The sequence below is a fragment of the Phoca vitulina genome, unplaced genomic scaffold (genome assembly GCF_004348235.1).
Source record: "Phoca vitulina isolate PV1807 unplaced genomic scaffold, GSC_HSeal_1.0 scaffold1, whole genome shotgun sequence".
NCBI classification, from domain to species: Eukaryota; Metazoa; Chordata; class Mammalia; order Carnivora; family Phocidae; genus Phoca; species Phoca vitulina.
Window position 1 is genome coordinate 108,335,453 of NW_022589704.1, and position 288,358 is coordinate 108,623,810.

General features: G+C 41.1%; 7 protein-coding genes, 2 non-coding genes and 1 pseudogene across 17 annotated transcripts in view; 6 read left to right on the plus strand and 4 right to left on the minus strand.

Annotated features, from left to right (window-relative positions):
* The first annotated feature begins 9,617 nt into the window (after positions 1–9,617).
* Positions 9,618–13,715, plus strand: SFT2D3 (SFT2 domain containing 3). Its single transcript, XM_032412712.1, has one exon. The coding sequence runs from the start codon at positions 11,210–11,212 to the stop codon at positions 11,849–11,851; it is 642 nt and encodes a 213-aa protein (XP_032268603.1). The 5' UTR covers positions 9,618–11,209; the 3' UTR covers positions 11,852–13,715.
* An 89-nt stretch (positions 13,716–13,804) lies between these two features.
* WDR33 (WD repeat domain 33) lies at positions 13,805–124,321 on the minus strand. Of its 3 annotated transcripts, XM_032412703.1 has the most exons (22): positions 123,544–124,321; positions 77,959–78,185; positions 76,483–76,551; positions 75,785–75,889; positions 73,608–73,703; positions 73,269–73,420; positions 71,471–71,568; positions 36,488–36,614; positions 35,179–35,333; positions 35,007–35,085; positions 34,454–34,564; positions 33,994–34,088; positions 33,708–33,794; positions 33,135–33,274; positions 32,384–32,536; positions 30,381–31,469; positions 27,602–27,710; positions 24,083–24,521; positions 19,428–19,591; positions 19,221–19,313; positions 17,862–18,077; positions 13,805–15,613 (listed from the first exon to the last, which is right to left on the minus strand). In XM_032412703.1, the coding sequence occupies exons 2-22, from the start codon at positions 78,160–78,162 to the stop codon at positions 15,384–15,386; spliced, it is 4,011 nt and encodes a 1,336-aa protein (XP_032268594.1). In that variant the 5' UTR covers positions 78,163–78,185; positions 123,544–124,321; the 3' UTR covers positions 13,805–15,383. The 3 variants fall into 3 exon arrangements, with proteins under 3 accessions (XP_032268594.1, XP_032268597.1, XP_032268600.1); XM_032412706.1 differs by lacking the exon at positions 27,602–27,710 and having other exon boundaries at positions 123,544–123,704; XM_032412709.1 differs by lacking the exons at positions 13,805–15,613; positions 17,862–18,077; positions 19,221–19,313; positions 19,428–19,591 and having other exon boundaries at positions 24,463–26,310; positions 123,544–123,704.
* LOC116637359 (high mobility group protein B1-like) lies at positions 88,052–89,154 on the plus strand. The gene has a single exon (XM_032412717.1). The coding sequence runs from the start codon at positions 88,525–88,527 to the stop codon at positions 89,152–89,154; it is 630 nt and encodes a 209-aa protein (XP_032268608.1). The 5' UTR covers positions 88,052–88,524.
* Positions 104,657–104,763, plus strand: LOC116637944. Its single transcript, XR_004300566.1, has one exon. It is a non-coding gene; the product is annotated as a U6 spliceosomal RNA (small nuclear RNA).
* Positions 124,322–128,022: 3,701 nt separating the features above from the next.
* LOC116633459 (nucleotide triphosphate diphosphatase NUDT15-like) lies at positions 128,023–128,529 on the plus strand. The gene has a single exon (XM_032406111.1). It carries the CDS (start codon positions 128,023–128,025, stop codon positions 128,527–128,529), a length of 507 nt encoding a protein of 168 aa, XP_032262002.1.
* Positions 128,530–150,296: 21,767 nt separating this feature from the next.
* On the minus strand, positions 150,297–160,111 carry POLR2D (RNA polymerase II subunit D). Its single transcript, XM_032412725.1, has 4 exons — positions 159,979–160,111; positions 155,708–155,888; positions 151,665–151,760; positions 150,297–150,717 (listed from the first exon to the last, which is right to left on the minus strand). The coding sequence occupies exons 1-4, from the start codon at positions 160,049–160,051 to the stop codon at positions 150,639–150,641; spliced, it is 429 nt and encodes a 142-aa protein (XP_032268616.1). The 5' UTR covers positions 160,052–160,111; the 3' UTR covers positions 150,297–150,638.
* Positions 160,112–165,783: 5,672 nt separating this feature from the next.
* On the minus strand, positions 165,784–188,738 carry AMMECR1L (AMMECR1 like). Of its 3 annotated transcripts, none has more exons than XM_032412748.1 (9): positions 188,226–188,738; positions 186,575–186,684; positions 177,728–178,172; positions 174,119–174,229; positions 173,693–173,807; positions 172,948–173,038; positions 171,100–171,196; positions 170,092–170,167; positions 169,310–169,391 (listed from the first exon to the last, which is right to left on the minus strand). In XM_032412748.1, exons 3-8 carry the CDS (start codon positions 178,132–178,134, stop codon positions 170,140–170,142), a joined length of 849 nt encoding a protein of 282 aa, XP_032268639.1. In that variant the 5' UTR covers positions 178,135–178,172; positions 186,575–186,684; positions 188,226–188,738; the 3' UTR covers positions 169,310–169,391; positions 170,092–170,139. The 3 variants fall into 3 exon arrangements, with proteins under 3 accessions (XP_032268626.1, XP_032268639.1, XP_032268633.1); XM_032412742.1 differs by having other exon boundaries at positions 170,092–170,145; positions 188,226–188,737; XM_032412735.1 differs by lacking the exon at positions 170,092–170,167 and having other exon boundaries at positions 165,784–169,391; positions 188,226–188,736.
* A 39,628-nt stretch (positions 188,739–228,366) lies between these two features.
* LOC116633566 lies at positions 228,367–232,332 on the plus strand (annotated as a pseudogene).
* A 6,264-nt stretch (positions 232,333–238,596) lies between these two features.
* The window catches only part of SAP130 (Sin3A associated protein 130), an 84,976-nt gene continuing 35,214 nt past the window's right edge, over positions 238,597–288,358 (minus strand). For 3 of the 5 annotated variants that reach the window (XM_032412771.1, XM_032412781.1, XM_032412753.1), the window contains 9 exons: positions 284,443–284,745; positions 283,609–283,786; positions 276,154–276,258; positions 261,266–261,624; positions 258,504–258,752; positions 258,195–258,320; positions 243,034–243,137; positions 241,802–241,915; positions 238,597–241,316 (listed from right to left, as the gene is read on the minus strand). In XM_032412771.1, the coding sequence (XP_032268662.1) occupies positions 241,158–241,316; positions 241,802–241,915; positions 243,034–243,137; positions 258,195–258,320; positions 258,504–258,752; positions 261,266–261,624; positions 276,154–276,258; positions 283,609–283,786; positions 284,443–284,745 (1,697 nt within the window). In that variant the 3' untranslated portion in view covers positions 238,597–241,157. Of the gene's footprint in view, positions 241,317–241,801; positions 241,916–242,460; positions 242,540–243,033; positions 243,138–258,194; positions 258,321–258,503; positions 258,753–261,265; positions 261,625–276,153; positions 276,259–283,608; positions 283,787–284,442; positions 284,746–288,358 lie in introns of those variants that run through there. The other 2 variants (XM_032412762.1, XM_032412786.1) reach the window with 2 other exon arrangements.
* Positions 269,351–269,500, plus strand: LOC116638168. Its single transcript, XR_004300646.1, has one exon. It is a non-coding gene; the product is annotated as a small nucleolar RNA SNORA62/SNORA6 family (small nucleolar RNA).

Consider the following 288,358-nt stretch of genomic DNA (forward strand, 5'->3'; position numbering starts at 1 on the left):
TTATAAGAGCACTAACCCCATTCATGACTTACCCACCTCCCAAAGCCCTATGTCCTAATATCATCATTTTTGGAGATTAGGATTTCAATGTAGGAATGTTGGGGGGACACATTCAGACCATAGCATAGGGAGTCCTCATGGTCAGAACTAATTTTATAACATTATTGAGATGTTCTTAACGTGAAGTGTGTTCATTGTTGCTATCGCCGGATGAATCAGTAAGTAAGCACTTGAAGGTTTTCTTGGTTTCAATTGCCAATATAGTAAATATCAATAGTTAGAACCACAAAGAAAGCTTTTGGGGTCTTCAATAAGCTTGAAGAGTGCAGAAAGGGGATGGAGAACCACACCACTTCTTTGGGACAAAACTACTGTTTTCCTTGAGAAACAGAAATGTACGCTCAGTTGTGTTTCTCCAAAACTCTTTCTCTTACGTGTAATGAAAACCACATACTAGTGATCATTTTAACCAAAGTAGCTAACTTCCGGTTCACAGAGATAGTAGACGGGGGGGATCGCTGTGCTGTCTGTCATGCACCAGCACTTTGCCACAGACGGACTAGAAGAACTCACGAACAGCCTCACACCTCCTTTACGCACTTCTCAAAGTGGCCGAAATGAGCATGTTTGTTACAGGCCCAAAGACATGGCCCTCTGGAGCAAATACAAATAAGAAGCAGAAGAATGTAAAATTTAAATTATGCCGAGTAGCCAATGATTCAGCATTCTCTGACTTGGAGATGATCCAGGTATCTATCTAGTGAATGGCCATTAATTAACCCAGTGTAGTATAACTCCAAGGATTTAAATTATACAAACATCTTGGCAATTATCTTCAAGTGGACATACCAGGAAACACAATTACTGTTGGAATAAAGTTTGTCATAATGATAATCTCGCCTGGTTAAATACAAACATATATGTTTCATAATCTTAAACAGGTAGTATAAATAATGTTAGCTTATTTGATCACCAAATATGCATAAGCTTAGAAATATACCCAAGTAGATAAAAAATATAATCTTGTATAACACTTAATGCACAGAGAAGACACAGATGTTTTTTATTAAACCAAAAATACTAAATTAGTTTAAAAATATTAAACTCACCTCATTTGCCTAAATAGTGTGAACTTGTTCTTTAAATATTTCTGAGTTAATTTCTATAAATTTTTTTCTCACTTTTTGCTCTTTGAAAGTATTAAAAATTCAGTTTCCTTAACTTCTAGGAATCCTTAACAATATCCCATTTATATAAGGTGCTTATTTATCTCTAAGCCAATCAGAACAAAGCTCCTTTAATTTAGGTGATTTTATAATCTAATTTGGCAATACCATCATGAGGTAGAAAAATATCACACACTCACACAATGAGAAATAAAGGCCTCTCTGAATCACAGAGACATACATCAACATGCAGACAGACACAGACAGATTGCTTATAGCTCCATTTCTAAAATTTCAGCCCTGGTCAACAGTAAACAGGTTAACAGAATTCACTGCTCCATGTCAAGAACTGTTCTCTTCCCAGTGGGTTTGAATCCTTAACTGATTTCAGCTCAAAGTAGACAAACAGAAAACAGTAACAAACAAGATTCACTATCATCTTTTACACAACAAAGACAAGATCTCTGTAACCTAAATGGTCAGACCATGAAACCAAAAGAAGCCAGCTCCAGAAATCAAGTGAGCACTCAAAAAGAATCAAAACAGAATCCTTACCATGCTATTGATTGACAAGAGTCCAAGGTGCAGGACCAGAAGTCTGACATAGCATTGGTCTCAGATCACCAGCCAGAAAGAGAACAGTGCAGCACATGGGTGAGGTAAGCAGGGATCCCACCACAAGCTTTGCTCCTATACAAGTCATGGCATCAAAACTATCAAAGATAAAATGCACCAACAATTAAGGAAATGGTTTTACTCAGAATATTGCCCTAGGAAGAATGTTCATTAATGAGGAATATCTCAAAAAGGAAGGAGTCTGGTGTTTTATAGAGGCAGGTAGACAAAGGGTCATGAGGGATGAGCAGTGGAGGTGAGTCCTGTCTGAGAGTATGTGAGGACAGGGTGGTCTTTTACCAGACATGAAGTGTGGGAGGGGGAGGGGATTCTCAATTGTCACTGCTTTCCAGGAGCATGGGGCACAGATAAAGTTCAATGTGGCACGCATCTAGGTCAGCTTCATATCTTCCGCTCTTGTCATATTTTCATTGCTAATTTATAGTGTTACCCAGTTCTATGGAGTCAATCCCTCTCTTTCATGAGTCCGAAAACTCTGTGACATGTCAGTTTCATTTTTTTCAGCCTCTTTAGATGTAGATGGTGCAACTGTGGACTGAAAAAGCAAGTCTTCTAATCTATTTTTAAGCCAAATATCCATCTTAAAATATTAAAAAATAGGGGCGCCTGGTTGGTCAGTTGGTTGAGCATCTGCCTTCGGCTCAGGTCAGGATCCCAGGGTCCTGGGATCGAGTCCCGCATCGGGCTCTCTGCTCAGCGGGGAGCCTGCTTCTCCCTCTGCCTCTGCCACTTTCCCTGCTTGTGCTCTCTCTGTTAAATAAATTAAATAAAATCTTAAAAAAAGATTTTATTTATTTGAGACACAGAGAGAGAACATGAGCTGGGGTAGCAGCAGAGGGAGAGGGAGAAGCAGGCTCCCTGCTGAGCAGGGAGCCCCATGCGGGACTCGATCCCAGGACCCCGGGATCCTGACCTGAGCCGAAGGCAGATGCTCAACCAACTGAGCCAACCAGGCGTCCCTAAATAAATAAAATCTTTAAAAACAAATATAAATATATACATATACATATATATGTATATATGTATAATACAAATAAATTTTATTTACCTTAGAATAAAATGTTAAATGCTAAAATAGTAACAGCTTTAGATTAAAAAAAAAAAAAGTAAATGTAGACCTAGCTGCAGTGATCAGACAAGAAAAATAAAGGCATCCAAATTGGCAAGGAGGAAGTAAAACTATCACTATTTGTAGATGACATGATACTACATATAGAAAACTCTAAAGACTCCACCAAGAAACTATTAGAACTGATAAATGAATTCAATAAGGTTGCAGGATACAAAATTAATATATCAAAATCTATTGCATTTCTATACACTCATAATGAAGTAGCAGAAAGAGAAATTAAGAAAACAATCAATTTACAATGGCACCCAAAAGAATAAAATACCTAAAAATAACAATATAAAATATCTGGGAATAAATTTAGCCAAGATTGTGAAAGACTTCTCCTCTGAAAACTTTTTTTTTTTTTTTTAAAGATTTTATTTATTTATTTGAGAGAGAGAGAACGAGAGACAGAGAGCATGAGAGGGAGGAGGGTCAGAGGGAGAAGCAGACTCCCCGCCGAGCAGGGAGCCTGATGTGGGACTCGATCCCGGGACTCCAGGACCATGACCTGAGCCGAAGGCAGTCGCTTAACCAACTGAGCCACCCAGGCGCCCTCCTCTGAAAACTTTTAAGACATCAGTGAAAGAAATTAAAGATGACCAAACAAATGGAAAGACATTCCATGTTCATGGGTTGGAAGAACAAATATTGTTAAAATGTCCATATTACCCAAAGCAATCCATAGATCCAATGCAATCCCTACCAAAATACCAATAGCATTTTTAACACAACTAGAACAAATAATCCTAAAATTTGTATGGAAACCCCAAAAGACCCCAAATAGTGAAAGCAATCTTGAGAAAGATAAAGCTGGAGGCATCACAATCCCAGATTTCAAGAGATATTACAGAGCTACAGTAACCAAAACAGTCTGGTACTGGCACAAAAACACAACATAGATCAATGGAACAGAATAGAGTCCAGAAATAATCCCACGCTTATATGGTCAATTAATCTATAACAAAGGAGGCAAGAATATACAATGGGGTAATATCAGTCTTTTCAATAAATGGTGTTGGGAAAACTGGACAGCTACATGCAAAAAAATGAAACTGGACCACTTTTTACACCATACACAAAAATAAACTCAAAATGAATTAAAGACCGAAATGTGATCTGAAAGAAAAAAAAAAAAAGACTGAAATGTGAGACCATAAAACTCCTAAAAGAAAACAGAGGCAGTAATCTCTTGGACATCAGCCTTAGCAACATATTTATGAATATGTGTCCTCAAGCAAGGGAAACAAAAGAAAAAATAACTATAAACAAAATAAAAAGCTTTTGCACAGTGAAGGAAACCATCAGCAAAATGAAAAGGAAAACTACTGAATGGGAGAAGATATTTTCAAATTGTATATCCTATAAGAGGTTAATATCCAAAATATATAAAGAACTTATATGACTCAACACCAAAAAAAACACACAATCTGAATAAAAAATAAGCAGAGGGGGCACCTGGGTGGTGCAGTCGGTTAAGCATCTGACTCTTGGTTTCGGTTCAGGTCTGATCTCAGGGTCATGAGATCTAGCCCCTCATGGGGTTCCCCACTCAGCCCGGAGTCTGCTAGACTCCTTCTCCCTCTGCCCCTCTCCACTGTGCTCTCTCTCAAATAAATAAATAAATCTTTAAAAAAAAATGGGCAGAGGACCTGAATAGACATTTTTCCAAAGAAGACATATAGATGGCCAACAGACACATGAAAAGATGCTCAGTATCACTAAGCAGCAGGGAAACCCAAACCAAAACTACAATGAGATACTACCTCACACCTGTCAGAATGGCGAATATAAAAAAAGAAAAGAAAAAAACCAAGAAATAACAAATGTTGGCAAGGATGTGGAAAAAAGGGAACTTTTGTGCAGTGTTGTTGGGAATGTAAACTGGTTGCACTGCTGTGGAAAACAGTATGGAGGTTCTTCAAAAAATTAAAAATAGAAATACTGTGTGATCCAGTAATGCCACTAACAGGTATTTACCAAAAGAAAACAAAAACACTAATTTGAAAACCTATATGCACTCTTATGTTTACTTCAGGATCATTTACAATTGCCATAATATGGAAGCAACCCAAGTGCTTCCAACAAATGAATGGATAAAGATGTGGTGTATATATATACAATGGAATATTACTCAGCCATTAAAAAAGAATGAAATCTTGCCTTTTGCAACACATGGATGGACCCAGAGGATATTATGCTAAGTGAAATAAATCAGAGAAAGATAAATACCATATGATTTCACTTATATGTGGAATCTAGAAAAGAAAACCAACCAACAAACCAACACACAAACAGACTCTTAAAATACAGAGAACAAACTGATGGTTACCAGAGGGGCAGTGGATGAGGAGATAGGTGAAAGACATAAAGGGGATTAAAAGGCATAAACTTTCAGTTATAAAATAAGTCATGGAGATGAAAAGTACAACATAGGGAATATACTCAATAGTATTGCAATAGCGTTGTATGGTGACAGATGGTACCATGTTGAGCACTGAGTAACGGATAGAATTGTCGAATCAGTATGTTGTACACCTGAAACTAATAGAACATTGTATGTGAATTATACTTCAATAATAATTTTTAAAAAGAGGAAAGGCCCAATGAACATACGGACGTAATAAGCAATAAAACGAATATGTATAAAGAAGTGTGTGGGAGGGGCGTTTTTAGGTGGCTCAGTGGGTTAAGCATCCAACTGTTGATTTCGGCTCAGGTCATGATCTCAGGGTCCTGGGATCAAGTCCCTCGTCGGGCCCCATGCTAAGCGGGAAGTCTGCTTCTCCCTCTCCCCCTGCCCCTCCCCCAGCTCATGTACTCTGTCTTCTGTTCTCTCTCTAAAATAAATCAATCAATCTTGGGATGCCTGGGTGGCTCAGTCAGTTAAGTGTCTGCCTTCGGCTCAGGTCCTGGGATCGAGTCCCGCATCGGGCTCCTTGGTCAACGGAGAGCCTGCTTCTCCCTCTGCTGCTCCCCCTGCTTGTGCTCTCTCTCTCTGATAAAGAAAATCTATAAATAAATAAATAAATAAATCTTTAGGAAAAAAAGAAGTATGGGATACCATTTTTAGTGGAAAGGTCCCACCACTAACACCACACTCCCTAATGTCTATTTCCTGTTTCATTTTTCTTCATAGTGAAACCAACTTCTAACATACTATATGTATTATCTAACATATTATAAATTTTCTATTTTCTGTTTGTTTATTTTTTTTAAAGATCTTATTTATTTGACAGAGAGAGAGACAGCAAGAGAGGGAACACAAGCAGGGGGGAGTGGGAGAGGGAGAAGCAGGCCTCCCGCAGAGCAGGGAGCCTGATGCGGGGCTCGATCCCAGGACCTTGGGATCATGACCTGAGCCGAAGGCAGACGCTTAACGACTGAGCCACCCAGGTGCCCCTTTCTATTTGTTTATTAACAGCTTCTCTCTACTAGAATGTAAGTTCCTTGAAGGCAAAGACTGTTTATATGATGATTATTAATTCTCAGAACTTAGAATAAAGACTGCACTCTAATAGTAGGCTCTCAGTAAGTATTTTTTGAATGAGTATCAGATTGTCAAAACTTAAAAGAATGATAATACCTAGTATTGGTGACATTTTAGAGAAATGGACATTTTCATAAACTATTTTGTAGATAAACTGATGAATTTTCTGCTGAACATATTTGCTGTATATAAAAAATGTAAAATGTATAAGTTTTTGAAAAAAATTTTAATAACATTGCAAAATAAAAAGACAATGTATACTTTCATTTTTTAAAAAGATTTTATTTATTTATTTCTCAGAGAGAGAGAGGCAGGCAGACAGAGATGCAGGCTCCCTGCTGAGCAAGGAGCCCAACATGGGACTCAATTCCAAGGACCCCGGGATCATGACCTGAGCCAAAGGCAGACACTTAACCGACTGAGCCACCCAGGTGCCCCTGACAATGTGTACTTTTAAAAAGAGCAAGTTCAACACACAAGATCTGCTATGTTCACTGTTTGGCCCATAGAAAGGCCTCCCCAGCTGAGCTTGTGTAGTTCCCCTCAGCCCCCCTCTGGGAGTAGGCAGTGCCTGCCTCACTGCCCCCAGGTCCCCAAACAAGGGCGCCAGTGCCCAAGGGCCGCCGCCCCTCACCCCCAGCCCCCGGCAGGCAACAGCACAGACACCCTTAGGTTAAGCAGGCCAAACACCACAAGGCTTTGCTGAACCGTGAGAAATCCCGTGATGGGTCCTTCAGTTACGCACTGACCGAGGGAGCTCCTGTGTGAGATGGCCTGTTTCCTTGGCTTCCCCCAGGAAGCTTAAGGAGACACACCAAAGGGAGGGTCCCTATTAAAGCAGCCCCTGTGCTGGGGGCAGGCCACAGGGTCTGCAGAGCTAAGCGCGCAGTGCCCTCAGATGGGATGCTCAGCTAGAGCCCCCTTGTGGGGGAGCAAGCTGTCCCAGCCAGCCATTCTGCCTTTCACCAATACCCACCAACGCCGGTAGCAATGCCAGGTCATGATGATGACCAAAATGCCCCCCGCGTTTCCAGCATGCTCCAAGCTGCCCTATCCAATACAGCAGCCGTCGGCCACATGTAGCTACTATAAATATAGTATGATCATATTCATATAACTAGATATGAATTAAAACAAATTACAAAATATTATATTTTATGTATTATCACAAAAATATGTGTAAGTCATAACACAATATTATAAATAATGAATTAATTAAGATTAAAAATTCAGTTCATCAGTCTCATCAGCTGTCTTCCAGGCACTCGGAGCTACATGGGGTTTAGTGGCTCTGGAATTAGCACAGGTCCGGAGCATTTCCACAATTACAGCAAAAGGGTCTATGGGACAACACACTCCTAGAGGCTCTGCTTGACACGAGGCTCAATCCCACGACCCTGAGATCATGACCTGAGCCGAAATCAAGAGTTGGTCGTGGGGCGCCTGGGTGGCTCAGTCGGTTAAGCATCTGCTTTCAGCTCAGGTCATGATCTCGGGGTCCTGGGATCGAGTCCCGCATCGGGCTCCCTGCTCAGCGGGGAGTCTGTTTCTCCCTCTCCCCCTGCTCTTCTCTGTCTCTGTCAAATAAAATCTTAAAAAAAAAAAAAAAAAAGTTGATCGCTCAACTGACTGAGCCACCCAAGCACCCCTAAAAATTAAATTAAACTCCAAGTACATCATATAAGTGGAATCCTACATTATTTGCCATTTTGTGACTGGCCTATTTCACCTAGCACAATGTCAAAGTTCATCCATGTTATAGTATGTTAGAATTTCTTTCCTTTTTAACACTGAATATTATTTCATTGTCTGTATACACTACATTTTGCTTCCCCATTCATCTGTAGATGGACAGTTGGGTTGCTCTCACCTCTCAGCTGTTGTTAATAATACTGCTATAGGGGCACATGGCTGGCTCAGTCAGAAGAGCGTGCAACTGGGTGCCTGGGTGGCTCAGTTGGTTAAGCGACTGCCTTCGGCTCAGGTCATGATCCTGGAGTCCCTGGATCGAGTCCCGCATCGGGCTCCCTGCTCAGCAGGGAGTCTGCTTCTCTCTCTGACCCTCCCCCCTCTCATGTACTCGCTCTCTCTCATTCTCTCTCTCTCAAATAAATGAATAAAATCTTTAAAAAAAAAAAAAAAAGAAGAGCGTGCAACTTTTGATCTCAGGGTTGTGAGTTTGAGCCCCATGTTGGGTGGAGAGGTTAAATAAAAACTTTTAAAAAAATAATGCTGCTATAAACATGGGTTTACAAGTATCTCAAGACACTGCTTTCAGTTCTTTTGGGTATATACCCAGAAGTGGAATTATTGGATCATATGGTAATTTTATTTTTGATTTTTTAAGGAACCACCATATTGTTTTCCAGAGCAGCTGTACCATCTTATCTTCCTACCAATGGTGCAGGTTACAATTGCTCCACTTCCCGTTCAACACTTGTTATTGTCTGTGTTTTGTTTGACAGTAGCCATCCTAATGGTTTTGCCTGTGGTAAGTGATCAGGATGATCACTATTATTACAAGTGTGAAAGAATTTCAATCTAAAATGGAACCAGAGGATATGAAATGGATGTGCCCTCAAGAAAACTAAAGAACTGAAAAGCTGATTTCCTGTAAATCCTCAATTTACAGAAGATGGAAACTTATCTCCTGACCAATGAACATCCACCAAGAATCTCTCCCTGGGGTGCCTGGGTGGCTCAGTTGGTGAAGCGTCTGACTCTTGGTTTCAGCTCAGGTCATGATCTCAGGGTTGTGGGATCAAGCCACATGTCAGGCTCCGAGCTCAGCGTGGAGTCTGCTTGGGATTCTCTCTCCCTCTGCCCCTTCCCCCACTCATGCACACATGCTCTAAAATAAATTTTTAAAATCTTAAAAAAAAAAAAAAAATCTCTCCCTATCCAGAGGCTAATGAACTTACCATCTGGACTCTAGCTGAATTCCCCCATCTTTGCACTCCTTGTCATAAATACAGCTCCCCACCCCCCAAATCCTCAATGGGAGTCACCTGTAGCTTGCTACAGTTTGCACTTCCCAAACTGTAGTTCCCCTGCTATTCCCAAATAAATTCAATTTCTGGTAATTCAAGCTTGGCTCAGTTTACCTCTTCAGGGTGCCGCAAGTGAGATAACAATTGAAATGTATGTTGAAAAAGAACACTGTATGTCAGGATCCAACCAAGAATAAAGTATTAAACGGAATTTAATGGGGAAAAGTGGTTACACAGGTTAACAGGAATGCTGAGAAACCAGAGAGAGACAACAGCAGAAAGCCATGAACACCTACCTCTTCCTAGGGTAGAGGACAAAGGAAGGTCACCTGCCCACTGGCTCACATCAGGTCATGCCGTCATGGGGAAGCCAGTACCAAGGTAATGAGGAGAGCCAAAAGGAAATACCCTGGCTTCTCTGTGGCAGTGCCCCCAAAGCCAGGTGACAGATGATTACTGGAAACAGCCTGCAGAGATAGGCACTGCCTCCCATCCCCAGGACAAAAGAAGGAACGGTCTTCTGGGGCAAGGAAGCCAAAGACCTGTACAACAGTAGACTGCTGTACAATTTACCTGTATTGCACTTTACATTACAAAAGGACTCCCGTGCCATCACATTTAAGTTCACAAGAGGCATTTAGAAAGTCTAGCAAAAAAGGTGTTTCAATCGATGGCTTCAGGCAGGATCTACAAAGCCTTTCAAGCACCTTTACTACACTGGAATTGACAGCTTCGTGCATTCGCAGCAGGTCCTTTCAGGTCCTAGGAAAAGGGACATGAAAGAGACCCTGTGCTTGAGTTGCTGACAGATACATAAATTTTCACAACTGGGAAAGGTGAGAACATCAGAAGTAGCTGGAAGTGTGGCTCCATTTAAATGTCCAGGAGTAGGAACTAGCCAGGCCCAAACAAGTGAGCACAGAAGCCCCGGAGGAGACCTGTCAGGGTGTGACCTACGTGAAGAACCCCAAAGAGGCTCTGAGTAAGAGCAGGATCCCTGGGAGCCACCTCAGGATATATCAGGAATTGACTGGGAGTGCCGGCAAGGTTATCAGTGATCTGCCCATGAGTCATTGGACCCAGAGATGTCAGGAGCACAAAAAGGTGAACCAAAAATATAAGACAGGGGCACCAACAAGTCTTGGACATGCGGCTTGAAGGAGTCAAGAATATTGACAGGCCTTTGCTGAAACGAGGAACAGAAAACAAACAAGCTGGTGGGGGGGGGGGACCGTAACTCCTTTATCAACTCCGGTAGCCTTTCCAAAGAAACCACGTAAGTCCCGCCAATCTGAACTTTTTAAAAAATTAAGTTTATTGAGAGAAACTGTAGATTAGCATACAGTTTTAAGAAATAATAGGGAGATTCCCCCAATGGCGACATCTTGGAAAACTACAGTACAGTATCACAACCAGGACACCAATACCCATAAACTCAAAATACAGAACTGTTCCATCACCACGACAAGGGTCCCTCCTGTAACCTTTTATAGCCACACCCACCCCGTCCGCCAACTAACTTTTAATGCCGACATAACTAAACCAGGCCGTAACAGCGCCCTTCAGGAATAAGGCCGAGCGCCAGGAGGGTCAATGTAAACCCAGGGGACAGGCAAACCCCCATGCCCACCTGCTGCTAGCCGAGCCACCACAAGTCTGCAGAGGAGCGGCCCCGCCCCTTCCGCACGGGCCGCAGGCCCCGCCCCTCCCTCCACAGCCGACCAGCAGCCGCCGAGGGCCGAGCCGCTTCCGCCAGCGACTGAGGAAAACCGGAAGTGGGCAGCAGCCCTCCCCTCCCGCGGCCGATCCGGCCAGCATGGCGGACCTCCACCGCCAGCTGCAGGAGTACCTGGCGCAGGGTAAAGCCAGCGGGCTGGCGGCCGCGGAGCCGCTGCTCGCTGCGGAAAAGACGGAAGAGCCCGCGGCGGGGGCGTGGCTGGGCCGCGTGGGCCTGCGCTGGACGTGGGCGCGGAGCCCTGCGGAGCCAACGGTGGGGACAGGCCCAGCGTGCTTGCCTAGTGTGACGCGCGCGCAGCGGCTGGCGGCAAGCGGCGTGTGCCTGCTGCTGGCCGCGCTCTGCTTCGGCCTGGCCGCGCTCTACGCCCCCGTACTGCTGCTGCGCGCCCGGAAGTTCGCACTGCTCTGGTCGCTGGGCTCGGCGCTGGCGCTAGCGGGCGGGACGCTCCTGCGGGGCGGCGCGGCGTGCGGGCGCCTGCTGCGCGGCGAGGAGACGCCGTCGCGGCCCGCGCTGCTCTACGTGGTCGCGCTGGGCGCCACGCTGTACGCGGCCCTCGGGCTGCGCAGTACGTTGCTCACGGCGCTGGGTGCCTGCGTGCAGGTGGCCGCGCTGCTGACCGTGCTGTTCGGGCTTCTGCCCTGGGGTGCAGGCACGGCGCTGCGCGTAGCGCTCGGACGCCTGGGCCCGGGCGCCGGCCTCGCTAAGGTGCTGCCAGTGTGAGAAGCCCAGGGCACGCGCCGTCAGACCAGGACGCGCTGTCCAGACATGACGCGGAGCCCGGCCCCGGGACCTGCCGGCCCCCGGAATGCGCCGTCGGGGGACCACCGGGAGCCAGCCCCGGGCGCATCGCGGACCGAGCCGAGGACTGCACCCGCCGGTTTCCCGATCGCGCTGGGTAAAGGCTGCTCTGTATTGTGCCAGCGAACCCGTCAACGTCTTTGAGCGGCCGTTCTAAAACTGAGACTCGAGCCGGTTCGGAAGCTCTTCGGTTTCAGCGTTTTTCCGCCTTACTCGGTAGCATGTGCTGTGAAACGAGATGTTGTTGACTTGGTGATATGCTGTGAAAAACTTAATGGTAAATTGGTTTTGCGTTAACCGTGGTTTTAGATTGAGCGCAGTAAAAAAAAAAGAATGGCTCCTCAGTTTTAATTAGCTGCTCTTGTGACTTTCCTCAGACTTGTTTTACCTTTTGTCGGTTAAAAAAATCCAGTGGTAGATTGAAGTAACGTAGCTACAATACGCTTTTGTTTTCTTTGGCTTTTAGAAATTTTTTCTTCATTCAATGAGTGGATTCTTAAGGGTATCAAATTAAACACTAAATTTAGCCACCGGGTTTTATATAAGTACTTTAGTTAAGACGGCTTACCTCGGTTTTTCCTTTTTTTAGTGAAATTGTAAATATGGTGCCTTACAAAATTAAAGGAAGATTGGTTCTGTATTAGACCAGGAAAGCAATGGACCAAAAAGGGAAATGTCTGCCCCAAGAAGCAGGACATTTCAGTGCTGTGAGAGGTTCCTGGGCAGAACTGGCTGGGCTGGGGACTCCTGCTGGACGAGAGAATTCTACATCCAAAGTTCTATATTTGACGGAAACCATGGATTCCTACAAGGCCATTACCTGCTTTTTAAACTATAATTTACATTTTGTAGGCTGATTCTAATGCAGTGTAAGATTCCTTTCATATCTGTCAAGTTTCCTTTTAGGTTCAGCATTTACTCTTGTCTCTGACCTAATTGTATATGCTAATGTATTGCCAGAAAGTTTGGACTGGATATTCTGATGAGTCCAAAAAACTACATATTTTGTCAGTAGCTATATTAACTAGAAAGTAGATGTATTTAGAATTTTCAAATTCTGTCAGTGGTTCTTAGTTCACATCGGAATTACCTGAAGAGCAAAACCTCAGATCAATTCAATCAGAATCTCTGGAGCGGTGGAGGGCGGACCCAGACGTATTATTTAGAGCTTTCCGGATGATTCCATGTTCAGCTAGGTTGAGAACCACTTTTCTGTGCACCTAATTGCACAATTTGAAAATAATTATTTTCTGGGGCTGGATTCCACTGTTGCCTAAACAGGTGTGTCAGGCAGCAATAGAGCATTGCCTCTTTGTTCAACCTCACTTAATTTATATTCCTAGATCCTGCTCAGTGTCCTAAGCCCTGCCCCAACTTCATGAGGCCCCCCACCCCAGTATTCTCTAAGAATTACTGCCTTGTTCCCTTATCAGTAAACAGGGTTACCTACCTCAAGAGGAACAACCAAGAAGGTGTTTGTAGTAAAAGCAAATGTACTGTTTTTAGGGAGTGACTTATTTTTGTAACTGGAAAAACTTGGGCCATTGACTGCTCCTTCTGTTCTCAATTTCTCTAGAATTTGCACAACTGAGTATTTTAGTGTTTAGTACATTTTTATGTTGATGCTGTTATATTTTTTAAATCGTTTTCCCAACATTTTCTCAAAAATTCAAACACTAAAAATCTAGCCATTTGTAAAATTCAAAGCACAATACCTTGTATGTATTTTGGTAGTGATGTTTTAAAATATTTTAAGTATTTAATAAATTACAGTGTAGAGAGTTCAGGTTTTTTCTAAAGGAATTCTTTCTCAAAATATGATCTGGTTATCTGCTTGCTGAGATACTGTGTTTTTAAAGCTGAGGCCTAAAATGTTAAGATGATAAATTTCTTACCACATCTATCTTAGAAAAAGTCTAATCTTGGTATGGGTTCGGTCCCTGGATCCCATTTTACCTTAATCAGAATTTGATTACAACTTCTTTTTAAGCTGTGCCAATGGAGGGCAAATAAAGAAAGAATATTCTGCAAACTTGAAGCATTCTTGAGCCTCCTAATCATGCGTTTATACTGACATGCTGATAAATTAATTTCAAAACAAAGTGAAAATGATTCACTTGTAGTCTGTAGGTTTTACTACCCTAAAAAGCCACGTGTGTGGTTGACATTTTCTCACTCTGCAGAAATAACTTTGCTTTTACAATGTTTTACATTGAGAACTAATTAAGAGGTTTTTATATGCTATCCAACTATGCCAGCATCCCTTGTCTTAAGCAACTGCGAGACTTCGAACACCACTACATTTGCCAGGTGAACCTGTCTCCAGTGCCAAAGATGTTAGGGTGGCCACAGAAGTATCCTTTGAATAATAAAAGTTTTCTTACAAAAACAAAATAAGGGTCAGTAGAGAAAATACACGGTTATCAAACTGAACTTCTGGCTTCTAAAGTGGGCCAAATGTTACATTTATTTAAAACTAAAGGAATTTGTTGGAACTTCCTGGCTTTAAACTAGAACTATCCATGGCCTTAAACACTGGTATAGAAGGTTTTGCAGAATTGTTTTAGGAGATATTTGGTCCATTCCTTCTCAACTTAAATTGTGACATGATTTAATCGGAAGGGTGCTGCATATAGTTAATTTCTGGTTTATGTCCGGTTCCTCTCATCAGAAACAAGGGAATTCAAGTCTAAGGCATGATTACCAGGAGATGCACCCAAGGGAGAACCCCTACTTGGACAGCCAGAAGATGTTTTTCTTCAGAGTATAATTTTCCACCTGCCACAGCAGGTGGTAACTAAGGCTTTGAATCTACTTTCAAACTGTGTTATAGTTTCAAAGTGTCTCACTCTATTACAAAAATAAGTGTGACAGAATGGGTAGATGAGAATTTAAGACAGAAAGTTCATGGATGAAATTAACTTCAGTGGCTCAGAGGTACCCATCAAGTGTGCTCACAAATAGAAGCAATAATTGTACCCCCTCAGCTGACTGGATGCAATGGAAACAGGGTTTCCTTAAGGCAAGCATTTCACAACTAGTTTTCTGTTAATTCTTGCGTAAATCACATTCTGTATTCATACAAAAACAACTTAATGTTTTTTCTCTGACAAACTGTACATATAGAAACAAATTTCCAATTGGACATGAACTTAAATTTGTGGAGGTGCTCCATGTCTTGTGACAATTAAAAAAAAAAAAAAAGATTCCAGCTTTTATCTTCACAAAACAATGGGAGTTAGGGCAGTGAGGGTGGACAGGACAGAACAAGGCCAGCTACTCTGGGTAACCAGCAGCAGTCTCTTCATCTTGAAGACCTCATTAGGGGCTCCTAGGGTTCAGCTGCCCCAGAAAAAGTTCAGGGCTACATGGTGCAGGTTTCCTTTTGTTTGTCTTGGTAAGTCCAAAAGAAGTTCTTAAATACTGTCCAGAGAGGCCTCAGGGGAATCAGCTTCTACCGACCCCTTCCACCACCCCTTGAAGCTCCTCGCCTTGGCGGGCCAGAGTTCATGTTACTCCCTCTCCCCCAGTTACTGCCACTCCGGCCCCCTCTGGAAGGAGTACCGCTGCCTGGAGGGCCTCCAAAAGGTTCGTCTCTGTGGTAGCCATCATGGTGATCTCCATCCAAGGAGCTGGAGCGCCCAGATTTTGGCACTCTCTGGGAAGGTCCTGGGCCCCCTCGGCCTGAAATGAATCAAAATAATTCCACGTTACTTTTTTTTGTATCAGAGACTATTAATCAGTAACTCCCGGCACAAACTCAATGACGACAGTGGAACCCTCTGGGTCTTAAAAACAGAGTTCTGAGGACATCAGCAGTGTCATTCAGAGCATTAGAAGCTGTGCCTCTACCCTCTAGTCAACCACTATCTCATTCCCACCCAGGCTGTGGTCCTGCCCCTCAGCAACAACCAGACGTGTTCCCCAGGGTGTGTGATGGAAATGATGGGAAACCCAGAAGTGAACTTGGAGCACCTCTGGGAGTCACAGACCACACTGGGCCATGTCTCTAACTCTAGCAAGTGCATCTTCACCCTCCTATGCCATTGGTGGGGGGGGAGGGGGAGTGGGGGCATGGGGGGTTGTTATTCTTTTGTGGGGGGGAAGACTTGAAAAGCACAGACTTTGGAAGCAACTAAGAAATACAAACTGTGGATGTTAATTACAATGGGTTTTACTATCCTTATCCCACAACTATGTGGCACTTTTGTTTTCCTTTCAAATAGTGAAACAAAGTATTTCTTTTAAAACAAAAGCATTAAAAACAACCAACCAACCACCTAGCTTTTAGAATTTTTTCTCCCAGGGACAGTTTTTTTTTTGTTCCAGACTTGGACACACAAACCTTTTAAGTACATTAGAATTCTGACTTAAATTTTTCTTCTCATGGGCTGACAGGATTTGGCCATATCTCCCATAATGCAGTATCAGAAAACTGTTGCTGACTTTATTTTGTCTTAACTTTTTTTTTTTTTTTTGAGAGAGAGAGAATGAGAGAGAGTGAGTACATGAGAGGGGGGAGGGTCAGAGGGAGAAGCAGACTCCCTGCCAAGCAGGGAGCCCGATGCGGGACTCGATCCAGGGACTCCAGGATCATGACCTGAGCCCCGAAGGCAGCCGCTTAACCAACTGAGCCACCCAGGCACCCCTATTTTGTCTTAACTTTTTGAGTGGAATTTGAATCTAGGTAAAACAAGGCAGTTAACGGAAAGCTAGCCAAAGGAAAAATATTGGCTGCTTTTCCTACAAAGCACAGGCTAGGCCCCTCTGAAGGTACCTGGGCAGAGAAGATGTCAGCTAGGAAGCCATTTCTACACCAGCCATGTGGCTGTGGCTAGGTACCTACACAGGTGTCCTGAGTGCCCATACTGACAAGTGACAAAATGTGTGCTTAGGTAGGGAGATCTACTGGTGACATGAGGTAGTTTCTGAGGGTTTTGCTTTGAGAAGAACCAAACCACCATTAAAAACAAAAAGCATGGGGCGCCTGGGTGGCTCAGTCAAGCGTCTGCCTTCGGCTCAGGTCATGATCCCAGGGTCCTGGGATCGAGCCCCGCATCGGGCTCCCTGCTCCGCGGGAAGCCTGCTTCTCCTTCTCCCACTCCCCCTGCTTGTGTTCCCTCTCTCGCTGTGTCTCTGTCAAATAAATAAAATCTAAAAAAAACACAAAAAGCAAAACTTTGTAATGAGACTATAAACATGAGGCAGGTTAATTAGGCCTGCTTCCTAGCAGCCTCCAAACTAACTACCACAGAGGCCGTGGCCCAGCCTAACCTGAGACCACATGGTGGCTCCTGCGCCTGGCTTAAAGTTAGTGCTACCTCTAAAATAACGATCCAAAGTTTCAAGTCATAGAAATAGTCTACTGCCCCCCTCTGAAAACAACCCCTTCCAGACCATATTCCTCAAAGTGCTTGTGACTCTAGGCATTAGCAGTTCCTTCCGTACCCAGGCTAAAACAAAACATGGAACCCGGGAAGACAATTCTTCCTGTCACTAAGGACACCCTTGAGGGCAAAGAGCAGCCAGTGGTGGAGAACATGTTTGCCAATGAGAGTAGGAGTCTCTCTCCTGCTCTGGGGCACCTTGACAAAGAGCTGGAGGGGAACACTTGAATGAACTGGGGAAGGGAATTCTTGGAAGCACCTGGAGGAGATTTATGCAGAGGCTGAGCTTGCAATCACCCGAGTAAGGGGTCTGACTGGCTATGGTGTGAGTCCAAACAAGCTGCATTTGTACCATACTTGGGAACACGTGCCTTTGCACAGCCTAAGCCCTAGAGGGTAGAATGGAGAAAGGACCCTGGGTTTCCCGTCAGGAACAGATGGAACAGGAAAAGAGGGAGGGGCTGTCCTGGTAATGAGGCCTCCCGTGGTCCCCGCAGCTTTCTTGGCAGCTTTCTCCTGGAACAGTATCACTGGCCTCCACTTACCTTTGCCTCCTCGATCCTCAGAAGGACCCCCTGGGGCTTCCATTTCTCTGTGCTCCGAGGTCCCTGGCCCATCATGCCAGGGACGCTTTCGGGGTGGCAGGGATGCCATGTCCATGCCCTGGAGGGAAGAGGAACGTTCTCTGCTAGCTGGGGAATGACCATCGTGAGGGGGATGATCAGGGCGAGGAGCATCACGGAAATGTTCATGACCTGGCCCTGAAATAGGAAACACAGGTTTTGCAAGGCTAAGAATCTGCAATCTCATATTCAAGTACAGTGTGACTATTTCTTTTTTTTTTTTTTTGTTAAAGATTTTATTTATTTATTTGACAGAGAGACACAGCGAGAGGGGGAACACAAGCAGGGGAAGTGGGAGAGGGAGAAAGCAGGCTTCCCGCGGAGCAGGGAGCCCGATGCGGGGCTCGATCCCAGGACCCTGGGATCATGACCTGAGCCGAAGGCAGACACTTAACGACTGAGCCACCCAGGTGACCCCAAATACAGTGTGACTAAAAGCAGATGGAAATTATACTGTTAAGAATAAGTAGCAACTTGGGGTGGCTGGGTGGCTCAGTCACTTGAGTGTCTGACTCTTGGTTTTGGCTCAGGTCATGACCTCAGCATTGTGAGATTGAGCCCAGCATAGGGCTCTGCACTCAACTTGGAGTCTGCTTGCGATTTTCCCTCTCCCTCTGCCCCTCCTGCTCATACTTTCTCTCTCTCTCTAAAATAAATAAAAGCTTAAAAAATAATAATATTATTAAGTAAAAGTAAGTAGCAACTTGAGAACCAATATTCATTCATGCAAGAAACATGTGAATACCCACCGTAGGCCAGGTTAAGTCACATCGTGAGTACATGAAAAAGGTCAAGATTAGAAATCAACATACCTCTTAAAATAAGAGACAGGTAAGGTCCAGAAAAGTAGTTCTCAGATTTTTTAGTCTCAGGATGTCTTTACACTCTTAAAAATTACTGAGATTTAATTTAATTTGAGACTTATATCTAATAATATTTGCCATATTAGCAATTAAAACTGAGAAAACTTTAATTCATTTAACTATATTTTCCAAAAACAAAACAATTTAGTGAAAAGAGCAGTACTGTTTTCTATTCTAGGCAAATCCCTCTGACGTCTGTCTCAGTAGAAGAAAGTTGGACTCTCCCAGCTGTTTCTGCATTCAGTCTACTGCGATAAACTGCTGCTGACTGAAGGATTTGCAGACAGTTCAGCATCCCACAGAGATGTGAGTTAGAAAACAGAGGACCTGGTGGACACCCACCCCCAGGGGTCCTTGGACCACACTCTGAGCCGCTGGGCTTAAGTCACCAGAAGCCACAGCAGTTGTTCTTCCTTACCTGGCTCTCTATTTCCATCCCAGGAGTCTGGTTTCCGTCCTCCTTCAAAGCGAGGGAATTCATCAGGAGTGGGGAGTAAACCCTTCCTTCCTCCTACACAACAGAACAACATAACACCACACTCACAGACTGTTTCAGGTGTGTCCCCAATAACCTAACTCTCCACCCCGTCCCTTGCCAGACTCAGTGTCCTCAGCACACACTCACCTCGTGGGGTACCCCGACCTCGACCTCTGAGATCTCTTCCTCGGGCTGCTTCATCAGAAGGATCAAAATTCTCCTCAGGACCAAAGTCTTCAGGACCAGGAAAATTGTCCCTTCCTCTGGGGGGGGCACGGCCCTCATGTCTTGGGGGTGCTCCTCTTCTAAAGCTGTCAGGGAAAAAACAGCAAAATATCCACCTAATGGAATACAGCTCTGAGTTCATGTTTCAAAGCAGCATAATGGTATATGAAAACACGACATTAATGTTAAATGGGAGAAAAACAAAATAAAATTATGTATTTTTTTAAGTACACATTTTATAACCCCAATATTACAGGCAAAAACAGGCAAGAAGGTAAATGTAGGGTCGTGCTCATTTCCTCCTAAAGCTTTTAGGAATAACAATAGCAGTGAATAAGTTTTAAGTGCTGATAATCATGCCAAGTGCTTTACACATATTATTTCATTTTATCCTCGCCACCACATCATTCTCCATTCTACCCATGAGTACACTGAGGCATAGAGAGGTAATGTCATTTATTTAAGGACACAGTAAGTGTTGGGATTTGAACTCAGCCAGTCTTGACTCCAGCCCAGGCTCTTTGCCACTGCCTCCCAAATATTTTTCACTATCATTTACATTTTTATAATGAACATTTATTATTTATATAATCAGAAAAAGTGGGGTACAGATTCATGCCTGCCAACTGTACCAGAATCCTTTGAGAACACCTGCTCTCCCATCTGCCCCAGCCCACAGCCTCTACACAGGGCTGGCCATGAACTTCACCCACGCCTCCACAGCTGACGGCTATACAGGCGGGCACTTGATTTATGGGCAGTCCCCCCACTGGCTAGCTGGCAGCCTGGGGCCCTGGCTGATGGACAGGTTCACTGTCCCTCAGGATCTAGACTGGAGGCCGAGTTGGCCAGGAGTACTGCCAAAGCCCAGCCATTATGAGGAGGGAGCACCTGAGCTGGAGGAGGCCTGTGGGGAAGCAAAAAGGGGGCCTCCAAGTAGGAAAGGTGCATGAGCACAAGGAGAAAGGCCTCAGGGCTGGAGAAAGGATCAGAAGGAGCAAGGGCATGGGGCCAATCTGCATGAGTGGCCAGGCCTTCCGCTTTTTCTTGAGTCTCCATTCAGGTATCTTTGACTCCAACGTTTCACTTTGCAAAATTTCAAACTTATAGCAAAGTTGAAAGAACAGAATAACAAACATCTGTGTGTCCTTCACCTGGTTTTTTTTGTTTGTTTAATCAGTTCTTAAGATACTGCCACATGTGCTTTATCTTCTCTCTCCATCTATTTAACAAATCCACTTTTCTAAACCATTTCAAAATCAGCTGCCAACAACATGAACCTCATCCATAATACCTCAGTATGTTTCTTCTAAGAACAAGGATTTTCTCCTACATTCCTACATAATACTACTATTATCACTCGAGTAACATATGATATTATATAATATAATCCAATTCAAATTTCTCCAATTGTCCTCAAAATGTCCTTTACAGTTGTTTTTAAATACAGATTTCAATCCTGATCATATACTGTTATTTTTTTTTTTTAAAGGTTTATTTATTTATTTGAGAGAGCGAGAATGAGAGAGAGAGAGTACATGACGGGGGGAGGGTTAGAGGGAGAAGCAGGCTCCTCGCTGAGCAGGGAGCCCGATGTGGGACTCGATCCAGGGACTCCAGGATCATGACCTGAGCCGAAGGCAGTCGCTTAACCAACTGAGCCACCCAGGCGCCCCTCATATACTGTTATTAATGGCCATGTCTCTTTGTCTAGTTTATCTAGAACCCTTCTATAGTTTATCTTTCATGTTAGACATTTTTGAAGGATCCATGCAGGTATTTTATAGTATGTACCCCAATTTGAATTTATCTGATTATTTCCTTATGATTAGACTCAGGTTAAACCTTTTTGGCAAAACTGCTTATACCTTCTCACAGATGCCAGTTTGTCTCCCTGTTCATGATGTAAAAGTGATGTGGGGACCAAATTTCACTGTTGCAAAGGTACACTTTTGTTTCCTTTGCAATTAAGTAGTCTGTGGGTGATGTTCCCACACAGTGAGAATATCCCATGTTTTAGCACCCACTGATGATCCTGGGCTGAATCAATTAGGACACTGCTTATAAAGGAAGTGACTTTCTAAGTCTATCCCTCCTCCTACACTGATTACTTGGTATTTTACTGTAAAAAGCATTTTCCCTTTCCCAATGCACCACTCCAGCTAACTTCTTAAAACTTTCTTGGTCCTGAGGTACCTTGATGACCCCTGCTCCTGCACGCAAAGAACACGTGCCCAGGACACTGGCTGAAAGAACCCCCTAAGATAAAGGTGGAACTGGCTGAAAGGAGAGGAGTGGAGCAGGAAGAGTACAGCAGAGGGCGCTGTGTCCCTGGGACAGAGTCGGGGAGAACCCCCCCACACCAAACACCAACAGGACTCGTTTGTCAAGGCATCCATTACATGACCGTCCTAGTCACGAAAGTAAAGAGAATCTAATGTGCCCTCATTAGAAACTGACTCCTATTAAGGACTAAATGTCTGTGTCCCCCACTAAACTCGTATGTTGAAGCCCTAATACCCAATGGGATGGTATCTGGATATGGGCCTTTGAGGGGTAATTAAGGTTAGAGGAGGTCATGGCGCGCCTGGGTGGCTCAGTCAGTTAAGCGTCTGCCTTTAGCTCAGGTCATGATCTCAGGGGCCCAGGATCAAGCCCCGCCATCAGGCTCCCTGCTCAGTGGGGAGTCTGCTTCTCCTTCTCCCTCTGGCCCTCTGCCCCACCACCCCACCCCATGTGTGTGCATGTGCATGCTCCTCTCTCTCAAATAAGTAAAGAAAATCTTAGGGGAAAAAACTTAGAGGAGATCATGAGAGTGGGGGCCTTGTGATGGGATCAGTACCCTGATAGGAAGAGACTCTCTCTCTCCACCAGTCCAGGACACAGGGTGAAGGTGGCTGGCTGCCTACAAGCCAGGAAGAGAAGTCTCACCAAAAACCCACCTGCTGGACCATGATCCACAACTTCGAGTCTCCAGAACTTCGAGAAAATAGATTCATGTTGTTTGAGCTTCCCAGCCCATGGTATCTTGTTATGGCAGCCCAAGCTGACTAGTACATCTCCTGATGAACTGACCCCCCTCCCCATTTAACACTCATTTATTCACCAGTTACTGAGCACCTACACCGTGTCACCACTACTGCTCTGGGTCCTGGGGACACAGAGGTAAAGTAACAAAGCCCCTGCCCTGGGGAAGCCATCATGTTCCTGGCAGATATACGTAATAAAGAAATAAACACATCACTTAATGTCAAGCAGTGCTAAGTGCTATGAAGAAACAGGAAGCAGGGTAAAGGAACTGGGATAACAGGAGGAGGGATCTAACCGGACTGAGCCACAAATGTCTGGGAGACTGTTCCAGGCAGAGGAAACAGCAAGCACTACAGGGCAGGAGCACGTTGGGCATATCTGAAGAGCAATGGAAAGCTGTCAACAGCACAAGAGTCTGGGCTATGGCTCTGTCACTGACAGATGCAATACAATAAAACTGAGGCACAGTAAAATCTGAAACTGCACAAGATGCAAAGGTTCAAGAAATCGATGAAAGTTACATTGATGCCAACGCCACTGGAAATGAGGCTCTTGCAGACTAATATAAAGCCATTTCAAAGAGTGAATCCTTGGATACCACTAAGAGAGGCCCTTGAGAAAACTAGGAACCCTTAAATCTTTTTTAAAAACCCCCTTCTGAAAGCTGCTTTCCTGAACCCCTTGATTTCACCGCCCCTGGCCATGTTATCAGCCCTTCTTTTCTAACACATCCCGTGAGGATGGGGGAATGTCAACCCTGAACTCAGTCCCCCACTAGCGACAGTCAAGAGAAATGGGATAGGCAGAGCTGCGACCGTGACAGCAGGAGTGCCCCATGGCATGGGCACTGCAGTCGGCCAGCCTGGCCTGAAGCCGCTCCCACACCTCCACCTGGCAGAGAGTCAAATGCTCTGATCCTCAGCACGGCCCCTCATCTGCAAACTGCTGACAAGAACACCGGTCTTGCTATTCACCAGCACAAAGAAATACTCAAGCATCACCACCACAGACGATTCTCAGTCTCCTCTGAGATTCACTAATGCTTGTTTTTTCCCTCCTTATTTCTTCTATGCCTTTTTTACCCCCAGCAAGCTGAGAGTTCAAGCCTGACCTTGACCTAATTGAACAGCAAGATTAATTTTCAGTTTGACTTGACTGTGTTAAGATCTTTAGGCAATTACAGAAAAACTATCTCACAAAAACTTATTCTCAATCTCAATCTAGATATGTACATCATTCTAACCAAGAGAATCTGGCGACTTCTAATCAAGTTCCAGAAACTTCATACTATACTGATCCTCACATCTCTTTTAAAAGGACCAAAGAATAAGCAAAAATAAAAAGATCTCTAAATTATAAAGATAAAAAAGAAGCATAAAAGGTTAAAAAAGCATAATTACTTGCTTAAAGTCTAAATGCAAAACCTAGAGAGGGTAGAACTAGTAATCAATATAGTGCCCTCTGCCCAAGCAAAAGAAGAAAGAGACTTTTGCAGAACAGGTCAAGAGCTCCAGGGAAGAACTAGACCCACAAAGCATCTGTCCCACCTTTCTTCTCTGCGCCCTCGAAAACGTGGGTCCTCAGGATCCCGGGGGAATCGTTCATCTCCAGGTCTGCGGCCTTCCCAAGCCCCTGGAGGGCCCCGGGCTGCTCCCCGGCCATCCCCCTCGCTGAATTCCCTGTGATCAGGCGGAAACGGAGGCCCGGGGCCCCCACGCCTCCACTTCTCTTCTTGTGGTAAAGGTCCTCCTCGCCCCTCAAATTCACGTAATCGGTGGCCAAAGCGCTTGTCCGGGTGGAAGTCATCTGGTCTGCTGAAGTCATCAGGGAAGTCGGGGTGAGGGCCGCGCCTATCAGGGGGACCCCTGCAGTCCTGGCCGCCCCGGAAAGGCCCCCTCTCGGGCCCGTGCTCAGGGCCGCTGCTCTGCTCATGCCGCCTCTCTGACATGGGGCCCATGTGATGGTTGGGAGGGCCACGTGAGTCACCTAAAGGAAACAAAGCTGATTTTTACCTTGTCTTCCAGGAATCCTACCAGCACAGGTCTGATTTTCAGCATCTTAAAGTCTCAGAATGCATTCTTGTATTTAGAATGTTTTCCCTCCATAGTTCTCAGCATACTTAGGAGACAAATCCCTAAGGCACTATCTAACGGAAGAACACAGGTTTTGGGGTGCAGATTTCAACTTTATCACTCACTAGCTAAGCACCTCCACCTCGGGTAAATTACTACTCTCAAATGAGATTAGCAACTACTTGCTGCTGTGAGGATTAACTCAGAAAGCATGCGACAGTCTCATGGGCATAAGAATGAGCATGCCTTCCCTGCTCCCATTCTTCCAGGGACTTCCCTAGGCCTGCCTGCTCCACACCCAGGGAGGACAGAGAGAATTCATGCTGCAGGCCAGGAAGCCAGGCACAGGGAATCCAGCTGGGCACCTGAGAGGGCCGCGGAGCCCTCAGAGGGTGCAGCAGCTACCCTGCCGTCATCCCTGCTGGTGCCTCTTTAGCCCCTAGTTCATTCAACCTGCTTCCTTAACTCACACTTCCCTTCTCTTCTTACTTTTTTTTTAAGACAGGGAATACTTTATTCAAACCCATCAGAGAAATAGACAGCTTGGGTCCGTAACAAAGCACATTTTGATTCTTAACAAAATCCTCTGTAAGGCGCGTGGAACCACGAGCCTCGCTAATAACTGCCTGGTGACCCATCAGCCCTTGCTCATACTTCAGTTTCGGGGTCATATGGGCATATTTTCCGCCCCTTTGCATGAATGAATGATATAGATCCCTCATCTATAATAACTATCACCATTCTTTGCACACAGCGTTGGGAAACCCACTAAAGATTGTTTTAAAAACATTTTAATGTGTGTAATATATTCAAAGTCCTGAATAAAAATAGAATTAAAGTTGTGATGGTTAACTTAGCTTACTTCTGAACCTTGAAGGGATTTGTTCTCCTGGCTACTGTGCAGCCATTGTTAATGTGCAGCTATTTTCTGTCAACATACAATCCAAATCAAGCATTTTTTAAAAGTAGGTAGCAAAGGGACCCTCTTGCTCTAAAACAACTACATTTTTAAGATGAAATTCCCCCACCGCCCCACTCATACCTTTCCCTCCTTCTCCCTGGCAATAAAGACGACCTGCCTTCCCTCGCGTCACAGCCAGCCAGGATTCCTCCCCTCCCGATGCCCTTCCTCTTCCTTTTTTGTTCCTTTCTTTTGGCCATTTCAATCCCACCTCACCATTCGACATGTATAAAAAACTTGGAAATGTCAGTATAAAAAAACACCATTAGAAGGGTTCTCTCTTCTCTTAAGCTCTTCCTGTGCCTTCTGCCTCCTGGTCTTTCCTTCATTAAACCAGTCCTCTCCCAGCTGAGGAAAGCACCTTCTAACTTGCATCTCTGTTCAGTCAGTTTGCAAATATCCCAGGTCCCTTTCCTTGTGGTAAAGAGGCCCCCTCACTTCTCAGTGGGTTCCTGCATCTAACGGCTTCTTCTCTGACTTTATGTTGCTTGAACTTGGTGTGATCTCAGACACAGCAGACTTTGACCTGAGGAAGCTGAACACATTCCATTTGGACTTACCTATGAATAATAATCCTCCCATTACCTCTATCTGTTTAAAAGTACCCTGGCTCCTCCAAGGAAAGAAACCCACCACTACAAATTAGAAGGGATGTGGCCACCGGTGATGGGGCGGCGGCGTTGGTTAATCCAGTAGGGGATGGCAGGGCCACTTTCTCGGCTCTCCCTTCTCCCTTTGGTCCCTGGGAGGAGAAAGAGAGGAGGAAGAGAGAGAGAGAGAGAGGTAAAGAGAAAAGGGGAAGAGCAAGGAGGAGAGGGAAATAGGTGGAGACAGACACAAGGTAGGGGAGAGGAAGAGAGGCAGGCTCTCAGTTTGTTGACAGCTGTACCCTGTGGGTAACAGACTCTTCTTTTCTTAGGGTCCCCAAATTCCAAAGATGGGTTCTTGCTTTCTCTTTTTCCCTGCTGGCCACCACTTCCATGCAATGAGACTATAATAACGATTCTCCTACTTCCTTTACTGTTCCCTTTCCTAGGATGTCCTGCTTCTCCCAAAGTCCTAGGGCTGCAAAATGCTAATGAGGACTTTTCTTAATCTGATAAAATGAGGGCAAGAAATGTAACATGCGCCACAGAGTGCTGTGGGCTCAGCTAATTAAAAATTAAAAGGAGTGAAGTTCTTTGAAGTGCAACCTCCACAATACTCCTGGTTCTCTGGCCTGTGTCCTCCCTGTGAGACAGTGCACTGATTTGAACACCTCTGTCTCCGACCTTCCCTCCATCCACACCACTCAGTCCTGCCCTCACCCTCTCCAGCGAGCGGCCTACCGCCCCCTCACTCCTGCTCCGGCCCTGCCCTGCCCTTGTGACAGCAGAACACCTCAGCACAAGGGGCTGCCTCAGCACTTTCAACTCCTGGCATTAACTCAACTTCCAAACAGCCTCACACCTAAATACTGGCAGGTCTTATCTCTGTGCTTTCCATAGTATCAAGAACCCGATACATCAGTACATGGCTTTCTTCTTATCAAATCGTGCAAAACAATATAACCAGCTAAAGAATTCAATACATGGCACAATTTGGGGGGGGAAGGGGGGAATATTAAAAACACTATTAAAATCTCTAAATTCTTTATCTCATCAAACACTGTAAGTGGAAGCAGTTCGGCTTTCCAGGAAGCGAACGACATGCACTTGCATTCAGTGCACACAGGAACCACTCCCATTCCCAAGACGTGGACAAGGCCGGCCCAGGCCCAGCTCCAGGCCCTGCTACTAGGGGTTGTCCCAGCACTTCCACTGTCAGCTTCTGGTAAGTGAGGAGCTTATTTCCTCAGGACAGCATTTTTAGCTAACTAAAGCGAGTCTATGAAAACATTAGGACAAAGCCTTTACCTGAAATGACTGCTCCTATTTTTCCTATAGGGTTCAAATGACCATTCTATCAATTACTTACCAATAAACTATTTTTTTTGTAAGATTTACCCAGAGGTGGTAGAATACAATCTCTTATTCAACCGAGCAGATATTTACCTTTGTTAGGGCCAGGTCCTTGTCCAGGGTTAAGAGGGGGGATGCGACCTTGTGCTCCCTGCTGCCCTAGGCCTGGTATCAGGGGTGGGGGGCCTGCGTTCTGTCCTTCCTGAAAAGATGTTTTTAAAGCGGGGGTGTGAAATCATAGGATTGTGCTTCATAAATAGCAATTTTATCAAAATGTGACAAGATAAAAACACTAGGTTGCCCCAAAGCCTCCAGCAGTAAATATACAGCTAGTGACATTATAGCAAAATTGTCCTTAAATTGGGGGAAGGAGATACTTCTCTTACCATAATAAAAGGAAACACTTATATTTTAAACCTGCTGATAGGTTTTATTTAAAGCTAGATCTTTACCTGTGATGCCAAGAACCTCAATGGAAAGTCAGAAATCGTAACATAACACTCTGCACAAAGGAGGAACTTCCGGCAAAAGTAAAGATCTGGAAATCTGCCAGGACAGGTAAACTCTGCTCTCACACTCGGGACTCTTTTCCAGCTACAAAAAATAACCACTCCTCTCAAGCGGCTAGGGCTGGGTTTGAAGAGGTGGAAGAATACGAAAGGGGTTCGTGATGAGATATTCACATTGGCTTTCTCCTATCAACTGCCTCTTCTCTACCTCAGCATTTCCCCATCCTCAGCACCCTATGGCTCATTCCCAGCTGAGTCGCCTGGGATCCTGTTGGATTCCTTGGGTCCCTGAAGATACAAACCTGCTGCTCTGAGCTTGTCTCCATGCTCTGGAACCCCAGAGCTCACCCCAGCTTGTCCCTAAGATTATGTCTTTTTACCTAGCCATGTCTAAATTCTGAGTCTCCACACTGTCCAGTGACCTTGGATTAGGTCTCTTAACAAACAAACACATTTCTTTATTAAAAAAAAAAAAAATGCATTTGGTGAACTGGACCTACTCTGCTATGAAAATAGCAGAATTTCAAAACCATCCATAGCAAAATTGCTTGCACATTCCAAACTAGCTACATGAAAGAGCAACCTTGATAGGCCATCCAGCATTGTAGCTACAAATGACTATCATTAACTCAATACCTATAATTTCTGTCCTCCTTTGTTTCCTGTCTCCTTCACCCAAGGACTGCTCTTATCAACACCTTTCATGCTATTACTTTAACACCAGAAAGCAATTCCACTAAATTAAACCAACTGAAACAACTGATTTAAATAATGAGCCTCATCGAAGTGAAGAAAGTCAGATTTCAGCACATAAAAAATAGGGGCAAAAATTTTCATCAGGCAACTCTTGAGATCTGAAACGTCCTATAATGCATCAAACCTTCATACTCATTCTATAGGTCAACTAAATCTTTAGAGCCATTATGCTTTTCATGTATAAAATCTTTTACTACTTAATAAAAACTCTTGCTGAACTGTCCCAGAAACTCAGGCCTATCCTCTTGAATCTGACACGTTTTTAATTTCAGTCATAATGCGGTAGCTAAAGTTCATCACTGTTTTTGTCCTCCCAAATGAAAGCTGTTAATTCATTACCATAAGGTTAGGGAACTGATACTATAAACACATACAAATGCTCTGTGTGTTAATAAAACATACAATACTGCAAATTTTACAGCAGTTCAGGACAATAAACCTAGATTTATTCCACTCATCCTAAATTCTAAAAAGTGCCCAACAGATTCTGGAAATAAACTCAACTACTCTTCACTGCTGTGACACTTGTAAGTCCTGGAAGACCTATGGAAAAGTAATGCTTAACCTACTTATTCAGCTGGTTATTTTAATTCGTTAACCTAATGGTCATCTTCACATGACAGATTCTCAGAGGTGTTTGAAAAAGCAAAACAGACTGTGTTTTTCACATGCAGCACCTGCAGCACATCCTCTCTAAGTGGACCGAGTGCCTCTCAGTAAAGACCCGAGGAGTCAACATTAGCTCACTCGCTCACTCACTTCTGGTCCACAACTAACTTCAGGGACACAAACGCAGTAGTTCATACCTAAATAATGCTTCCAGACTATGAAACTGAGAAAAACATAAAAACCACAGAGCCAAACAGTGCTAAATCCATTCATGCTCATGCAGTCCTTCCGTAATTCCCCCACAAAACCTGAACCCTCCTCACACCACTTCTCAAGCACAAGCCCAGCAAATGGGTAATAAAACTTTGCTGACAAAAACAGAATCCTCAAAAATGGGCCAAGACAATGTCTACAGAATTACTCCCTCCAGTAAATAAATTTACATGTGAGTGGAAAACAACTTGAACAACATTTTGTCCAAAGGGTCACCATTTGAGAATGCATAATTCTGGACTCAGAGATCTCTAAAAGCATTCACTGAAATGAAAATAGTGAGATCAGAGTCTCCCATACACTTGTGAGTTAAATACTTCATACTATCTTAAAGAGTAGAGCTGGCAGGCAGATCAGCCCACGAAACACCGGGCTACAAACTAAAGAGCCCAGAAAAGGGGGACCTGATAGGCTCAGGGCCACCCCTGCTTCCTCCTCAGGGCCACAGCTCTTTTAGAGCCCAGGGACAATTATGAACGGTATTCAACTGAGAGTTGATCTTTTCTGGAATGACTTCTATTAAAAAGACTCATATTACAATATATTTAATGGTCTTGTTTACTCTCATTTCCTTCTTCAGCCATGATGCTACTCTCAAGCCACCATCACTACTTGAGAGACACTGATACAAGCTGTGACTGCTTCCACAGCATTTGGAAGTGCCGCCTCCGTGCAGAGCGTATTTTCCCAATGTGCAATGCCTATAAGTTAGAAATAAATAATACCTGATTGAAGGGGGCCCGGGGCCCATCACCTAGCAGAGCTGTTTTCTGCTGCTGGAATGGTATTGGCCCTTGAGATGGATGTGGCCCTCTTGCCGGGTTCTGCTGTCCCTGAGGTCCAGGGGGCCCTTGCATGCCACCCTGGGGTGGCGGCCCCAAAGAGCCCTGGGGCGGCCCCTGCTGACCTTGTGAGCCTGGAGGCCCTCGCAATTCCTGGGGGGGGCCCAGCATGGACCCTTGGGCTGGAGGCCCCTGCATGCCTCGCATCTCCTGAGGGCCTCGCATCTCCTGAGGGCCATGTCCCAGCAGTCCACTTGGAGGGTGAGGTCCTCTCATCTCTTGAGGCGGATGGCCCATCATCATCCCTTGGGGAGCAGGACCCTGATTTTCTCGGGGGCCTGGAGGACCCTGCATTCCTCTTGGATTCAATCCCATCAGAGGTCCCTGAGACACAGGACCTTGGATCCCTTGAGACCCTGGCCCACCTTGTATCCCATGAGGATGAGGAGGTCCTTGCATTCCTCTGGGACCAGGTGGTCCCTGCATACCTTGAGTACCAGGAGGCCCCTGAGGGCCCAAGTGACCCTGGGGACCAGGTGGGCCTTGAGGGCCTATGTGACCTTGTGGGCCAGGTGGACCCTGAGGACCCATATGACCTTGAGGACCAGAATTACCCTGTGGTCCAGGTGGTCCTTGAGGTCCCAAAGGGCCATGAGGTCCAGGATGCCTCTGCATTCCTTGGGGCCCATGCATGTCCTGAGGCCTCGGCAACCCCTGGGGCGGGCCCTGGGGCCCTTGTGGTCCCATGAATCCTTGTGGCCCCCCACCTCCCTGATGCAGTGGAGGACCTTGTGGTCCCATTTGTCCCTGGGGTCCAGGGGGTCTAAACTGTCCCTGTGGACCCGGAGGCCCCATTTGAGCCATGTTCATTGGCATCTGCTGAGATGGATGGGGCTGCTGAAAACCTTGAGGAATCTGAGACATTGGACCTTGTCCTGGAAAGGGCTGGGGTCCGAGGAGAGGGGTGCCAGATGAAGGAGGAGGCTGAATTTGCTCAGCCTGTTTCTGTGCAAGTCTTTCAATTTTAAGTTGCTGGAAAGAAAGGAAAAAAAGCATACTGATAAATACACCAGAGCCCTTGAAGATGACAATACTGCTATCACTTATTTCATTGGGGGAGCCTCAAGACAAACATAAGGCATTGACCTCTCAACACTCCACAGTAACTAGAATCTGTATAACATTCAGATATTCTGAGAGCACACAAGCTTCCAGACTCACTCTAGACTCCTTCTTTTTAAATACTGAGAAACAGCAGTCAGGATTATTTACATCCATCCTTATTATATTAAATAATTTACTAATGCTTTATCATTTTTGGTTAACTGTCAAAGGTGCAAAAAAATAAGAGCAAACCACCTGCTCTAGAACTGACAGAAAAATTATTTTATCTGTGGATAAATAAATGATCCAAGTTAAAACTATGTTGGCTTTATCTTTCCTATTAAAAAATGTATATGTAGGGGCGCCTGGGTGGCTCAGTTGGTTAAGTATCCACTTCTTGATTTTGGCTCAGATCATGACCTCAGGGTTGTGGGATCAAGCCCCGCCATCGGGCTCTGCGCTTGCGGGGAGTCTGCTCCAGATTCTCGCTTTCCCTCGCCTTCTGCCCCTCCCCCTGCTCTCTCTCTCTCTCTCTCTCTCTCTCTTTCTCTAAAATAAATAAATAAATCTTTTTAAAAAATGTATATTTAACTTAGGTCTGCTCACTGCTTGACTCATCTTGTTTTAAAAGTCTTAGAAACAGAATTCTTTCACACCTGAAACTATTATGACACTGTATGTCAATTATACTTCAATTAAAAAATTAGAAAAACAGAAAGAAATGGTGGCATTCATCAGACCCATCTGAGAAGCCCTTCCCTTCTCCATAAGAGCGTATCAATAAAAAATGTTATCACTATTTTCTTAGATCATCTTGAACCCCCCTAAAAAGTGTCACACACCTCCAGAAGCTGTGGGTTAGTATACTGTAATGTGGCCATTTCTTGTTCAATTTCTGCTTGAGTTTTCTTCTTCTCTTCCAATTTAATATCCTCTTTTCTGTCGTTCAGTACCTCATTTGGGGCAGGGATTGGAACTTTATTTTGCATCCAAGCCTTGGGAAAGAAGAGAATATTAAATATACCCTAAGTGTGTATATTACAATGAGAAAATGAGAAAAACATTCTGTAGTCACTGGCTCCTTCCAACCGGCCGAATACAAGCCAGCCAGCCTGGTATACTGCCTTTATTCTAATGCTCCTTCTTGTGATGAGAATGGAGTCAGGCAAGCACAATACCGGGCAGAAACTACTAACCTGATAAACACTGTAAGATCTTACATGTTATTGAAAATGAAAAGCCTACCCGCCTCTTCTAGAGGGCACATGCACTTTGTGTTGAAGGGACAAATAAAGCAGAAGACAGACAAACAAAGTAGAGGAGAGTCAACGTACTCTCTCTGCTCCATGCTTCTTTCTTCTCCTTCCTCTGATAGCGTTGACAGTAAGAAGTAGGTGAGAATAAAAGAAGAGCTACAAGAGTCATGACAACTCAGCACTAACTGCAGAGCAGCAGATGGGGTCTTGGTCGAAGAACACTCCAAAGAAGTCTGTAGTACAGAAACACTTTCCACAGATGAGACAGTGCAAGACAGACTCACCAAGCAGGACCTCCCAGTGCGTGGACAAGGTGGGGCTGCTGCTAGTTACTCACCTGCTGGAACTGAGCAGGAATAGGTTTTGCATAAGGAACTTTCTTCTGAGGAACTTTTTTCTGATCCTTTTGCATCACCTCCTCCATTCCCCAGTCCAAACCTGGAATTGTCATTTCAATTTCATTTGATTCATCTTTCCCTGTAACCACAAAAAGAAGCAGTTAGCCAAGGAAATGAGCGCAAATGGCCATGTCATCAATAAACACATTTTTAAAAGAAGAGATTTTAAATAATATGCAGTTTACATCACTTTTATCAACATGTCTCAAATCATTTTGGCATTTTCAAAATAATTTAGTATCATGAAGGTAAGAAACAGGTCTACAAAAATTTTATAAAGAGGGGTGCCTGGGTGGCTCAGTCGTTAAGCGTCCGCCTTCAGCGCAGGTCATGATCCCAGGGTCCTGGGATCGAGCCCCACATCGGGCTCCCGGCTCAGCGGGAAGTCTGCTTCTCCCTCTCCCACTCCCCCTGCTTGTGTTCCCTCTCTCGCTGTCTGTCAGATAAATAAATAAAATCTTTAAAAAAAAAAATTTTATAAAGATAAAACATACAGGTACAATGTCTCTTACCCATCTGCTCTTGTTCCATAGCTAATTTTAGTTGTTCTGGTATTCCCATTCCTGGAATTACTGCCAGGCTGTTAGGTTCAAGGTCATCTATAAATACGAATACATTTATTGTCAACAGAGATTTTATAAACATAGTGGCCCAAAAAAATGAACACTTTATAAAAATGAAACTTATCAATCAGTAAACTATAAAACTAAATTTAGTTGTATATAATCTTTTCCATAACTAACACTTTAATAAGAGAATATCAGATTTCACAGAAGGATAAATGTGTAAGAGTCTCACCATATTCTACTCCATCTTCAGACATTCCAGGCAATAGGTTGAGATTATATCGATCTCGCATTTTATCACCCGGTCGGTTTCGGGTCCAGAATTTGCTGTCAAAATAAAAGTGATGGAAGGGGTAAGGGGAGGAGGATGGTTTCAGTGTGTTTCTGGACACTTAAAGAGTACCAAGCCCCCTGGTAAACATAACAAAGTTTTACAATGCCTTTCTTCTAAAAATTTAAAATGTCAAAATATTTTTTAATAAGAAGGCAAAGCAAAATTCGAATAACAAAGTCATACTCAATATTCTATCTCCTTCTTATTATTACATACTTATTTATAAACAGCTACAAAAATGTTCCTAAGAAGTTGGACTACAAATACATTAATCTATCAACAAAAATAAATATAAATCTTTATTTTCTGCTGCTCCATGAACACAGTAATTCCTTGTCATTTTTGATATAAAGCTTACCTAGTATGGTCATTTGAACCTGAGCAGAGAATATGTCCAAGAGGATGCCACGCCAGACTCCAGATCATTCCTTCATGGGCCATCTCCATCCCACCCACTTCCTTCTCTACCCTGTAACAGCACCACAGAAAGAAGTCTTTTCACAAAAGTTACCAAAAAAAAAAAAAAAGACATTTTTTTTTACTGTAACACAAAGCTACCAAAGCCTGTTACTTTAAATCTGGTCAGTTCCACATGTTTCAGGGGTATTCATTTGTCATCAGCAACGTATTATTTTATTTGAGGAGTACTTCAGAGGGGAAAATGCTTCGAGAATTAATTCACCAATAAGAAACAAGGAAATCTGCTTTACTCTCCTTTAATGACTTCCACATCCAAAAATAGAGGTGCTAAGTTTTCTATTCCAAGCTGGGTTTATAGAATTGAAAACTGCAGGAAGTCTCTGATATAGGACATATGAACACTCAGGAAAAACACAAGACATCATGTTTTACACTTTTGAGTGCTCTCTTCATAAAATATACAACTTCTTTACATAATAAGCATTACATACCCAACATGCCAGAATAACAAAGAGCCATCGGACCCTCCACTGGCAAAAAGTCCTTCATGAACAGGATGCCAGGCCACAGCTGTAAAACAAAAACGTGGGCAAAGGCAAATTATTAGGATTTCAACACACTACAGCTAATAGTGAGAATGAGAAGCATGCCACAACCACTGACCTGTGGCTTCTTTCTTATGACCTCGGAAGACCTGAAGCTCTTCTTTCAGGTTTCGGATATCGAAAAGTTTACAGAGGTGATCACGTGATGCAGTGAGTAGCCAATTGCCGTTGAGATTTAATTTCACTTCCATTACTGTGTTTTTATGGGCATGACTAGAAACAAAGTACCAAGAAAATAATCTGTCAGAATTCAAAACAAGGATAAATCGATACAATGGCCATTTTTGTTAAAAAGCACATGGGTCAAGACGCAAGAGGTATGGCCTCTTGGCAAGAGGTTTAGACATTACTTCAAGTGTACTTTTAACTGTGGTCTTGTGATGTTACATGTTTTATTACTTCTTAATGTCCATTATTTAAGTACAGTTTTCATTAACCAATTAAAATAGCAGCAGAGCTTCAACTGTATAAAAAAAACCTTATCTGTGAAGCAGGGGAAGCACTTGAACACATAAATTAATATTCAATAAAGCTCATTAAATTTTTAAAATTCAATGAAGCTCCTCTCATTAAGACAAAGCATTAAAAAAGGGCATAGGATAGTTTGAGGGTTAATTTGAACTAAAACCACTACAAGTCAAGGCCTGCAAAATACACATCTCCAAGAAGCATCAGTCACAAGGTGCTCTATTTGGTTGTGGCCACTGGAGTTAGGCAATAAGGCAGCCTTGCTCCAGCCAGCTCACTCTGGATTTAGCTCACTTTCCAGTCAGAAAGACCAGGATACAGGGGTGTGGTCAAAAAACATGCTAGTAACATGTTAACTATGAATGTTGACAGATAATAATAAAAAATAGTAATATAAAATATGATATAAAATATAATATATATAAAATACAATCATAAAAATAATTTTAAAAGGACAAAACCTTATTATGAGGTTGCATCATAAGCAAGCACCTCAAACAAAAAATGAGAACGGATTCAAAACTGGGGAGAAAACTTCTCTACAAATATATGTGGTGAGATGGAGAGGGCTGGGCTGTGTCTAGTAAGTGGCTGCCACGTCAGCTCCATACAGTGCCAAAATGTTATCATGAGCAGAGACTGCAACCTAGGATAGTAAGAACCACCTTCTCCTCATCTTCCTCCCTGCCCCCCCCTTAGGGATACCCAAATTAAATGTAGATACATACAGCAGAACAAAAATCATATTTAATTAATAAGAAGACCCTAGGTACAAGTTCATCTGTTGTCTACCCTAGTTTTTGGCGAATACACAGGAGGAGAGAAGGCTCAAAGTTAAAGAATACAGGCAGCCTTGTTCCCTTTTGTTTAGGGACCAAGGTGGGGTTCCTATCACTTACAGTGTTGCAAGACTCTGCCCAGTCTTGGGATCCCAGAACTTGATTGGCTGTTGACTATCTTTACTTCCTGAAACAACTAACCCTTTTGTTGGATGCCAGTCTACACATTTCACATCTGCACCATGCCCTGTTGGAACAAGTTAAAATAATACCTAATCAGTCATATATTTAAAGCAGCACTCCATTCTAATTTAAACGAAAGCAGACAAACTTATTAACTGTTTTGATCCTAATACTCAGTCATCTTAACCCTTTTGAAAGACTCTTTTGTCTTTGTGTGGGGAAGACTTCTGAATAGAGCAATCTCTTTTGAGGCCGAGATGCACAGGAACAGTTTCTCTTCTCCTGCAGCTAAGCTCATCTTCTTGCCTACTTCTGGTAGGCCAAAGATTTTTGGAAGCTGTGTCACTCAAGCCCCATATTTAAAGCTTTTCATGCTTTTCCTGGATGATCACAATTCTTGTCATTCACTCTAGTTTTCCCACTTTGCAGTAGTCCTTATAGATCAAAAGTCCTAAATTCAGGTTCACATGCCAGCGTTTTCTAGATGTGGCAGTAGGAAAAATATTCTGATGGAATTCCATTTACTGAAATGCAAAATGAGAAAAACAATCCCTGTTTTATTCACACACATGCCAGATGAGATGATGTTAAGAGCAGAGTACTCTGTTGAGTGCTTACTACATGTTAGGGCGTGACAGAACAATTAAAAGCATCACCTCTTTAAATCCTCACAAAATCCTGAGGAAGGTATTACCATTATAACCATTTTACAAGTGAAGAAAAGAAACAGAAGGACTGGAGGGGTTAAATAAGACATCCTAGTTTCCAAAGCCTGTCAACAAGGACAGGAGCTGGAATCTGAACCTGGTCTACAGGATTCCAGAAATAGTTCTCTCAATCACTGTGCTAGAGCATGAGGTCACTTCATAAATGGAACACATTAACTGATACTAAAAATCACAAAAGTGAAAATCAGAACTTATATAACTGAAAGAAATTAGTAAAATTTTTGAAAAATCGGGGTGCCTGGGTGGCTCAGTCATTAAGCGTCTGCCTTTGGCTCAGGTCGTGATCCTAGGGTCCTGGGATCGAGCCCCGCATCGGGCTCCCTGCTCAGCGGGAAGCCTGCTTCTCCCTCTCCCACTCCCCCTGCTTGTGTTCCCTCTCTTGCTGGGTCTCTCTCTGCCAAATAAATAAAATCTTTAAAAACAAAAAAAAGATTTTTGAAAAATCAGTGCTGTCCAGAAAAAGCCTCAGGAACATTTTATACAGCAAATGCACTACAAAGCAGGTAAGAGTAAGGTGAAGAGTATCTGAAACAGGTCCCTCTCCAACCAGGACTAAATCCAGCTTCTATGAAGTCTGAGGTGGGAAGGAGGAAGGATATGGAAGAATAGCAAGAGAGGGAAGAAGGGAAGAAGGAAAAGATGATTCTAGGGGCAATGGAAAGTGAATCTGCACCAATTCAGAAGAGGAGTGATTTGCGTCTCAAATAGGCATGGACTTATCTAAAGACAAGACCCTATGCTGGCAAATATGTAGGGAGATACCAACTGCCTGGACAACAGTTTGGCAATGTGTACCAAAGCATGAAAAACATGCATATCCTACAACCTGAGAAGCTCATGCCTCAGAATTTACCCTAAGGAAATAATCGATGTCCAAAAAGATTTGCCTACAAGAATGTTTACTGAGAGCTTATTTTTAAATGCCCTTGAATAGGAAATATATTACAAAATATATTTCAGTATGGCATATGTGCTCAATAGAATATGATGCACCTGTTATAAATGAAACTATAGTAATTTAATGATGTAATTAAAATGTTCATGATACTATCGAAAAAAAGAAAAACACCAGTGTGTGCAACATTCCTGATGCCACCATTGTAAAAGACAGATTAGTACCATGAGTGTGTGTGTACACCTATCTAGAGAAAAATGCAAGAAGTCTAGACACCAAACTGTTAAACAGAAAGAATATTAAGCTGAGTAGCGGTATTAAGGTGATTCTTATTTCCCTGTGTTTTGTTTTTATGTTTTCTTTTGGGTTTTTTTTTGTTTGTTTTTATATTTTCTACAATGAACATATATAATTTTGTAACTGGGATCTAAAGGTGGGAAAGGGGAAAAGAGGTTTTGTTGTTACTTTGATTTTATTAAGAAAAAGAACTGAAGATGGAAAAATTGACTAGAAAAACAATTCAGTCTTCCAGTCCCTTGTTTGGTTTAAGAACTTTTTATTTTCAGGGTTGTTGTTTGGTTGGTTTTTTTATTATTATTATTTATTTAAGTAATCTCAACACCCAGTGTGGGGCTTGAACTCACAACCCCAAGATCAAGAGTCATATCCTCTCCTGACATAGCCAACCAGGCACCCAAAGAACTTTTAATGTCATTAACAATTTGATCCTAAATATGGGCAGGGAGTTAAAAAAGCTTTATGGGTCACTATCACCCAAAATTAAATATTATGTATAGATACATGTGTATTTTAACCAAATTTGGAAAATACATGAGAAAACACTTTTAAAATGTGATGCACTGTGCAAAAAAAAGTTCATACTCTTAGCAGCCACCTCTACCCTCACCTTTTCTGAGACACTTTTGTTATAAAAGTATGTTTAAACAAGTGTACGCAAAAAAAATAAGAAACCCATCAACCCATAAAAAAAGGAACAACAAAATATATTTTAGCTGCTTTGAATTTGTTCTCTGACATTTTCTAAAATGTATTTGAGGGGCGCCTGGGTGGCACAGTTGGTTAAATGTCTGACTCTTGGTTTCAGCTCAGGTCGTGATCTCAGGGTCATGAGACTGAACCCTGTGTCAGGCTCCAAGCTCAGGGCGGAGGACTACTTAAGTTTCTCTCTCCCTCTTCCCCTGCCCCCCCCACTCTCGTTCTAATAAATGAACCTTTAAAAAATTTTTGAATAAAATAAAATGTATTTAAGTAGAACCCAAGCAAGTGAGGAATCCCATCTATCCTTTTCGGCTAAATGAATTTACCCAAATCCATACATATCACTAAATATAAATCCAACTGATTGGTACTGATTCTTGGGTATTATTTTATTGGTTACTGTCCTTAATAAAAATGCTAGTACTACTAGCAAGTACACATTCTTCTTATATGTATGGTACTATTCTAAGCAAAGTATGTATACTGACTAATACTTTACATATGAAAATTACAAGGTACAGATAGGTTAAACAACTTGCCCATGATCACATAGCTGATAAGTGGCAGAGCGGACATCTTGAATGCAGGGAGCTGGCCCCCAATCCATAGCTCTTAATGCCTATTCTATTCTGCCTCCTTAGATGTGGAAAGGTTAGTCTAAGAGTTACAGGAGGAAAAGAAAAGAAAATATGTCTCTTCCTATTTGCTTCTATATGCACAAAGACTCACTGAAAGACAGCAGACAGGGAACAGATGGGAGGGCAGCTATTCAAGTCTTTACATTATTTTATTTCTGAACCATATGCATGTGTCATCTACTTTTGTAAAATTAAATACAAATAAAAGACTTATCTAAGAAAGTATGTACAAAAAAATATGTGCACCATGCTAACATTTATGGCTTAAAAAGAGACACACATACACAAAGCGCATATATACACTTGCTCAAAAATGCATAAAACGTGTCTGAAAGAAAACACGAGAATCATCACATTAATTGCCCCCAAGAGAGGGAACTGGGTAAGGAGACTTCATTGTATATTGTTTGGTAATTTTTAAATACTGAAACACATGAATGATGTATTGGGGGGAAAAATTCAACTAAAAAATTTTAATTTACTAAACAGCAGTGGACTGATTACCTCTGGAAAGTGGATATGAAATCATTACAAGTAGCACGTATCATTTTTATATTTTTTCTAATGAAAAGGAGGAAAAATAAATAGCTTAATCTGGCATAGAAGCACACTGATTTGCAACTGCTCTCTTCTTTAGTAAAAGATGTTACTGAATTCCCAATGAAGTGACAAAAACTATTTCAAATGATAAAACTGTATCCTCTCATGTCAATGTTAACACATTTAGATCCAGAACAATGAGACTAATAAAAATTTATCCTAAGAAAATAACATAAAGGATTTTTTTAACATTTATATTTAAAAGATGGCATTTGAAACTTTGTTCAAAATAGTGAAAAAGTGTAAACAAATTTTAGAAGTGGGATAATTAAATGAACTGTGTCATGGCCAAAAGAAAAAGAACATACAACTATTAAAATGAGGATTCTAGGAACAAAAGAAAATGCTCATGAAATAAAGTGAATTTTAAAACAGCAAACAAGGGGTGCCCAGCTGGCTCAGTCAGTGGGACATGCGAATCTTGATCCCGGGGTTCTGAGTTGAAGCCCCACGCTGGGTGTAGAGATTACTCAAAAATAAAATCTTAGGGGCGCCTGGGTGACTCAGTCAGTTAAATGTTCGACTCTTGATTTTGGCTCAGGTCATGATCTCAGGGTCCTGGGATCCAGCCCTGCATGGGGCCCAGGGCTCAACAATCAGTGGGGTGTCTGCTTCAGGATTCTCTTTCCCTCTGCCCTCCCCTCCCTCTGCTCGTGTACTCTCTCCCTTTCTCTAAAATAAATAAATCTTTAAAAATAAATTAATTAAAAAAATAAAACCTTAAAAATAAATAAATAATAAAATAGCAAACAAAATAATACATGCATAAACTGTGCATATGCCATGGGGGTGATTATAAAATGTATAGGTACAAAATGTAGATGTGAAAAGTAGCAAATGAAAAGTATACTGAAATAGCAGAAACAAAGGTGAAGTTTTCACATTTTCTCTAATGTGATATCGTAGTTATAACCACAAATAACACAGGTTAGATTTGTGTGTGTGTGTAAACTTTCTGATGTTTTTAAAATGAGAAAAAAAAACCCACCACTGAATGCAAGTTACTTTGCTAGGTAATATTTCCTCTGTCAAAGTAGCAAAAATTAAATCTGGTGACACAGTGATAGTAAGAGAGAAACAGGCATTGTCAGCCATAACTGGTTGGAAAGTAAATTGGTACAATTTTGGAGGAAGGCCATTTGGCTCTATCAAAATGTTATAGCCCTTAATTCTGCTAGGAATTTACCCTATGTCTGTAGCTGTAAAATCGCACCAAAATTTTACAAAGATATTTGTTGCACCTTGTTTGAATTCCAAGAATGGAAACACCTAAAAATCAATGAGGGGTTATTTAAGAAAATTAAGGTAAATCCATATAACTGAATACAGTACAGCTGTTAAAACTTGAGGCAGGAAGAGGGAACTTTTTGGGGGTGATGGAAATGTTCTATATATTGATTACGGTGGTGGTTACAAAAATGAAGCAGAGAAAAGAACTTTTTGAAGGGACGGAAATACATACCTTCATTATAGTATACGTATTTGTCAAAATTCATAGAACTGTGTATCTAAAAAAAGGGTGAATGTTACCATATGTAACTTATACCTCAATAAGCCTTTTAAAAAATACAAGCAGAAAAGCAAGGTGTAATTTAGTCCAATTTGTAAAAAAGAAAAATTAAGCTGGTAATGGTTTTTTAGGGAGAAGAAATGCTATGGGAATAAGAAGGCATTTACTCTTGGACTGCTTGAAGTTTTTAACATGTTCTTTTATTACTTTATTTAATGGCAACTACCTTTGGTTTCCGTCTGTTCAAAGCTCAAGAATGACGGATACTAATTAGTGCCTTTGTTTGGCAATGCAGAACCAGTGCTTGTGGTCCCAGAAAGATGTGCTTCAAAGCCTCAGTGGGGATGCACTTTTTCAGACAGCTCTCAGACTCAGTATGACTAAACTAAGTTTCAAGAACATTATGGGTTTTGTGAGCTGAGTGCCAGATATAAAAACTTAATTTTATATAAATTATCCTCTCACAGGGCACCTGGGTGGCTCAGTTGGTTAAGCAACTGCCTTCGGCTCAGGTCATGATCCTGGAGTCCCGGGATTGAGTCCCACATCGGGCTCCCTGCTCAGCGGGGAGTCTGCTTCTCCCTCTGATCCTCCCCCTCTCATGCTCTCTGACTCCCATTCTCTCTCTCAGATAAATAAATAAAATCTTTTAAAAAAAAAAAATTATCCTCTCACAGAAAAATGAGTCCCAAACACACAGCTTATCAATTTAACCATTAACCCAAAAGAATGTCTCTATACTAATTTTTATCATTTCAAAGGTCCAGAATTTCAGGATAGAACCATTCAAAATTCTCTGTGATCCCCAAATATGGAAATTTCAAGAATGTAGTTAGTGTTTGGAATACTGAAGCAATTAGCACAGACTTACTGGAAAATTCATTCAAGTGAATTTATGGCCCAGTGACCTAGATATTTTAGTACTAAGAACATCTTGCTAATGACTCAAGATTTTAGGACTAAAAACTTCTTGTCAATGGAAGACCCAGCATTTTGTAAAGTGGCCCTTAATTAAAACATTTCAGAAGCAAGCCTGTAAGACAATATAAGATAAAATTCTCAACATCAAACCCGCTCCAGATACTACAAAGCCAGATACTACAGGATAAGGTGTAGCCTTGCAGGGAACTGACAGGAGTCTACAGGGAGACTGTGGTAAACCCATAAACTCTTAGTAGGATAACAGCTTTAAAAATCCAGCGATCCAGGTGCATGGTTACCAAGACTCCAGGATCCCTGGGAAAGGTCATAGTACCTATCCATACTTGATTGCAATTAGAAAGGGAGGATATGCTGTAAGAAAGATTTAAATATTGAAAGTTGGAGGTGCAACTGCCAAATTCTAAAATTAAGAGATTCCAGGTACAAATCATTAAAGATCAAGACTGTCATAATAAATCTGTGTGGAATTCCCTTTAAATATTTACAAATACTTAAGAATTTAACCTGCACTGTCCAATACAGTAACTTATCAGCTACATGTGACTACTTAAATTTGTCTTATTCCAAGTTAAAATTTAGGTTCCTCAGTCACACTAGCAACATTTCAAGTGCTCAATGGCCACATGTGACTATTGGCTAGCATACTGGATAACACAGATCTAGAATAGTTCCATCATCACAAAAAGTCCTATTGGACAACAATGATTTAAACTATAATTAGCCATTTTAAAGAAAGTTTCTACTTACATTCCCATGATTGTATTATTTTTATTCATTCTCTGTTACTTAATGAACAACAACAAAAAGTATCTTCAATTGTTACTAGAGCTGGGTAAGACCTGCAAATTGTTACATAAGAGAAAACTGAGGCCTAAAAGGGCTAAGCCAGTGACCAGAAGTGGCTCGAATTTTCTTCCCATTGCTTTCTTCCCTCCACCTCACTAAATATAATATCCAAATGAAGTTGCAAAATACAGTTAACCCTTGAATAGGGGTTTGAACTGTGCAGGGCCACTTATATGCAAATATTTTTCAATATACAGTACAGTACTATAAATGTATTTTCTATTCTTTATGATTTTCTTGGTAACATTTTTTTTCTGTAGCTTACTTTATTGTAAGAATACAGCATATAATATACTACATACAAAATATGTGTTTATCAACTGTTTATGTCATCGGTAAGGCTTTCCAGTCAACAGTAGGTTATCAGTAGTTTTTATTTTAGGGAGTTAAAACTTATACAAGGATTTTAGACTGCAGTGGAGGGATCAGCACCCCTAACCCCCTGTTGTGCAAGGGTCAACTGTAGTTCCTTTTGTTTCACTTATCAATCAAATGTAACTGAGAAGGTTGTAGTAGACAAACTTCTGTACACCTTACCAAGTCTCAGAACTACGTGAGAAAAGAATTTAGGGGTAAACTTTAAAAATAAATACATAAATAAGAGTTACTTCTTTTACCTTTCTGAGAAGTAGTCAGATTGATTCTGAAGAGCAGGGTCTTGTTAAGAATAAAGGAATGTTGGGGGCAGGGGGGAAGAAGAAGAAAGGAATGTGGCGACTATGCCCTAACTCCACCTAAAGAAATTACAAATTAATCTCACCATACTCCGTTACTTTTAGAGATTAAGTTTTGGAGGGAGTGAATTTTGCATATTTCTTAGCTAGCTAACACTCTCTTCGATCCTAGCTAAATGAATAGTTACAGAATTAGCATCTTTTGGGAGACCGGTGGCACTGGTTTGTGGACTGTGTCTGACACACCAGAGTGGTTCAACTTACTACTTCAAAATAATTAACTGCAAAAAACCCCATTAACTGTACATTAGAATTTATACCAAATGGGAGGAAAACGATTTTACTTATTCCACTTGATCATTCTTTCACACGCTCATTTATGTGCTCTTTCGCGGGCTCATTAATTCAAAATAAGTATGCATAACAGCAACATTTATTGGGCTCCTATTTTGGATGCTTGATCTCTAAAATATGTGATCACCAAACAAAATGAGGACTGAACACTGCAGAAATAGTTGTAGAATCATACAGTCCAGGTACAATAACTTTCAAGAAAGTTAATACTTAGAATAAAAATGTCTTCAGAATAAAGACTGAATTAAGCTAACAAAACAACTAGTGCAGGTTCTTTAGAGACTTTTCTCTACAAATGAAAACAGGAAAATCTCTTTTAAAAAATGTTACACAGGGGTGCCTGGGTGGCTCAGTGGGTTAAGCATGCCTTCGGCTCAGGTCATGATCTCAGGGTCCTGGGATCGAGCCCCACATCGGGCTCCCTGCTCAGCAGGGAGTCTGTTTCTCCCTCTCCCTCTTCCCCTCCACCAACTTGTGCTCTCTCTCTCTCTCTAAATAAATAAAATCTTTTAAAAAAATAAATAATGTTACACAACTACGCCTAAAATAGCAAGGTGCAGAACGCAAAACGATTTCTCCTAATGAAAAACTGCTTGATAACGTGTGTGTGTGTGTGTGTGTGTGTGTGTTTTAAGGGAGATCCTAGAAATAAAATGCAGAGACTCCTTAATAAACCCTAAAATTCTAATAACAGGGCAGATGGTTTAGTCTTTAGATATTTGAACAGTTCCAGATGTATTTTTGTAGAAAGTGGAGGCTTCCTGTTTATCATTTCCTATCTCAGAACCGTAAGGTATAGTGCAGTGACAAGCTACAAGCCAGTAAGAGAATGAGGTCTGTTTTGGGACTCTTCCTTTATAGGAAGAGATTCCCTGGCTTCTGCAATATTATATGTAAACTGTGTGCCTCTGTGTATTTTTCAAGAGCCTCATCTCTCCTCCACATTCTCACCAGATCCTAGGAGACCTGTCATCCCACACAGGTAAATGTCCTGCCTTAAGACAATGTATATGACCCCAGGGCTCGGTGAACACTCTGAAAACCAATATATAGTTTTATTTGAAGGTCAAAAATAGTGTCCATTTTCCCATTTTATTTTTCCTGGATCAGACCGGTATAAGAACAAATCTTAAGAAAAATTTCTTTTATACATAACTTACAAAAAGCACCAAGGTTTTCTAATACAGGAAGAAAAAAGCAAACAAAGAATTCAAGTACCATCTTGTACATTAACAGTTGAAGAACTGTTATTCAAGAAAATGTGTCAAACATTAACAACACACTCAGTCTACTTCCAGCCACAGGAACATAAAATGTAACAGATCAGTTTAAGGCAAAGGGTATTTGTTGCCATGGTCCACAGCCAGACATTTCAGTATTCAATAGATTAGCGGACTCAAGAATTTAAAAAATGAAACAGCGTAAGTAACTTGTATCCTGGCCAATGAATATGCAATTTATTAACGTTTTACCTCCCTTTTTTGCAAAATGATTTTAAACTTGATCCAACAGTCATTATCAACTGAAAGTGATACTATTAGTATTTCTGTCATCCAAATCTAGAAAGTAACATTAGTAAAAATCTATAAAATTAAATGGAAAGTCAATCATGGAAACAGTATACCTCTAGGCAGTGTTTTTCAAGAAGCATGTTCCAAGCCACAACGGAGCACAGAATCTTGGATGAAGGGGTTCTGTGGTCAAAAGAGTTAGGCAATGCTGAATTTTAAAAATTAGGTTATTTTTTTCCATGTCTGAGAGCCTTCAGTGCTTTCAATATAGATTACAAATCTGCAGGTGAGAATGTGAGCATCAGTCTTTTTTCCTCAAAGCACTTCCAAGTCCCTCAGAAGATGAATCTGGGAAATTTTGAAATGCTAGCTTATTTTGTCATCTGGCAATGAAGAACCTAAATCCTGGAGAGTGGACACCTCTAGGGAAAAAGAGGAAGGGCACTGAGGAGGGGCACATAAAGGGACTTTTAACCATATCTGTAATGTGTCCTTCTAAAAAATTCAGAAATAAGCATGGCAAAAATGTAAGGATTTGACACAGCTGAATGGTAACACAAAAGTGTTAATCAGGTTATAAAAAGTTGTGAAATGTATGGTGTCAGAAGAGTATCTAATATACAAACATAAAAACTCAAATGAAACAAGGAGGTAGATATATAATAAATTTGCCAATCTCCTACTTAAGTCACACATGTAATTTGCATATGCAAGTAAATGGTTTCTATTTATCTGTACTATGTATTTACATGGAAGACTGACAAAGGTTGACCTAAAACTTGTCAAGTAGGTTAAAAACTGAAATTAAGGGGCGCCGGGGTCACTTAAGCATCTAACTCTTGGTTTTGGCTCAGGTCGTGATCTCAGGGTCCTGCGATCAAGCGCCGCTTGGGGCTCTGTGCCCAGGGTGGAGTCTGCTTGGGATTCTCTCTCCCCTCTCCCTCTGCCCCTCCCCTCCCCCTGCTCTCTCTCTAAATAAATCTTTTTTAAAAACTGAAATTAAGCATACATCTCATAAGATTAAGGCCATGTAACTACTTCTGGCATCAAAGTGAAAATTTTTTATGAATATATGACATATAAATAATTTCTGAGTCCAATAAAAACATATACAGGCATAAGTTTTACTGAAACTTACGTGTCAGACTGCTATTAAACTTATACAATAATGTGGAGAAAGGATGTAACAGAGAAAAGCACAATTTCCATTTGAGTCGATTTTAAAGATTGTATTTAGAAAAATCTTGAGAACTATGAAAGGGAGAAAAACAATCAGGAGACGATTGATATAACAGGAAAATCTACATTTGTTTCCCAAATCACTGCCTGAAATTGTATGAGTGTTGATCCTCTATATTCTTCTGTTATAATAACCAGAAAGAAGTAGCTCTGCAGCATGTTTCCTGCCCAACAGCAAATTCCCCTTTATTGGCCCTTTTTGTTTGTTTTTAATTAAAAGGATCCCCAAAAAAACCTAGTTTGGAGAATATTCATCAAAGAAGCTTAAAGGGAAGGAATGCAACAACCGAACAGTCTTTCAATCTCATTGTTATTGTACTGTCCCAAATATTAACAACCAGTATCACAAAGCACATCAGCCATTAGGCTGAGGTGGGAGATACCTGGTTTCCCACACACAAGGCAGAAACCAGCTACAAAGTCCTTTATACAAAACTGTGCACTGGTGTGTGTGTGTGTGTGTGTGTGTGTTGTGTGTGTGTATGTAATCAGTCAGTCAAGGTTCTCTAGCAAACATTTCTGCATACGTTCATAATTCAATAGTAATACACAGATGGTATAATAGTCTTAAAGAGTCAAGAAAAGAAGCATATAGTCATCACTTGAAAAATTAGAAACTGTAAAAAAAAAAAAAAAAAAAAAAACTTTAAAAGAATGATGGGAAGGTCTGGCAATACCAAGACTACCAAAAGGAGCAGTACCTATGCTACATTAACAACAGAGTCATTAGTGCCAGCAGATTCCCTGGCCAAGAATGAAAAGAAGCCATGACTGAAAGCCCTAATAAAGAAGAAAAAGCAGTATCAAAAAGGAAAACAAGAAATTTTAAATGGTACTTTAGGGCACTTCTAGGGAAAGCCTTCCTTCCAAAAAATATATTAAAACAGTAAACTGATTCATCAACCTCAGCTGGCCAGATTAAGGACACTGTGTTTTAAGTTGGAGGTTTAGGGGCACCTGGGTGGCTCAGTCGTTAAGTGTGTGCCTTCGGTTCAGGTCATGATCCCAGGGTACTGGGATCAAGCCCCGCATCGGGCTCCCTGCTCCGCAGGAAGCCTGCTTCTCCCTCTCCCACTCCCCCTGCTTGTGTTCCCTCTCTCGCTGTGTCTCTCTCCGTCAAATAAAAAAAAATCTTTTAAAAAATAATAATAATAAAGTTGAAGGTTTAGATACATAAAAGCAACACAGAATCCTGGCCAAACTAGAAGTAATTAATTAACCCCTGTGGTAATCATAGCCATGCACAACTGTACTTTGAATCTGAGTTTTGCCAGAATGTACTTGGGTATATTTGCACATTTTTGGGAAATGTGGCTCCCTATATAATCCTATTCATCTACTACTAAGGAAGGTAACAGTGGTTAAGTTAAAGAAAGTTATCTGTATCAGAACAAGAAGGTTACATGAACCCCCTAAATAACTGCTAGAGGCAGGGTCTATCACATGATTCCCAGAAGACTGTAATTTCAAGCTATTACTAAGAACTTTTTCTATAAATAAGTAATCTGAGATGGCATTATACTCCATTTGGATCTTGACAATTATTTCCTTTTCTGTTCCAAAGCAGAAATAAGGTAACTGGGAGCTGGTTATATTAGCTTCCATCATAGTAAAAACAATAAATAAATACCCATTAGTCCACAATGATATAAATAATTGAATAAAAATAAGTAAGAGGGAGGAAAAGAGCGGAGTCTCTCGTGCATGAAAATTCTAAATAAGTTATGTAGTTACTCCACACTCGAGGATGTGGAGCATAATTCCCCACCCCTTAAGTGTGGGCTGTGCTTCATGACTTCCTTCCAAAGAGTACAGTATGGGGAGTGCCTGGGTGGCTAAGTCGTTAAGCGTCTGCCTTCGGCTCGGGTCATGATCCCAGGGTGCTGGGATTGGGCCCCACATCGGGCTCCCTGCTCGGTGGGAGGCCTGCTTCTTCCTCTCCCACTCCCCCTGCTTGTGTTCCCTCTCTTGCTGTCTGTCAAATAAATAAATAAAATCTTAAAAAAAAAAAAAAAAAAAAAGTACAGTATGGAAAGGGGGGTAAAGAGTAAGTAGTCTTACACCGGAGAACTCCGACACTGCCTCAACCTCGTGATCAAGGTCAACATCAGATCATGTTGATAGTATACATCCTTGCTGTGATGTGATGAAAATGGCACTTTATCTCTGTGATCTTCTTCCCCAAATCCCATAAAACCAAAACCAATCATGAGAAACGCATCAGATAAATCCCAATTGGGTGACGTTCTACAAACTACCATAAAATTTCTCATCAAAACACTGGCTCCAAGAAGACTGGAACAAGATCTTGACAGTGTTAAAGTGGGGGGAAACTGAATCTACAATTCACTACCCAGCCAATGATACATTATAAACATAAGCATGAAATGAAGACACACAATTTTTTAAAAATTTTTCCCAAAGATCTAAGGAAAAAAAAAAAAAAAACTACCATTCTAGAAATGTGGAAACCAAGTAATACTTACTAGGAAATGTGAAAATCCAGGCCACTTTAAGTTAAACTTGACATATTATAAAGAATACCAGCATTTCCTTGTGGAGGTGATTAAAATCTGCCATCTTCTTGTACTTTATTGAATGAATGAATGATGAAAAGCCAAGAGAGCAAAAAATGCATCTATGCACATTGTATTAAAAACCAAAGCTGTATTCTTAGGGAAAAGAAATCAATGTTTAATTCTGCCCTCCTCTCGAGCAGCATCAAGACTGAATCACAAATATTCTCATTTCCACATACAATCTACTATACTTCCCTCTTGTAGGAAGAAAAAACCAAGAGATTAAGTTAGCTTTGTCCAATAGGAGCACAGGTACAGTGTCAAAAGAGTATTACTGGAAATCAAAGAAAGGATATGTTCAATATACTTTTTAATTCATACTGGTATGTTGTTTAGTGCTCATATGCTATACAACGGCTGACAGTAAAAAACTGGGAGTAAACCTGACCTATTTAAACGTCAGATGTCACTCACCAGTTATGGGCTTATGTAATTTATTTAACCCTTGCTACATCTTAACATTTTCAAGTGTAAAATGAAGATTACTCAATTAACAGGTTGTTTCAGAAATTAAATGAGATATGTAAATAACTCAGCATCATGAGTGGCACCCATTTTGAACAGACAATAAATAAAAGCTCTTATTTTGATCCAATCTCTGCCTTGAAAAATTTCGCCATGGGAACAGATATTTCCATAGTTATCCAGCAAGAGCTGTTCCTACTATGACCAGAGGATAGGAAAGCAGGAATTGGCTCGATTTAAAAATACTCCCACAAAGTAATACTTCTTAGGACTTTGCTAAATTTCAGTTTTCAAATGACCTCTGAGAAAAGAACACTGAGCTCTAATTACCAACATCCAACCCAAGTATTAGACTTGACCTAATGCCATTTCTCTCTCAGAACTGGAAAATCTAAAATGGGGGTCACCATTGCCTTTACTACTTTGTCTATGGTTTAAGTAACTAAGAAAGATGAGTAATATTTTTGAGGTAACTATTGATTCCACTAGACTAAAATGCAGTCTCCAACACAGAGAATTACTTTTATATTTATGGAATAAATGTTTGATGATTCTCTCTATATTTTTTCTATTTTTAAAGAATATTAACTCCTTTCTAAGGAGAAAGAAACCTACAGGAAAAATACTAGGTTTAACTCAAGTGTCTTTCAGTGACTTTAATTAATCACTTACCTCTAAATCACCCATTGCCATGGATTTTCTTAAGCTTCAAATACATGATTAAAAACTTAAATACATACCATTTCTTAAGAAATGGAGAAATGATGTAAGTAGGAAGAATACCAGGAGGGAAGTAACAGAAACTGTTTCAAGGTCATTAATGTGAGAAAGAAATTATGTCTTGGAATAAATCATGATTTTAGTACTAAATGAAATGATGTATGCAAGCCCCTTCCTAAATTACTTCCAAAGGTTTACAGTGGATGCACTTATTTCCCAAGACTGATACTGCCCACTAATTTTATTAAAATTTCAAAAAATATTCAACCCAAATGTAAGCATTCTCCAAAAATAAATGGGCTTATTACTGATGAATAAACCAGAGTGGAAAAAAATAAAACCCAAAACACACAGGAGGCTGTTAGGGGCCTTAAAAAGACAGGAACACCTGGTTGGCTCAGTCAGAAAAGCATGTGACTCTTGATCTCAGGATCGTGGGTTCAAATCCCACAAGGGATAAACTTGGGTGGTGGGGAGCTCTAAGCTCCATGACAGCTCAGTGACAAAGGCTGTGATGTTGTAATGAGGGTAATTACAGAACCCTCCATAAAGCAACTTGTCCAGGCCCCTGCTGACTTCTCATTTATATAGAACAGCTACCCTCAGCTAAAGCCAGACAAGCGCTTTCTAAACAAAGCAAAAGTAAGGAAGAAACCCAAGAATAGGTTTTAAGACCGGAGAAGAAAGCACAAAGCTTGTGGGCAATACTACACTATAACCTGAAGGAAGGACAGAAGGGAAGAGGAAGAGGAAGAGGAAGAAAAGAGAAGAGAAGAAAAGAGAAGAGAAGAGAAAAGACAGGAGAGAGGAGGATGAGGAAGGGAGAGAGAGAAAGGCATCCCATCAGAGAGTGAAGTAAACCAAGCATTCCACCTCACAATACAATCCATTTAACTGTGGCTTGTGGCAGTTGCCACTTACTCCTCACCCAGCTCACTAAACACACACACACACACACACACATACACACACACACACACACAGAGTCCATGGTGAGGGCTACTATCCAGGGGAGGAGGCTTTTGGGTAAGTGAGCTTACTCAACTGTAAAAGAAATGAAAGACAGCTACTTATGCTAACCAATACAAATCTTCATGCAAATTTAACCAACCAGGGATCACTCGACATTTGAGAAAAGTCAAACAGGAAGAGAAAGACCAGGAAAAAGATTAAGGGAAAACAAATCAGACAAGACCAAACCAAACCAAACACACAAATACCTTGATTAATTACTACACTGAAAGTTTGAAGGGGTATATTCATCTGAAACAAACAACAAAACAGGTCACTATGAAAAATGTAAATACCAGAGAACCACTAGGAGATCTTGGAAATTAAACACTAAATAAATAAAATTTCATTAGAACGGCTAGATAACAGACTAGGCATGACTGAAGATAGCATTCTGGAAAACAGAAATCTTCCAAATCTTAAGAGGAAAGGAAAGAAACAGAAAATATGAAAGAAACCGTAATACAAGGCAGATAGCTCCAAGAGTCCCAACATTAATACATTAAGAGTTCCCTAAGACAGAGACAATAGAAAATGATAATCAAAGAAAGAAGAAAAACGCTTTGAATGAAATAAAGATTTGGAATTACGGATTAAAGCAAGCTGGATAAGATGGATGTTTAAAATACTTACACCTCAGTGTGGGTACAGTAAAAACAGAAGTTCACAGAGAGGAGAGAGAAAGATCATTTCAAAAACATTCAGAGAGGAAAGCCGGATTATATACAAAATAATGAGAATCAGAATAGCACCTGATATTAATAGATAATGGAGGCCTTCACAATTTTGAGGTAAAAGGATTTAGAACCAAGAATTCACAACCCAAACAAACTAAGAGTCAAGTATGATGGCAAATTAAAGACCTCTCCAGACGTAAGAATTTTGAAATTTACTTCCAAGCACTGTTTCTGAAAAACAAATTTTTTTTATGTCCAGTATGACTGCCGTCACTGGCACAGAAAACAGTGCGAAGCAGAGCAGGAAGTCAGAGAACCCGCTAAAGAATGTCTTCAAAAATTAAAAAAAAAAAAAAATCCATGTACTATAATTGCAAAATTAAATGCTTTTTTAAAGCCATGATAAAAGCTTTCAGTGACATTACAATAAAAGAGGAAGTAATTAGACACTGCAAGGAAAACTAAAGCAAACTAAAATTCTTGACAACGTCTAACAGTAAAGGGAGAGGAGAAAGAAGTAGAAAGACACTGAGGGCCATGGACTTCCTCATTACCATAATGGTGAGTCAAGGGAGGCTGCCTCAAGTTGGTGGCCCAAAAAACTAACGAACTAAGAACATTAAAAGCTATAGGAAATGATCAAAACAACCACAATTCGTAATAAGAAAACCCAGGAGGCAGAAGGCACAGTTGGTGGTATAAGTACACAAAACTCATCTTTCATGACAGGAAGTAAAGAAACACCATGTCAGACAAATATACCAAGAAATATATTATTTTAAATTCTGATGGTAACCACAGGAATAAAAACAAATTAGTTTAAAAACTTTATCTCTGGGGAGTGGTAAAGGATTGGGAGATTTTCACATTCCAAATTCTGTCCGGCTAGGATGTTGGAGAAAAGAATTTACCATGTGAGCAGATTATTAAAAATTAAGTAACTTTAAAAATAATTAAATAAATAATAATTAAAAATTACTAAAATTAAGATTATATTCTTAAATGGTGGAAAAATCCTATGTTATCTTTAGTTTTTGGCTAGACCACAACATCCTTAAGCTTTATCATTAATGACTCCAGGACCGTGAGGACAACTAAAAAGTATCTCCCAAAAGCTTGCAGGTTCATACTCTTTGATCCATCAGGTTCATAGCTGTCTATCCTAAAGGCAAATTTATATGAGTGGCAGCAAATATAAAGGTATAGGAAGCTTAGTATGCAACTCCTAGTAAAAACCTTGGAAATCCTAAACGTCTGTCAATGAGAATGATTAAATAAGTTATGGTAGATACATGCTATGGAATGTTATAGTTACCAAAATAAGACTGGGGTAGTAATGATACGAAAGATGACCATGATATATTGTGAGAAAAGCAAACAGCAAAGAATATATGTATGTGGTATAATCCCATTTCAAGTAGTTTTTTTTTTTTTAATATCTTCTTGTGTATGTGTAAGAATTGTGGAAACATACACACCAACTATTAACAGAATAGTGATGAACATGTCTGGATGTGAGATTGGAAAAGGGTAGAGAATCACTGACTTTTTACTTCTATTTGTGTGACTTTTTATGAATGTTTATTAATTACCTTTGTAAAGGCAGAAAATTCTCAAGAAGATAACTTCCACATTAATCCCACCCAGTTCTTTCCTTACCTTTCCACCCCTCCATTCCCCCAACACTGTTGCACCACAGATCTCAGCCTTCCATATGGAACATGGTGGGAATGTGTGAATCCAGACCTTACAGTACTCTCCAAATCTTACTTCCATGTGATACACAGAATATACTTGTTGCCATACATGACTGATGAAAAAAAAATGCATCTTAATGTTGCATTTAGTCTTCAGCTTGGTTGGTTACAGAATGGCATTGCTAATAAAGCCAAGGTTGCAAGTGATAACCCCACATAGGTCAATTAACTGTTACGCGGTCAGTCTGCTTTTGTTTTTTTATCATCTGTCATCTTCCTGGGGACAGGACGAGATGTGGAAAGAACAAAGTAAATCCATTTTAACTAGTGGGAACACACTGATAGTGGGCTTCAGTCTCATGGTTGTATTCTGAAGAACACATGTGCGCATATGTATGACCACAGTTTACACAGTTCTTTGCCAGTCAACCGCACATAGTCACTGAATTGTGTCATCAATGTTTCCCACAGAGAGAACGCTGGTTAGCCAAGTATCTGCAGCCAACACTGCCTGTCTGTGCTCGGCGGTAGTAGTGTGATGTTGGGGTGTATGGGACCATGAAGTTCACAGTTTCTGTTCTTTAATTCCCATCTTCAGCCATCACACCAAATAAAAACTCAGTCATGTGGCAGAGTAAAGGCTTTGCAACCTTAACTGTGCTTGAAGAATGATTTTTCTTTCACTACTCGTTTTTAGAGAAGGCAACAATAAAAGGAGAAAAAGACTGAAGAATAGAATAAATGAGGACTTAACATGCGACCACAGTGCTAGTTATACAAATATCTCTAACAATGGAATACTGGATTCTGATCGAAATTTAAAATGTCTATTAAAAATGTCCAAATAAACAACTCACACCACAAAAATGTATCTTTTTTTGGCCTTTATATTTTTTCAGGATACTGTAAACCTAGTAAAAAGCAGCAATGAAAAGAATATTCTGCTATAAATCTACAGAACAACTCAGTATATCTTATGCTCATTAAGTATCAATTGACCTAACTAGACCTAACTAGAACTCAAAAAACAGCTAGTGGTTCTCAGGAAGACTCAAATTGTTATCTTGATTTAAAAAGCAAACGAGCAAGCAACGAACAAAGGAAAAGAACAGAATTTGGGGAACAGTGCAAGAGGAATGGTGGGAGTGAAGTGTTGCCTTAAGGGAATACGGGGGTTCTGAGATGACAGTGGAAGTAAAGTATGAGGACTTGTACAAATAAAGCTTTAAAAAATAAGTCATAGTTCCATTTCAATGTTATTTATTTAAATGTGCTTACAATACAATTAATTTTATCAGTGACACTTCTAATCCTAAGCACCCTTACTGAAAATAGAATGACCGTGTAGAATATCCCATACCAACTCTTGATCTAGTCATCTCCTCTTAAACCCTTTATAATGCCTTTCCTAATCAGTTCCAAACTCCTTTTAAGTCAAATTCGCTTCAATATGTCACTTTCTTTACGCCAGCTTTCTTTGCACATATGCAACTTAAGCAACACACATTTACTTCATGCCTGCCACGTGAGCAGTGGCGTCTTCTGTGTACTTCTGGGACCCTCACAACAACCCTGTGAGGTAGGTATCATTAGCCCCACTTGACAGAGGGAGAAACACAAACTCAGAGACTGACTTGCCCAGTGGCAGAGCTGGGACTCAAAGCCAGAACTGCTGACTCTCAGATGAGTTATGACTGCCCCAAGTAAAAACTGTGACTGTACCTAGAATTTTGGAGCAGCTGGAGAAGAGCTTCGGTAAAAGTTTCTTCTTCCTTGTCACTTACCACTGTAAACATCAATTACACTATGTTCTCCTATCATTAAATTTTGAAGGTAACAATACACAAAATAAAATTTACCCCTCCCATTTTATAGGGAAAAAATGGCATACTGCAAATAGACTGGCAGTCATCATTAATTATGAAAAGACATAGTAAGCTGGTACTAATCTACATCAATCCTCCTGGTAAATGGATACTTATAAAGAAGATATAAATGCAAATCTACTGGTTATTATAAATTTTATCAGAGTGAATTCTGTGGGGATCATGAAGGCGGGAGGCTACACAGATTTACTTTCAAAATACAAAACCTTATCTAGGAAACTTTAACCAAGAGAATGTACCACAAACCTACATGCCTAAATTATATGAAGACATGTCCTGGCATCTACATATAATTTAGACACTGATAAAAATGGTTATGTGGTAAGTTCCCTACTTATCTTGAAATCTGTGGGAACTCTGGAATCCCTTTTCCTATGCAAAAATATGTACTATACTTGGTAAATAAGACCTAAATGATAGTCCAATATAGTGTGTTTAAAACCTAAAATGTACACATTTCCCTGTGTGGAATGGTCTATAGGAGAAAAACCTTATTTTGAAAGGTTACCGCTTTTAATTGTGTCCGAATCAACCACACTCTAATGCTACTATTGCTCTACCAAAAGCACCACGATGTAAAAAGTTTTGCAATCTAAATCCTTTCTTAAAGGTTTTTCAGTATCTCATAAACATTCAAAGCTATCATATAGCTATGAAGATTTCAAAGACCAAATATGATTATGTTCTTTATTTATTTCAATAGGAAAATACCACAGACCAACGCAGATCTAGTAGTATCACATGGAGAAGACTGGTTTGCCTATAATGTATTTTGTCTAATGGAACTAAACATTTTGCATTCTCTCATCTCTGACTCTAACCAAATGTGCTCTAGAATTCTAATAAGTACTCATAGTTAAGTCTTAACTACAAATACAGCTTTTCTAGTTCTAAAACTTACTCAGTTTTTACCAAATGATAAAGATTCAATATTAAGGAGAATACCCTCAACTTATTATTCAAAATGAAGATACAAAAGAAGCCTATCTTGCAGTTTACTAGGATAGAAATTTTGTTCTGAAGACCTCCACATTTGGAGGCATCTCTGGACTTGTCTGAGCAGATGCTCCATAAATATCTGATTTTAAAAAGCTACCACTTTTAAAGTTACAAAAACTGTAAAACTACCTTATTAATCATAGGGATAGTCTTCTGTGTACCATTAATAATGCAGTGCTTATTCTAGAATATATATGAAATGAAAAAAGTGATGCTTTTAAAACAAAAATCAGCAATCAGTAGTACTGTTCATGAAGACAGGAATGGCTATTTGACCCCTTCCACCATACCCAGGCCCTGGCACCTAGTAAACAGCAACTGTTTGAATAAATGAATTAATATAAATTTCCCCTTAATGTTCTTTGATGAACATGACAAAAATGGACAGTAAAGCTGTGAAAACATGGTCCACTGTTTGCCTTAAGTCAATCTGACAATTCATAAGGAATTGTTACAATTATTATAATATTCAATTGTAAAGTATTTGATAGAGTTCTTAAGTCTTAAAACCTTTAAAATCCCTTTGGTATTTACTGCTTTGTATTAACATAGACAATATAAAAAATGAATAGTTGACTCTCCCCAGATGGAAAGAAACAACTCCTGAAGCACTACAAACCAATCCCTGGACACTAAATTTAGTGGGATAAACCCTAAGATCCCCCAGAGAGACTAATGCAGAAACTCATACATCTTATTTCTTTTATTAAAAAGAATATGTTCATATTTTACCCACTAACCAATTCTAGCCAGCTGAAACTGGTATGCAGGATATGCTTCCCAATTGCTGTTTTGTAAAAACGTAACTATTGGTATCACTGCAGCTTGTTCCAGTGACATGCCCAATGTCATTGCTATTGAATCCTGACCTAACACCAGCCCCCACCTCCCCACCCCCCGCCCAACTGGTTCCCAGTTTGGATTTAAATGCTTTTAAGAAAGTAAAAAAAAAAAAAAAAAAAAGGAGCAGTCCCTGACCGCTACGAACTAACCTGATACTCACAGTTAAGTCTCAATGTTATTACAGACTGATCTGACATTTACAGTTAAACCATTTTGTTCTTCTGATCCCACTAGACAACTCTGTCTGAGACTAGGATGAAGTCAAACAAAAACAAGGTCACTATACAACGCACAAAATACCAAACATCTCTCTTATGTTAAATGAGTGACAGCCCTCACTTCCTTGAACCCTCCCCGACATTTCCAAAGCCCAAATCCTATAATATAATCTTTGTAACACCCTCTTATTGAGACACCCCACAGTTCTCCATGGTCTGTATTCTTCGCTGCAGAGAGTGATAAGTCCAATTGGTTCAATTACAAGTGTGTTCCTGGTGGTCTCTGAATGAAAGGTACTGACATTTGTAAATACTAATGGTGGAATGAAAATAGACTACACGCTCTAGGGTTACAAAATGACTCTAAAATATGGCTTACTAATACACATCTCACAATTCAGAGAGGGCAGCTTTGAATAACTTTGGTACAAGACTTCTTCCATTTTGCTTTTAATGTCAAGACCATGCTAAAATGTGTTGAGAAGTTCAGATAAAATAAAAAGCATTAATGACAATCACATTGAAAATTGTTAAGGCATACAGGAAAAGCCCATCTAAGCAATGTTAATTAGGAGAATGAGCAGGAGTTCACCAAGAGTCATTTCAATGGGAAGCATGCTCAAGTATATGGGCTATACCCAGATGCAGAAGTATTTTAAAACAAGGACTCCAGGAAAATACCCAATAAAGACAAAGCTATAAGGAAAAGGTGGAAGAGGGTAACTTTTTCTTTAAATAGTGTTCACCATAATTATTGAAAAATCTGGATAACAGGCTAGCTGTGAGAAGAAAGCAAGATTTTAGTATATATTCTTTCACTGAAGACTTTTTTAAGATGCAAAATCTCCCACTTTGCAGCTGACGTTATTTTTAAGTATGAATCACATCAGAGGTATAAAAACCAAGAATGCCAACTTAGAACAAACAAGTTTTTACAACACAAAATAAATCTACTATAGACACCAGTATGAGCATTTTGTAAAAAAAAAAACCCAAAACCAGTATTTTAAAGCTAAGCTATTCATAACTCTATGTTTAACAAAGGAGTTAAAAATTAGAAGTCTTGAAGAACTTGAGGGGAATAATAATTTTTTTAAAACCCATCCCTAAAGATGAGACAGAAAACACCTTTTTAACTGTCAACTGTATAATCAGCTTTTCAAAAACCTATGAAAATAAAGCACCTATTACCTACCTTTCCGATAAAACTGAAAGATTTTCATGGCTGGGGGTGGGGACATGGGGTATATATGCCACTTCCCCAAGTACCTATTGTGTCCTTCCTGGATCTGGAAGATGTAAGTTTGGAGCGTCACATAAAAGTCACTGTCTTCAAAGGTACTTAATTTCTTAGAACCTGCACTGTGTGGGAGTTCTGCTTGAGAGAGAAAATATTTTCATCACCACTGCCCTCTATCTGTGTAGCACTTAAAGTGTTACATATATTACAACCTGATCTGTTAGATAGGGATTACCACTTAATTTTTATGGATCATGAAAACCTTGTTACTCAACAAGTAGAAGGAGCAATGATTTAAACTCATCTTGGCATGCCATCATGCAGTTCAAAACTATGACTTCAATATAATAATGAGAACCAGTTTTTAAAAAAATTATGTAAAAGCCTATTCAAAGATAATACGTATTATACCAAGTAATACCTGTGTAACTTACAGTAGGAAAAGGAAGTTTGTGGTCTCCTTGAATCCATGTGGTTAAAGAGGTATTTGATCTTTCAGAGAACAATGGATTAAATATTCTAAGTTACATTTTATAGTAGGTATATTCCTTTCACCTGTATTTGTATTTGGGTATTAGAAGTAATCCAATTAAGAAGGATGACCTTTCTATTAACTCCAACCTCCTCTGTAAATCTCTTCTACAATTATTTTTTAGAAGAGGAGCTTTATGGCCCAGTAAATTTTAGCACATTTAATTCAAATGTGATTCTACAACAATAATAAAAAACACCAAAATGTTGACTACTCTCTCTTTACAGTGTAAACCTAACAGTGCCAAGTTTTATCCTTTATGACGATCACAGTCCATGGTGTGCCTCCTCCAGGACTGAAACTTTCCTCTTTCAAATACCTTCCATCTCATAAGCCTTAATATCTAATATCTAGTTCCTAAATCAGAACTGTGTCATCATCTTACTTCCTCACTATGGGAGGACAGCAGTTGCTTTTTCATCCCTTAAACAAAGGTCCAGGGGTGGAGCACCTGGATGGTTCAGTAGGCTGAGAGTCTGCCTTCACCTCAGGTCATGATCCCGGGGTCCTGGGATCGAGCCCCAAGTCAGGCTCCCTGCTCAGTAGGGAGTCTCTGCTTCTCCCTCTCCCTGCCACCCCCAGGTCATGCTCTCGCTCTCATAAACAAAAGTTTAAAAAAAAAAAAAAATCCAGGGGCACCTGGGGGGGCGCTCAGTCGGTTAAGCATCTGACTTGATTTCAGTTTCAGGTCATGATCTCAGGGTCATGAGATGGAGGGGCTCTGCACTGGGTGTGGAGCCTGCTTAAGATTCTTTCTCTCCTTCTGCCTCTCCCCCACCCCCCAACTCACAAGCCCGATATCTTTTATTTAAAAAAAAAAAAAAAAAGTCCATAGGGCGCCTGAGTCACTCAGTTGGTTAGGCAACTGACGACTCTTGGTGGTTTTGGCTCAGGTCAGGATCTCAGGATCCTGGGATCAAGCCCCACACTGGGCTCCACGTTCCATACAAAGTCTGCTTGTCCCTCTCCTTCCCCCTCTGTTCCTGCCCCCCATCGCGTGCTCGCGATCTCGAATAAATAAATAAAATCTTCAAAAGAAGTCCACAATATTAAAAAAAAAAAAAACACTAAATTTAAAACAGTTCATTCAAAGACTGAAAGTACTTTATAAAACTGATTTAATAATTTCTCTGCTAGGGGTGCCTGAGTGGCTCAGATGGTTAAGCATCTGCCTTTGGCTCAGGTCATGATCCCAGGGTCCTGGGATCGAGCCCCGCATCGGGCTCCCTGCTCTGCGGGAAGCCTGCTTCGCCCTCTCCCACTCCCCTTGCTTGTGTTCCCTCTCTTGCTGTCTCTCTCTCTGTCAAATAAAAAAAATCTTTAAAAAATAAAAAATAAATAAAATTAAAAATAATTTAAAAAAGCCAATTCTAAGTGTTGAATTTTTTTACACCTGAAAACATAAAAAATCATGACCACTTGTTCAAACAAGTGGTCATATTTATGGACTACCTGAAAATAGAAACCTGTACAACTGCACTAACTAATGATAATGGCTGAAAAACATTTAGAGGAGAAAAGTAAAATACCCTTCTGAAGTAATCACTTTTATCCTTAAATGGGCAGAGAGATGGAAGCAGGCTCTGAAATTAGCTTTGGAAATGAGGTAATAGCTGAAATTAATTGAATACTGTTTATGGCAGTAAATGCTTCTCATGAATTAACCTATTTAATTCTCACAACTACTCAGAAAGGTCAGTACTATTACTAATCCCCATTATACAGATGAAAACACAGACACAGTAATGTGACTTGCCCCAATATCCCATGGCTGCTAAAGGCTAAATTGTGACTTAACATCCAGGTTCCAGAGCCTGTGATTGTAATAATACACAACACTATCTCTTTATATACTAACTTTTGTTGTATTGCTTTCAATAGCAGGAAACCTGTAAATGAAGTTAATCTGAAAAAATAATAAAACATTGTTTTCAAAAGAACAGAGAGGCAGGGCACCTGGCTTGCTTAGTTGATAGAGCATGTGACTCTTGATCTTGGGGTCATGAGGTACAGCCCCAAATTGGGAGGAGAGTTTCCTTAAATAAATAAATAAATTTTTTAAATTATAAAAACCTAATGTAATTAAAAAAAAACACAGAGGCAGGTCGAGGAAATTAAGACAGCTGTACGTAAGGGAAAGGGAGATGAAAGAAACCACAAAAAGACAAAAAAGAAAATTTGAAAAACAGTAGAGAAAAGGGAAATTAATGAAAATATCTTTGAATGTCTACATTACCTAATAAAAAGCTTGGGTGGGGAAAAGGTACAAAGGAATCTTTAGAGTGCTGTAAACATTCTATATCTTCACTAATAATGACCACTATGCATAAAGCTTTTTTAAAAAGGCACCAGTGCACACTCTGAGAGAAAACTCTTTACAAAATGCTCGTTATAGGGTATTATTGCCTCCACTGAAAATCAGTGATTTGGAGTAAGTCATGCTAAAATAACTTTTTTTTTTTGTAAAGAATTACTGGAGGGGTGGTCAAGGAAATTATAGCCAAACCACAGGCAAACTTTTGAACTAGTCTTAAGATCATGGCAGAGGATCGTGGCTTTTTAACTACATGATGGAGAGACCATTTCCAACCTAAGTTTCCATTGGATGTTTGTTACCAGTGAGGCAAGTCTGCAGAGGGCTGCAAGGTTCTTTGCTTGGCCTCTGCCCTATTTAACATTTTTTTATTAATGTAGATGGCCTGCTTTGCAAATTTACAGGTGATCCAAAACCGGGAGTTCTCTAGAGGTTAGGATTCAAGAAGATATTGTGATGTTAAATTTAATGAGTAGAAATTTAATACGTAAAATTTTAAATAGAGATAAATGTAAAGTCCAGTATTTAGGTTTTCAACCTCAATTCTATAGTCTACTAGAATGGTTTATGAGTTTATATAAAAACAAATGTAGGTTTTTGATGATTAGTGTGAATTCGTGTGGTGTCGTGCCCTCTGCCATTTAGTAAGAATGGATATTCTGAATGGTGAATCTTAATTCTTGACGAGAGATGCTCAGAATGGGGAAGGATCCAGAAGTCATGAGAAAGAGTAAAGGGAAATGTAGTATTCAACTTGGATAAGAGAGACTTAAGAGAAATTCTGTCATTTTCAAATATTTAAAGGATTATGTATGACAGTAGGGTTCGATTTATTGTATACAGATCTAGAATATAGGGTGTGGGGAAGATATTAAGACATCATATTTGGATTTAATTATGGAAATTTTTTCCTACAGAAAGAAAAGAGAAAGAGCTGTTAATGAGCTCTTAAGCTTTCCTTGGCTCAAATTGGGAGGTTTAGCTTGCCAGCTGTCAGAAAGATTACAGAAGGCATTCCCTTTTCAGATGGATGGTTCTGAGCAGGAGAAACTCTACCTGCCCCTATTCAAAGGCACCACAGGCCCCCTGTGGTGGCTGTACATTCCTGATGTTCCCTAGGGACCAATACAATATTTAAAAATATCAGCAAGTTAAAGCATATACAATTCAATGGGCTAATAATCCAAGTAACGTGATATTCTAAAACCATGCTAATAAGGGTAATGTTCTCTCAAAGAGAATGATATTAAAATACCTTCAAAGGGAAAAAAACAGAAAGAGCCTTCAGCAGATTGGCTTTGAGAAACTGATTAGTGCATTTTGGAGAAATTAAGACTAGTTTATGAAACAATCCATAAAAAAGGACAAATGAAAAAAGGGATAAATCACCTAAAAATTACTTTTTTTTTTTTAAGATTTTATTTGACAGAGAGAGACAGCACGCTCACGCACGTAAGCTCGCACAAGCAGGGGGAGTGGCAGACAGAGGGAGAGGGAGAAGCAGACTCCCCGCCAAGCAGGGAGCCCGATGTGGGGCTCGATCCCAGGACCCCGGGATCATGACCTGAGCCAAAGGCAGATGCTTAACCGACCAAGCCACCCCGGTGCCCCCATTTCTTTTTTTAATTAGAAATTCTTATTCTGGTCTCTATAACTGAAGAGCTCAGCACTGTAGGTCCTTCTTACAAATTCCTGAGATAGGACTTAAATCAAACTTTTTTTTTTTTTAAAGATTTTATTTATTTGACAGAGAGAGCGCACAAGTAGGGGGAGAAGCAGGCAGATGGAGAGTGAGAAGCAGGTTCCCCACCAAGTGGGGAGCCTGACATGGGGCTCGATCCCAGGACCCCGAGACCATGACCTGAGCCAAAGGCAGACATCCAACTGACTGAGCCACCCAGACACCCCTTAAATAAAACTTTAAGATGGTTTTCTAGTATATCAGTAAAGTAAAGGGAAAAACTGACTTAAAAAAAAAAAGTTATTTGTTTTGGTACTTAACTGCCCTCATTGACAAGTAACTATTTTTGATGATACCATACTTTAATCATATAAGGATCTACCTACTAAAAATGAAAAAGCCAAAAGCATATTACATATTTATCTAATTTTATCACTCTTTCCAAAGCTCTGAATTTTAACTTTAAAAACTACCAAAGAGGGGTGCCCGGGTGGTTCAGTCAGTTAAGCAACTGCCTTCGGCTCAGGTCGTGATCCCAGGGTCCTGGGATCGAGCCCCACACTGGGCTCCCTACTCAGCCGGGAGCCTGCTTCTCCCCCTTCCCCTGCAGCTCCCCCTGATTGAGCAAAGAAAAAAAAAAAAAAAAAAAAAAAAAAAAAAAAAAAAGAAAAGAAAGAAAGAAAGAAAAAGAAAGAAAGAAAGAAAGAAGGAAAAGAGAAGAAAAGAAAAAGACAAGACAAACTACTAAAGACCTAGTTAGCTGGAAGTTCTAAAATATAACCAGGTAACTAATTCATCAGCAAATGGAAATTTCGGCCTCACTCAAAATAAACTGAAGCAGATAATTATAATTAATGCAAAGACGCAGACTCTTTCTGAAAATCAACTGCCTGAATTATTAATCACAGTGATTTCATCACTGTCAAAAAACCAGAATCTTTATATACAAGAGGGTCTGGGAATTGCTCTTGACTCAAAAAACACTATGACAGCAACAGTGTGCAGATGTGACATCCCAAGAAAGCCACAAATCTATTTTCAACAAGTTTTTGCCATATTATGTGCAACATTTAGAAAGAACAAAGCCCAATATAAAAATCTAAAACAATTCCTGCAAAAATGTGAATGTACCATATAAAATGAATACTTCAGAACCCTACTACACTAATTTCTTCAAATAATGTGCTTCAGAGTCTTATTAAGACTTATTAAGTCTTTTTTCTTCTCATAATATACTCAGATGATTCTTTACGTGGGAGAACCTACCATAATCCAGTCTCTTCAGGAAAGCAGAGGGAAAAGAGCCTAAAAATAAACTCTTCCTCAAAATAAGGTAACACAGACAGAAAATCAGCATCCATGTGTAAAATGGGTTTACATAGCTGTTTGCATGATTAAGTAAAAAGCGCCTGAAGAGCTTTTAATATTAATATATGCTATGTTGGTGGAAGAAGTTACTCTAATATAGGCTATTTTAAAGGAAGCTGGGTGTTTCTGTTTTTTTCTTGGGGAGGACAGGATCTTGTGGGATGTTTTGTAAACATTGCATAAGTAAAGTAGGTCCGTTAATCATAAACTATGTGGCTTGCCAATTCTACTTCAATAAGTAAAATTATTTCCAGTAAAAAGCATCAAAGATTTTTGGCACACTCAGACTTCATAAACATGTCTTCACACAGTTAAAAACACACTGCTAAACCAAAAGATCTTTGCAGAGGGGTTGATCTCATTTATTAAAGACCACAGTCAATGCAATAAGGAAGGGATACAGAGAGGCTTAGCAAAAGTACTAATAATATTAAGTTGTGCGTACTCAGCAGTTCATTTCCTCTCCATGAGTGCTGTATCTGAAAACAGATATTACCTCCTGAATAAGTCTCAGTATAACCCTTATGTCCATGTTCTATTTACATAAACTAGTATCTTATAACTCATTTAGTTTGAACCATTCATTGTAGTTTAATTTTTGTGTTGTTAAATATATCCTACATTAAAATCCCATAATCTAGGGGCGCCTGGGTGGCTCAGTCATTAAGCGTCTGCCTTCGGCCTAGGTCATGATTGAGGCCCAGGTCCTGGGATTGAGCCCCGCATCGGGCTCCCTGCTCAGCTGGAAGCCTGCTTCTCCCTCTCCCACTCCCCCTGCTTGTGTTCCCTCTCTCACTGTGTCTTTCTCTGTCAAATAAATAAATAAAATCTTTAAAAAAATAAAATAAAATCCCATAATCTACATGGACAGTGTTGGGTTTTTTTAAGATTTATCTATTTATTTATCAGAAAGAAAGAGAGAGAGCACAAGCAGGCAGAGTGGCAGACAGAGGGAGAAGCAGGCTCCCCAGTGAACAAGGACCCTGATGCAGGACTCGATCCCAGGACCCTGGGATCATGACCTGAGCCAAAATCAAGAGTCACACGCTTAACCAACTGAGCCACCCAGGTGTCCCACCTACATGGACAGTTTTAAAGACAAATGGTAAAATGAACTTGAGTACCTCAATTAGTTCCCTCTACCTACACCCTTCTCCTCTCCCCGAAAAACTCTGTAATTCTGTCATCACAGCTCAGGAAGACATCATTACATCCATGTTGATATTACTTTTAAAACAGAAAAGAGGCAGTTTAACATAGTGGTTGAGTGTGAACTCTGGCCCTAAAAACCTGGGTTCAAATCCTACCCCCACCTCTTACAAGCTACCTGACCTTAAGAAGGTTTACTTAACTTTATCGTACCTTGGTTACCCATTTGTAAAACGTGGAACAAACAGTATTTAGCTCATAGGGTTACCAGGAAGATTAAATGAAGTTATCACAACAGGGCCGCCTGGGTGGCTCAGCCGGTTAAGCATCCGACTCTTGATTTTGGCTCAGGTCATGATCTCAGGGTTGTGAGATCAAGTCCCATGCTGGGCTCCATGCTGGGCTCCATGCTGAGCATGGAGCTTGCTTAAGATTCTCTCTTTCCTTCTCCCTCTGCCCCTCCCTTCACCCTCCCACCTTAGCTTACACTCTCTCTTAAAAAGGGGGGGCGGGGGGAGAAGGCGCCTCGTTAAGCGTCTGCCTTCGGCTCAGGTCATGATCCCTCTCCCACTCCCCCTGCTTGTGTTCCTTCTCTCGTCTTGTCTCTGTCAAATAAATAAATAAAATCTTAAAAAAAAAAAAAATAAAGTTCTTAGAACATGCCCGATATATAGTAAGTGTAATGTATCAGCTATTATTAAAACCAAGAAGGTAAACAAAATGAAAGCATGCTGAAACTTTGTAAACTGGGTTCTTTTGAAGAGTATTATGCTTCTCACTGAAGTTTACTTCAGTTTTCTTATTGATTCTGCGTTTTCAACCTTTCTTGTGTACATTTTAGCTAGTCTTAAGTGATCTGCTTCTAACTCTATACAGATAAAACTACCTTTCTAACACTATCAAGACTCTTCTCATATTCTCCACCATCTTAAGTGTGTGAAAATATCCCACTAAAATTTAAGAAGCACGAGGGGCAGTGTCATACCTTGGGAAAAGATTCTTCTACCAGTGGTAGCATACATATAGCATATGGTCATTAATTAAATGGATTTTAATGGCTCTATTTCAATGGGAGTCAAATGCATAAATATCAGTAAACTAAAGGCTCATTTAGATTCATGTACTTCTGGTGCTTAAATGTTCTTTTAATCCCAGCCCACAAATTAAGTGCTCTAAGTAATAATGGAAAAGGATAATTGTGTATAAATCATGCTGACTTGCATATGTTTTACTAATGAATGGTACACGATACCTCTCAATTTTTCAGTATGTTCAATTTCATACCTATGGACCAATCACGATCTTTTGAATAGCAAATCTCCTAACAACAGATCTGTGCTCATTTGAACCTTAAAAAATACTGATTACTTTCTCTTGTGTAACTTCTTCCTTTTCCAAAAAGCATGAGAACAATCTCAGAAAGGACACTAAAATGCAACTATAAATTCTGCAGTCAACAGTATGGTAATGATGGCTTCCACCATGCACAGGGATCCTGTATGCTTATAGCTGATGGTCTACATTAAGAAGACATGATAGAGTGCTTGCTTCAGTATACTAACATACTAAAAAAAGAAGACATGATAGCTATCATCAAATATTTAAAGGGCTGCCATGAAGAAAGTATAAACTTAATTTTTTGTGTTCCCGAGGTAGGACAAGTCATACAGAAGCAGATTTCTGATATAATGAAAGAACTTTCTGAAAATTAAGTTACCTAAAATTGCAAAAAATAATCACTTGAGGTAATGAATACTGTAACACTAAAAATGTTTGTGAGAAGACTGGGTTTTAGGAATGAGATAGAAAAGGTAAGTATTCGATAAAGAATTGAACTACATGATCATAAACATCCCCTTCATTTAAAATGTTCTTATTAAACCCAAGACGCCCGGGGCGCTTGGGCAGCTCAGTCAGTTAAGGGTCTGCCTTCAGCTCAGGTCGTGATCCCAGGCTGCTGGGATCAAGCCCCGGTCGGGCTCCTTGCTCAGGGGGTAGCCTGCTTCTCCCTGTCCCTCTGCTGCTCCCCCTGCTTGTTCTCCCTCTCTCTCTCTGTCAAATAAATAAATAAAAATCTTTTTAAAAATACCTAAACCCAAGTTTTGGTCTAATGTACAACACTAACATTGTGCAGGACTATGCTTACCTGCCCAATGGTTCAGAGTCTGTGTAGGCTACTTGAACATCATCCCTTTGTAGAGACCAACTGACATTTTAGATATTGGAAGGTCCTATCCCTATTTGTTTGACTTTGTGACCCAATTTTCTATGTATAAAGCTAAATTAAATTCACTTGAAATTTTATGTGAAGAATTTCAGATCAGCCTTGAGACAACTGGAATTCACAAGTGAAGGACAGGAAAATTGTAACTGGTTTCACTGTTTTATAATCATCACTAAAATTCAGAGAATTTAGAAAAATGAGGAATGACAGAAAATGGATAATTGGAATCTAATAACTCATCTACTATACCAGACCTGTTATTAGAACTACTATTTGGGTGGTATAACTAACTTGGTTTAATATATTCATATTGGTCCCATATACTCATTGAGGTAATAAGAAAAATGTTTTTAAAAGGGAGCAAAAATCATGAGTAAGCTAAGCTAGAACATACATCCTAAAAGTACATGGAGATTCATTATACTTTTGTACATGCTTGAAATTTCCATAGCAAAAATTAAAATAAAAAGAGCCCTCACATAAAAAATAAAATTCAATGCTCAAATAATATAGGCAGGATGCTGGTGTATTTTTTAAGCCATAGGAAGAACAAATAATAATTCAGCATCCATTTAATCTTATGCAAATTTGCCTCAACTCAAATCTGAAAGTATTTAACTGCTAGAGTATCTCACACATACACTCTAAGTTTCAGAGGAAAAGTTAAGTACTATTTAGAAACAGTTTCATTACCAAAATTGAGTAACATTTCATTGAACACTGAAGTGAAAAATGTTGCCACATAGCAGGTTTTCTTTTATTGAATCCAAGATGCTAGTAGTTTTATATAAGACTTCATAGTTATTATAGTCCTCCCTAGTCCACTGTAAAAATAATTGTATTGATACTTTAGAATTGCTTTGGTAACAATTATTGTTTCCTCTATATTAGGATTTTAAAAGCCTAGAAAAAAGTTATCTGTCTTACTTCTGTTTAACAGCTAAGACTTCCATTAAGAGTGAGAAAAGCTGCAACATTAGTGTAGCGTTAAGCTAGATTCTAGTCCTGGATCTGAACTTATTTTACCTTGAACATGTCACTTAAGCCTGCTGGGTCATGATGCTCATCCATAAAATAACTCCAGCTAAATGATTCCAAAGACTCCATCTAGTTCTGAAGTTGTACAATATTATAACATTCACAGTGAGTATACTCCTTCAATGATAGGTACTATATCCTATCACCATACAGCACTGTGGATGAACTCACACAAAATGTGCAAAGCCAGAAACACGTAAACAAACATGATTTAAAAGAAAAAAAACTGGCTTGAAATATGGGTTAAATATCAAGGGCATTTATTTTCTTATCTAGAAAGCATCAACACTATAGGCTATAAATTAAGCTCTGGAATGTTGTAAAAATTCAACCAAGACTCTTGAACAGAAAGGAAAATCTCTAAATAGTAATTTCTTGACACCCAGTGACTGCGGCACCCATGTGCCTACCCAGCATTTATATGTCAGAGGAAGATGTTACTTTTACAGGATACTGGAATCAAGAGTATGGAGTGGAATGCATTCTTTGTTAAATTAGTACAAGTTCAAATTAAGCACCTGAAAAACACTACCTTCCTAGTTAACAATGAACTAATGAGATTAAATGTTTTTATTAATCAAATGTTTGTTTCAATATTTGTATTACATATATAAACATTTAATTCCCTAACTCTAGCACCCACTGAATTCGCAAAAATGGTAGAGATAAACTGTATTTCAACAGCCCCACTTAATGAAGTCTAAAACTAAGTTAATCCAAGTAAAAATATGGATTTCTTTTGTAGGAGGGAGTAATTCATAGACATTAGTTTATAATTAAGAAATCAATAAAAGTAAACAAGAAAAAATTTAGTAACAAGTGGGCCATGTAGTACGCAAATGTGGTATACTGTTTAAAAAAAAAATAAAAACAAAAACACAACACCTGCTCTCAGAAATAGCAATAATGAAAAGTGTAGCTATTGATACCACAGTTAATCATATTTTAAAAGAACTGCCAGGAGAATGCATCTAAATAGAATTATAGTGCCATTATGTTGGAGAAAGCTATGCTGGCTATAAGACAGGAAAAGGAATATAGCCCTAACAGATGAATACAGATAAGCAAGTAATTTGCAGGGGTGGCGGGATGACAGAAGAGGAACACTTGTATGTAATTTACAACTCAACTCAAAGAATTCAAAGATATTACTAGTAGTAAAAATCTACAAAATGACTGTGAACCAGAGAGAGTGTTCAGGTTTCTTTAAAGAGCCTGACTGAGACGGTGTATATGTAAATAAACTGAATGGAGATGTAAGCTGGTATTGTGGTATTGTGATGATTTAACCACAAATGCCTTCCCTATTTAAATATTCCAATCAGTACTGTTAGTACACGTACCTCGGAGAATTCTTTCCTCATGGCAACGAAGAAAGTCCCAGATTCTAACAGTGCCGTCATCAGAGCATGTAGCAAATTTATTATCCGTGGGTGAGAAACTGTTACATGAAGACACACAGCAGGGGAAAGAAGTCAGCATTTAACAGATTATCTGTGCTTCTCAGACAGGGAAAAATAAAAACACTGTGCTGCGTTATAAACAGGAGTGGGAAGTATTCCAACAGTGAAGAAGCCCTTAAAGAGAATGTTGTCAGCTAACAAACGCATCTCATCAAAAGAAGAATTCAACAGAGTAGTTGCTTCTTAGTTTTCAATCAACAATAGTCCGAGAACTTTACAGGTGTATTAGTACTAATGCTTCCCACACTCCCCACAGTAGTATTTCCTGTCTTACCAATAGAAAATGTGGAGCCGATTTAAGTGTAGAAACTAAGTGAATTTTACTTTTGCAATATTCCTTCAACACTCTTTTAAATCACATAGGAATACCGCTCAAAAAATTAGCATCAGTTTCTGCCTCAGACGCTTCATGAAACGATAAGCTAAAAAATTGTGGACAGGCTATTTAAAGACTAGTTGCTAAACACCCCTACATACGATGTTTCTCATTTATTTGAACGGTCTGTGGGAAACTCTCACACCTTCTCCCTGACAAGCTATTCCATGAATGTTGCACCTTTTAGGGAAAACGAACACAGAGACATTCAGACTGTGTTTGAAGCCAAAGATAATCTACTGCAAAGGATTCTGCCATCTTTCCCTCCCTGGCATGAAAAACCATCAAGTTTCTCATCTATGTCTAAGAACTCTCTTGAACTTTTGAGTCCTATAACTAACAAAGAACCAACTGTGAAACTCAATGTATGGGCAGGACACTAAAGCAGTTTTTGCAGAAGCATGTTTATCCAACAATTTTTGTTAAGATTCTGAAAGTAGAAACAAGTGACTGCAGTGGATGATGTTTTCTATAAAGATGTCAACCTCCTCCCACACATGGGCGGTACACCGGTAAAGAATGCTGCTTAGCTTTATTCTGAGGCTGCAGCAATTCTTCAGGCTTGCTTTCGAGATTTTTTTTTTCCGGTTTTACTATACATATCTCATTGATATGTAAAAATATACAACTCACTGAAAATATTTTAAACTCCACTTATTATACATTTGCATAACTGATGTTCTCAACAGTGAATCAGAAGAAAAAGTCCTAAAGTCCTCTTGACAATGGTTTGCTTACAGTTTCAAAGCTTGAAGAACCCATTCATTACTCCATTAATGTTTGCCACATCCAGAGTTACTTGTGAGTTTTTAGTCCTACTATACTTTCCTTTTGAAGTCGTGGCATAACCAAGCCAACCAGGTCTTCACTTAAGCCTTTTTTTCTTGTATTTTGTGTGAACTCTGAAGGTGTTTTCTGTAGGCTTTAGATTTTATTCAGTTGTATAATTAAAGACTGAATTCTTTATTTGGAATGAAAGATTCTTGTCTTACACAGTAGGTAATAAAAAGGAATAACGTATACACATTATTAACCATAAATGAAGAGAGAAAACCAGTGCAAAATGCGGCAGACAATACATCTCTAACATATTGCAAAGGCTGATACCGGGACAACACTACTTCAGAAAAGTGCCAGCGAAATGGTGAGTGTGTGAAAACAAAGAAAAATATTGTGTTTATAGGGTGCAGAAAGTATCCCAGAATCTGACAGAGCCCATGCATCTCTGCACCCAGAATACACTTAGAGAATAATTTAACCATGACAATAGGGACTACAGAAAATGGTATATTGTGTATAAACCTGGCCTCTCTAATCGCCTCCTTATGTGCCTGGAACATCTTGACGTTGTTCATGTTCGACTGCCAATATTTCACATATCCTCCATGGTCTGCTGTCAACATCCACATGTCATTATGTGACCAAGTCATGGCCCTCACTGGGCTATCATGAGCCTGTGAAAACACAGAACATTTGTAAACATTATGTAAAAGAATATATGACAGAAGGCTTTACAGGAGCATATATTAACTCACAAGAATTATTTGTCCAATTTTAAGTTTAAAATGCCAATAAAGTAACTGTATCTCCAGTTCTTTACAGTACCACAGAAGAATGCTACCATCTGACGATTACTGTTACCTGTAATATTGTTTCAAAATTGAAGGTGAGTCCATTCCACAAGGTGAACTCTCCACTAGAAGCTCCGGTGACCAACCGTCTTCCTTCTGGAGTCCACTAGGGAAGAAAAAAAAGAATCTTAGCTAATTTTTAAAACACTTAGAAAGTATTTACAAAATATCCAATAATCAACATTAAATAGACAATACTGACTTTCACTTAAGCATAGTTCAGATTTATAAGCAAGTACTTTGTCAGAGAAGAACTTGTATTAACACAGTGCAGGAAAAGCTCTAGCACTTTAGCTCATTAACTAAATTAAAAATAGTAAATGCACATGGCACCTGGATGACACAGTCGTTTAAGCATCCAACTCTTGCTTTCAGCTCAGGTCCTGATCTCTCAGGGTCGTGAGATCGAGCCCCATTGTCAGGCTCTGTGCTCAGCATGGAGTCTGCTTAAGATTCTCTCTCTCCCTCTCCCTTTGCCCCTCCCCTCGCCGCCTGCATGTGTTCTCTCTCTCTCTCAAAATAAATGAATATTAAAAAAAAAATAGTAAATGCATTAAAAGTACCTGGTTAAGTTACACACATCTACACCCTTTAAAGAACCTTTAAAAGCAAAATATGCAAAGACCACATTTTCCTAGGATACATGGCAGGCTAACATAAATAAAATGGTCAGTCACCAAAATAACTCAAAGAAGGATTACACCTGCTAGTGGACCAATTAAGGCAGAAAGTTACTGGTGTTTTATGAAAAAAAGTACCAATTTAAGGACATCAAGGATATTAAACTTTTCCTGGCCACTAAATGTATTTAACTAAAAATTATGACACACAGTTGAAAAATACAAGTGTGCTTATAGGAATAGCAGGATGAGATATTTAAAATGAAGACTATTTGGTAAACCTGGCTTTTTATTGCTTACCTGCACATCAGGATTTTGCTTACTTTGATTATGAATAAAATCCTCCTACTTTCCTAGTTTCTGTTATCTACTATGGATCCCAACCAAGTAAATAATACAGGCAACAGAGCTATAGGCACAATACCTTGTCTTTATGTCTTAATACCTCGTAATTTGGACTGTGTACTCCACTATGTGTAAATGTCTCCTGAGACCTTACAGTTTGATCCCCAAATGAGAAATTTACCTAACAAACTGTAACAAATACAATTTTATCCTTCTGTACTGTGATACCAAATGCTCAGATTTTACTCATTTCAAAACAATTTTCTCTATTATGCTAAGAAGATACAAAAATTAGCTGCACACCAACCCCTTTTATCAAATTCCCTGGCAAACAAAATCATACTACATAATGGTTGGTTCTACCAACAAAAAAGCCAATACGAGACCTAAGACTGACTGCAATATTTCCCTCAGACCTTTGGTTCTCCCTGCTCTCTACCATACCTCTCTAGTCTCAGAGGACTTGCTTATTTTGCTCATTTGCCACAATGTTTGCCATTATTATGGCTTCTCTGTCCCTTTTTTTTTTTCAATTCTTACTTGCTTAACTCTATTAACTCTATCCTACATTTCTAGACTTGATATACTGCTAACCAACAAGTACATTCTTACTTAGCAAACCACAAAGAAAATGATTATACTATCACAAATGGTAATATTAACTGGATGCCTGGGAGACGAAGATGGGAAGCCCTTTTATTGCAAACCCCTTCAAATTTTCAAATTTTCAACGATGCCAATCTACTACTTATTTAAAAATTATACTTAAATTTCATGCATATGTATTTAGAACCTACTATGTACCTTTTTGAAGCTAACAATTATGGTCAACCACTGGCCTTTAGCTCTTTTCAGGTGTTTTCCTTACTAATGACACCCAACAGTTTTCATTAACTTTGAGATGTTGCTTTCTAAACAGCAGCAAAAGCCACCCTACTATTCAAGAGCAAGTCTGAGACCTGCTACAATATAGATCCATGGCCTGCTCAGAGAATTCTATGGAAATTGCAACATGAAGAACAATCCAAATGCAATACCTTACTAAATGTGAATACAGTGGATAAATGATTGGGTATTCCAAAATAAAATTATTAGCAACGTAACAATTTTTATCCCAGATATAAGTTTAAAATAATTTAATTTTGTCCTGTTAAATATATGTACAGACTAACTCAGGATTAATTTTTCAAAAAAAAAAAAAAGTACCCAACACAATACTTACCCTAACAACAAATACTGGACACTTTACTTTATTTGTTGATGTTCGAACAAATTTTGTTGTTACTGCATTCATAGGATTATTCAACATCCCTATAGGTGGGACCAACTACAAAAAGAAAAAATTGGGTTTTAAGGGCTCCTGATTACACACAAGGCATAAACCAGGGTAATTATTTCAACATTTACAGACAAATTCAGGACTATACAGCACTTTAAAAGACTATTATTATAATCAGTCTGTATTAATTAAATGAAGAAAACTGAGATATAGGACAGTTAAATGCCATTATTAAACAAACAACAAAATCAAGTATGCGATTTCCCCAATTACTTCTCAAGGTCAACACAATAAACACATATTCACAATAAACCAAATTTAAAATTAACTTTCCTATTCCACAGACTCTGAAGCAGTACAATCTTTTGCTGGACATTTCTTTAAGCCCCAAATCAAAAGTTCATATACCGTTAAAGAAAAATTTTAATTGAATAAAAAAAAATATAACCCATGGAGTACAGAGATATGTTATATTATCTCTTTAGGAATGTTTTATTTAAATTATAAAAACATAAAAAAGAAAAGTCCATGTTTGCACTTGAGATCACATGGTTTTACGTTCAAATGATCACATGGTTTTATGTCCAAATGTCCAAGCAAAGAGGTTTTACTAAGCTAGTATAACATATCTTAATACTTACATCATTATAATAACCTGCATCAGGCTGAATTGCCCGCATATCTCTCTGGTCTCTTTGCCATATTCTATTCTGTTTAAAAACAAACAAATTAATTACTTAATATAAGGTCCAATTATACTCAGTTTGAAACAAAATGTAAGCCGCTACCAAATGGGGAAAAAACAGAATTAAAACTTTTTCATTACGTTCTAAAACAAAGATAACAGTGGGTATCCTAAAGAGACCTTATCCTACTGACATTGTTTAGAATTTCCCTCCTCTCTTTACTCACCTCATCCCCAACCAATCATCCAAGATACTGCTGACCCCAATACATTCTCACTGGCCATGCTTTAATAAAAGGAAAAAGGATAAGGGATAGGAATATGTCTCCAATTCCTTCAAAATCCTCAGCACAAAACAATTCCTGGTATCTTGCCCTTGGTTTTCTTAATTCCTCTCAACCTCTCCTAGACTAGTTTTCCAACTGAATAACCTGAAAAAACATAAATCTGTCTTCATCTCTGAATGAATCTTTTTCTCTTATGTGTCTGCAATATATTAATTATCCAATATGCAAACAGGTCTTTAACAACAGTCTCAGGTAAGAAAAAGCAAACAAATTTTCTTCATAGGAGGCCAGAGCAGATCAAAACCTGATTAAAGTAATAGCGTTAGTAATGAAAAGCAAATCTCAGAGACTAATTTCTAGGTGAAGACAAGTAAATAAAGAACTCAAAAGGGAGAAATATCAAGCAGAGATTTAGGCAGATGCCTACTCTGCCTTTAGTTACCTTGTCAGGGTTGCTTTCACCCTACAGTGCTTGACCGTCAAGAAAGTGGAGCCCTTTTCTCCGACAATAAGAGCTGTCCACCACCAGGGACTTGGAAAATCAGTGTTCCTACAGCCATGCAAAATTGCTGTTCTGAACGTGCGTTCCCACAAAAATATTCTTATGTTGGTAGTCTCTTGACATTTCAAATACACTGGGGTTTAACAAGTGTTTTAAGGCTGGCTTTGGGATTAAAGTACCATTTTCTGAGATTTGCTGTGAACTTTGTTCTAAAAGTTTAAACTATGGGACGCCTGGGTGGCTCAGTTGGTTAAGCGTCTGCCTTCGGCTCGGGTCATGATCCCAGGGTCCTGGGATCGAGTCCCGTGTCTGGCTCCTTGCTCCACGGGGAGCCTGCTTTTCCCTCTGCCTGCCACTCCCCCTGCTTGTGCTCTCATGCTCACTCACTCTCTCCAACAAATAAATAATCTTTTTTAAAAAAAGAAGTTTAAACTATAAATCACAGTTTAAATTTTACAATTTTTGAGAAGATGATTCATGCATGCAGAAAGTAAAAAAGTACTAGTGATTGGCCTCATTTGAAATTCCACTTCATCCCACTAATTCAAGAAACACAGTTATACTTATTACCCTGCATTCTAAAAACTTTCTTCTTTTTAAAAAGCCAAAGTTTGGTCATCAGAAGCACATTAACTAGACTTACCTCCAAATACTTAATTACAGATGGATTATAGTCTATGGTTTTTCGGTTTACTGCTTTTCTCATCCGTTTTCCATCAAAGGTAAGCTGCTGCATTGCTTGCTGCTGTGCAAAATCAGGTCGCTTATAAAATAGTTGTCGAGGTGCTTGGTGTTGGAACCTTGGCATATGGAAAAAACGAGGAGGAGAACCAATTTCTGTAGCCATGGTGATGTATTCGTTCTAGGACACTAGGGTAGGGAAAAAGTATTTTCACTACAAATATCAGCACTGCACCATTACTTGAAAACATTTTAAAATGAACATTTTTCATACTTCTCTTCCATTTTCTAATAGATATCATTTCTAGCTTTTAGTCAACCTAATTACAAAATGAACTATCAGATTTAATGGCAGAAACCAGTTATACATTTGAAAAAGGCCAATTCACAGAATAAGTGCTAATGAGCATTTGTTGTAAAATTCAGCCTGGTGAACAGCATGGGGTCAATGTGCTGTGTACTGTGTCTGTGTGAGGTAGGGGAGGAGAGTAGAATCACTGAGAACTGTTCACATTTTTAAAACGAAGTTTTCATTAGATGTTTGATGGTAAAACAAATCATTTTAAGCTCATCATAAGACCCCATTTCATTTATGCAAGAGTCACTACAAAATTTTTAAATCTGACTTTTTTTGTCCTTTTAACTTTCCTAGGAATAGTGCAGAAAAAGGAATAAACTATCCTATTTCATATGAATGCTAGAAGTATGTGTATCTAGGGGCTCCTGGGTGGTACAATCAGTTAAGCGTCCCACTCTTGATTTCGGCTCAGGTCATGATCTCAGGGTCGTGAGATCCAACCACACATCTGGCTCTGTGCTCAGCGCAGAGTCCGCTTGAGACTGTCACTCTCCCTCTGCCCCTCCTCCCACTCACACTCACATGCTCTCTCTAAACAAAATCTTTAAAAAGAAAAAAAAATTTTTTTAAATAAAAGTATATAGATCTAATTTCAGAATCAAAGTACCACAGAACTGTATTTCTCAATATGTGTATTTATATATTTATACAGGCAACATTAAGCTAACATCTCAACGGAAAAAATATTAAGAGCTTAAAAGTTTTCCAACTTTAAGGCTCTCCAATTAAATTTACATTCCAATAATATAAATATGCATGATATAAAAACACATTTTTAAGCACATTTTAAAAACCAGACTATGAAAAACACCTTTATAAAGGGTGTTAGTTAAGGGGCGCCTGGGTAGCTCAGTCGTCAAGCATCTGCCTTCGGCTCAGGTCATGATCCCAGGGTCCTGGGACTGAGCCCTCCATTGGGCTCCCTGCTCAACGGGAAGCCTGCTTCTCCCTCTCCCACTCCCCCTGCTTGTGTTCCCTCTCTCGCTGTGTCTCTCTGTCAAATAAATAAATAAAATCTTACAAAAAAAAAAAAAAAAAAAAGGTGTTAGTTAAAAGCGACTTCCACAATTATTTTTGTTTTGATAGCAGGAGAGATTGTACTCTGCATTATTTTTCTATAGTCTTATATTTGCCTTTCCTCATTCAAGACACTAAACAAAGACCTGAACAAAATTTATGATTTCCTTTGGATGAAAATATTCATAGTACTATTACCTTATTCTGTCACTTTAGTCTCTACTGAAACCACTTAATAATGATAATGGAAGGGGGGGATGACAGGAGGAACAAAAAATAACAAAAATAAGTAGTGTGATAAAATATACATTTAATACATATTATTTCCACTACTCTGGAGCAATCCCAGAAGGTTTCTCACAAATGTTAATTTATAATGAGATAAACATTCTGTCTTTCTCTTAGGGCTATGTGTGAATTAAATCAGGATGCACAAATTGCACTAAGCATTTGACTCAATAATATTGGTGAAGGAATCTGTTTATTCAGCTATCCCATGAATCCAAGTAAGTTTCAGCATCCAGATTTCAACTAATGGCTTCAATTCAGATATCTAGGCCAGTAATTCCAAAAGGATGCAGCTTTGGGGCTCCTGGCTGGCTCAGTGGAAGAGCATCCAACTCTTGATCTCAGGGTCATGAGTTAGACCCCCAGGTTGGGTGTACAGATTACTTAAATAAAACTTTAAAAAATAAATAAAAAAGGGGCACCTGGGTGGCTCAGTGGGTTAAGCATCTGCCTTCGGCTCAGGTCATGATCCCAGGGTCCTGGGATCGAGCCCTGCATCGGGCTCCCTGCTCAGTGGGAAGCCTGTTTCTCCCTCTCCAACTCCCCCTGCTTGTGTTCCTGCTCTCGCTCTCTCTGTCAAATAAATAAATAAAATCTTTTTAAAATAAATAAATAAATAAATATAAAAATAAAAAGACATAGCTTGAAAAGTATATCCTAAAATTACTATTTTTTCACTTTACAATAAATTTCTAATTTTATGAGAATAAAATCATTCTAATAATCTACTTTCTAGTATGATTGATATCAAATGAGAATTAAGTTTTTTTACTGAAGTATGGTTAATCAACGATGTTACAAAAATAACATTTTAGGGGTTAGTCAGTAGAGTATCTGACTCATGATCTCAGGGTCTTAAGTTCAAGCCCCACGTTGGGCATGGAGTCTAGTTAAAAAACAAACAAACAAACAACAACAACAACAACAACAAAAAAAAAACCCACATTTTTACACATCCAGGGGTGCCTGGGTGGCTCAGTAGGTTAAGCATCTGCTTTTGGCTCAGGTCATGATCCCAGGGTCCTGGGATTGAGCCCCACATTGGGATCCCTGCTCAGTGGAGAGCCTGCTTCTCCCTCTCCTCCCAGCTCATGCTCTCTCTCGCTATCTCTCTCTTCCAAATAAATAAAATCTTTAAAAAAAAAAGTATTCAGCGCCCCAAAAAAGGGAATATAGCACTGATACACGCTACAACACGAATGAATCTTAAATACATTATGTTAAGGGGGCATCTGTGTGGCTCAGTCAGTTGAGTGTCCACTCTTAGATTCGGCTCAGGGTCATGAAATTGAGCCCCATGCAGGGTTCCGTGCTCTGCAGGGAGTTGGCCTGAGATTCTTTCCCTCTCCCTCTGCCCCTTCTTTCCCCCCCAAAATAAATAAAATCTTTAAAAAAAAAACAAAAAACTCCTTAAATACATTATGTTAAATGAAAAAAGCCAGACATAAAAGGTCACATATTGTATAATTCCATTTATATGAAAAATCCAGAACAGATGAACACAGACAAAGACAGAAAACAGATTAGTGGTTGCCAGGGGCTGGGGAAGGGAGGAATAGGAAGTGAATGCTTTATGGGATTTCCTTTAGGGATGAGGAAAATGTTTGGAACTAGACAGAGGTACAGCTGCACAACGTTGTGAATGTACTAAGTGATACTGAAATGGGCACTTTAAAATGGTTAAAACAGGGGCGCCTGGGTGGATCAGTCAGTTAAGCATCTGCCTTTGGCTCAGGTCATGATCCCAGGATCCTGGGATCTAGCCCCGCATCGGGCTCCCTGCTCTGTGGAAAGCCTGCTTCTCCCTCTCCCTCTGCTGCTCCCCCTGCTTGTGCTCTCCCTCACTCTCTCTCAAATAAAATCTTTAAAAATAAATAAATAAAAATAAAATGGTTAAAACAGTGAATTTTATGTTATGTGACTTTTTTTTTTTTTAAGATTATTTATTTATTTATTTGTCAGAGAGAGAGAGAGCACAAGCAGGGGGAGCAGCAGAGGGAGAGGGAGAGGCAGCCTCCTCACTGAGCAAGGAGCCCGATGTGGGACTCGATCCCAGGACCCTGGGATCATGACCTGAGCCGAAGGCAGACGCTGAACGACTGAGCCACCCAGGCATCCCTGTTATGTGACTTTTATCTCAGTTAAAAAATGGGGGATTTAATCCACTGGAAAAAATTTTATTTTATTATTTTTTTTAAAAGATTTTATTTATTTATTTGAGAGAGAGAGAATGAGAGAGAGCACATGAGAGGGGTTAGGGTCAGAGGGAGAAGCAGACTCCCTGCCAAGCAGGGAGCCCGATGCGGGACTCGATCCAGGGACTCCAGGATCATGACCTGAGCCGAAGGTAGTCGCTTAACCAACTGAGCCACCCAGGCACCCTGGAAAAAATTTTAGATGGAGGTAGATGAAACATTAACAGAAAATTGACAGTGTTGAAGATGGATGATAGGTACATGGAAACAAAGCATTAACCAAGAGCCAAATCAAGGATCTACTGTACAAACAGGAGGAAAATAACTGAAGTCAAACATGAAACAATCACTATGCTATTACTAACACTCCTGAATAATTCACATGTTAAAGCTGAAGAAAGATATTACTCCTTCACTTAAGACCTTATATAGAGGATGGGAGAAAATACCTTTCCATTTACAAATTTGTATTCTAAAAAAAAAACAACTTTAACTTTTCGTGAATGGTCAAGTACTAGTGTTCTAAAAATAAAGGTCCAGCATGAAGAAAAAGAGGGGGAAAGTACAATTATATTTTACATTAAGATCTAGCCCTAAAATAAAACAGAAACAAACCCCCTCAAAATACAGTGACCAATCTTCACATTAAACCTACACACTTCAGCTTCACTTCCTATAAACCGTTGTCACTTACCAAAGTCAAAACAGAGCCTTTTAGTAGCTGTTATGGGCTGAATTGTGTCCCCGCACAAATTCATATGTTGAAGTCCTAACCTCCAATACCTCAGAATGTGACTATATTTGGAGATAGAGCCCTAATCCATATGACTAGTGTCCTTGTAAGAGGAGATTAGGACACAAACATACACAGAAGGAAAGCCATATGAAATTACAGGGAAAAGAGAATCATCTACATGTCAAGGAGAAAGGCCTCAGAAGAAAACAACCCTGCTCAAATCTTCTTTTTTTTTTTTAAAGATTGTATTTATTCATTTGACAGAGAGGCAGTGAGAGAGGGGACACAAGCAGGGGGAGTGGGAGAGGGAAAAGCAGGCCTCCTACTGAGCAGGGAGCCTGATGCGGGGCTCGATCCCAGGACCCTGGGATCATGACCTGAGCCGAAGGCAGATGCCCAACAACTGAGCCACCCAGGTGCCCCAACCCCGCTCAAATCTTAATCTTGGACCTCTAACTTCCAAAACTGTGAAAAAACACATTCTTGTTGTTTAAGCCACCAAGTCTGTGGTACTTTGTTATGACAAGCCTAGCAGACAAATACAGTGACAGAGCTAAATACCTGGCCCTCCTGGCTCACCAATATGGGTTGCCGAAAGATTCCAGCAACAATAAAACAGCTTTCTCTAACAGAGACAGCAGAAAACTCCATACATGAGGTTGAAAAATAAGTGACCCAGACAGAAAGAACTATCACTCAAGTCATTAAAACTATCCTTTAGGCTTCACTCAGGACTACATTTCAAGGAACTCTCTCTCTCTCTCTCTCTATATATATATATAACCAAATGCAGAAAACATGTTTTATAAGCTTAGTGACGTGACATTACCAAAATTATAACTAAAGACAGAAAAGTGGATAGAAAAAAACCATAAATACTTTTCTTCAAGAAAAGTCATTACAAATTTTACACTGTAGAACTGTGCTATGCGGTGCCTGGGTGGCACATTCAGTTAAGCGTCCAACTCCTGGTTTGGCTCAAGTCATGGTCTCAGAGCCATGGGATCAAGGCCCACATCAGGCTCTGTGTTCACCACGGGGTCTGAGATTCTCTCTCCCTCTGCCCCTCCCACTCATGCTCTCTAAAATAAATAAATCTTAAAAAAAAAAAAAAAAAAAAAAAGAGAGGTGCCTGGGTGGCTCACTCGGATGAGCATCTGCCTTCAGCTCAGGTCATGATCCCAGGGTCCTGGGATTGAGCCCTATGTTGGGCTCCCTGCTCAGCGGGGAGTCTGCTTCTCCCTCTCCCATTCCCTCTGTTTGTGTTCCCTCTCTTGCTTGCTCTGTCAAATAAATAAATGAAAACCTTTATAAAAAAAAAAAGGTTAAGACTTAAACTGGAAATTATATAGAAAAATTAATTTGGGTAATAAGCAGGCATCACCAAAATCAGAGGTAGTTCCTAGCCATGAATACACACACACTTAGAAATTCTGAAACACATGAAAAATCCCTGTGACACAGGGAAGCATAATGAGAAATGCAATTCATTTCAATAACTTATTAGTGAGCGCTAACTACTTGACAGGCACTAAAGACGGACACCCAGACACACACACAGTCTGCTCTCAAAAAGATTGACAGTTTAGGGCGCCTGGGTGGCTCAGATGGTTAAGCGTCTGCCTTCGGCTCAGGTCATGATCTCAGGGTCCTGGGATCGAGTCCCGCATCGGGCTCCCTGCTCCCTGGGAGCCTGCTTCTCCCTCTGCCTCTCTCTCTCTGTCTCTCATGAATAAATAAATAAAATCTTTAAAAAAAAAAAAAAAAAGATTGACAGTTTATAAAAACAGAAGAGCTCAAAAAGAAAGCACTACACTGAGAATCTACTATGCTTGTTTGCCAGGAATGATCTATCATAGACAATAGGAATAGAACGATACTTACAGCACAAGCCAGTCTAAAGTTTAAATTTGGGGTGGGCTAGGGCTAAGTAGGAGGAAAAGACATGGTGAAAAGAAACAAATTAAGTAATGCTCTCTCTCATTCACTCAGCACACCAGGGTCAGCATAGTCTTTTCCCCAACCAAACATAATCCAAAATAATCAGCCACAATCAAACATTTCTGACTCCATTAGGAAAATTTCACCATCACAGCTGATACCCAACATAAAACAGGGGAAAATATATATATTTATATATGTATATAGGAAAATAACCTTGCTAAAACTTAACTAATTCCACAAGTTCAATCCAAAATGGATTTACTAAATGTTCCACACAACTGAATAAAAAGATCTTTTTTTTTTAAAGATTTTATTTAAGAGAGAGAATGCACTCTCAAGCATGAGAGGGGGGAGGAGCAAAGGGAGACAGAGAATCTCAAGCAGAGTCCATGCTAAGTGCAGAGCCCGATGCCAGGCTCGACCTCACGACCCTGAGATCACGACTGGACCCAAAACCAAGAGTCAGACACTTAACCGACTGAGCCACCCAGGAACCCCAACGATCTTTAAACTACTGTTCAAGAGGGTAGAACTGAGGCTCTGAATCAAAAAAAAACAAAACAAAAACAAAAACTTGGGGCACCTGGCTGGCTCAGTCAGTAGAGCATGCAACTCTTGATCTTGGGGTCATGAGTTCAAGCTCCACGTTGGGCATAGAGTTTACTTTAAAGAAAAAAAAAAAGAACCCTCCATGACCTGAAGTGTCATGAACTGGTCTAAAGCAGTATTTTTTCTTTAAAGTCACATTGTATTGGTGGTTCCTGAAATCAATTTGGTTAACAACCAACAGTACTTAATAATAAAAAAAAAATAGAACACATAATATTGAACTGCACATTTTACAGGAAAGAACTGCTTTTGTGAAACTTCTGTTTCAGTTGTACATGTGTGTATATTGAGTCACAAGTAAAAAAAGTATCTTCTTCCTGTGGATCTCCTATCTATGCATCTTCCTCTTTTGATCACTTAATTTCTGCTACCACTGTGTATTCATAGACAAAGAAGTTCATATGTAGCAACCGCCCTAAGTGGTAGTAGCTACGGCACCAGAATCTGGTCCAGTTATCAAATCAAATAATTCTTACCATGTCAACCACTAATCAGAGTTTCTGATTAGCACAAGCAAGCCTGTTTTCCCAAACTGAGATGAAATAATTCTAACCAAGAGTAAATTATCGATGCATTAAATACCTAGGATAGCAAGTACAATTACTGTACAACTTTTAAAAATAATAAAAGGTTCTGAGATCCCACTCTCATTAACATAAACCTGAACTCCATTGTCAGAAACCCAGCCTGGGAACCTCTATTTTAAGATTATCTATCTCCAGACCAGTAAGTAGGTCCTGGGATGAATAATCTACCCTAAAAAAGACCTGATATGTAATATGTCACAGAACTTTCAGGGGACTTACATGAGTGGTAAACAAGACCAATAACAAAAATGATCATGGTCTCTTTTTCTTCACAGCCCAATCTTTAATAATATGAATCCTGAACAAATCAGGAGCAATTATACTGGGACCATTCAGCTATTTAAAGAATAAACAAGAAGATAGCTGTTTAAAAAAGTAGTTTTTAGGGGCGCCTGGGTGGCTCAGTCATTAAGCGTCTGCCTTCGGCTCAGGTTGTGGTCCCAGGGTCCTGGGATCAAGCCCTGCATTGGGCTCCCCGCTCCACGGGAAGCCTGCTTCTCCCTCTCCCACTCCCCCTGCTTGTGTTCCCTCTCTCGCTGTATCTATCTCTGTCAATTGAATAAATAAAAAAAATAAAAAAGTAGTTTTTAAAAGTTCACATGATTCATGGTCGATTCCCACATCGAGCTCCTTGCTCAATGGGGAGACTGCTTCTCCCTCTGCCTGTGGCTCGCCCTGCTTATGCATGCACGCACGCTCTCTCTCTGACAAATAAATAAAATCTTTTAAAAATAAATAAAAAATGAAAGTTTACATGATTCTGTATCTTGACTGTGGTAGTAGATACACAAACCTATCCAAAAGGTCATGTGCTGTATACTTTATGTGACTTTCTTGAAATAACAAGATGACAAAGACGGAGAACAGATCAGTGATTGCCAGGAGTTAGGGGTGGGGGAGAGGTGTGACTATGAAAGGGGAACTACTGTAGTGATGAACTGTATCTCGACAATGGTGGTAGATACACAAATATATACATGTAACGAAACTGCAGAGAACTCATACACAAAAGAACAAGTAAAACTCAGGAAATCTGTGTAAGATCTAGAGACTAAGTCAATGTCAATATTCAACTTGTGATACTGTACTACAGTTTTCCAAGTTGTTACCACTGGGAGAAATTAGGTAAGGTACACAGATCATTCTGTATTATTTCTCACAAATGCACTGAATATATAAATTATCTCAACAAAAAATCAATTTAAAAAGTTAACATAAGAAAAAAAAGTTAACATGAGCAATTCACTAGTTGGTAAAAACCAACCACCCATGCTGAGAATACACATATGAAATAGTCAACTAAAAAGATAAGCATTTTAAGGGGCGCCTGGGTGGCTCAGTGGATTAAGCATCTGCCTTCGGCTCAGGTCATGATGGGATTGAGCTCCACATTAGGCTAGCAGGGAGTCTGCTTCTCCCTCTCCCTCTGCCTGCCACGCCCCCTGCTTATTCTCTGTCAAATAAATAAAATCTTATTTAAAAAAAAATAAGCATTTTAAGACTGCTACCATAAATTTGTTGATAACTAAATTGGACATTAAAGATCTTTTTTTTTTTTTTATTTGAGTGGGGAGAGGAGAGAAAGGGACAAGCAGACTCCCTGCTGAGTCGGAAGCCCGACGCGGGGCTCAACCTTACCACCCTGAGACCATGACCAGAGTCCAAATCAGGAGTCGGTCACTTAACCAACTGGGCCACCCAGGCACCCAAAGATCAATTTTAATTAACTCTCAGTGTAGGAGTTGCCCAATTTTTATAGCTTTCAGCCAAAGATTTAACTGCGTAATTCTTAAGCAGCCTCCACTGCATACTTAAGCTGAAAAAGTTACTGAAACATTTTAGTGGATACTGCACCGGACCAGTTTAATGCATGTTACTTAATACTGTACCTGGACTTTTAGATATTTTAAGGCTCTCATCTTCATTCTGATTTAACTTTCTGTGCCAAAAACTAAAAGCTAACTTTTACATATAATCCATATATGACCACAGTTCTGGCTATCAACTTAGTTAGAAACTAACAATTCAAGGGGCGCCTGGGTGGCTCAGTCATTAAGCGTCTGCCTTTGGCTCAGGTCATGATCCCGGGGTCCTGGGATCGAGCCCCGCATCGGGCTCCCTGCTCCGCGGGAAGCCTGCTTCTCCCTCTCCCACTCCTTCTGCTTGTGTTCCCTCTCTGGCTGTGTCTCTCTCTGTCAAATAAATAAATAAAATCTTTAAAAAAAAAAAAAGAAAGTAAAAATTCAATATTTCAAAAGTATGATTCTGAGATAAAGAAACCTGTACCATCAACTGTTTTCAATGGAGATAAAGTCAGTGGTTACTGAGTGTGGTTTTTATCCTTGTCATTAGCATACAGAGCAAGAGAGCTTTTCCATTTTTATGCTGTTTTTTAAAATGGATTATATTAACTTATCAAGTATTTAAACCAATAAAAACTGAACAAACTAATTCTTACTGGATTACTGAATTCATCTTTGCAAAAATTAACCAAAACAATACAGCATTTTCTAGATAAAGTAAAGTGACCTCTTAAACTAGGAATAAGGAATTCAAAGATTTAATCCTGAGTTGAAACCAGCTTTCCCAAAGCCAGGCTTTAAGGCTCTCATCTTCATTCTGACTTAATTGTATGGGATATGAATTGGGAAGCAGAGATTTTTAAAAGCTCCCAGATGATACTAAAGTGCAGCAAAAATTTGGGAAACAGAGCTCCACAGAGACAGTGCCGGGGCAAGTGAGAGCCAGACGGGCACTGGGCGACTCTGTACCTCGCTGAGGAAAATAATTAAACATGGGCAAAGGAGATCCTAAGAAGCCGAGAGGCAAAATGTCATCATATGCATTCTTTGTGCAAACTTGCCGAGAGGAGCACAAGCAGCAGCACCCAGATGCTTCAGTCAACTTCTCAGAGTTTTCTAAGAAGTGCTCAGAAAGGTGGAAGACCATGTCTGCTAAAGAGAAAGGAAAATTTGAAGACATGGCAAAGGTGGACAAGGCCCGTTATGAAAGAGAAATGAAAACTTATATCCCCCCTAAAGGGGAAACAAAAAAGAAGTTCAAGGATCCCAATGCACCCAAGAGGCCTCCTTCGGCCTTTTCCTTGTTTTGTTCTGAGTATCGCCCAAAAATCAAAGGAGAACATCCCGGCCTATCCATTGGTGATGCTGCAAAGAAACTGGGAGAGATGTGGAATAACACTGCTGCAGATGACAAGCAGCCTTATGAAAAGAAGGCTGCTAAGCTGAAGGAAAAATATGAAAAGGATATTGCTGCATACCGAGCTGAAGGAAAGCCTGTTGCGGCAAAAAAGGGAGTTGTCAAGGCTGAAAAGAGCAAGAAAAAGAAGGAAGAGGAGGAAGATGAGGAAGATGAAGAGGAGGAGGAGGAAGATGAAGATGAAGAAGATGATGATGAAGAATAAGTTGGTTCTAGCAGTTTTTTTTCTTGTCTATAAAGCATTTAACCCCCCTGCACACACTCACTCCTTTTTTTTTTTTTAAAGATTTATTTATTTATATGAGAGAGCGAGACTGAGAGAGAGCACATGAGAGGGGGGAAGGTCAGAGGGAGAAGCAGGCTCCTCGCTGAGCAGGGAGCCCGATGCAGGACTCGATCCCAAGACTCCAGGATCATGACCCAAGCCGAAGGCAGTTGCTTAACCAACTGAGCCACCCAGGTGCCCCACTCACTCCTTTTAAAGAAAAAAACCGAAATGTAAGGCTGTACAAGATTTGTTTTTAAACTGTACAGTGTCTTTTTTTGTATAGTTAACACACTACACCAAATGTATCTTTAGATAGCCCTGTCCTGGTGGTATTTTCAACAGCCACTATGCCTGACACAGTATGGGGGTTGTAAATTGGCATGGAAATTTAAAGCAGGTTCTTGTTGGTGCACAGCACAAATTAGTTATATATGGGGATGGTAGTTTTTCTTCAGTTGTCTCTGATGCAGCTTCTACGAAATAATTGTCGTTCTGTTAACTGAATACCACTCTGTAATTGCAAAAAAAAAAAAAAAGTTGCAGCTGTTTTGTTGACATTCTGAATGCTTCTAAGTAAATACAATTTTTTTATTTAAAAAAAAAATTGGGAAACACCAGACATCCAAGTAACTTGGATAGCTTACTTCTGAAACAGTTTCCTTAGAGCAGCAAGGTCCTAAACTTTTTATTTCAGGACACCTTTACTTTAAAAATTGAGCATTCCGGATGCCTGGGTGGCTCAGTTGGTTAAGCGTCTGCCTTCGGCTCCTGGGATCAGGCTACCTGCTCAGCAGGGAGACTGCTTCTCCCTCTGCCTGCCGCTCCCCCCTGCCTGTCCTTGAGCTCTCTCTCTTCGACAAATAAATAAAATCTTAAAAAAAAAAAAAAAAATTGAGGATTCCAGGGCACCTGGGTGGCTCAGTAGGTTAAGCATCTGCCGTAAGCTCAGGTCATGGGATGGAGTCCCACATCAGGCTCCTTGCTTGGCAGGGAGCCTGCTTCTCCCTCTACCTGCAACTCCCTCTGCTTGTGCTGTCTCTCTCTCACAAAGAAATAAATAATATCTTTAAAAAAATTGAGGATTCCCCCAAATTTTTGTTTATTGTGATATTTATAGACATTTATTTAGAAATTAAAACAGAAAACTTCAAAATATTTAATATGTATTTAAGACAATGATAAACCCTCCTTTCACGAACATGACGCCAAAGACAAAGAAGGAAGCCCCTGCCTCTTCCAAAGCCAAAGCCAAGGCTTTGAAGGCCAAGAAAGCAGAGCTGAAAGGCGTCCAGTCACAAAAAAAGATCCAGGTATCAGCAACATTCTGACATCCCAAGACATTACGTCTCCAAAGGCAGCCCAAATATCCTCGAAAGAGCACCCCCAGGAGAAACAGGCTTGACCACTATGCCATCCTTAGGTTACCCCTGACCGAGTCAGCCATGAAGACAACACACTTGTGTTCATTGTGGATGTTAAGACCAACAAGCACCAGATCAAACAGTCTGTGAAGAAGCTCTGACACGGACGTGGCCAAGGTCAACACCCTGATCAGACCCAATGGAGAGAAAGCGTATGCTGGATTGGCTCCTGACTATGATGCTTTGGATGTTACCAACAAAACTGGGATTGTAAAGAAAAAAAAAAAAATTTAGACCATCTAAACTGAGTCCAGCTGACTAAATCTAAATATACAATTTTCACCATAAAAAAATAAAAATAAAAAATGATAAACCCATTACAATCATTATTTCCCCTTCCCCAAAAACTAGTACAGTGACATTTTTTCTTACATTTTTTTCATATCTCTTTAATGTCTAGCTTAATTTAATTGAAATGACTAGATTCTCATGTCTGCTGCATTCAACTTGTTGCAGTATGTTATCTGGGTTGAAGTATAAATATATGGACTTACACAGATATATATTTATTTGTAAAAAGGAAATGTATTTTAATATCCTTCTCAGAAAATTGTGAATATTAATATTCCAACAAAATTTGACAATGTGGCATCTAAAATCACATCAATAAGGGGCGCCTGGGTTGCTCAGTCGTTAAGCATCTGCCGTAAGCTCAGGTCATGATCCCAGGTGTCCTGGGATCGAGCCCCACATCAGGCTCCCCACTCAGTGGGGAGTTTGCTTCTCACCCCCCACCCCCGGCTCGTGCTCTCTCGCTTTCTTAAATAAATGAAATCATTAAAATATAAAAATAAAAATAAATCACATCAATAAGCTTTTAGTACTCTGTTACACTAAAGTGCATTTGTTTATTTTGCACTTTGGAACTTTTAACCAAACATGACTTTACATTATGCACTGATCATTTAGAAAACACTGGTTTCACAGAACTATACATACCATCTAACTCACATTTCTTATAAAACAAAATAATCATTTTTATTAAAATCACCATTGGTCTTCAACTAACATCTTCTTTAATTAAGATAGAAGTGTTTGTTAAAGTATGTGTAGAAGCATATGGGAATAGCCGTTTACTTAACTCACTGAAACCAGAGTATTTTTTTTTTTTAAGATTTTATTTATTCGACAGAGAGAGAGACAGAGAGAGAGAGAGCATGAAAACGGGCAGGGGCAGAGGGGGAGGGAGCAGCAGACCCCCTGCGGAGCAGGGAGCCTGACGTGGGGCTCTATCCCAGGACCCTGAGATCATGACCTGAGCCGAAGGCAGACGCTTAACTGAGCCACCCAGGTGCCCCAAAACAGAGTCTTTATTAACCATTGTTTAAGTAACATCTTCTTTCATTAATACATATGTGTGTTTGTAAACACATGTAGAGGCGTATGGGAACAGCAGTATGCTTAACTCATTTGAACCACACTGTGTTTAATGCATCCTTCTTTTATTATGGCACCAGTTTGTAAACGTATGTGTAGATACATAAGGGAACAGCCATACGCTTAACTCACTGAAACCAGACTGTGTATAAACCATCTTTCAAGTAACATCTTCTTTCATTAATATATATGTATTTGTAAATGTATGTGTAGAAGCATATGGAAATGGTCCTGTGCTTACCTCTTTGAAACTACACTGCATATAGTGTCTTTCAAGAAACATTTTCATTTATTAAAATATAAGTGTATGTAAACTTACATGTAGAAGCATGTGAGAACAGCCATATGTTTATCTCACTGAACCTAAACTGTGTGAAAACCTTCTTTCAAGCAACATCTTCTTTCATTAAGACACAAATGTTCGTAGACGTATATGTGGAAGCATATGAGAAATAGACCCGTCCTTAAAAAAATAATAATTAAAAAAAGTAAGAACTGGGGCGCCTGGGTGGCTCAGTTGGTTAAGCAACTGCCTTCGGCTCAGGTCATGATCCTGGAGTCCCGGGATCGAGTTCCGCATCGGGCTCCCTGCTCGGCAGGGAGTCTGCTTCTCCCTCTGACCCTCCTCCCTCTCATGCTCTCTGTCTCTCATTCTCTCTCTCTCAAATAAATAAATAAAATCTTAAAAAAAAAAAAAAAAAGTAAGAACTATTAATTACTGGGAAACTCAATCTCACAAGGCAGATACAAGTGTTCAAAACTTGTATCTCCTTACAAATCAATTTTGATCACTAACAAATACTGACAATTGTTTCCCTTGAAGCACAGTCTACCTACATTCCCCTTCAAGAAAAATACCTGCCATATACTCATTTGAATGCCATAGCTTATCATTCTTTTCTTTTAAATTCATTTAATATTGGGGCGCCTAGGTGGCTCAGTCATTAAGCATCTGCCTTCGGCTCGGGTCATGATCCCAGGGTCCTGGGATCGAGCCCCACATCGGGCTCCCTGCTCAGCAGGAAGCCTGCTTCTCCCTCTCCCACTCCCTCTGCTGTGTTCCCTCTCTCGCTGTCTCTCTGTCAAATAAATAAATTCTTTTTATAAATAAATAAATTCATTTTAAAAATTGTGATGGAAATATTTTTTTAAAGCAGTATGGCTTCTTTCACTTAGCAGTATGTATTTGAGGTTCGCCATGTCTTTTCCATGAGTTGATAGCTCATTTCTTTTTAGCACTAATATCCCATTGTCTGCATGTACCACTTTATCACTGAAGGACATCTTGGTTGCTTCTAAATTTTGGCAATTATAAATAAAGCTCCTAAAAATATTCATGTGCAAGTTTTTGTACAGTCATATTTTCAACTCATCTGGGTAAATACAAAGGAGGAAGAGGATTGCTGGATCCTCTGGTAAGAGTACACTTAGTTTTGTAAGAAACGGACAAACTATCCAAAGTGGCTACACCATATCGCATTCCCACCAGTAATGAATGAGAGTTCTTATTGCTCCATATTCTCACCAGCATTTACTACTATCAGTGTTTTGGATTTGAGACATTCCAGTAAGTGTGTAGTGGTATATCGTTGTTTTAACTGACAGTTCCCTGATGATGTGTAATGTTAGGCATCTTTCCATATGCTTATTTGACATCTGTATATTTTCTTTGGTGAGGTGTCTGTTTAGATATTTTGCCCATTTTTTTCTTTTTTCTCTTTTTTTTTTGTCAATGTAAACTCTACACCCAACATGGGGATCATCTCACGACCCCAAGATCAAGAGCCACATGCTTGGGACACCTTAGGTGGCACAGTCGGTTAAGCATCCAACTCTTGGTTTTTGCTTGGTCATGATCTCAGGGTCTTAGGATCGAGCCCCACATCAGGCTTCATGTTCAGTATGGAGTCTGTTTAAGACTTTCTCTGCCCCACCCCTCCTGCTCGCACGCTCTCCCTTAAATAAAATAAATAAATCTTCAAAAAAAAAGAAAAAAGAGGGGCACCTGGGTGACTCAGTTAAGTGTCTGCCTTCAGCTCAGGTCATGATCCCAGGGTCGTGGGATCAAGCCCAGCATCGGGCTCCCTGCTCAGTAGGGAGTCTGCTTCTCCCTCTCCCTCTGCCTGCTGGTCCCCCTTCTTGTGCTCTGTCAAATAAATAAATAAAATAGTAAAAGAGAGAGAGAGAGAGCAACATGCTCTACCAACTAAGCCAGCCCATTTTTTAATCAAGTGCCCCTTGCCCACTTTTTAATCAAAGTGTCCATTTTCTCAGTTAAGTTTTAAGAGTGCTTTTCTTTTTTTTAATATTTTATTTATTTATTTGAGAGAGAGAGAGAGCGCGCACAAGCAGGGGGAGCAGCAGAGGGAGAGGGAGAAGCAGGCTCCCTGCCAAGCAGGGAGCCTGATGCAGGGCTCCATCCCAGGACCCTAGGATCATGACCGGAGCCAAAGGCAGACACTTAACCGAATGAGCCAACCAGGCTCCCTGTTTTAAGAGCTCTTTGTATATTTTGGATAACAATCCTTTATCAGATATATCTTCTACAAGTATTATCTTCCAGTTTCTGGCCTGTCTTCTCACACTCTTGGTTAACTTGGTTTTAAAATTACATTCACCAAAAAGTGAACTTTAGAACTTAGAACATTTCTAAGTTTTGACAAATGCACAGAATCACAGAATAACCACAATCAAGATGCAGAACCCTGTTATCAATTTCCTACCACTACTCCTAGTCCCTGGCAACCATGTTGTTTCTGTTTCCCATCACTGTACTTTTGTAGAATGTCATATAAACGGAATCACACATTGCGTACGCTTTTGAGTATGGCATTTTTCATTTAGCATATGAGATTCACCATTGTTGTTCCAAGTACCAATAATTCCTTTTTTCTTGTTGAATTCTATGGATATACCAGTTTGCTTATCCATTCACCAATTCAGGGACACTTTAATTGCCTATGGCAATTTGAACAAAATTACTATTGACAGTCACGTGTAGTTTTTGTGTGAATGTTAAGTGTTCATTTTTCTTGGGTAAATATCTAGGATTGAAACTGTGGGGTCATGTAAGTTTATATTTAACTTTATGGGAAACTGCCAAAAGATTTCCCGAAGTGGCTGTATCATTCTGCATTCCCACTAGCAATGTAATGAAAGTTCCAGTTGCTCTACATCTTCATTAATACTTGATATTGTCAGCTAGGGAGAGAAGGGTTGTTTGTTTCTTAGTCATCCTAACAGATATATAGTAGTATTTCATTGTGGTTTTAATTTGCATTTCCCTCAAGACTAATGATACAGAGCATTTTTTTGGTCCTTACCACCCATATATCTTATCCAGCAAAGTTTCTGTTCAAATCTTTTGCCCATTCTTTAATTGGGTTGTTTTCTTATTGTAGAGGGTTTTTTTCTTTTTTAAGATTTTATTTTTTATTTATTTGACAGAGAGAGGGAGGGGGAGAGAGAGCACAAGTAGGGGGAGCAGCCGAGGCAGAGTGAGAGGGAGAAGCGAACTCCCCAGTGAGCAGGGAGCCTGACATGGGGCTCAATCCCAGGACCTTGAGATCACGACCTGAGCCGAAGTCAGAAGTTTAACTGACTGAGCCACCCAGGTACCCCTAGAAAGATTACAAAGATTTTTCTCCTTTGTTCTCTTCTGCCAATTGTATTATTTTACATTTTACATTTAGATCTCTGATCTATTTGAGTTCATTTCCATATCAGGTGTAAGGGATGGTTTGAAATCCTTTTTTCTCATATGGTGTCCAATTGTTCCAACTGCATATGCTGAAAAAGACTATCTTTTTTCAGGGCGCCTGGATGGCTCAGATGGTTAAGCATCTGCCTTCGGCTCAGGTCATGATCCCAGGGTCCCGGGATCAAGCCCTGCATCAGGCTCCCTGCTTGGCGGGAAGCCTGCTTCTTCCTCTCCCTCTACTGTGCTTGTGCTCCCTCGCTCTGTCAAATAAATAAATAAAATCTTAAAAAAAAACCTTTTTTCTACTGAATTGCTTTTACACCTTTGCTGAAATCAACTATTTTATGTGCATCTACCCTCAATATCTTGATTACTGTAACTTTACAGAATGCCTTGAAATCAGCTAGATTTCAGATCAGATTCTCCAACTCTGTTGTTCTTTATCAAAAGTGATCTAGTAATTTGTATTCTTTTGCCATTTTATAATTTTTTAAAGCAGCTTATTACCTATAAAAATGTTGCTGAGATTTTGATCTGTATGGACCAATCTGCGGAGAAATTACATTTTAACAATACTCCGTCTTCAAACCACAAACAGGTAATTCTCTACAATTATTTAGGCCTTCTTTGATTTGCTTCATCCATGTTTTGTAGTTTCAGGCACACAGATTCTATACGTGCTTTGTCAGATTTATACCTGTTTCTGCTGCTATTTAAATGGAACTGTAGGGCGCCTGGGTGGCTCAGTCGTTAAGCGTCTGCCTTCGGCTCAGGTCATGATCCCAGGGTCCTGGGATCGAGTCCCACATCGGGCTCCCTGCTCCGCGGGAAGCCTGCTTCTCCCTCTCCCACTCCCCCTGCTTGTGTTCCTGCTCTCGCTGTCTCTCTCTCTGTCAAATAAATCAATAAAATCTTTAAAAAAATAAAATAAAATAAATGGAACTGTATTTTACTTATTTCCATTCACATTGTTCACTGCTAGTATAAAGAAATACAATTAATTTTTATACACTGTCCATTTATTCTGCAACCTTGCTAAATTCACATGTTGGTCCTAGAAGCTTTCTTATAGATTCCTTGGAGTTTTCTGCATAGGCAATCATGTCATCTGCAAATAGGGGCAATTTACTTCTTTCTGTTCCAAAAGCTTTATTTCTTTTTCTTGCCTTATTGCACTGTTCTCAGTCTTAAAGGAGAAAGCATTCAGTCTTTCACTATTAAGTATTCTCTATTAAGTATGACATTAGCTATAGATTTTTGTAGATGCCCTTCATCGTGTGAAAGAAAAACCCTTCTATTCCTAGTCTATAAGAATTTTTATCAAGTAAGTATTAAGAGGGGTGCCTGGGTGGCTCAGTCAGTTAAGCATCTGCCTTCAGCTCAGGTCGGGATCCCAGAGTCCTAGGATCAAGCCTGATGTCAGGCTCCTGGCTCAGTGGGGAGTCTGCTTTTCCCATTCCCTCTGCCTGCCCCCCCCATGATGCTCTCAGTCTCTCTCTCTCTCTCTCAAATAAATAAATAAAATCTTAAAGAAAGAAAGAAACAGAGAAGAAAAGAAAGAAAGAAAAAGAAAAAGAAAATTAAGAATTGGGGCGCCTGGGTGGCTCACGCCGTCGGCTCAGGTCATGATCCCAGGGTCCTGGGATTGAGCCCCACATCGGGCTCCCTGCTCAGTGGGAAGCCTGCTTCTCCCTCTCCCACGCCCCCTGCTTGTGTTCCCTCTCTCGCTGTGTATCTCTCTGTCAAATTAATAAATAAAATCTTCAATTAAAAAAAAAAAGAATTTTGTCAGGGGCGGGGCACCTGGGTGGCTCAGTCGTTGAGCGTCTGCCTTCGCCTCAGGTCATGATCCCAGGTCCTGGGATCGAGCCCCGCATCGGGCTCCGTGCTCCACAGGAAGCCTACTTCTCCCTTTCCTACTCCCCCTGCTTGTGTTCCCTCTCTCGCTGTGTGTCTCTCTCTGTCAAATAAATAAATAAAATCTTTAAAAAAAAAAAAAAAAGAATTTTGTCAGGGGCACCTGGGTGGTTCAGTCAGTTAAGTGCCTGCCTTTGGCTCAGGTCATGATTCTGGGGATCCCAGAATCGCACGGGTCCAGGATCCAGCCCCACATCACACTCCCTGCTCAGCAGGGAGCCTGCTTCTCGCTCTCCTCCCCGCTTGTGCTCTCTCGCCATCTATCTCTGTCTCTCTCAAATAAATATTTAAAAAAGAATTTTTGCCAAATGCTTATTCGTCCACATAGATGATAATATGGCTTTTCTTAGTCTATTAATATTGTAAATCAGCCTGACTTTCAAATGTAGAACACCCTGCATTCCCCAAACAAATCCCATTTGGTCATGATGTATCATCCTTTTTATATATTGTTGAATTTTAATTACTAACATTTTGTTGTGACTTTTACATCTATGTTCATGAAGGATACTGGTGTAGCTTTCTTTTCTTGTAATATCTTAATCTAGTTCTCTATCAAACCCTATATAATGAGTTGGTAAGTATTCCTTCTAATATTTCCTGAAAGAGATTGTACAGAATTGGTATTATTTCCTCCTTAAATGTTTGGTAGAATTCACCTGTGAAACAATCTGAACGGACCTCAACTTTCCTCTAACGGAAGGTTTTTAACTATGAATTCAGTTTCTTTAAAAGAAGACTATTCTGGTTATCTGTTTCTTCTTGAATGAGTTTTGGTAGTTTGTTCTTTGAAGGAACTGATCAATTTCACGAAAGTTGCCACATTTTAGCGCATAGAGTTGTTCATGTATTCTCCTACTATTATTTTAACATCTGTAAGATCTGCAGTGATAGCCCCTCTTTCAGTCCTGATATTAACTTGGGCTCCTCCCTATCCATGCCCCACCTCTTTTTGAACAGTCTTTCATCCTTCCAAGTAAAAAAATAGGTTCCACGGAAAAAGTGAATATTAACATTACAAAATTTCCTCAACGGAACTGTAATACTTCTGTAAGTCGCAAAAGTGCTTTATCCACACTTCCCACTTCATCACACACTATGCATTAGTCTGCTTGGCTTGCCATAATACACTAGCACAGACTGAGAGACTTAAACAAACACTTATTTTCTCACAGTTCTGGAGACTGAAAATTTGAGACCAGGGTGCCAGGTTCCTGGCTTACAGATAGCCACCTTCCTGGTATGTCCTCATATGGCAGAAAGAGACAACACGTTCTCTGGTGTCTCTTCTTTTAAGGGCGCATCAGGAGGCCCCTATCTTCATTCCCTCATTTAAACCTAATTATCTCCCAAAGGCCAAATCTCCAAATCCCATCGTATTGGTGGTTAGGGTTTCAACATACGAATTTTACAAAGACATGATTCAGTCCACAGGATGCTATATTTAAAAAAAAACACATGCTCAAGGGAGGTGGGAGGATGGGTGACTTAAGTGATGGGGTTTAAGGAGTACACCTGTCATGATGAGCACTGGGTGATGTATGGAGTAGCTGAAACTAATATAACACTGTACGTTAACTATACTAGAACTAAAATAAAATAAAACATATACTCAAGGGTTGACATATAATTGTTTTTAATGCTTCACCAATGACATTTCAAGAGAAACTGGCTTTTTTCTTCTCAACCACCAGTGTGAGGTGGTAGTAAACATACAATGACTATTAGTACAGTTTGGTACCACTGCCCTGAACCATGCTAAAGAGCCAGGAGTTTTATCCATTACTACTTTCACACCATAAGTACAAATGTTAACACAGTAAAAGGCCTAATAATATCTTAGTATAATTATGAAAATAGTTCTGAGGGGTGTCTGGGTGGCTCAGTCAGTTAAGCACCTCAGGTCATGATCTCGGGGTCCTGGAATCAAGCCCTGAGTCAGGCTCCAAGCTCAGCGAGAGTCTGCTTGTCCCTCTCCCTCTGCCCACCCCCCCCCCCCCCCCCCCCACACCCCCCCCAATAAAAATCTTAAAAAAAAAAAAAAAAAAAAAAGATGGGGCGCCTGGGTGGCTCAGTTGGTTAAGCGACTGCCTTCGGCTCAGGTCATGATCCTGGAGTCCCGGGATTGAGTTCCGCATCGGGCTCCCTGCTCAGCGGGGAGTCTGCTTCTCCCTCTGACCCTCCCCCCTCTCGTGCTCGCTCTCTCTATCTCATTCTCTCTCTCAAATAAATAAAATCGTTAAAAAAGAAAGAAAGAAAGAAAGAAAGTAGTTCTGACCTAAGTTTTAAAACTCACCACTGCCATACAGAGTTAAATTCAAATAACTAGCACAGAAAAAATTTTCACAAACTACGAAGTATACTAGCAATTTAAGGTATTATTACAAATTATTCAAAAGAGCTATAACCAATACTGAAAACTTGACCCATTCCTAAACTTTCCAAATTCACTTATGAAAATGACAAAAGCTTTGCTTTCAACTTATAAATATAAACCTTAGAAGGAAATGGGAAAATCTACAGAATCTAAAAAAGAATAAATAAAACTATCTTGGTTGGCTATCCTGGTTGTGATGAAACAAACAAACAAATGAATAAAGCAGGACAGTGGTGCTACAAACACACTCATGTTTGTATATGCTTATACACTTACAGAAAAATATACCAGAAACATTACCAGTGATTGTATCTCAGGAAGGGAACTAGATGACTTAATGTAAGGGTGAGAAGAAATTTAGTCAACACTTTTGAATGTCAGACCATCTCTTAAATGTATTACCCCCCCAAAATAAATGAAGTTTGTTTCCCTGGTAATAGTTAATGTTTTGGGGTACATTAAAAACTCAATTTAAAACACTGTAGGGGCACCTGGGTGGTTCAGCCAGTGAAGCGTCTGCCTTCGGCTCAGGTCATGATCCCGGAGTCCTGGGATCGAGACCCACATTGGGCTCCCTAGTCTGCGGGAAGCCTGCTTCTCCCTCTCCCACTCCCCCTGCTTGTGTTCCTGCTCTCACTGTGTCTCTGTCAAATAAATAAATAAAATCTTTTAAAAAAAATAAAAAAACAAAACACTGTAAAATTTCACCCTCTTACTCAACTTGGAAAACAGAAGCCAAAACTCAGTTTTGTTTTTAAGAATATATTTTTCTATTCCAGCATACATGTATAACCTCTCTAAAGCAATAATACGATCTCTTTTAATGACCAGATATTATTCATTTATAAATGACAAAAATATAAATTCAGTTGCTTATTCTATGTTGGATTAAGATTTCACCAAAAACCTGGGATAGTTTTAACTGGAAGCTCTGTAAGACTGAAAAACAACATGCATGCTATCCATATGATAGGTCTCTCCAAATGGAGCATTCAGTCCAATATAGTATGTTTAGAGAACTGACAGCTTCACCATTACATTATTTCAAATACACAAACAAGGCAAAAGCCTAACATCTAATCTATTTGGAACACTTTTTTCTTTAAATACTTTTAACCAAAATTAATTTTACTTTTTTAAAGATTTATTTCTTTGAGAGTAAGCGAGTGCTGGAGTGCAAGTGGGGGGAGGGGCAGAGGGAGCAGGAGACAGACTCCCTGCAGAGCAGGGAGCCTGACACAGGGCTTGATCCCAGGACCCTGAGATCATGACCTGAGCTGAAATCAAGAGTTGGACACTCAACTGACTGAGCCTCCCACCACACCCCCAAAATTAATTTTAAATGGAAAATACGACTGTCAAAAAAAACAGGTGTCCTTTCACATGTGCTTATGCAATACTGAGAGGAAAAGAGGAAAGGGATACTTAGTCTAGATTATGAGACTAAAGAGACATAACTAACCTTGATGGAACCCTGATTTTTTTTTTTAATATTTTATTTATTTGACAGAGAGAGAGAGAGAGCACAAGCAGGGGGAGCGGGAGAGGGAGAAGCAGGCTCCCCGCTAAGCAGGGAGCCCAACCTCGGGGCTTGATCCTAGTACTCTGGGATCATGACCTGAGCTGAAGGCAGACGCTTAACCAACTGAGCGACCCAGGCGCCCTGGAACCCTGATTTAAAAAAAAAAAAATTTTTTTTTAAACAAGTGTCAGCAAGGATGTGGAGAAAAGGGATACCTTGTGCACTGTTGGTGTGAATGTAAATTGGTGAAGCCACTATGGAAAACAGTATAGAGTTCCTCAAAATATTAAAAACAGTAACTACTCTATGATCCAGCAATTCTACTTCTGAGTATTTCTCTGAAAAAAACAAAACTACTAATTCAAAAAGATATGCACCCCATGTTTACAACCTCCCACGTGTCCATCAACAGATAAATGGATAAAGAAAGTGTGCATGTGTGAATTAAGCACTGCAGTATTATCTGGCCATAAAAAAGAATGAAATTTTGCCATTTTTGACAACCTTGAGGGCATTATGCTAAGTGAAATAAGTCAGACAGAGAAAAACAAATACTGTATAGGTGAAACTTATATGTGGAGTCTAAAAACAAACAAAAATAGCCACACGCATAAATTTAAGAAAACAGATTGGTGGTTGCCAGAGGGGGGGGATGGAGGTGGGAGACATGGGGGAAGGGGATCAAGAGGTACAAATTTCTAGTTATAAAATAAATAAGTCATGGGGATGTAATGGACACTGTGGTGACTCTAATTAATAAATCTGTACTGCAGGGCGCCTGGGTGGCTCAATGGGTTAAGTGTCTGCCCCAGGTTAGGCTCTCTGCTCAGCAGGGAGTCTGCTTCTCCCTCTCCCTCTGCCTACCACTCCCCCTGCTCCTACCCCTGCTCGTGCTCTCTCTCTGTCAAATAAATAAATAAAATCTTTAAAAAATAATAATACTGTAGTGCACATCTGAAAGTAGCTAAGAGAGCAGATATTAAAAGTTCTCATCACAAGAAAAAAAACTTTGTGACTATGTAAGGTGATGGCTGTTAACTAAATTTGTGGTGATCATTTTGCAATATATACAAATATCAAACCATTATGTTGTACACATGAAAATGATACATTATGTCAACTATACCTCAATTTTAAAAATATAGTGCAAAAAAAGTTATACAAAATAATTTACTGAATTTATACAGTTCAACTTGGTAAACTGGGTAAATAAAATTAGGTAAATAGAGGCGCCTGGGTGGCTCAGTCATTAAGCGTCTGCCTTCAGCTCAGGTCACGATCCCAGGGTCCTGGCATCGGGCTCCCTGCTCGGCAGGAAACCTGCTTCTCCCTCTCCCGCTCCCCCTGCTTGTGTTCCCTCTCTCGCTATCTCTCTCTCTGTGTCATAAATAAATAAAATCTTTTAAAAAAAAATTAGGTAAATAGAATTTACCTACCTATGTCAGATAAACAGAATAAGAATTAATATTAGGTAATTATTGCTAATTTTACTTTCTTATTGCTACTATGGTAGAGAAAATTTCTTTATTCCTACTGATGATGAACACTGAGGTTTTTATTTTTATTTTTTTATTATTATGTTCAATTAGCCAACACATAGTACATCATTAGTTTTTGATGTAGTGTTCAATGATTCATTAGTTGCATATAACACCCAGTGCTCATCACAACACATGCCCTCCTTAATACCCATCACCCAGTTACCCCATCCCCCACCCCCCTCCCTTCTAGAACTGAAGAGGAACTGAAATCTCTAATGAAGCTGCTGTGTGTATTTATGAATATTAATGAATAAAAACTGCTTGGACGGTTTACCTTTAAAACATGTCTCGTTGCTGGATATCTGAATTGGTTTTTTTGATTGTTGGTTTTTTTTTTAAGATTTTATTTATTTAATTTGAAAGAAAGAGCAAGCACACAAGCAGGGGGGAAGGGCAGAGGGAGGGGGAGAAGCAGACTCCCTGCTGAGCAGAGAGCCCCGATACGACGGGGCTCTATCCCAGGACCCTGGGATCATGACCTGAGCCGAAGACAGATGCTTAACCGACTGAGCCACCCAGGTGCCCCATATATTTGAAGTGTTTTAAAACATATCCTACTAAAACTCAAATCACACTGATCATCATTGTACATAAAGCTTTAAGTAAAAAGAATCTTTGCTGCCTTAGGGGGAAAAAAAAACACTTCTTCTAGGCTCTATTTTAGTTTTCTTGATTATTAATAAAAGGTTAAATACTGGGGGCACCTGGGTGGCTCAGTCGGTTAAGCATCTGCCTTCGGCTCAGGTCATGATCCCAGGGTCCTGGGATAGAGTCGGGCTACCTGCTCAGTGGGGAGCCTACTTCTACCTCTCCCTCTGCCACTCCCCCTGCTTATGCTCGCGCTCTCTCTCTCTGAAATAAATTTAAAAAATCTTTGGGGGGAAAAAGATATACAGCAAAGTTGCACCACTCTAATACTATTTGTAACACCTATTTGCAATGCCTCCACAGAACACCTAAATCTTGGGGGTAGGGGATATGGTATCACTAGAGCACAAAGAACAAGAAACTAGGAAAGCTAAGTTGGCCTCTATTTAAGGCTCTGATAACTTCCTTGCCTATGCTGGAGAAATTTTTGACACTTTGATCTCTAAAGGAAGGAATAAGATTAAGGACCACTAAGGGTGCCTGGGTGGCTCAGTCGGTTAAGCGTCTGCCTTTGACTAAGTCATGATCTCGGGGTCCTGGGATCAAACCCACATCGAGCTCCCTGCTTAATAGGGAGGCTGCTTCTCCCTCTCCCTCTGCCCCTCCCCACTGCTTGTGCGCTCTCTCTCAGATAAATAAATCTTTTTAAAAAATAAATAAATTTCAGAAAACCATTCTATGATTTAAGAGAGATCAATATAAACAAATAAAATGTTTTGTTTTGCAAAAAGTCTTTCAGTCAAGTTCACAGGCATAAGCAACCAGAGAGAAATAACTAATAACTTCTGCATATCTATAACATGAAATTTTATATAATCACTAAAAATCTTGAAATATTTTAAACTACATGATCCAATGTTAAGTGGAAAAATCAGATTGTAAACAATTAGTTACTTTAAAAGAACCGTATACTTTTGTGCAAAAGCCAAAAAATAGGTGCTTGCTTCAGCAGTACATATACTAAAACTGGAACAATACAGAGAAGATTGGCATGGTCCCTGCACAAGGATGACATGCAAATTCATGAAACGTTCCACAAAACAACAAAAAAAGCTCCCCAAAATGGAAAGGAACATTAAAAAAAAAGTAACAAAGCATGGGAGTTACAGTAATATTTGGCTGTCTTCCTTATACCTTCAGCTTTTCCAAGCTATCCACAACAGATATGGATTACTTTTATAAGAAGGTAGGAGTGATGTTTTTCTTTCTTTTTTTTTTTTTTTGTTCTTTCAGGTATTTTATTTTATTTATTTATTTATTTGACAGAGAGAGACAGCGAGAGAGGGAACACAAGCAGGGGGAGTGGGAGAGGGAGAAGCAGGCTTCCCGTGGAGCAGGGAGCCCGATGTGCGGCTCGATCCCAGGACCCTGGGATCATGACCTGAGCTGAAAGCAGACGCTCAACGACTGAGCCACCCAGGCGCCCCTGATGTTTTTCTTTTTAAAATACTCTTCTGAAATCTCCAACTTTGCCAGATACTCTCACAACCATTATTAGTAGAGTCCTATACTGATGTTCTAAATTATTTTTGTTAATTTATGCTTATTTATTATGCTCAATTTATTCAGCAGTCTTTGCACTCCCAAAATATACTATGCATAATCCTAGAAAACATGTATCTCACTGGTAAAAAGCCACATGTCTATCTTTCTGCCTAAATCACAGTTTCCATGTAAGCAAGGACTGAATGTTTTTATTTTTTCTTCAAGATTTTATTTGAAAGAGAGCATGCATGCCCGAGCGTGCGCGCATGCGCGCGGGCACACACGTGCGCAGTGGGGGAGGGGCAGGGGGAAAGGGAGAACCAGGCTCCCCGCTGGGATCAGGACCAGAGCCAAAGGAAGATGCTTAACTGAGCCACCCGGCGCCGCAGGACTGAATGTTTTTAATCTCTGTATTTCCAATGTCCTGCATGCCGCCTGGCACATATAAAAATTGTCAAAGATATACATTAAAATATATACTAACAGAAAATCACCATTGGAACACCCAATAATATTTGCTGCATACAGGTTCCACCAATGGATGCTAAAATTAGTGGACAAAAGTTTGAAAGCAGTATGTTTACATAATTTCAAAGTATCACCTCCAAGATACTTATTAGTTACAAAGGAAAAAACATTAACTATGCAGTACGGAGGATCAGCAAAGTATTTGCTCACAGAACATTAATTTTTCTGTTTGTATATTACAAGGAATGAGCTAAGAGAATTTTCACCAAATTGAAAGGGTATGTTCCAGGGGGGCCTGGATGGCTCAGTCGTTAAGCGTCTGCCTTTGGCTCAGGTCATGATCCCACCGTCCTGGGATCAAGCCCCGCATCGGGCTCCCTGCTCGGCGGGAAGCCTGCTTCTCCCTCTCCCACTCTCCCTGCTTGTGTTCCCTCTCTCGCTGTCTCTCTCGTCAAATAAATAAATAGAATCTTTAAAAAATAAATAAATAAAAATAAAAATCTTAAAAAAAAAGAAGAAGAAGAAGAAAGAAAGGGTATGTTCCAGATAGTCTAAACTTAAAATACAGAATACCTGTTGCACATACAAAATAAACCTTTTGGGGGGGTGGGGAAGACAATCCTTGAGATACACAAAGAGATAAAGTTCACTTGCCGGAATAACTGTAACAGAGACAATTAATTAATGTTAATAGCCCTCTTAACTATCCTCAAGAGACATGTCTTCTTTGTTAAGACTCTTGGACAGAGAAAGCAAATGGTGGTTTCAACTACCGCTCAACAGGTTGGCAGAGCATAGAGACTTGATCTGCTATCGAAATACTTCTCTGAGAACGTCTTAAAAAGAGTGTATGAGGATACCTGGGGGGCTCTGTCCGTTAAACTTCCGACTCTTGATTTTGGCTCAGGTCATGATCTCAGAGTTGTGAGATGAAGCCCCAGTGCTAGACTCTGTATTGGGCAGGGAGTCTGCTTGTCTCCCTCTCTCTCTGCCCCTCCCCCCATTAACACACGTGTGCGCGTGCACACGCAACACGCACGAGTCGTGAGTCTCTCTCGCGCGAGTCTCTCTCTCAAATAAATAAATCTTAAAAAAAGAAAAAAAAGAGGGGCTCCTGGGTGACTCAGTTAAGCGTCTGCTTTCGGCTCTGGTCATGATCCCAGGGTCCTCGGATCCAGCCTGGCATCAGATCCAGCCTGACTTAGGGCTCCCTGCTCAGCAGGGAGTCTGCTTCTCCTTCTGCCCCTTCCCCCTGCTTGTGCACTCTCTCTCCCTCTCAAATAAATTAAAAAAAGAAATCTTGGGGCGCCTGGGTGGCTCAGTCGGTTAAGCCGCTGCCTTCGGCTCGGGTCATGATCGAGCCCCACCTCAGGCTCCTTGCTCGGCGGAGAGCCTGCTTCTCCCTCTCCCTGCTACTCTGCCTACTTGTATTCTCTTTCGATCTCTCTGTTAAATAAATAAATAAAATCTTTAAAAAAAAAATCTTTAAAAAAGCAATTTTATTTTATAAATAAAAAATGAAAAGTGTGTGTATGAAAAATTAAAAAGCAGGATGACTGCTCTAAATAAACAAGATCAAGGAAACAACCAAATGGAACACATAAACCTTTATTATTAGGTCCTGGGGTTTGAAAACAAAATCTATCAAAGACCATTTGAATGTAGACCAGCTATTATGTAATAACAGGGAATTACAGCAAATTTTCTTAGATGTGATACTGCATGTTACTACTGCATGCTGAATGAAGTATGATGTAATGATGCCTGCAATTACTCTCAAATAGTTAAAAAATATGTATATACGTATGTATGAACGCAGAGACAGAATGTTACGGGTTTAATTACCTCCCCTCCTCAAAATCCCTATGCTGAAGTCCTAACCCTCAGTACCTTATTGGGGAATAGGGACATTGCAGATGTCGTTAGTTAAGATGAAGTCATATGGAATAGGATGAGTCTATAATTCAATAGGATTGGTGTCCCCTCATAAAAATGAGAAATTTGGACACACATAAAGAATGGAGTTACATTGGCACAAGCTAAGGAACTACCAGAAACTAGGAGAGAGGTCTGGAACAGATCCTTCCCTAACACCATCAGAGGGAACAAGGCCCTACTGACACCTTGATCTCAGTCACCTAATCTTTAGAACTGTAAGACAGTAAGTGACTACTGTTTAAGCCACTCAGTTGTGTTATGGCAGCCCTAGCAAACTAATAGAAAAACAAAATACCGTAAAATTGTAACAAATGTTGAATCTAAGAGGCAAGTATATGGTATTTATTAACTTCTTTCAACTTTTGTGTATATCTAAAATGTTTAATACCTTAGGTAATGCCTTAGAAATGTGTGAATATTCTGTTTTCCAGCAATCAACCCTTTAGTAGCCACTGATAATATTTACCTGAGTAAAAGGAACTTTATCAATATTCATAAAATAACTTGCTGGGATTTTGACTGGGCTCACACTGAATCTACAAATCAAATTGAAAAGAACTGACATCTTGACAATATTGAATCTTCCTGTCCATGCACATGGAGATATTTTTCCATTTATTTAGGTATTCTCTGATTTCCTTCAAAGAGTTTTACAGGAAACTCCAAAGAGTTTTCCTCATGTAGATCTTGTACTTTTTTTGGATTAAACCTAAGTCGTTGTGTTTTTTTTGGGGGGGGGGGGGTGCTAATATAGATGGTACTGCTTTAATTCCAGATTTGAACTGTTCACTGCTGGTATATAAGAAAGCAACTGGCTTTTGTATATTTACCTTGTATTCTGAAACCCTGCTATAATCACTTATTAGTTACAGAAGATTTTTGTTGATTCATGAAATTTTCTACATAGACAATCACATCATCTATGAACAAAAACAATTTTAGTTCTTCCTTCCCAATCTGTATATCTTTTATTTCCTTTTCTTGTATTACTGCATTCTCTAGGACTTCCAGGACAATGCTGAAAAGGAAGTGGCAAGTGTGGACATCTTTGCCTTGTTCCAGATATTAGGGTCTAATTTCTCACTATGTTTTTTAAGATTTTATTTATTTATTTGAGAGAGCAAGAAAGGGAGTGAGCATGAGCAGATGGAGGGGCAGAGAGAGAGGGACAAGCAGACTGCCCGCTGAGCAGGGAGCCAGACACAGGGCTTGATCCCAGGACTCCAAGATCATGACCTGAGCCACAGTCAGACGCTTAACCGACTGAGCCACCCAGGCACCCCATAATTTCTCACTATTAAGTGAGTGTGGGGGTTTTGTAGATGTGCCATATCAACCTGAGGAAGTCCCCCTCTATGTCTGCTTTGTTGAACATTTTTATCATGAATAGATATTGAATGTTGTCAGATGCTTTCCTGCATGTATTAATATAATGCATGATTTATTAATCCATTAACATAAATTTTCTTCATAAACTCATATGATGTAATGAAGTACATTAGTTCATTTTTGAGTAATAAACCAGGCTTGCATACCTGGAATAAACCCCACTTTGTCATAATGTATATAATTCTTTTTATTCACCATTAGATTCAACTGACTATTCTGTTGACAATGTCTGCATTTAGATTCATGAAAAATACTGATCCACAGTATTCCTCCTTATGATCTTTATGTGGTTTTGGTATTAGGGTAATGCTGGCTTCACAGAATGGATTAGGAAATATTTGCTATATGAGGTTTCTAGAGTAGTCAAATTCATAGAGACAGAAAGTAGAATGGTGCTTGTCACAGGGTGAGGGAAGAATAGGGAGTTAGTGTTTAATGGGTACAGAGTTTCAGTTAGAAAAGCTGAAAGGGTTCTGGAGATAGATGGTTCTACAACACTGTTAATGTATTTAATATCAAACAAGTGTATACTTAAAAATGTTAACTACACTGGAAGAAAAAAAAAGTTAAAATGGTCAATTTTATGTTAAGCATATTTTAACACCAAAACAAACAAACAAAACTAGACCTGGAACCCAGTAGGTACTCAGTAAGTATGTGATAATCTAGTGGCCTTATTAAATGCATACTGAAGGATTATTTTTAAAATGCTATGAGGGAATGCTATGGGAAGAAACAAGAATTAATGAATGGGGAAGCACAGATGTAAAACAGAAAAGTTTCAGGTAAATTAATTTATGCAGTGATAAAAGAAGGAATATACCAACTGGAAAAGGGGAAGAAGAGGGATTCCAAGCAAAGGAAACAGCAATAAGAGTAAAAGGTTTTTGTATTAATTGAGACACGACGGACATATAACACTGTATTCGTTTTAGGTGCACTTGAGTTTTTAAAAGTGGTTCATGGACAGGGTAAGTGTTAAGAGGGAGCAGCAGAGGAAAAAGCTGAAAACCTAAGTTCATATAGTGGAGATAGATTCTGAAATTCATGTTATGCCAACCTAGACATGCTAAAGACATGCTAAATCTATCAAATAATGCAGTGAGACTTACCTGGGGTCTATGGATACGTAAACAGGCAAAGGGATTTCAATGACACCCCCTACCTCAAGTTGCAAGAATTCTAATATGAATATTTACATTTTTTTCTGGGAAAAGAGTATACAACTTTCATCAGATACGCCATGGGGTCCAAAAAGTATAACACTAGCATTGGAGACAATGATGAATCATCCCAGAAATGTAAGTAAGGAAGTCTGAATTTTAGAAAAATAAATTATCCTATGAAAGGTAACACAGGGATAAGAGGCCAGAAAACAATTTAATCAACTATAATAATCCAGGGAAAAATGAGTATATGTTTTTACTAAAATCTTTTGCTAAATTTTTTACATTCTTCATAAATTTTTACTAAAACCTGAATTTTTTACCTATACAAAACAAGATTCTAATGAACTGCCTTTCAGGATCTACCTTACATAAGGTATTCAATGAGCTGCATAACATTTTACTATGCAAAAATATATCCCATAAAAATTATCAAAAAGGGACAAATTAGTGATTTTAAATTCCCCTCATTACTCATGCTGAAGAATGACTCCTCTAAGTGCCTGGGTGGCTCAGTCAGTTGAGCATCTGACTCTTGGTTTCAGCTCAGATCATGGTCTCAGGGTCCTAGGATCAAGCCCCACACCCGGCTGCACACTCAGCATGGAGTCTGCTTGTCCCTCTCTCCCTCTCTCTCTCCCTCTGCCCTTCCCCCATGAGCTCTCATTCTCTCTCTAAAATAAATAAATAAAATCCTAAAAAAAAAAAAACCAGAATGACTCCTCACCACTTACTGAGAAGCAACATCACTCAAAAAAGCAAAATCCAGGGCACCTGGGTGACTCAGTTGGTTAAGCGACTGCCTTCGGCTCAGGTCATGATCCTGGAGTCCCGGGATCAAGTCCCACATCGGGCTCCCTGCTCAGCAGGGAGTCTGCTTCTCCCTCTGACCCTCTTCCCTCTCGTGCTCTCTCTTTCAAATAAATAAATAAAATCTTAAAAAAAAAAAAAAGCAAAATCCAGGGGCACCTGGCTGGCTCAGTCAGTGGAGAAGCAACTCTTGATCTCTTAGGTTGTTAGTTCAAGCCCAAAGTTGGGTATAGAGATTACTTAAAATAAAATCCTTAAAAAAAAAAAAAAAGCAGGGGTGCCTGGGTGGCTCACTCAGTTGTGTGTCTGACTTCGTCTCAGGTCATGATCTCAGGGTCCTGGGATGGAGCCCCTCATTGGGCTCCCCACACCACAAGGAGTCTGCTTGTCCCTCTCCCCATGCCCCACCCCCACTTGTGCACTCACTCTCTCTAAAAAATAAAATCTTAAAAACAAAAGCAAAAACCATAATACAAGTGTTGATGTGAGTAAAACAACCATATTCATACAGTAATAGTGCACACACTTTGACCAAGCAATTCCACTTCCATGAATTTATCCCTACACATATGTGAACACATGTGCATAAGGTTATTCAATGAAGCACCTTTTGCAATAGACAAAATCTGGAAACCACACATCTATTAAGTAGAGGACTAGTTAAAGTAAACCATGAAATATACATACAATGCGTATTATGCAACTATTATTTAGGATCTCCAAGATACATTGTCAAGTCAAAAAAAGCAAAGTACAAAACAATGTGTAAAATATTACTGTGTATGCGGGGGCGCCTGGGTGGCTCAGTTGGTTAAGCGACTGCCTTCGGCTCAGGTCATGATCCTGGAGTCCCTGGATCGAGTCCCGCATCGGGCTCCCTGCTCGGCAGGGAGTCTGCTTCTCCCTCTGACCCTCCCCACTCTCATGCTCTCTCTCTCTCATTCTCTCTCTCGGATAAATAAATAAAATCTTTAAAAAAAAAAAAAAAAATATTACTGTGTATGTGAAAAGTAACAAAAATAGGAACATATGCACATCTACCGTATATAAACTTGCTACATATACCTCAAAATTACTTTGGAAGATTTTGTAACAAACTGTTAACAGGGATAGCTACTAGATAGATAAAAGGAGAAGACAACTGCAGGAAGAAGACAGATCACTGTACATCTTCTTGTACCTTTTACTTTAACACATGCATATAGTATGTAAATGAACAGTGAATGCATAAAAACAAAATAACTTATAAAAGTAATGCTACCTAACTATAGTGTTAGGAACATGGTCAGACACGAAACTGGAAATGTCTACTCTGGGGCACAAAACTGATGTAAAAAATATAACTGGAAATGAGCACAGTGGGTAGAAAATGTGGGTAAAAAATACTCTTTATTAATATCAACTATAATTTGAGTACATGAAACATGAAGGAGGCACTGAGCAACACATTTGGGATGTGTGGGTGGGTTGGTGGGTGGGTGTGTTTATAAAATCTACCAAGAAATAGTCTGCTAAATGCAGATTTAAAAGCTAAAAATCACTGCATTACTAAAACAAAAGTACACCAAAGTCCTTACTGGTAAGCAATTCTGTAATCTCTTAATTCCTGATGGAAGATCTTCCTATTTTAGGCTCTTCTAGGTATGTAACTGTTGTAACTTTAGCTCTCTCCCAAAGACAATGAACCAAAAAGCCCTTACAAGTTATACCACGAAATGCTCTGGGTTTTTTTGTAAAGGTGGAAAAAAGAACACTAAACTGGTATTCAGATGCCCTGGATTCTATCACCATGTGACTACAAACATATTTAATCTCTTCAATCCTGTTTATATTCAAATTAAAAGGTCTAGATGTGATGACCTCCAGTAATAAAATAATCCTATAATTTCAAGATTACACAGGGAGCAGGTAAGAATTTTCCAAAGTTTCTTTTAGCTCATTTTTAACCTAGTTTAACAACTAAACTGAAGGTTAAAAACAAACACCTAAATTGAAGGTAAAAGCACTTAACAGAACACACAAAATTATTCCCAAAGCAACCATCCTAAAGAGATGGTCCTGTATATTTCAAGTTTGTCAATAGCAAGATGAAATGACAAGCTTAAGGCTTTGAGTGCCTCTTGATTGGGGAACAGTAGTTCTCAGTTTCTAGTTCTATTACCCATATTGCCCTAAAGCCTAACAAGTTCCTCAGTATTTAGCATATGCAGTGTCTTCAATTACCCTATGACACACACCGTCGTAATTTGGTATTTCCCTCCAAACCAGTCTGGATGTCAAAAATACAGTGGTTATTAAGGATACAATAAACTGAGACTTAATCAAATATTAAAAATGAAGTTAAAAAAATTTCACCAATAAAATATATGTCCTTCATTATTTGACATGAACCTCTCCTTTATGAAATAAAGGTTCAGGGTACCTGGGTGGCTCAGTCAGTTAAGCGTCTGCCTTTGGCTCAGGTCATGATCCCAGGGTCCTGGGATCGAGTCCTCCACATTGGGCTCCTGTTCAGTGGGGAGCCTGTTTCTCCTTCTGCCCATCCCCCCTGCCCATGATCTCTCTCTCTCAAATAAATAAATAAAATCTTTAAAAAATAAATAAAAGGGGTGCCTGGGTGGCTCAGTCATTAAGCGTCTGCCTTTGGCTCGGGTCATGATCCCAGGGTCCTGGGATCGAGCCCTGCATCAGGCTCCCTGCTCCACGGGAAGCCTGCTTCTCCATCTCCCACTCCCTCTGCTTGTGTTCCCTCTCTCACTGTGTCTCTCTCTGTCAAATAAATAAATAAAATCTTTAAAAAAAATTAAAAAAAAATAAATAAATAATAAAAAATAAATAAATAATAAAAAATAAATAAAATAGGGGTGCCTGGGTGGCTCAGTCGTTAAGCATCTGCCTTCGGCTCAGGTCATGATCCCAGCGTCCTGGGATCGAGCCCCGCATCAGGGTCCCTGCTCCGTGGGAAGCCTGCTTCTCTCTCTCCCACTCCCCCTGCTTGTGTTCCCTCTCTCACTGTGTCTCTCTGTGTCAAATAAATAAAATCTTAAATAAATAAATAAATAAAATTGAAGGTTCAATAGTTATGTAAAACTACTTTTATTAGAACCAAAACTAAAGCTTATAGATTTTTCTGTTTTTTTTTTTATAAGATTTATTTTAGAGAGAGAGCGCACTAGCAAGAGAGAGCAGGAGTGGACAGGAGAGGGAGAAGCAGGCTCCCTGCTGAGCCAGGAGCCCAATGTGGGGCTCAATCCCAGGACCTTGGGATCATGACCTGAGCCTACGGCAAATGCTTAACCGACTGAGCCACCCAGGTGCCCCGAAAGCTTATAGATTTCTAACCACAAAAGTAAAACTCTCTATAACTTTCTAACCAAAAAGTCAAAGTCATATTCATATTTACAACCATGGACAACAATCCACATTCTTGGTTGGGTAAATCGAAAGCTTGACCAATTGCTAATTGCATTAAATACAGCAAATATATATATTCATGACTATGGGTTAGACAAAGCCTTCTTTAGATATGACACCAAAGGGTGCCTGGCTGGCTCCAGTCGGCGGAGCGTGCAACTCTTGATCTCCAGGTTGTGAGTTCAAGCCCCACGTTCGGTGTAGATTACTTAAAAATAAAATCTTAAAAAAAAAAAAAAAAAAAAAGGACACCAAAAGCACAACCAACAGAAGAAAAAATAGATAAAGTGGACATCATCAAAATTACTTTTGTGAGTGGGCTCCATGGCTTAGCTGGTTAAAGCTCCTGTCTTGTAAAATTACTTTTGTGCTTCAATAACACCATCAAGAAAGTGAAAGACGGGAGGCCTGGGTGGCTCAGTTGTTAAGCATCTGCCTTCGGCTCAGGTCATGATCCCAGGGTCCTGGGATTGAGCCCCGCATCAGGCTCTCTGCTCTGAGGAAAGCCTGCTTCTTCCTTTCCCACTCCCCCTGCTTGTGTTCCCTCTCTCGCTCTGTCTCTGTCAAATGAATAAATAAAATCTTAAAAAAAAAAAAATCTGCCTACCCCTGGTCTAGATGTTGTTTCTCAAAGTGGGTACGAATGCAAAGATTTTTAAAAAAAAAAGAAAGAAAGTGAAAAGACAATTCACGGAATGAGAGAAAATTTCTGCAAATCATAAATCTGATAAGGGATTTGTAGCATTTAGAATATACAGAGAACTCTTACAACTCAATAATAAAAAAGACAACCCGGGGCGCCTGGGTGGCTCAGTTGTTAAGCATCTGCCTTCGGCTCAGGTCATGATCTCAGGGTCCTGGGATTGAGCCCCGCATTGGGCTCCCTGCTCCGTGGGAAGCCTGCTTCTCCCTCTCCCACTCCCCCTGCTTGTGTTCCCTCTCTCACTGTCTCTGTCAAATAAATAAAATCTTTAAAAAAATAAAAAAATAAAGATTTTATTTATTTGAGAGAGAGAGAGTGAGAGCTTGCCTGCACCAGCACAAGCAGAGAAGAGCAGAGGGAGAGGGAGAAGCAGACACCCCGCGGAGTAGGGAGCCCAATGCGGGGCTCAATCCCAGGACCCCAGGAACATGACCTGAGCTGAAGGCAGACGCTTAACCAACTGAGCCACCCAGACGCCCCTCAGCTCAGGTTATTATATCAGGGTCCTAGGATTGATCCCCACATGGGCTCCCTGCTCAGCAGGGAGTCTGCTGCTTCTCCCTCCGCCCCTCCCCCTGCTCATGCGCTCGCACTCTCTCTCAAGTAAAATCTTTAAAAAGAAAAACACAGAATGAGGTATCACCTCACACCTATTTGAATGACTACTATGAAAGAAACAGGAAATAAGTGTTGGTGAGAATGTGGAGAAATTGGAACCCTTTTATACTATTAGTAGGATTGTAAAATGGTATTATCACTATGGAAAACAGGATGGAGGCTCCTCAAAAAATTAAAAACAGACTACCATATGATCCAGCAATCCAACTTCTTAGTATATATCCAAAAGAACTGAAAACAGGATCTTGAACAGATTGGACACCCATGCTCACAGCAGCACTATTCACAATAGCCATGGATGCCCCATGGATGAATGGATACACATAATGTGGTATATACATACAATGGATTATTGTTCAGCTGTCAAAGGAAGGAAATCCTGTCACATGCTACAACATGGATGAACCTTGCGGACGTTATGGTAAGTGCAATAAGCCTGCCACTAAAAGAAATAATGCATGATTGCAATCATATGAGGTATGTTTATATGTATATATGTTTATGTTTATAGAAACAAAGTAGAACAGTGACTGCGAGGAGCTGGAGTGGGCAGAAATGCGGAGTTGTTCCATAAGTACAGAGTTTCAGTTTTGCAAGATAAAAAAATTCTCAATCTGTGGCACAAGTGAATGTACTTAACACTACTGAACTGTACACTTAAAAAATGGTTAAGATGATAAATTTTTTTTTTAAAGATTTTATTTATTTATTTGACAGAGACACAGTGAAAGAGGGAACACAAGCAGGGGGAGTGGGAGAGGGAGAAGCAGGCTTCCCGCGGAGCAGGGAGCCCGATGCAGGGCTCGATCCCAGGACCCTGGGATCATGACCTGAGCCGAAGGCAGACGCTTAACGACTGAGCCACCCAGGCGCCCAAAGATGATAAATTTTTTTACAATTAAGAAAACGGTCACAAGTTTTTACAAAGGAAAAATAAGAATACACACATACATACAATGGGTGAGTGAGAATGGGGGTGGAAGGCCTACAGACTGAATATTCTTTCAATACAGTCTTATATTTTAAACCATGTAAATATCTGATATATAAAAAATTAAATCAAGCCTGGGTGGCTTAGTCAGTTAAGCATCTGCCTTCGCCTCAGGTCATGATCCCGGAGTCCTGGGATCAAGCCCCACGTCCCCACCTCAGGATTCCTGCTCAGCGGGGAGTCTGCGTCTCCCTCTCCCTCTGCCCCTCCCCTTGCTCCTTCTCTCACTCACTCTCTCTCTCAAATAAATAAAATCTTTCAAAAAATACATATAAATTAAAAATTAAATCAAGAAGAATAAAGACACCCCAATAATGAATGCAAAGTCAAACTAATCAAAACTAATCAAACTGGGGGCGCCTGGTGGCTTAGTGATTTAAGCATCTGACTTCAGCTGAGGTCATGATCTCAGGATCCTGGGATTGAGCCCTACATAGGGCTCTGCACTCAGCGGAGAGTGTGCTTGTCCCTCTCCCTCTGCCCCCCCCACCCCCGCTCATGTGCTCTCCCTCTCAAAAAAATAAAATATTAAAAAAAAAAAGAAAAAAACTAGGGGCGCCTGAGTGGCTCAGTCAGTTAAGTGTCTGCCTTTAGCTCGGGTCATGATCCCGGGGTCCTGGGATAGAGCCCCACATCAGACTCCCTGCTCAGCGGAGAGCCTGCTTCTCCCTCTCCTGCTCCCCCTGCTTCTTCTCTGTCAAATGAATAAATAAAATCTCTAAAAAAAAAGAAAAACTAATCAAACCAACCAAGTAGGAAAAAAAAGTGTTATATGGCGCCTGGGTGCCTCAGCTGGTTAAGATCCCAGAATCCCGCATCGGGCTCCCTGCTCAGAAGGGAGTCTGCTCCTCCCTTTTCCTCTACCCCTCCCCCTGCTCCTGCTCTCTCTCTCTCTCTCTCTCTCTCTCGCTCACTCTCTCAAATAAATAAATAAATAAATAATCTTTTTAAAAAAGTGTTATTTCAAGTAACTCTGAACACGGTTCTCTAACTGTTCATCTTCAGTGGGATACATTCTAAGGAAAATAGGATTGAAATCACCCATACGCAGTAGGATTGTTAGTAATACTGGCACTGTAAATTTGACTCTTTTTTTGTTGGAAATCCCAATAATAATGTTAACTGTGATTTGAATTTAAAATACCAAGATGGAAAAAAATACCAATATTGGCGGGGGAGGGGGTGAAGCGTCCAACTCTTGGTTTCAGCTCAGATTGTGATCTCATCAGAGTCATGGGATCAAGCCCCATATTGGGCTCCATGCAAAGCATGGAGTCTGCTTAAGTTTCTCTCTCTCCCTCTCCTCCTCCCCACCTCGCACAGGCTCTTTCTCTCTCAATAAATCAATCGTTCAATAAATCTTTTTTAAAAATAAGTTAAATTAAATTAAAATAAAATACCAATATAAACTGATGATTTTTGAAAACACATTTCCTAGCTTTGTCCACTAATGACTCTAAATTAAAATCTGTTGAGTATGTAATAATATACATATCCCCCCCATAATATCCCCCAAAATAAAAGAAAACAAAACAAAAGCCTCTACTCTTAAAAAATGTCAGTTATGGGGACGCCTGGGTGGCTTAGTCGGTTTAAGTATCTGCATTCGGCTCAGGTCATGATCCCATGGTCCTGGGATTGAGCCCCGCCTCAGGCTTCCTGCTCAGCAGGGAGGGGAGCCTGCTTCACCCTCTCCCCCGGCTTGTGCTCTCTCTCGCGCTCTCTCTCTCTCCAAATAAATAAAATCATCTTAAAAAAATAATAAAAACTAAAATTAAAAAATTAAAAGTGAATGCCAGAGACTTAATGCTAATTGCGTTAGGCATAATAATGGTACTGTGTTTTTAATATTGCCTTAGGTACAGTCCAGTTTGAAATAAAAATGTGTAGTGTGGAAGAATGACATTATTTTAAAGAGATGCATCCTGAGGTATTTAGGGGACAAACAGCATTTAATTTCAATTGATTGTTGAACAGGGAGGTAGAGGGCTAAAGCAAATGGTTAAATGTTAGTAACAGGTAAATCTAAATGGAAGGTAACAGTTCTTTTTTTTTTTTTAAGATTTTATTTATTTTTTGACAGAGAGAGACATAGTGAGAGAGGAAACACAAGCAGGGGAGTGGGAGAGGGAGAAGCAGGCTTCCCGCAGAGCAGGAGCCCGATGCAGGGCTCGATCCCAGGACCCTGGGATCATGACCTGAGCCAAAGGCAGACGCTTAATGACTGAGCCACCCAGGCGCCCCAATAGGTGTTCATTCTTTCAACTCTTCTGGATGTTTGCAATTTCTCATAACATATAAAGATGGGGGAAAAGTTACCAGAATATTCCACATACAAAAAAGGGGAAATTGTTCCTTAAAAGTATCTTACTAAGTGCGACAGTGAATACAGCAGGTGCCTATAACAAACTCGGCCTCAGCACAGTCTTGCACTTATCATCCAAGGACCTATTCAAAATGGGTAAGGCATAGTGCCAAGTACTACAGGACACAAAGTAACAAAAGGCAGTCACACAGACCCTAGGCTAACTGGAGAGAGGAGTTATAAATAAAATCACTAAAGACCTCATTAATGGGATGAGATTTAACTGGATTTTGAGGAATGGATAGGACATGAATGGTCTGAGAGGAGGGAGGCAGGCAAAGAGGTCTTAAGTAAAGGTAAGGAGCAGAAATAAACCAGATCTATGTGAAAACGGATCCCAGTAGTCATGAGGAAAGTATTTTGGTTTTTTTAAGGATTTTTATTTATTTATTTGACAGAGAGAGAGACAGAGAGCATAAACAGGGTGAGCAGGAGAGGGAGAAGCAGGCTTCCCGCCGAGCAGGTAGCCTGACGGGAGCAGGTAGCCAGACGCGGGGCTTGATCCCAGGACCTTGGGATCATGACTGGGATCATGACCCAAGCCGAAGGCAGACACTTAAACTACTGAGCCACCCAGGTGCCCCGAGGAAAGTTTTTGTAGAAAACTCACTCTATCATTTCTCAATTTTTATAATGCCTAGTCTTTATGAATACAAAAATATAAGGCAATAAAGTATCTGCCTTCAAAGAGTTCACAAAGGAGAGAAGATACACAATCAAAATATATTAAGTAGACATATGCACAAAATGCTTTACTAACACAGAGAGGGGCGCCTGGGTGGCTTGGTCGGTTAAGCATCTGGCTTCAGCTCAGGTCATGATCCCAGCATCCTGGGATCAAGCCCCACATCGGGCTCTCAGCTCAGCAAGGAGCCTGTTTCTCTTTCCCTCTGCCTGCCACTCTGCCTACTTGTGCTCTCTCTCTCTGTCAAATAAAGAAAATCTTTAAAAATAAATAAAATAAAATAAAAATCTATTAATAACACAGAGAAAGGAACAGTTTAACAGAAGAATGAGACTGTAAATCTTTAACAAAGATATTTGAGTTAAACTTTAAAAACTGAAAAGGGGGAGAGGAGGCAAAATAGGCAAAGGGGGTCAAAGGTACAAACTTCCAGTTATTAAAAAATAAGTAAGTCATGGGGACGTAATATACAACATTGTGACTATAGTTAATAATACTTTATTGCATATATGAAAGTTGCTAAGAGTAGATCTTAAAAGTTATCATAAGAAAAAAAAATTGTGACTGTGGTGACAGATGTTAACTACACTTACTGAAGTGACCATTTTACAATATATACAAATACTAAATCATTATGTTGTATACCTCCAACTAATATCATGTTACACGTCAATTATACCTCAAAAAAAAAAAAACCCTGAAAATGACAGCCAATTAAATTCAAGTCACAGAAAGAAAAATGCCAAAATTTACTAAATGCTTACTACGTATCACTTTCTTTCACCTCTGAAATAACTACTACAATAATTAACATTTTTATATGTAAGAAAACTGACGTTCAGAGTTTAATTAACTGACCCAATATAAAAATGCTGGCTAGGGGCGCCTGGGTGGCTCAGTTAAGCGGCTGCCTTCGGCTCAGGTCATAATCCCAGGGTCCTGGGACCGAGCCCCATGTCGGGCTCCCTGCTCAGCGAGGAGCCTGCTTCTCCCTCTCCCTCTGCTGCTCCCCCTGCTTGTGCTCACATGGGCTCTTTCTCTCTGTCAAAAAAAAAAAAAAAAAAAAAAGCTGTCTAGTGGTGAGCCTGTCATTCAAACCTAGGTCTGTCTGCTGCTGAAAGCCATGCCCTTTCCAATACTAACCAGCTCTGAGAATTTATAAGCACTCAAATTATGAATATAAAGTACAATACAAACATTATGAAGTCAGTCCTCCACCAGAAAATACTACATAAAATGTTCAAGGACCAGAAAGGAGGAGAGTAATGTGGGTAAGATTTTCCAACATACTTAAGAGCTTCTGTGCCTAGGACTAATATAAGTCCTTTGCAATGGGGACAGAAATGACATCAACCACAGAGTGAGTTCAAGGAGAAAAGTTTTTAACCTACGTCAATGTAAAAGACAAAGATCAAATATCTTTCAGCATTAAAACTATGGTCTGGCAACTTATCACACAACACATTACAGCAACAGAGAAACTTTCACCATTCCACTATATATATATATCTCCAGATATAACACCTCTTACAAGCAAAAGTTTCAACACAAATGAAATCTTGGAATAATTTGGACAGAAAAGTAGGAAAATCTGGAATCTTAAAACAACAAATCTGCAATGCTTAAACAAGTGTTAAGTTTGACATTTAAGTAAATATACTTTGATGATGAAGATTTCTAATCTGCAGACTACAAATACCACTTTTATCTAAAAACAGTCATAAAGGTCCTAATTTTTTGCTAAGCACTCTCAAAAGGATTCCATATGTATGCCTGTGAGTGAAAGACTTTCACTAGTATTTCTGTCAATGTATTTGCTGTAGTTTTAAAGCTTTAATATGGGGGTGCCTGGGTGGCTCAGTCAGTTAAGCATCTGCCTTCTGCTCTCAGCTCAGCTGGGAGTCTGCTTCTCCCTCTCCCTCTCCCTCCCACCCACGACCTCATGCTCTCTCTCTCAAATAAATAAAATCTTCAGAATGAAAGAAAACAAGCTTTACTATGACCTTACTTCCTTATTCAGAAATATGAAACAGTCTGAACTTGGGCAATAAATAACATGTTTTTCCCAAAGTAATGTGAAAAATATGGACTTACTACTTAGCAGAGAGAAGTATATAAGCACCTTAAGTGGCTAGTAAAAGTGTAACTAAAGCCATAGATCAAGATACAACTGTGATGGCAAAATCTGACCTTTTAGTATTTTTCACCAACCAAAGAACGCAAGTTAAGTCATCAACATCATAGATAAGAATTTGTAACTAAATCATTGTGATACAAGGCCAACTTTCTACCAATACTCTTAACACGAGAATAGAAAGATAAAATTTTTCTGTAAATTTCAATAAAATAGGCTAAATATGTAACTTCAAGCCTCTGCACAAACTCAGATCTTTACAGTATTTTATCTTCTAGGCAGGAAGACCAATTAAAAAGTGCAAAAGTATCTTATGGTGATTAAAAATGGGTGTCAAATGCAATTAAGATTAGGAAAAGAAAAATGCCACCATGGGAACAAGTAACATGCTTTCTTTTAACTAACAGTCTCTAAAAGTTTTGTTTGAATTAAATAGATCTACCACTGCTTCACGTTCACAGGCAAAAAATACTGCGTGCACTAGATCTCCAGAGTGTACTTAAAAGTCAACTCAGCGCTCCCAAGAGGTATTCCTTTAACACTGGCTTTTTTGTTCATACTCGAATGTCTTCCAAAGTTCCTGAACAGTGAACTTAATGTCATCTGTGCAGAAATTACTTCAAAATATTGACAGGCTTTCGGGGCGCCTGGGTGGCTCAGTCGTTAGGCGTCTGCCTTCGGCTCGGGTCATGATCCCGGGGTCCTGGGATCGAGCCCCGCATCGGGCTCCCTGCTCAGCGGGAAGCCTGCTTCTCCCTCTCCCACTCCCCCTGCTTGTGCTCCCTCTCTCGCTGTGTCTCTCTGTCAAATAAATAAATGAAAAATCTTAAAAAAAAAAAAAAAATATTGACAGGCTTTCTACAAGTAACTTTTCTGATCTGATTTAAACAGATCCAATTACGGAATTCCCTATCGACCCACCTTCCTCTTTCAACGGAAGGGCCACTAACCACAAGGGTTACAACAACCTAGTATCAGTATTTATTTTCTTTTCTAAAAAATAAAGTTTTCTAAGATCCTAAAATATCTGGTTGTCAGAAAGCAACTTAAAACCGGAGCTGTGGAGGGAGTTATTGAAGGGACACTGGCAGGTAGCATGATCTAAAGCAAACAAAATAGGAATGTAACTTTTCCAAAGGAGGAGGGTTTTTGCTTGTCAAACTGTGGATTTATCCCTGTTACAAACACCAATTTCAAGACACGATAATATCGAGGCGAAGCCTGCCGCTGTTTTACAGGTTTCGCATTAACTTCCCGAGACCCCTTGAACCAACCACTCAAAGCCACATTCCATTCAACTCTCGGCTCAACCCCTTCCACTCCCGCCCCAAATCTCAGTTTAATGCGTTTCCCTTCTCTAAACTTCACGTCTTATTCGTGGCCTACCCTACCTACGTCTTCTTGTCGCCACCGGTTCCCAGTCAGGAGGGAGTTCTACCATGCCCTCCTTCCCCAGTCTGCCTCAAGCCTTTAGCTCCCTCCCCTAAAGCTCGAACTAGCCTCAAAGTGCCCTCCCGACAACGATCCTCACTGCTCTCCCAACCTGTCCTCAGGCGCCCCTCCAGGCCCCCAAAGCACGCAACGGCCGAGCTTGAAAATGGCGGAAAGTGCCGCCGCCTGCTGCAGGCGAGGGGTCCCGTGCCGCCGCTGCACTCACCCTCCAGCGCTGAGCAGAGCTCCTAAGGAATGGTGAGCGAAGGGTTCGTCTTCACTGTCGGGAATGTCTCTCCCGCCCGGCCTCTTCCTTCCACCCCTCTCAATCCCTCTCCTCCAAAGGAGCAGCCGCCATCTTCCCCTACGAGCCACCGAGCGCACGCCCTGGCGTCATCACGCACCGTCGAGCGTTTCTACGTCACGCGCGCCTGGGGCGCCTAGCTCCGTCGGCCTCAAAGTGCGCAGGTGCCTAGGTGAGGGGCGGGACCCGACCAGATCCTCACGCGGCTTCAGTGAGTGCTTGCTTTGTTCCCGCTGAGAGGAAGTCGGCGCTGCCTCCGGAGGAGGGTTGAGGCCCGTGCGATTTGCCGTACTTTCTTCATACTGTGAGCTAAACTTAATGCTCTCAAAAACACCCCGTTTTTCCAAAATTTGAATAAGAAATTTGTTCGGGGGCGGTGTGGCAGTTACAGTGTGTGGCCAAGCCCACCCACAGTGAAACTGGGGGCAAGGCACTTGGCCTTACCAAGTCTATGCATGGGTGAAATTGGGGCTCCTGCCTGACCGTGTTTTGAGCATTTAAATGAAAGTATCTAGCTTAGTCAAGCACGAAGTTGGAGTTTACATTACCCGATGCAAATCGTTCCTGTAGGTTATCTCTCTTCCTCACAGTCAGACCAAGTTGTAAAAACAGCCCTATGGTACAACCACTTTGGAAAACTGAACAGTGTCTGTTAGAGCTAAGTTTATAGTCACCCTGCGACCCAGCAGTTCCACTCCAATTGGAATGAGTGCATACATCTACCTGTGGCTTGTACAAGAGTGTTCATAGCAGCTTTGATCGGAGTAATCAACCACTGGTAACACAAATATCCATCGGTAGTTGTGCCCCTAAATGAATTGTATTGTGGTTCTACAGTGAACTACTGCCCAGCCAGGGGAAATAATTACTGATAAACACAACAACTTGAAAGCATATCACAGGCACTGTTAAGTCGGCTCAAAAGAGACACTGAATGATTCCTTTTTTTTTTTTTTTAATTTTTTAAAGATTTTATTTATTTGTCAGAGAGCACAAGCAGGGGGAGCGGCAGGCTGAGCAGACAGAGGGAGAAGCAGGCTCCCCGCTGAGCACGGAGCCCACGGACTCAATCCCAGAACCCAACCGAAGGCAGACGCTTAAGCGACTGAGCCATCCAGGCATCCCTGAATGATTCCATTTATATGAGCTTCAGAATACAACTTCCAAACAAGTTGTCTTCTAACTTTTGGGAAATAATATGGCAATATGAATCAAGAATTTTAAAATATTGGGTCTCCTGGCAGGCTCAGTTGGTAGAGCATGCAACTCTTGATCTCTGGGTCATGAGTTTGAGCCCCAGGTTGGGCAGAGAGATGACTTAAAAAATAAAGTTTCAAAATGAAAGACTATTATAGGCAAATGGGAGTGAGAATAAGGAAGTTATACTAGACAAAAAGGTAGATTGTTATGGCAAAGTCACCTTGCTTTAGAGGATGGCAGGGGTCTATCAGGCAAATTACCTAACTAGTGCTGATTAGGTGATTTACTGATTGACTGGCTTAAGATCCCATTTCTGGGAGAGCCCAAACTATAGTTATGTTAAGTCTTGTTTCGGTGATGTGGGGCTAAACATAAGTGGCTCCATTTTATGGTGGTCTTGTTTTTAACACTAGGATATGTGGGGGTATATATACCTCTAAACGAATATGTAGAGGTGGGAGTGGGAGGAGCAGGGATGGGTGGTATGGAGGAACTCAACTCAATCAACAGACCACTATTTAAGTATTAAACAGTGCTGCCCTCCATTCCCTCTAACTTCCAGGCACAGAATAAACCAGTTCTCAAAGGGTTCCTTACAGTGTAAGAGACAGACAATTCCAGTTTCATGTGGTTAAGTGTAGGATATGATGGCAGGAACTCTGAAGGAAAGTGGGATTCTCACAGGCTGAAGTGGGAGAATGGAGTCAGGAAAGTGACCCTAAGGAGTCCACCCTTAAGTAGGGTTCTAAAGGTAGAAAAGAAAAGTGACAAGCAAGTGGTCCATTCCTAGATACTACAGCAACAAGTGGTAGGGAAGGCATTCAAGCATATTAAAGTGTCCTGATCCTTGAATATTCTCAAGATGTGCTACATTAGAGGATCAAAGTAATAATAAGTAAAAGCTATTCATACCTCTAATCTTGCAAGTCCTGCTGGGAAAATTGTTTTTTTAAATTGACTAGGAGATAGACTACAAGTATGCAAACAGTTATATTCTGTATTCTATAGAATTCTATACAAGTGACCTTCTGTCTCCAAAAAAAGTTAAGGAATCTCTATTCAAGGCACTTGGCTAGCTCTGTCGGTAGAACACACAACTCTTGATCTAGGGGTTGTGAGTTGGAGCTCCACATTAGGAATAGAGCTTAGTTTAAAAAGGGGGGGGGGGGCGGGTGGCTCAGTCGGTTAAGTGGCTGCATTCAGCTCCGGTCATGATCCCAGCGTCCTGGGATCAATTCATCTGCATCAGGCTCCCTGCTCAGTGGGGAGCCTGCTTCTCACTCTACCCCTCTCCCTGCTCATGTTCTCTCTCTCTCTCAAATAAATAAATAATATATTTTTTAATTATTTACTTTTTATTTATTTATTTTAATTTTATTTATTTATTTGACAGAAAGAGAGAGAGCACAAGTAGGGGGAGCAGCAGGCAGAGAGAGAAGCAGGCTTCTCGTTGAGCAGGGAGCCCGATGAGGAGCCTGATACTAGGACCCTGGGATTATGACCTGAGTGGAAGGCAGATGCTTAACCACTTAACCGACTGAGCCATCCAGGCACCCCCCCTTTTTTTTTTTAAGTTTCATTCATTTATTTATTTGACAGAGAGAGTACAAGCAGGGGGAACGGCAGACAAGAGGGAGAGGGAGAAGTGACTCCCCGCTGAGCAGGGAGCCCAAGACATGGCTCCATCCCAGGACCCTGGGATCATGACCTGAGTGGAAGGCAGACACTTAACCGACTGACCCATCCAGGCGCCCCAATAAATAAAATCTTAAAAAAAAAAAAAAAGGAGGCATAAAGCTGTTATAGACTAACTATTATGGATTAGAAACTTAGGGGAAAAAAATCAACTGAGCAAAATTAAAGATCTAATTGGCTTTGTTACGTGATTCATAAATCCTGCAGCATCCCATCCAGCAAAAAGAAAGAATCTCCAAGGAGCTACACAAAAAGAAGAGTTTTATAAACAGAAATGGGGTGGGACAATTAACAAAAGAAAAGTAAGGATTGTTTCAGGTAAGGTCACCTTCCCTGAGGGGGGAGGGCAATCTTATTAGGTGGAATACCTCAACTTCCTTTGGAGAATGGAGAGGGCCCATGTGACAGTGTTGGGGAGGAAAAATTTCCTATACCATTTAAGATTCTTCTAAGCTAGTCTAAGAATAAATTTGACATGAGACAGATTAACAGGAGAAAAAAGCCAAGTTAATTACATGTGCAGGGAAGCCCAATAACAAAATTCAGACCCAAAGAAATGACCAGGGCAGGCAGTTTTTATAGTTTTTGGACAAAGAGACAATAAATCTATGAGGAATTAACAGGACAAAGAAAATTCATGTTCATGAGCTTCAATTAGCAAGGAATTTTAAACAATTAATGTTGGGGTAGTAAATTAGTAAAAAGTAATAGCATTATTTATATAGCCTTCTCAGGTCTAAATGCCATATCTCTGGAAATAAGGATGTATATTTACCTCCTGGTATAGAGAGGATGCCTTTCACATGGGAGATTTATTTCCTGTTTCCTGGAGACAGAGGGGCATCAGAGTTCTTTTTGCATTGGCTGTTTAAGTAACTTTTATTTAAAATAATCAGTATACCAGGGCACCTGGGTGGCTCAGTGCATTAAGCATCTGACTCTTGATCTCAGCTCAGGTCTTGATCTGAGGGTAGTGAGTTCACGCCCCACCTTGGACTCCACTCTGGGCATGAAGCCTACTTAAAAAATAAGTAGGGGCATCTGGATGGCCCAGTCAGTTAAGCATCCGACTCTTGATTTTGGCTCAGGTCACGATCTCAGGGTCATGATATGGAGCCCCACATCGGGCTCCGCGCTCAGCTGGGAGTCTGCTTGTCCCTCTCCCTCTGCTCCTCCCCACCCCAATGCATACATAAATAAAATCTAAAAATAAGTAAATAGGGGGCCTGGGTGGCTCAATAGGTTAAGTGTCCAACTCTTCATTTGGGCTCAGGTCATGATCTCAGGGTTGTGAGATTGAGCCATGCACTGTGCTCTGCACTCAGCACAGAGTCTACTTGGGATTCTCTCTCTCCTTCTCCCTCTGCCCCTTCCCCTGCTCGCTCACTCAAATAAATAAATAAATAAATAAATAAATAAATAAATAAATAAAATATTAAAAATAAATAAACAGTATGCCAAAGTAGCGCATTTTGGCTGGCCTCTGCCAGGTCCTCCTGAGCTATGATGGCCTCCATGGAGCCTCCCAGGTGGCATCCTGGAATCACGGTAGGAGTAATGGTGACTAGCAGCCGGCATCCTCGTTGTGTCCTCCTGGGCAAGAGGAAAGGGTCAGTTGGAGCCAGCAGTTTTCAACTTCCTGGGGGCCATTTGGTGTTCAGTGAAATGTGGGAAGAATGTGCCCAAAGGGAAACCTGGGAAGAAGCAGCTCTTCACCTGAAAAATATTCACTTTGCCTTAGTTGTGAATTCCTCTGTTGAGAAAGAAAATTACCATTATGTGACCATACTAATGAAAGGAGAGGTGAATGTGACTCATGACCCGGAACCAAAGAATGCAGAGCCTGAAAAAAATGAAAGTTGGGAGTGGATTCCCTGGGAAGAATTTCCTCCTCTGGACCAGCTTTTCTGGGCTCTGCCTTGTTTAAAGGAACAAGGCTACAATCCATTTAAAGAAGATTTGGATCATCTGGTAGGATACAAAGGACATCATCTCTGGGGAACAAGAAGATAACCTGATTTATTTTAAAAAGACAAAATAAGGTCTTGTTAGAGAATAAAAAATATCTACATTTCAGAACAACTCCATTTTATCTAAAAAGTTCCATATGATTGTCAATTTATTTGATCTCTCTTAATATACCAACCATCCTTTCAGCCAGTACTTGTGAAAAACTTGTCATTATGTCATGAATTGCATTTCAGACTCAGTGTGACAAATGGTGATATTGTGGCCAAAAAAAAAAGAAAGCACATTTTGGGTTGGCTTAACTTTGGCCCCCCAACAGATTACCTCACTGGTACTGACCAAAAAATCCCTGACTGACCAGTTAAGACTACATTTGAAGGAAGTTGAAACTGCAATTAGGTTAGGGATTAAACCCCAGATTGGTGATGTGGTCTAGCATAAGTGACTACATTTTGGGCCTATGATTTTCTTTTTTTTTTTTTTTTTTAAGATTTTATTTATTTATTTGACAGAGAGATAGAGAGCACAAGTAGGCAGAGTGGCAGACAGAGGGAGAGGGAGAAGCAGGCTCCCCGCTGAGCAGGGAGCTCGATGCGGGGCTCGAACCTAGGACCCTGGGATCATGACCTGAGCTGAAGGCAGATGCTTAACCGACTGAGCCACCCAGGTGCCCCTGTGATTTTCTTTTTAACCAGAGACATACCACCCAAATGCAATGTGTGCTCTTGTTTGGAACCTGAATTGAACAAACTGACTTCAGGAAAAAAAGAAAAAGAAAAAAGAAATTTTTGATAAAATGAGGACATTTGAACATGGATTGGGTGGATATTACATGACATTAAAAAATTGTTCAATTTTTTGGGGCGCCTGGGTGGCTCAGATGGTTAAGTGCCTTCGGGTTGTGATCTCCAGGTCCTGGGATCAAGCCCCACATCGGGCTCCCAGCTCAGCAGAGTCTGCCTCTCTGTGTGTCTCTCTCTCTCAAATGAATAAATAAAAAAATACTTAAAAAAAAAGAACTGTTCAGTTTTTTACATGTAACAATGATATTTGATTACATTTTTTATTAATTTTTTGAGAGAGAGAGCATGTGTGAGCAGGGTGGGAGGGGCAGAGGGAGAGGGAGAAAGAGAGAATCTTAAGCAGGATCAACTCAGGGCTCGATCTCTTGATCCTGACATCATGACCCAAGCCAAAATCAAGAGTCAGACACTTAACTGAGCCACCCAAGTCCCCCTGATTAAATTTTTAAAAATATTTTCCTATTAGTTACATTCTGAAGTATTTGTAAGTTAAACAATATATAAAACGATATGATGGTATTTGCTTTAAAACATTCTAGCTAAGGATATCAGCAGAAATGGTTAGTAGGAACATCCAAAAAGACTCTCCTCCGTAAAACAACACATTGGCAAAAATTTCTCAAAATCAACCTTGCAGTTTTTCAGAATTGGGGAAATTAACTAAGGGTTTGCAACAATCTGAGGAATGCTTTTTTTTTTTTTTTAATGGCTGAATATCCTTAAGGGGGAAAGGGAGGAAAGACGGAGATAGATGACACAACTTCGCAAGGTGACAGGTAATGAGAATTCATTATGCTATTCTATTTTTGTGTGTATTTGAAATTTTCTTTATTCCTGTTTTTAGAAAGATTTTATTTATTTAGAGAGAGCACGTGAGCTGGGGTGGGGAAGAGAGGGGCAGAGGGAGAGGGAGAGACAGAATCCCAAGCAGACTCCATACTGAGCTCAAAGCCCGACACAGGGCTTGATCTCATGACTCTGAGATCATGACCTGCGCCAAAATCAAGAGTTGGACACTTAACCAACTGAGCCACCCAGACACCCTGAAATTGTCTTTAATAAAAGGTTTAGGGGTGCCTGGGTGGCCCAGTTGGTTAAGCATCTGCCTTTGGCTCAGGTCATGATCCCAGGGTCCTGGGATGGAGCCCTGAGTTGGGCTCCCTGCTCAGCGGGGAGTCTGCTTCTCCCTCTCCCTCAGACCCTCCCCCTTGCTCGTGCTGTGGTGCTCTCGTGCTCTCTCTCTCTCAAATAAATAGAAAAAAATATTTAAAAGAATAAAAAATAAAATAGAAGGTTGAATAATTGCCTCATTATTTTGGGGGGATTAATACATGCAAATGGCACCAAATTAAATATATGAAGGGGAAAACAGTGAAAAGATGATCACTCTCACACCCTAACACCTCTCTAGAGGCAGCCACTCTTACCAAAGAGTGTACCTTTGCGAAGACACATGTATGAAAATACTGTACGCAAGATTTCTTCTCCTACACAAATAGGATACTATACAAACTTATCTTGCTTCTCCTGTGGCAATATATCTTGACTCTTTTCCTTCTCAGTTCACATACAGATATAGCCTTCATCCTTTTAATAGCTTCTTGGTTTTCTGTTGTATGGCTGAACAATTTATTTATTTAATTTATTTGATGAGTGCTATACTAATAGCACTTAGATTACTTTTTTTATTTATTTTTTAAGTTTATTTATTAAGTAATCTCTACCCCTAACATGGGGCTCAAACTCCTGACCCCGAGATCAACAGTTGCCTGCTCTTCTAACTCAGCCAGCCAGGCACTTCTGCTAATACAAATAATGCTGCAATCACCATCACCATATGTTCTTTTTTTTTTTTTTTAAGTTTATTTATTAATTTAAGTAATCTCTCTACCCAACTAAAGTGTCTGAATTAAAAGACCAAAGAAAGTAATGCATATAGTTTATTTAAATATACAGTTCTAATGCTTTGAGGAAAATTCATGTTAGAATACCGCATACACAACTACAGATTTGGCCTATAGCATGCCAGGGGAGAAGAACACTGGACCTCATGTCAATAGGCCTGAATCAGAGTGTTGATTCTACCACCCAGTGAACTGGTGTTGGCTTCTATTGTCTCCACTGCTGTGTTAAAAAAAAGAGACAACAGACCAAAAATGGAGTTGCTTGTGCTAAGCCCCATATCAGCAAACCAAGACTTACTATCTAAACTAATTGCAATTTCAGCCTTTCCCAGGAATGTGACCCTTTAACCAGTCCATCAGAATTACCTGATCAGCACTGGTGAGGTCATCTACATAACAGATCCCTGCTCTTCCTGCAAAGGAAGATGACCTTGCCTGAAACAACCCCCTCTTTTCTAGAAACTTACTTTTTTCTATTCCCTTTTGCTCATAAAAGCCTTCCATTTTGTTCAGCTCCTCAGAGCTCCATTCTGTTTGCTAGATGGGATGCTGCCTGATTCATCAGTCATGAATAAAGCCAATTTGGTCTTTAAATTTACTAAGTTAAATTTTGTTTTTTCAAAAATGCTTGTTATAGAATTTTAGAACTAAATTCAGGGACACCCAGGTGGTCCAGTCAGTTAAGCATCTGCCTTAGGTTGAGGTCATGATCCCAGGGTCCTGGGATGAAGTCCTGCGTCAGGCTCCTTGCTCAGCAGGGAGCCTGCTTCTCCCTCTGCCTGCCACCCCCCCCCCCCCCCCTTGTGTTCTCTCTCTCCCTCTCCCTAAAAAATAAAAAAAAAAAAAAAAAAAGGACTAAATTCAGCAACCTCAGTCCCCATTCCAGGGTTTGTCCTTGACTTTGGGCATATGCAAATGCCTCTATTAAAACTTCATCCCATTTTGTGTCCTAAATACTTTTCTATCACCAGGATTCCCATTAACCACAGAAGTCTGTGTTCAAATCTTTTCCGGAGTTTACATTTTATCTCTCTTATTTACTGACTGCATAATATTGATTTTTCTGAGTTTCACTTTCTTCTTTGGTAAATGGAATAACATGGCTCAATCTTCAAAATAAATTACAAATCTGACCACATAACTCCAGTGCTCTGAAGAGGTTCAGAATAAGCTTCCCCAAAATGTGCCACTTTAGCATGTAGATTACTTTGGGCTGAAGTCAGTCAAGGCCCAAAAGACTCAAGAAGAGCTTTTTACCTCTCCCATAACTGCCTGAAATAATTCAGATAGAGGGCATGGTTCAGGAAGAGGACTATCACCAGAGATAACTACAAAGAATATGGGGTAGGCATGGTAAACTGGGGGGGGGGGGGGGGGAAGCTGGCAGGGCCTGGAGATCAAATTCCTCTGCATCCCACTGTCTCTACAAAGCATGGCAAATATTTGTTGTAAACAAATATTTGCTGTACCCATTTTCCCATAAATTGTCTTCCTCCCCTTAGAAGTCCCAGACCCGGGCATCTGGGTGGCTCAGTCGTTAAGCATCTGCCTTCGGCTCAGGTCATGATCCCAGGGTCCTGGGATCGAGCCCTGCATTGAGCCCCGCATCAGGCTCCCCACTCAGCAGGGAGCCTGCTTCTCCCTCTCCCTCTGCCTGCTCCTCCCCCTACTTGTGCTCACTCTCTCTCTCTGAAATAAATAAATAAAATCTTAAAAAAAAAAAAAGTCCCAGACCCCAGCAAACCAAGACTTACTATCTAAACTAATTGCAATTTCAGCCTTTCCCAGGAATGTGACCCTTTAACCAGTCCATCAGAATCACCTGATCAGCACTGGTGAGGTGTCTTCTCCTTAGTTCAGGATGGCATATAAGCCTGAATTGCCTGATTGTGGGTCTAATTTTTTTTTTAATTGGTTCTGTGCCCAATGTGGTGGTTTGAACTCATGACCCTGAGATCAAGAGTGCATGCTCTACTAACTGAGCCAGCCAGTGCCCTGCCCCCTGTGGAGCTCATATTCTTATGGGGCTTCCGTACATATGTAATTAAGTTTGTTTTTCTCTTGTTAATCTGTCTTATGTTAATTAATAGGCCAGCCAAAAGAATCTAGAAGGGTAAAGGAAAAATTTTTCTTCCCCTACAGTTATCATTCTAGTCCAGGTACAAGCAGACTGTGCCTGCAGTCTAGTTAAAAATAGCTTTACCTTTTTAAGGGGTTAAAAAAAAAGACTAAAAATATGTGACAGAGAACATATATAACCCACAAAGCCTGACATATTCTCTGACCCTTCACAGAAAGTTTGTTGACCCTTGCTCTAGTCCAAGCCATGTTTGTGTGAACTTTTGCAATCTCCTAACTGTTCTCTCCACTTCCCTTTTTCATCTCAGTTTCCCCTCCCACCTAACTCCAGTTTTCTACACTGTAGCCAGAATGACCTGTTTAAAACACAAATCAGATCTTATTTCTTTCTTACTTAAAACCTCCAAATAGCTTCCCAACATATAAAATCCAAACCCCTGGCTCCATAATCCAAGTCTGCTTACATCTGCAATCTCAGCTCCTAATAGTTTTTCCCTGACTTACAAAGCTCTAGCCATTTCAGCTTGTTTTCTCTGTACCCATACTCCTACCCCCAATCACGCCTTTGTGCTTAGCATTCTCGCCTGATCTGGAACTCTCCACCCCACCCTCCCAGATTTTCCTATCCTTGGCAGTTCAAATAGCATCTTCTCAAGAAGGCCATCCCCGAGCACTATATATAATATAGCATTTGTTCCCAGGCTAATCTACTTAGTTGTTTTTTTCTTGTCTGTCTCTTCCCACTAGAATGTAGGCTCCAGGAGACCTGGAACCTTCTTATCTTGCTCTCCTTCTTTAATCCCAACCTAATATGGTGGGCACTCAGTAAAACATGTTGAATGAATAAATGACCTGATGTTAAGAAGGTTATGAGTATTAGCATAAAGACCTTAGAATGTTTTAAAAATTCTCTTAAGTGTTGTGTGAAGTTTCAATAAGACACATAAAACACTTAACAGTGCCTAGCCACAGGGGTGCCTGGGTAGCTCAGTCTGTTGAGCCGCTGCCTTCTGCTCAGGTCATGATCCCAGCATCCTGGGATCGAGCCCCACGTCCGGCTCCCTGCTCAGGGGAGAGCCTGCTTCTCCCTCTCTCTCTGCCTGCCGCTCTGCCTACTTGTGCTCTCTCTCTGTCTCTCTGTCAAATAAATAAATAAAATCTTTTAAAAAAACAAAAACAAAAAAAACAGTGCCTAGCCACAAACACCTGGGCTCAAAGGCAGCCTGTCCTGGGTCCTTCTCTATTTCGAATGCAAATAAACCTGGGAGGTACAAGACCTGTGTATGTACATGTGTGAGAGAGACAGAAGGAAAAGAGGAGATTCAGCTGGGTAGTACCCCAGGGTCATACCAATTACTAAAATATTGAAATACTGTGGCACCTGGGTGGCTCAGTTGTTGAAACTGTGCCTTCGGCTCAGGTCATGATCCCCGGGTCCTGGGATCCTGCCCCACGGGAGGCCTGCTTGTCCCTCTCCCACTGCCCCTGCTTGTGTTCCCTCTCTCGCTGTGTCTCTCTCTGTCAAATAAATAAAATCTTTAAATATATATATATATTGAAATACTTTCCTAAGTAACCTGTGACCACTCCCATCTCCCCAGGATCTTATCCTGATCTGGCAATTAGAGACTTAATGTGTGACTGCACTAAGGTCAATGGCCCCTAAGTTGTTAAATATTTTGCAAACCACCCCTAAGTTGTTAAATATTTTGCAAACCACCCCTGTTCACTGAGGCTCTGTCAGTTAAGCACCAGACTCTTTTTTTTTTTTTTTAAAGATTTTATTTATTTATTTGACAGAGAGAGACACAGTGAGAGAGGGAACACAAGCAGGGGAGTGGAAGAGGGAGAAGCAGGCTTCCCGCGGAGGAGGGAGCCCGATGCGGGGCTCGATCCCAGGACCCTGGGATCATGACCTGAGCCGAAGGCAGACGCTTAACGACTGAGCCACCCAGGCGCCCCAAAGCACCAGACTCTTGATTTTAGCTCAGGTCATGATCTCAGGGTCATGAGATGGAGCCCCACATCCTTCTCAGGAGTGCTCAGTGTGGAGTCTGCTTGGGGATTCTCTCTGCTCTCTCTCTCTGCCCCTCCCCCCCAATAAATAAAATCTTAAAACAAAATAAAACAAAACACCCCTACTCATTGAAAATTAGAAACTGGCAGAAGCAAGTTTCTGAAAAAGTGAGGTCTGATTAGAGTCTAGTCAGAATCCCAGTTTTGCTAAGGGCTTCCTCTGTACAATTTTTTTTTTTAAGATTTTATTTATTTATGTTTGAGAGAGAGAGAGTTTGCGCACAAGTCGGGGCGGGGGGGGTTGGAGCAGAGGGAGAAGCAGGCTCTGAGTGTGATGCAGGACTTGATCCCAGGTCCCCGGGATCATGACCTGAGCTGAAGGCAGAAGCTTAACCCACTGAGCCAGCCAGGCGCCCAGTCTCTGTGCCATCTTATATAGGGAAGCAAGCTATGATTCTGATCATGCCTATTTAAACCAGCCCATTTTATCCACCAATAACAGGACATACAGCTAACGTTTTGTTTCTCCACTTTACAGAGGCATAGAACTGCCAGCATCTGCATCGGATGCTGAAATGCAAATAAAGATGTTGAAATCTGTAATAGCAGATGCAGAGCTGTGGTTCCCCCAGCTGTGAGTTTGCAGTACAGGGGAAGTGGGTGGCTAAGAGGGACAACAGCAGGCTGGCACCGTAAGAGGAGGCACTGAAACTGCTGACGCCTTTTTAGGGGCCCTGTGAGACAGGGCAGGGACTAGACTCGGGTGCCCTCACCCCTAACCACAAAATCCAGCCTTCTTCGGCTAGGTCAGTAGAAGGAAAAGCGGAGCTGCCCCGGAGTAAAAGAGCTCACGCGAGAGCAGAAGTAGGATATTCACCTAAAAGGGAAGCCAGCTGGGAGCGCAGGACCAAACCGGGCAGCACTAAGATGGATGCCAATGCCCACCTTTCACCCACTTTGTCTCTCATTATAATATTAAAATCACGCCCAGGGGCGGAGATGTAATATGCTAATTAGACGTGGGCGGCACGAAGAAGCATGGCCTTTACTTAAGTGCGCAAGCGGGGGGGAGAGACCAATCCCTGCTCCTAGACGTTTAGACTTCATTCTTTTCCTGCTTAAGTCTCCTCAAAGCTCTCTGGGTGACCTCTTCTCTCGGAGCCAGCCTGAGGACTCTTTCCTTTGTGTTGTCTCCTTTGTGCGGGAACAGAAGCCCCAATAAAGCCTTGCCTGGAACTCTCCTTTGGCCTCTCGTCGATTTGTACTGTTCAGAGAGCCCAAGGGCCGGTTGGCTATCAGAGGAGGTAGCTGAGGCCCTCCTTTGCTCCTGTCTATCCAGATGAGTGCAGGCCCAGCAGGGGTCTACAGGCCTGAGACCCAGAGTTCCCAAGTCCATGAGGGGAAGGGGGGCTGAGCATTTGACACTCCGTGTCTAAGCTGAAGAAAACTGACCTGGATGAGAAGGCGAGTTCAGTTCTCAAACGTCCCTTTCAGAAGTACAGACATTTACCTCTTTTGTATGTTTACTCAAGTATCTAATTTTTACTTTAAGTCAAATAAAAAAAAATTTTTTTTAAGTAGGCTCCACACCCGACATGGAGCTCCAACTCACAACCCCAAGATCAGGAGTTCTGAGCTCTTCAGGCTGAGCCAACCAGGTGCCCCAAAATCAAAAATTTTTTTTACGTTTTATATATTTTTCCAGCCTTATTGAAGTAGCTGACATAGAACATTGTATTAATGATTATATATAATTCATTATATTATAATTAATGATTATATATATGATTATATATAGTCAAATGATCACCACAATAAGTTTAGTTAACATCCATGACCTCACATAGAATTTTTTTCCCAATGGAGACAACTTTTAAGATCTACTCTTAGTGGGGCGCATGGGTGGCTCAGTTGGTTAAGCGACAGCCTTCGGCCCAGGTCATGATCCTGGAGTCCCAGGACTGAGTCCCACATCGGGCTCCCTGCTCAGGGGGGAATCTGCTTCTCCCTCTGACCCTCCCCCCTCTCATGCTCTCTCTTTCAAATAAATAAAATCTTCCAAAAAAAAAAAAAAAAGATCTACTCTTAGCAAATTTCAAACATACAATACAGTATTTTTTAAATTAATTATTTATTTATTTTAGAAGAGAGAGGGCACATGAAGGGGGGGGAGGCAAAGAATCTTCAAGCAGACTCCCTGCTGAGTGCAGAGCCAACAAGGGCTCGATCCTAGGACCCAGAAAATCATGACCTGAGCTGAAACCAAGAACCAGATACTCAATTGACTGAGCCACCCAGGCGCCCCTACAAACAGTATTATTAACCATGGTCACCATGCTGTGTATTATGTCACCAGGCCTTATTTATCTTATAAGTAGAAGTCTGTACCTCTTGACCACCTTCACCCATTTCACACCCCGGCCCCCATCCTTTGACAACCACCAATCTGTTCCCTGTTTCTTTGAGTTTGGGTTTTTTGGATTCCACATATAAGTGAGATTATATGGTATTTGTCTTTCTCTGACATTTCACATAGCAGAATGTCCTTAAGGTCCATCTAAATAAAAATATTTCGGTTGTGGGGCGCCTGGGTGGCTCAGTCGTTAAGCGTCTGCCTTCAGCTCAGGTCATGATCCCAGAGTCCTGGGATCGAGCCCCACATCGGGCTCCCTGCTCGGTGGGAAGCCTGCTTCTCCCTCTCCCACTCCCCCTGCTTGTGTTCCTTCTCTCGCTGTGTCTCTTTCTGTCAAATAAATAAATAAAATCTTTAAAAAAAAACAAAAACATTTTGGTTGTAAGCCATTTAGCTCCTGAAAAAGTTCATCTGTTTACTAGATGAGAAATAGTCCATGAACAAGTGACCATAACATACCATACTATTTCTCTATCAGAAAAAGAATCAGCTCTTGACATAGAGCTTTTTCTGTATTCCAGATATTTGGTATACAATTTCCAGAAATAGAATCACTAGGTCAGAGTATGAACATTTTTATGGTACTTGATACATTTCGGGGTTGCCTTTGTTTATACAATCTGCCATAACCCTCTTCCCTCATCTGGGAACACCACCTCCACCTCCCTACCCCCTCCAACCATGTGGTTCCTGGGAAATATCTGTCGTTTAGTGAACTTAGCGACACTTGTCTTCACACAACCAAATCTACTAGCTTACATGCATGCGCTCTTTGTGCACATTCTCCGCCTTCCTTCCTATGAAAATAGACAAACCGTCTCTGCTCTTGTTGTACCTCTCCTCTACTTAACCACTGGACCCCATTTCTTCTTTCCTCTCTGGGCTTTGCTCTTGCAGTTCATTTCTATCCCACACAGTAAATTTGTCAACCCCCCGGGTCATGCCCATCGACAGATAAACATGCAAACATTCACAAGTACCTTCCGTCTCCAATCCTCTCTTGGCCCTCCACCTCCCCTGCCAGCTCCCTCTCCAAAGCTGTCGCCTTCACACCGTCCCCTACAACCCTTCCCTACATAGCTATACACTGCCCTCAGGCCCACTACCTTTTTCTGTTTCTCCCAAGCTTCGGGCCATTACACTTTGTATTCATTTTTTTTTTCTTCCAAATTTTTAGTTAAATTCTAGTTAGTTAACGTATAGTGTAATATTGGTTTCAGGAGTAGAATTTAGTGAATCATCACTTCCACTCTGTATTCTTTCTCCCCTGCATGTTTGATTCCCAGACTTCACAAGGGTGTCCTCCTTGGAGAAGCCTCTGACCAACCAGCCTAAAGTAGTCCTCCCAGTCACTCCATTGTTAACCTGTTTTCTTCATGCATGTAGCACTACTGGAAATTGTCTTGTTTGTTTACCTCATTATCTCTCCTTACCAGACTGCAAGCTTCCTGAAAGGATCTTTTTGGCCTTGTCAGCCCTGTATCCTTGGAGCCTGGAACAGTACCTGAGAGAGCTAATATGTGTTCAACACATACTTACCCAACTAAAGAAAGCCATGTGGGATGTGGCTGATCCAGGTGGAAAGCGTAAGCAGCTAAGTCTGCAGGGAGTTTTAAAGTTGTCAGAGAAAGGCTGAGCAGTTGAAGGACTAGAAATCAACTGTCAAGTGAAAAAGAAGGGGCGGGACATTCTTTTTTTTTTTTTTAAGATTTTATTTATTTGGGGCGCCTGGGTGGCTCAGTCGTTAAGTGTCTGCCTTCAGCTCAGGTCATGATTCCAGGGTCCTGGGATGGAGCCCCGCATCGGGCTCCCTGCTCATCGGGAAGCCGGCTTCTCCCTCTCCCACTCCCCCTGCTTGTGCTCTCTCTCTCGCTGTGTCTCTCTCTGTCAAATAAATAAATAAAAATCTTTAAAAATAAAAAAATAAAATAAAATAAAAAAGATTTTATTTATTTGACAGAGAAAGACACAGCGAGAGAGGGAACACAAGCAGGGGGAGTGGGAGAGGGAGAAGCAGGCTTCCCATGGAGCAGGGAGCCCGATGCGGGGCTCGATCCCAGGACCCTGGGATCATGACCTGAGCTGAAGGCAGACAAGCCGCTTAACGACGGAGCCACCCAGGCGCCCCAGGGGCAGGACACTGTAAACAGAGGGAGCAGCAGGCTGTGCTGCAGACAACGCTGGTTGCTTTCTGGACCCTTGAAAAGCTCAGTGTGGCTGGACTTCCACAGTGGGGTGAGAAGTCTCAAGTATGCTCCCAATGCCTGTGCTCTGGAGCATCATAGCAGACTAAACTCCTTAAGACAAAATCCTAGAAATACTGTATTATTGAATATGCCTGCCACCACCACCCAAAAAAGAAAAAGAAAGAAAGAAAAACCCAACTGAGCTTCCAGAAAAGCAAGAGAAATCTCCAGGGGCAAGAAACGAGTTGGGAAATGAAAGCCAGAGTAGTCAAGTTCAGAGTGATGTTGCAGCAACTTTGGTTGGAATCAGAGAGGTGTTATCAGGCCTGACTGGTGGCTTCCTGCAGTTCACCGTCCAGGTTTGGTCTTGGGGCTGGGAACTTAGCACTGAGCCCCCTGCATCAAGCCAGGAATCTGAAGGGCTCCCTTCAGTGAAAATTGGGCTCTGGCCACAGGCCCAGGAAGACAAGGACGCTTGTCACTATCCATGGCACTGGGTTAAAAAAGTCTCCTCTGAGGGGCACCTGGGTGGTTCAGTTGGTTAAGCGGCCAAGTCTTGATTTTGGCTCAGGTCATGATCTCAGGGTCCTGGGATCGAGCATCAGGCTCCGCGCTCAGTGGGGAGTCTGCTTCAGGAGTCTCTCTCCCTCTGCCCCTCCCCCTGCTCACTTTCTCTCTCTCTCTCAAATAAATAAATCTTAAGAAAAAGAAGTCTTCTTTGAGAAATCAAAACCTGAAATTTACACGGCATATGGTATAGGAATCCCTAAGCCTAGAAATTATTATAAGAAATGTTCCCAAGCTGTTGATACTATGGGCCTGAAGATGTGCAAGCCCCTCTGCACAAACACTCCTACAATGCAGGCATGTTTCCACAGTAAAAGCAATTCTAATTAAAGATCAAAATAATACAAAACAAATAAACATACACCAGGAACCTGAGATGACCAAAGAGAATGAAAGAGAATATAAATATATTTAAAATTATAAAAGAAGTGATAGAAACCATGATGGAAGAAGACACTATGAAAAAAAGAACAGGCTGATTTGGAAGACACCAAATTAAAAATCATGGAATAGAAAACTATAGTTTTCTTACCCTTAAGTTTTATTTATTTAAGTAATCTCTACACCCATCGTGGGGCTCAACCTCACCACCCTGAAATCAAGAGCTGCACACTCTAACCAAGCCAGCCAGGTGCCCCTAGAAAACTACAGTTACTGAAATAAGCAACTTGATGGATAGGGCCGGGGAGTGTGGGAATGGCAGAGAGGGATGGGAAGTGACTGTTAATGGATACAAGGCTTCTTTTTGGAGTGAGGGAATGGGTTTTTTGTTTGGTTGGTTTTGTTTTTAAGATTTTATTTACTTATTTGAGAGAGAGAACAAGCGGAGGGGAGAGACAGAGGGAGAGGGAGAAGCAGGCTCCCCGCTGAACACAGAGCCAGACACGGGGCTCGATCCCAGGAACCTGGGATCATGACCCAAGCCAAAGGCAGACGCTTAACCATCTGAGCCACCCAGGCACCGCTGGAATGATGGAATGTTCTAAACTTAGACTGTTTTGATGGTTGCACAACAGTGTAAATACACTAAAGATTATTAATTTGTACATATTAAATGAGTGAACTTTATGGTACATAAATTATATTTCAATGAATCTGTTTAAAAAACCTCCATGGATACATTAAAGAGCAGATTAGTCATAGCAGGAGAGAATTAGTGATTGAAAAGATAGATGTGTAGAAATCACTCAAAATGCAGCATCATGAGATAAAGAGATGAGAAACATAAAAGAGAGGCTGCGATATACAGAATAAGGAAATCAAATATAGATCTAATAAAAGTCAAGATGGAGAGGGGCGCCTGGGTGGCTCAGTCGTTAAGCGTCTGCCTTCGGCTCAGGTCATGATCCCAGGGTCCTGGGATCGAGCCCCGCATCGGGCTCCCTGCTCCGCGGGAAGCCTGCTTCTCCCTCTCCCACTCCCCCTGCTTGTGTTCCCTCTCTCGCTGTCTCTCTCTGTCAAATAAATAAATAAATAAAAAAATCTTAAAAAAAAAAAAAAGTCAAGATGGAGAGAAGAGGGAGGATGGAAAAGAAGCTACAGTTAAAGTGACAATAACTAAGAACTTGTCCCAAATCATAAAAGACATAAATCCACTCACAGAAGCACAGTAACTCCTGAAGAGAATAAAAATGAATCCATACCCAGACACCTTGTAGTGAAACTGTAGAACACAACAAACAAGAAGAAAATCATAAAAACAATTAGAAACACATTATCTACCAACAACATTATGACTCTCAGATTTCCTATCAGCAACAATAGAGGTCATAAAACAGGACTAATACGATCTTCAAAGTACCCTGGAAAGTTAATGTCTATATAGAATATGGACTTCTTTTTTTTTTTTTTTAAGATTTTATTTATTTATTTGACAGAGAGAGACACAGCGAGAGAGGGAACACAAGCAGGGGGAGTGGGAGAGGGAGAAGCAGGCTTCCCGCTGAGCAGGGAGCCCGATGTGGGGCTCGATCCCAGGACCCTGGGATCATGACCTGAGCCAAAGGCAGACGCTTAACGGCTGAGCCACCCAGGCGCCCCTAGAATATGGACTTCTACATCTACTATTCAAAATGACAGTAAAAGACATATTTGGCCAAAGGCAGGCTGAGAATGTTTACTGTCACACTCTAATTCAAAAGAGGATCTTTGTGAAAAAGAAAACCCAGGAGGAAGGAGATAGGCAGAGAGCAACGATAAGCAAGTAAGTTGGTAAAAATGTATGTAAATCTATGCATTGACTGTAAAGTAACAACTAATACGCGTGTATGTGTGTGCCCAGGGTGAAAACAGGGTCAAACTGAAGTCCTGAACAAAAATAGCCTGAAGGGGAAGGGGGTGGAACTCGGGAGTTGGTAATGTGATGAGAACTAAAGCGTTTACATCCTTTCCATCTTCCATCATCCTTGTGTTAACTTAGAAGGGCTAAGACTTTAGTAAGACAATTAGGAGTGTTCAATTTTAAGGGTAACTACCTAAAAATAATATAGGAGGTTTAACTTTCCAAGGAAGATCAAGGCAGGGGTATAACACTCACTCCAATGAAAGGCTGGAAAAAGAAGAGTTTATATGGGGAGTGCCCAGGTGGCTCAGTCAGTTGAGTGTCCAACTCTTGATTTTGGCTCAGGTCACCATCTCAGGGTCATGGGATTGAGCATGGTGTCTCAGGCTCTGTGCTCAGCGGGGAGTCTGCTTGAGATTCTCTTTCCTCTGCCCCTCCCCACCGTGCACACTCTCTCTCTCTCTCTCTAAAATAAGAAATAAGTTGTTAAAAAAAAAAAGTTTACACAGAAAAGCATGGTAAGCAGGAAATGTCTTAAGTCTCACTGAGGCCACAGACTCTGAGAGCTGGCATCCTGTCCTGATTCTGTATCCTCATTAAAAGACAGCGCCTGACACAATAAAGTTGCTCATTAAATGGCAACGTGGGGTATTCTTCTGTACATTTTTCATAAGCAAAAATATCATATTTTTTAAGATTTTATTTTTAAGTAATCCCTACCCCCAATGTGGGGCTCGAACTCAACCCTGAGATCGAGAGTCGCATGCTCCACCAACTGAGCCAGCTAGGCGCCCTAAAAATAACACATTTTAAATACCTTTAAAAAAAGATTTGAGAGAGCAAGCATGCATAAGTCAGGGGAGGGCCAGAGGAGAGAGAATCTCAAGCAGACTCCCCACTGAGCACAGAGCCTGATCCTGAGATCACCACCTGAGCCAGAATCAAGAGTTGGACACCTAACCAACTGAGCCACCCAGGCACTCCACATTTTAAACACCTTTGAAACTAGGTTGAACATTTCCCCACTAATTTGGCAACTGGATATAACTTATGTCTCTATACTTAACCCTTTTTAAAACTGGAGTCTTAATATTTTATTTTTAAAAGATCTTTACAGGGGCACCTGGTTGGCTCAGTCGGAAGAGCATATGACTCTTGGAGTCATGGTTCAAGTCCCACATTGGGTGTAGAGATTACTAAAAAATAAATACTTAAAAAATAATGAAAGCTCTTTTTAAAATATACATCTTCACTCTTTGCCTATCTTCTCTGCTATAAATTTTATCAGGCTGTTGATTGCCTTAAGTTAGAGATTTTAGCTTTAAGGATTTATTTATCATTTTAGAAAGAGAAAGAGCATAAACTGGAAAGGCAGAGGGAGAAGAGAGAATCTTAAGCAGACTCCGCACTGAGCGCAGAGACCAACACAGAAGCCAACGCGGGCCCAATCTCAGAAACCCAAGATCAAGACCTGAGCAGAAACCAAGAGTCGGATGCTCAACAGACTGTGCCACCTAGGTGCCCCGTAATTTTAAATTCTTACATCAAGTCTTTCCATATTTTTTATTTCTTCTGTTTAGAAAGTTCTGTTTTTTAGAAACTCATAAGTTCCAGTTGCCTTTGCATATGGAGAACTGTTAAGTTCATCTTACAAGCTCTCCATTAACAAGGAGAATTTATTTAGCACATGCATGGCCACAAGCTGGTGTTGATGTGGCTTGGGAGATAGAGGTACAATTTGAAAAGGTATCAGTCATGAAGCCGGAAGTATCCCGTACCTGGGAGAGATTTATTAGAATTACAAAATATGAATACTGGAAACCTTAAAAGGTGATACATCTTGATTTTTAAATTTGGCATACAAGTTATTAGCCTACTGAAAAGGCAAAATGAATTAGGAAAGAGGTTCTCACCAAAAGATATTCACCTTCACTATTCCCAAATGTTTCCTTAAAATCACTTTCATCATTTTGTCTACAAGTAGTAGTAGTAGAGGCAGATTTTTATTTTCAAAGATTCTGAGAGACAGAGAGAGCATGAACGAGGGGGGTGGGGAACAGAGGGAGAGGGAGAAGCAGGCTCGCTGCTGAGTGTGGGGCCTGATCCCAGGACGCTGAGATCATGACCTGATCCAAAGTCAGAGGCATAACCAAATGAGCCACCCAGGCACCCGAGATAGATTTTTATTTTTTTATTTTTATTATTATTATTTTTTAAATATTTTATTTATTTGACAGAGAGAGACACAGCGAGAAAGGGAACACAAGCAGGGGGAGCTCAGCGGGAAGCCTGATGTGGGGCTCGATCCCAGGATCCTGGGATCATGACCTGAGCCGAAGGCAGACGCTTAACGACTGAGCCACCCAGGCACCCCGGAGATAGATTTTTAAAAATGGAACTTGTATTACACAGAAAAACTCAGTGATGCGTAGGAAACGATATACATCTTTAAACTCCAGAAATTTGGGGACCAAATTTTGATTAATGGTCCTATCATTACTGCTGCTTTTGTCAACAGTTAATCTACCTGAAATCCTTATTTCAGTGACCTGCAGGACATCTGTGTTGGCAGCTGAGAGCTGTGCTGTCCAATCCAGTAACCGCTAGCCACTAGTGGCTATTTAACTTTTTAAATCTAAATTGAGGGACGCCTGGGTGGCTCAGTCGTCAGGCGTCTGCCTTCGGCTCAGGTCATGATCAGGTCGTGGGATCGAGCCCCGCATTGGGCTCCCTGCTCCGCAGGAAGCCTGCTTCTCCCTCTCCCACTCCCCCTGCTTATGTTCCCTCTCTCACTGTGTCTCTCTCTGTCAAATAAATAAATAAAATCTTTAAAATAGGGGCGCCTGAGTGGCTCAGATGGTTAAGCGTCTGCCTTCGGCTCAGGTCATGATCCTAGGGTCCTAGGATCGAGTCCCGCATCGGGCTCCCTGCTAGGCGGGGAGCCTGCTTCTCCCTCTGCCTCTGCCTCTCTCTCTCTCTCTCTCTCTCTCTGACTCTCATGAATAAATAAATAAAACATTAAAAAAAAACCACACAAAATATAATATTAAAAAAAAAATCTTTAAAATAAATAAATAAATCTGAGTAAAATGTGAAATTCAGTTCCTCAGTCACACTAGCCTTAAGTGCTTAATAGCTGCATGTGGCTAGTAGCTACCATGTTGGACAGTGCATAGAATATTCCTGTCTTACAGAAAGTTCTGTTGGAAAGCTTGGACTTAATTGTCCTTCAGAATTCCCAAGTGTATTCTGGGCTGTTTGCCCACCACCTCAACCCAACTCATGGAACCCTCTTCTCTGATTTTATTACTCAGGTACATTCTTGCTTCTCCCTGAGCTCCACACTCACCTTTCTCAAAACAGGGGCTGTGTATTTGCTCAACATTTACTACTAAGTACCTACTCAGTGGCATGCAAAGGAAAAGGAGTCACACATAACCCAAATCTGAATGTTACTTCAGGTTTGGAGACATACAGACCTGCTTTCACTCTGCTGCCACCATTCACCTGGTTCTGCCTCTAGTCCCTGCTGACAATGAAGGAAGACTGCAGACACGTTACTATCAAGTGCTACTCGGGACCCGAGATTACCTAGTTTCAATTTGCATCCAGGGCTGCATAGGTGTTTTTGTCCTGTCAGGGTTCCTTAAAGCAATTTGATGGCAGTGACCACATGTATATTTTTCACAAGTGTCAGTTTAAATTCTTAATGATAATTGCTTTCATAGAATACGAAATTATGGGGGGTGGGGGGATGGGTTAGCCCGGTGCTGGATATTAGGAGGGCATGTATTGCATGGAGCACTGGGTGTTATATGCAAACAAGGAATCATGGAACCCTACATCAAAAACTAATGATGTACTGTATGGTGACTAACATAATAAAATAAAAAAAAAAGAATATGAAATTATACCAACACCGGGTCTGACCTTTGGCTCACAACTCTCCCCAGAAAAATCTGAATATGAACTGAGTAGTAAATATCAGGAAATTCTGGTCAATGTTCCCAAGTGCAATAATGCTACTTACAGAGAAGGTATTTTTAAAAATGCATGCTTAAGTATTTCAACAAAGTATCAAGCTGCTTCCAACTGCTTCCTAGCAAAAATAGAGAGGAAGCAAATATTAGAAATGTTATCTGCCAAATGTAGGTGATGAGCAGAAAGGCGATCAATGTACTGGTCTTTTGAGCTTCCCTGTTTAAATTTTTCATAAAAGTCGAAAAAAATGTTACATAACTGGCATGTCCTGTGGGCCTCAGTAATTTAGTTTTTCTTAAGTGTGTCCCTTTTTATTGCTGACTAGTATTCTATTAGAAATATGCATTTTGTTTATTCATTCACCAGTTGGTGGGTACTGTTTCCAGTTATTGGCCATTATGAATAATGCTGCAATGACTACTCACATGCAAGTCTTTATGTAGGCATCAGTGGTTTTATAAATAAGCTTAAAACATTAATGTTTGGTAAGAATGGCTTATGCTGCTCAGGCTTCATTCAGTAAATGCTGTTTTTCAAGCCTGAAGTTTAATAAATTTTAATAAAATCAGAGTGACAATTTACAGGAACATTTCTCCTAGTTAATTTTGCTTTCTGATGAGGGTTTGACAACATGACTCTGTTTCAATGTTATGTTTCTGCCTTTGCAAACATAGTACAGTGAGCCTCATGATGTTTCACAGATTGAAGATTTTACAGGGTCTCCTGCCAACTATTCTGAACAGTAAAATGCCGCAGAGAACAATGTCCAACAGAATGCCGACCAGACTTCAAACCTATAATATAGCATGACATTGCTTTTACAAATAATTCCCTAGCCTGTTGATGTTTTAATCTACTCCTGATCATCTTACTACCATTTATCAGTGCCTAACTCTATGCCAGGCACACACATACTTGACTACTCTCAGGTAGCACACGGATTGCTGACACACAGCAGGGGCACGCCAGTGAAGAGGATGGCCCCGCACTGCTCTCTCGCCATACAGCGCACAGGCCTGAATTGGACCTGAAGTCTGCCTTCCAGCTCTGTTCTATTCCACCACTTGGTGTCAACCTGCACGTGTTACTGCCTCTCTTTAAAAATTCTGCATACCAAAGAAGTAACTTGGTTTGTTTTCATAGCCTGAATCAGTAGCAGTAGTATGCTACCAAATTCTTGCCTTAATTTCTATAAAGCAAGTAGACTACCTATGTATACTTGCTCATCTGAGATACTAAGGACAGCTAACATTTATTGGGGCATAACAAATGTCAGACACTAACAGGCTCTCTTGAGTAATCTCAAAATATCTATGGAATAGATACAATTATTACCCACATTTTATAACTCAGAACACTGATGAGTGAAGAAGTGAAGCTGCCCAAGGATGAAAAAAGATTATTTCCTTCAAATACTGACCAAGAATATCAGTGACTTAGAAAGCATGTCATTTCAGAAGTTAAAAGAATTTTTTTTGTCTTAGCCAGCAGATATCAAACATTTTTTTTCCCCCAAAGATTTCATTTATTTGAGAGAGCATGCATGAGAGAGAGCACAAGCTGCAGGGAGGGGCAGAGGGAGAAGCAGACTCCCTGCTGAGCAGGGAGTCCGATGTGGGGCTCAGTCCCAGGACCCTGGGATCATGACCCGAGCTGAAGGCAGATACTTAACTGACTGAGCCATCCAGGCACCTCTATCTATCTATCCATCCATCCATCCATCTATTTATTTGAGAGAGATAGTGAGAAAGCACAAGCAGGGGAGAGAGGGAGAAGCAGGCTCCCCACTGAGCAGGGAGCCCCAGTGGGGCTCAATCCCAGGACCCCAGGATCATGACCTGAGCCAAAGGCTGACTTTTAACTGACTGAGCCACCCAGGTGCCCCACCCCTATTAATTTTTACTTTCAAGTAAACTCCACACTCAATGTGAGTCTCTAATTCATGACCCCAATATCAAGAGTCATATGCTTTATTGACTGAGCCAGTCTTTTGCCCCAGACCATCTTAATTTTTTTTTTTTTTTAATTTATTTATTTGACAGAGAGATAGCGAGAGCAGGGACACAAGCAGGGGGAGTGGGAGAGGGGGAAGCAGGCTTCCCGCTGAGCAGGGAGCCTGATGCGGGGCTCGATCCCAGGACCCTGGGCTCATGACCTGAGCTGAAGGCAGACGCTTAACGACTGAGCCACCCAGGCGCCCCCATCTTAATTTTTTAAAGCTAACTTTGTCGGGGTCTCTAGCAGGCTTAGTCGGTAGAGCATCTGACTCGATCTCTCCATCTTTGAGACCCACATTGAGTGTGGAATCTACTTTATTAATTTATTTAAAAAGATTTTGTCAGAGAGAGAGAGAGCAAACGAGCACAAGCAGAGGGAATGGCAGGCAGAGGGAGAAACAGGCTTCCTGTTGAGCAAGGAGCCCGATGTGGGACTTGATCCCAGAATCCTGGGATCATGACCTGAGCTGAAGGCAGATGCCTAACTGACTGAGCCACCCAGGCGTCCCTGGAACCTACTTTAAAAAAAAAAAAATGACTTTGTTATTTCTCCCTTTTTTTTTTGTTTTTGGATCATGCATTCATTTGGAGCCAACAAGTACTCCAAAGAAAAATCTCCAAATTGTGAAGAAAATAGGCATATTTCCTTTCAGAAAAATCAAAGCTAGAATGTTTAGCTATTTTTTTTCCTTTCAATTAGCAACAATTGCACCTTGGATAAAGCTCACTGGCTAAGATACCGCCACTGCACAAAGCTAGAATGTTTAGCTATTAAAGAGTTTCCCCCAACTTGCTTTACATCGAGTGACTTCACTGTAGTGGCCCAGGAAGGGGCAGGCTCCCTCTTTCCAAATCACCCCCCACAGAGATCACCTGCTACTAAATAGCAAGACAGAGGTTTGGACTGGATGCCCTATCCAAGGAGTCTTCAAAGTATTCAGACCTTCAAGTCTGTCCTCTGAAGAAAAAAAAATCTTTAGGAGTGAGAATACAGTGCTTTAGGACCACTGCCTCCAAATCTACATTCTTCAACAGTCCAAGAAAAAAGGTCAAGTACTGATGTACCTCAAGGCTATGTATGGGCCCTCCATGCTTGGCAGTTATCCTCGGTGTAACTGCTTTCCATGGTGACCTTGCTCCTTGACTTCTGGGTTAAGCACAAGGATGTCAATGCTGTCTCACAGTCATTAGCACTATCATCCTTTCTGTAAGGATTTCAGATGATGGTACAGGGCTGGTTTAATTCTTCCTTTTGCATTTATATTTGGGGTTCCTGTTTGGGGTTTTTGCTTGTTTTTGCTCGTAGGCTCCATGTCCAATGTGGGGCTTGAACTCACCACCCCGAGATCAAGAGTCACGTGCTCTACCAACTGAGTCAGCCAAGTGCCCCTTAATTCTTCCTTTTGCATTTAGACAAGACTGTTGTTTCCTGTAGTTGCAAAAACTACAAACACATTGAAATTAAAACATGAAATCTTAGGAATCAAAAATAACACAGAGGCTAAAAAAATAAAATCTTAAAAAAAGGGGTGCTTGGCTGGCTCAGTCAGTGGAGCATGCCACTCTTGATCTTGGGGTACTGAGTTCAAGCCCCACATTGGGGATAGAGATTACTTAAAAAAAAAAAAATCTTAAAACAAAACAAAAACTTAAAAATAACACAGGGGCCAAAACCATGGTATGAGGTAGTCAACAGTGTAGCTTATATGCATATCACCCCACCTCACCCTTCCCAGAGGCAAGGTCAGGTTATCATGGTCCAATAGTCAAATCTGAAATAGCAACCTAAACCAAGACCAAGCTGGGTTGTTCTATCCAAAGGAAGCCCAAGTGCAATGGAATTTCTGTGTAAGTCAGCTCCAGACATCAGGACAGTGGCGCTGGGCTTGGGATGTAGTTCCCTCAGCAGCAGAGTGGTATTTGGAGACTAATATTGAAAGCTGCGCTTGGTCTGGATATCATCAAGAATCTGCTGTAGCTCCTCATCTTCAAACCGCCCCTCCAGGCTACAAGAAGAAAACCAAAAGAAATGAGTGTCTCAGCGACTGACAATATCCTCTTTAACACACGCTAATCTTTGAGTACCACTTGCCCACTTCTCTAAACATACACTTTCACCCTTCAGTTGTATTTCTGCCATTCCTTTTAAAAACATATGAAGTGTTTCAGAGATTTAAGAAAGTATAGAAAATAAGTTAACCTTAACAGTTACCCCTACTTGATTTAGATTTCTTTAATAAACACAACAGGAACAAATTAATGGCTCTGTGTATGCTCCCCCCATTCCCCAGAATTAACCATCATCCTAAATTTGTATTTATCATTTCTATACATATTTTTATACTTACTATATACATATGTAAATGTATCTATAAGCCATACGCAGCACTGTTTTTAAACTTTATAGGAAATGGCATCATACTACGTGTATCCTTCTGCAATTTTTTTCACTCCAAATTGATTTTGGTATTTGTTATTATTCCATGTTGTTCTAATTCATTAATTTTTTCACTGCTACATAAATGATTTATCCATCCTCTTGTTTACTGACAGACTGTCAAGTTTCTGTTATCACTAACACTGCAGTAATGAACATTAGAATACATGCCTTCTTATGGAACTGCATGAGTTGCTTTTAGGCACGTACCCAGGAATGGATTTTTTGGGTCACAGAGTATAATCATTTTTAACTCTACTAGATGTAGCCAAATTGCTCTCCAAAGTGACTCTACTAATTTGCAGTCCTACCACCAGTGTGAGAGTTCAGCTGTCCCACATTTTTGCTAACAGTTGGTATGCTATAAAACCACCATTTTTACACCCTGTTAAAAAAGGCACTCCATTCAACGTTGGTGCTATCTGTACCGATTTTAAATGCACACAACCTTTTAGAAACAGTAATTCTACTTGTAGGAATTTAATATACAGAACTTAGCACAGTGACTGTACTAACCTTGGGATCAGCGCCTTTGACTCCTCAGCAGTCTCGGGGCAAAGGTTGGCCAAACAGGCCAACTCAAATTTATGAAGCTTCTTCTGCAGCAACAAGCTGACCGTGGGGAGAAAGTCAAAACAAACAAAAATCAAAGAATGATGAGTAGGAAAAAGAGAATCAAAGGTAGTTAGTAAGAAAAAAGTAAAGCACTTGCAATCTTTCCATACGGTTAGCTTGGCTGCAAAATCCCACTTTCAAATCACTTCCTGTTCCTATTCCTGGAGAACAGGAAGTTACAATGAAATCAGGCAGACAACAATAGTGAGAAGAACACATCAGGCCTGAGAACCCCTTGCTATTATAACTTTTGAAAAACCACTATATACCTTATGGACTATACAACCTTTTCCCTAAGAATTTATTTTGCTGTTCTCTGCTCTTATCACTCTGCCTTGCTTCTTTCGTCATTAATTTTATGTCAAACACATGATGGTTGTATATTTTGACTTGGAGGAAATTCTCTTTTAAACTTATCTAAAACAAAACAAAAACAGAACAAAAAAAAAATCTAAAAAATAAATACAGGCATACCTTACTTTGTACAAATGTGTATAAACTGCATCTTATTTTAAATGCACTTCTAGTCCAAATCGTATAAAACGCTGTCAAATCCTATCTTGGTTTCTTACACATTTAGTTTTTTTTTTTTTTTTTAAGATTTTATTTGTTTATTTGACAGAGAGAGACAGCGAGAGAAGGAACACAAGCAGGGCGAGTGGAAGAGGGAGAAGCAGGCTTCCCGCTGAGCAGGGAGCCCGATGCAGGGCTCGATCCCAGGACCCTGGGATCATGACCTGAGCCGAAGGCAGATGCTTAACTACTGAGCCACCCAGGCGCCCCCACATTTCGCTCTTAAAATAGAGCTCATCTGGGGCACCTGGGTGGCTCAGTTGGTTAAGCATTTGCCTTTGGCTCAGGTCATGATCTCAGGGTCCTGGGATCAAGTCCCACATTGAGCTCTCCGCTCAGTGGGGAGGCTGCTTCTCCCTCTCCCTCTGTTCTTTCTCTCTCAAATAAATAAAATCTTTAAAAAAAAATAGTTCTCATCCATGGTAAATCTGGTTTCAGAGAAGACCTTAATTATCTGTCCAGAAACAAAACATTTACTGTGTTTATCATTCTATTACAAGCCTATTAGCTATACAAAATTTCAAAAATACAGGAAAGTAAAAGCTGCCCATATCACTACTTACACAGAATCAATGTAATTATCTTAGTGTACCATTCCAAACACTTTTCTGTTTTAGAATATAAACACACATTCTGTTTCATAACTTTCTGTCACTTAGTAAAGCTATATTCATTTACTAAAGAAAATACTGTAAACTTAGTTACATGGGAAAAGGTTTATAAAGTAGTGTATGTATCTGTTTGGAGGGGATTGTTGTAAAATGAACATATGCCCTCACAAAGCTTACATTCAACTAGTCAATCAAGTTTCCCCCCATTTAAAGTCCTACTAAGCACAGCCAAAATAATACATGTACTTACTCATTTTATCACACAGCACTTTATTCACCATGGTTTACATTCAAATCCTTAATTCCTCAGGAGTCAAGTTTGGTATAAGGTATAGTGTTTGAACTTTGTTTTAAAATATTCCCCTCTAGGGGGGCCTGGGTGGCTCAATTGGTTAAGCATCCAACTCTTGATTTTGGCTCAGGTCATGATCTCAGGGTGGTGAGATGAGCCCACGTTGGGCTCCGTGCTAGCTGGGGAGCCTGCTTAAGATTCTCTCTCTCCCTCTCCAACCCCCCAACACTATGCGTGCTCTTGCTCTCTAAAAAAAATAAATAAATAAAATCTGTTAAAGATAGTTCTTCTCTAAATTATAGTGCCATCTTTACCATATACTGGACTCACATAAAATAAATTTGTATTTGAATCTGTAGCTGAATTTTCTTTAAAATTTTTTTTTTAAAGATTTTATTTATTTATTCATGAGAGACAGAGAGAGAGGCAGAGGCAGAGGGAGAAGCAGGCTCCCCACAGAGCAGGGAGCCCGATGTGGGACTCGATCCCAGAACCCTGGGATCATGACCTGAGCCGAAGGCAGATGCTTAACGACTGAGCCACCCAGGCGTCCCTTCTTCTTCTTTTTTTTAATATTTATTTATTTTGGGGGGCGCCTGGGTGGCTCAGATGGTTAAACGTCTGCCTTTGGCTCAGGTCATGATCCCAGGGTCCTGGAATTGAGTCCCACATTGGGCTCTCTGCTCAGTGGGGAGCCTCCTTCTCCCTCTGCCTCTCTGTCTGTCTCTTATGAATAAATAAATAAAATCTTAAAAAAAAAAAAAGATTTATTTATTTTTGAGAGACAGAGCGAGAGAGAGAGCATGCATGTGCAGTGAGGAGAGGGAGAGAGAATCTTAAGCAGACTCCATGCTCAGCATGGAACGTCACTCGGGGCTTGATCTCACAACCCCAGGATCATGACCTGAGCCAAAGGCAGACGCTTAACCAACTGAGCCACCCAGGCACTCCCTCCCCATCCTTCATTTTTTTTTTTTTAAAGATTTTATTTATTTGACAGAGAGAGAGCACAAGTAGGCAGAGTGGCAGGCAGAGGGAGAGGGAGAAGCAGGCTCTCCAATGAGCAGGGAGCCCGATGCGGGGCTCGATCCCAGGACCCTGGAATCACGACCTGAGCCAAAGGCAGCTGCCTAACCAACTGAGCCACCCAGGCGCCCCCCACCTTCATTTTTCTTAAAAAATTTTTTTCCTGACAATTCTTACAAATTTAAGATCATTTTATTAGCCACCCCTCCATTCCCCTGAGGCTGCAGAATGGCACTAAATGTACACATTAATTTGGGGAGAACCAACATGTTTATAATACTGAGATCTTTTATTCATGAATGTGTCCAGGTCATCTCCTAGGCCCAATAGCTTGTAGTTTTGCTAAGAAGCTCTGCACATTTCCCTCCAATCTTTTCTCCATGTGTACACCCACACTTTTTATAACATACACACACTTGCTTTTTAGAAAGATTATATATATATACACTTCATATATAATCTCATCACCTTCATTTTTTGCATACTTAAGATGTGAACACTTTCATTTTCTAACACAATTTAAATGACAATATATTATCTCACCAAATTATTTACCATAATTTATTTAATTACTGTTGAATGTTTCAGGTTCCCCCCCAACCTTGGCTATTATAAATGGCTCTTTGAAAAGTATCTGTGTATGTACACCTTTTTTGTACACCAGCTCTCCCTAAGGACAGCACTTCTCAAGCATTTTCACTGGAGCAGAGCAAACAAGTATCCCTAGGTGACCTGGGGCACAAGCTCAAATGACTTTCTGCATCTGCAAGGTTTTAAGTCTTGTAATTTAATTCAAGAATTCACATACATTTTTTTGTTTTATTCCATAATATGCTGGTATCTGTTTGTTTTAATGTAGAAGTTTTCAATCACCTACCATCAAATAAAACTGATAGCTGAAGATGTGTTTTTCCCATGACCTCCTATATGCCTTAGCACATCACTGTTTTCCAGGTTACATCTGACCCAATTTGAGAAGCAATGCCTTAGGAAAAAGTGCTAAAAGCTGCCGTCTGAGGCAGAGCAAAGATTCAGAAAGAATGTTCCTGATTTATATTTATTAACATATAAAGATCTTGAAGACATTTAAGGTGAGTAATAAACCCACTTTATTAAAAAAAAAAAAAACAACCCACAAACACTGCTGTGTGTTTTTTATAGGTGTAATGTATGTATGTGAATGCATGGCAAAGATCTGGAAGACTAAGAATAAACTAACAGTGGTTACTGTGCAGGATGATCACTGGAATTTCAGGTATAGGGCAAGGTGGCCAAAGAGAATTTTGGTCTTACAAGCAGTTTTTAAATTTCTGACAAAGACATTATTTTTCTTATATTAATGGTACAGATGATGCCCACCACCATGCGGTGGTGGAGGAAAAAGCATTTTACACGCAGATGTCCAACAGTATGGATTAATAAAAACTTTCTTTAGCACTCACCTACGGACACTGGCAATGGTCTCTCTGTTTTTGAAACGACTGAAACGGGCTGTGTAATTTAAAGTTTTCATGAAGACCTCAGAAAGTTCCTGTTCATCCTCTGCACTCTCATTCTGTTGCTTTCGATGCTCCAGAAGCATATGAACCTCTGAATTTAGTAGTGTCTCAGCTGTTTCAAACTCTATTTGTGAGAAGCACAAATGTCAGCTGAAAATATTCCTTCAAAAGAGCATCTAAATGTTCATTTTGCCTCGAGACTAACAGCAAGTTTTTGTCCCTGCATAAATCCAGAGGCCTCATATCCCACAGCTTTATCGTCGTCCAGACTGATATACCACAAGGCACAGCAACATTCATAAGATACTAAAATTTAGCTCAGTCTGGCTAGACAAAGTTTCTAACATCAAAGAATCTGACCTGGATGTGCTATTAAATAATGACACATCATTATCCAATGAGGCCAGTTACTGATTTCAAAATAGAGCACGGCCAACAATTACTTCTCTTTAGCTTCCTTGAGCTGATAATCTGGTTCCATAATACTAATATTATACTATTTTAAGAATTATTACATGTTAGGGAGAGCCAAGTATTTGGAAACACACATTAATAATGCATCCCAGGGGCGCTTGGGTGGCTTAGTCATTAAGCGTCTGCCTTCGGCTCGGGTCCTGATCCTGGGGTTGTGGGATTGAGCCCCGCATTGGGCTCCCTGCTCTGCGGGAAGCCTGCTTCTCCCTCTCCCACTCCCCCTGCTTGTGTTCCCTCTCTCACTGTGTCTCTCTCTGTCAAATAAATAAATAAAATCTTGGGGCGCCTGGGTGGCTCAGTCGTTAAGCGTCTGCCTTCGGCTCAGGTCATGATCCCAGACTCCTGGGATCGAGCCCCGCATCGGGCTCCCTGCTCATCGGGAAGCCTGCTTCTCCCTCTCCCACTCCCCGTGCTTGTGTTCCCTCTCTTGCTGTCTTTCTCTCTGTCAAATAAATAAAATAAAATCTTAAAAAAAAAAAAAAAAACATTTAAAATAAATAATTAAATAAAATCTTAAAAAAATAATGCATCCCAAATTCTGTTTTTGTACCTGTACAAATCTGTTATTTACTCATTCACCCAGATCACCACCTATTACATACTAGGCATTGGACCTGTGTCAGAAGTCCCTACCCTCTAGATTTCATAATCTTATGTAGTTTCCCTACTAACCCTACTTCAAATATTTACCATCACACAAATCTTGATACTCATTTATTTTTTCTAGCTTCAAGTTTTTATTTAAATTCCAGTGAGTTAACATACAGTATATTATTATTTTCGGGTATATAATTTAGTGATTCATCACTTACACGACACCCATAAAGTGCCCTCCTTAATACCCATCGCCCATTTAACCCATTCCCCCCGCCCACCTCCCCTCCAGGAACCCTCAGTTTTTTCTCTATAGTTAACAGTCTGTTTTTGGGTTTGCCCCTTTTTTCCTGTTCATCTGTTTTGTTTCTTAAATTCCGCGTATGAGTGAAATCATATGGTATTTGTCTTTCTCTGGTTTATTTTGCTTAGTATGATAGTCTCTAGTTCCATCTACATTAATGCAAATGGCAAGATTTCAATCTTTTTTATGGCTGAACAATATTCCATTCCACATCTTTATCCATTCATCAGGCGATGGACATTTGGGCTCACCCTTGATACTCATTTAAAATAATCCTCTTGACCAGTAAGAATACCAGTGAGCAAACTTTAAAAACTAGGTTTAAAGAGAAAAACCTGGGACATCTGGGTGGCTCAGTTGGTTAAACATCTGCCTTCAGGGGCGCCTGGGTGGCTCAGTTGTTAAGCGTCTGCCTTCAGCTCAGGTCATGATCCCAGGGTCCTGGGATCGAGCCCTGCATCGGGCTCCCTGCTCCATGGGAAGCCAGCTTCTCCCTCTCCCACTCCCCCTGCTTGTGTTCCCTTTCTTGCTGTGTCTCTCTCTGTCAAATAAATAAATAAATAAGATCTTTAAAAAAAAAAAAAAAAGCATCTGCTTTCAGCTCAGGTCATGATCCCAGGGTTCTGGGATCCCCACCTCTGGCTCCTTGCTCAGCAGGGAGCCTGCTTCTCCCACAGCCTGTTCTGCCTCCTCTGCCTGCTGCTACCCCTGCTAGTGCGCACGTGCTCTCTCTCTCTGACAAATAAAATCTTAAATAAGAAAGAAAGAAAAGAAAGAAAAGAAAGAAAAGAAAGAAAAGAAAGAAAGAAAGAAAGAAAGAAAGAAAGAAAGAAGAAAGAAAGAAAGAAAGAAAGAAAGAAAGAAAGAAAGAAAGAAAGAAAGAAAAGAAAGAAAAGAAAAGAAACGAAAAGAATAGGACGAAATGCCTGGCTGGCTTAGTCGGTACAGCATGTGACACTTGATCTTGGGGTCATGAATGCAAGCGCCACACTGGGCCGAGAGAGAGAGAGAGAGAGAGAGAGAGAGAGAGAGAGAGAAAGAAAGAGAGAGAAAGAGAGAGAAAGAGAGAGAAAGAAAAAGGACTATACAATATATCATCAAATTTTTAAAAGGCTATAGCATTCCTTTTGCATAATCTCATTTTTACAAATAAAAAGGCGTATGTATATATTTATTTATAAATAAGCATAAAATTAGTTTGGAAGGACAAATACTAAATTGTTTACAGTATTGCCTCTGGGTGAAAGGGTGTAGAGTTTCATTTTTTTTTTACTGTGTATACAATAATTTAAAAACAGGTGGGTAGGGGCACGTGGGTGGCTCAGTCCTTAAGCGTCTGCCTTCAGCTCAGGTCCTAATCCCAGGGTTCTGGGATTGAGCCCGGCATCAGTCTCCTTGCTCCACAGGAAGCCTGCTTCTCCATCTCCCACTCCCCCTGCTTGTGTTCCCTCTCTCACTGTGTCTCTCTCAGTCAAATAAATAAATAAAATCTTTAAAAAAAAAAATAAATAAAACAGGTGGATATTGTTAAGGTTTCCCCTATTTACATTTTCCAGTACCTGTAAAATATGGTATTTTAAAAATCTTAAGCTTCCTGCTTATTTTCGGTTTCTAAATTACAAATAAAGTACAGGTCACTGCACAAAGGAAGTTCGCTTATAGCTAACTGTGCTGTACTTGTAGCCATCTGACAAAGACTCTGACCAAACGCTAGCCAGGTTCCTCTGAGCCCTGGTTTGGGGCTTCAACTTTGGCCCAAAAAGACATGAACAAAATACTAACATAATTTCTAACAGCTCAAGACCACATTCCTACGTTGGACCCTAGCCCCTTTAAAGCGCCTGCCAGTGAAAACTGACAGCTACTGTTAAAAATAATTTACTGTCTGTCCCAGCCAACACCTGAAGATAGGGCCCCCTGTCTCTCAATTCAGAGAAAGTGCTGTGGGAGAGTAGAAGTCTAAATTCCATAAGCGCCAGTTGACAAACTAAATGGGTTTCAAACGGACCAATCAATCCCCCTTCCCGCTTTCTGTAATTTTTCACTTCCTTGATCCTACGGAGACGCGGCTAACCCCTCCACTCCTTCATTCTCCCTTTAAAATGCCCAGTCACCTAATCGAAACTGAGTTCAGTACACACTAGCCTCTTTTCCCTATTGCAATCGTGTATTACTTTTTTTTTTTTTTTTTTTAAAGCAGGCTCCGTGCCCAGGCTCATGACCCTGAGATCAAAACTAGTAGACTCCGGGAGCCTCCGTGGCTCCGGCGTTAAGCGTCCGCCTTTGGCGCAGGTCATGATCTCAGGGTCCCAGGATCGAGACCCGGCGAGGGCTCCCCGCTAAGCGGGGAGTCTCCTTGTCCCTCTCCCTCTGCCTCCCGCCTCTCCCCCGCTCCCCATGCTCTCTCTCTCTCTCAAATAACTAAAATGTTAGAAAAAGACTAGCATGCTCTACGGATTGAGCCAGTCAAGCGCCCCTACAATTCGTGTATTACTTATTAAAATCTGTCCTTACCACTGTAACTAGTGTCGGCTTTGTTCATCCTTGCCACATCCCTGCAGCACTTCGCGGTTTATCAGATATAGTAAGTTACTTAAACGAGTAGGAAGTAGGAAGAGGCTGCTCAGGAGCAGCGTGGAGCTGGGCGCCTAAGTTTCCAGGGCAGCAACCGTGGAATCCAACTGGCCCCTCTCGAGGCATCCTGCCGCCCGGGCCCCTCCCACGGCCGCATCCCCCAGCCTCCCTGCCCCTCTCCGCGCCGGCGACCCGCCCGGCTGCCTGCCACCGCCAGGCCTTGGGCGAAGCGTGGGCAACGCCAGGCCTGAGGCAACGCCACCCCCACCTTTGGGGAAGATAAGCTGTGAGGCGTCCTCCTCTACGTCGCCGGCCCGCGGGTCGCTACCGCCGGCAGCCATCGCCACACCACGCCTGGGCTCACCGCGCGGGGAACCGCACGCACACGCCGGAAGCACTCGCACGCCGGAAGCGCGGAAGCGCGGGTCTTGGCCAAGGGGGGAAGGGGCGTGGTCGAAGAGGGCGGGGTGGGCGGGCACGGAGAGGAGGCTGGTGGGAGTGGCGTGGCCCTCTGGGAAGCCCAGGCGGCCGGGGGCGGCGGAGTGTGGAGCTTTGTGGGGCGACGAGGATCCCTTTGTCGCGCGTGCTGGGACTGGTCATTGGGCCTTTCTGAGCCTCAGCTTCGTCGCCTGTGAAGTGTCGTAAGGCCTGCTTCCCAGGGCCGGGGAAGGATTAGATGAAATGCAGAAACGCGCTAAGTGACTGACTGACCCTCGGAACTCCCGTGGATGGAAACTGGGCTAGTGACTCCGAAAACATACGGTGGAATTTCTTTCACGCTTAAGTATTTAAAAAATTTGATTGGGGTAGCTGTTTAGCTTAGTCGGTTGAGTCCCACACTGAGTGTAGAGGTTACTTAAAAATAAAATCTTAAAAAACATTGATTTATGGTGGATTATTCTGGTACTTATGAAACATGGAAAGTGATGCTGAGAGGCCTTTAATACATCTGTTGGAACATTTGGATGATACATAGAAAAGTAAGCAAATGAAAAACGATGCTGTTTTCAACTTCAGAGAAAATAGAAGATTGTACAACAAAGGAAGTAATCAGTGCATTACTTGTCTCTGGTGAAAGATGTTTAGGTATCATTTAAACTGTTTACCAAAAAAAGAAGATAGTACCAGACAAGAATATGTACCTATATTCTTTTGATTTATAAATATAATAATTCTTTTTTTTTTAAAGATTTTATTCATTTGACAGAGAGAAACACAGCGAGAGAGGGAACACAAGCAGGGGGAGTGGAAGAGGGAGAAGCAGGCTTCCCGCTGAGCAGGGAGCCCCAATGCGGGGCTCGATCCCAGGACCCTGGGATCATGACCTGAGCCGAAGGCAGACACTCAACGACTGAGCCACCCAGGCGCCCCAAATATAATAATTCTTACAAAATTAATTTGCAAGGCGCCTGGGTGGCTCAGACGGTTAAGCGTCTGCCTTCGGCTCAGGTCATGATCCCAGGGTCCTGGGATCGAGCCCCACATAGGGCTCCCTGATGAGCAGGGAACCTGCTTCTCCCTCTCCCTCTGCCTGCCGCTCCCCCTGCCTATACTCTCTCTCTGTCTGTCAAAATAAATAAAATCTTTAAAAAAAATTAATTTGCTGTTTCTGTATTTCCAGAAGAAATGTATTGGGTAAAATAATAGTAGGTTATATAGCATAGGCAGAACTTATGACTGTTTCAAAGCGGTTTCCTACACAGTTCATTAGAGGCATAGGACGAAGTCCTGATGAGGAGTCTGGGGACATGCAGCAGCTGGGTGTGAGAAACAGGCCTGGAACTCAGCGTAGACCTCTTCCATCTATCCATCCAACAGGCCCTTACAGAGCACCTAATGCCTACTGGACCTTACCATGTGCTGGCTCAAGGACTAGCTGGATACCCAACACTTGGTATCCTCTACACACACGCAGTAGGAGAGAAATCAACAGGTGAAGAAAAAAGGAGAAAAATAATACACAGAGTGATGTTTCACAAGGTGGTTTGTCCATAACATTTTCATTGAGGAAACCATTATAAACACTTATGTGGAAAGCCCTGGGGTTAAAAAGATGACTCAGTCATAAATCTGTCCCTACAAGGAGATCACCAAAAGTAGCTGATGCAAGATGTGGACTTATTTTCCATAATAAAAGAAAGTGGCAAGTGGTAAGAGAAGAGAGAAAGTCAAAGAAAATGCTATGGAAGAATCCATACAGAAAAAAGTCACTTCTAGTTGGGCGTAGGCAAGTCACAAGCGATCTGAGGAGCAGGGGCTGGCCCTGGAACTGCTCTTTAACATTTAGTCAAACAGAGATGGGGGAGGAATAACATGAATGAAATCAGGTACATACGAGGAATATTTACTCTGTAAGGTAATTTCTTATTTCAGTTTCCTTAAATGTCATTTTCATTATATCATCCTTGGGAAATGAAGAAAAATATAGTAATTATACAGAACTTATACAAACAAATGTTTGCCGTAATAAATATTAATGTTGCTATATCATTTTTTCTTTTTTTTTTAATTTTTAGAAAAAGATTTTTATTTAGGAGTGCCTGGGTGCTTCAGTCGGTTAAGCGTTTGCCTTTGGCTCGGGTCATGATCCCGGGGACCTGGGATCGAGCCCCGCATCGGGCTCCCTGCTCGGTGGGGTGTCTGCTTCTCCCTCTCCCTCTGCTCCTCCCCCTGCTCGTGCTCTCACTCATTCTCTCTCAGATAAATAAATAAAATGTAACAAAAAAAAAAATTTGTATTTGTTTGAGAGCAGAGCGAGAGACAGAGCATGAGTGAAGGGGAGGGGCGGAAGGAGAGGGAGAAGCAGACTCCCCACCGAGCAGGGAGCCCGATGAGGGGCTCGATCCCAGGACCCCGGGATCATGACCCGAGCCGAAGGCAGACGCCTAACCAACTGAGCCATCCAGGTGCCCTTTTATCCTTTTTTCAATCCAAATAATTTACACCTTTTGTTACCTTTTGGTGTACTTCTCAAAGAATCTCTTGCTGACTGAATCACTAATGTCTTTCCTGGACCCAGGTGTTCTGCCCCTAATATAGCCTGATGTTTCCCAGTTCTCTGTACACTCAAAGTTAATGTACAGAATCTCGCAATTTAAGCTATTCTCTCATTAAAAAAAGAAAAAAATTCTTGGCACCCGCTGCTGGAAAGAATTCTGCTGGTAAATGCTACTGTGGAAGTCAAAGGAATAAACATGTACCCCTCTCCCTTTTGCTATTAATACAATCTCTAGAGATACAAAGGAATGGGATATATGGGGGTGGGAGGAGGTTGTGTAATTCTGCAAACAGCCCTTGACTTTCAGGTACAAAAACTTCAGGGGCCTGCCCTGGAAGTCCCGCTCTTGGATTCTAAAGCCTTTCTGCCCTGTGGCAATGTGACAGGGCAGTGAGCCCTGTGCTGGCATTGTTAGATTCTAGCTGAAAAGCCCTCTCTTCCTGAGGTCAAGCTGGGCTTACTTCAGCACCCACCTCTTTCAGAAAGCCTGTCCTGACTTGAAGGACTGAGCATAGCTATGCTTCCTCCTTTCACATGTCCAGAGTAGCTTAGGGTTCTGAGAGGGTTTGATACTTACTTGCCTAGTTGTCCCCACCTACAACTGGCACTGGTTAACAGTCCAGAGAGTCACAGTCATCCAGCCATTGCAACAGTGTGCTGGAGCCTGGGCAAAACCTTTCCAGCAGGCTACCTTGGAGGTTCAGTCCTGTCACAAAGCACAACATTTGGCTCAGAGTAGTAACTAGTTGTCTGGCTCATAAACAGCAGGACCGAGATTGGAGCTCAGGTCTATCTGACTGCCAGCCTGAAGATTCCAGGATCAGCATCCTGGGTTTCTTCTTTCATCAGGAACCAGGGTGGGATCCAAGAAAGAATGACCATACTAGGGGTAGTAGGTGGGAGGTCAGATTGGCAGCAGGCTCACAGTGAATTTGAGACCTCTTTCCTGTTCAGTTCCCCCAGCAATAGGTACATCTTAAACTGGAGGGGTCACTTGTTTTCCCATTTGCTCTAGCATACAGAACCTCATGGAATCAGAGAGTAAGGAGCGGGAAGAGATCCTAGAATCCTTGCCAGAGCTTCATTTTAGAATGTGGAAAACAGACTCAGAAGGGACAGCACTTGCAGTACGTTCCTCAGTACACTACTATGGTTCTTTGTACAGTGTTGGTTCAGAGTCAAGTCCTTCAAACAGCTGAGTAGTATCACAAAGCCAGGTTATTCAAGCCAAGGTCAAACCCTAGATTGATCTGGAAGCAGCGTTAGAGCACCTCCCCCACCCCCAGAATTAGCCACACTGATCTCTGACCAGGTGGCTTAGTTCACACGGTTAAAATGGCACATTTTAGGGGCACCTGGGTGGCTCAGTCAGTTAAGTGTCTGCTTTGTGCTCAGGTCATGATCCTGGGGTCCTGGGGTTGAGCCCTGCGTTGGGCTTCCTGCTCAGTGGGTAGTCTGCTTCTGTTGTGTGCTCTCTCTCATATAAATAAAATCTTTTAAAAAATTAATAGAACGGCACATTTTAGGTTGTACACATTATACCACCAGCAGCGTGCACACACAGACACACAAAACCAACAAAAACCCACAACTAACCCAACGATATGGAATTCCATGCTGCTTAACTACAGGTAGTATTATAATATGGAACAGTAATTTCTAGAACCAAAATTTCTCTGTAATAAACAGAGAATCTGGGGTGGTGCAGTTGGTTAAGCATCCCACTCCTGGTTTTGGCTCAGGTGGTGGTCTAAGGGTTGTTCGATGGAGACCGTCAGGCTCCACACTCGGCACAGTCTGACTCTCTCCCTCTCCCTCTGCCCCTTCCCCCTGCTCTCTTAAATAAGTCTTAAAAAAAAAAACAAAAACAAAACCAAACACAGAGAGACTCCTTCTCAGACACCCCAGTGTTATCACCAATTTCTGTTTTAACAGTTGCTTGTAGTCTATTTCCAATTTATCTAACCCTGACAGCATGCATACCTGTAGTTAGGAGTTCTGCCAAGTGTAAGGGCCTCAGAACTGGGTATCTTTAAAGAAAAAAAAAATTAACATCCTTGCAAATAAAGATTTGAACTTAAGACTGACAATTGCAGCACATGTGTATTTATATGTTTGAAAAATTATTCTGGCCATTTTCTTCAAACACATCTCATCCTTTCTGGGCCCTCCAAAATGAATGTTTCCCTTTAAGGTTAGACCACACCAATATGTCCCAGAGTCTTTGCTTGGATTAATTAGTCACCAAATGAGATCTTAAATTTGAGCACCACCCTCCTCCCCCCGCTTCTTTTTAGCTTTTTGGATAAGGTCAGTTTCAAAGGGAAATCTAATGAAAACTATGAACCTTCTTTCTAGAAAGACCCAAATTTTAAAGGGTACATGAACCTCAGTTCAGGAAATTTGGTTCTAAAAAGCCAGGGGCATTGCTACCAACCACACAAAAAAATACAAGTGCAAATAAAAAAATACGTTGAGGATCATGGACACCATGCAAAACACACAGGCTGACTAAAAACACCATCTGGTTGGCTGTCTTCAAAAATAAGATGATTGGGGGGCGCCTGGGTGGCTCAGATGGTTAAGCATCTGCCTTCGGCTCAGGTCATGATCCCGGGGTCCTGGGATCGAGTCCCGCATCGGGCTCCCTGCTAGGCGGGGAGCCTGCTTCTCCCTCTGCCTCTGCCTCTCTCTCTCTGACTCTCATGAATAAATAAATTAAAAAAAAAACATTAAAAAAAATAATAAGCAAAAATAAGATGATTGGGGTGCCTGGGCGGCTCAGTCGGTTAAGCATCTGCCTACAGTTCAGGTCATGATCCCAGGGTCCTGCGATCGAGCCTGCTCCCCCAAATCCCACCTCGCCCCCTGCTTGTGTGCGCTCTCTCTCAAATAAAATCTTCAAAATAAATGAATGTGAGGGGCGCCTGGCTGGCTCAGCTGGAGGAGTGTGACTCTTGGGTCTTGGGGATGTGAGTTCAAGCCCCTCGTTGGGTGGAGAGATTACTGAAATAAACTTAAAAAAGAATTACCACTATTCCAGGAAAAAAAAAAAAAAGTGCAGGACAAAGACAATTTTTACCCATTATGATTTATTCTCTACAATACTTCGTTAAAGAGTTCAATGATTTGCACTCAGAAGTTATATAGCCAAGAGGCAACCAAGTGTAATACAAAGAATTGGTCTGAAGTCTTTGCACTGAAGGCCATACAAAGTCTCTTGCTTCAGGGAAGTAAGAATGAAAATAAAACGAACACATAGCTCCCTAGGCTCCAGAATCTCAATAGAAAATAGCATCAACAGTTAGTGAAAGTGTAGGTGTTAACATATGGAAAACAGGTCTTGTGCAAAATATTAAAATTAACACCCAGGACTTCTGTATAGATGATTTTTATTATAAACAATAAAATATATGTAATGTCTCAACTACAAACCTTTCATGTTGAAAGGGTCTCTAACATGAGTTGCTTTAATATTATGAAGCAAAAAAGTTTAAGAACCTCACAGTGGAAACAATCCAACACCGACAAATCCTAGTGATCAAGGACATTCTCTTTTAGTTAACGTAAAACAAGGACAATTCATAATTACAAAGAGAATGTCCTAGCTGTGGGTATTATGAGACAAGCCAACTTTCCAGACCAAAAGGCACTCACAGCTAGGGATGAATCAAACTCCGAACTGAACCAGCCAACGTGGGCTGGTTCCTTAACAGCAGTTACCTACTGTTCAGCTTGAGCAGCCCAAGGACAAAGTAAACACCAAGCAGAAAACATTCCCTTCTTTTCAGACCTGCCACTCACACCACCTGTACTGGCCACCCTCATCACTGCTTTGGTCAAGCACGTGGAAGGCAGTTCAGTTCCAGTTCGGAGCTGTCATCTCCCTATGCAAAGCTGCCGCATGGATGATCCAAACTTAGTATTTTTTTCCTGAGAGCCACCTGCCACATGTCTTCTCGAGGTGACCATGACCGTACACTTCCAGACCGCTTCCTGACTAGGCCCCATTCAGGACAGACACTGACCGTGGCATTCCTTATGGGGCCAAATAGTTTTCCTTGGTCGACTCCTGAGCCCCCCCGACAAAGCCAGAGGGACTTGAGCATCTCCATTGCTGGACTTGTATGGGAGCATGAGGGAATGTGCAGGGAGTAAGGCTTCTTCACTCCAAAACCTCTGAGCCCACTTCAGTGTGGTGCTGGGCTTAATCAGCCCAATTCTTGTGCACTGATTTTTTTTTCCCCATTTCGTGGGTTTTATATTTTCTGTTCATTTTCTTAAATGGCAGGTATCCTACCCCACCCTCAATAAAATAAAAAACATATTATACATTGGGGAAGACAAATAGGGCAACATTTCTACAAGAAAAAATAGGCTTGAAGAGCATGGCACTGTAGTAAATGCTTGCATGACCAGTCTCACTGAGCGTGCTCAGGGGTGAAAGTTTAGCACCAATTTTTTTGCTTTTTTTAATCTTTAGAAATTAAACACAACTTTTAACACAGAACACTTGAACAGTAATGAGTGTAGCCCTATGTATCAATACTGTTGTACAAATTGGAGGTGGGTGGTTTAGTCCAGAGCTGACCACCCTGACATCAATCCATGGCACCTAAGAGTAACTATCGTCACATTTGTTTGTTAACAAGACATTTATTATTCTCAGCAGCAGGAAATCACGAAACAATCCCTTCATCTTCAAAAGCTTTTTTTCATTAACCTTGCAAGGGAAAAGTGGCAGGATGCGAGAACGCAGCACAATGGTTAAGATAGGGTGGTGCGGCCTTGGCCTGGGCATCCTGAGGTCAGCCCACTTCCCTTGCACATTTCGTGTCCTCGTGAACAGCAGAGGACGGTGCCAAGCAAATCTGCTCCCTCTCATCCATTTCTTCCAAGAAATGAGACAGCAATGCCTAGAATGGCATGTGTGTCGTTTCTTGGATTATGCCCCTGCTCCCCCTCCCCCATTCCTGGCAGAAGAAAACTCAACATTTCTTCTGATTTGGATATTTGCCCATTTTGGAAAGCCACACCATCACCACATAAACTTCAAAAAATAAATTAAATCAAAACAATGGTGTTCACCGGATTGACACCCAATCCACTTCAAGAGTTCTCTAAGCATGTTGTTGAAAACCAGTGTATCACCCTCTGGGTCCTTTCTTCCAACTGGCCACCTCTTCCTGTGAATCCTTTCAGCAGTGCCTCTGTGACAATGTTTCCAAAGCATCTTCCAAGTCCCCAACTTCTATGAACTCTGCCACCAAATGAGGGAAGAACAGGCAAGAGGGAGGAAAAACTTGCTGACAGCTATTTGGAATCAGCAACAATGGAGAAGGGAACTATGCCACATGAAAGTCTGAATGACCTAGAATAAAATGAGCTATTTGGAACTTGGCCACGGTGGGGTGAAGATTCCCAGCATGTTAGGCAAGATAAAGATTCATCTTGTTTAATTACACAGCTTTGTTCCAAAGTCCTGGAAAGGACTGAAAGAGCAACAGTCTTCCCACTTCTCCAGGCAAACTAGACAAAGGAACTCCTCTGCTTAAAGGTCCCTCAGGATGTCTGCCTGAAAACAAAAACAGCTTGGAGACCCTGGATTCTTTCCTATGACAACGTGTCCTTCTAAAGCCCAACCCAAGTGCTTGTTGGAACACCTATGCCTTCTGAGAACCTAGATCCAGCTATAGGCACTGCTACCAGTAGAGGAGTGAGGTAGCCGGGTGGTAAGGAAGAGGTCTCTCCTTTCTCACTGCATGCAGCGATGATTTCGGGACCTCCCATGGGCATCCCAGTCCAGTCCTCAGCAGGCTACACCACAGAGCTCTGTTCAATACCAGGAGACGCAATGCAGGAAGAGTGCCAGAAAATCCAACTGAGAGTGGGATGAGAATTAAAACCTTCGAGGCTAATTGAGCAATGAGATCTGCAACGCCATCCAAAGGGCTTCCGATTTTGGTGTGGGTCTCTGTCCAGGAGCCTTGGAGGACTCATGGTGCCCACGTTCAACCCTAACATGGCGTCCACTTATGAAGCATGGAGGTTGTGATCAACTCTTGGTATGCAATAAACTGGAAGTTTAAAAAAGGAATTTAAAACAACCTAAAAATGTTTCTTGTTGGTCTCCGTTGCCCAGACTGCCAGGGGAATACACCTACTTGATCTGGGGAGGCTGTAGGGGTGTGTGTGGGGTAAGCATTCATGGACCACCAATTCCGGCTTCCACTGTGTGGCCAACACAGAGGCGGCAAATCAGCAGTGGCACCTGCATGCCAAGGGTCTTCTGAACCCACACGGTAATTCTCACTAGTCATGGAGGAGCCCCAATCCAACGGAACCCCATATTGAGGAAAGGCTGAGATAAGGCTTGGGCCCCTCAAGTTCTGTTTCATTCAGTATAACCCCGCCCCCCCTCAGTCAGCTGAGCAGACTTGGCAACGGAAGCTAGCATCATAAAATGGTGCAGTAATAGAAGTAACTGGACCAGGAAGAGGAGGCATCTGCTCCAATGATGTCATAGCCATTGGTGGCCACAGGGGGGTGGGACTGGTCATGCAGCCGTGTGTCAGGAGTAATGATTGTAGAGGGGCGGGGCATGAAGAGTGCCATTCTGGAAACAGTGCTGTCGAGAAGCAATATACTCTGCATAACTGATTGTCACCTTCTCACTTCTGTACCTGTATAAGGAAACAGGAAAGGGTATTAGGAACCTCGAACCCTTCGTTTTGTAAAGTCACTCAGCAGAGAAAACCAAAAGCTTATTCCACATTTTGAAAGAATAAAATGGAAGACCAAGAGCAATCTTACTTACAGAAAATGAAAGACAGCACAAGAAAACAATGTTGTTATTACAAATGAACAAGATGAAAAAGCACAATCACAATTCACCCCTGAGAATGTATTTTCTGCACATCCCACCTTTAAACACTACTTATCAGGCTGCTCTTAAGCAATCTGCTACTGGGGTCTGGATGAAGAATGTCAAGGTCAAATTACACGGGTGGCAGACTGGAAGATGGCTATACCAATGCCCAGTGCAAACTGCATGTCTACTGCATAAAATGTGATAAATTTGACAGAAATGCAACCTCAATTTGCAGAAAAGCAACAAACAAGTTATTTATAACTAAAAGGGGCACAGATACCTAATTCTGGGTCAAATTCTGATGAAGCAGGTTAAAGGATCCTGGGGCTATATAGGACGGGTCTCAATTCCCAGATGAATATGCCATATCATATCACAGGGTCATCAGAACAGAATTCATAGCACTTTGGCTTTGCTCTGGAAAGAGCCATGAGTCAGGATGCGAAGCATGGGGTGTTACAAACCTATGGAGCCTACTACAGACCACAGGAGCTGGGTGTGACAATCCTTACCCAGAGCCATCTCTTTCCCACTGTAATCACTCCTCCACTGCAAGGTGATTATTCCTGAATTTTGACAGGGAAATGGCTGTTCAAATAAATTATAATAATAATAGTAATAATAATGCTTTGTATTTGAAGTTTTTTTCTTTTTTTTTTGGAATCCAAAGCATTTCAAAAACACTGGGTTATCTTCCAAATAGACCTGTGAGGTTAGTATATGATTATTCAGTATTTTACAGATGAGGGAGCCAACAGAGGCCCACAGAAGCCCACAGAAACTAAACCTCTCAGTGTTTCCGATTTCAGTAGGGATGGCAAGAGAACTGACATCTACTGACCACCTATAATTATTGCCTGGCCCTAGGCTAGAAATTCTTCATACATTACCTTACCACACTCTAAAACAACCCCGAGGCATTACCATTCACTTCTTACAAACAGGAAAGTCCCTCCTCCCCCCTCAGAGAGGCAGAGTAAGTAACTGGCCCAGGCCACACAGGAAGGCAGTGGTGGAGCTGGGATTCAGACCCCAAGTCCGTGTGCATTCTACTACTTGAGGCAGCCTCCCCCAAGGAGAGGGATGTTTCCTTGTAACTCTGCGAAAAGCACTGTCTCACTATCCTGTTAACATGCCACCTGTATCCCCTGCCACCTGACTGCATGTGACTTCAACTGACCCTGGACCTCTGCGCTGACAGCCTTCGTTCCTGACCTCAGTCTGCCCCCTTAAGCCTCCCAAGCAGTGGGTCTGGTGAAGACATCCACCACCTGATCATGGCCTAAACTCTGCTCTGGCTCTGCCGTCAACTCTGCTGCAGAGATGCCCAGGACGCTGGGAAGTCTTTGCCTTTGCTGCCGCTGCTTCCTCCCAGCTTAAACCTGACCCATACCTCTTTAGTTTAAGTTTAGGGACATTAGCAGAGAAAATTTTCTTTTCATCAGCCCTTTCCATCAAGGGTATCCTCCATCCAACCCGAGCTAAATTAAAATGACAAGGAAAATGAGACAGTGGGTTACCTGGTAAGTTTGATCGTTTTTCTGAATTCACTGGTAATTGGAGCCTTAAAGCCACCTTTCCTGAGCAAGGAGTCTATTGTCTGGATCTGATCCCAGTCTGAGGAAAGGAGAGGCACACTGAGGTCAGTGCACGATGACACAAGAGTAGGGTATGTTCTCACACGGCAAGAAAAGAGAAGCAGCCAGGTCTGCTAGGGTCAAAGGGAGCCCTGGACACTGGCCCCACATCCCTAGAGCCCCATGTGCCTCACTGACATCCAAGTAGAATCGGAGACATGAGATGATAACCCTACATACACCATAATGGCTGTCCCCAGGCCCCCTGCTCCTGTCTTTCCTGTCAGATGTGATCCCAGTATAATTATCTAGGAACAAACATGGTCTCAACTTAAGACTGGCCTGCTGGCCTAGTGCTGGTAACCAAGGCTGTTCTGTGAGAGGAGAGAATTCAAATTCTGCAGCCTGTATTCCTTTGTGTGGCCTTCCTTTACTTTGATGATTTCTAGGAGTCCTGTTTTCTATTACAGAGAACTGATAGCAGGAAGGAAGCCAATCCTTCATGAAGGACAGGAAAGTTATTCACACATACATCATTGTGTTGTTCCTGCACATTTTTAACAGATAAAACCAAACACATCAAAACTGAAAACCAAAGAGAAACCCCTAAATTACCCCCCAATTTTTAAATTTTGCCAACCAACTTTCAAACGGCGTAAGTAATCTGATTATCTATCCGTTATCGCCATATCTCACTATTAGGAAATATTTATGGTGTCCCTTCTTGTACAAAAATGTTAGACTTATGGCTTCAAAGTGGCTAAAAGACTTCCTTTTTATGCCACATCCACATGGCTTTTGGAAAAAGTTTAAACACAACCATGATGGAAACCAATAAGGCAATCACTCTCCACATATTTAGTTCATTGATACACTGAACTGGATATTTCTATTCCAGGTTCATACCCAATAAGTACTGTGTGTTTTACATGTTATTTTCAAAAACAGAGAAGAAAGGAGGGAGGGAGGGTGGGTGGGTGGGACGAAGAGAAGAGAGAAAAAGAAAGAAAACTGGGTTACATATCACAGAACACACAAGCAACACTGGAAGGTATTCTTCCAAATATTCTTTTAAAGAGAAAACCTACCCAGCCCACCTCCTACCTTTATTGTCCCATTATAAAAACTTATTACCTACTAAGTTCTTAAAAAAAAAAAAAAAAAAAAAAGATTATGTCTTGCCTTTTTCCAAATATAACACTGTTTAAAAATTAATGACCAGGGCGCCTGGGTGGCTCAGTTGGTTAAGCAACTGCCTTCGGCTCAGGTCATGATCCTGGAGTCCCGGGATCGAGTCCCACGTCGGGCTCCCTGCTCAGCAGGGAGTCTGCTTCTCTCTCTGACCCTCCCCCCTCTCATGCTCTATCTCATTCTCTCTCTCAAATAAATAAATAAAATCTTTAAAAAAAAAAAAAAAATTAATGACCAAAAGTTCAAAACCCACGGATACGGGCAGCTTCCCTTTACAATGGACTCCATAATATGGTCCAGTTGATTGCTAGAATTTTGCTACAATTACCACTAGTTTTGGGGGCCAAGGAATAAAACTTTTCACTGAGAGGAAGTGAAACAAGGGGTTGACTAAGGGAAGTCTTTACCCCTTTTCTTCCCCAGCTCCTGCATTTTTTGGGAGTTTATTTCTCATTCTGTAAGACTTTGATAGACACTAAGAGGAAGAAAGGCACTCATTCTTTGTTGCAGTTGGGCTGAACGACAATACACACCACTTCCCTGCCTTTAAATGGTGACACTGTGAATAGTAAACACTGAAATTCCATTTGTCAAACTCACCTTGTTCCTTAGCAACCTCAGGTAAATATGTGGCTGTACGTTTGACACCTTTCTCATTGATGAATTCAATTCGAATCCCATGGACCCCTACCTACAGGAGAAATAACCAAATAAACAGCATTTACTTACTCTAATGGAACTTCAGGCACCCACATTTCATTGACACTGTCCCCTGACCAGCTTGATCCAAGTCTGAGAAAAGGAGAACCTGCTGCTTTTTCATGACTAACTCTTTGCCTCAGGTATAGAAGCCAAAGTAACTTCAGCTTGAGGGAAGTGGTGAGCCCACATGTAGCCATCTCTCCGAGTATGAGGGTTGTAGAAATAAATTCTTTCAATAGCTCATCCAATAATCTTAAATATTCCACCTTTAATCTATTCAATTAAACATACCACAGGGTTTTGATCTAGGCTCATGACTCCTCACAACAACTTTTACTCAAGGGCTTACCAAGAGGGATCTGGAATGCTCTCTTTATCCCCATTATCATTTCCTATTAGATGTGGGAGAAGGCTATGGAACAAGAGTGGACTGGGAAGACACAGGAAAAGAAGAAAGACTTCACACTTCTTCCTACTTCTAAGATCACCGCATCTTTCCTGTCACCTATGTGGCCCCCAATTGCTTCCAAATTCAGCTTTCACATTCTTATACCCTCTCTCAATGAAGGAGATACATTACCATGTACTAACCCGAACCCAAATGCAACGAGAGATGCAGAGTTCCAAATGCGGCTGTTCTCACCTCCCAGTCCAGGTAATCACTGGCATCCTCAAAGTTAGTAAGGAGGGAGACAGAGCAGAAAAGTTTAGGCAGCTCCTCTCGGGTCAGGGGGGGAAATCGGCTGTCCTTAAGTGCACTGGAGGGGGACAGAAAACATAAGTGAGGCTGCTCTGGAGCTGGGAGCCAACATTATGTGCCCGAATATTTATGAATCCTGAGCTATGCAGAGAATATTGATTATCCATCAGCACTAATATGCTAAAAATAACTTGATGCTATTAACTGTCTACACTTGAACTGCTAAGTGACTGACCAGATTAAAGCCCCCATACTCCCTGATTACCAAAAAGAGAACACTCAAACTTCACCACTTAGAAGAAATAAAGTCAGGCAGTTGTTTTCAATTCTAGCCAATTTATCTACAGAGCTTATGTCTGGTGTCATTACCTGGTTAACGTGTATTCCCTGAGTCCTGAATGAAGATTCATGGCTGAGAAGGTCCCAATGCAGCCACGAAGCCGCTTGTCCCGCCCTGTCTTCCATGTCACAAAGAGCGGACTACAAAAGCAAAACAAAAAACATTCTCCAGCCCCAAATCAATCATGGATAGGAACAAAACCTTTGCTTTTGCCCCATTTGTTTCTGTTATTCCCCAAAAGGACTGTTTTCTGAATTGTGGCTATCTGAAGGACTCTGCCTTTCTGGCAATTGTGTGGTCTCTGGATGGAGAGAGAGAGGAGACCGCAATAAGACAGTGTGAAGAAAGGAGCTCTGTGCCGCCCTTCCTGTGATCCTTGCTGATAGTTTTAATTCACTTTGACACGTTTGTGCTACTTTCCTTTTCCTCTGCCCAGCACTCAACTTCTTCTAATTTTCCAAGTCTTTCTCCTTTTCTTTACTCCATATTTAGGAGTGTCCACGTTCCCCAGTTACATCCTTCAGGAAGACACTGGGCCTGCATACCTTCTCCCCATTCCCTAAACCTCGCCATTGTTCCAGTAATTATGCCCCTCGTCCTGCTCATAAATGTTCGGGAAAAGAAAAACAATGCAATGTCTCCGCAAGAAAGCTCGTCATTAGAAGTTGCCACTTTCTACTTCTAGGCCAAAGTCATGCGTCGTCCTCGTCAGGGTACATCAGACTGGTGGTAACAGAATTTTTTATAAATAGGTTACAGAGCTATCCCTTCATCCTGGTATTTCCTCTATACTCCTATGCCTTTACTTCTCATACTGAGCAAAATACCTCTAAAAAGCAACTTACACTTTTAAAGCTGTCTACTTTGGTCACTGTTATAAAGCAGATCTGCTGCCTAGCTTTTCTTTCCACTGAACACCTGAACAGCACCAAAGTTACTGTCCCAAAACCTTCTCAAAAACCCCTCAAGAGGGGCGCCTGGGTGGGTCAGTCATTAAGCGTCTGCCTTTGGCTCAGGTCATGATCCCAGGGTCCTGGGATGGAGCCCCGCATCGGGCTCCCTGCTCCGCGGGAAGCCTGCTTCTCCCTCTGCCTGCTGCTCCCCCTGCTTGTGTTCCCTCTCTCGCTGTGTCTCTGTCAAATAAATAAATAAAATCCTAAAAAAGAAACCAAAACAACCAAAAAACCCTCAAGAATGCCATTGTCTGCAGGATGGAAATATAAGCCCCTGAACACAACAGCCCATTCCCTACAACACTGCAGCCACCACCCACTCTTCCAAATCCACACCCCTCTCTTGCGTGGGACACACCTGATCCCATTAGGATCAAGGCCTAGAATCTCCACCTGTTTTTCTGACCATGATATCCCATGGCAACACTTCCCTAAAAAGTTAGCACAGTTCTCTGTATGTTCTCTCCTCTGACACAATCACACAGGAGTAACTTCCCCTCTACTTCTGCCCAGACAGTGTGCCATACACATTATTTAGCTCTGTGTGTGTGATTTGCTAACTTGGTAAGTCTCCCAAAAGTGAGGACATTTTCTTCATATTCTCTCCACTCCCTGGCCAGCAGGGCTATGCATTGCTCCAACATGGCACTAACAGCTGAGGAATGAATGATCCTAGGTCAATGAATGCTCCAAAAGCATCTCTTCAGTGCTCTTTTAAAGCCAGTTCAGGGGCACCTGGCTGGATGGGTCAGTGGAACTGTGACTCTTGATCTCAGGGTTGTGAGCTCCAGCCCCAAGTTGCATATGGAGATTATTTAAAAATAAAATCTTAAAAAAAAAAATTATCAACAACAGCCAAACTACGGAGAGAGCCCAAATGTCCACTGACTAACGAATGGATAAAGCTGTGGTACGTATTATATACAATGGAATACTACTCAGCCATCAAAAAGAATGAAATCTTGCCATTTGTAATGACGTGGGTGGAGCTAGAGTATATTATGCTAAGTGAAATAAGTCAGAGAAAAACAAATACCTTTATGATTTCACTCATGTGGAATTTAAGAAAACAGATGAACATATGGGAAGGGGGAAAAGAAAAAAAGGAGAGAGAGAAGCTGTAAGAGACTCTTAATGATAGAAAACTAAAGATTGATGGAACGAGGTGGGTGGGGGAATGTGTTAAATGGGTGATGGGTATTTTTTTCAGGGGGAGCAGCAGAGGGAGAGGAAGAAGCCGGCCCCCCCACTGAGCAGGAAGCCTGACGCAGGGCTGGATCCTCGGACCCTGGGATCGTGACCTGAGCCAAAGGCAGACACTTAACCGACTAAGCCATCTAGGCGCCCCTATGGGTGATGGGTATTAAGGAGGGCAGTTGTGGGGCATCTGGGTGGCTCAGTTGGCTAAGCATCAGACTCTTGGTTTTGGCTCAGATCATGATCTCAGGGTTATGAGACTGATCCCCAAGTCAGACTGTGCTCAGTGGGGACTCTGCTTGAGATTCTCTCTCTCCCTCTCCCTATGCCCCTCCCCCTGCTTGCATGCTATCTCTACAATAAATAAATCTTTTTTTTTAATTTATTTATTTATTTTTTTTTAAATAAATTTTATTTATTTATTTGACAGAGAGAGAGAGAGAGACAGTGAGAGAGGGAACACAAGCAGGCGGAGTGGGAGAGGGAGAAGCAGGCTTCCCGCTGAGCAGGGAGCCCGATGCGGAGCTCGATCCCAGGACCCTGGGATCATGACCTGAGCCGAAGGCAGACGCTTAATGACTGAGCCACCCAGGCGCCCCAATAAATAAATAAATCTTAAAAAAAAAAAAAGAAAAAGAAAAAGGAGGGCACTTGTTATGATGAGCACTGGGGTTGTATTAAGTGATGAATCACTAAATTTACTCCAGAAACCAATATTGCACTGTATGTTATCTAAAATTTAAATTAAAAAAAGAAAATAAAAGCAGGAAGAAAAAAAAGAAGCCAGAAGAAGGAAAGAAGGAAGAAAGGAAGGAAAGAAGAAAGGAAAAAAAGCCAGCTCAGAGTTGTTTCCAATTCTGAGGAAGAAGAAAACACTGGCATGGATTACTTCACTTTATACATACTCCTTGTTTAAGTCATTGACACCTTGAGAGAGTCTGGGACAAATAATAGAGTCTTGAACTAAAAACAATAAAGCAGATTCTGCCATTCTTGGTGGGGTGCGAGCAGCCATGTGGGATTACTGATGAACAAAGCAAGGGGACCCTTATTAAGAGCATCACAGCTCCCACTAAATGCGCTCCTACTCCCTAGCCTGGCCCTCAGACACTTCCCAATTCACTTGGACTTCAACACCTGGGTCCACAATGATGTTATGTGTGGTCTCTCCACTCAAGAGGGTGAATCACGTACCCACTGCAATATAATCCAACAAACCAAAAGAAGAACCAAGAAGAAAATCCTAATTTCTACAACATTACCTTAAAAACAAGACCAGACCTCCTCCAAGTATAACCTGGACCTCTTACTGAATCCAGATATTGTTCTACATATTGTCTGGACATTTCTCATCATCCTATTCCCATTACCCTCTGCCCAAATGATGCTAAAGCTTTTTATAAGTGTCAGACCCTCTCAAGAGAACAACCCAAGAAAGACGTCATCATGCCTTTCTTACTGTCCCCTGCACCTGACCGATTTACTCACTAGGGGTCATTGGTGAATCTAGGAAGTCGTGGCTGTGGGAAGCCATAGAGGTGACAGTAGAGGACGTCAAAGCAGTAGCAGCACATCTCTGCAGTCACCACCAGATTCTTGGTGGTGTTGGCAGTTCCATTGGGCCGGGGAAGAGGGCTCAGCGCTCCCGATGCGGGATTCATTCGTGTAATGGGAGAATTTCCAGGTCCCAGAGTTAAGTCCGACACATTCTCCCGACCACTGCTGCCATCCACATGCTGGTGGTTTTGAAGAGGTCCTGAACTAGAGCTGGGGACAGTTGTGGACTGGTTCCCGTGACTGTGCGTTCCACTTCCAGATAACTTGGGCTTCTTGACCCCACAACAGCCTGCTGCCAACTTGGGCTCAAGTGGAGGAACACAACGTCTTTTTCCCATCCTGATTCAGTGCTGGAGGTCTGGAATGCTGCAGAACCCTGACCAAAAAGAGAACAGTTAAGCATTAATTCAAAAGGTTAGTTAAAAGGAGAAGACAAAAATCAAAAAGAAAGAGTCTATGTGGAAAGTCATCAAATTCTCTTTCTCATCCAGATCACCGGGTCACAAAAGGCTGCAGATCAGCATGACTGGAAGAGACCCTGAGCTCCAGACTATGGACTCCTAACCTTTTCCTAAAGAAGAACTATTTTTCCTTTTCCATAAAGCCTTATGATCACCACAGACGGACGCAGACAAGGAGCAGCCCCTCTTGCCCAGGACTCCCTAGGGCAGAAGGAAGGGCAGGTGGCAGCCACTGTGGAGCTGCACGAGGACATTTCAAGACTGCAAGATAGCATGGACCTGTCAGACTCTTCATCATTGCTGTCTCTACCTTTTATGGCCTCCAAATTAGACCACCGTATTTTTAAAGTGCCCCAGAGGAAACTTCATGCTTTTCCTTGTTAAGCACATCCTTTCAGCATTTTACTCATCACTAACCTAAATCTGTGTGATTTCAGCCCTAGACCTGAGTGAATACGAAAAGCAGTTAGCTGCCATTCTGAAAAGAGCACACCTTCCAACACAAAGCTCCCACCTTTCTGTCCTCACAGCTCTCATTCTCCAATGCCTTGCTCATTTTCTTTAGTTCTCTGAACTCACTCCAATTTCTACACATCTATCCTTTCAAAACCCCAATTCAAAAAAAGCTACAACCTAGTAGGAACCTTTATTCACACAAATGACCCAAGCTTCACAGGCCTTTTGTGAGGCAGCCATTTCTGCCCTGTCACAGCAAGGTAGATGCATGCAAAGCCACTCAGCCTAACAACGTGTGGCAGCGGATGGGCCAGGAAACCAGAACATCCCATCGGATGATGTGAACGGAAGGAAGGAATTTTTTTTTTTTACCGAATTTTTTTTCTTAAACAGCCTGAGGTAAAAACGGACAGTTATAACACAACCAAGAGCCTTTCTCTGATTCAATAGAATCAGGAAAATAGATCCTAGTTATTTCAATGTCAATAATACCAAAGTTTGTAAAATTCTGCTGACTTGAAAAAAGAACACTTAAATCTCCCTGTGATTTGGACATACAATTGCCTTTTTATTTTTTTAAACATAATTTGCCTTTTTACACACTGCTCTATAATACAGTATTTTGGTTGTAAGTTCTACAACCTTTTAAATCAAATTAGATATTTACATACCCATTTGCAAAGCCATTATTTCTACACAAACAAGGTGTCACTTTAGGCTGAAAGAAATACAAAAACTTACAAGTATTATTTAGGTTTTTTAAAAGATTTTATTTATTTATTTGACAGAGAGAGACACAGCAAGAGAGGGAACACAAGCAGGGGGAGTGGGAGAGGGAGAAGCAGGCCTCCCGCTGAGCAGGGAGCCCGATGCGGGGCTCGATCCCAGGACCCTGGGATCATGACCTGAGCCGAAGGCAGATGCTTAACAACTGAGCCACCCACACACCCTGTTTATGTTCTTGATATATGCTTATCCATAACAAAATACACATTTTTGTATTTAGGGCAACTCTCAGTGAGATGAAACTTGCTTGTAGCTGAGGAATAATAGCTTGTACACTTCAGTGTCTGGCTTGACACAGGCTTCTTTTTGAGAAAGCCTTAGGTACTTAATACAATAAAACCCCCAATGACAAGTTTGTTTCTGAGTGTGGATGTTGTCTTTCTTGTTTATGTTGTTAGAAGAGGGAGAACATCTTGGTTAAAAATGCTGCCTCCAGAGCCAAATGGAGTGTTCAAATTCTGGTTCCTCTGGGATCAAACTCTCCATGACTCAGTTTCTTCAGTATGGGAGTAACAATAGTACTTCTTACTTGCCTCATGGGGTTTTAGGAGAATTAAATTAGTTTAATATGCATAAAGTGCTTGAAACAGTGCCTGGTATGTGGTAGGTGGCAATATATCTAGCTGCTCTTATCACTTGGGTTCTTGTTCAACTGCCCCATTAGGATGGAAATCCCAGAAGGCCAGGACTCCGCTAGGCACTTAGCACTTAGATCAGTGCTTGCTCTGAACAGGTACACTTTAAACATTACACTGAATCCTCAAAACCATTCAGCAAGGCAGGCGATGTTACTATCATTTTACAGAGGAGGAACCTTGGGCTTAATAAGCAATATAACTTGGCCAAAATCACACTGCCACTAAGTGGCAGAGTTAGGGTTTGGACCACAGTCTGTCTGTCAGACTCCAAGGCCTGGGTCCTTCCACCAAGCCACAGAGAAGATGAGGCCTGCCAATAATATCCATTGGAGGGCGCCTGGGTGGCTCAGTCGTTAAGCTTGTCTGCCTGTGGCTCAGGTCATGATCCCAGGGTCCTGGGATCGAGTCCCACGTCGGGATCCTGGCTTGGCGGGAAGCCTGCTTCTCCCTCTCCCCCTGCTTGTGTTCCTGCTCTTGCTATCTGTCAAATAAATAAATAAAATCTTTAAAAAAAAAAATATCCACTGGATTCAGTCATTTCCTAAGGGCATGATAAAAAAAAATTACATTCAAGGTATACTAAAAACTAACCTAATAGTTCACAGAATCTTGCCAACAAAAATGGAGCGGGAGGGGCACTGGCTGGCTCAGCTGGAAGAACATGCAAGTCTTGATCTCAGGGTCCTGAGTTCAAGTCCCAAGTTGGGTATAGAGATTACTAAAAAAATTAAAAAATAATAAAATAATAAATAAAACATAGTAAAATAAAATGGCCTAAAAAAAACGACCTATGCCCAAAGCCAACATCTCAAGCCAGACCCTGAACATAATCAGTGCCCCTGCCACTGTCATTTGAGTCCGCAGAGGATGTCACTGGCCTCTTGCCTTTCTACATTGCACGTAACTGTGGGCAGTGGGCTTAAGACTCATGTTGTTGAATGAAGCAGGACTATCTCTGGAGAGCTGGAGTTTTAACAGGTCTCCAGAAAGCACCAAAGTTCAAAGCAGCAAAGAGAAGGGATGAAACACAACAGTTAAAAAAAAGAAATGTTTCCCCACTCTCATTACACCAAAGCATACCTGAAGGAAAAGCTACATGTCATGAGATGGCACCTCAGGTGTTCCTTAGCAGGTATCATCAGCTACTGACTGGTGAAACACCCCACAATGGAGCAACAGAAAGGATTTTCAAACCATGCCAAGGCAGGTGAAAATTCTGCCTAGGCACCACATACGGCACTGATCTGCAGTGGAGCATGATCACAAGAGATACCAAGTGATTACATTTAACAATTCCCCACACACTCCGAAATTATGATCTGAAATCAATAGAACCAACCCAAATCCTGTGGCTCCTTAGGCCCAAGCATTTCTCTGGAGGCCACTAAGCAAACAATTCAATCAATATTCTCAATTAATGACCAAAGGCGGAGTTAGAGACTTCTTGCATCAAAGTTATTAGGTATTTCTTCAAAAATTTGTTCCCTAAATTTAAATCTATAAAAATTTCAAACATAAAGTCGTATAGTATAATGGACCCAAGAACCAGTTTTAATAATTTTTAACATATGGCCAATCTTATTTCAACTATAGCCTACCTACTCACTCTATCTCCCCTCCTACTGAATTATTATGAAGACACGTTTTTAAGGGGGCCAATATTTTACTTATCTGTTGGCCTAAGGCAAATAAGTGACTTACAGGTGAAGAATGTGAAGGAAACAAGAGTGCTGGGAGTAAATACTTATTTAGAGTATCAACCCTGTCCACCAATTTGATCAAAACTTTCTCTTTGAGGGATGCCTGGGTGGCTCAGTTGGTCAAGCGTCTGCCTTCGGCTCAGGTCATGATCCCGGGGTCCTGGGATCGAGTTCCGCATGTGGCTCCTTGCTCAGCGGGGAGCCTGCTTCTCCCTCTGCCTGCCGCTCCCCCCTGCTTGTGCTCTCTCTGACAAATAAATAAAATCTTAAAACAACAACAAAACAACTTTCTCTTTGAAACTCTTTTAATCCTACTCCAACAGGGGCGCCTGGGTGGCTCAGATGGTTAAGCATCTGCCTTTGGCTCAGGTCATGATCTCAGGGTCCTGGGATCGAGCCCCACCTTGGGCTCCCTGCTCAGCGGGGAGCCTGCTTCTCCCACTCCCTCTACTGCTCCTCCTGCTTGTACTCTCTTGCACTGTCAAATAAATAAATAAAATCTTAAAAAAAAAGTGGGCCATCTCACCACAACTAAGCAGTCCCCGACTCAGCTCCCAGGACTGCCTTCCAATGACCAAAGAGACGCTGGTTTCTCCAACAGCTGGGCTTTTGAGAGTACAGCCTACGAGACCTCAGAATAGCATTTCAATACAACAGACTAACCAGCTAAAAACAAATTACTCCTAATGACATACTCCACCTTTTCTAAAACTGTGTGTGCATTTGTTCTCACCCTTCTCCCAAACCTCGTGAAAACTATCAACAATGGTACTTTGATATAGGAGTTCCTGAATGGATACTATGAAGTTAGTTCATCTGAAATAATTGGAATCGGGTATAAAAACTCTTCCTTCCTCTGTGGGGAAGCTGAGCAGTGCTCTGTTGCTCTGGGCTGGGTGGCTTACCATGCCACCTCAATTCCAGACAGTGCTCAATTCATCAACCACCTTTATAAATACATGTTATCACTGAGACCCTTCCAAGTCTTCAGCTGGTTTACTCTTTCAAAGTTAAACTCAAGGACCATTTTTTTTTTTAAAGATTTTATTTATTTGACACAGACAGAGAGTGAGCGCACAAGTAGGGGGAGTGGCAGGCAGAGGGAGAGGGAGAAGCAGGCTCCCTGCTCAGCAAGGAGCCCAATGCAGGGCTCAATCCAAGGACCCCAGGATCATGACCCGAGCCCAAGGCAGGTGCTTAACCAACTGAGCCACCCAGGTGCCCCAAGGGCCATTTTTTTTTTTTTAAGATTTTATTTATTTATTTGACAGAGAGAGAGAGAGACACAGCGCGAGAGAGGGAACACAAGCAGGGGGAGTGGGAGAGGGAGAAGCAGGCTTCCCGCAGAGCCAGGAGCCCAATGCGGGGCTCGATCCCAGGACCCTGGGATCACGACCTAAGCCGAAGGCAGACGCTTGACGGCTGAGGCACCCAGGTGCCCCAGGGCCATTTTTTTTTTTTAAGATTTTATTTATTTGAGAGAGAGAGCGCGTGAATACATGCAGGGGGAGGAGCAGGGGAGAGGGACAAGCAGACTCCATGCTCAGCACGGAGCCTGACGTGGGGCTCCATCCCAGGACCCCGAGATCATGACTTGAACCTAAATCAAGAGTCAGACACTTAACCCCCTGAGCCACCCAGGCGCCTCTGAGGGCCACTTTAAAAGCCAGCAGCACTGATCTCATTTTCCTACCGCCTATCTACTTTAGACCAATCAATGAGAATGAACAAGTTAAAACTGGATTTCCACCAGAGGGAGACAATACCTGTATTTCCACAAAAGCTGGAGAAGTAACAGGAATCACAGTTTCACCTCTTCCTTCAGGACCTCCTAACCTAACATGTCAAGTATAGTGAAGCATGTTTATTGTTGAAAAAGGCACCACACCCTTTACCTGACATGCAACAGTCAAGATGTCTTGACCTTCATTAGGGTCCACAACAAAAGATGGTAACTCTACCTCCCTCTGTGGGGAAGCTGAGCAGCGCTCTGTTGCTCTGGGCTGGGTGGCTTACCATGCCACCTCAACTCCAGACAGCACTGAACTCACTACCTTTACTCGCAGAGGCTGGGTGGCATTGTGTTTCTTTTCACAACACCTAACACAGTGCCCTGCATATAGCATACATGCCAACAATCTTATTTACAGATCTCCTAGTAATTTCACTGAGGTTTGTCTTTTTTAAAAAGAATGCTTCTGGCACAAACTAATCTTTAGATCTTTGGTTCTACTGTGAGGTGCCGACTGTGCAGTGTGTTGGAAGTTGAAGGCAACTGAATTACGAGTATGTGTTCTTATTGACAATGTCAACTCTATTCAGCCCAAACCAAGGAATGGTTTAATTCATGGCTAAATGGATAGCCAATGTGGCCAATTCATTCTAAAAATTAGATCAAATATCCCTTAAATTAACTTCTTGGTTTGATTTATGCTTATAGCTGCTTTCTTTGCTAAAACACACCAGTCACTGGTCAGTCCTGGACTTAGCCCTGGGTGGTATTTAACTTTAGACTGGCTCAAGGCTTTCCTTTGACAGGCCATACCCAGCTTCTAAACTGTACTTGAGAAATTTTTTTGAATGACGGCGCGCTTTAAGAGCTACCCACTGGAATATTATTTGCCTGGGAATTTATTATTTCAGGAGTTAATACAAATGATATCTCATAAACTGCTGATGTTTATAAAGAAGGTGTAGAGACCAGTATTGAGGGGAAGATATGAACACACCCTGATGGATCTGGCTGGCTGGGCAGGATGGCCTTCCTCCCTTGCTGAGGGTCCCTTTCACGCTCCTCAAGTTCACTGACATCTTCACAGAGCAGCTCCCATCATCAGAGGACAGAGCCTAGGCTCTGGGATTACAGTCTAGGCTCAAATTCTAATTCTGACTTGTCATGTACTGGCTACGCAAACTCAGGCAGGTTGTCACATCTCTATGGACTTAAGCTCCCTATACCACAGAGGATTATTTGTGACCATTCAATGAGTAAGACATGAAAAGCATCTAGCATTTCTTTGGCACATAACTATTATTTATTAAAGTGTCTGCTATTATTAATACTACCACTATGGAAGGGTACATTATAAAAATAACATAGCTTAAAATTCTTACAATTTCTAGAAAAATAAATGCCCTCATAATAAAATTCTATTAAGAACTACCTTGTAGTCTAAAAGATCATATTATTAAAGTGAAATTATTACTCTAATGACCTTGATGCTTTTCCTCTTTGCAGAGCAATGGCTTCTAATAAATCATCCACTGTGAGATGCCAGAAAATATTAAGAATGAATACTGGGCTGTCTGAGTTGTCCACACTTCTATTCTACCGGAGTCCTCTTAAGCTTACATACACTAAAATGAGATGAAACTAAGTATACTATTATTGTAGAAATCTTGATATATACTAATGGAACCTCTGTGTCAAAGTAGTTAGATTTCAAACAATAACCAGATTAAAATAGCTAGAAAAGCCTGGAGATGAAAAAACAAAATCTAGATTCACCTTTTGAAGATAAGCCTCAAAACAACTTATTGGGGAGCATGACCTTCTAACAAATAAATCTGGGAGGTAGGAAAGAGGCAAAGAAAAAAGGAGTCTCTGCTTTTTTTTGTTATTACGTAGTGTCCAAATGTCTGTTCAAATCAAGCTTTATACAGAAGGGAATGGGTTGTTTCCTTCGTGATAGAGAATTGAACTGAAATTCAATTTAATAATTATGTTGCATGAGTAAGGAAATGGCACCTGAACTATAATTCTGGCCTACTTATGTAACTATTCCAAGAAATAGTCAGATGAAAAACCCACAAACATACTGGTAATCATTTCAAATAATCACTATTTTTGAAACCTCAACATTACAAACATACACATATCCAAACACACACTGTTTGAAAAATTTCCCTGCAAAATACACTTGATCTTAGGCTGAGAAGTGATCCCCGCAAAATACAGATCTACCTATATAACTGCTTTTTAAAATTTACAGATTTACAAAAATGCACAGAACTATATATTCTCATTTCAACTTAGCTTAAAGAAAAACACAGAAATCAAAAGTTTTGTTTTTAGAGTCCCCTCCCTTTACTATGTGATCTATGGCAAAGTGCCAGATATTTCTGGGCCTTGGTTCTTTCATTTGTAAAACGAAAATATCTGTCCCCTGTTCTCCTTCACAGAGGGATTGTGAGGCTCCAATAAGATGTGAAGCACTGTGAAAAACACTATCTTACAAGTGTTAGCATACCACAATAAGCTCAAGGGGACGCAGCTGTAATAAAAATTTTTCCAGAAAATAGTATCACTATAGCAGATTTAGGGCAAAATGTTCCAAAAATCTCTGAAGATTATAACCATATGGAAGAGACCCAATAACTGACCTTGATCAGGAACTGCATTAACCTTAGAGTTTTGATCTTTGGTTGTCTTAAAAATGAGTAATTTGGGAAGGGGCAGGAGCCAGACCTTATGTACTAAAAACATAAAGGATAAGTGTAATACTACACCACTTTCTAATGGAATTATGGAAAATAAACTTGTCTTTACGTATTTAAATTACTTTAAGAGAGCAAGTAGAAGGAACTTCATCAACGTTAGAACATTAGGACCTTCTCAAGGAAGCAGAAAAATACAAGTGAAAAAGTAAACCTACACCCTAATGTCCTAGCACAGGGCTAAAACCAGTAACAGCAACAAATCCTAAACATTCTAAATATGTCCAAGGTAATACTCACTGAAAGCAGATAGTTTGTATTGCCAGGGGAACAGCTATAACAGAGGAGGAGAGTTATTTTGTCTCTGAAATGAACTTTCTTCCTTCTGATTCCATTCCTTCTTCCTGTACCTAAGACAGAAATGCAAGTGCAGTGAATGAACAAAATCAAGGCAGTCCAGAGGTGAGATACGGTTTCTGAAAAATTACAACTTCATCAAGCAATTTCTAGAAAAGAAAGAAAGAAAACAACAGCTAGAAACAGGCTCTCCCTACTACAAAACATTTCAAAATCTAAATATAAGGTAGCAATTGCAGTCCCATGCACTGAATCACCTCATCCTTGGCGTCATCACCAAGAAGGGAGGACACTGAGGATCAAAGGTTTTATTGAACCTGAACATGAGACACACATTAAAACTTCCTCCACCACTAATTTAGATCAAAACTTGCTCTCAGGCCAAGATATACCATTTCAAGGCTCTCCACTGGTTTCAGAATACAAGCATATTCCCAAATCTTCTGCAAAGATGGTGCTGAAGAATTACTAGACAGCATGCCAGGGTCCTGAGGAGGACAGGCCATCTTGTCACCCCAGGTGGAGATGATAATTGGTGGTAAGAGTCATCCATCCTTACTATTAATTTTGCATAAATCTCTTCATAATCTCTTCAACAACTTCCCCCACCCCCCCAGTAGTAGAGTATTAAGCTATTCCCAAAGATGTAAACAGGAGACTCCAAGCCCCACCCACACTATCCAAGGAGAGGACAGTGAAAGAGGATAGGCCCAGAGGGATAAGGGTAAGGGAGTGTGGCAAAGTGAGGAGTTCAGATCAGGACAGGGAAGGGAGGAGGGCGAGGAATGAAGGGCAAAACCCACAGGCTGGGAGGGAGAGAAAGGCATAAAACCCAAAGAGTTTAAGGTGGAGAGGTAATGGAAATGGGGCTATGGGTGGATAAGGAAGCAGAGAGTGAGGGTGGGGCTGGGAAAAAAGAGAAGAGGAAGAAGAGAAAAAGCGTGCGCGTGAAAAGAGAGTTAGGCAAGAAAAGGACGAGATAGAGTGGGGAAGAAGAGGCCGGAGCAAGAGGGGGCAAAGCAGCCAGAGAGAAAGGTGAAAGGTAAGAAAAAAAGGGGGTAGGGAAGGAGAGTACGGGACCCTGGGGGGGGGGGAGAGTTGGGGAGACGCCAGAGCGACGGGTAGGGCAGCGAGGGCCGAGCCGCGGGGGTGGAATCCAGACGCCGGGCGGGGGAGGGGGCGGCGGGACAGTGGGTGGGGGCCGCCAGGCGGCGCCGGAGACCACCAAACTTTACATAGACCCGAGACCGTTTCCTGGAGGGCGTGCAGAAAGGAGCTGGAGCCTCGCCTGGCCTTGCCTCACCTCACCTCGCGGCCCAGGGCAGGGGCGTCCGCCTACCCCTCCCCAGCAATGCCTCCCGACCCCCCTGCCCTCCGTGGGGACACGCGGCCCGCAGGCCCCGCCCGCCTTCTTCCCCCGCCACCCGGCAGCCCCTCCCCCACGCTGCCCCGGGACCCTCGCCGCTGACCCCAGAGACCCCGTCCCGGGCCCCTCCGCTCGCCCTGGGGTGAGGAGGCCCGACACCACCCGAGGGAGGCCGGGCCCGGCGGGGAAGGAGGAGGAGGAGGGCGCGGCGCAGCGCGAGTTTCCCACCTTTTCTCCTGGCCCAGACGCAGCTGGGGTGGACGGGACCTCTCGCGCTCTGCCTTCTCCTCCTGCTTCATGGAGCCATGCGCCTGGGTGGGGGCTCCCGAGAGAAGCGGGCCCGCGAGCGGGCCGGACGCGCGGCGCGGACGGGGCGGGGCGAAGAAGGCCGGCGGGCGGGCGGAGGAGGAAGCGACGGGGCGGCGGTGGCGGCAGGGAAGAACTGCTAGAGGTATTCCCCGGGCAGCTGGAGGACTGAGTCGAGCCGGGACCCGAGTCCTCCAGTATCCCAGCAGCCACCGGAGGCAGTGAGGTAATGGAGGAAGAATGTAGGGAGTCCTCCAGTGGACCACACGCCCTCTAGCGAGCCGCGAAAACCATAGAGATCCCGGAGCCGCCAGAGCACCGCCCCGCTACTGTCACGTGGCCTGAGCCCGCGCACTTTATTGGCTGGCGCCGACTCTACGGGGTTGAATTTAGAGGGCTGATTTCCATTCGTGGAGCCGAATCCCAGGCAGTTGAAATAAAAGGGGAGACGCGGAGCGGATACGGAGGCGCGGGTCGGCGCGGCTCATGTCCGAGTGCTATATGTTCCGTCCGCTCAGCCGCCAGCACACGGTCGGCCGGCGCAGTGCACGCCGGGCAGCTCGGCCTCTGCGAACGAACGCGGAGCGCGCCGGGAGATTTCGTGCGGGCCCGGGCTGGCAGCATTGTCGGCGCCGGGGCCCTGCTGGGGTGCCGGCACCCTGGTGGGGTGCCGGCATTGCCGCCCGGCCCTCGCCCGCCTTAGCACCCGACACCCAGCTGCCCACGGCCCTTCTCTCCAAGCGTCCAAGCCTCATGTTGCCTCCCGCGACCCGGCCGCAGCCTTCGAAAGCAGCCAGGAAGGGGCATTTAAGAGCCGCGTACATCAAACCGACCCACTGGCCAAGGCCATGCCCGCAGGAGTGTACCAGGCTCGGTGCCAGCCTCCTCATGGACCGAGAAGGGCAAACAGCACCCAGCCTTTGGTATCAGGGGTCCGTCTCTCTGTCTTGAACCCCTGAATTCCCAAGCTGGAGGTGACTTAAATGCAATTACCCACAGGACAGGATTATTCAGTAGGCCCACTAAGAACATTCCTCAACACTAGCAGGGCAAAGGTCTCAAAAAGACCAATATAAAACATTTTTAAAAAATATTAGGAGTAAATAACTTTAATTTCCAATACTTGCTATTTGATTTGCTTTCATTTGACGACTTGGCATTTTGTTTTTAATTACAGATGGAGTTGCACTTGTTTCTGCCCTGCTCCCACACCCTCACCATTCCAAACACAAACTATATAGGCCCTGCAGCAAAGGCATGCCCTCTTTTAAAGCAATGCCAGTCTTGTTAAGAACACAGACTCAAGCCCACAGATAGACTGTTTTGTGTTTTGCTATTCTGTTTATGCACAAAGGAATCCTTAACATGCTTGTCCTCAAGGAGCAAAGAAAAGTAGTAAAAAATGCAAATCATATCTGACAGTGAAGCTTTCCAGCAAAAACCTTCTGCTCTAGAATGCATAATGTACTCAAGCATAATAAGATCTACTACTACAGACTTTTAGCATAATTACCTGTAGGCAACAAAAACTGATGAAACTGAGTATCTTTGATTGGTGTCTCTTGGACCTAAGCTCCCAAAGAGAACCTGGTGAAGGATAACAGAGAAGGGAACGGACAGTGATGCTTTGTAGAACAGGAGGTGACTTCTTTAAAAAAGCAATTTCTATAGCAGTCTTCACAATTTCTGTCACAGTCTTGACACACTTACCTGCTGTTGAGGCCACATTTGCCTGTTTCTAACCTCTGTCTGCCTGAAAAACTCAAATTAGATGATCATATGGCCTACAGCCAGAAATACAGGAGGCAGCAAGCCAGAGGTCAATTTTTTTTGTTTCTAAATAAGAAGACAAAATCCTGACTTAAAGTAATCAGAATAAATTTCACATTGTGAAGTTTTTTCCAGCTGAAGGTCTTAAAATATGGCATCTGGAAAGGGCCTTAGTCTATTGCTCCCAGGGCGGTACTATATCGTCATTAAACAGCCCACAGATAAGGGAGTTATTGCTCCCTGGTTATCAAGCTGTCAGGGAGTAAATGATGGAACTAAGTTAGACTTGAAACACTCCCAAATTAAAAACAAAAACAAACCTTGCATTGAGCTGTCAAAAAATGCATTTTACTGAGAAGTAGGGTCCAGATGCTGTGGCCATTGTTAACTGATGCCAAAAGGCAAAGAGTCAGGACTTTTAAAGTCACTTTGAGGTCACCTCCCATCAGTAAGCAACAGTTTGAACTGATGCAAATATATACAGAATGGGACGCCTGGGTGGCTCAGTTTGTTAAGCATCTGCCTTTGGCATGGGTCATGGTCCTAGGGTCCTGGGATCAAGTCCCGCATCGGGCTCCCTGCTCAGCGGGAAGCTTGCTTCTCCCTCTGCCTGCCGCTCCCCCTGCTTGCGCTCTCTCTCTCTGGCAAATAAATAAATAAAATCTTAAAAAAAAAAAAAGATATGCAGAATGAAATTATGAACAGGAGGAAGAAACGGAGGGCAATATATGCCAGAAATACGGAAGAGGCTGTGTCTTATTTATTTTCTCGTTTCCTGCACACAATAGAGAAACCTGGTACATAGGAGGCAGACACTCATTGTTGCCCGAATAAGTGAAGAAGAAAGCCAGCAAACAGCAGGAATGTAATATAGTTGGGAAAGGGAACTGTAGCTCAAGCCCTCTGCATGATCCTGAAATGTCATCCCAATCTGCTGTGATATAATGCACTACTCTATCAAAATAGCTCAAATCATCTGCTTCCAGATGCACAGCTTCCCATCATTTCTTGCCTTGAATGGTTAAGAATATATGGTAATGTAAGAGACTAGATCTTAATTGTTCCCACCACAAAAAAGAAATGATAATTATGTAACATGTAGAGGTGTTAGCTAACTCTATAGTGGTAATCATATTGCAATATATAAGTGTATCAAGTCAACAGATTGTACACCTTAAACTTACACAGTGTTATATGTCAATTATATCTCAATTTAAAAAATTATATATGGTAATGATTAAGAGAGTGCACTCTGGAATCAGGCTGTGTTCAAATTCCAGCCCTGACACTGAATACCTGTGAACCTAGAGCGAGTTAAAGCATAATAACTCAGGGTTATGAAATTTAAATGTTTACACATGTGAAGCTATTATAGGATAAGCATGTCAAAGATGCTCAATAACTGTGAACCTTATTAGTATTAGGATGTTGTGATAAACATGAAATTGACCTGTACGGACAGACCCATTCTTTTGGATGAGCAATGCACTGATGCACTAAAGGCATTTGTCAACCTGTAGTAATGAAATAAGTTTTCACAAGAGATATTGATGGGTGACACAGATTTTATCTGTCCCACTTTCCAGACTGACATGAGTCCGGTCTTAGTAGGAGATGCAGAGTCTGAATCTGTGTTCTCATCTCCACAAAAAGCAGGCACAGAGAGACTGTAATCTCCTTCAGAGATGGTGCCTGTCTCCTGTGTATCCTCCACAGGGTAAGTCCAGTTGGGTACTTAAAAGGGATGATAAATACTAACCTGATTAAAATAAATGTTTACCGGGTCACAGGGGTGACTCATGCAATTGAGCATCCGACTCTTGATTTCAGCTCAGGTCTTGATATCATGGGTCATGGGATTGAGCCCTGTGTCTGTTTTGGGCTCCATGCTCACTGAAGATTCTGCTTAAAGATTCTTTCCCTCTGCCCCTTCCCCTGCTCAAGTGCACACATGCTCTCTCTCTCAAATAAATAAATAAAATCTTAAAATCAATCAGTCTTTACCTGTATATACCAATGTCTACATGGGTTGAGTGTTTCAGAAATATGAAATGTTTCTGACAATATGAAATATTTCTGACAATATTTCTTTTTAAAAATATTTTATTTATTTATTTGTCAGAGAGAGAGACAGAGAGTACAAGCAGGGGGAGCAGCAGAGGGAGAAGCAGACTCCCCACTGAGCAGGGAGCCTGATGCGGGACTTGATCCCAGGCCCCTGGGATCATGACCTGAGCTGAAGGCAGATGCTTAACCGACTGAGCCACCCAGGCATCCCTCTGACAATATTTCTTGACAAACTGCCAAGACCCACAGTATTTTGTTTGTGGTAGAGTTAAACCACATTACTCTGAGAAGATGTATTTTAAAACTTTGTATGTCACTTGGGTACACAATTTAACATCAAGAAGTTTCTAAACTAGCTATTATTGATGAAATAAATGAAACCAAGTTGGGAAGCTCAAGTCACACATCTATTTATTCTATAAATACTCTAATATCTAGTCTGTACTGAGAATTTTATATTGTTGTTTTACTGAGATATAACATACACATGTAGAATGCACAAATCTTTTTTTTTTTTTTTAAATTTTATTTATTTATTTGGGAGAGAGAGACAGAGATAATGAGAGAGAGCATGAGTGGAGAGGAGAGGGAAAAGCAGGCCCCCCGCTGAGCAGGGATTCCCAACACAGGCACAAGCCCAGGACCCTGGGACCATGTCCTGAGCCGAAGGCAGAAGCTTTTTTTTTTTAAAAAAAGATTTATTTATTCATTTGAGAGAGAGAGAGCACAAGCAGGGGGAGAGGCAGGCAGAGGGAGAGGGAGAAACAGACGCCAAGCCGGGAGCCCGACGTGGGGCTAGATCCCAGGACCTGGAGATCATGACCCAAGCCGAAGGCAGACGCCCAGCCATCTGAGCCACCCAGGCACCCCTAGAATGCACAAATCTTAAGTGCACAGTTTGGCTGACTCTTACATTAGTATATACCCATGTAACCACCATCCAAATTAAGATGTAGAAATTTCAAGCAGCCCAGAAGGCTCCCTTGTGCCTTCACCCAGGTACTAAGCCCCCTTCAGAAGATAACCATTATTTTGACTTGTATCACCAGAAATAGTTTTGTTTGTTCTTGGATATCATAGAAACAGACTCATACAGTATGTATTCTTTTCATCTGAGTTCTTTTGCTCAACATTATGTCAGAGAAATGCATCTCTCTGGTTGGGTGCAGACATAGTTCATTCCTTTTCTTTGCTGCATAGGCTACTGTGTCATTCAGTACATATTGAATGAATATGCCACAATTTGTTTATCCAGCATTTTTTAAAAAAAATCTTGTTTCCTTCTCTAAGTCTAGAGATTTAAGACTTTCTGCAAGATCTCATGTTTTTTGCAACCTTGTGTGGTTCATCCTCAAATTACAATAGTTATAAATAGCTATTGTATCCATCAGGATCCAGTCAGGAAAGAGGTATCTGAGAGATAGCACCACATCTTCACTTGTCTAGCCTCAGGGTTACGTTACCTATCCTGATGCCACAGCCAGCATCACGGAATGGAATTGAGACAAGTAGGTTGGCCTGGTAACTACCTGGGTAACTACCAGCCATCATTTCAAGGTTTCACCAAAATAAGAAGATTGTCCTCTTTTTTTTTTGCCCCCTGGGAATATGCCAGTCGCAACTCCTTTGGGTCCTGGTTGAAAACTAAAAGTTCTGGGCCTTCTCCCAAGAATGCTGAAAGCTGTCACCCTACCTGAATTGTCTAGCACCTTAGGGCTTGCGGAGCTCCTTAACTTCTAGCTCCTAAAGCTCCTAAAGCTGCAGCAATTGGATACACACCAAGGGAAGGAAAGAGCCTGAGGTCAGTGGGACACATTCCAAGAGTTAGTACCTTACAGATGTTACAAGGACTTTTTTTTGAGAGAGAGAGAGCACAAGCAGGGCAGAGGGAGAGGGAGAGAGAGAATCTTAAGCAGGCTCCATGTTCAGTGCGGAGCCCAACCCAGGGCTCGATCTGAAGCCCCTGAGATCATGACCTGAGCAAAATCAAGAGTTGGTCACTTAATCGACTGAGCCACCCAGGTGCCCGAAGGCCTTTCTTAATATAATGACTTTAAGTTTCTCAGAGATGGAAACATGAGAGCAATTTAAGACTACCATCGTTTTCCTCCTCAATGTTGTGTTAGAGACCTTGATGTGCAGAGATGGAGGAACAATGAGACTAAATAAACAACATCTCACCACAGCAGGAAAGGAAAAAAAAAATAAACAAATGAAAAAAGAAAAAAAGAAAGAAAGAAAAAAACCTCCAAAATTACAAAAGGAAAGGCAAGATATGGGGACTCAGAAGGCAGGAGCGGTGAGAAGCTACAAGCACAGATCCTGATTTGTGCTGAAGAAGATTACAGTTTGCTTGGGGCTTGCTCGGGGACAACAAAAAGTAACCACGTTGAAAGGAAATCACTGAACATATACAAAGCAATGGAAAACATTGAAGTGGTGAGGTGACACCAACGTAAAGGAAAAGAGGCTGCATATGATGGAAAGCATCAGGAGTCCTTGCTCACTGACCCCACGGCTGCTCCCTACCCACCAGATCACGAAGGCTGTCCGGCTGAAGCTATGCAGCTGATATGGTGAACATGTCAACGTGTGAAGTGCCACGTAGCTACAGCACTGGCCACAAATGTGTCTGACTAAAAGAGTGAATATATGAGTGAAGTTTGAAAGCTATCCATCCCGTGGATATTTTCTCACTTCTCAAGGCAGAGATCTTAACTTACGTAGAAACTGAGTTCCTAAGCTTCAGACTAAAGCCTTAGGACCCTAGCAGAGCCCAGACATCCCAAACTAGGGATCTTCTTTCTTCTAAACTACACAAAGCTGTAGGAAGGAGAATGCAAGGAGAAACGGCAAGCAGGGCCCAGGATGGGGAAGCGAACAGAACATCTCCTTCACTTACACTTAGGTGTAAATCCAACAAAATATGTAAGGGCATATATAAAGAAAACTACAAAATGCTGTTGAAAGAAATAAAAAAATGTAAAAAAAAAATAGAAGGGACATACTGTATTCATGGATTGGAAGACTCAACATAACAAAGATACTGGTTCTCTCCAAATTGATCTGTATGTATCGATGGATAGATCTAATGCAATTCCTATCAAAATTCTACCAAGGATTTTGGTAAACATAGAAAAGCTTATTCTAAAATTCACATAACAAAAAAAACAGGAACTAGGATATCTCAAAGAATTTTGGAAAAAAAAAAAAAGTAGGAAGACTCACTCTACCTGATATTATGGTTTCCTTATATGGCTGTGGTAATCAGGACTGCAGTACTGGCTGAGGGACAAACACATAGATCCCAGAATAGAGAACAAAGTGATAGCCTACACAAGACCAACCAACTGGTTTCTGACAAAGATTAAAAAGCAATTCGATGGACGAAAGGAGAGTCTTTTCAAACAAATGGTGTTGGAGTAACTAGACGTCCATGGACAAAAACCCAAAAACCTTGACTTAACCCCTTTTACAAAAATTGACTTAAAATGGATCATAGATTTTAAAGTGAAGTGTAAAACTGTAGAACATTTAGAAGAAAACAGCAGAAAATCTTCAGGGCCTGGGCTTGTTGAACAGTTTGTGGATATGACACCAAAAACACTACTCATAAAAGAAAAAAAATCAATCAACTGGATTTCATAAAACCTTTGTCTCTATGAAAGGTCCTCTTAAGAGGATAAAAGTACGAGCTACAGACTGGGAGAAAATGTTTGTAGAACACATATCTGATAAAGAGCTCATTTCTAATATATATAAGGAGTTCTCAAACTTAATGGTAAGAAACAAACAATCCAATTAGAATATGGCCAAAATGCATGAATAAACATTTCATTGAAGAGGATATATGGAAGGAAAACAAGCACATGAAAAGATGTTCAATGTCACTTGCATTAGACACATTAAGATCACACTGAGATGCTCTTACAAACCTACCAGGACGGCTGAAATAAAAAGTAGTGGTCATACAAAATGCTGGCGAGGATGCAGAGAAAATGGGATGGCTCACACATTTGCTCATGGGAATGTAAAATTGTACGACCACTTTGGAAATAGTTTAGCAGTTTCTTTTTTTTTTTTAAGATTATTTATTTATTTATTTGAGAGAGAGAGAGAAAGAGAGAACACAAGAAGGGAGTAGCAGAGGGAGAGGGAGAAGCAGGCTCTCTGCAGAGCAGGGAGCCCGATGCGTGGCTCAATCCCAGGACCATGGAACCCTGAGCCGAAGGTAGACACTTAACCGACTGAACCACCCAGGTGCCCCAGTTTGGCAGCTTCTTAACCCTGTGTCCCAACAATTACACCACTGGACATTTCTGCTGGAGAAACGAAAACTTATGTCTTCATGAAAACCGTTACACGATTGCCCATAGCCACTTTATTCATACTAGCGTGAAACTATGAACAGCTCAGACGTCCTTCAGCGGGTGAATGGTGAAAGAAACTGTGATAGGTCTATACTGTGAAATACTACTCAGCAGGAAAAACGAACAAACCAGTGATAAACACACCCACCTGTATGGAGCTCGAGGAGCAGCAGCTTTGTGGCCCCGTGCTGTGAGGTGCCCAAGGAGCACAGCTCTCCAGCCTCTGCTTAGGTCCGCTCAGCTTCACTCTCCCCTGCATGGACGGGATGGAACTCAGGCCAGGCCTCTCATCCTCCTCGTCCCAGGAGTGGCTCAAGCATGACCGCATGACCCAGTTCAGGCCAAAGACAGTTGCTGAGCAAGAGTCACAGCTCGCCTTTCTCCTGGCACTGCTGACTGGTGTCTTGGCTTCACGTAGCACATGACCTGGGGCAGCTGGAAAGGAACCACACTGGTTATACTGTTTGAGCCTCTGAAAGAGTCCATGCCTGAAGCTAAAACTACCCCAGACTCATGTGATAACTTCTATCTTCTATTAAAAGAACAAACTATAAAGAGTCCCTGGAACAATTCAAATACCAGGAGACAACAAGATGCCTCTACTCTGAATGAGGGAGTTGCTGAACTCCCAAAGTCTAAAGGAAGGGGGAGTATATTAGGGAAAAATGATCCTGTGTTACCTAAGCCCCGTCTTCCACCTCAACAAAAATGGGAGATCCCTAAATAAGTCAGAAGCTGCCCCTTTTTCTAACCTTCTTTTGTGTCAGTCTCATTAAGGAGTAACTTTTTAGTTCCAGCAGTGGAGCCAGAATAAAAAAAATTCTTTTTCCCCTAAAGAGAAAGCTCACAAAATACAGGTAACACACAACAATGTGTAATGCTTCCTCCCTTCCCTAGAAGCCACTGGGGGAAAGAAGTAGCGGGGGCGGATCGCCAGCCCAAGAGAGGTTATAGTTTCTCACATTCCAAACAGAGCTCACTGGAGAAGCGACATGAATATTGTCTTAGCAGCTTCAAGGAAACTGGTCCTTCTTTACCAGCTCGGCATTTCTATTCGCAGACACCAAAGAAGTGGCAGGCTCCAGGGGCCCGGCTGTTGTTCCTGTCTGAGGGGCTGGCCATTGTGCCCTCATGTGACAGCTCACCTCATCTGGTCCAGGCTCTTAACAAGAAGAGTGAGACATTGAGGACATGGGGCCGGAATAAAGCACAAAGAACCCACCAATCACCTGGGCTGAAAGTCAATTCCCTTTATCCATGTGAAACTTAGTACTGGCTCCACATCCAAACTACTGTGTTATAACGAGCTGCATTAGCCAACTTTATAATTAAGGCCCATAGACTTCAACTACTCCAGCAGAAAATTTCTGCCAAATTCTCATTACAAAGTGACACTTTCTGTGAGATATTTCAGGAACCTCGGCAGAAAGAAGAAAGTGCCCCAAGATATCCTAACTAAATGCCTTTCGAATAATTGTAAAGGAAGTGCTTTTTCAAAAATACAGACTACATGAATTCCTTTATAACCACAGAAGTGCCATCGATTGAATGTTTGTGTCCCCCCAAAATTCGTATGTTGAAACCTAACCCTCAGCGTGACGGTATTAGGAGGTGAGGCCTTGGGGAGGTGATTAGGTCATGAGGGTGGAGCCCCTGTGAATGGGATTAGTGCCCTTATCAAAGGGACCTCACAGGGCTCCCTCACCCCTTCTCCCGCGTGAGGACACAGCGAGAAGACAGCTGTTGATGAGCCAGGAAACGAACCCTCACTAGACATCGATCTGTTGGTGCCTTGATCTTGGACTCCCAGCCTCCAGAGCCGTGAGGAGTCAGTGTTGTGTTTCTGAAGCCCCTCGGTCTGTGGGGTTCTGTTACAGCAGCCCGAACAAACGGAGACAAGAGGCAGGATTGAAGATATGCCTCAGCATGTACTTGTTTATCAGTTCATTTATTTACTCAATGAAAAGGCTTTTTCTTTTTCTTAAAAGATTTTATTTATTTATTTGACAGAGAGAGAGACAGCGAGAGAGGGAACACAAGCAGGGGGAGAGGGAGAGGGAGAAGCAGGCTTCCTGCGGAGCAGGGAGCCCGATGCGGGGCTCGATCCCAGGACCCTGGGATCATGACCTGAGCCGAAGGCAGATGCTTAACGACTGAGCCACCCAGGCGCCCCTATTTTATTTATTTTTTATTATTTATTTATTAAAAAAAATTTTTTTTAAAGATTTTATTTATTTATTTGACAGAGAGAGACACAGCGAGAGAGGGAACACAAGCAGGGGGAGTGGGAGAGGGAGAAGCAGGCTTCCTGCGGAGCAGGGAGCCCAATGAGGGGCTTGATCCCAGGACCCTGGGACCATGACCTGAGCCGAAGGCAGGTGCTTAACGACTGAGCCACCCAGGCGCCCTGAAAAGGCTTTTTCTTAAGTTGTGAATATGGTAATTTAATTTTTTACTTTAATTTCTCTAATAATATACTGGTTTTGGTATTATTGCCACTGTCTTCTTTCAAGGTTGAATTCGATTTTTACCTTTCTTTCAAACCTATTCCACTAATCAAACTAATATTGTATCTCTATTCTCTCAGCTCCAATAGCACTTCACAGTTTAGTACTTAATTACCTATTATCTTCCATTGCTTTCAATTTATTTCATGTGTGCCAGGCCTGTCCTCACAATTAGATTTTTAAAAACTGTGGTAAAGGGGCGCCTGGGTGGCTCAGTCGTTAAGCGTCTGCCTTCGGCTCAGGTCATGATCCCAGGGTCCTGGGATCGAGTCCCATATCGGGCTCCCTGCCCGGCAGGGAGTCTGCTTCTCCCTCTCCCACTCCCCCTGCTTGTGTTCCTGCTCTCACTATCTCTCTCTCTGTCAAATAAATAAAAAATCTTTAAAAAAAAAATAATAAAAACTGTGGTAAAAAACACATAATATAAGGGACACCTGGGTGGCTCAGTCATTAAATGTCTGCCTTCAGCTCAGGTCATGATCCCAGGGTCCTGGGATCGAGTCCCCCATGGGGCTCCCTGCTCAGCAGGAAGTCTGCTTCTCCCTCTCCCACTCCCCCTGCTTGTGCTATCTCCCTCCCTCTCTCTCTCTCTCTCTCTGTCAAATAAATAAATAAAATCTTTAAAAAGAACACATAACATAAATGGGCCATTTTAACCATTTTGAAGTGTACAGTTCAGTGATATTAATTACATTCATAATGTTGTGCCGCAGATCTGAGAAGTTTTTCATCTTGCAAAACTGAAACTCTGTACTCCCCACTGTCTCCTCCAGGAGCCCCTGGCTACCACCATTCTATTTGCTGTCTCTCTGAATTTGACAGCTCTAAGTCCCTAATATAAATGGAGTCATGCAATATTTATCTTTTTGTGACTGGCTCATTCTCTTAGCATGAAGTCCTCTAGGTTCATCCATATTGTGACATGTTAGGATCTCCTTCCATCTTAAGGCTGAACAGCATTGTACTGTTTGTGTACAGCTAATGGGTGCAGCCAAGTCTGGCCTTACAGTGTGCGTGATTTCCCAGTGAACACACATAGTGGAGCTCCTCAAAGACCTTCTGACACCTGACTGGGGAGATGGAAAGGTCTCATTGGCACAACTCATGGACTGAGCTAGGAGTGGAAAACTCAAATGAAATATGATAACCTTCACTGTGGAAAATCAAAAGTAAAAACAAACTAGCAACTCTTAATTACTATTTGGTATAATAAGAAATACATATTTGATCTTTGTCCCCAGTTCCTGGCACAGAGCTCCTAAAGCCCTTAGGATTTCCTAGGAGATAAGAGATGTAAGAGTGCTTTTGTTTGTAATAAACCTCTTTCAACCATACCTGAGCTTTTTTTTTTTTTTTTTTTAAAGATTTTATTTATTTGACAGAGAGAGACACAGCGAGAGAGGGAACACAAGCAGGGAGAGTGGGAGAGGGAGAAGCAGGCTCCCAGATGAGCAGGGAGTCTGACGCGGGGCTCAATCCCAGGACCCTGGGATCATGACCTGAGCCGAAGGCAGCCGCTCAACCGACTGAGCCACCCAGGCGCCCCGCTTATTTTTTAAAAATTTTAAAAAGATTTTATTTATTTATTTGAGAGAGAGCGAGCACAAGTGGTGGGCAGGGGAGTAGGAGAAGCAGGCTCCCCACTGAGAAGGGAGCCAAACACAGGGCTCGATCCCAGGACCCTGAGATTATGACCTGAGCTGAAGGCAGACACTTAACCAACTGAGCCACCCAGGCAGCCTGACCATGCCTGAGTTTATGCTAACGAGGTGGCCCTTGGAGGCCAAGGATGGCTTCGGGAAGCAGTTGGTTGCCAGGGGAAACACCGCATGATTAGATGGTTGGAACTTAGAGCTCCCGACCTCTGGGGCAGGGAGAGGGGCTGGGGATTGAATTTGATCACCAATGGCCAATGATTTAATCAATCATACCTGTGTGATGGGATCCCTATAAAAATCTCTAAGCAGCAGGTTCTGGAAGCTTCCCAATCCATGAACACGGTGAGGTGCGGCGAGGGAGAAGGTATGGATATTCCATAATAGCTCCAAATACCTTTAGGCTATTCCTGAGTTGTATACATCTCTTCCATTTGACTGGTCCTGAATTGTATCCTTCATAATAAGCTAGTAAACTAAAGTGTTTTCCTGGGCGCCTGGGTGGCTCAGTTGGTTAAGCGACTGCCTTCGGCTCGGGTCATGATCCTGGAGTCCCGGGATCGAGTCCCGCATCGGGCTCCCTCCTCAGCGGGGAGTCTGCTTCTCTCCCTGACCCTCCCCCCTCTCATGGTCTCTTGCTCTCATTCTCTCTCTCAAATAAATAAATAAATAAAATCTAAAAAAAAAAAAAGTGTTTTTCTGAGTTCTGTGAGTCATTCTAGCCAAGTATTGAACCTGAGGAGGGGGTCATGGGGCCCCTGATCTGTAGCTTCTCCATCAGAAGTATGGGTGGCCGGGACTTGCAACTGGCATCTGCAGTGGGGGTAGTCCTGTGGAAGTGAATCCTTAAAACTGTGGGGTCTGCTGGTAACTCTGGGTAGTTAGTGTCAGAACTGAATTGAATGGAACTGTTGGACATCCAGGTGGTGTCAGAGAGAATCCAAGAGTTGATGCTAGAACCATAATGACAGGCAGGCATTTTCTCTGGCTCCCAAACGAGGCATATGTGGGAAAGGAGCCTAGGCAAGCAAGCATGCTCAGTGCATCTGGTGCATATTAGGAACTCAGCACCTGTAGAAGAAATGCTTATTTAAAATGAATATTACTGACATGCCTTGCAATATGGGGACATCTGGGGTATTCTAGTAAAAGTTATGGGACATTTACTAAAGATTCTGATTTGAAGTTTATTTATTTATTTATTTTTAGTAATCTCTACACCTAATGTGGAGCTCGAGCTCACAACCTCTAGATCAAGAGTCGCAATCTCCACCAACTGAGCCAGACAGGAGCTCCTGAAAATTCTGATTTGAAATCATTATTCTATGCTCTTCACTTTGAAGTTAGTCCCACATGCCAGGAAAGGTCCAGCTTCCCAATCTCACTCTGTGTTTGTGAAGTATAAAACCTGTATTAAGAAAAATGCTGTTTCCTCAATTATTTGCAACCCTCTCCAAATCATACACAAAAATCCTCATGCAACCTGCATGGAGAGAAGTGTGTTAGCCAGAGAGGGTGAAGAAGTAGGAGGAAGGTAAAGAAGACAGCTCAGAACAGGCTGTCTCTGCTTGATGGCTTTTCCACCTAGTGCAGTGAGTATCATCAAGGAAAGTTCTCCATCCTAGACCCACTCCGTCAGTGACTCCTGGACAGGATCTGGAATCTCTAGCAACACATTCCCCAGGGGATTCTAAAGCCACCAAAGTTTGAGAAGCATTGGTTTCTTGTATGGACTGAATTGTGTGTCTCCCCCACCCCCCAAATTCATATGTTGAAGCTCTAACCCCCAATGTGACTATATAGAGAGCTTATAGAGATAGGGTCTTTAGGACACAATTAAGGTTAAATGAGATCATAAGGGTGGGGCACGTCTGCAAGCATGAAGAGAGCTCCCAGGAACAAAATTGGTTGACGCCTTGATCTTGGACTTCAAGCCTCCAAAGCCGTGAGAAATAAATTTCTGTTCTTCAAGCTGCCCAGTTTTTGGGGTACTTTGTTACGGCAGGCTGAGCTGGCTAAGGCCGCTTCAGGGGTCAAAAATGACCAGTCTATTGTCAGCTCCAAAGAAGGGACCCTCGCTCTAGACCTGGAATCTCTGGTGTGAAGAGCCAGGTGTGTGGTTATCCTGGGCTGGAGGCCCGCAGTGGCGGAGAGGGGGCACGAGGGCGCTCCTGAAATATTGGCAACGCTCTGTTTCTTGGTTAGGGTTTGATCACACAGAAGGGCGCACTTTGTGAATCCCTATTAGGCTGGATACTTAGGATCTGTGTACTTTACTGTATGTATTTCTACTTAAAAAAAAAATGACAGTATTCAAATAAAAAGTTCAAAGGTTTACCTCTTAGAACTGTGAGGATTAAGAGATCACAGATGTAAGGCGCCTGACCGTTTTTTAGCACGCAGGACACACTCATTAGTTATTTCCAGCTTTTGTCAGCTCATTAGGTGAAAGGCCAAATGAATATGCAAATGACCAAACTGGGTGAGGACAGAAAGACTCAGCAGTCCACCACCGCCACCGAGAGAGCAGAAGAGGGCAAGGAGAAACGCACAGATGTGGGGTTTGCGTTTCGGCTTCTCCACCTCCTGAGCAGGTCCCTTAACGTCTCTGAGGCTCAGCCTCCCAACTGGCCGACAGGTGTGCCGCCAAGGTCAAACGTCGTCGTATGCAAAGGCCCTGTCCTCACGTTCTGCCTGTATGCACCGCAAAGCTCAGTGAGTGCTAAGCATGATGCCGATGACCCAGAAGCTGGGATGTGGCCACGTCCCCACGCTCCTGCAGTCTGAATCTCGGACAGGCAGGAGGATCAGCAGGCAGCTTTAAATACAGGTTCTCCAGTGGCCATTAACCCCTAAGCATCTGTAGACGAAAGCTTTCGATGTTGCTCTCGAAAGTTAAACTTTCCAAGAAACGCTGTTCACAATTTACCTTCAAGGAAATCATTTGCAGTTCCACATTAAGCTTATTGCTGGGAATGACTGAGCCAGACAGTGGTGCCAAATACAGCCTTCCTGAGTGACCTTAAAAAAATTAAGCTAATGGCGATTTGTTTTATGGAAGCTCTTCCTGTCTACTAACTGCCAACAAGAGCCAATCCTGGTGTCCTGTGCCTACATCTCAGCCTGGACATTTCAGGAAACTCAGCAGGAAATGATATCAGTGCAGATTAAGATGACTCTTAGCTGTACTGTGAAGTTTAGCAGATAAAGCCATACAACTAAGTGCTTGTGGAAACATGATTTATTTTTTTAAAGATTTTATCTATTTATCTGTCAGAGAGAGAGAGAGCACAAGCAGGGGAAGGGGCAGAGGCAGAGGGAGAAGCAGGCTTCCCGCTGAGCAAGGAGCCCGATGCAGGGCTCGATCCCAGGACCCTGGGATCATGACCTGAGCCGAAGGCAGACGCTTAACCGACTGAGCCACTCAGGCGTCCCTGGAAATAATGATTTTAAAATTATATTAACATGCATGGTAATGATCGCTAACCCCTACTCAGGCCCTGCTGATGTGATGGCAGCCATAATCACATGTTACGTCAACAACAAGTCCCAGTATTTACTTACTCATCAGAGGTGAGGAGGGGCATCATCTCCTACAGTCCCTATTCTCTCTCCTGCCACGTTGGCCCTGCAAAGGCTAAAAGGCCACACGTTATAGTTTTCTAGGTATACAGGGTCCTTATAATACACTCATAGAATATATACATCAGAGATCAAGAATAAGCAGACGCATCTAAAGCCTAGAGCCAGACAAATGTGCTGCAGAGGAAGTGACATTTGAGCAAATACCTGCGTTCTGCCTCAGCAGACCTGCTCTTCTGAAAGCAGGAGAGCCTGTGGACAAGAAGAAATTTGTGCTTCCTACACAGAAAGGGGGAAAGAAAGGTGCTCAGAAGGAGTGGCTTTCTGCCACTGTGCACAAGGTAGGTTCAGAGTAATTGCTCCTGAATGTTCTGGGGGAAACACTTGTTTGGCTAACCTCAAGGCCCATGCTAACTTGTATGAATATTTCATATCCAGGCATAAGAGAACTTAATATTTAAAAAAGAGGGCAAATTAGGAGCTCAGTGTTTTGTTTTTCTTGATATGAGATGATAACATTAAGGTATTAGTAAATGGTTGCTAACATGATGGTGAACAAAAGGGAAGTAGCAGTGAAATTGTTAGGAAAACCAGGCTAAAGGGAAACCGAGTGATAATCAAAAGGCTAACTAACATCCACGATGGTGATAGCCTAATTGCAAATCGATAAGAAAGACCAAAAAAAAAAAAAAAAACCCCAAAGAAAAGTCGACCATAATAAATAGGCAATGCATAGCATACATAATACAAATGGCTAATAAACACAAACTAAAATGATCAGTCCTACTGGCAATTAGGAAAATGTAAGTTAGAACATGTTTCCATCATTAGGCCGGTAAAATGTAAAAATTATTGACCCTTTCCAGTGTAAGTGAGTATGGAGAAGCAGGGACGGTGCTACAGCCTTTTGGGAAGGCGACTTGGCAGCACCTATCAAAGTCCAAAATCCAACCTCAGTCTTGCTTTTTTACCATACAGACACTGAGATATATTTCTATGCGTGTGTGTGTTTCTCTGTGTGCTTCTCTATCTTCATGCCACAGCCGGGAAGAAAGACTGGAAGGATACATAGCAACGGTCGGCGGTTTCCTCTGGAGAGCTGCCGTTTGTCAGAGCCCTGTTTCTAGGTACCAGGCACATGGGCACAAAAACACAAACGCAAGGGTGTGCAGCATTCTTTATGACAGAAAACAGAATGTCTGCTACTAATTTCATCATTAGGAAGGATGAATCCAGAATGCACTATAAGTGAGTTCATATAATAAAAAACATGCAGCTGGGGGTGTGCCTGGCTGGCTCGGTCAGTAGAGCATGCGACTCTTGATCTCAGGGTCATGAGTTCGAGCCCCATGTTGGGGGTAGAGATTATTTAAAAAAAATAATAAAAAATTTAAAAACCAAACCACACCAACCAACCAAACAAAAAACCATGCAGCTGGGAAAAATTGCCTGATGGAGATCTATGCCCAATAAAGAAAACTCTCTAGGGGTGCCTGGGTGGCTCAGTTGGTTGAGAGTCAGGCTTTTGATTTTTGCTGGACTCTTGATTTCAGCTGGGGTGGTGATCTCAGGGTCGTGGGATAGAGCCCTAGGGAGGGCTGCGCACTCAGCAGGGAATCTGCTTCTCCCCCTCCGTCCCTACCCCGCTCACATGTGCACATGCACTCTCACTCTCTAAGATGAATAAATAAATCTTAAAAATAAAAAAAAGAAAACTCTCTAAGGAATTATGAAGTGAAAAAGCCACCGACCTAAAAATCACTGTGATAGGTCTCTGAATATGCTTATCTGTCTGCATGTCACTCTGTGGAAAAGAAGATGGGAAGGGTACACACAACGGTTAACAGTAGTTTCTTATGCAGAGCAGAGGGGGAGGTGGAAGGGCAGGAGGAGAGGTGAACGTGGCTCTTGTTTTCTTTCCTTCTGGAGACTCACCTGAAAGGTGGGGTGGACAAACGTGGATTCCTCACATCAGTGGGAAGCCCACTCTTAGGGACCTATTAGCCAATGCTGCTTTGAAAGCGTTTACCCTTTAATAAGATAAAATTAAATACTACTAGTATAGGGGCACTGGGGTGGCTCAGTTGGTTAAGGATCTGCCTTTGGCTCAGGTCATGATCTCGGGGGTCCTGGAATCCAGCCTGGAGTCAGGCTCCCTGCTCAGCGGAGAGTTGGCTTCTCCCTCCCCTTCTGCCACTCCCCCTCCCCTCCCCTCCCCCTGCTCGTGAGTACAAGTTCTTGCTCTCTCTCTCAAATAAATAAATAAGTGAAATATTGCTAGTATAAATTAATGTATACAATTTAAATAAAATATTTAGAATTGATACTAATTTTTATTAAATTAAAGAAATAAAAAGATTTATAAAAGGAGAGAGGGAAACTCAAAGCTCAAATATCGGTCTTGTTGGCCATAACCACACACATCTGTATCTATTACAGAAAGAAACTCTAATCCAGGGGCGCCTGGGTGGCTCAGTGGGTTAAGTGTCTGCCTTCGGCTCAGGTCGTGATCCCAGCGTCCTGGGATCGAGCCCCGCATCGGGCTCCCTGCTCAGTGGGGAGCCTGCTTCTCCCTCTGCCTGCCGCTTCCCCTGCTTGTGCTCTCTCTCACTCATGGTCAAATAAATACATAAAATCTTAAAAAAAAAAAGATTCTCTCCTTCTCCATCTGTCCCTCCCCCCTCCCCCCCCAGCAGGCTCTTTCTCTGTCTCTGTCTCTAAAAAATAAATAAATAAAATAAAGTGTACAATTCATGGGACACCTGTCTGGCTCAGTCAGTAGAGGCTACAACTCCCTAGGTTGGATGTAGAGATTGCTTAGAAATAAAATCTTTAAAAAAGTGTACAATTCAGTGGTTCAGAGTTGTACAACCATCACAATTGATTTTAGAACATTTTCATCACTCCAAAAAGAAACCCCATACTGGTTAGCAGCCCCTTCTCATTCCTCCTTCCCCCAGGCCCTGGTGACCACTAAGCTACTTTCCATCTCTAATGGATTTTCCTCTTCTGGAGAGTTCATACGAATGCAATGATACAACGTGTGGTCTTTGTGACTGGCTTCTTTCACTGGGGATCATGTTTTCAATGTCCCTCCCTGCGGGAGCATGTATCAGTTCTGCCCTTTTTATGGCAGAATAACAATCCACTGTGTGGATATAATGCATTATGTTTGTCCACTCACCAATTGACGGACACTGGAAGTGTTTCCACTTTTCAACTATTATGAATAATGCTGCTGTAGCATTTGTGTACAAGTATTTTTGTGTACATTTGTTTTCATTTCTCTTGGCTGTCTACTGAGCAGTGGGTTTGCTGGGTCATGTGGTAAGTCTAGCTTTAACATTGTGAGGAACCGCCGGATTGTTTTCCAGATTGGCTGCAGCATCTTACGTTCCCACCAGCCATGGAAGAGGGTTCCAGTTACTCCACATCTTTGACAGTACTTGTTATTGTCCGTCTTTTTACCTTGTGGCCGTCCTACTGGGTGTGAAGTGCGATCTCACTGTGGTTTTGATTTGCATTTTCCTAATATCTTCTAATGTGTATGTCCTTGATTTGTGTGTGTGTATATATGTATATTTAGCAATATCAAAATCAAGTCCTTTGTCCATACTTTAATAGGGTTGTCCTTTTTATTATTGGGTTATAAATATTCTTTATATACTCTGGATACAAGTCAGATACATGATTTGCAAATATTCTCTCCCAGTCTGTGGGTTGTATGTGTCCTTTTTGTAGCTGGAAGTTGCTTGGCACCACACTTTTCCTCACAAAATGGGTTTGGCAGTTAGCTGCAGTTTAATACTTGAGATATTATTTCTATCTCTCACCCTAAAGTGCTGGTAGAGCTACAGGTAGTGTTCAATTACTGACGAAAAAAAAAAAAAATCCAAAGGGGGCACCTGTATGGCTCACTTGGTTGAGCATCTGCCTTTGGCTCAGGTCATGATCTCGGGGTCCTGGGATTGAGCCCTGCATCATCTCATCGGGGTTCCTGCTCAGCGGGATGTCTGCTTCTCCCTCTCCCTCAGCCCCTCCCTTCCCGCTGCTTGTGCTTTCTCTCTCTTTCTAATAAATAAATAAATAAATAAATAAATAAATAATCTTTTTCAAAAAAATCCAGAGTTCTCAGTTTTGAGAAAGAAATGGGGCATGTATGAATGTGTCCTGTCATAGTTGATAGGATACATTCTTCCTTTTGTTCTCACTCTTAAAGGAAATAAAGGTCTCATAAAGGCCAAGCTAACGAGGATAATTCTGGTAGGAATAGCCCCACTTGGGGAATGGGAGTAAACTCCTTTATGCCTAACCCACAAATATGGCTTTTCTATCGTAAGTCTCATCCGTAAGCACAGAACAAGTTAATGAGAATGGGCAGGTTTCCGAGTCACGTGAATGCCCTAATTGCTGTATGCATAGCAGTCCCCAATCAGGACGGGTTTTCAGTTTCAAATGACAAAAATCCACTTTGGCTGCTTTAGGGAAATAAAGAACTTATGGAAAAACATGGACATCTTTGGAGAGCTGGTGAAGCAGGTTGGCTACCAGGCTGTGCAGGAAAACCACAGTCACCACAGGTCCTGTGAGGACAGCAAGGCTGTCACTGACCAGTACAAGATCTGAAGCTAACCCCCAGACACAGTGCTGCTGGCATCAGCATCCCAGGAGGGGCGGTCTATTTTGCAATGGCTAGAGGCGGAAGACTCTCTACCATTCCGGACCTTTTGCATCTTAGAGATGTACTTCAAGTCCAAGGAAGGCAGATCTGACTGACCGAGCCACGTCGTTTGCCATGGTTGATCCTTCTAGAACTTGCCCACACCCAGTCCTCCTTTCCTGCCAGGGACATTACACTTTACATTTTCTTATCCCCTTGCAGTTAAGACAGGGCAATGGGCTGTGAGTCAGATGGGCTAGCCAAATGGGTGTGAGTTAAAGTGACAAGTCTTACGTCTGGGCTGAAGCATTTTATTGCCCAGTGATCACCCTCCAGCAGTCTATTCCCCTAGGGTGTTGACATGAGGGCCAGGTATTTCCAGGGCTGCAGCTACAAGATGGTGAAGCTCTGTCAGTCTAGGGCTCAAGGTGAGTGTGTAGCACAGAGCCCTGGGACAACCAGTGTTAGATATATAACCTAAGCAAGGAATAAACTTGTGCTGTTGAGCCAACAGATTTTGGAGTTGTTCGTTCCTGTAAAACAGTCTAACCTAGAGCCATACTGACTATGTCAAAAAACATGTATATAGAAAACAAACTCAAAAGGCAGAAGGAAGGGAAGAGGAAAGTAGTTTAATATTTTTCTCCTCATCTCTGAAAGAAAGGACTCAATTTTCTTTCTTTGTTTATAACATTTACATTCTATTCAAACCATATTTTTCCTATTGTTTTATCTTGGTTCTATATTTAAGTTGATTCACTTTTCACTTCCAATTCTTTTACCTTCACCTCTCTGGCGTCACATTCTTTAGTTGGACTCTTTCTTGTTTGGCTAGATTTCACCCTTGTGTACCTTTTTCAGCAGTCTGTCTGTTTCTTTTGTATTTGAATAGACATTTTGACTGTGTGTAAAAGTTTTAGGGCAGTCTTTCCCTTAGAGTTTAGACATTGCCTTATAGTCACTGAATTTGGCACAGTGAAGTCAGGTGAGTCTTATTTTTGAGGTCTTGAAGAAACTTTTTTTTTTTAAATAGCTTTACTGAGATATAATTTACATGCCATAAAATTCACCTGTTAAAAGTGTATAACTTAATGAATTTCCGTATATTTACAGAGTTTTGCAACCACCACCATACTCTAATTTTGGAACATTTTTATCACCCCAAAGAGAAACCTCCTATCCGCTCCCCAATGTCTCCTCCCTCCAGCCCTTGGCAACCATTGATCTATGAATTTGGCTGTTCTAGATATTTTGGTATATATGGAATCATGCAATGTTTGGTCTTTTGTGTCTGGCTTCTTTCACTCAGCATGTTTTCCAGGCTCATTCATGTCATAGCATATATCAGTAATTCATCCCATTTTATGGTCAGGTAATATTCCACTGTATCACATTTTGTTTACACAGTCAACAATTGATGGATATTTGAGTTGTTTCCACTTTTATTTTTATTTTTTATTTTTTTAAGATTTATTTATTTGAGAGAGAGAGAGAGCACTTAAGCGAGGGGAGGGGCAGAGGGAGAGAATCTTCAAGCAGACTCCTTGCTGAGTGCAGATCTTGTTTCAGGGCTCCATCCCACACCCTATGAGATCATGACTTGGGCCAAAACCAAGAGCTGGATGCTTTACTGACTGAGCCACCCAGGCGCCCCAGATTGTTCCCACTTCTAGGCTATTATGAAAGTTCATGATCAAGTTTTTGGGTGGACATACGTTTCAATTCTAATTGCTGGATCACATGGTAACACTATGTTTAACATTCTGATGAACTGTCTGTTTTCCAGAGTGGCTGCACCATTTCACATTCCAACTTGGAGTGTATGAAGGTTCCAGTTTCTCCACATTGTGAACAGCACCTGTTATTATCTTATTTATCACAGTAATGCTAATTGGTATCTTCTTATGTTTATTTGCATAATTAATGATGTTAAGCATCATTTCAGGCACTTAACTGGTCATTTACACATCTTCTTTGAACAAATGTTTATTCAGATCCTTTGCCCATTAAAAAAAATTGGGTTGTCTTATTATTGAGTTGCAAGAGTTCTTTAAGTATTCTAGATACAAGTCCTAAGCAGATACAAGATTTATAAATATATTCTCCCATTCTGTGGATTGCCTTTTCATTTTTTTAGTGATGTCATTTGAAGTACAAAAGCTTTACATTTTGATAAAGTCCAACTTATTTTTTTCTATTGTCACTTATGCATGGCTTTATAGCTAAGGAATTATTGCCTAACTAAATATACTGTTTTCTTCTCAGAGTTCTATGATTTTAGCTCTTACATATAGGTTTTTTTGCCATTTGGATCCAATTTTCACATACAGTATGAGGTAAGGATCCAAAACCATCCTTTTGCATGTGGATATCCAATTGCCCTAGTATCATATGTTGAAGACTATTCTTTCCCCATGGAATTGTCTTTGAATGGAGGCTTGCTATTTACGCTTAGATGTCTGAAAGAATGTTTATCCTAACAGTTCAGAAACATAACCAAATAGGGTCTTTTTTTTTAAAAGATTTTATTTTTAAGTAATCCCTACACTCCACATGGGTCTGGAACCTACAACCCTGAGATCAAGAGTTGCATGCTCTACCAACTGAGCCAGCCAGGCACCCCAAGTAGGGTCTTTATGGTAATTGTTCTATATCACTTTTTCTTTGTGCCTGTCTCTGTGATGTGTGATTTAAGTATGTTCACTTCAGGGAAAACCATACTATATAGGTATACCGTGGAAATATTGCAGGCTTGGTTCCAGACCACTGCAATAAAGTAAATATTGCAATAAGAGGGCCAATGAATTTTTTGGTTTCCCAGTGCATATAAAAGTTATGTTTACACTATACTGTAGACTACTAAGTGCGAAATAGCATTATGTCTAAAAAACTATGTACATAATTTAAAAAACAGTTGATTGCTAAAAAATGCAAACCATTATTTGAGCTTTCAGTGAGTCATAATCTTTTTGCTCGTGGAGGGTTTTGTCTCAATGTTTATGGCTGCTGACCAGGGTGGTGGTTGCTGAAAGAGGGGGTTGCTGTGGTAATTTGTTAAAGTAAGACAACAATGAAATCTGTGCCATCAATGGATTCTTCCTTTCATGAATGATTTCTCTGCTGATATGCGATGTTGTTTAATAATATTTTACCCACAGTAGAACTTCTTTTAAATTGGAATCAATCTTCTCAAACCCGGCCACTGCTTTATTGACTAAGTTTATGTGATATTCTAAATCCTTTGTTGTTATGTCAACAATCTTCACAGCATCTTCACCTGGAGCAGATTCCATCTCAGGAAACCACTTTCTTTGCTCATCCATAAGAAGCCACTCCTCATCTGTTCAAGTTTTATCATGAGATTGCAGCAATTCAGTCCCATCTTCAGGCTCCATTTATTTTTTTAAAGATTTTATTTATTTATTTGAGAGAGAGACAGAGAGACAGCATGAGCAGGGGGAGGGGGGAGGAGCAAAGGGACAAGCAGACTCTCCGCTGAGTGCAGAGCCCTACGTGGAGCTCAATCCCAGGACCCCAACATCATGACCCGAGCTGAGGTCAGACACTTAACCGACTGAGCCACCCAAGTGCCCCTTCAGGCTCCACTTCTGATTCTACTTCTCTTGCTATTTCTACCACATCTGCAGTCCCTTCTTCCACTGACGTCTGGAACCCCTCAAAGTCATCCACGAGGGCTGGAATCACCTTCTTCCAAACTCCAGTTAATGTTGATATTTTAAGCTCTTCCCATGAATCATAAATGTTTTTAATGGCATCTGGAATGGTGAATCCTTTCCAGAAGGTTTTCAATGAACTTTTCCCAGGTCCATCAGAGGAATCACTATGGCAGTTATATCCACGAAATGAAATAATAAGACTTTAAAATTAAAATTACTCCTTGATCCATGGGCTGCAAAATGGATGTTGTGTTAGCAGACATGAAAACAACATTAATCTCATTGCACATACCCATCAGAGCTCTTGGGTGACCAGGTGCATTGTCAATGAACAGTAATACTTTTTTTTAAAGATTTTATTTATTTATTTGAGAGAGAGAGAGAGAAAGAAAACCGGGGTGGGGGGAGGGGCAAAGGGAGAGGGAGAAGCAGACTCCCCACTGAGCAGGGAGCCCGATGCAGGGCTTGATCCCAGGACCCTGAGATCATGACATGAACTGAAGGTGCCACTAGGTGTCTCTGAGCAGTAGTATTTTGAAAGAGATATTAATTTCTGAGCAGTAGGTCTCAACAATGGGCTTAAAATACTCAGTAAACCATGTTATAAATAGATGTACTGTCATCCAGGCTTTGTTTTTCCCATTATAGAGCACAGGCAGATTACATTTAAACATAATTCTTAAGGGCTCTAGGATTTTCAGAATGGTTGTGAGCATTGGGGTCAACTTAAAGTCACCAGCTGCATTAGCTCCTACTAAGAGAGTCAGCCTGTCCTTTGAAGCTTTGAAGCCAGGCATTGACATCTTCTCTCCAGCTGTGGAAGTCCAGGATGGCATCCTCTTCCAATAGAAGGTTGTTTTGTCTACACTGATAGTCTGTTGTTTAGTTTAGCCATCTGCACTAATGATCTTAGGTGGATCTTTTGGAGAACTCGGTGCAGCTTCTACATCAGCACGTGCTGCTTCACCTTGCAGTTTGATACTATAGATTCAGCTTCTTTTCTTAAACCTTGTGAACCAACCTCTGCTAGCTTCAGACTCTTTTCCTACAGCTTCCTCACCTCTCTCACCCTTCAGAGAATTGAAGAGCATTAGGGTCTTGCTTTGGATTAGGCTATGGTTAATGAAATGTTGTAGCAAGTTAGATCTATCCAGACCACTCAAACTTTCTCCATATCAGCAATAAGGCTGTTTCATTTTCTTATCATTCATGTGTTCTCTGGAGTAGCTCTTTTAATTTCCTCTAAGAACTTTTTCTTTGCACTCACATCTTGGCTGACTGTTTGGTGTAAGAGGCTTAGCTTTTGGCCCGTATTGGCTCCTGACATATCTTCCTCACTAAGCTTAATCATTTCTAGTTTCTTATTTAAAGTGAGAGATGTGCGACTCTTCCTTTCACTTGACCACTTAGACACCATTGTAGGGTTATTGTCCTAATTTCAGCATTGTTGCATCTCAGGGAATAGGGAAGCCTGAGCAGAGGGAGGGAGACAGGGGGACGGCTGGTCAGTGGGGCAGTCAGAACACACACATTTATCCATTAAGTTAATCATCTTACATGGATGTGGTTTGTGGCACTCAAAAACAATGACAATAGTAACATCAAAGATCACTGATCACAGATCGCTGTAACAAATATAATAATAATGAAAAAGTTTGAGATACTGCAAGAATTAGCAAAATGTGACACAGATACACGAAGTGAGCAGATGCTATTGGGAAAATAATGCCAAGAGACTTGCCCAATGCAGGGTTGCAACAAATCTTCAATCTGTAAAAAATGCAGTATCTGTGAAGCACAATAAAGCTAAGGGCAATAAAACGAGGTTTGCTTGTATACTAGAAGAGTGTAGGGGAGGAAAACTTCTCCTTCTTCTCTTCTAGTTTCTTTGGCTGTCTTAATAATTAAACTGACATAAGACAGATTAACAAGAGAAAAACAAATTTAATTATACATGTACAGGAGCCTTATGTGAATACGAGGTGCATAGGCAGTCAGGCAATTAAGACATACGCTGTCCTGAGCAGAAGAGAAGGGGTAGGGGCCTGGGACTTCAAAGGTGGGGAAGAAGAAAATGTATGGGAAAACAGGAAGAGCAGATGTTTGGTAAACATATTTGGCATGCTGGGCGCCTGGGTGGCTCAGTTGGTTAAGCGACTGCCCTCGGCTCAGGTCATGATCCTGGAGTCCCGGAATCGAGTCCCGCATCGGGCTCCCTGCTCAGCGGGGAGTCTGTTTCTCCCTCTCCCGCTCCCCTCTCTTGTGCTCTCTCTCTCTCTCTCTCATTCTCTCTCTCAAATTAAAAAAAAAATCTTTAAAAAAAAAACATGTTTGGCATGCTTTGTGAAGACAGTGGGACACAGAGGAATTTGATCTCCAGTGTCCCCCGCCAGTTTACCATGCCTACGCCATATTCTTTGTAGTTATTTCTGGTGATAGTTTAAATAGACCAGACCCTCTATCTAAATTCTTTCAGGCAGTTAAAGGGGAGGTAAAAAGCTTTTCCTGAGTCTTCTGGATCTTGATTGACCTCAGCTCACAATAATCCACATGCCAAAGTGGTAGATTAGCATATTCTGCTCCCCTTCAAGGGGGAGTTTCAAAAAAGAATTAACATCTCTTGTACCAAAACTCAGTAATTCCCTCTATTTCGTTTTAGTTTTTTGGTCTTTAAATTTAAGCAAAACAAAATTTAATGCTGTCATATGCAACAATATGGATAAATCTTGAGGACATTATACTAAGTGAAATAAGCCAGTCACAGAAGAAAAAATACTGCGAGTCTACTTGTATGAGGTATCTAAAATGGTCAAACTCATAGAAGCATAGAGCAGAAGAGTGGTTGCCAGGAGCAGGTGGGTAGGGGAAATGGGGAGTTGCTAATCAACAGGTATAAAGTTTTAGTAATACAAGATGAAAAAGTTCTAGAAATCTGCTGTACAACGTTGTGCCTATAGTTAACACTATTGCTTTGTACAATTGAAAATCTATAAAAAGGGTAGATCAATGTTAAGACTTACCAAAATAAAATTAAAATTAAAAAGAAAAAAGTATAAGTCATGACTTCAAAAATTTACCATCTTAAATTTTTCAAACACCTTTCAAAGCAATTTCATTCCTTAATATCACTGCAATGTTGCACTTTATTTTTTTAAAGATTTTTATTTATTTGTTTGACAGAGAGAGAGATAGCAAGAGCAGGAACACAAGCAGGGGGAGTGGGAGAGGGAGAAGCAGGCTTCCCGCAGAGCAGGGAGCCCGATGCGGGGCTTGATCCCAGGACCCTGGGATCATGACCTGAGCAGACGCTTAACGACTGAGCCACCCAGGCGCCCCTATCACTGCAGTGTTGCTCTTTAATCATCTTTTCCCCCTAGATTTATAGAGATATGACTGAAATATAAAATTGTGTTAGTTTTGTGAATACAATGTAATGGTTTGATATATGTCTATACTGCAAAATCATGAGCACAAAAACTCTAGTTAAATCCATCATTTCACAGTTATAATTTTTTTCCTTGTGATGAGTACTTTTAAGATCTCTCTTAGCAACTTTCAAATTTCAAAAAATTCAAATAGTGTTGTTAACTGCAGTCACTTTGCTACACATTACATCTCCAGGACTTATTATTTTTTTCTTTTTTTAAAATTTATTTGACAGAGAGATAGCACAAGTAGGCAGAGCGGCAGGCAGAGGGAGAGGGAGAAGCAGGCTCTCTGCTGAGCAGGGAGCCCGATGTGGGGCTCGATCCCAGGAGCCTGGGATCATGGCCTGAGCTGAAGGCAGACGCTTAACCGACTGAGCCACCCAGGCGCCCCATCCAGGACTTATTTATCTTATAACTGGAAGTTTGTACCTTTTGGCCACCCTCACCCATTCCTCCCTCCCCACTTCAACACTTTACTCATTTCTAGAGATCCCTCACTTCTGATATTCATCACTGTCTGAATGCCGGCCCCATGGTGCTGTCTTAAAAAAGGCTTCACACAGAATGTTCCATTCAACCATCTCATCAACACCTCAGAAATAGGAGCTATTATTACCCCAGTTTAACAGATGTGGCAACTGAGGCTTCGGGATATTCATGAGCTCACCCCAGGGGACTTGAATAAGTGCCGGGGGGGTGGTGGCGGGGAATCCTAGTTGGTGCCTTTAGTGTCCTCCACTTCCTCTCCAAGCCCCTTATAGTATTCTCAGGACTCTCAAGGTTATGTCACAGTTATGTAGCAAGACATACAAGGCCCCAAGACTTGGTCTCTGGCACATGTTTGTCATGATCTCTCTCTTTCGTTCTTCCTCTCACACCCTGCCTTGTCGTTTCTTTTTTTTTTTTAAGATTTTATTTATTTATTTGAGAGAGAATGAGAGAGAGAGAGAGAGAGAGCACAAGAGGGGGGAGGGTCAGAGGGAGAAGCAGACTCCCCGCTGAGCAGGGAGCCCAACACGGGACTCGATCCCGGCACTCCAGGATCATGACCTGAGCCGAAAGCAGTCGCTCAACCAACTGAGCCACCCAGGTGCTCTGCCTTGTCATTTCTTGTCTTTCCCTTCTTCTGCAAAGATATTTTATTTTTTTTTTAAGATTTATTTATTTGTCCGAGAGAGAGCGCACAAGCAGGGGGAATGGCAGGCAGAGGGAGAAGCAGGCTCCCCACTGAGCAAGGAGCCCGATGCCAGACTCAATCCCAGGACCCTGGGATCATGACCTGACCTGAAGGCAGATGCTTAACTGACTGAGCCACCCAGGTGTCCCTGCAAAGATATTTTAAACCTCAGTTACCTGGCAGACTCCTATTTATCCTTTAAAATTTATGGGATTTCTCTCTTCTGTATTCTTTCTTCAATGCACCAACATTTTCCCCCAAAGATTTATTTATTTATTTGAGAGAGAGAGAGCACATGCACGGGTGGGGGAGGGGCAGAGGGAGAGAAAATCTCAAGCAGACTTCCTGCTGAGAATGGAGCCCCACAAGGGGCTCAAATCTCATGACCCTGAGATCACAACCTGAGCTGAAATCAAGAGTAGGACACTTAACCGAGCCTCCCAGGCACCCCAGTGCACCAACTTTTTAATCTGCCCACATTTGTTTGGCTCAGGGTTGTTTCTCCCACCAGACCGTACATTCCTGGAAGGCAGAGACCGTTTGATTCATCTTTCTGGCCCCATAGTGTCACATAGGGCTTAATAAATGTTTGCTCAATTCCATGATCAATTTCAAGATCCAGTTCATTTGCTAACCCCCTCTGTCACTCCTCTCCTGTGATCATTTCCTTCTCTAAACCTGAAAGCACTTTTATTTTATACTTCTGGTTTACTGCTTAACACATCTGCTGTCTATTGCCACCTTTCCGCTTTATGTACACAGTCTACAATAAAACAGCCAGGAAAGTACAAACCATGCTTTGCTTGTCTGTCCTCAGACTTAGCCTAGGCCTTGTTCACATCAGACATTCAAGGCATGATGATGTTGAAGTCAGAAGAGAAAGCGGCATGTTTTCCAAAATATAATTATGTTACACACTTAAAAACAACTGCTCTTGGGGCACCTGGGTGGCTCAGTCAGTTGAGTGTCCGACTCTTGATTTCGGCTCAGGTCATGACCTTGGGGATGGGAGATCGAGCCCTGCATCGGGCTCCACACTCAGTAGGGAGTCTGCTTGAGATTCTCTCTCTCCCTCTCCCCCTCACTGCCCCCTGCCACTCCCTCTCTTTCTCTCTCTCTAAAATAAGTAAATAAGTATTTTTTAAAAACCTGCTCTTAAATCCACCTATAGTAGGCAGAAGTCTAAGATGACCCTCAAGATTCCTGCCCTTGGTGTACATGGTCTCTATAATCTACACTCTGAGTGTGGGTGGGAATGTGGATACGATAGGATTTCACTTCCATGATTTGGTTTCGTCATATGGCAAAGCTGAAGGGATTTTGCAGATGTGATTAAGGTCTATAATGGGTCAGCTTTAAGTTAATTAAAAGAGAAAACTTAAGGGAAGGGGAGGGAGGGGCAGGCACCTGGGTGGCTCAGTCGGTTAAGCAGCTGCCTTCAGCTCAGGTCGTGATCCCAGGGTCCTGGGATCAAGTCCCGCATCAGGCTCCTTGCTCGGCAGGGAGCCTGCTTCTCCCTCTGCCTGCAGCTCCCCCTACTTGTACTCTCGCTCACTCTCTCTCGCCTATGCTCTCTCTAGCAAATAAATAAATAAAATCTAAAAAAAAAAAAAAAAAGAGGAGAGGAAACAAAGATATTTTCTTAATATATATATTATATATTTTTATATGTGTTTATGTATATAAACACAAGTGTATTCAATACAAAATAAGGAGGAAATACTCATAGCAATTACAGTCCTCATTTCTGTAACTGGCCATGTGGTCGCAGCTGGTATTTATAGCCACCTTCTTCTACTAACCATTTTGTATTCACTTTGCCTTCAGTTGGTACCTCAGCTGGTCGTGGTTCTTTACCTGGTGGGGTGACTCAAACCTCCATTTCTGAAGGGTCTGGGTCATTACTAGTCCTGCCTGGATTACATTAGACTGCTTCCATCATGGAAGGGACAGTGTTTTGTTCTTACTGGAATAGACACTCTGGATATGGATTTGCCTTCCATGCATGCAATGCTTTTGCCAAAACTACCATCCGTAGAATTACAGAATGCCTGTTCCACCATCATGGTATCAACCTTAATAACAGGACATGGAAATACTAAGAGACAGCCTGAGGGTGTCCTGAATTCCAGATATGCTCTTCTTTTCCTCCATCATGGAGTACTTCAATTTCCCCTTGGTAGTCAGGACCAATCACCCCAGTAACCCCCTTCCTTGCCTGTTGATATTGAGGCATGAGGAGCCCAAAGTAGCTGGGTGGCAGTCTTCACTTCCATTTCAATGGAATCTTTGTTGTGTCTCCTGGTAGAAGCATCCCTTCCTTTGGAACTAAGATTTCTAGGCCAGGAAGAGTATAAAGTCATAGGAATAGGAAGCAAACATTTTGCTTGTGGATAACAGTGAGTGGTGTCACTCCCATTTCTACCCCTTGATTCCTAGACCCCTGAATCCTGGCTCGGGGAGGAATAGCTCCATATATTAGTTGCTGTTTTACAGCATATACAGCCTTTTGGAGAACCTTGCCCCAGTCCTGCAAGGTACTGCCACCAAGCTGGGGCTGTAACTGAGTTTCCAAAGCCAGCTACTTCAGGATGGTGGGGACCTGGTAAGAGTGAATTCCACGAGCATGAGCCCATTGCTTCACTTCTTTTGCTGTGAAGTGAATTTCTTAAACTGTGGCAATGCTGTGTGGAATACCATGATGGAGGATAAGGCATTCTGTAGTTCTACGGGTGGTATTTTTGGCAAAAGCATTGCATGCATGGAAGGCATATCCATATCCAGAGTGTCTATTCCAGTAAGAACAAAACACTGTCCCTTCCCTGATGGAAGCTGTCTAATGTAATCAACTTGCCACCAGGTAGCTGGCTGATCACCCTGGGGAATGGTGCCATATTGGGGGCTCAGTGTCGGTCCCTGCTGCTGGCAGTTTGGGCACTCAGCAGTGGTCACAGCCAGGTCAGCCTTGCTGAGTGGAAGGCCATGTTGCTGAGCCCATGCATAACCTACATTTCTGCCATCATGGCCTCTTCGTTTATGAGCCAGTTAGACGACACCAGGGGTGCCTGGGGAAAGGCTGACTGATACCCATAAAATGGGTCATCCTATCCACTTGATTATTAACATCCTCTTCTGCTAAGGTCATTCTTTGGTGAGCATTCACATAGGACACAAATATATTCACGTTTTTTTTTTTTACCCAGAGATGTTCTTTTCACATACCTGTTCCCCAAATTTCTTTGTCGCCAATTTTCCAATCATATTCCAGGTCTTTGATCATTGAACCAAATCATTGGCTCAGACATGAATCAGTGTATAATTGCACATCTTGCCACTTCTTCCAAGAAAAGTGAACAAGCTGGTGTACTATCTGAAGTTCTTCCCACTAGGAGGATTTCCCTTCACCACTGTTTTTGAGGGATGTCTCAGAAAGGGGCTGCAGGGCTATCACTGCCCACTTCCGGGTGGTGCTTGTATATCATGCAGAACCATGTGTAAACCCAGGCCTGAGTCTTTTCTTCCTCTGTTAGTTTATCATAGATAACTCCCCATGAGGCAACAGGTGCAGGATGGAGGCAAGAAGGCCATGTAGTAGGAGTGAGGACCATGGGCATTGGGCCACTTCCTCATGTAATTTACTTGCATCTCAGGGCCTGCCTGGGTTTGATCACATATATACCACTTTCATTTGGTGCTGGAGTGTTGCTGTGCATGCCCAACTTTACGGCTTGGTGGGTCAAGTAACACTCAGTTCATGACGGGCAGCTGAGGTCACACATAATTTGGTGGCCCATAGTCAAGCCTTCAGTCTCTTCTAGGGCCCAGAAGTAGGCCAAGAGCTATTTCTTGAAAGGAGAGTAGCTATCTGTAGAGGATGGCAGGGCCTTATTCCAAAATCCTAAAGACGTGCAATGCAATAAACCTATAGGGGCCTGGGGCGCCTGGGTGGCTCAGTCATTAAGCGTCTGCCTTCAGCTCGGGTCATGATCCCAGGGTCCTGGGATCGAGCCCCACATCGGGCTCTCTGCTAAGTGGGAAGCCTGCTTCTCCCTCTCCCACTCCCCCTGCTTGTGTTCCCTCTCTCGCTGTGTGTCTCTGTCAAATAAATAAAATCTTAAAACAAAAACAAAAACCTGTAGGGGCCTGTGAAAGGCTCCAGGCAGCATCCCTATCTGCTGCTGCCACTTCAAGCACCACTGGACCTGGGGATCATATGGCCCACGTGGCAGAGCAGCTTGCACAGCAACCTGGACTGTTGCAGAACCTTCTCTTGTTCTGGGCCCCAGGAAAAACTTGCAGCATTTTGGGTCACTTGGTAAATGGGCCAGAGTAACACACCCAAATGAGGAGTATGTTGCCTCCAAAATCCAAAGAGGTTGGAGAGTTGATATCCTCCTAAGATAGGACAGTGCAGGTGTATTGCTGGTCTTGCCAGCTGAAGGCTGGCTCTGGTGGGCTTTATGGGCAGGTATGGAGAAAAAATCATTTGCCTGATCAATAGCTGCATACCAGGCACAGGGGATGTTAATTTGCACAATGATGAAGCCACAGCTGGTACAGGAGCTTCACCCGGAGTTACCACCTGGTTTCGCTTGTGATCATCTGATGTTATTTCCTAAGACCCATCCATCTTCTGCATAGCAGAGCACAATGGGTCCCTCCAGGAATGCCGAATGCTTTTGATAGGCTATTTTCCTAGGTTTGTACAGTTATAATGGTTTCCACTTGGCCTTTCCCACCGTAATAGACCTCACTGCACAGGTTGGAGAACAAATATGGGGATTCTGTCAGCTGCAAGTTATGTCTACTCCAATTATGCATTCTGGAACTGGGGAAATAACCACAAGATGGGCTTGGGGGACCCACTGGGCTCACAAATGAGATGGACCGGAGTTAAAACTCCATTGATCACCTGGCTCCCTTGAGCCCCTACTCTGACCAGAGGGCCACCATGACATTTTGGATCTCCTGGAGTCAATGCCTATTCACAGCCAGTGTCCAGTAGTCCCTGAGAAGTCTGATCATTTCCTTCTCCCCACTGCAGTTATCCTGGTAAATGGCAGTAGGTCCTTTTGGGGAAGGCCGGGAGAAAGATTAAGAGTATAAATTTTGGTAGAATACTGGGGTCCTTCCTCAAAGGGACCCATTTCCCCTGTTCATTCCAGGGGTTTCTGATCTGTGAACTGGCTCAAGTCTGGGAATTGATTGAGGGGCTGTGACTCTCTATTTTATGATTTCAATTAGACTTTTGTTCCCTTGACCTAGAACTTTTCTGCTTATATAGATCAAGTAAGAATTTGGTAGGCTTCTTATTGATTTCATTTCTAGGAGCACCATCATTAACCAGCTAGTGCCATAGGTCCGTGCCAGTCAGACTGTTCTACTTGCTTTGATCTGCTGTCCTTTGTGGTAACTACACCCACCTTCCCTTTGATGTTGTAAAGCCAGAAAAGCACTCCTTGGGCCTTGAAAAGGCAAGTAACCTTGAGTTCAATAGGAAATGAATCCTGCCAAAAACCTGTGAGCCTGGAGGAGGACTCAGATGAGCTCCCAGCCCTGGCTGATACCATGAGTGCAACCTTGTGAGACCCTGATTAAGGCTGTAGCTATGTTATACTGGACTCCTGAAGCATGGAAACTGGAATGATAAATGTTTTAACCTAAGTTTGTTTTTTTTTTAAGATTTATTTATTTATTTTAGAGAGGAGAGAGAGAAAAAGAGGGAAAGACAGCGTACATGAGTGGGGGGAGGGGCAAAGGGAGAGGGGGAGAATCTCAAGCAGACTCCCTGCTGAACATGGGTTCAATCCCATGACCCTGAGATCATGACCTGAGCAGAAATCAAGAGTCAGATGCTTAATCGAATGAGCCACTCAGGCACCCCTTAACCTGCTAAGTTTCTGGTAATTTGTTACACAGCTTGGAAAACGAACAATGAAAATACGGATAGATGTAATGAGAAGAAAAAGCAGGAATGATTCACATCCCAAATGCAATAATTGCAGCAACCTGCTACCCCAAAATCCGTGAGTGCTTTAAAAATACCAATCCCGTGGGCGCCTGGGTGGCTCAGTTGGTTAAGCGACTGCCTTCGGCTCAGGTCATGATCCTGGAGTCCCTGGATCGAGTCCTGCATCGGGCTCCCTGCTTGGCAGCGAGTCTGCTTCTCCCTCTGACCCTAACCCTTCTCATGTGCTCTTTCTCATTCTCTCTCTCAAATAAATAAATAAAATCTTTAAAAAAAAAAATACCAATCCCATGCTACTGAAATGATAAAAGTTAATATATGTGAGACTTTTAAAACACTTGTGTGCCAGTTTGAATGAAAAACATATATATACAATTTTTGGGCAAAGTATCTATTTTGTTTCTTGTAAAATAAAAAGGTAAACTATATGTGAATCAAGAATTTTATTAAAGTCAGTCAAGCTGAGAGTCAACTATGAAAGGTGTGGGCAGACCATTAGTGATACACTAGAACTGAAATAATATTGTATCACTGAGGCCCTCTTGAGAAATCTACCAGAGAGCAAGTTCCAGACAACAAAATGACTAAGGCACTGACATAAGGACTGGTGGTGAGCATTAAATACACAGTTTTTTTCTAGAAATTAACACTAATTGAAGGTTAACAGGGAGAGTATGCTACCTACTGTCAATATGCTCTGGTATTGTAGGTATAGCACAACTATTTAAAAAATGGGGGGCCCCTGAAGGAGGTGGAGCTTAATTCCCCACCCCCTGAATGTGAGCCATATTTTGTGATTATAGAAAGGAGGGAGGGAGGGGTAACTTTACAGTGGACAAACCTGGTATGTCTGTGTATCTATCTACTAAAGAGTCCTAGCAACAATTACAAACCCAAAAAGCAATGACCATGCCCCACTGCCTAGATTGTGCTATTAAAATACTACTTCCCAGTAAATAAAACCAGGGATTCTTGGAGAAATGACCAAAGAGCAGGAAACATATAAGATGTGTCTAGAATATTCTTGCCATACCGGATAGCAAAATCATATCAAAAAGAATCAAGAGCCAGCCTAAGGATGCTCCTACAAAAAGATACAATCAACCAATAAGTAACTCCTAATGAAAGAACACGATACCATAAGTAGTCTTCCAAAATAAAAAAAAGTCAAATATGAGCTAAGCAAGACTCTGAATCCAGAGGACAGAGAATCATGTTTGAACTATAGTATTAAGTACAATCAGCAAAAAATCAGACCGCAGGAAACTTCAAGTTAAAGGATTGAGTGTCTTTACAAATAAGTTGTAAGAAAAAAACAAGGGCCACCTACAGACTAAAGATTTTTTTTATTTTTTATTTTTATTTATTTATTTTTTTAAGATTTTATTTATTTGACAGAGAGAGACACAGCAAGAGAGGGAACACAAGCAGGGGGAGTGGGAGAGGGAGAAGCAGGCTTTCCGCAGAGTAGGGAGCCCGATGTGGGGCTCGATCCCAGGACCCTGGGATCATGACCCGAGCTGAAGGCAGACGCTTAACGACTGAGCCACCCAGGTGCCCCTAAAGTTTTTTTTTTAAAGATTTTTTATTATTTATTTGAGAGAGAGAGAGAGAGCATGAGAGGGGGGAGGGTTAGAGGGAGAAGCAGACTCCCTGTTGAGCAGGGAGCCCGATGCGGGACTTGATCCCGGGACTCCAGGATCATGACCTGAGCTGAAGGCAGTCACTCAACCAACTGAGCCACCCAGGTGCCCTAGACTAAAGATTTAAAAGGTGTATCAAAGACAATAAGAAAACAGGCAAGATAAACTGTAATGTTAAGAGAAATACACTTGGTTCTTAAAACTATAGAGAAATTTTAAAATGTGATTACTATAAATGTCAGGATAGGGACTTCCATTAATGGCAGAGTAGCTTTACTAAGATAAATCACATCCTGGCCATAAAATACATCTTAACAAATTTAATACTAAAGAAATTAGTAACAGAAAGATAGCTGGAAAATCCCCAAATACTTGGAGATTAAACCACACACTTTTAAATAGCATATGGGTCAAAGAAGAAGTCTTAAGAGAAGGTAAACATTTTGAACTAAATGAAAATGAAATACAAAGTTCCAAATTTGTGGAATTCAGTGAAAGCAATGTTTAGAAGGGAATTCATGGCCCTAAACACATATAGTAGAAAAAAAAAAGATCTAAGAATAAAATAAAGTAAGCTTCCACTTTAGGAAACCAGAGAAAGAATAGCAATTTCAGCCTAGAGCGAGGAGTAGAAATAATTAAAATCACAATGGAAATAAATGAAATTGACAATAGGAAATCAATGGAGAAAATCGATAAAACCAAAAGTTGATTCTTCTTTTTTTTAACAGTGCAGGTTTTTTTAAAAGATTTTATTTATTTATTCGAAAGAGAGAGAGAGAAACAGCACAGTCTGGGGGAAGGACAGAGGGAAAGGGAGAGGCGGACTCCCCACTGAGCAGGGAGCCTGATGCAAAGCTAGATCCCAGAACCCCAAGATCATGACCTGAGCTGAAGGCAAATGCTTAACCAACTGAGCCACGAAGCTGTCCCCAAAAGTTGGTTCTTTATTTTTTAAAGATTTATTTATTTCAGAGAGAGAGAGAGAGAGAGAGGGAGAGAAAAGGTGGGGGGATAGAGGGAAAGAGAGAGAGAATCTCAAGCAGACTCCCTGCTGAGTGCAGAGCCTGACAATGTGCAGCTCAATCTCACAACCCTAAGATCATGACCTGATCAAACGAAGAGTCAGATGCTTAACCAACTGAGCCACCCAGGCACCCCAAAAGTTAGTTCTTTAAAAATATCAATCGGGGCACCTGGGTGGCTCAGTCGTTAAGCGTCTGCCTTCGGATCAGGTCATGATCCCAGAGTCCTGGGATCGAGCCCCACATCGGGCTCCCTGCTCGGCGGGAAGCCTGCTTCTCCCTCTCCCACTCCCCCTGCTTGTGTTCCCTCTCTCGCTGTGTCTCTCTCTGTCAAATAAATAAAATATTAAAAAAAAAAATCAATCAAGGGGCGCCTGGGTGGCTCAGTTGTTAAGCGTCTGCCTTCAGCTCAGGTCATGATTCCAGGGTCCTGGGATTGAACCCCACATCGGGCTCCCTGCTCCACGGGAAGCCTGCTTCTCCCTCTCCCACTCCCCCTGCTTGTGTTCCCTCTCTCGCTGTCTCTCTCTCTGTCAAATAAATAAATAAAATCTTAAAAAGAAAAAATCAATCAGGTGTGCCTGGGTGGCTCAGTTGGTTAAGCAACTGCCTTTGGCTCAGGTCATGATCCTGGAGTCCTGGGATGGAGTCCCTCATCGGGTTCCTGGCTCAGTGGGGAGCCTGCTTCTCCCTCTGACCCTCTCCCCTCTCATTCTGTTTCTCAATCTCTCTCTCTCAAATAAATAAATAAATAAATAATATCTTTAAAAAATAAAAATATCAATCAGATTGGTAAAACTATAACTAGGCTAACAAAGGAAAAAATAGAAATCACAAATTACTATTATCAGAAATTAAAGAGGGGACATTAAACTATCAACACTACAGAACTAAAAAAGAATCATAAGGGAATACTAGAAACAACTTTAAGCTAGAAAATTAGATAACGTAGATGAAATGGATGAATTTTTAGAAAGACACAAACCATCAACACTGACTCAAGAAGAAACAGATCTGAATAGATCTATAGTAATTAAACAGATTGAGATAGAAATAAAAAAAAGTTCCCACAAAGAAGATCCCAGGATCAGATGATTTCACTGATGAATTCTGAGGCATTACCCTGATACCAAAATGGAGAAAGATACCACACACACACACACACACACACACACACACACGTACAGAGCAGTATCTTTCATGGCTATATACAAAAACAAACAAATAAACAAAAAAACCTAAAAACAAAAATTAGCAAATGAAATCCATTTATAAATAAAAAGGAGTATATATGATCATCAATGGGATATATCCAAAGGAATGCAATGCTGATTTAACATCTGAAAATCAATTAATATATCACATTAATAGGATAAAGAACAAAATCCACATGGTCATCTCAATAGATGAAGAAAAAGCATTTGACAAAATGCAATATCCTTACATGATAAAAACACTCAACAAAAGAGAAGGGAACTTACTGGATTCATAAAGGATATCTATGAAAAACCCACATCTAACACCACCCTTAATGGTGAAATACTAAAGGTCTTTCCCCTAAGTTCAGGAAAAAGACAAGGATGTCCTCAATACTTTTATTCAATATTTACTAAAAGTTATAGCTAGAATAATTAGACAAGAAAATGAAATAAAATGTGTCCAGACTGGAAAAGAAAAAGCAAAACTCTCTCTTTGTAGATGACATGGTCTTATATATAGAAAAATCCTAAGGAATCCATTAAAAAAACATTAGAATTCATAAACAAGTTTTGCAAGTTTACAGGACCCAAGATGAATATACAAAAATCCACTGTAGTGACATCAGGGAAGATGGCTAAGTAGGAAGATTGGCAGGAAATTGCCTGAAAAATTAGACACTGGTAACTCTGGAGTATGTGAAACATTTGCAGCATCCAGCAGAGAGTTTGATGAGGAGGCTGGCAAATTTTCTCAATTGCAACTTTGGTGAGAAAGGGGATACCATTTCCCATCCTCCAGCCCTGGAGCAAGCAGCTATAGGGTCAGCAGCCCATGGTCCTGGTGTGGCTTGTTGGAGCTAGAGTGGGCAGGAACAAGTTTGTTCTCCAAAAGTCAGGGTTGTGCATTCTGATTCTATTAATGATCAGTGTGTGGCAGGCATGGAAGTTGGTGGTTGTTTCAACTCCCATGAGCTGAAGTGCCTCCCAGCCATGAAAGAATTTAAAGACAGGATGTATTTCTCTCTCTCTCTCGGGAGTCACATTTAAGGAAATCTTTGTCAGGTCACTGGATGACTATAGAGACAACAGAAGGGAAACGTCAATGAACACATACAACAAAAAATACACACTTTGCAATACCATATGGAAAAGCCACAAAGGATCGTTTCAGCCATCAACAAGCAAAACCCAGCAATCCCTGATAAATGGGAGAATTAGATTTCCAGAATTACCACAACATGATGCTCAGAATGTCCACTTCTCAACAGAAAATTACAACACATACAAAGAAATAGAAAAGTATGTTCCATCCACAGAAAATAGAGTTTGACAGAAATGATCCCTGGAGAAGCCCAGGAATTAGAATTATTAGTCAAAGATGTTACATCAACAGTCTTAAATGTGTTTGATGAGCTCAAGGAAACCATGGATAAAGAACTGAAGGAAATCAGTAAGATGATGTCTGAACAAAATGAGAATATCAGTAAAGAAAGAGAAATTATAAAGAGCAACCAAAAACAAAAATTCTGGAGCTGAACATCACAATAACTGAAACGAAAAACTCACTAGTTGGATTCAATAGTAGATTTGAGCAAGTAGAATAAAGGATCACTGAACTTGAAGATTAGACATTAATTATCCAGAAGAGCAGAAAGAAAAACAAAATGAAGAAAGTGAATAGTCTAAGGAGCTGAGAGATACCACCAAGCATACCAACATATCCATTATAGGAATCCCAAGAGAAGAGAAAGAGAAAGGGGCAGAAAAAATATTTGAAAATATAATGGTTCCAAACTTCCCAGGTCTGATGAAAGACACATCCAAGAAGCTCAACAAACTCCAAATAAGATAAATTCACAGGGATCCACACTGAGATACATGACAGTCAAGTTGCTGAAACTCAAAGACAAAGGGAGAATCTTGAAAGCAGCTAGAGAAATAACTCCTCAGGTACAGGGGATCCTCAACAAGGTTAACAGCAGATTTCACATTAGAAGCCATGAAGGCCAGAAGGCAGTGGGATGACATTCTTAAAGTGCTAACATAAAACATGTCACCCAAAAATTCTATATCTAGCAAAACTTCAAGAATGATGGAGAAATTAAGACACTTCCAGATAAACAAATGCTGAGGGAGTTCATTATAGTGTAGCAGCCCTATAAGAAATGCTAAAATGAATTCTTCAGGCTGAGATTATAGGACACTAGAAAGCAACTCAAAAACATCAGAAAATATTGAAGAACACTAGTAAAGGTAATTTCATAGGTAAATATAAAAGCCAGTTATTATTGTACTTTTGGTTTGGTTTATGTCTCCCTTTTTCCTGTATGATTTAAAAGGAAAATGCATGAAACAGTTAGAAATCTATGATAATGGTATACAATGTATAAAGATGTAATCAGTGACAGTAATAGCATAAAGAGGGAAGGATGGAGATGTACAGGAGCAGAATGTTTATATACTAATGGAACTATACTGATATTATCCAAAGCATATTTTCATAAATTTAGGCTGTTAATTGTAATACCTAAGGTTACTCCTAAGAAAATAACCTAATATATACAGAAACTGAAAGAAGGTGGGAATCAAAATGGTACACTACAAAAAATCAACTAAGTACAGAAAAGGGCAGTAACCAAGGAACTAAAGGAACACAAACCATAGAACACACACAAATAAAATAGCTAACTAACAGAAGTAAATCCTTCCTTAACAGTAATCACATTAAATATAAGTGGATTAAACTCTCCTATTAAAAGATAGTGTTTGGCAGATTGGATTAAAAGACAGAATCCATCTGTATGCTATCTATAAGACACTTACTTTAGGTATAAAGAAACACAGGTTGAAAGTAAAAGGATAGAAAAAGATATACCATAAAAATAGCCAGCAAGAAAGTTGGGGGGGGGTGCTATATTATAGTCAGACAAAAATAGACTGTAAATGAAAAAGGATGAGAAGAGACACAGGAGGAACATTTCATATTGATAAAACTTTCAATACAGCAATAAGACATAACAATTACAAATATATCCATACCTAAGGAGCTCCAAAATATATGAAGCAAAAATAGACAGAATTGAAGAGGAAAATAGACAGTTCAACAATAACAGTTGGAGACTTCAATACCCACTCTCAACAATGGATAGAAACAACCAGACAGATGAATAAGAAAATAGAGAATGTGAACATCATAAACTGATTAGATCTAATAGACAGAACATTTAGCAACAGAATACACATTCTTCTCCAGTACATATGGAACATTCTCCAGAATAGTCCATATGTTAGATCACAAAACAAGTCTCAATATATTTAAGTAGATTGAAACCACAAACAGTATCTTTTTCTTTTCTTTTCTTTGTAAAGATTTATTCATTTTAGAGAGAGAGCACACAAGAGAGTGAGCACGAGTGTGTGTGTGGGGGGGATAGAGGCAGAGGGAGAGGGAGAATCTCAAGCAGACTCCCTGCTGAGTACAGACCTGAGATTATGACCTAAGCCGAAATCAAGAGTTGGATATTTAACTGATTGAGCCACCCAGGTGCCTCCACAGTATCTTTTTCAATCACAATAGAATGAAACTGGAAATGAAAACAGAAAGAAAACCAGACATTTTACAAATAGGTGGGAATTAAAGAAACACTCTTAACCAACCAGAAGAAGAAATAACAAGGGAAATTCAAAAGTACTTTGAGACAAATGAAAACATAACATAGCAGAACTTAAGGAATGCAGCAAAAGCAGGGCTCAGTGGGAAAGTTATAGCTGTAAATGTATATGTTGAAAAAAGGAATATCTCAAATCAGTAACTTTCATTGTACATCTTAAGGAGCTAGAAAAAGAAAAGCAAACTAAACCCAAAGCTAGCAGAAAGAAGTAACAGAACAGAGATAAATAAAATAGAAAATAGCAACTCAATGAAATTAAAAGCTGGTTCTTTGAAAACATCAACAAAATTGACAAACCTTTATCTAGATTGACTCAGAATAAAAGAAGATTCAAATTACTAAAATCAGAAATGAATGTAGGGACATTACTATCAATTTTACAGAAATAAAAAGATATTCTACCAAAAGTAATGCAAGAAGAAATGGAGACATGCAAGGGTTGCCATGAGAGTGAGAAGGTAGTGTTGAGGCCTGCTGGGGGAGAAGGCACCCTACACAATTCTATGGCTGGGTATAGACACTCCTATCCTTTTAAGGTAAAAACTTCAGTGGGAACCTTTGTCTGTAAAGATGGAAACAGTGTGGCCCTCTGAACAGACACTAAAAATAGCTCTCATCTCAAAGAACCCAGCACTTGTGTAACAATATGAGAACTTAGATGCTGGGGAACAGCATTTGGTGAATGAATCCTTCCAGCCAGAGAGAGTTCTCTCTTTGGACTCATCACCTCGCATTTGTAATCAGATTGGATCACCTCCCATCATGACGCCCCTGACAAGAGTTCTTCAATGAACCTTATAGTAAGACACCTTCCCCAAAGAAATGCAGTATCCATATACAGTCCATTGGTATATACTGGATCTTCAGGGAACACTACCATTACTAGTGAAGAATATATTAAATGGCTCAAGGGTTACTATGGAGCATTTTTCTATGGCTTCACAGTAAAACTCCTAGAACCACTTCCTGTTTCTGCAACTAGGTGTTCCTTTAGAGTCAATGATAATGCACAAAATCCACAAATGTATGCAAGGCACATCTTGAAGGTTTAAACAAAAAGAAACCTGAAGATGTGTTCTGTTGTGGGGATAACGACAATTGATCTTTTTCTTTGGACAGGCCTCTTTGATAGATGGTATGGAAATATTCAGCTTTGCCAGGTTTCACAGTGATTTTTTTATAGCTCATGATATGAAGAACAAATAGGCTCCAGAAAACATCTTCCAGTGACCATCCAATTTCTGATAACTATTCTATCCCTAAAATGACTAGTATTTTGCTGCTTCAATCTTATTAAGACTTTAGCCAATGAGAATGAACACATATTAAGACTGCAACACTGCCAGGAGCTTATATGGCTAATGTGAGGCTCCAACTACTTAGAAAAAGCCAACTACTGCCTTCTAAATCTTTGCCCCATCAATTTACCCAAGTTGCAGTGCGCTGGCTTCAACATATTGTAAAAAGATGCAAAGTGCTGGTGAGGTGGATTGATGGTGAATCTACTCACATGCCTGGATTCACTCCAAAACATAGTCATGAGGATAATGTGAATTTGCCAAAACTTGTGGAAACCTTTAAGGGATGGAAAGAGTAGGTAATAAAATGCCTTGCAGTCCTCCAAAACTAAGGACCTTCAAGTAGGAGTAATTAACCAAATACTTGCACATAAATAGAAACTCCGAATAGACTTATGCTATAGACTTGATGTTTCTGTCCCCTCAAAATTCATATGTTAAAATCCTAGCCCTTAATGTGATGATAATAGGAGGTGGGGCCTTTGGGAGGTGATTAGGTCATTAGGGTGAACCTCCTGAACAAGATTAGTGTCCTTACAAGATGAGACACCAGAGAGCTTATGTCCTCTCTCTCTCTGTTCTCCCCCATGTGAGGATACAACAAGAAGACCGTCATCTGCAAACAAGAAAGAGTGGTCTCATCAGACGTCGGATATGCTAGCACCTTGATTGTACTTCTCAGCCTCCAGAACTGTGAGAAATAAATGTTTATTCTGTGGTATTCTTGTACAGCAGCCTGAACTAAGATACCTGTAAGTGGTGAGATTGAAGTGGTGATGAAAAATCTCACAACAAAGAAAATCCTAGAACCAGGTGGCTTCACTGGTGAATTCTGCTGAATGTTGACATAAGAATCATTACCACTTATTTGCAAACTCTTTCAACAAACTAAAGAGGAGGGAATACTTCCAAACTTACTCTATGAGGCCAGCATTACCCCGATACCAAAACTCTACAAAGGCACTACAAGAAACTAGACAAAAATTCTCTATGAATATAGATGCAAATACTCAAGAAGATACTAGCAAATCAAATTCAGCAGCACACAAAAAGGCCATCCCATGACCAAGTGGGATTTGTTCCTAAAATGCAAGGATGGTGTGACATATTAAAAAATAATCAATGCAGTAAATCACATTAATGAATGGAATAAAAGCAACAATCTTCTTGATGCAGAAAAAGCATTTGATAAAATATATAAAAACACTCAATAATCCTGGCATAGTAGGGAAATTCTTCAACATGACAAAAGCCCTGAATGAAAACCCAGCAGTTAACATCATACTCACTGATGAAAGACTGAAAGCTTTCCCTCCAAGGTCAGGAATAAAGCAAGTGCCAGCTTTCACCACTCTTATTCAACGTAGTTCTGGAAGTTCAAAACCAGAGCAATAAAGTAAGAGAAATAGAAGGCATCCAAATTGGAAAGGAAGATGTAAAGTTATCTCTGTACATAGATGACATGGCTTTACATGTAGAAAAACCTCATGATTCCACAAAAAACTGTTGGAGCTAATAAATGAATTCAGCAAACCTGCAGCATACAAAATCAACACACAAAAATCACTTGTATTTCTGTGCCCTTGCAATGAACAAGTCAAATGCAAATTTAGAAAACAACTCCAGGGTGCCTGGGTGGCTCAGTCAGTTGAGTGTCTGACTCTTGATTTGGGCTCAGGTTATGATCTCAGGGTCATAGGCTCTGTGCTCAGCAGGGAGTCTCTTTGAGAGTCTCTCCTTCTCCAGACTCTGCCCCTTCCTCCACTCGCATGAGCATGCACTTTCTCTCTCTAAAATAAATTAATAAATCTTAAAAAAAACCAAAATTCCATTTATAATAGCATCAAAAGAATAAAATACCTAGCAATGTAAAATGGTATAGTTGCTATGGAAAATAGTTTGGTTGTTCTCAGAAAGCTAAACACAGAATTATCATATGATTCAGAAAGCCCACTCCTAATATATATCCAAAATGAAGTAAGGTACTTGAACAGATACTGGTATGCCAATGTTCATTAAAATATTATTTGCAATCCAAAAGGTGGAAACAATCCGAGTATCCATCAGCAGGTAAATGGATAAAATGTGATATATACATATAACAGAATATTACTCAGACATAAAAAGAAATGAAGTTTTGATGCATGTTACAACCTCACTGAACCCTGAAAAGCTTATGCTAAGTGAAATAATCCACACACAAAGGACAAATATTCTATGAATCCATTTACATGAGGTACCTAAAATAGGCAAATCCATAGAGAGAAATAGTTTAGAGACCACCAGGGGTTGGGGCAGGGGGAATGAGGAGTTTTTGCTTAATGGTTACAAAGGGGTAATGAAAACATTTTGGAAACAGATGGTGGTGTTTATATACTGTTAATGTAATTAATGCCACTGAATTGTATATTCAAAATGGTTAAAGTGGCAACTTTTATGTTTATATATTTACTGTAATTAAGAGATAACGTAACATATAAAAAACCACTGAATTGTATACTTTAAATGGGTCAAACTTATGGTATGTGAACTATATTTCAGTCAAGCTGTTTCAAAATAAATAAAAAGCATATTTAGGGCACCTGGGTGGCTCAGTCAGTTAAGCGTCTACCTTCAGCTCAGGTCATGATCCTGGGGTCCCGGGATCCAGCCCCACTTCGGGCTCCCTGCTCATCGGGAGTCTGCTTCTCCCTTTGCCCCTCCCCACTGCTCATGTTCTCTCTTTCTCAAATAAATAAAATCTTAAAAAAAAAAAAAAGTATGAGTTTAACAAATGAAAAACTTTGAATACTATAGAACACTGTTGAAAGAAATTAAATTAGAACTAAATAAATGGAGGGGCGCCTGGGTGGCTCAGTCGTTAAGCGTCTGCTTTCGGCTCAGGTCATGATCCCAGCGTCCTGGGATCGAGCCCCGCATCGGGCTCCCTGCTCCGCGGGAAGCCTGCTTCTCCCTCTCCCACTCCCCCTGCTTGTGTTCCCTCTCTTGCTATGTCTCTCTCTGTCAAATAAATAAATAAAATCTTTAAAAAAAAAAAAGAACTAAATAAATGGAAAGACGTCCATGTTCACAGATCAGAAAATTTATTTTTTGCAGAAAATTTAATATTAAGGTGGCAAAATTTCTCAAAATTATATAGATTCAACATAATACCCATCAAAATCCCAGATGATTTATTTGCAGAAACTGACAGGCATCTTAACATTGACCTGGAAATTCAAAGGACCCAGCACAGCCAGAAAAATCTTGAAAAAGAACAAAAGAGAACTCACACTTTCCAAATTCAAAACTTACTAAAAAGTTTAGGTAAGATAAGACAGTGTGACCTAAGTTTAGACATAAAGATCAATGGAATAGAATTGAGAATTCAGGGGCTCCTGACTGGCTGAGTCAGTAAAGCATGTAACTCTTGATCTCGGGGTTATAAGTTCAAGCCCCACATTGGGTGTAGAGATAAGTTAAAAATAAAAATATATATTTTTTTAAATTTTATTTATTTGACAGAGAGAGGGAACACAAGCAGGGGGAGTGGGAGAGGGAGAAGAAGGCTTCCGGAAGAGCAGGGAGCCTGATGTGGGGCTCGATCCCAGGACCCTGGGATCATGACCCGAGCCGAAGGCATACGCTCAATGACTGCGCCACCCAGGTGCCCCCAAAATAAAAATCTTACAAAAAAATTAGAGTTCAGAAGTAATTCTTCACATAGTTATATATCAGATATATATATATATATATATCTTTGACAAAGATTTATATCAGATATATATATACACCTTTGACAAATTTCCAGGACAATTCCATAGTGAACTAATAGTCTTTTTAACACTTTTTAACACATCACAGCATATAAGGTTAATAGTATATAAATTTTGCCTGCTTTCCTATATACTACCAGTGAACAATTGGAATTTGAAATTAAAAACACAGTACCATTTACTTTATTTTATTTATTTTTAAAAGATTTTATTTATTTGTCAGAGAGAGAGAGAGAACACACAAGCAGGGGGAGGGGCAGACAGAGGGTGAAGCAGGCTCCCTGCTGATCGGGAGCTGGATGCGGGACTCAATCCCAGGACCCTGAGATCATGACCTGAGCCGAAGGCAGACGCTTAACCGACTGAGCCACCCAGGTGTCCCACACAGTACCATTAACAATAGCATACACACAAAATGAAATACTTAGGTATAAATCTAATGAAATATGTACAAGATGTATATGAGGAAAATTACAAAACTCTTTTGAAAAAATAAAACACCTAAATAAATGGAGGTATCCAGATTTATGGACTAGAACACTCAATATCATTAAGTCAATTCTTTCCCAATTTACTATAGATTCTATGTAATCCTAATCCAAATTCCAGGAGGGTTTTTCATAGCTATTAACAGATTCTAAAATTTATATGAAGAGTATAGCTAACACAACAGTGAAGAACAAAGTTGGAGAACCTATACTGCTCAACTTCAAGACTTCCTATAAAGCTAGTGATTGAAACAGATTGGTAGTGGTGAAAGAATAAACAAGTATATCAAGAGAACAGAATAGAGAACCCAGACATAGTGCCACACAAATACAGTTAACTCATCTTTGACAAATGATGCAAAGGTAACTTAATGGAGATAGTCTTTTCAACAAATGGTGCTGGAATAATTGGAAATACACACACACACACATACACACACAAACATGTACACAGACCTTACCACTGTCATAAAAATTATCTCAAAACCAATCACAGACCTAAATGTAAAACACAAAAAACTTCTATAACAAGACAGGAGAAAATTTAGATGATGTTGGGGTTGGCAATGAGTCTTTAGATATAATCCAAAAGCACAATCCACACACAAAAAGATATTGATGTTGTACTTTATTAAAATTGAAAACTTCTGCTCTTCAAAAGGCACTATTAAGTAAATGGAAAGATATGCCGCAGACAGCAAGAAAGCATTTGCAAAACGCTTATCTTTCTGAAAAAGGACTGGTATTCTAAATATACCAAGAACTCTTAAAACTCAGTCAGAAGGGTGCCTGGGTGGCTCAGTCGGTTAAGCGTCTGGCTTCGGCTAGGGTTGTGATCCAAGGGTCCTGGGATTGAGTCCGCATTGGGCTCCCTGCTTCTCCCCCTCCCTCTGCCCCTCCCCCCGCTCGGGCTCTCTCTTAAATAAAATCTTAAAAAAAAAAAAACTCAATCAGAAAACAACCTAATTAACATATGAGCAAAGATCTGAATAGACACCTTACCAAAAATGATATAAAGATGTCATATGAGCATATGAAAAGTGCTCAGCATCATGTCATTAGGGAACTGCAAATAAAAGGGAGATACCACTACCTACCTGTTAGAATGGCTAAAATCCAGAATGTGAACTAAACTTTGGAGAGCATGTGGAGCAACAAGAACTGTCATTCATTGTTAGTGGGAATGTAAAATGGTACAGCCACTTTGGAAGACAGTTTGGAAGTTTTTTTGGTAGTGTTTTGTTTTTAAAGATTTTATTTATTTGACAGAGAGAGAAGACAAACAGGGGGAGCCTAAACAAAGGGAGAGGGAGAAATACTGCTGAGCAGGGAGACCGATGCAGGACTGGATCCCAGGACCCTGGGACCATGACCTGAGCCGAAGGCAGTCGCTTAATCGACTGAGCCACCCAGGGGCCCCAGTTTGGAAGTTTCTTACAAAACTAAACATAATTTTACCTTATGAGCCAGCAATCACATTCCTTGGTTTCTATACAACAGATTTGAAAATTTATTTCCACATAAAATCTGCATGCAAATGTTTATAGCAGCTTTATTCACAATGGTCAAAAACCAGAAGCAAGCAAGATGTCCTTCAATAGGAAAATGAATAATCTTGCCATTCACACAGTAGACTACCACTCAGCAGTAAAAGGGAACAATTTGATACATACAACAAATGGATGAATCTCAAATTAAGACACAAATAAGTATGTACTCTATGATTCCATTTATATGAAGTTCAAGAACAGACAAAACTAATCTGTGGTAATAGACAGATCAGTGTTTACCTTGGTAGGGGGCAGAGGGGGGTTGACTACAAAGGAGCACTCTTTCTAGGGTTATGGTAATGTTACATATATCTTTATTTGGATGTCAGCTAAGGGTGTATGTATTTGTCAAAAAGCATAAAGCTATTAAGATTTGGGTATTTTGCTCTACGTAATTGTATCACAATAAAACTGGTTATTTGAAAGAGAAAGTCAAAATAGTGGCTATTTTGGGGAAGGTAGAGTTGTGATTGGGATGGAGCAGTTGTGGGGCTTCTGAGGTGATTGTTTAACAAAGTTCTATTTTTCACCCTGGGTGGTAATTTCAAAGTTGTTCTTTTAAAAAGTTATGAAGCTATACATTTTTTCCATGTAGTTTTCTGTATCTGTGCTGCAATTTACAATAAAAAAGTACAAAAAAAATACATCCTTTCAAAGGTGTCCATTTTTTCAGATTGAACTGTATAATCTTTAACTTTTAATCTCTAAAATTGTGATTCTATATTATTACTGTAATAAAATCACTGAAAATGAAAATACTATAAGGTATTTCCCTATTTAATGAAGTTTTGAAATATCCAGGTTTTAAAATATATATATATGAAAGATTTTCTAGACAAAGCAGATGGGTTAAAACTGTTTTTCTCCCAGATTTATGTTTGATTTTCCACTGTAGAGAAAAGAAGCCAAATCCAAGTCTTACCTCAAATATATTTCCAATTCTTTCTAATCTTTAAGTTTATGAATGATACTTTTCTGGACCAAAAGTCAGTTGGTCTCTGGACTATCTCCTGTTTATAAATCACTGGAAAGCACAATGTAGTATCAGCAATTAAAAAGTTATGTACAAATACACGTCCATATAAAGAACATAAACGTACAAAAGAGTTATTATCTGTAATAACCCAAACCTGCTAACAGCCTGAATGTCTTTCTACAGGTGAACGGATAAACAACTTGTGGAACATCCATACAGTGGAGAGCTTGGTACTCAGCAACAAAAAGCAATTAACTCTACAAACGGATAAATCTCAGGATAAATTTCCATTATGCTGAGTAAAAGAAAGCACATTCCCTCTCAAAGAATACATTGTATGACTTCACTAAAATACAATTCCAAAAAATGCAAACTAATCTAGTGACAGAAAGCAGACCAATGTTTGTCTGAAGGTGGGGGGCAGGTAGGGGCGAGAAGGAAGAAATCAGAAGCACCAGGAGAAACTTGGTTCTGATGGTGATGTTCATGACCTTGACCACGGTGATGGTGAAATGGCCATGCATGTATGTCAAATCTTATCAAATTGTATACTTTGAGATGTTTAGTTTATTGTAGGTTAGTCCTCAATAAAGCTGTTTTTAAACAACATAGTATACACAGACAAGACTCTCCCAACTTCTGACTGTGTAAGGCAAGGAAATACTGAAAACGCTATTGTTCCAACCTGCACTGACAAGCTTCCTTTGATGAGTTGTCTAAGTTTTGTTCAAATTGTGGTGACAATACTTTTGGAGAGAACAGGTCTGTAATGTAGGATCCCAAGTACCTGAATCATAGCTAGCACACCACGAGATCACTGGGGCAGTATGTGCACAGGAGAAACTGAGGCAAAGGAACGTTCTTCTAACACAGTCTAGCAAACTATACTGGTGTCTAGCAAACAACCAATAATACCTTTTAAAGTTGGTTCCATGAAGCAGCGGTGATTATTCTGAGGACTTCTTAGCCCAGGCTACACAGGCCTATGTGGCCTAAGCAGAAGCCTGCTTTGCCTCTTCTCCAGTGCTATTCCAGATGAGAGCTTACCATTTCAACTGGAGGAAGCCTGTTGCAGGTGAGGCAGAGCGTTGGTCCCAAAGACCTGGTCAGAACTGGCACAGACTCCCTGTCTTAAATCTGTTCAGGTCAGGGCAAAGAGGAGAGCTCCAGGCCCACGCTGGCAACGCAGGTCCTCAGGAAAGAGAACATCCAGCTAGAAGGGAGAGAGATGCTTGCTTGTATTCAAAGGAAGCAAGCCTAGCTACTATACCATTCAGGCGGCTCAGAGGAAGCAAGAGCAACCTTGTGAAGAAAATCCGCCTTCCATGCCAGTTCCATCCCAACTCCTAATTATTCTATAATTTGACAAATTTATACCTGCAATGGGACAAAATATAGTCTTGTATTTAAGATAACCAAGAGCCAACAGACTTTACCATGGTGACATCTTCAAAATACCAGAATAGGTGGAACCCATTTATGTGGAGTAAAACTTTAGCAGAGTAGACTCTCAACATTGTGTAAGAAATTACAGTGGGACACACACTCACGTGGTGATCAGCATGGCACTGACTTACTTTATAAAAAGATGCAAACTGCTCATGTACAAAAACCTCTTTGAGTCCTTTATTAACATTTGGAGATGTGCGGTACATACAATTAACAGCATCACACCAGCTACAGAAGTACAAATAACCGAGAACGTACTTCAGAACAAGGATCTCAGAGCAACTTCAGATGTTGCCTGCTCTGAACCTCCACAAAAACCCAACTCTGACACACGCGGGACAGACACTATAACAATTTCACTTTGAAATGGTTCTTTAAAAAAAGGACAAGAATTAATAGTTCAAACCCTTTAGAGTGTGAGATGTGGCAAGTCTCTTGGTGCCATGGCACTGCTGTAAAAGGCCGGCTCAGGCATCTGAAGGTCAGACAGAGTAAGACCCGGCTGGGATGAGGGGAAGAGGTTTGATTTTCAGTGTAGAGCGATAACAGATGGTCCAAGTGGATACTTTCAGTCCAGGCTCAGTATGGGTCCTGCAGGAGTCCACCAGATAAATATAGTTTATAAACCAGAAGGCTGAAAACTGCCAGCCATTCATTTGTGTCACTGATTCTAACTGGCAGACACTGATGCATCAGGAGTCATTTATGACACAGCAAGTTTAAGAGGGATATGCCTGAAAGAGAGAATGGAGTTCACTGCGTCAGAATAGCTCTGATCCATTTGTGCCACTGGGTACCATGGGTCCCTCTGCTTTCTTGTGTGAATTAAGGAACACTTCCTTTATTTCAATGTTCCACTTTGAAAATAACCAAAACCCTCCCCCCACCCCACCATCATTCTTCATAAATTCTGTTTCCAAAGTCCTGATTCTTCTGGGTCTAGACTTTTTCCTTTCGCTTCAATTTTGACACCTTCTTGACAGTCCCGTTCTTGTTTAGAAGCTTCAGGACACGGTCTTTATGATCTAAAACCTTAAGCATGGAGTCTCTGGCCTCACTGATCTGGTCCATCACAAGTTTACACCGCTGCATATTTCCCTGCAACAGAAGACATCATCAACAATCAGTAATCGGGAAACCACCAGGCTTTCAAATAACTTTTCACCTATGGACAGGCCATTTTGAGGCTTCCACATAGAAAAAATGTTTTAGTCTTTCTTGGTAATGCACGCTAAAGTAAATAGGTTTTTCTTTTTTTAAGATTTATTAATTTATTTGAAAGAGAGCGTGTGCGAGTGGGGGTGGGGTGGGGTGGTAGGAGGAGCAGAGGGGGAGGGAGAGAGTCTTAAGCAGACTTCCTGCCGAGCACGGAGCCCAACGTGGGGATTGATCCCATGACCCGTGAGACTGTGACCTGAACTGAAACCAAGAATTGGACGCTCAACCAATGAGCCACCCATGCGCCCCAAAGAGTAGGTTTTTACTACAGATATTAGTGAAAGAGGGAGGGAAATGGGAGAAGTAAGACTGTCTAGTGACAACCCCATAAACTGGATGATCAGAGGGAAAGGGCTATGTCAAACCTGTATCAGTTCATTTATTCGGTGTAGATCATCATCAGTTGCTGCTTTTTTCTTTGGGATAATCCCTTCCTGTAGGTTGGTGAGTCTTTCATAAACATCATGTTCTAGATTTGTCTGCAACACACAAGAGGATGGGCATCATGGCCTCAGAGATACTTTTCCTTGGTAACCTCAGGCAAATGCACCCACCTTGAATCACTTCTGTAAACTGGGATGAGAGCTGTTTGGGTGATAGAATCCTTTCTCCCGAGGACTAGGGCACTAATGTACAGCAAGGGAAATTGATCAACAACGATTAATAGGACAATCTGTCATAATTTAGGGCCCATCTTCAAGGATAACTTTTAAATACTGCCCTGAATTCACAACTGCTCTAAAAAAAGTCTAAAGGTTTCACAGAAACATGCTTTTCTAAATAACAAAAAGTAGCCATGGAACTACTTTTTTTTTTAAGATACTCATAATAGACATTGTTCTTCAGATCACAGCTACTCCAAAGATGGGAAAACTTCATGAGGTTGTTGTTTTGATTGCCCCCTGCCCCTTCACCTCCTTGGTGAAGGAAGGATTCCCGCCCTAGGGTTATGGAGACGGACAAGTAACACCCGCCAACACTGGACACAGGAGATCAATAGCAGTTTACTAGTCAATATACTCACAGCCCAGGGGAGGAGGACACCACACACCACGCAGGGCCACGCAGGGGCTGCACTCAGGAACAGAGTGAACAAGCAGGGGCTGTAGGAGGCAGGCTTTGTAGTATCGAGAGGGAGAGGTGTTCCCTGGTTACCATGGGGATTGTGACAGCTTATTTGAACAATATTGCAAACTGGCAGGGAACTAAAGCCCACTGATCAGGAAGAAGTGGGAGTTGAGCCTGGTCCCTCTGATAAGGAGCGTTGTGGGGAGCAAGGACTTACAGTTAGGCCATTTGAAGCTGTTTCAGATTCACAGCAACACAAAATATGGAACCTTAACTGTAGGTCTTATACACAGTTGTTCAGTGTATTTTGGTTCTTGGTACCAGACTAAGATATGTTCGAATTATATCTTTGGGATAAATATAGTAATTACAATATTATATCATATATTATACATAAAAATTCTGCATGACCCATGCTAATTGGGAATGCTTCAGAATTACTCAAAAGGAAACACTCTATGAACTCAGATGCCTCCAGCATCTGTTCCTCTCTTCAGCAGGACGTAACAACTACTAGAACTCTACCCACCAGCTGTAGCAACTGAGCAGCACAGAGGTGAACTTTCCAGCCTTGAGCACGACAGGATACCCCTTTCTGGTTAGCTATTTCCTGCAGCATAGCTTTCTTCTCTTCTGGAACCATAAAAAAATAAAAATAAAAAGTATATTTCAATTTTTATAAAGTTAAAATAATTTGGGTTCAAGCTACCGATGCACTACTATTTTATCAAGAATTTCTTTACTTAAATATCTTTAAATAATTAGGAACAGAGGTCACAACATGAATAAAAGTTTCTCCTTTTGTTCACCCCAAAAGAATGCTGTAAAGACGTACTCTGCTAATCTAGTGAGTTTGAAAGAGAGCGAATTAATATTCTAATCTCTTAAAGGAAGGGAAATGGTCTCTGGTGGTCTGGAGCCTTGCTCATGTGTGATGTTTGCAAGCATGTGGAGAATTGGGCATGAAGTTCTAGAAGCTTTTTGGTGTTATCTAGATCTTGGAGAAATGAAAGGAATCAAATTTGAATAGCATTTCACATTTGGATAGAAAAGTCCAGCAACCAGAACTGTAGTAAAATAAATATGAAACGTATCATTTGGATTGGGGAGAGGGAAAGTAGGATTGAAGGGTACTTGTCAAAGGTGAGTTGAGCTGTGTATCTGAGGTTTTAACTACTGTTTAACTACAACTTAAAATGTATTTATAGGGGCACCTTGGTGGCTCAGTCAGTTAAACGTCTCCCTTTGGCTAAGGTCATGATCCCAGGGTCCTGGGATTGAGCCCCGCGTTGGGCTCCCTGCTCCTCGGGAAGTCTGCTGCTCCCTCTGCTTGTGCTCTCTAATAAATAAATAAAATCTTAAAAAAATGTATTTATACATTAATTAAAAATTTAAATAATAAAGATTATTTAAAAATATTTTTAAAATTTTACTTTATTTAAAAATTTATTCTTGAAAAGACTATATATTTGTCAAAACGCACAGAATGTAGAACACCAAGACTGAGCACTAATGTAAGTGATGAACTTTGGGTGATAATGATGTGTTGGTGTAGGTTCATCAAATGTACCAAATGTACCACTGTGGTGGGGTGTTGATAGCTGTGCATGTGTGGGGATTGGGGGTACATGCGAAATCCCTGTACCTTCTATTCAATTTTGTTGTGAAACTAAAACTGCTCTAAGAAGTTCATCAATTAAAAAAAAACCCAACCCCTTCTAGTAGGCAAATATTAGCGTGCATATGATTTAAAGATAACTTCTGAGGTAATTGGAAATTCACATACAGTTAGCTGTAGGAAAGAACACAGAGATCCTAAGTACCCCCCCCTTTTTAAAAAGATTTTATTTATTCATTCGAGACACAGAGATACAGAGAGAGAGCACGAGCAGGGGGAGAGGCAGAAGGAGAAGCAGGCTCCCTGCTGAGTCAGAAGCCGGACGTGGGGCTCAATCCCAGGACCCTGAGATCATGACCTGAGCCGAAGGCAGATGCTTAACCATCTGAGCCACCCAGGTGCCCCAATCCTAAGTACTCTTTACCTGACTTCCGCCAATGGCAGCATCTTGTAAAACTACAGTACAATACCACAACCATGATGATGATGCAGTCTGACTATTCAGATTTCACCAGTTTCAGATGTACTTGTGCATTTCATTTTAAACATTTGAAAAAACGTTTTAGTTTGACATAACGATAGATTCAGAAGATGTTGCAAAGATGGTATAAGGATATATCTGATAAGAGACTAACAAATGAAAAATTCCTATAGCTCAATAATAAAAAGAAACCAATTAAAAAGGGCAAAGGATCTGAACAGATATTTCTCCAAAAAAGATATACAAATGGCCAATAAGTATGTTCCAGTTTCTGCCTATTCCAAAAAAAGTTTCTATGACCAGCTGTGTACAGATTTTTGTGGGGACACAGGTTTTGATTTTTCTGGGATAAATGCCCAGGAGTATAACTGTTAGGTCATATGGTAAGTGTATGTTCTGGTTTTTATGAAACTGCCAAACTGTTTTCCAGAGCAGCTAGCTCAGCAAAGTACGAGAGACAACTGACCTGTGGCATGACAGCGCTCTGCTAACCTGCTCTCCAGTGAAACTGGTGAAAATTTTAAAAATAACTATTTAGACCTATGGAAGGGCTCCTAAGGGGAAATAGAAAATCTATTCATGCAATATCTATTCAAGCAAATCTGTGGTAAGAACAGTGAGTCCAGGGCGCCTGGGTGGCTCAGTCGTTAAGCGTCTGCCTTCAGCTCAGGTCATGATCCCAGGGTCCTGGGATCAAGTCCCACATCGGGCTCCCTGCTCAGCGGGAAGCCTGCTTCTCCCTTTCCCACTCTCCCTGCTTGTGTTCCCTCTCTCGCTGTCTCTCTCTGTTAAAAAATAAATAAAATCTTTAAAAAAAAAAAAAAAAAAAGAACAGTGAGTCCATGGTATCTGAACCAAGACCACTCCCTCTTTTCCTCTCCCAGCTCAGTGAGGTGGATCTCCACGCAGACTGCTGCAGCCCAGAACATGGCGTTCCCTCTCCTCCAGCTGCCAAGTGGAAGGCTATCTTCCCAGGAGGAGCAAGTCATCAGCATTTCCCATCCTGCTCCCCCCTACTCAGGCTAAGTCCTAGGTGAGTACAACTGAGATGCAGGGGCTCTCTTCTGTTCGATCCCTAGTCTAGAATGGAGACTGTACCTTAGGGCAAGGTGTGCGGAGAACACTGTGAAACTTTGTGAAGTGGTGGTTTTATGCTAGGAGAGGCAAGCCAAGAGGACCCCATGCTGCTCACTCCTCTTCCCCTCCACTTGATGCTCACATCCTAGAGTAGGGTGTTACTTAGAGAGAAGGCTGCCATTGTCCTCACCCCACCTCCAGAGGCTAGCTCAGAGATTCTGCCTGGGGGAGAAACAGCCCATATAACAGGTAGCTTCTAATCCTTTCCTAAAGGAACTGACTCCATTTGCCACAGACTATGAAGCTGAAACCTAAAGGTGCTCCTAAGGAACAGTGGAGGTTGTAGTGAAAGGCAATTGGGAGATTTGCAGATCAAATGAAGATACAGCCGGGCACCTGGGTGGCTCAGTTGGTTAAGCGACTGCCTTCGGCTCAGGTCATGATCCTGGAGTCCCCGGATCGAGTCCCGCATCGGGCTCCCTGCTCAGCGGGGAGTCTGCTTCTCCCTCTGACCCTCCCCCCTCTCATGTGCTCTCTCTCTTTCTCTCTCTCAAATAAATAAATAAAATCTTTAAAAAAAAAAAATGAAGATACAGCCTAGACTGTGGGCTGACTAGTTTGTAGGAGAGAACAAAGAGTATGATGGCTGAGAGGAGTCCTCTTGGGGGCAGAACAAATATCAAACAATGACTTCAGTAACTACTCTGAAAGGAGCTATGATTTGACTGGAATAGTTTGCAGAGGAATGTAATTTGTGTTCCAGAGCACATTCCGGTACTGTGTTCTGGTAGAGCAAACAGCACGCAATTAGCAGGGCTAATTAGCTGGGTGTGGTCAGGAAAAGAGCGGGTGAGAGCTCTCCCAGTGCCACAGTCATCCCAGGATGACTGCCGGCATACCTGGAGCTATGCCTCCCTAAGGAACAACATCAAAGGCTCAACACTCCTGGTGGTGGTGGTGATGAGACTTCACTAAAATAATCTAACCAGTCACTACACAAATAAACAAGCAAATAACAATAACAAGCCTGGGGTGGGGTGTGGAAAGACTAGTATCCAGAGTTATCTAGAATGTCTAGTTTCCAACAAAAAATTATGAGGCATGCAAAGAAATAAAGAAGTGTGACCCATACATGGGGGGAAGAAAGCAGGCAACAGAAAGAGCAACCAGATGTCAAATTTACCAGAAAAAGATTTCAAAGCAGCCATTATAAAGAAATACACTGAATGGAAGGGATGTAGGAGTGAAGAAGGAAGGTATGATGATCATGTCAAGTTAAGTAGAGAAATCAATAAAGAGACAGAAATTATAAAAAGAAAGGAACCAAATGGAAATTCTGGAGTTAAAAAGTAAAATAAAATACTTATAAAAAATTCACTTAGAGGAACACAACAGTAGACGGGAACTGGTACAAAAGAGAATTAGTCAAGTTGAAGACAGACTGATAGAGATTATGCAGGCTGAAGAACAGAGTAAAAAGAATGAGAAAAATAAGCAGGGCCTCAGAGAAATGTGAGACACTATTAAAAGCCTCAACACACAGGTAATGGGAGTACCAGAAGAAGAGAGAAAGAAATACTCAAAGAAAAAACATGGCTATGTCCCCAATTTACTGAAAAACAATAACCCAAATATCCAAGAAAGTCCAGGAACTCCAAGTATGAGAAATGCAACCATCTCAGAGAATCAACAGTTGACTTTTAAGGAGAAATGAGGGAGGCCAGAAGGCAGTGTGACTACAGGTTCAAAGTGCTTAAAGGAATGTACAAGAAATCTAGTTTCTCTGCATCCTCACCAGCATTTAGCATTATCAGTATTTTTGTTTCAGCTGTTTTGATAGGTGTGTAGTGACACCTCAATTTCAATTTCTTTAATGGCTAGTGATGTTGAACATTTTCTAAAAAATAAATTTTATGGTCCAGGACCCAACGAAAATAAATACAGTACATTTTACTTGTTATGTCTCCTCCGACAACTCTTGGCTTGATGGTTTCTCAGATGGTCCTTGCTTCTGATGACCTTGACAGTTTTGAAGACTACTGGTCAAGTAATTTTGCAGGCTGCCATTCTATTTGGATTTGCCTGATGTTTCTCTCAGGATTAGAGTGTAGTTATGAGAGGAGACACAGAGGGAAAGTGCCAAAGTGGGTATATACTATTTTTTAAAAAAATTCCAGTGTACATATTAGTTTCAGGTGTATGATATAGTGATTCAACAACTCTATACATTACTCAGTGCTCATCATAACAAGTGCACTCTTAATCTTGTTCACCTATTTCACCTCTGGCCCCCACCCACCTCCCCTCTGGTAACTATCAGTTTCATCAGTTCATTCTCTAACTATAGTTAAGAGTCTATTTCTTGGTTTGTCCCCCTTTTTTCCTTGTTTTTATAACTCCACATGAGTGAAATCATATGGTATTTGTCTTTCTCTGACTTATTTCACTTAGCATTATACCCTCTAGATCCATCCAGGTTGTTGCAAATGGCAAGACTTTCATTCATTTTTATGGCTGAGTAATATTCCCTTGTGTATATATATATCACATCTTCTTTATCCATTCACCTGCCAATGGACCCTTGGGTTGCTTCCATAGTTTGGCTATTGTAAATAACACTGAAATAAACAAAGGGGTGCATACAGCTTCTCAAATTAGTGTTTTCAAATTCTTTGGGTAAATACCCAGTCGTGGAATTACTAGATCATATGGTCATTCCATTTTTAATTTTTTAAGGAGCCTCCATACTGTTTTTCACAATGGCTGCACCAGTTTGCATTTCTATCAATAGTGTGTGAGAGTTCTTTTTTCTTCACATCCTTGCCAACACCTGTCGTTTCTTGTGTTTTTGATTTCAGCCATTCTGACAGGTGTGAGGTGCTATCTCATTGTGGTTTTGGTTTGCATTTCCCTGAGGAGTGATGCTGAGCATTTTTTCATGTGTCTGTTGACCATCTGGATGTCTTCTTTTGAGAAATGCCTCTTCATGTCTTCTGCCCATTTTTAAATTGGATTATTTGGGGTTTTCTGGTGTTGAGTTTGAGAAGTTCTTTTTTTTTTTTTTTTTTTAAGATTTATTTATTTGACAGAAAGAGAGAGAGCACAAGTAGGCAGAGCAGGAGGGAGAGGGAGAAGCAGGCTCCCTGTTGAGCAGGGAGCCCGATGCGGAGCTCTATCCCAGGAACCTGGGATCATGACCTGAGCCAAAGGCAGACGCTTAACTGACTGAGCCTCCCAGGCGCCCAAGTTATGGAAGTTCTTTATGTATTTTGGATACTAACCCTTTATCAGACAGGTCATTTGCAAATATCTCCTACCGTTCAGTAGGCTTTTAGTTTTGTTGATTGTTTCCTTTGCTGTGCAGAAATTTTTATACTGATGAAGTCCCAATAGCTTATTTTTGCTTTTGTGTCCCTCGCCTTAGGAGACATAAATAGAAAAATGTGGCTGCAGCTGATGTCGGAGAAATTACCGCCTGTTCTCCTCTGGGATTTTTATGGTCTCAGGTCTCATATTTAGGTCCTTAATTCATTTTGAGTTTACTTTTGTGTATGGTCTAAGAATGTGGTCCAGTTTCGTTCTTTTGCATGTTGCTGTCCAGTTTTCCCAATACCATTTGTTGAAGGGACTTTTTCCCAATGCGTATTCTTGCCTCCTTTTGTCAAAGATTAAGTGACCATATAATCGTGTTTATGTATGGGCTCTCTATTCTGTTCCAATGATCTGTGTCTGTTTTTGTGACAGTACCATACCGTTTTGATTACTACAGTTTTGTACTGTATCTTGAAATTTGGAATTGTGACATTGTGACACCTCTAGTTTTTCTTTTTCAAGATTGCAATGGCTATTCAGGGTTATTTGTGGTTCTGAACAAATTTTAGGATTATTCATTCTAGTTGTGTGAAAAATGCTGTTGGCATTTTGAAAGGGATTACATGAAATCTGTAGATTGCCCTGGGTAGTAATGACATTTTAACAATATTTGTTCTTCCAATCCATGAGCACGTAGTATCTTTCCATTTGTGTCATATTCAATTTCTTTCATCAATATTTTATGGTTTTCAGAGCATAGGTCTTTCATCTCCTTGGTTAAGTTTATTCCTAGGTATCTTACTATTTTTGGTGTACTTGTAAAAGGGACTGTTTTCTTAATTTCTCTTTCTGCTATTTCATTAATAAGTATATAGAAACACAACAGATTTCTGTATATTGATTTTGTATCCTGCAACCTCACTGAATTGCATTCATTTATCAGTTCTAGTAGTTTTTAGTGGACTCTTTCAGGTTTTCTATATATAGTATCATATCATCTACAAATAGTGAAAGTTTTCCTTCTTCCTTCCCAATTTGGATGCCTTTTATTTCTTTTTCATGTCTGACTGCTGTGGCTAGGACTTCCAGTATTATGTTGAATAAAAGTGGTGAAACTGGACATCCTTATCTTATTCCTGATCTTTATGGAAAAGTTCCCAGTTTTTTACCATTGAGTATGATATTAGCTGTGGGTTTTTCAGATATGGCCTTTATTATGCTGAGGTATGTTTCCTCCAAACCTATATTGTTTAAAGTTTTTTTTTATCATGAATGGATGTTGTACTTTGTCAAATGTTTTTTCTGCACCTACTGAAATGATTGTATGGCTTTTTTCCTTTCTCATGTTGATGTGATGTATTATGTTGATTGATTTGTGAATACTGAACCACCCTTGCATCCCAGGAATAAATCCCATTTGATTGTGGCAAATGATTTTTTTAAACATATTGTTGGATTGTTTGTTAATATTTCGTCAAGGATTTTTGCCTCTATGTTCATCAGAGATACTGGCCTGTAGTTCTTTTTTTGTGGTGTCTTTATCTTGTTTTAGTATCAGCGTAATGCTGGCCTCAGAATGAATTTGGAAGCTTTCCTTCCTCTTCTATTTTTGGAATAGTTTGAGAAGAATAGGTATGAACTCTTCTTTAAATTCACCTGTGGAGCTCTCTGGTCCTAGACTTTTGTTTGACGGGAGTTTTCTGATTACTGATTCAATTTCATTGCTGGTAATTGGTCTGCTCAAATTTTCTATTTCTTCCTGATTCAGTATTGGGAAGTTATGTTTCTAGGAATTTATCCATTTCTTCTAGGTTGTCCAATTTGTTGGCATATTTTTCATAATATTCTCTTGTATTCCTTTGTATTTCTGTGGTGTCAGTTGTTCTTTCTCCTGTTTCATTTCTGTTTGAGTCTTCTCTTTTTCTTTTGATGAGTCTGGTTAAAGGTTTATGAATTTTGTTGATGTTTTCAAAGAACAAGCTCCTCGTTTCATCGATTTGTTCTATTAAGTTTCTATCTCATTTCTTTTTTTTTTTTTTAAAGATTTATTTATTCATTTGAGAGAGAGAGAGAGAGAGAGCAAGCAAGAGCATGAGCAGGGGGGAGGGGCAGAGGGAGAAGCAGGTTCCGATGCGGGACTCGATCCTAGGACCCTGGGATCATGACCTGAGCTGAAGGCAGACGCTTAACTGACTGAGCCACCCAGGCACCCCTCTATCTCATTTATTTCTGCTCTAATCTTTATTTCCTTCCTTGTACTGGTTTGGGGTTTGTGTTAGGTTGTTTACTTCAGATTTTTCTTGCTTCTTGAGGTTGGCCTGTATTGTTACAAGCTTCCCTCTTAGAATACCTTTTGATGCATCCCAAAGATTTTGGGTCACTGTGTTTTTTCAGTTGTCTCCATGTATTTTTTGATTTCCTCTTTGATTTCTTGGTTGACCCATTCATTGTTTACTAGCATGTTATTGAATGTCCATGTATTTGTGTTTTTTCCAGATTTTTTCATGTGGTTGATTTCTAGTTTCATAGCACTGTAGTCAGAAAAGATGCATGGCTGTTTTCCCGTAGCCAATTGAGCAGTTCTATTAATGACAAGACTAGCTATAAGGACAAAGTTTCCATGTTTCTTTTTCTTATAAAATTGGAACCATCAGCTGGTGGCCTCTTAGGGAGCAAAACCAGGATACCTAGCTATTATGTAATGTGTCTAGAAGGTGACATGAACAAAAATCAGAAGCACAGCCACTTGCATTTTATGAACCATTCATATGACAAATATCATATTTTGCTATAACTTTTGACTAAATTGAAGAAAAGATGGATTTAATGAGACAAATGAAAAGTTATTTCACATACACGTTAGAACATTATACGCTGTTATGCTTTGGTGCTTATTCTCTAGCACTTGGTCCTCATAGTAGATTCAGGTATATTTTTAAAAGTCTGTAACCTTTTCCTAACAATGGTCTTAATAAATATTGTTCTTGATAAAAAAAAAAATAAGAAAAAATGCATGGTATGACTTCAATCTTTTTTAATTTATTAAGACTTGTTTTGTGACCTAACAGGTGATCTATTCTGGAGAATGTTCCATGTGCACTTGAAAAGAATGTGAATTCTGCTGTTTTGGGATAGAATGTTCTGAATATATCCGTTAGATACATTTGGTCCACTGTGTCATTCAAAGCCACTGTTTCCTTGTTGATTTTCTGTTTGGATGATTTATCCATTGATGTAAGTGGGGTATTAAAGTCCTCTACTATTATTGTATTACTATTGACTATTTCTTTTGTTTGTTATTAGCTGCTTTATGTATTTGCATGCTCCCATGTAGGGTGCATAAATATTTACAATTGTTACATCTTCTTGTTGGGTTGCTCCCTTTATGATTATATAGTGTCCTTCTTTGTCTCTTTGTTACAGTCTTAGTTATAAAGTCTATTTTGTCTGATATAAATATTGCTACTCTGGCTTTCTTTTCACTTCCATTTGCATGATAAATGCCTTTCCATCCCTTCACCTTCCATCTACATGTGTCTTTAGGTTTGAAATGAGTCTCTTGTAGGCAGCATACAGATAGGTCTTGCTTTTTTTTTTTTTATAAAGATTTTGTTTATTTATTTGTCAGAGAGAGAGAGAGAGAGCGCGCACAAGCAGGGGGAGCAGCAGAGGGAGAGGGAGAAGCAGGCTTCTGGCTGAGCAAGGAGCCCGATGTGGGACTTGATCCCAGGACGCTGGGATCATGATCTGAGCCAAAGGCAGATGCTTAACCAACTGAGCCACCCAGGCATCCCTAGGTTTTGCTTTTTTATCCATTCTGTTATCCTATGTCTTTTGGTTGGAATGTTTAGTCCATTTACATTCAAAGTAATTACTGATAGGTATCAATTTGCCATTTTGTTAGCTTATTTTTTTTCCCAGAGAGTGAAAGCATGCACACGAGGAGGGTGGTGGGAAAGGAGGGGCAGAGGAAGAGGAAGAATCGCACGAAGGCTTGATCTCATGACCCTGAGATCATGACCTGAGCCAAAATCAAGAGTTTCACACTCAGCCGACTGAGCCACCCAGGTACCCGCTGTTACTTGTTTTATGGTTGTTTTTGTGGTTTTTCTCTGTTCCTTTCTTCTCTTGCTCTCTTCTCTCATGGTTCGCTGGCTTTCTTTAGTGATATACTTGGATTACTTTCTCTTTATTTATTGCGTATCTATTACCAGTTCTTGATTTGTAGTTATTATCAGGTTTATATATAAAACACCTTACACACATAGCAGTATATACTGACAGTTGCTTAAGTTTGAACAGAAGGGTATACTATTAAACATGATCTTTCACTATTCATATTGACCTTGAGCACCTGGCTGAGGTGGTGTTTTGTCAGGTATATCCATTATAAAGTTACTCCTTCACCCACCAAATTAAACTCTGTAAGAAAGTCTATGTGCAGACCACACTTAAGGCCTGGAAATTTCTATTCCCTTGAACATCTTGTGCATGTCATCCAAGTTATCCTCTTTGGTGAAATGTCTTTTCATGCCTTTTTGTCCATTTTCTAATTGGATTATTGTTTTTATTTACTGTTAAGGATTGAAAGTTCCTAATACATATATTCTAGATATGAGCCCTTTATGAGATATGTGGTTTGGTAATACTTTCTCCCAGTCTATAGTTTGTCTTTCCATCTTCCTAACAGGATCTTTCAGAGATAAAAAGTTTTTATTAAGTCCAGTTTATTTTCCTTTCCTTTTGTGGACAGTGTTTTTGGTGTCATGTCTAGGAACTGTTCACCATGCCCTAGGTCGTGAAGACTTTATCTTAGGTTTTCTTCTAAAAGTTTAGTAGTTTTACATTTCATATTTAAATCTATTATCTGTTTTAAAGATTTTATTATTTATTTGACAGAGAGAGATAGCGAGAGCAGGAACACAAGCAGGGGGGGAGTGGGAGAGAGAGAAGCAGGCTTCCCGCCAAGCAGGGAACCCGATGTGGGGCTCGATCCCGGGACCCTGGGATCATGACCTGAGCTGAAGGCAGACGCTTAACGACTGAGCCACCCAGGCACCCCTCTATTATCCATTTTAAGTTAACTTCTGTATAAGGTGTGAGGATTAAGTTAGGGTCTTTGGCTCTCTTTTTTTTAAACTTATGGATATCCAGCACCATTGAAAATAAGACTCTCCTTCCTCCACTGAATTTTTTTTTCATTGGGTCAAAAATCAGTTGAGCATATTTGTCTGGGTCTATTTCTGCATTTTCCATTCCACTCCAGTCATTTATATGTAAATCCCTCTGCAAATACCACCCTGTTTAAACTACTGTAGATAAACTATGCTTTAATATCAGAAAAAATGATTTCTCTTGTTTTTCAAGGTTATTTTAACTATTCTACTTTCTATATAAAGTTTAGAATAAGATTTACTATGTCTACAAAAACCTTTCTGTGAGTCTGGTAGAACTGTATTAAACCTATTGATCAATCTAGGGAAAACTTACATCTTTATGTTGAGTTTCAAATCCTTGAACATTGCATGTCTCTTCATTTATTCAGATCTCTTTTATCAGCATTTTGTAGTTTATAGCAAACACATCCTGTAATGTTTTGCTAGATTTATACCTAAATAGGTCATTTCTGGAGGATCAACTGCAAATGCCATTATGTTTTCAGTATCAGTTTGCACAAGTTCATCCCAAATATCTAAAATTAAAATTGATTTTTGTGTGCTGACATCGTATCCTGTGACCTTGCTGAACTCATTTATTAGTTCCAGGAGTTTTTTTTTTTTTTTTTTTGTGGAATCCTGGAGATTTGTATGTAGACAGTGATGTCATCTGCAAATAGAGACAGTTTTATTTATTCCTTCCCAACCCATATAGTCCTTTATCTCTTTCTTGACTTAACGTGGTGTCTAGAACTTCCAGTACTAACGCTGAGTAAGAGTAGTGAGAGAGAGATCAGAGGACAGCCTAGTCTTTTGGCTAATCTCAGGTAGAAAGCATTCGGTCTTTCACTGTTAAGTATAATGTTAGTTGTAGGTGTGCTGCAGACTTTTTATCAAGTTAAGGAAGTCTTCTTTCCCTGTTTTTGAGAGATTATGAAAAAGTATTGAATTTTGTCAAATAATTTTTCTGCATCAGTTGATATGATTATGTTTATTTTTCTTCTTTAGCTTTTGCTATGGGTTGAACTGTGTCCCCTCAAAAGACATGCTGAAGTCCTAACCCTTGTACCTATAGAGGTGACCTTATTTGGGAAAAGGGCCTTTGCAAATGTAATCGAGTCAAGAAGAAGTCATACTGAATTAGAGGAGGCCCTAAATGAATGACAGATGTCCTTGTAAAGAGACAGAGAAAGAGATGAGACACAGAAAAGAACGCTATCTGAAGATAGAGGCAGAAACTGGAATGATGTAGTGACAAGACAAATAATACTAAGGATTGCTGGCAACCAGCAGAAGCTAAAATGAGGCAAGGAAGGATTCTCTTCTACAGCCCTCAGAGAGCGCATGATTCTGCTGACACCTTGATTTTGGATGTCTAGCCTCCGGAACTCTGAGAGAATAAATGTGTAATTTTAGACCATTGAGTTTGTGGTACTCTGTTATGGCAGCCCTAGGAAATTAATACAGCTTGTTAATAATGGTGAATCACTGATTTTCAAATGGTGACCCAGCCCTGCATAACTGGCACAAACCCCACTCAATCAAGGTATAAAATGCTATTTATATGTTGCTGTATTTAATTTACTAACATTTTGTTAAAAGATTTTTGCATCTATATTCATGAAGAATACTGATAATTAGTTTTCTATATTTGTACTCTCCTTGTCTGATTTTTGTGTCAGGAAAATACTGGCTTCATAAAATTAATATGGAAATGCTTCCTCCTATATTTTAGAAGAGATTATAGAAACTGGTGTTGATTCCTCTTTAAAAGTTTAGTGGAATTTCCCAGTTAAAGTATCTGAAAATAGAGATTTCTGTTTGGAAGCTTCAAAACTATGGGTACAACTTATTCATTGGTTATGACTAACCAGATTGTCTATTTGCTTCTGGTTGAGTTTTGGCAGTTTGTGTGTTCAAGGAATTTTTCTGTTATCTTTCTCTTACTGGTTTTTAGTTTGATTCCATTCTGGTCAATGAAGATACCCTGTATGATTTCAATTCTTTTAAATTTGTTGAAGTTTATATTTTATGATCCAGGATATGATTTATCTATGTTTTGTAGGCACCTGATACAACGTGTATTCTGCTGCTGTTGGGAGTGTATTAAAGGTCTGTTAGATGTGGTGGTGTGTAGTCCTTGCTGATTTTTTGTCAAGTAGTTTTACTAGTTGCTGAGAGCAGGGTGTTGAAGTTCTAACTACCACTGCTCATTTGCCTACTTCTCCTTTTAGCTGTCCTATTCTTGCTTCATATATTCTGAAGCTCTTCATTTCTGTTCAGTACTTTATTAGTATGTCCTTCTTTGTCTCTAGTAATTTTCTCTCCTCTGAAGTCTACCTGATTTGACATTAACACAGCCACTCTTGCTTTATTTTTGCATTCTATGTATCATTTCCATCCTGTTACTGTCAATCTACTTGTCACTGAATCTGAAGTGGGTTTCTTAAAGACAGAATGGAGCTGGATCATTTTGTGGATCCACTCTGCCAACTGGCGTTTTAATTGGTATGTTCAGACTATTTAAGGTAATTACTGATATGTAAAGCTAAGTCTGCCATATTATTATTTGCTTTCTGTTTATTTCCTGTATTTTTTGTTCTTCCGTTTCTCTTTTCTTTCCTTCTTATGAAATTACCTAACCAATTTTTACTATTCCATCTTGATTTATATGAACATGATTTTAAAGCTTGGGCAAAGCAGATCAATAAAGTTTAATAGTCGGGGCACTTGGGTGGCTCAGTCGTTAAACGTCTGCCTTCAGCTTAGGTCATGATCCCAGGGTCCTGGGATCCAGCCCTGCATCGGGCTCCCTGCTCCACGGGAAGCCTGCTTCTCCCTCTCCCTCCCCCTGCTTGTGTTCCCTCTCTCTCGCTGTGTCTCCCTCTGTCAAATAAATAAAATCTTTAACAAAAAAATAATAAAGTCTAATAGTCAAGAGCCTATTTGTATCAATACTTTCAGCTGTCATATTACCTTTCCTGAGATAGTTTTTGAAGAATGAGTCCCAGAAAGCCGTAACAATCTTTCAGAATGGCTTAAAATGTTACCAGGCAATACTTTAAAACACTTTCCCGGTATGATATGGAATTCTTTTGATGTGAAGAGACGTTTAGTAGCCCATGTCCTTCTTCCATTAAAGGCCACCACTCCCTGACCTTTGGAAATCTAGCTTGTTTTCAGAGCTCAAGGTATTTCATGAGGAAGAACTGCTGCAAGGGCAGCCACCTTGGTACTTCCATTCAGAGACTAAATTGTCAGAACCCTCACTCCCCCTTGCAGACATTAGACAATGCCATCCAACTCTGAGTCATCTTGAGGCTTCAAGGAAACCCTCAGAGAAATTTCCAAGTAGAATTTATGCGAGGGAGTGGGGAATGTGACCAATTCTCTGAAAACTTACACTTCTCTGTGCAATTACATTTGAGATTAATGATGCTTAAAGCCTATCAGTAGAAATATTTGTAGATATTTGCAAAGGACGATCAGCTATTTTTACTATATGTGGGTTTATTAAAATGTAATTCTCTGGGGAGCCTGGGCTGCTCAGTCGTTAAGCGTCTGCCTTCGGCTCAGGTCATGATCCCAGGGTCCTGGGATCGAGCTCCGCATCAGGCTCCCTGCTGTGCAGGAAGCCTGCTTCTCCCTCTCCCACTTCCCTTGCTTGTGCTCCCTCTCTCGCTGTGTCTCTCTGTCAAATAAATAAATAAAATCTTAAAAAAAAAAAATTTAATTCTCAAGCACAACAACAAAACCATTTACTGAGTGTTTGCCCTGGACTATTTCAAGAGCTTCACATATGTGAAACAAAAGGTCTTTTCGAAAATAAACTTCCTGGGGCTTACAATGTATGTACATCTGACATCCTCGGGACCAGTGTGGACTATGTCAAATAATAATCTAGCACAGCTCTTCCACAACTACCCAGGGTGCTAAAGAGGTCATCCTGTCACCACTTGGGTTTTTGGAAACTAGAAAATTATAATTCTAGCTTCCTATTCTACTGTGATTATAGTCAAATGAAAGACCAATTTCATGCAACTAACCTTTAACCCGGACATCACTGTACCGCTGAAAGTGGTGGTAAGCAGCCTTCCAGGGGTTCCGATAGTGACGGAGCAAAGTAATGGGAGGTCTTGGACGCACTGGGACATACCTCACACCTTCTTCATCTATTCAGAAGAAAAGAAAAGAAGATACTAAATAACTTATCATATATTGTCAAGAATCCTCCCAGTATAACTCCAAGAAGTGATCCCTAAGTGAAACCCAATTATGTAAACAGCCTCAGCGATAGACTCCTGACTTAAGTGGGAAAGCCTCACACGATAATAGCTAGCCCAAGTGACCATTACCAATATACTCCTTGGGTGGAGACTTGCGTTTCTCAGCCTTGACCAAAAGACTCTTGGCCGTGGACTTCTCATCATCAGTGCTGTTTGTCTCCATCATATCCCCTTCTTCTGTTGAAATCACGTGCTGTTGCTTTCGAGGCTTCTTCCTTGGGGAGGCACCAGGTGGTAGGTCACTTGTAGGCATGGACAGGTTGTTAGCCAGCAACGCAAGAGATGGAGACACAGTGCTGGTAGCCAGGGGAGGAACTGCTGTCATAGGAAAAAGAGTACATACATGTATGAGAATCCCAAAATAATGGAAAGCTTCACTTGATTTCCAACCAATGAGAATGGTTAAGAAGACAGAAAAGAGAACTACCACTTACTGAGTCTTCCTATGTGCCTGGCACTGTGCTAAGCACTCTACTTAGGGCAGAGGGTGCCAACTGCTTTCTAAGATACCACAACTTCACCATCCTTAGAATGAGGACCCTCACATTTGGAGATGGACACACTGCCATTCAGCTGAAAGACTCTATTTACCTGCCTCCTTTACAGATAGGTGCGGCCATATGAAAACGGAAGTGTGTTGTGGCACTTTTAGTAAGTTACGTTAAAAGAAGGTGTGACCTTCTGTTCCTTGTCTTGTCACCCTGGAACTCAGATATGATAGCTAGAGTTCTAGCAGCTATCCTGAATCAAAAGCATGAGGGTCAAACTAGGGGTGGTAGGAGCCTGGATCCCTAATGATTTTATGAAGTCCACATCCCTGGACTGTCTACCTGAACTGTCTTTGCTATTCTGAGCATACTAGGCATGCTCCTGAGGCCTGGAATGTTCTTGTTCCAGATATCCTAATGACTAGCACTTCATCTTTTTTAATGTCTCTATTCAAAGATCACTTCCTCAGTGAGGCCCTCCCTTTAAAGCTCTTCTTAAAATCACAGCCCCAGCCCTAACTTTCCCTTATAGAGCCATACCTCACTTGATTGTGCTTCGCTTCACTGCACCTCGCAGATATTGCATTTTTCAAAAACTGGAGGTTCGTAGCCACCCTGTGTTAAACAAGTCTATCAGCACCATTTTCCCAATAGCATTTTCTCATTTCATGTCTCTGTATCACATTTTGGTAATTCTCTCACTATTTCACACTTTTTCATTATTATTATACTTGTTATGGTGGTTGTGATCAGTGATTATGACTCACTGAAAGCTCAGATGATGGTTAGCAATTTTTAGCAATAAACTTTTTTCAGTAAAGTATGTACATTGTTTTTAAAGACATAATGCTATTGTACACTCAATGGACTGCAGTATTGTGTAAACATAACTTTTTTATGTACTGGGACATCAACAAATTCATTTGACTTGCTTTATTGTGATATTCACTTTATTGCAATACTTGCTTTATTGTGGTGATCTGGAAATGAACCCACAATCTCCCTGAGGTATACCTGTATTTTGTCACTGCTTTATTTGGCGGTTTCTCTCCCTTGGTAAAATGTAAGCTGCAAGATGATGGAGATGTACTTGTTTTGTATAAGGCTGTATCATCAATACCTGGCGTAGAGCCTACAGTTTAAGGTGTGATTACTGACAACTTCCTAGCACAGAGAGGTTAAGAGGCTATTGAAATCAAGAGAGAAGAACAGCAAAATTGAAAACATTTCATTTCCCCTCCTGGGTTATCCGTGGTGTCTTTCAACGAAGTGCTGAGGCTAAATATGGGTAAGATAGAAGAATATTTCAGGGCATAATGAATGAAAACAAACAGCAGGTTTAACAACTGCAGACACAGCACCACCACACCTCTTACTGAACAAACAGCACGGGGTATGGTAAGAGGGCAGTGCCGGCTAAAATGACTTGCCTTCCACTTTGGCCTTATCTGTATTTCATAAATTTTGTTCATTAAATGCTATTTTTGTAGTCAGGGGAAGGAACATTTCTCAATAAATTACTAACATATAAACAAACAAAAAGAAAACCTCCAAAGCGACCTGCATTTTACACACTGGAAGTTTACAATTGAGGAGAGGAGGGAAAGAAAGCAGTGAGGAGTTTTACGATTTTACTAATCACATGTAAGTTTATGAAGTTTCAACAACATAAATCTTGCTTCACTGTGTAACAGGGCAACAAAACTTGGCAGGGAATAAATCGTAAATAATCAGCACTTAGCTATGATCTTATTTTGACCCTTTTTTCTATTTTTAATTTTTTTTATACTCTAAATGCTTATAATAAATACAGAAAAAAGTTCAAATAAACAACTTAACATTATACCACAAAGAACTAGAAAAAAAAGAAACTTAAATGAAATTTAGTAGAGGAAGGAAATAACAATGAAAAATCAGAAAGAGAGACCAGAATAAACAATAACGTAACACTGAAAGTAATAACCAGTTTTTCCAAAACGAAGCAAAACAGGGAATGCTTTAACTATATTAACTAAGAAAAAAAGAAGACTCAAAACCAAAATGAGAAATAGAAAACAATATAACCACAGAAGCTTTATTTAAGGATATTCTTGGGGAAATGTTAATCTTTTTTATGATTTTGGTAAGAAATAAAATTGATACTAAAAGGGCAGCAAAAATGGTTTTAGTTTCCAAAGGAGCCTAGCAGTCCCCTTCTTAAAATGAATGACATGCAAATTTACAACGGGCACTAAAGGGTCAGGCTTCACAACTGAGGGTCACGCAAGAGTCTGGCCCTCGAGGAGAGTCGGGTAAAGAGGAAGTAGCACGTGCCAATGAAGAGAACTCCATGAATGAACCTACCAGAGACTGGCCTCATGATGTCCATTGGTTCCACTTCCTCTTTAACTTTTATCTCAGGTACCGGAGGGCCCAACACAGAAGAGAGACTGCCAGCTACAGCAGCTGATGGCGGAGGGGCAGCCGCAATGGTAGTGACGGGGGGAGTGACGGGGACCGCTCCCGGAATGGTTGAGAGGGCGACAGCTGGCTGTGATGGGGGGCTTGTGGCTGCGATCATGGTTGGGATGGTCGGTGGAGGCTGCTGAGCCGTGGGAGGGACTGCAATGGTGGGCTGATCATTATTTTGACTGGACACAGTTTCCATGGACACAGTAACTGGAGTGGCCATCGATACGTGGATCTCTGACTTAGGCTTGGCACTGAAACACAAAAGCAAAGATAATGCAGCAAACATCTCAGAGGGCGGGTGTTTGTCCAGGTCTTTTTGTACAATGTGTAGCACAACTTAGACTCTACTACTTGATTCTAGAAGTTGAACTTTAAGGTAAGCTTTAAAGGAAATTTAAGTTTTAAAAATATCCCTTCCTTGTGCCACCCCCACCAAATTTTATAAGCAGTAATAAAATTAACTTAGAAAATAACATTTTAACGAATTCACTCAAAGTCACATCATCAAAAGGCAACCAATTTTCACTGTGATAGTGTCTTTTTTTCTCCCAGAATTCCTTAATGCATATGTTGTCTTAGGAAATTTATTATTTTTTAAAATCACAATTGTATTTACACTCTGTAGTTTCTCGTAAACCTATTTCTTATAGAAGAGGAAACTCACATACATGGCAAAGACCAAAAGAAAATAAACTGAAAATAATTTTTCTCCACTTTACACACCCAGCCCTCTACCCAGAGGCATCGGTCTTACAACCTTCCAGTGTATTTTACCAGAATACTCTAGGTATCTAAAGTAGCTACAAATTTAATTTTAAAACTGTATATCTGGGGCACCTGGGTGGCTCAGTTGGTTAAGCGGCTGCCTTCGGCTCAGGTCATGATCCCAGAGTCCTGGGATCGAGCCCCATGTCGGGCTCCCTGCTCAGTGGAGAGCCTGCTTCTCCCTCTCCCTCTGCCTGCCTCTCTGCCTAGTTGTGCTCTCTCGCTCTGTCAAATAAATAAATAAAATCTTTAAAAAAAAAACCCAAAAAACTGTATATCCTTTTTTTTTAGTTTTATTGGAAGTATTCACTCATGTCATTATAAATTATTCTTAAACCTTTTTTTCAGTAAAACATATATATGTATATATATGTATATATATGTATATATTTTTAAAGGTTTTATTTTTGTGGCACGTGGGTGGTTCAGTCAGTTAAGTGTCAGACTCTTGGTTCTGGCTCAAGTCATGATCTCATGGGTTGTGAGATTGAGCCCTGGTTCGGGAATCTGTGCTCAGTGGGGAGTCTGCTTTAAGATTCTCTCCCTCTGCCCCTCCCCCCACCTGCACACTGCACCCCCATGCGTGTGCATGCACTTTCTCTAATAAATCTTTTTTTTAATAAAGATTTTATTTATTTGAGAGAGAGAGAGTGTGCGCAAGAGCATGAGTGGGGGATGGGCCAGAGGGAGAAGCAGACTCCCACTGAGCAGGGAGCCTGCCGTGGGGTTCCATCCCAGGACCCTGAGATCATGACCTGAGCCAAAGGCAGCCGCCCAACTGACTGAGCCACCCAGGCACAGCCTCAAATAAATAAATCTTAGGGCGCCTGGGTGGCTCAGTTGGTTAAGCGACTGCCTTCGGCTCAGGTCATGATCCTGGAGTCCCTGGATCGAGTCCCGCTTCGGGCTCCCAGCTCGGCAGGGAGCCTGCTTCTCCCTCTGACCCTCCCCCCTCTCATGTGCTCTCTCTCTCTCATTCTCTCTGTCTCAAATAAATAAATAAAATCTTAAAAAAAAAAAAAAAAAAAAAAAGTTTAAAAAAAAAAAAAATAAATAAATCTTAAAAAAAAAAAAAATTTTATTTTTAAGTAGTTTCTATACCCAACGTGGGGCTTGAACTCATGACCCTGAGATCAAGAGTCACATGCTCTACTGCCAGGCAGGCACCCCAGTAAAATATTTCACTTAATAGCTGTAAAGGCTTACCTACTTATAGCACGGATTAGTAATCCTAAAAATTCAGGATAGGAAAAGCAATACAAAACAGTACCCCTCAAGTTCAAGGCCAAGAACAACTGGATTTCCATAGGCAAAAAATTCAACATCAAACCAAACCTCACACCACACACAAAAATGAATTCAACACAGGTCATAAATCTGAGTGTAAAATGTAGAACTATAAAAGTTTTATAAAAAATACAAAAAACCCGTAGGACTATGTAAAGAGATCTTAGACATGATACCAAAAGCACAATCTAAAAGAAAAAAAAATGATAAATTGGGTTTTATCAAATTAAAAACTTTTGCTTTGCTAAAGACAATTTCAAGAGGTTGAAAAGACAAGGCGCAGATTGAAAAAAAAAATTTGTGAACACATTGTTAGTTCCATTTATATGAGGTACCCAGAGTAGCCAAATTCATTGAAAAAGAAAGTAGAATAGTAGCTCCCAGGGGCTGGGGGTAGGGAAAATGGGAGTGGTTGAATAATGGGTAGAGCTGCAGTTCTGCAAGATCAAAAAGATCTGGAGATGGTTGCACAGTAGTGAGAATATGCTTAACACCAATGAAATGTACACTTAAAGATGTTTAAGACAAACATACAAACCAAAACATATATATATGATAAAAGAATTATATTCACAACACATAAACAACTCTGTAAACTCAATACTAGAAAACATACAATCTCGTCAGAAAATGAGCAAGAAACATGAACAATGAACAGACACTTCAATAAAGAAATATCCAGGAGACAAACAGGCACATGAAAAGATTTTCAAGGGGGTGCCTGGGTGACTCAGTCGTTAAGTGTCTGCCTTCGGCTCAGGTCACGATCCCAAGGTCCTGGGATCGAGCCCCGCATCGGGCTCCCTGCTCCACGGGAAGCCTGCTTCTCCCTCTCCCATTCCCCCTGCTTCTGTTCCCTCTCTTGCTGTGTCTCTCTCTGTCAAATAAATAAATAAAATCTTTAAAAAAAAAAAAAAAGAAAAGAAAAGATATTCAATACCAGTAGCTATTAGAGACATGCAAATTAAAGCCTCAATGATTTGCTACCATACCCCTATCAGAATAGTGAAAAGAAAATTTAAAAACTTCGTAACAGCAAGCATAGGAAAGGATGTGGAGGAACTTGATCTACAAAAAACTCCTAGCACTAATAAACGAGTTTAGCAAGGTTTTAGAATAAAAGGATCTCACATGCTGCAGGTGGGAATTTAAAATGGTACAGCCACTTCTGCAAAAACGGTTTGGAAGTTTCTTACAAAATAAAAAATATATGTAACTTAGCAACTGCACTCTTGGGATTTTTATCCCAGAGAAATGAAAATGTATGTCTATCAAGAAAGTTGTACATGACTGTTCGTAGCAGCTTTATTTGTAATAACCTCAAACCAGAAATAACCCCCATGAACTTCAATAAACAAATGGATAAGCAATTCTGGTACATCCATATGATGTATCATTACCCACTCTAAAAAGAACAAACTACTGATACACGCTATAATTTGGATGGATCTCAAAAGTACTATGTTGGGTGAAAATAAGCCAGCATCATTAGGTCACTGTGTAAGAAATATGTATTTATATAATTACAAATAATTATATAAATAAGTAACTCATGAGATTCCATTTACACAAAAGTCTCAAAATGACAAAATTCTAGTGGTGGCACAGCTAAATGACAAGGTGTTAGGTTTGGGGGAAGGGTATTTTTTTTTTTTTTTAAAGATTTTATTTATTTATTTGATAGAGAGACACAGTGAGAGAGGGAACAAAAGCCGGGGGAGTGGGAGAGGGAGAAGCAGGCTTCCCGCTGAGCAGGGAGCCCGATGTGGGGCTCCATCCCAGGACTCTGGGACCATGACCTGAGCCCAAGGCAGAAGCTTAATGACTGAGCCACTCAGGTGCCCCTGGGGGAAGGGTATGGTTGTAAATAAGGGAATGTCTTTGTGGTAACAGAACAGATTCACATTCTGATTATGATAATGGTTACATAAATCTATTCATAGGTGAAATTTCAAAGTAGTGTACACGAAAGGAAAAAAAACTGGTGACATTTTAATAAGATTTATGGTTAGTCAATAGCATTGTATTAATGCCAATTTTTTCTTTTTAATAATTTTAGTTGAGAGAGTGCGCACGTATGTGCGCATACACACACACACACACACACACACACACACACACACACACACAAAGCAGGGGGAGGGGCAAAGGGAGAGGGAGAAGCAGATTCCCCGCTGTGCAGGGAGCCCACATGGGGCTCCTTCCCAGGACCCTAGATCCCAGGACCCTGAGATCACAACCTGAGCTGAAGGCAGATGCTTAACCAACTGAGCCGCCCAGGCGCCCCGCCAATTTTTTCATTTTGAAAAAGTACAAGGGTTATGTAAGATGTAATCATTGGGGGGAAGCTGGGTAAAGGGTACATGGGAACTTTCTGTATTACTTTTATAACTTCTGCGAGTCTTAAATTATTTCAAAATAAGTAAATAGGGGTTGGGTACAGGTTAGGATTATTCTGGAATTAAAGAGAATTAAACGATAAAACAACCAGAAATATTAGCAAAAATGCGGCAGTAACAATCTCTGAAAATTCTCTTTCATAAAAGCAAAACTGACAAAAATGCCAGAAGCAATGTTTTCAGAACTCTGGAAATTAATAATCTGGCAAAATTAATCAAGAAAATTAGCTGAACCTCAGTAAGACCAGTAAACTCTGAGGGTTATAACTTGCTCTATTTCTGTTCCTTCATCTCTACCACCATGATAGGCATGCAAACCAAGAGTCCATGCTCACAGTGAAAACCAGCAGCCTGGCAGCTACCAGAGGGATTAGAGCCCCTGCAAACCCTCTTTACCAGAGAACTATCATTATATAACCTGTCTGGTTGTTTCCATTTGCAAGACTGTCTTATTTGACCTGGCCTGTCCAGTGTAAACAGCTTTTTCCTTACAATTTGCTGGTACCTAACTGATCAGTTTCCCAACTGACTGACAGGATGGTAATAGGTAGGGCAAATAATAAGCTACCCAAAAAGCTTTAAAAGAAAAATTGGAGAATGAAATGTCCACAGGTGCTTTGAAAAGCTCCAATGTATTTCTGGCAATTTAGGAAGCAACATATACTTGTAGGACTATGTGTATACCCTGGACTGTACTTATGCCCAGGAAAGAACTGAGAGGGACCCAAGTTCTTACTTCTGGCTGAGTGTGAGGCTCTGTGCAAGCAGGAAGAAAAAAAGTTAAGACAGAGATGTAAAACTGCCTGCCTCAGTGTTGATGGGCCATCCCAAGACACACACAGAGGCCCTTGGCAAACATGGGAGACTTGGGGCACCTGGGTGGCTCAGTCATTAAGCGTCTGCCTTCGGCTCAGGTCATGATCTCAGGGTCCTGGAATCGAGCCCCGCATCGGGCTCCCTGCTCAGTGGGAGCCTGCTTCTCCCTCTCCCCCTCCCCCTGCTTGCGTTCCCTCTCTCACTGTGTCTCTGTCAAATAAACAAATAAAACCTTTAAAAAAACAAAACAAAACATGGGAGACTTATTGGTTCCAGACATTCAAGGAAATCTGTTCAATCATTAGCTGACTACAAAACTAAGAGAATTCAGTGGTCACGCTAGACAAAGATAACGATTTTAAAGAATTATTTTATAAAAGTCCCTAAACAAACAACCACAACTACAAGCAGCAACAAAAAACCTGGGGGGGGGGTGGGAATCTGATTTTCAGAGCTGCTACATTATACTGTTCAAAATGCCCAGTTTTCAACAATAATTCCTAGGTATGTAAAGAAACAAGAATGCACTGTTCAAACACGGGGAAAAAAAGCAAGCAATAGAACTGTCACCGAGGATGCAGAGATGTCAGACTTAGTAGTCAAAGAATTTAAGTCAGCTATTATAAATATGTTTAAAGAACTAAAGAAGATCATGGCTAAAGAACAGCATAAAAATGATGTCTCAGCAAATAGATTAATAAAGAGATAGAAATTATTAAAAAAAAAAAAAAAAAAAAGACCAAAAAGGAATTCTGCATTTGAAAAGTTAAGAGCAGAAAGGAAAAAAAAACTGGACTCAAAAGTATATTTCAGGAGCGCCCAGCTGCCTTCCTTAGTCGGTAGAGCACCCAACTCTTGATCTTGGGGTACTCTGAGCCCCACATTGGGTATAGAGATTACTTAAAAAAAATATGGCAGTTTAAAAAAAAATGTGTATTCCAGCAATCTTAGAAGGAATCAATAAATTCAAAGATGGGTCAATTGAGATTATCCAGTCTGAGAAACTAAAAAAAAGAGGGGGCGAGGTGTACAGGAAGAAAAATAAACAGAGCCTCAGAGATCTATGCGATAGCAGTAAGTGTACCAACATACACATAATGGGAGTCTCAGAAGCAAAGGAGAGAGAGGGGCAGGAAGAATATCTGAAGAAATATTGGCCAAAAACTCCCTAAATTTGATTAAAAACTTCAGTCTGTTTATCTAAAAGTTCAACCAACTCAAGTAGGAAAAATTGGAAGAACCTACACCTAGAATACATCGTAATTAAATTGTCAAAATGCACAAGAAAGTATTTAAACGTAAAATTCTGTAACTTAATTACACCAAAAAAGGTAATATATGGCAAAATATTAAAAATTAAATCTAGTTGAATACTGTTTCCTCTATTTTGCTATACATTTACAGGTTTTCATATTAAGAACTTCAGAAGAGAATGCTCTAAGATAAAGTTGAAGATATCACCTACAAAGAAAAAGAGATTTTTAAAAATTAAGAGAGAGAGAGAGTGAGTGAGCATGAGCAGGGAAGGGTAGAGGGAGAGGAAGAGAGAGAGAATCTCAAGCAGACTCTGCACTGAGCCCAAAGTGGGGCTCAATCTCACGACCCTGAGATCCTGACCTGAGCTGAAATCAAGAGTTAGACCTTTAATGGACTGAGCCCACCCAGGCACCCTGAAAAAGAGATTTTCAATTTCAACTTCTCCCAGCCATTGTATTATTTGTGTAGGTAGGAATTTTGTTTATGGAAAGATGGCACAGACCTACTTTTTCCTGTTCTTTCTGCTAAGTATCGCTGAAAATCATGAGTATTATATATAAAACAAACAAAACAGCTGTTGAACGAAGACAGACTGGCTAGGGACCTCAGGACCAAAGGAATGACACAGCAGGGAATTCCTTGGGTTTCCTTTTTGCCTCATGTGTTCCAGACTGGGTCCTGGAGAACCACAATACAGAAATGTCAAAGGGCACAGACAAAAGTCCTAAGAAAAGTCTGCTCAAAGAACCAAGACAGGAGCAGCTCAGCAAGATGGAAAACTTTTAAACAGTAACTGCTCTGCCCCGGAGAAACACCACAGAAGCAATCATGGTCTCATCTCCATTCTCTCTTGCAAATGCTGTGGAGACCCCAGGCGTCCACACTTGCCAGGCTATAATGGGGCACCTCAATCTTCTCTCTACCATCTCACCACTGAAGTGGTGTCAAAAGAGGCCAAGCAGGGAACCTGGACTTCAGTCCCCCACTTGGCAGTAAGGAGGCAATGCTTTCTCTTCCTTAACTGGGGTCGTCTGTGAGGAGAACTGCTAAAACATTAGGCTATAAATAAATTCCAGGGTCTTCTAAGACCATAAATGTTCAGGTCCAAACAGAAAACCACTCATCTAATCAAGAGCCAGGAAAATCACAACTTGAATAGGAGATGAATGATGAAGGTATTATCAGATAAGGACACAGATATCATAAAAGTGCTTCAACAAGCAATGACAGATTCACTTGAAATAGATGAAAAAATAGAAAAATCTGAGCAAAGAAATCAAAGTTATAAAAAGAACCAAATGTAAGTTATAGAACTGAAAAATACAATTGACCAAATAAACTCACTGGATATTGTCAGTAGTAGAGTGGAGACAGAATCAGTAGGGTCGAGGACAAATCAATATAATTTACCCAATCTCAGCAACAGAGAGAGAGTGGACTTAAGAGTGAATGCACTCCACAGTGTTTGAGCTTGGAGTTGAGGCTACTGATCGATGAACTCACAAGTGTAGGTAGTGTGCTACCTGAGGGGCAAGTCTTTCACTAACACCGCAAGGGTCTCTGGCTCAATGAGTGGAGTTTGATAGTAATTCTTGCTATAAGTAAAGAGTGAGGGCAGAATAAAGCCATTATCTGATATGCAAAAAACCCCTGACATCTTATGTACTCCTTCTCTGCCACAAAAGACATGCTCTAACAAATCAGAGAGTAAACCAAGGAAAAGGAAGTATACAGGCATCAGGGATGAGTTGAAGGGAATTCAGAGAATGATGGACAAAGGAAACACCAGGGATAATAGCTGGGCACCAAGTCCAGAGAGTAACCAGTGCAGACTGGAGTAGGTAGAAGCAAGGCTTCAAGGAGGGAGGGATATAATCAAGAAAAAAATGGAACCGAGAGATCTGACAGATCTGCCTGTATTTGGAGGATTTCTTTAAGTTTGGTGGGGAGTATGAGGATGAATTAGTGACTGACAGAAAACACCTAAGCATACATAAATAATAGCCTTGTAGTATTATGTGACTTCTTTTAAAATTCAATTTTTAAATTTATTTGAACAGTTTTTGGATTTACTTCCTAAATCTATTTTGTTTTATAATATTTTAACTTTCCTTATTCTTTTGGCTTTGAATTAGTAATATATTCATGTTTCAAAAGATACACTGAGAAGTCTCCCGCCCTCCCTTTACCAACCCCCTACTATCTCCAAACAACACCACTCAACTTCAGTATTTCACTGAATCTAAGCTGCCAGTAATTATACACCAAATTTTGTGTACCACTTAAAAATACATTAATGATAATATTAATGTGTCCTCAATTTTAAATCACATATTGGTTTCTGAGATGCTGACATGTGTATGTTAGATCTTACTTGTATCATAGTATGTTCTACATGGTTTTTACTTCTTTTTAAAATTTTGCTCACTTTTTTCATTTCTATCCTCTATGTCTATACTGTTTTCTATTTTAATTTTACCTTCATTTTGTGGTTTCTTCTAGGTCTTTACTGAGTTCTGTCCCTTCACGTGTCACCCCTTTATGTTCTGTCATTTAGTCTTGGGAGTCTGCATTTCATCTTTGTGTGTTTTCCTTCACTGAGGTGGTGCTGACTTCATTAAGTAATTTGAATTCACAGTCAGATTTTTAAAATAAGTTTCATCTGTCCTGCTTTTCTGGTAAGTGTTCTTACTGAACAAATGAGTATATTTTGTTGCTCTTTTTCTACTTTTTAATTTTAGTTGTCTTCCCACGAATATCCTTTTATTACTCATCAGTGAATGAGTTGGGCTATTGCTAAAAACAGCAATTTACATGAGATTCCTTTCACTTGGGCGTGGGAGTGTGGGGAGACTGCTCTGATTTCAGCTAGTTATTTATCACAGTCCAAATGCTCTCTTCTTTCAGGTGCCACAGAAACAGACTGCCAACTGCAAGTAAGGCCAGCTGGGTGCCTGCCTGTGCAGGGCCCTACCTCCACAACCTACCTTGGAACCATACCCAGTCCAGGGAAGACTCTGCAAATAGCCCCTCCTCACCCACGTTTCTGCACATATTGCTGCTTACAAGGAATATACTTTTGTACTTCACAGAGTGCTCCTCACCTTCAGGAACCCTATTTTTTCCTAGCACCTTAAAAGTAACTCTAGTGCTACTTAAAAACAAAACAAAAAAAACAACATTTAGCAATGAAAGGTAATGTATTAAATTTATAAAATTTATTATCTAATGTTGGCAACAATGTGGAGAAATTGGGAACACATTTCATGAGGATATAAACAGGTACAGTGATTGGATATCAGAATTTAAACTCTACATGTAATTTGACCCAGTAACGCTACTTCCAGAAACATATTCCAGAGAAATGTTTGCAAAGGGGCTCAATGATAAAAAGATCCACTGCATTACTTGTTTATTATAGTGATAAATGGAAATACCTTAAGTGTTCACTAATGGAGGACTAATTATGGCACCAACACATCTGGGAACATCACATAGTATAGGAATACAGTCTCCTTTTCTAGTTTTTCATTTTCTTGATCTCCTAAAATGACATATCCTAAGGCATGGTCTTTGTACCACTTTGTACCACTTCTACTATTTATACTATCAGTGGACTTTCTTCCACTCCCATGGTGTTAAAAAACATATATCCGCTTGTAATTCCTAAAACTTAATCCCCAGCATAACAGATCTCTATCTTCAATTCTAGAAATGTACCTACTCTGGAATTTTTTAGGCAGCTATACACTTGACATCTCCACTTGGCTGTGTCTAACCACTTGGAGATCCCAAAAGTAAAATATTTAAAACTAAACTCTTAGATTTTTTTTCCCCTTGTTATTCCCATAGGCTTCCTTACTTCAGAAAGGATAATCTCTATCTACAGTTGCTCATGCAAAACCTCTCAGCTATCACTGGCTTCCTTCCCTTCTCTCTTATCAGAAAATTCTGTCAGCTGTACCTTCGATACATATCCAGAATCTGAACTCTTTTTATGACTTTTACTACCTCCATTCTGGTCCAAGCCTCTACGATAGTCTAAGGTTCCATCATCTCTCACTTGGTCTCCCTGCTTCCACTTTTGCTTTCTTGCAGTTTTATTCCTAGCATGGTAGCCAGAGTAATCCTTTTAAAAATAAGTCAAATCATGTCACTCCTATGGCTGAACCCTCTGACAGCATTCAGTCTCACCCAGAATAAAATCCAAAGGATTCTGAATGGCCCACAAAGCCCTACATCATCTGGCCCTCAGTTATATCTCTGAACCATGTTGTGCAACTCTCCCCTTGTTCTAGGTTGGTTTCTCTTGCTGTTCCTTCCTTGTGTGTTCCTAACATATAGGCAGTCCTGACTTTGTAGATCCTGATATGTGTGAATTCTACTATAGTGTATAACTGTATTACACTAGTCCCCCACCAACTCTGTTCAAATTTCAGTTACCACTGTACATTAACTGTGAGTAGTTACATAAACTTTATGCAACTTTATGCAAACTTTGCTGCTAGCTTCTCAGTCCACAAATCACTATGTAACTAATAGCTATGCATCATGATCTATGACCAATCACATCATTTCCTTTGAAGTATGTCCGTGAGTGGTCAATGCATATCTGTTATTCAGTTTATGCAGACGGCAAACTGTGGAGCTGTACTGTCTCTTGTTTCTCAACTGATAAACCCAGGTGAAATTTTACAATAATGGATGAAAGAGTGAGAACTGGCCAACAAAAACAAAAATGCAGGAAAAAACAGTAATTCTGGAAGTAAAATTGGATGTAATTAAAAGACTTGGAACAAGCAACAGCAAAGACAGGATGAGCCCTAGGCTTGTGTGAAGATATGGAATGGACCATGTATAGAGAATCCAATGAATATTTAAAAAGATGGTAAAGTCATCTCATATCATCTTTTAGTTGAGACTGCACTAGGAACACAAAGCCACTATGGTGAAATGTATTTACTTCTCCTTTGGATTGATGACTATTGAATGAATGAATGAATGAATGAATAAATCCCAGTCATTCAGGCCAAAGTGTTAAAGCTAGCTGCCACACTGAAAGGAAATGGCCACTTACAAGGAGAATGAAAAACAACAACAAATCCTTTTCTGGCCAATAAAGACTGGTTTATTTCAAAAGTTAATAAATTAACTTTGATAAATGGATGTTAAGCTATCTGGTGAAGCTACTAGCACAGTTAAAAGATGCTGCGTGAAAGGGGTACGTGCACCCCAATGTTTATAGCAGCAATGTCCACAACAGCCAAACTATGGGAAGAGCCAAGATGTCCATCGACAGATGAATGGATAAAGAAGATGTGGTATAGATATACAATGGAATATTATGCAGCCATCAAAAGGAATGAAATCTTGCCATTTGCAATGACGTGGATGGAACTGGAGGGTATTATGCTGAGCGAAATAAGTCAATCAGAGAAAACATGTATCATATGACCTCACTGATATGAGGAATTCTTAATCTCAGGAAACAAACTGAGGATTGCTGGAGTGGTGGGGGGTGGGAGGGATGGGGTGGCTGGGTGATAGACATTGGGGAGGGTATGTGCTATGGTGAGCGCTGTGAATTGTGTGAGACTGTTGAATCACAGATCTGTACCTCTGAAACAAATAATACAGTGTATGTTTAAAAAAAGAAAAAAGAAGATAGCAGGAAGGGAAAAATGAAAGGGGGGAAATCGGAGGGGGAGACGAACCATGAGAGACTATGGACTCTGAGAAACAAACTGAGGGTTCTTGAGGGGAGGGGGTTGGGGGGATGGGTTAGCCTGGTGATGGGTATTAAAGTGGGCACGTACTGCATGGAGCACTGGGTGTTATATGCAAACAATGAACCATGGAACACTACATCAAAAACTAATGATGTAATGTATGGTAATTAACATAATAAAAAATTTTGAAAAAAAAACAGACTGTCTGGATAAACAGGTTATGTAGACCTACCTACTTTCAGAGATGTTTTTCTTTTCCTTAACTTTTGTTTAATAGGTCCAAATATTTTACCTAGAATTATAAAGACTTGTTTGCACAACCCAGCATATTCTTTCTATGCTGGTAACCAATCAAAAATGAAAACAGTGAGATGTTACCTACCATATAGACAAAACATCTGGAAGAATGGTCACATTATTTTTATCCAAAAAGCCTGAATCAAGCAAAATATGCACTGTGACACTTAGTTTTAGTGTATTATTTTCAGGTTGGATAGAAACATTTTTCGAACAGAGCAGATTCCTTCAGATTGTAAATGCAATTAAGTTTCCACTTGGAATGATGTAATGTATGGTGATTAACATAACAACAACAACAAAAAGATGCTGCGTGAAATGTGCACCCGGATTCCACGCATTAGTTAGGGCAGAGGGTTTTGATGAAAAGGATGAAGATGTCCTTAGAAGTGATGCTGGCAAAAAGTTTCACATTAAAGGAACTCTTGGAGATAATTTGCCACCATTGAAAAGACAAAGGATAAAATGTCAGAAGCAGATCCAAACTTAGAAAGGAGCATGACAATTCAACAATGCATGGAAGGACTATTGTGCTCTTCATCATTGAATTATACAATGTGAAGGCAGCGAGCACTGTTCCAACTCCTCTTTTTATTTTTTTTTTTAAGATTTTATTTATTTGACAGAGAGAGAGATAGCGAGAGCAGGAACACAAGCAGGGGGAGTGGGAGAGGGAGAAGCAGGCTTCCCGCTGAGCAGGGAGCCCGATGTGGGGCTCGATCCCAGGACCCTGGGATCATGACCTGAGCCGAAGGCAGACGTGAAACAACTGAGCCACCCAGGCACCCCTGTTCCAACTCCTCTTGATTAGTTTTTAGAAAGAAATAAAACTTTAATTCTCAGTGTTTCTCATGTTTAAATTACAGTGCACCAAATAAATATTAATTTTACTACTTTTTTCACTTCTCTATATATGGTAACTGACGATAAGAGAGTTTTGAGTATTTTCATAATGTTTTAAAGGTCAGAAAATAAGCACAACCCCCACCCCCTAAAATTAAGATTTTTCACAGCTTCCCCTTGCATGGTTATTTTTACTTTTCTGCACTAATGTGCAAAGTAACGACTGCATGTCCTCCTACATCAAATTCTTGGCCCCTGCTCTTTCCTCGGCCTGATGCAGTTGGACGTCAGGAAGCATGTGGCTGTTCCTTTGTGCTCTTAAACCTCTGCTCAGAGAAGGCTTTCTAGACAGCATCATCTCTTCCTCCTATTGCCTTACATTCCTTTCACACTGCCTTCTTTTTCTTCACATATTGATTTCTCTACATCTACTAGAAAATAAGCTTAAGGAGAATGGACACTTCGTCTTAGTCACTCTCCTATATTCCCAGATTCTAAAACGTTACCTAGCCCACACAGGGCAATCATAATTTTTTCTTGAATGAAGTTTTATGATGGAGTTGATAAATACATCACACCATGGCAAGCTATTACCGATATAAGTAAAAACTGCAAGATGTAGAACAATCTAATCAGCAAGATCCTGTTTTTAAGACTCAGTCTACATGTGTACATAGAGAAAGACGTGTGGAAAGATACTTAACAAAACTGTTACCAATCAATATGATTCTGGCTAGGGAGACTGGCAAGGTGGATAGAGAACAGGATAAAGATTTTCACTTTACACTTTAAATATTTTTCTATTGTCTCTCTCTTTCCCAAAATAACATTACTTGTGGAATTAAAAAGAATAAAGAAAACAGCATATATTACCTACTGTCATGATGCCATTTTTTTTTTTTAAAGATTTTATTTATTTGAGAGAGAGAGCATGAGCAGGGGGAGGAGGAGAGGGGGAAAGAATCTCAAGGAGACTCCGTGCTCAGCGCAGAGTCCAATGCAGGGCTCGATCTCACAACTCTGAGGTCATGACCTGAGCCGAAACCAAGAGTCGGTCACTTAACTGACCAACTGAGCCAGCCAGGAGCCCCATGATGCCATTTTTGATAGCAATAATAACTGGGGATTACTGTGAGGCAGGCTCTGTCCTCTTTAAATGCATCATTTCATTTAAATACATAAGAATTCTATGAAGCAGATGTTATAAGTATGGCTGTTTCATAAATAATAATCAGAGAGGCTGAATAATGTCCAGGTCACACAGCTAGAAAGTGGATGTAAAAAGATGCACATAGGCAAATTATCTAAGATTTGTCACATGTGTTAGGCTTTTTCCTCCCCAATAACGTGCAGTTGGAAGCAAGAGTGATAACATTTATGTGCTCACCCTGCAGGCCTAGGTGACCCGGATGTACTTCGCATAGAGCTCTCCACTCGAGGGCTAGCCACTTCAGGAGGCTGAGGAGGAATGAGGGTTTTCCGAACTGCCATTCTGAAAGAGACCAGACAAACCCAGAAAACAACAGTCCGAGGGCATTAAAGGATAGGAAGTACATAGTTGCTAGGCATACCTATGGCAAAATAAAAGCACTACATTGGCTAAGCCATTTTTTAAGTGGATTTCAAATTTTATCAAAGTAATATAGATAGATTATTGAAAATGCCAAATCGCACTAAAAAGCTTTTAACAAAATACAGCAGGTCCCCACCCCAGCCCTCCCCATTTCCTGCCCATCTCTCTCCAGGAAGCAACCGCTATGACTCTTTTAGCTGATGCTTCTAGTATGCCACATCTCCTTTCTACTCATTATCAAACCTGAAATCCATATTACGTGTTCATGATTATTATTATGTCTATATATGTATGTATGTATTTAAAGATTTTATTTATTTGACAGAGAAAGAGACAGAGAGAGAGGGAACACAAGCAGAGGGAGTGGGAGAGGGAGAAGCAGGCTTCCCGCTGAGCAGGGAGCCCGATGTGGGGCTTGATCCCAGGACCCTGGGATCATGACCTGAGCCGAAGCCAGATGCTCAACGACTGAGCCACCCAGGCGCCCCTATGTCTATGTATTTATATTGACCTGAGAAAGTTCCTGGAAGTCAAATGAGAAAAGTTGATCAAGTTAGTTAGTGTCAACTGTGCCATGCAGTAGAGGCCACATACAGCTCAGACTGAGAACCACTGGGCTCAGCAATGTGGAAGCAGTGAGTAATCGTGACATGTTTAGTTTTGGCAGAGTGGTGGGAGCAAATGCTAGACAAGAGTGGGTCGAGAGAAAATGGCTAGAATCAGAATATACCATTTTGCAAAGCCTAATTAATGGATCTAGATAGTAATCATCAAGTCTGCTAGCATCTCAAAAAGGGTGACCACCAAACATCATTTTAATTTATAAAGTGCTCTTGCCAAAAAAAAAAAAAAAAAAAAAAGATACACGAATCTAATCAAGCTTTAGATTCAAGTAACAACTTAAGAAAAAATGTGTGGAGGAGACAAGAACAGCAAAACTTCACTACAGGGGTAGTGGGCTGAACTGTGGTCCCTAAAAAGATATACAAGTCCTAATCCCTGTATCTGTGAATGTAAAAAAAATAGGGTCTTTGTGAAAGTAACAAGTTAGAGATCTCAAAGTAAGATCCTTCTAGCTTTGGTAGGCCTTAAATCCAATGACTGGTATCCTTATCACAGAAAGGAGAGGGAGATTTGAGACACAGAGACACAGAAGAACATGTGAATATGGAAGCAGAGATTGGAGTGATGTGTCCACAAGCCAAAGGTTTGTCAAGAGCCACTGGATGCTAGGAAAGAGGCATGGAATGGATTCTCGCTGGGTGCATTCAGAAGGAACCAACTCTGTTGACATCTTGATTTCAGAACTTCAAGCCATCAGAACTGTGAGAATAAATTTTTTTTTTTTAAAGATTTTATCTTTAAGCAATTTCTATACCCAACATGGGGCTCGGCAGAGTCACAATCCCGAGATCAAGAGTCATACGCTCTGCCGACTAAGTCAGCCAGGCACCTCTGTGAGAATAAATTTCTGTTGTTTTATGCCACCAGATTTGTGGTAATTTGTTATGGCAGCTCTAGGAAACTAATAAAATGTGGATGCAGTTGAAAAAAATCCAGGGAGGGAGAGGGAAAAGTCTACAGGACAAAAGACCAAGCTTCTTCAACAAATAAATCTCAAGGAAAAAAAAGAGATGAAGGAAACCTACAGAAGAGTTTTAGGAGACATATCAACTGATCACAATGTGGGCACCTTATCAGAATACTGATTCAAATCAACAAAAATTTTGTGACATTTGAGGCCACTGGAAATTTGAACAATGACTAGATATTTGATGATATTACATGGTTATTATACTTTTTAGTGAGTACCTCAATAGACACATACTCACATACTGAAATATATACAAATGAAATGATGTGCTCTCTGGAATTTGCTTCAAAATAATATGGAGAAGGGGGTGGGTAGGCATGTAGATTAAACAAAACTGGCCATGAGCTGATAAACTGATAAATGAAATTAAATGATGGGTATTCATATGTTCAAAATTTTATTGTTTCAAGTTTTCCATAATAAAAAGTAAAAAATAAGACCAACTCCACTAACGCCCCAGAAAACAAAGAAAATAAACCTAATGAGATACACCACTACACAGCCACAGAATAACCAAACTTAAAGAATGTCAATAACAAGTGTTAGTGATTATGAATGCAATGATGATCCCCACCTGCTGCTTAGAGTGTACAAGGGTATAAACACTGGAAACACTGTTGCCAGTGTCTACCAGAGCTGAACATATGTAGAGCTTACAACTCAGCAAATCCCTCCTAGGTATGCATTTACCTATGTATTAAAGGTCATACACGAAAACATTCAGAGTAACATTACGGCCCCAAACTGGAAACAACCCAAAGATCTATGGATAAACTATGCTATCCTTATACAATGGTGTTTCATACAGCAATAAAAAAATTACAATCACATGCAATAAAGTGGGTGCATTACATCAAATCAAGGGAGGGAAGGTGAACTCACACAAAAACGTGTAATATATGATTCAGCAGAAGTTCAAAAAGAGGAAAAGCAAATCAACAGGGTCAAAAAAACTGGTCAGCTGCCTTTGGGAGAAGGTGTTGGTAATGTTCTTTCTCTTGACGTAGATAGCGGTTGCATGCTGTGTTCACTTGTGCTAATTATACCATACATGCATTACCTTTGCAGTTTTCCATATCTTAGTGAAAATGCTGAGAGAGAAAGAAACTGGAAGAAAAACCGGAGTTAGCAAAAACACATAACTCCTTTATTTTCTTTGAAAACAGGAGCAAAAAAAAATGGGGTAGGTAGTGGAGCAAGGTGACTTAACAGAAGAGTTTTAAGATGGAAGAAATAACTGCATGTTTATACCTGCTATGTGAATGATACACTAGCGAGAAAACGCTGATTAAGTAGGAGAGAGGGAGAAGCACTACAGCACTGTTCTCAGCAGGTTAGAAAGGCTGAGGTCAGCGAAGCACCGAGAGTCCATCCATAGGAACAGATGAGATGAGTAGAGCATGGGATACAGATGCTGGCAGGTAAGGAAATGTGAAAGCTAGAGTTGATGGAAGTTCCATTTTTCTCAAAAAATAGGGAACAAAAATTCATTAGCTGTTGGCGAACACAGATGAGGAAGTGTGGAAGTTTTGAGAGGAGCAGAGGTAAAAAGCTATCCAGGAGAGAGGCTTAGGAAGCATTCTGTGTTGGTCCCCTGTGAGATCCTAGTGGAGGTGTGTGAGGTTAAGCAAGGCCAGTCAACAAGGTTGTTTACCCCACCACAGTCTGCTGCACAAATTCAGCGGAAAGTTGGATTTGACTGTTTCTGACAAAGTGAAGGGTGGGGGCAAGGAAGTGGGGGCTGTATGCAAGGAAGTGATTGTAATGGACCACAGAAACTAAGTCAGGAAGAACAGAGAAAGGCCATGAAAAGCAGTGAGGAATAACGCAAAGGTGGTAGCATCAATGGATCGAAGGTTCCCCCCCAGTGGGTCGTTGCAATACCACTGCCCGTGAGGTAGGAAGACAGAGGTAGGCTGTGGGACAATGGAGGACAGAAGAGGTCAGGGAAGCTTGCGCTTATGGGTGTGTGCTGCTGATAGAGGGGGGAGGACAGGGAAGCATTTAAGCAACTGAGAAGCCAGAGAGCTGGGAAATCATTTTGGAGAGAATAAGCGCCAGACGTTATGGACCTTCTGAAGGACATAGAAACATATGCGCAAATCAACTGGAATCTGATCAAGCCTCTTGAGCTGCCCTGACCAACAAGGTAGCCTCTAGCCATATGGGGTTACAAAGCACTTGACTGGTGGACTAGGAGCAAAATTTTTAATGGTAGTTCATTTAAATAATTTGAATTTAAAACTGTTATCTGATTCAGTTATTAGAAAACGTTGCAGTGTGCCTGGAATAACTTGGATATGTGAAAGTACTTTTTCAACTGCAAATTTTATGAAATCTGAATATAGACTGAGTGCTTTCCAAGAGGAATGGCATGAAAGTGGCAGTGAGGCACAAAGAAGACATCAACCCCACCACCAGGCCCAGTGACAGAAGGATGGGGAGGAAAGACAGCCACTACTTTGGAGAGAGTGCGGGAGCCAAGACCCCATGGGAGAACCAGATTCTAGTTAAAGAAGGCAGGCACACAGGGGTTAGAGTCTGTGGCAAATGAGAGCAGTGTGCCCCACGGAGGAGGCAGCAGCCAGACTCTACCTCGGTGACTTCAAGCCCTCCAAGTCCACACAAAAACGAGCACCATCCAGTGGCAAATAGGCAGATTCTCTACAAGGCTCTTCCTGGAAGAAGAAATGTGAATGTGTTCCTATAGCAATGCAGACTACAGAGAGAAATCACAACCAGGACTGGGGTTGAGGGAAATGCAGGAACTTGTACATGCGATAGGGGTGTTAATTCATGGTTTATTTTGGAAGGCACTTCGGCAATATCTGTCAAAACTAAAAATGCACACACCCCTTGACCCAGAGTTCCCTCTTCTTGAAATTATCCTAAAAGCTACCATGAGTCCACAAGGACTGTTGGAGGATAATGTCTGTCTCGGCAATGTGTGTAAGAGTGAAAAATGGAAAACTATCCAAATGGTTTATCAGTAAGGCAGTGATTACGTACATATATGATGGTCTACCTTTGTATTTAAATATTATGCATTCTTTAAAAAGAATAATGTAGATCTATGTGTAGTGATATGAAAAGACGTCTACTTTGTATGAAAAAAAACTAAAATCACGTGTAATATTCCATTTTTCTAGAAAATGTGTATAAATACATTAAAAGAACTATGTATCACCTAAATACATTATGTATCACCAAAAAAAAAAAAAAAAAAAGGGGAAAGCAGGTACACTCAAAGAAGAAGGATACAGGGAATTCTGATGATGACAGAGTCAGTTACCGGGGCACAGCAGAAGGGTTGTAGGGAGGTGATGAAGTGTAGGAGAAGGGGGAAGATCTTTTTACCTCCAGGGTTGTGAAATTTCAAGATGTTTATCTTGGTGTCAATTTATCTGTGTCCACAGCGTCTATTGTGCTGGGCATTTCGCAGTTCTTTAAATCAGGAAACTCATGCCCTTCAGGTTTGGAAATTTTCTATTAATTATTTTTAAGTCATCTCCTTCCTTTTCTCTGATCTCTTGCTGAAACTCCTTTCCTTGCAGGTGGGCCCTCCTGAACTGATTCTTTTAATTTTCTTGTCTTTTCTGTTTATCTTTTTGTTCTTTTTAACTCTACTTTTGAAAGATTTCCTCAACTGTATTTTCCTACTCTTCTACTGAGTTCGATTTCTACTCCTGTGGTTTAAATTTCAGGACACACTCTTTTGTTCTCCAAATGTTCCTTTTGTGTAGTGCTGCCTTCCTGTTTCATGGATACATCTTTTTTTGTCCTTTGAAGACAGCATTCACAGTTTTGGTCTTTATTTGCTTTTGCTTTTTGTTTTTAGTTTTACTCTCATTGCTTAGCTTCTGTATCTTCCAGGCTGCGTTTTTCAGTACGTCTCAAGGTTTGTATCTTGCATTGTTAGAAGGCCCCTCAGGTACCTGGTTATCCCTGGTTGCGTGTTCATGATGAGGACTGGGGGACTAACGCTGGTTAGAACCTCTGAACTTGAAGAACTTGCCTATTTTTTTTTTTAGAGAGGCAGTGAAAGAGAGAGAGAGGAGTGGGGGAGGGGCAGAGGGAGAAGGAGAGAGAGTAAGACTCCACACCCAGCACGGAGCCTGATGCGGGGTTCGATCTCACAACCCTGAGATCATGGCCTTAGCCAAAATCAAGAGTCGGATGCTTAACTGACTGAGCCACCCAGGCACCCCAGACATTGCCTACTTTAAGTTTCACTGTAGGGTGATCTGGTTCCTGACCTTACGAAATCCCTAGTGTTGGTATCTTTGCATCTTTCCTCCTGGGCTGGATGATCCTTGAAAGAAAGTGGAGTCCTCATCTCACTTTTTGTCTACAGCATTCAACTGCCAGGGTCCTGCCAGCTAAAAGGGAGAAGTGGACTGGTAGTTGGGAGAAGTGGACTGGTAGTCTCAGCACTCTGCAAATCTGTGTCTGGTAAAATACTCCTGGCCCTCCTTATGCTGACTGATCCCAGTGGACCAGTTGCAGAATTTAGCCCTCTGGGTACATGCTGGGGTTGGGAGGAGCAGTGTATGACAAACTGTGGGTAGCGAAGGGGATGCAGGGCTCTAACCTTCTCAAACACATTTCAGCCCAGCTTCCTTCCACCCCTTGTTCTTCCTGTTCCTGTTCCTTCTGAAGCTTCAGCAATTTAAATGAGGATGCCTCTCAACATTCTCTACAGACTTAAAATTCAGCTTTCTCACAGTTAAGTGAGTGATCACTCACCTACCTGCTTTCCAGCTTCAAAGTTTGGTTGCTGTTGTCTTCTCCTATTCTCCCCATCCTTGTGTGTTTACATCTTTTTAAAAAGCCTCTCTGCTAAAAGTTCTATAGGGTTTTGAGGGGAAAAGAAATTTAGAAGTGTGTGTTCAGCCTGCCATGTTAAGCATGAGCTTTGTCTTGCATTTTCATTGATAAGGTTCCTTTACCACAGACTGACTTATCTTTAAAAGATGCTCTGGTTGAGGCAAAGTCCTACACATCTGGAAACCCCGTACAGACCCAGCAGCTTATGTTCTCGCTATGCTTTAACCTTTATGATCTTCTGCTGTTGAAGCACATGAGCTCGGTGGAGCCAAAGAAATGCTGCTCTCTGAAGTGTGACTGCCCATCTTCCACCTCCCAAGTTTTCAAGTGAAGTTTCAGGGCACAGCACATACCTTCCTGCCCATGACCCACACCAACTCAGAGGTCCTATGACGACACAGTACACTTGTGCTACTAAATATGACCCTTACTTAATACACCTGGGATATTATTTGCCCTGAGCAACAATTCATGCTGGCCAGTAAGGAAAAAAAATACATAATACACATTAACGTGCCTACCCGGACAAGCCTGAAGGGTCTATTAGAAGCTACTCAGAGAGTCTAGAATTAAACTCCCAAAAACTAGAGAGAACTCCTAAAACAGTATGCAACGGCTGCTTCTAAAACTGACCCCCCCGCCACGACTCATGGATTCTTACTGTCCTAGAGTCTTTGCTTGGCAAGGCTCTACTGAATGAGCCTGTGGTCAAGTTATTTTGAAAGATTAAAAAATGCTATAGAAGATGAGAGCTTAAAGTCTGCTACCAGCACTGGATGAGCGCCTACTATTTCTACTAATTATATCCAGAATTAGAGGTGTCGTGTGGCACTACTGGGTCTACCTACCCATCCGTGGCGGGTTTCTTCCGGAGGATACTTGGCCGGGGGGATGAGCCCTGGGCTGGAGCGTTGGTGCCAGCACTCTGGCTGTGGGTCTGCACCACTGTTGTTGCTGCGGGAGCAGCGCTGAATGGATTGCTAATAGGGTTGGCCACAATTGTGGCTCCGTCTGCCAACACCACTGCTGGAGGACAGGGAGGGGGCAGGAGAGAACAACGAAGAAAAGGAAACAAAAGAAACATTACTAAAATATCACATAAGACAAAAAACAATTAGACCTCCAGAATTAGAGTACCCATGCTATGACTGTCCAATTTCAAGAAAGTAAGGAATGAGCACAATGTTCATCTGTCTCAAAGCAGATGGCAAAGTGGAAGAGGTTACTGAGTCTACTGATGCACATTTTTCTTTGCTGTATAATCATAACTACTAATAAATCAAATAAGATAAAGTATGTAGCATACCTCAAGAAATAATCTCCTATAATTTTTGTGAAATACCATTGCCTCTCAATCCCTAAATATGATACATTAATTTTACAGCTTTACATACAAGTCGGAAGAAAATCTTAAACAGAATCAGAACACTATAATAAAGGTGAATTTGCTCTCTCAACTTTACAGAGTGCTTCTTACCACATGCAAACGCACATTAGGCTGTTGATGTACATAATTTTTAATGTTTACAATGACTCTGACAGATAAATTCTATGTTAAAAGAAGAAACTAAGGCACAGAGAAATTACTCAAGACCACCAAGCCTGTAAGTGACAGAACCAGGATTTAAACCTAGTATATCTCTATCCTCTACACCAACTTCCATGCAAAAAACTCAAATTACCTGAAGTCTTTCCTTCAGGCTGAGGCTGCTGAGTACCCATTGGTGCAGGCTGAAGTCCCTGTGTGCTGATTGGGGTTGCTGAGTGGATTCCCTGTGTGCCCATTGGTGCTGGTTGTATTCCTGGAGTCCCAATGGGGGCTGGCTGTATCCCCTGTGTACTGATGGGTGCTGGCTGGATCCCTTGGATATGTCGAGCATGAGAAGTATCCACTGTCATCAATTGCATGGGGTTTAGGTGGACTGTGGAAGCCACCCCAACGCCAGTTTGAGCTGTGATGGCAGAATTTGGAGCCTGAGCAGAAACTGAAAATGATGCAGAAAGTGACTACAAGAATGTTAGCTCTGATTAGACATAGTCCACGTAAAGAGAAAAACACTAAAACGAAAATAGAATATTCCACTGTAAAAGACCTAAACCCTCAGTTTTTATGGGTGGTTTTTTTTTTTTTTTTTTTTTGAGAGGGAAAGAGAGAATCCCAAGCAGGCTCCACACCCAGCTAGGAGTCCGACATAGGGCCTGATCCCACGACCCTAAGATCATGACCTGAGCTGGAATCAAGAGTCGGATGCTCAGCTGACTGAGCCACCCAGGCGCCCCAGTCTTTTTTTTTGTTTTTTAAAGATTTACTTATTGGGGCGCCTGGGTGGCTCAGTCATTAAACGTCTGCCTTCAGCTCAGGCCATGATCCCAGGGTCCTAGGATTGAGCCCCACATCAGGCTCCCTGCTCAGCCTGCTTCTCCCTCTGCCCCTGCTTGTGTTCCTTCTCTCGCTATCTCTCTGTCAAATCAATAAATAAAATCTTAAAAAAAAAAATAAATAAAGATTTACTTATTTATCTGAGAGAGTGAGCGCATGAACACAAGTGGGAGGGGCAGAGGGAGAGGGAGAAAGAATCTCAAGCAGACTCTGTGCAGAGCACAGAGCCTGATGTGGGGCTTTATTCCACAACCCCAAGATCATGACCTGAACCGAAACCAAGAGTTTGATGCCCAACAGACTACGCCACCCAGGAGCCCCATAAAACCTTTTTTTTTTTTTAAACAAAGTACTACATAAAGCTCTATATATATTGGAGTTTTTTCCCTCACTTCCTATCAGTGTGATATGATCTTGCTGCAGATTACTAGAAAAGCATTAAAACAAGAAAAAGGAAATCATCTATTAAATTCCAAATGTGAGCCCGGCAACTGTCCTAAATAATTAAAATAAAACTTCTGAGATCCATCCATGGCTCCCAGGTCAAGAATCTTTGCTCTAATTGATGGAACCACCATCACAGGCATTTTTGATATACAGTAGTTATGAATTTTAAATTCCATATATGCGCTAAAGAGAGAGAACAAGCAAGTGTCCTTTTTTGCTACTGTGTATAGTAAAAAAAACTAACAACAACAAAACTGAAAACAGCAGCATTCCCAGGAAGCAAAAGAGAAGGAATTTCTATTTGTGGAAAGAAGAATACAAATCATGTTTCTTCTCAGTCATCAAAACAATCCAGAAAAAGATATACGCACCCCATATGCACTGAAATGTTATTTACAATAACAAAGATATGGAAACAACCCTAAGGGTCTACTGATGGATAAAGGGATAGAGAAAATGTGACATTTATCTCTATAAACACACACACACACACACGGAGAGTATTACTTAGCCTTAAAAAAGAATTAAATCTTGCCACCTGCGACAACATGGATGGACCCTGAGGGTACTATGCTAAGTGAAATAAGCCAGACAAGGACAGAAAAAAACCCATATGATCTCACTTATATGTGGAATTTAAAAACAAACATAAACAAACCAAGTTCATAGATACAAAGAACAGACTGGTGGTTGCCAGAAACAGGGAATGGGGGATGTGAGACATGGGTGAAGGGGGTCAAAGGTACAAACTGTCAGTTATAAAATAAATAAGACTTGGGGATGTACTGTACAGCATGGTGACCATGGTTAATAATACTATATTGGATATCTCAAAGTTGCTAAGACAGATCTCTAAGTTTTCATCAGAAGATAAAACAATTTGTAACTTATCTGTGGTGACGGATGTTAACTAGACTTATTATGGTGATCATTTCATGATATACACAAATACCGAATCATTACGTTGTCCACCTAAAACTAGTATGTCATGTTAATGATATCTCAATTAAAAAAAGGGGAAACAATGATGTAATTTAAGTTTTATAAACCATATAGTGGTTTAAAAAGGTAAATTATTATTATCAATGAGAAAAATACAACAAAATATTAGTACATGTAAATTCATAGTTACTGCTACACTGCAATTCTTCCCTTGTAAAAGAAAGAGAGAAAAAGAAAAAAAAGAATCAACCCGACAAAGCTATTAGCTTCTTCCTGAGAAGTGGACGAACCTTTGTTTCTGTTCACTAACAGTTGTGGGCACCTGACTGAACATGCAGTCTAGTCACCACCCCAAGCCTCTCAAGATCCAATCTCATTCCATGTGCTGCATCCTCACTCACACTACATTCCTGCCAAAACCAAACCACTCTGTTCTGAGTGCATATTCTGTGTTAATACTTTATTCACACACAGAAAAGTGCTTTCCCCCAATGCCTCCCTGTGGTTCTGTCCTGGGCATTCTAAGAGGCTTTCCAAATGTCACTTCCTTTAGGAAATCACTCCTGACCTCCAATCCTACCCTCTCAAGTAGAAATAACCTCTTTTAGCTCAGAAGTAGGCTGGCTTTGTTCAAGTTTCTTTTATTGGAACTTGGCACTTTCTCTCTAGTAAGAGCTCTTCATGTCTTATCTCCCTATGAGGCTCTAAGTTTGTTCAAAGTGAACTATTTTAAGAGTCAACTTTACAAATAGAGCCTAACAGGGGCGGCTGGGTGGCTCAGTCGGTTAAGTGGCTGCCTTTGGCTCAGGTCATGATCCCGGGGGTCCTGGGATCGAGCCCCATGTCCAGCTCCCTGCTTGGCGGAGAGCCTGCTTCTCCCTCTCCCTCTGCCTGCTGCTCTATCTCTGTCAAATAAATAAAATCTTTAAAAAAACCCAAAAAACAAAACAAAACAAAAAACAAATAGGGCCTAACATAGGGCCTTACATACAATAACAGGGTTTCAATAAATATGAAATTAATAAATGCATGAATGAGGGCACCTGGGTGGCTCAGTCGTTAAGCATCTGCCTTGGGCTCAGGTCATGATCCCAGGGTCCTGGGATCGAGCCTCGCATTGTGTGTCGGCTCTCAGCAGAGAGTCTGCGTCTGCCTCTCCCTCTGCCCTTCCCCCCTGCTCGTGCTCTCTCTCTCTCTCTCTCTCAAATAAATAAATAAAATCTTAAAAAAAAAAATAAATGCATGAATAAATGAATGAAGTGGAAAACATCTCTGAAGCAAGTGAAATTTCAGGAGCAATCTGAGAGGGATCAATTACTTGTGAACTATAAAAATTATGTATATATATTCATAATTACATGTTTATATCTATATCTAATACCTAATGAACCAACAAGATTCCATCTTTATAAGTAACCAGAGCCCATGAACAATTGGTCTATCATAAACTATGTATTACAGTAATCTCATATTTGGCCCATTATATACAAATTTTCCTGTCCTCTTCCTGATTTGAAAACATCTGCTTTAATATCATTTAAAAGGAGCCACTTGAAAACAGGACATTGTAAGCTGATTAATAAATCATTCCTTCAGTTGTGTCCATCCATGCATGTCTGAGAAATAACACATTACCCGTCATCTGCACCAACAAGGGACAGTATTGGTATTGGAAGAAATAAATTGCTGTTAACTGGACTATTCATTTTTCTGTGTTTCTATCCATCAGGACTACTGTAGTGGTGAAAGAAGACACTTGGAAAAATAATAATGTAGAGAAACAGATGGTTGGCAGGATCCCCAATACTTCTGACAGTGCTCTTACAATG

Bases quoted from the DNA above. Each gene is read 5' to 3' on its own strand.
- POLR2D (XM_032412725.1), bottom strand. From the start codon at position 160,051: ATGGCTGCCGGCGGTAGCGACCCGCGGGCCGGCGACGTAGAGGAGGAC. The intron at 155,889-159,978 runs GTGGGGGTGGCG...TCTCACAAATAG, and splicing joins ACAGCTTATCTTCCCCAAAG to AGTTTGAAACAGCTGAGACA. The intron at 151,761-155,707 runs GTGAGTGCTAAA...CCCCACGGTCAG, and splicing joins ACCATTGCCAGTGTCCGTAG to CTTGTTGCTGCAGAAGAAGC.
- WDR33 (XM_032412703.1), bottom strand. From the start codon at position 78,162: ATGGCTACAGAAATTGGTTCTCCTCCTCGTTTTTTCCATATGCCAAGG. The intron at 75,890-76,482 runs GTAAGTATTAAG...TTCTTTTTGTAG, and splicing joins ATGCAGGTTATTATAATGAT to TTGGTCCCACCTATAGGGAT. The intron at 33,275-33,707 runs GTAAGAGACATT...TTGTGGTTACAG, and splicing joins TATGGAACAAGAGCAGATGG to GGAAAGATGAATCAAATGAA.
- AMMECR1L (XM_032412735.1), bottom strand. From the start codon at position 178,134: ATGGGAAAAAGACGTTGTGTTCCTCCACTTGAGCCCAAGTTGGCAGCA. The intron at 173,808-174,118 runs GTAATGACACCA...GTCCCCCTCCAG, and splicing joins AGGGAATACACGTTAACCAG to TGCACTTAAGGACAGCCGAT. The intron at 173,039-173,692 runs GTGAGAACAGCC...TTTCTCCTGTAG, and splicing joins GTGATTACCTGGACTGGGAG to GTAGGGGTCCATGGGATTCG.
- LOC116637359 (XM_032412717.1), top strand. From the start codon at position 88,525: ATGGGCAAAGGAGATCCTAAGAAGCCGAGAGGCAAAATGTCATCATAT.
- LOC116633459 (XM_032406111.1), top strand. From the start codon at position 128,023: ATGGCCTCCATGGAGCCTCCCAGGTGGCATCCTGGAATCACGGTAGGA.
- SFT2D3 (XM_032412712.1), top strand. From the start codon at position 11,210: ATGGCGGACCTCCACCGCCAGCTGCAGGAGTACCTGGCGCAGGGTAAA.